We start from the raw sequence: 288,358 nt of genomic DNA on the forward strand, positions 1-288,358 counted from the left end.
ACCCTAGACTGGAGGAACAACACAGTGGCTGGATATAGTACAACCTCCCTTACCCATCAACAGAAAGCAACCCAGGCCTGGTGTTTCCTGAACTCCAATCTAATGGCAAACGATGGCCTAGGTAGGCTCATTCCTCCCCTGGACTGAACAGGAGTCCTGCCAACAGCACCAGGCAGACCTGGTGACAGTGGAAAGGGGAATAAGGCAAAAGTTCCTTTGACAAAATGTGGCTTTTTTTTTTTTTTTTTTCACTCCTATAAGTCAGAGACTTCTTTCCCCCCACTTAGAGGAACCAGGTGCTCTGGCCTGAGGAAGTGCCTTTCATCCCCACAGGTGGCAACAGCAGGGACCCGTGAGAACCCCAGTAGAACCTGCGAAACCAAACAGACCAAAAATAGGACAATAGAGGCTCTGAAAATGAAATTATTATTGGAACCACAGCCTGCAAGTAGAACCAGGACCTTCAGGCTAAACCTAAACAGAGTTAAACTGTCTGCTAAATAGAAGATTTAAAAGGACCAAGAATTTCCTAACATAATAGGCAAAGTGTCCAGGATAAAAAATAGAAATAGCCCATCATACTAAGAGCCAGGAAAATTACAACTTCAATGAGAAAAATCAATTAAATTACCCTAACAGTGAGATAAATAAGATGTTGAAATTATCTGACATGAATTTAGAACAACTATCATAAAAAAATAAGGATCCCTGGTGGCTCAGTGGAGCCTTGGTGGCGCAGCGATTAAGAGCACAGCTGCTAACTAAAAGATTGGCAGTTTGAATCCACCAGACGCTCTGTTAGAGAAAGATGTGGCAGTCTGCTTCTGTAAAGATTACATCCTTGGAAACCCAATGGGGCAGTTCTATTCTGTCCTATGGGGTCACAATAGGGTCACTATAGGATTGCTATGAGTTGGAATTGACTTGACGGCAAGGGGTTTGGCATCATAAAAGTGCTTCAACAAGCAATTACAAATTATATTGAAATTAATTAAAATATAGGAAAGCTCAGCAAAGAAATAGAAGTTAAAAAATAAATAAATTACAGCACTAAAAAATTTAAACAACAAAAAAACCCCAAATCCATTGCTGTCTAGCGGCTTCCGACTAATAGAAAAAAAAAAAAAAACCCAAAATACAACATTCACTGGAGGGGTTCAATGGCAGAGTGGAGGTGACAGAGGATAGGAGCAGTAAACTAAGGACAGATTCACCCAATCTGAACAACAGAGAAAAATAGACTGAAGAAAATGACCTTTCTTTGACCATCGAGAACGGCCTCTGTTTTACTGTCGTTGTTAGGTGCCATGACGTCAGTTCCAACTCATAGTGACCCTATAGGACAGAGTAGAACTGTCCCACAGATTTCCAAGGAGCAGCTGGTGGATTCGAGCTGCCGACCTTTTGGTTAGCAGCCTTAGCTCCTAACCACTGCGTACCAGGGCTCCTCTCTTTTACTATGCACTGCATTATTTGTCTTTCTGATTTATTAGTCTGCACCCCCATCCTCCACAGAGGTTGGGTGGATTTTGTCCCCTCTCTTTGCCCTAGTTCCAGTATCACAGGGATCTAAATGTAAGTCCCAAAGTTCTCCAAAGGACCCTGGGACAATAACCAAAAAACTTCAGAACCTGCTTTGAGCTTCAAGTTGAATATATTAATAATCTCTGCTCATCCGTCCATCCTTCCCTTCCCATCTATCGGATATTTTGTATAACTCCTCATATAGGAAACTTGAGCTGCCTTAACAGGACTCATAACCAGTCTGCTGGCTGGAATCTGTTTACGCCAATTCTTAAAGCTCCAGAAGAAGTTAGCTGTGTAAGTTTGAGAAGTAAAATTTTAAATATAAATATATAACCCTTTAGTAAAATAATAAGGTTCCTGGGTGGTGCAAATAGTTTGCAACCAGCTACTAACCTAAAGGTGGCAGTTCGAACCCACCCCAGCAGCACCACAGAAGAAATGCCTGGCAATCTGCTTCCATAAAGATTATAGCCAAGAAAACCCTATGGGGTAGTTCTACTCTGTAACAACACATGGGATCATAATGAGTAGGAACCGCACCGACAGCAACAAGTTTGGTTTTGTTTTATTAAAATAATAACGTAAATTATTACTTAGCTATTCATTATACAAAGCTAAAAATATACAAAAGTAACATAAAAGGTGCAAGTCATAATCCATCCAGAGTAAAACTTAACTTTTATTCAATGACTCCTTAAATAAATTTTTATTTTCTTTGTCACCCTTAAGAAAAATAGAAGTCTACCACTTCTGGTATTTTAGGCCTGTTCATAATTTTATTTGCTGCTTCAATTTGTACGTTCTACTTTGGGAACGGTTTCGACATCTAAAGCTGTACTTTAGTTGGTTCAGCTGCTTTGTAGCTTTAGGCTTTCAGAGCTTGGACAAGAAGTCTGTTGTAACTAATTAAAAAAAAAAAAAAAGCTCTGGCTAATTACTTGCATATTCTAATTGCCCTAGCTATCTATGCCTGTATCCACCATAATCTCTGGGACCGAAATTCTTGGCACTTCTCTCATTTGTCAGATTTGGCTTTCCTCTGTTCTGAAGCTTGGCTGCCAAAGCCTCTACATCCTCTTTCTCTTCAGACCAAGAGAATAACGGAGGAAAACACGGACTTTAACACCCAATGTGATTCCTGCCACTTCCTTCCCTCTTTCTCTCAAATTCACGATAAGTTCATTACAACTACCCACCAATAAAATAAAATAAAATCAGCAAGAGCTTGTAGTGTTCCAGGCATTAAAAAAAAAAAAAAAAAATTGCCATTGAGTTGATTCCAACTTACAGTGACCATACAAGACAGAGTAGAACTTCCCCATAGGGTTTCCAAGGAGTGGCTGGTGAATTCAACTGCCAATCTTTTGATTAGCAGCCAAGCTCTTAACCACTCCACCACCAGGGCTCCATTGGTCCATTAAGAGATGGGAATTAGCAGCAACCACACTTAAGCATCTCCCCGGCTGTCTTTCTTCTCATCTGATCCTGTGGACTCTGTATTCATAATATGTTGCACATTATTTTTCCTGACCTTAAATCCTAGCTTAAGGACCTACTTTCTGCGTGTCTGCAAGCAAACTATTAACTTCCCCTCCCAAGTCTCAGTTCCCATTTATAAAATGAGAATTATTAAATGTACCTACATCCTGATTCTGTGGTAAGAATCATCTATGTAATACAGTCCCTGGAATACAGCAAAAAGGGTTGAATGTTGTTACTCTTCTTGTTTCCGCTTTCAAAGATGTTGTTCCTATAACTTTTCTCTACTAAATTATAAATTCTGTGAGAACAGGCCAGGTTTATTCATCTCTGTATACCATTGTAGGCAGTTTTACCTAGCGCTGAATAACCCTGTTTCACTGCTGCTATTGCTGCCACTATCACCGCCATTGGTGTAGGGTCTGTCTGACAGTCCTCCAGCCAGGACTGTCCACTATAGAGTCTACAAAAAAATCATTCACAAAGCCCTCTGACTTGGGGAAATCCTATATACTTGCTTTATTATGATGCTACCAAGTGTGACAGGAGCAGCAGAAATGTCCCTGGTTCTGTTTTTCTCAAAATCCCAGTTACAAGAGCTACCCAATTAAAAGGTGATTAGAATCGGGGCCTGGGCATCTGCATTTCTAACAGCCACTATGTGACTTCTTGAACCATGTATTGAATAATCGAAATTAGATGAGTTAAAATAATTAACTCCTATTAACTATGATGATTCTACATGATTTGTTGAATTTCTTTAAGCAAGGTGAACTTTCAAGCAAGGTGAAGCTGTCAGGGAACCTGTTACGGCATAATTTTATTTCTTTTCCTGGTTATTATCATTAGGAGAGAGGGCATAGACGTAAGGCAGTAGTCAGAGATACATGCTTCTCCCACATTTATTCTACCAAGCCCACCACCCTGTCCTAGAGTCGACTGAATTTTATTTATGTCTCCAATTTGTGGAAATGTGTATATATATATATATGTGTATTTTTTCCCCCAAGCATGTCCCAATACATATGTACTAATACTCATACCCAATTTAAAATTGTCTTCTAGAAACATGATTGAAGGCTCGTTGTCTCTGTTACCACTATCCGAGCTTTGTAAGTTAAAAAAAAAAAGGAGTGATTCCAGGTAAGTGGGTCATCCCAAGGTCTAGACTCGGTGAGAAGTATTAGGAAGCATGATTGCAGCTGTTGCTCTAAGCCCTAATTTTCAATCTAGCTTTTTTTTTTTTTTTTAAATCTCCATCTGTCTGGCTTCTTTCTGTATATCATAACTGGTTCAGAAATGGGAAAAGGAAGAGTATTATTTAATGCCTCAAAAAGAATCATTAGAAACTAGTGGTAAGCCCAAGGCATAGTACCAGAAGAAAATTGATGTAGAATAAGAAAGTAAATGGAAAAGAGATTGAAACAAGGAAAGCAAAATAAAGAGAAAAGAAGGATGTATTTTTAAAACAACTACAAGTGATAAAAATGACACTAAGTTATTTTTGGTGCCATTCCTGTCAGGCTATTGAGAAAGGCACTGAGGAGATACTAAAGTCTATAATGTAGAGCTCTTTTCTCTGCATTACATTGCCTTTATTTTCATGTCCTCAGGGATGTGTTTTCTTCCCAATGTTGATGCATGGCGATATGTGCCTGGAGTATTGCGAGCCCAGGAAGCTTACTGGAGCTTTTGTATCCAGAGTTTTTATTAAGGTTTCATTACACAGGCATACTTAACTGAATCACTGCCTACCTGGTTGAACCCAACCTTCAGCCTTCCTCCACTTCCATGAGGTCAGGCTGATATCACATGACCAAAAGCCACAACCACTTAATGATATGTTTAGTCTTTCTGGTGTAGCCAGTTCCCATCCTGAGTCATCTCACTAGCTTAAACTATCTAAGGGCCCACCAAGAGTCAGCTCCTTAGCATAAACAATCAGGTGTGGTTTAAGTGGCCCACCGTGCATAACAAAAACATTCCAATCATTCTGAAAATTGCAAGGGTTTATCGGTTACCTCCCAGGATCGAGGGACAAAGGATAGCCAAATTTGTTATTACATACTGCCCTAACCATGTAAATAAATAATTTCTTTTGTAAGGATCAGCAGAAAGCTGGTTCCTATGAGGGAGAGATTAAAGATGTCCCAAATGTCCAGCTTTTCCAAACTGCTGTACCACTCCACCATCTCTAACACCAACTACCCCCTCTCCCTTCAGTACTCTCCCTCCCATCTTTGGACTCCCTAACTCACTCACAAAATTCATGAACCATATAAAGGAAATGGCTCACTTGGCAGTGGAGGCTAGCAAGCCCCAAATCCATGGGTCAAGTGTAGTCTTCTCCTGACTCACTTGGCTGCGGGGACTGACGAACCAAACCAGCAGTTCAGACCAGGGGCTGCTGGCTCACAAGGCTGCGGAAGCTGGCAAATCAGGTCAGATGATAGTCAGCCGGCCCGTGGGGCTGTAGAGGCCAGTGAATCCCAGAATCAGCAGGTCAGACAGCAGGACTCTGGCTCAAGTCTCAAGAACCAGAAGTCAACAGATCATAAAATGGATGCGGGATCCAGATGCAGAGAGAATCATACACACGTGTCATACATGCATACACACACGTACCTCAGATGCAGGCCATACTCCAGGGACGGGTATAACTTCAGTTAGGGTGGGACTTGAGTCATGCCCTCCTGCAAGGCTGCAACTCAAGACACACCCTACATTAATCCTGTCTCATCAATATGTAGAGTTCAAGAGCCACAACGCATAAAATGGAGGGCAAACATACAATGTTGGCAATCATGGCCCAGCCAAATTGACATATAGTCCCAACCATCATAGGTTTGATATACCTAATTTGCATAGTCCCACTCAATCATTGTGTGTGAGTCACAAAGACCATGGCTAGAAAGGCCATATTAAGTAATTCATTACACTGCATCTTGTAAAACACTCTTTTTCTAAAAGTCAGTGGAGGCACCTTCATACTTATCACCACCCACAACACTGAGAAAAGTTTCTATAGTTTAAAACAAAAAGATTTTGTAAAAAATTATTATTTGAGATATTTTGTCCAATATGTTGTGTTCCTAACGAAGCTAAAAACAGATGGCTCCAGGCCATCCTCTTTCAGATTAGACAATGATCATGCAACAGAACCTTGAACTATATTGCTTAAGTACCTCTTATAACTTATATTTAGAGGAAATTCTGAGTAACATTATTGAAAGGAAAACTGTAGAAAGATAGAAGTTCCTGAATTTATTTTTATTTGTGTTTTATTCTTTAACCCTTTCATTCAGTAGCCAGTGAGTCAGCTCTAATTCCAGGTAAAGAAGACAGGGCATGATTTGAACATTAGCAAAGTATTCTCTGTCTATGTACTCCCTGTCCCCCAAAAGTGACACAGAACAAATCCTCTCTTTTGCCTACCCTGGAAATTCTTTCCCATGAGTCCTGGTTAAAAAACAATGACAGGAAAAATTGTCTGAGAGGCCACATAAAAGATGCTGTTTTTAGGTGCTGTCTTAGTTATCTAGTGTTTGTATTACAGAAATACCGCAAGTGGACCAAGCAGAAATTTATTCTCTCACAATTTAGGAGGCTGGAAGCCCAAATTTAGGGTGCCAGCTCCAGGGGAAGGTGTTCTCTCTGTAGGCTCTTGGGGATGGTTCTTGTCATCAATCTTCCCTTGAGTCTAGGAGTTTCTCAGCACAGGGACCCTGGGTCCAAAGGACATGCTCCACTCCCTGCTTTTCTTTCTTGGTGGTAGGAGGTCCCTCTGCTCACTTCTCTCTTTTTAATGCTTGTAAAATAAAAGGTGATACAGGCAACACTGCAGAGAAACTCCCCGTACTCCGAATCAGGGCTTTGTTTTGAGTAAGAGTGTTGCATCCCACCCTAATCCTCTTTAACATAATCTAATCTCACCTCATTAACCACAGGCTGAGATTAGTATTTACAACACATAGGACAATTACATAAGATCACAAAATAGAGAGCAATGACACAATACTGAGAATCATGGAGTACCCCAGTTGACATATTTTTGGGGGACACAATTCAATCCGTGACAGGTGCCATTGAGTAAGTTCTGACTCATATCGACACTATGTACTACGGAACGATACACCGCTCAGTCCCACCCCATCCTCAAGATTGTTGCTATGCTTGAGCTCATCATTGTAGCCACTGTGCCAGTCCATCTCATTAAGGGTCTTCTTCTCTTTCAGTGACCCTCCATTTTACTGAGCATGATGTCCTTCTCCAGGGACTAGTCCCTCCTGATAACATGTACAAAGAAAGTGAGACGAAGTCTCATTATTCTCACTTCTAAGGAGCATTATGGCTGTACTTCTTCCAGGACAAATTTGTTCATTTTTCTGGCAATTAATGGCATATTCAATATTCTTTGCCAACACCATAGCTCAAAGGCACCAATTCTTCTTCAGCCTTCGTTATTCATTCTCTAGCTTTCCCATACATACAAGGCGATTGAAGTTGTCAAGGATTTCATTTTACTTGGATCCACAATCATTGCCCATGGAAGCAGCAGTCAGGACATCAAAAGACATATTGCATTGGGCAAATCTGCTGCAAAAGACCTCTTTAAAGTGTTAAAAAGCAAAAATGTCTCTGTGAGGACTAAGGTGAGCCTGACCCAAGCCATGGTGTTTTCAATTGCCTCATACGCATGAGAAGGCTGGAGAATGAATAACGAAGGCCAAAGAAGAATTGATGCCTTTGAGTTACGGTGTTGGCAAAGAATATTGAATATACCATGAACTGCCAGAAAAATGAACAAATTTGTCCTGGAAGAAGTACAGCCATAATGCTCCTTAGAAGTGAGAATGGTGAGACGTCGTCTCACTTTCTTTGTACGTGTTATCAGGAGGGACCAGTCCCTGGAGAAGTACATCATGCTTGGTAAAGTGGAGGGTCAATGAAAGAGAGGAAGACCCTTAATGAGATGGGTTGACACAGTGGCTACAAGGATGAGTTGAAGGATAACAAAAATCATGAGAATGGCGCAGGACCAGGCAGTTTTTTGTTCTGTTGTACATAGGGTTGCTGTAAATCAGAACTGACTGGAGGGCACTTAACAACAACAAGCATATGTGTATATCAAGTGCTTGAAATGTGACTAGTCCAACTAAGGAATTGATTTTATTTTTATTTAATTTTAATAAATTTAACTTTAAATAGCTGTCTTAGTCATCTAGTGCTGCTATAACAGAAATACCACGTGTGGATGGCTTTAACAAAGAGATGTTTATTCTCTCACAGTTCGGTAGTCTAGAAGTCTAAATTCAGGGTGCCGGCTACAGGCGAAGGCTCTCTCTGACAGCTCTGGAGGAAGGTCCTTGTCATCAGTCTTCCCTTGGTCTGGGAGCATCTCAGAGCAGGAACCTCAGGTCCAAAGGACTCACTGTGCTCCCAGCACTGATTTCTCGGTGCTATGCAGTCCCCATGTCTCTCTGCCCACTTCTCTCTTTTATAACCCAAAACAGATTGGCTTAAGACAGTATCTAATCTTGTAGACCTCATCAATAAAACTGGCACTAGTTCATCTTATTACATCATAGTGATAGGATTTACAACACATAAGGAAATCACATCAGAAGATAAAATGGTAGACAATCATACAAGGGAATCATGACCTCGCCAAGTTGACAGATATTTTGGGAGGAACACGATTCACTCTGTGACAATAGCCAGATGTAGGTAATGGTGGAAGTACTAGACAGTGCAGCTCTAACAGATTTGTAAAACACATCACAGTAATTTTCCGCCCAACAGTGAAACCCATTACATAATGTGTCAGCTCCAAATTTTTTCAGAAATTACCCTTTTGTGGCCCTTTCCCTCCTCTAGTCCAGGCTGTTTGACCTGTTCATTGCTGCCAGCCTCACCTTGGTTCTTACCCTCTCCCTGCAATTAATCCAGGGCTTCATTTTGCTGCTTCCCATGTTGGGCCTCTAGTTTCCTGCATCCTATGACTTCATCTTTCATGGATTACTCCCTCATTTTGAAGAACCATTTCTCCCAGTTGCATCTCAAAAAGTTGCTCATGAATAATATTTTTTGCGTCCCTGCATGTCTGAAAATGCCTCTTTCTGTGATGGTTTGGCCATCTACTTTTCACAATGCTGATGGCTCCATGTCCTGACTATTTCTGGAATTTTTCAGGGTGACTTTGCTCACCCCTTGTAAGTATTCCCCTTTGCAAGCATCATGTATCAACTTCCTCCAGTCAACGCACCAGATACCATTCCCTTGTCCCTCACGCACTCCCATTCTCTATCTTTTCTTTGCTGTTGCTTCTTTTTGGTCTCTCTCTCTAATTTTTTTTTGTAGGCTCATAATTTTTATCCCTTGAGGTTACAATTTTTATCCAGCTTTTAGAGAGAGCAAAAACAATCAAGTGTTCAGTCTGTCTTTAAAGTTATAAAATATTTTCAGGTTTTCTATGTGTATCTAAAATATAATATTACATAATTATATTTTATATAATATGTTGTTATTGGCTGCCCTGGAGTTGACCCATGACTCGTGGTGGCCCCATGAGTTACTAAGTAGAATTACTCCATATGGCTGTCTTTGCTGTCATCTTTACGGAAGTAGATCACCAAGGCCTTTTCTTCTGCAAAGCTGCTGAATGGGTTTGAATCACCAACCTTTCGGTTAGCAGCCTGTTGCAAGCCACTTGCACCACCCAGGCGCCTACTTAATATTTACTAAAAGCTTACAATGTACTAGGCACTCTGTCAGGTGCTTTACAAGTATTTCCTCATTTAATCATTGCCAAAATCCAATTATTTCTATTTTTATTAGTGAACCATGTTTTGAAAAGTTCACATTGCTGGTAAGTAGAGGAGCTAAGATTCAAATCTATGTATGTATAACTAAGGCCGTGCTGTGAACCATTATGCAACTCATAGAGAAAAAAAAAAATTGATAAAACCTAAGTTCATATTGCAGTAAGAGATGTTTTTAAATTTATTTCTAAGGCCGCTTAGCAGAGGAGAGCATGCTAATTTGTTGAGTTTAAATTGACCATGAAGCCTGGGGTTCACTTAGCATTAATTACAGAGACTTTCCTTGACTTGTGAGGATTTGAGATCCGGCATTTCACATTTATAGCACTCAAAAACTTTTTTTTTTTTTTTTTAGTATATTTTACTCGTGTTATCTATAGCACTTAGAGCAGTCCAGGAGACACAAATGAACTGATACCAGGTGGCCTACTTCTTGTGCTCCACATGAATCTACCCCTGGCTCCCAGTTCTATCCTAGCCCTGCCTGCTCTGCCTCGCCAAGCCCCACAGTCCTCCCCTACCCCCAAGGCAGACACATAATACACATACGCCCCTGACCTATCAGTTATCCCAGCCCCACTCTGAGAATTCTTAGCCAACGACTGCAGAGTACTGATGATAGTAGATGAGGGAGAGCATGGCCCTGAAAGGAAGTGAGCCCAGGAGGGAGAGAGGAAGGCAATATCAGATAAGAGAAAATGTTTTGTGACTATAAAACAGTATGATGGGTTTCATAAGGGTGGAAAGGCGTCTCTGAAGGCTATTCCCAGAGAGAAGTGTCAAAGATGCCCTAAGCACAAATGATAAAATAGATTTATTAAGAAATAGCATGCCAGTGTTCATTGCAGCACTATTGACAATTGCCAAAATGTGGAAACAACTAAGATGTCCATCCACAGACGAATGGATAAACAGAATGTGGTATACCCATACAATCAACTATTACTCAGTCATAAAGAGAAACGAAGTCCTGATACATGATACAACGTGAATAAGCCTCTAAAACATAATTGGGGTGAAACAAGTCAGTCACAAAAGGACAAATGTTGTATGACCCCATTTATATGAAACAGGCAAATACATGGAGATCAAAATTTATTAGTGGTTACCAGGGATTGCCGGGAGAAAAGGGGAGGCATTGCTTAGGGGGCACAGAGTTTCTTAATGGTGGTAGAATAATTTGGAAAAAGATAGTGGTGGTAGTTGCACAACATGATGAATGTAATCAATGTCACTGAATCGTACTGGTAAAATTCATTGAATTAGCAAATGTTTTGTGATATATATTTTTATTGCAATAAAAATGTTAAGAATTCGACCACATTCACTTTGATGTACAAATGCAAGTATGTTTGTGAAAAAAGCAATCTCACCTTATGCTAGCATATTATATTAAACTTCAAAATCTTTAAAATGTTTGGTAAAAGGAACACTAGCATAGGGCTGACTGCAACCAACAGTAAGGTAATGTGAAGCACTTGTGTTTAATTTTTGGATTCAGGATCTGTCTGATTACTGTGTGCATTGTGTTTGCTTACCATTAAAGTAAAAACATCAACCAACTTCTATTGTCTACTATATGCCAAGCATCTGCCCATTTTATACTTGTAAAAACTGAGTTTCCAAGAGGTCCAATGATTTACTCAAGATCACCCAACTCATTAAACAGCCAAGCCAAGACTTAAACCTAGGTCTTCTGCATCCATAATCAGGAATCTTTATACTATATCCTATAGTCTTTCAAAATCTTTAAGGCTTTTTGACAAAATGATGCAATAACGTGGTGAAGAGCCAACAAATCTAATTCAGTGCAAGTAAGGACTGGGTTGCCATGAGTCGGAACTAACTCAATGGCACCTGACAACAACAACAATGCACTGTATGACAAGTCCAAGTCAAAGTACAAAAAGAAAAACGAATTTGTTATGCTGCTGAGATGACAACATGAGAAATTTGAGAAACTTGCTGTGCTCAACACTCAATACTTGTCAAATATTGAGATACCACATACTTGATTTCTAATCCTATGTTTAGCTTGGGGATGTTGTTGTTATTAGGTGCTCTCATTTCTAACTCATAGTGACCCTATGTACAGCAAAATGAAACACTGCCCAGTCCTGTGCCATCCTCACAATTGTTGTTATGCTTGAGCCCATTGTTGCAGCCACTGTGTCAATCCATCCTGTAGAGGGTCTTCCACTATTTTCCTGACCCTCAAATTTACCAAGTATGGTGTCCTTCTCTAGGGACTGGCCCCTCCTGATAACATGTCCAAAGTATGTGGCACAAAGTCTCACATCACTTCTAAGGAACATCCTGGCTGTACTTCTTCTAAGACAGATTTGTTTGTTCTTCTGGCAGTCCATGGTATACTCAAAATTCTTCCCCAACACCATGATTCATATTCATCAACTCTTCTTCAGCCTTCCTTACTCATTGTCAAGTTTTCACATGCATATGAGGCCACTGAGAATACCATGGCTTGGGTCAGGCATGCCTTAGTCCTCCAGATGACATCTTAGTTTTTTAACACTTTAAAGAGGTCTTTTGCAGCAGATTTGCCTGACGGAATGAGTTGTTTGATTTATTGATTGCTGCTTCCATGGGCGTTGATTGTGGATCCAAGTAAAATGAAATCCTTGAAAACTTCAGAATTTTCTCAGTTTATCATCATCTTGCTTATTGATCCAGTTGTGAGGATTTTTGTTTTTTTATGTTGAGGTGTAACCCACACGGAAGGCTGTGGTCTTTGATCTTCATCAGTAAATGCTTCAAGTCCTCTTCACTTTCAGCAAGCAAAGGTGTATCATTTGCATGTCACAGGCTGCTAATCAGTCTTTTTCCAATCCTGATTCCACCTTCATCTTCATATAGTCTGGCTTCTAGGATTATGTACTCAGCATACAGACTGAATAAATATGGTGAAAGGATATAACCCTGACACAGGCTTTTCCTGATTTTAAACCATACGTTATCCCCTCGTCCTGTTCAAATGACTGCCTTTTGGTCTATGTACAGGTTCCACATGAGCACAATTACGTATTCTGGAATTTCGATTCTTCACAATGTTATTCATAATTTGTTACAGTCCAAATAGTTGAATGCTTTTGCATAGTCAATAAAACAAAGGTAAACATCTTTCTGGTATTCTCTGCTTTCAGCCAAGATCCGTTTGACATCAGCAGTGATACTCCTCTTTCTATGTCGTCTTCTGAATTCAAATTGAATTTCTGGCAGTTCCACGTCTATATACTGCTGCAACTGCTTTTGAATTATATTCAGTGAAATTTTACTTGCACGTGATATCAATGATATTGTTCAAGAACTTCGGCATTCTGTTGGATCACTTTTCTTTGGAATGGGCACCATTATGGATCTCTTTCAGTCAGTTGGCCAGGTAGCTGTCTTCCAAATTTCTTGGCATACAGGAGTGAACACTACCAGCGTTGAATCTGTTTGTTGAAATATCTCAATTGGTATTCCATCAATTCCTGGAGCCTTGTTTTTCACCAATGTCTTCATTACAGTTGGGACTTCTTCCTTCAATACCATTAGTTCTTGATCATATGCTGCTTCCTGAAATGGTTGACGTTGACCCATTCTTTTTATTACAATGACTCTGTATTCCTTCCATCTTCTTTTGATACTTACTGCATTGTTCAATTTTGGGCCCATGGGATCCTTCACTACTGCATCTCGAGGCTTGAATTTTTTCTTTAGTTCCTCCAGCTTGAGAAATTCCAAATGTGTTCTTCCCTTTTAGCTTTCTACCTCCAGGTCTTTGCACATTTTATTATAATACATTACTTTGTCTTCTCGAGCTGCCCTTTGAAATCTTCTGTCTAGCTCTTTTACTTACTTTATCATCATGGGGAAATTTATATCAAAATGAAACAGAGCCTTTGGGTAGATTATCAGAATAATCGTTAGAGTAGTATGTAGTGTTTAGCAAACATACTAAAAACTCCCAGATCAAAGGGGATAACTTTCATAGGCTGTGGTGTCACAGCTTTAAGGAGAGTTCTGAATATCTTTTCATGGCTCTTGCTCTCCCCAAATCATCCTATCCCTAGTTTCCGCAGCAACTGTAGAACTCAAACAGAGAGGCCAGGGAGGCCAAGCCATTCATAAACACATTTACATTTCTCTCTCATTTTTTAAAATTTTTATTGTGCTTCAGGTGAAAGTTTACAGCTCAAGTTAGTTTCTCATACAAAAATGTATACACATATTGTTATGTGACCCTAGTTGATATCCCTATAATGTGACAGCACACTCCCGCTTTTTACCCCAGATTTCCCATGTCCATTCAACCAGCTCCTATCCTTTCCTACCTTCACATCTCACCTCCAGACAGGAGCTGCCCGTTTAGACTGGTATATGTACTTGAACTAAGAAGCACACTCTTCATGAGTTTTATTTTATGTTTAGAGTCCAATCTAATCTTGGTCTGAAGAGTTGGCTTCCAGAATGGTTTTAGTTCTGGGTTAACAGACAGTCCAGGGGCATGTCATTTGGGGTTCCTCTAGTCTCAGTCTAACCATTAAGTCTAGGTCTTTTCTTTTTTTTTTTTTTTTACATGAATTTGAGTTCTGCACCACACATTTCTCCTGCTCCGTCAGGGATTCTTTGTTGTGTTCCCTGCCAGGGCGGACATTGGTGGTAGCCAGGCACCATCTAGTTATTCAGGTCTCAGGCTGATGGTGTCTCTGGTTTATGTGGCCCTTTTTGTCTCTTGGGCTAACATTTTTCTTGTGTCTGAGGTTTTCTTCATTCTCCTTTGCTCCAGGTGGGTTGGGACCAATTGATGCATCTTAAATGGCTGCTCACTAGCTTTTAAGACCCTAGATGCTACTCACCAAAGTGGCATGCAGAACATTTTCTTAATAAGCTTTGTTACGCCAGTTGACCCAAATGTCTCCCAAAACCATGGTCCTCAGACTCCCGCACCTGCCACTCTGTCCCTTGAAGTGTTTGGTTGTGTTCAGGAAATTTCTTAGCTTTCGGTTTAGTCCAGTTGTGCTTACTTCCCCTATATTGTGTGTTGTCCTTCCCTTCACCTAAAATAATTCTTGTTTACTATGTGAATTCCTCTCTCCCTCCCTCCTCACCCTCATAACCATCAAAGAATGTTTTCTTCTGTGTTTAAACCATTTCTTGAGTTCTTATGATAGTGGTCTCATACAATATTTGTCCTTTTACAGCTGACTAATTTCACTCAGAAGAATGCCTTCCATATTCATCCTTGTCGTGAGACGTTTCTTGGATTTATCATTGTTCTTTATCATTGTGTACCATTCTGTCATGTGAATATACCGTAATTTGTTTATCCATTCATCCTTTAATGGCCATCTAGGTTGTTTCCACATTTTTGCTATTGTAAAGAGTGGTTCAAGGAACATGGGTGTACATGTATCTATTTGTGTAATGGCTCTTATTTCTCTAAGATATATTCCAAGGAGTGGGATTACTGGATCATATGGCAGTTCTATTTCTAGCTTTTTAAGGAAGCAGCAACTCGATTTCCAAAGTGATTGTACCATTTTACATTCCCACCAACAATGTATAAGTGTTCCTTTCTCTCCACAATCTCTTCAACATTTATTATTTTGTGTTTTTTGGGTTAATGCTAGCCTTGTTGGGGTGAGATGGTATCACATTGTAGTTTTGATTTGCATTTCTCTAATGCCTAATGATCATGAGCATTTCCTCATGTATCTGTTAGCTACCTGTATGTCTTCTTTGGTGAAATGTCTGTTCATATCCTTTGCCCATTTTTTAACTAGGTTATTTGTCTTTTTGTTGTTGAGGTTTTGCAGTATCTTGTAGACTTTAGAGATTATACCCTGATTGGATATGTTGAAGCCAAATTTTTTTTTCCCAATCTGTAGGTTGTCTTTTTACTCTTTTGGTGAAGTCTTTTGATGAGCATAAGTGTTAGATTTTTAGGAGCTCCCAGTTATCTAGTTTCTCTTCTGGTGTTTGTGCATTGTTAGTTATGGTTTGTATTCTGTTTATGGTATGTATTAGGGCTCCTAGTATTGTCCCCACTTTTTTCTTCCATGATATTTATCATTTCAGATTTTATATTTAGGCCTTTGATCCATTTTAAGTTAGTTTTTGTACACTGTGTGAGGTATGGGTCTTGTTTCATTGTTTGCATGTAGATACTCAGCTATGCCAGCACATATTTGTTAAAAAGACTGTCTTTTCCCCATTTAACAGACTTTGGACCTTTGTCAAATATCAGCTGCTCATAGGTGGATGAACTTATGTCTGGATTCTCAATTCTGTTCCATTGGTCTATGTATCTGTTGTACCAATACCAGGCTGTATTGACTACTGTGGCAGTACAATAGCTTCTAAAATCAGGTAGTGTGAGGCCTCCCACTTTATTCTTCTTCTTCAATAATCCTTTACTTATCTGGGCCTCTTCCCTTTCTATATGAAGTTGGTGATTTGTTTCTCCATCTCATTAATTTGTTGGAATTTGGCTTGGGATTGCCTTGTATCTGTAGATCACTTTGGGTGGAATTGACATTTTCACAATGTTGAGTCTTCCTATCTGTGAGCAAGGTATGTTTTTCCACTTATGTAGGTCTCTTTTGATTTCTTGCAGTAGTGTCTTGTATTTTTCTTTGTATAGCTCTTTTGTGGCTCTGGTTAGATTTATTCCTAAATATTTTATCTTCTTGGGGGCTATTGTAAATGGTATTGATTTGGTGATTTCTTCTTTGATGTTCTCTTTGTTGGTGTAGAGGAATCCAACTGATTTTTGTACGTTTATCTTGTATCCTGATACTTTGCTGCAATCTATTAATTCCAGTAGTTTTCTTGAGGATTCTTTAGGTTTTCTGTGTATAAGATCATACCATCTGCAAATAGAGATACTTTTACTTCTTCCTTACCAGTTTGGATGCCCTTATTTTTTTTCTCTTACCTTATTGCACTGGCTAGGACCTCCAGCACAATGTTGAATAAGAGTGGTAATAACGAGCATCCTTGTCTGGTTCCTGTTCTCAAGTAAAATGCTTTCAGACTCTCTCCATTTAGGATAATGTTGGCTATTGGCTTTGTATAAATGCCCTTTATTATGTTGAGGAATTTCCTTTCTATTCCTATTTCGCTGAGAGTTTTCATCATGAATGGGCATTGGACTTTGTCAAATGCCTTTTCTGCATCAGTTGATAAGATCATGTGGTTCTTGTCTTTTGTTTTATTTGGATGAATTACACTGATTGTTTTTCTAATGTTGAGAAGATCATGTGATTCTTTTATTAATGTGGTGGATTACGTTGATTGATTTTGTAATGTTGAACCATCCTTGCATACCTGGTATGAATCCCACTTGGTCATGGTAAGTTATTTTTTTGATACGTTTTTGAATTCTATTGGCTAGAATTTTGTTGAGGATTTTTGCGTCTGTGTACATGAGAGATATTGGTCTGTAATTTTCTTTTTTTGTGGTGAGTTTACCTGATTTTGGTATCAGGGTTATGCTGACTTCATAGAAAGAGTTCAGGAATATTCTATCCTTTTTTATGTTTTGAAATACCCTTAGTAGTAGTGGTGTTAACTCTTCTCTGAAAGTTTGGTAGAATTCTCCAGTGAAGCCGTCAGGGCCAGGGCTTCTTTTTGTTGGAATTTAAAAAAATTTTTTAGTTGTACTTTAGATGAAGGTTTACAGAACAAATTAGTTTCTCATTAAATAGTTAGTACACATATTGTTTTACGACATTGGTTAACAACCCCACTACATGTCAACATTCTCCCTTCTTGACCTTGGGCTCCCTATTATCAGCTTTCCTGTTCTCTCCTGCCTTCTAGTCTTTGCACCTGGGCTGATGTGGCCATTTAGTCTAGTTTTGTTTTATGGGCCTGTCTAATCTTTGGCTGAAGGGTGAACCTCAGGAGTGACCTCATTACTGAGCTAAAAGGGTGTCCGGGGCCATACTCTCAGGGTTTCTCCAGTCTCTGACAGGCCAGTAAGCCTGACCTTTTTTTGGAGATAGAATTTTGTTCTACATTTTCTCCAACTCTGTGTGGGACCTTTTATTGTGATCCTTGTAAGAGCAGGTAGTGGTGGTAGCCAGGCATTATCTAGCTATACTGGGCCCAGTCTGGTGAAGTCCATGGTAGAAGTGGTCCATTAGTCCTTTGGACTAATCTTTTCTTGTATCTTTTGTTCTCTTCATTATTCCCTGCTCCTGAAGGGGTGAGACCATTGCAGTATCTTAGATGACTGCTCACAGGCTTTTAAGACCTCAGACGCTACTCACCAAAGTAGAATGTAGAGCATTTTCTTTATAAACTATGTTATGCCAATTGAGCTAGATGTTCCCTGAGATCATGGTCCCCACAGCCCTCAGCCAAGCAATTTGCTTCTTCAGGGAGTTTGGATGCATCTATGGAACTTCCATGACTTTGCCCTGTGCAAGTTGTGCTGCCTTCCCCAATATTGTGTACATCTTACCCTTCACCAAAGTTACCACTTATCTATAGTTTATTTAGTGTTTTTCCGTCCCCACCCCTCCCCTGCTTTGAAATCATCAAAGATAGTTTCTTTTTGTGTGTAAACCTTTTTATGAATTTTTCCGGTAGTGGTCTTGTACAATATTTGTCCTTTCGTGACTGACTTATTTCACTCAGCATAATGCCTTCCAGATTCATCCATGTTATAAAATGCTTCACAGATTCATCATTGTTCTTTATTGTTGTGTAGTACTCCCTATCAGGTAGTTCTAGTGCCTTTTCTTCTACTGAAAAGTTATCTGGTGTTTTATTTTGGGTGCCTACTAGAACCATCCTGTCCTTTTAAAAAAAAATGTTTTGATATTGCCTGCTGTCTTCAGGACATTCCGTAGTTATTTTCTTCATTTATTGATTGTAGATTTGTTTGTTTCATCCTACTTTTTTGTTTTATTTGGTTATGTCTGAGCAGGCGGACTGTGCATTCTTTGTTATTTGATCGTCTGCAGGAATGATACTTTTTACCTCCTTGTCCAATGGGCAGGGCCAGTAGCTCAGCCATGTTGCAGGAGGGCAGGTCTAGGCGAAGGTGAGGGGCTGGGATGGGTTGTTTGTGGCATGTACTAGGGCTGACAGGGCAGGCTGGGAATCAGTGCACGGCAGGTTCCAGTAGGCCATGCCTGTACCGCTCAGGAGTGTAATGCTCAGCGCACAGTGCAGGTACCCAGGAAGTGGGGGGAGGTTGTGTTGTGTAGACCTAAGACAGGTATGAGAAAGAAGAGAGGAGAGAGAAACAGGAGCCAAAAACAAACAAAAAAGTGTGCTAAGGGAACTTGTGGTTGGAGTCAAGAGATGAGAAACTGAAAAATGGAGAAAAACAAATAGAAAAAAATTAGAAAAAGAAAAGCAAAGCCTCTAGCAATCCTGCTGCTGTGGCTGCAAAGACTGGGGAAGTGGCTCCCAACTGCACAGTACAGCCTGGCTAGAATGGGCTCCCAAGCCGTGAAAAGAAAAAGAAAACAAACAAACAAAACAAAAAGGAAATGCCCCCTGGGATTTCACAGGCACAGCTCCATAGACTGGGGAAGTGGCTCCCAAGCCAGGTAGTACAGCCTGGCTAAAAGGGGCTCCCAAGCTCAGAAATGAAAAAGAAAGCAAACAAAGGAACAAAACAAAACAAAAGAAAGAAAGGTCCTGTGCATTCCACCAATGTGGCGGTGCAGTCCAGGGAAGCAGTTCCCTAGCTGAGTAGTGCTTCACAGCCTTTTAAAAAGAAGCAAAGCTGGCACATGGAGCCATGTGTTCAAGAGAAAGGAGGGGAATGTGGCAAAAGGCAGGGAGGAAATCTAAAGAAGCTGAAAAAGCAATATCAGCAACAAACAAATGGCACTTATAGAGCCAGCCAATGTGGGCGGGGAAAATCCAAGTGGAACTACCCTACTTTTCCCAGCCATCCGAGCAACCTCAGCTAGTTAGGAAGCTGCAGAGGCTGAGCAGGGGGGAGGCGGGAAAGCATATATATCTGGTTTTCAGGTGCTCTGTCTCCTGCTGGGAGCTCTGTGAAGCTGCTTTCCTGTACTCTCTGTGTGCCAGTCTCTGACAGGCATTCAAGATGGTGAATTCATGTTGCGTTAGCTGGTAGGGGAGATCTGCACATCTCTCTCATTTCACTCCGTTCTCCCTCGTTTTTTTATTCCATTCGGTGCTTTGTTGACTCCTTCATCTCTTCATTTGACGCTTATGGCTCCAGGATTGATTTTTGTCTCTGTTTTACTTAGTTTTTTTGGGTCTTTGCTGTCAAGGAACAGTGCGTAGTATTCCATTGTGTGAATATACCATAATTTATTTATCCATTCATCCGTTGATGGGCATCTTGGTTGCTTCCATTTTTTTGCTATTGTGAACAATGCTGTAATGAATGTCGGTGTGCATATATCTGTTTGTGTAAAGGCTCTTATTTCTCTAGGATATGTTCCAAGGAGTGGGATTGCTGGATCACATGGTAGTTCTATTTCTAGCTTTTTAAGGAAGCCCCAGATCGATTTCCAAAGTGGTTGTACCATTTTACATTCCCACCAGCAGTGTAGAAGTGTCCCAGTCTCTCCACAACCTCTCCAACATTTATTATTTTGTGTTTTTTGGCCTAATCCCAGCCTCGTTGGAGTGAAATGGAATCTTGTTATAATTTTGATTTGCATTTCTCTAATGGCTAACGATCGTGAGCATTTCCTCATGAGTCTGTTAGCTACCTGAATGACTTCTTTAGTGAAGTGCCTGTTCGTATCCTTTGCCCATTTTTCAATTGGGTTATTTGTCTTTTTGTTGTTGAGTTTTTGCAGTATCATGTAGATTTTAGAGGTCAGGCACTGTTCGGAAATGTCATAGCTAAAAACTTTTTCCCAGTCTTTCGGTAATCTTTTTACTCTTTTGGCAAAGTCTTTGGATGAGCATAGATGTTTGATTTTTAGGAGCTCCACTTATTTGGCTCCTCTTCTGGTGTTTGTGCACTTAGTAATGCTTTGTACACCATTTATGCCATGTATTAGGGCTCCTAGTGTTTGTCCCTACTTTTTCTTCCATGATCTTTACAGTTATAGATTTTATATTTAGGTCTTTGATCCATTTTGAGTTTGTTTTTGTGCATGGTGTGAGGTATGGGTCTTGTTTCATTTTCTTGCATGTGGATATCCAGTTATTTGGCTGTCAGTTTTTTTTTCTTTCAAGGCTTTTTATATGTCATCCACTGCCTTCTTGCCTGTATGGTTTCTGCCTTAGTCTTATTGACTCTCCTTTGTAGATAACTTTTTGTTTATCCCTAGTGCCTCTAAAATTCTTTCTTTATCTTTGGCAAGTTTTGTTATAATATGTCTCGGTGTCTTTCTTTTGTGATCTACCTGTGTGTTGTTCGATGAGCTTCTTGGATAGATATCTTGTTGTCTTTCATGGTATCAGGGAAGTTTTCTGACAACAAATCTTCAAAAATTCTCTTGGTATTTTCTGTTATTTCCCCCTGTTCTGGTACTCCAATCACACATAGATTATTCCTCTTGATAGAGTCTCACATAATTCTTAGAGTTTCTTAATTTTTTTAATTCTTTTATCTGATTTTTCCTCATACGAATTGGTGTCAAGTGCTTTATCTTCAATCTCACTAATTCTGACCTCCATTGCCTGAATTCTGCTCCTATGGCTTTCTATTGAGTTGTCTAATTCTGAAATTTTACTGTTAACCTTTTGAATTTGTTAGCTGTCTCCCTACGAATTCTTGCATCCTGTTAAAATTGTCATTATGCTCTTGTATAACCATCTAAAGTTCCTCTGTTGGTTTGTCTGTGTGTTCTTTGGCTTGGTCTGAGTTTTGCCTGATCTCCATCCTGATCTCTTAAGGAGCTCTGTATATCAGTCTTTTGAATTCTAGCTCTGGGAATTCTGATGCCTTCTGTTCCTCCAGGAGGTTTCTTTGTTCTTTGTTTTGGTTGCTTGCTGAAGCCATCATAGTCTGCCTGTTTATGTGATTTGATATTGACTGTTGTCTCTGAGTCATCAATAAATTATTATATTTATTTATTTTATGTTTGCTTACCGTGTCCTAGTGTCTTGTTTTGTTTTGATATGCTCAAACTGACTGGTCATGTGAACTGCTTTGATTATTCGTGTCTTTGAACCTCTCATGTCCTGTCACCAGGCGGTTAGAGCTGTTACTAGGTATGTGAACCTAAGAGTCTATTTGCTTTTCTTGTGTGGATTCAGCTCAGATGTCCGGGTTGTCAGTCACCGAATGTGTGGTGCAGGCTCTCACCTACCACCCTAGATGGGCAGAGCTACGTAGGGGTGATTGGAGTAGGCACAGATATCTGACTGCAGTAGGGGGTTATGTGTTGAGCAAGGTAGAGGGGTGACAGTGCCCCTGAGTGACTGGGTGAAAGGCGTGTCCCTGGTCCCCAGAACACACAGGTGGGTGGGTTTTGCTGTTGGACTTTGGGAACCCAATGCTACTGGCTGTAAGTACTCGGAGGCACCACTTTTCTTGGACCCCTGTTACAGTTGGCTAGGTGGCATGGATGGAGCCACCAGTCCTCAGGCCCCTGATGTGGGTAGGTAAGGACTCTGCTTAAGGGGCAGAGTGGTGCAAAATGTCTGAAAACTTCCACTACCCCTTAGCTGTTGCTGTTGAAAATAGACTTGAGGTATATACCCTGTTGTACTGTGCTAATGAGGGCCTATGCTGTTGAAATGGGCCCACGCAAGTCTAGGCAGGGGTGAAAGGCATTCAAAGCTCGTGGATCCCTTATACCTGTGCCCAGGCAAAGGGACTGTGCCTGCCCTGGGTTCCCAGTTTAGGGGAGCTGGCAGAATATTTTTTCCTGTTTGTTAATTTGTTCCCTCTCCAAAGCTGGGAGAATGGCTCAGGATATGCTATGGTTCCTACTTCCTACCCTGAAGCCTGACTGGGGACTGGAGCAGAGCGGGGATGGGGCAGGTAAATGGGAGATAGATGCTTCCTTGAAGGGGGGAGTGTTTGTTTGTTTGATCCTGCATGGTTGTTAGTCGCTTTCACTTAACTTACACAGGTTCCACATAGCTTCTCCCTGGTTCCACAGCCTTGAGCAAACTCTCCTCCACTCATTTTCTCCTGGTTTGGAAAACACGCCCCAAGAACTACTGCTTGCCTCAGCCTGCACGCACAAGCCTATCCATCCTGTATGGTGCAGGCCAGGTCACGTCTGGCAAATCCTCACTGCTTCTGAACTGTCTCTCTCTCCCCCTGCTGCTCAGCCCAGCTCCTCAACTTTGTTTTTGATATTCGGGGCTCCTGGATTGTCATATATAATCAGTTCACTTGTTTTTTTCAGGTCTTTGTTTTAAGACAGACCGCAGGAAGTGTCTGACTACTCCAACATCTTGGCCCCGCCTCCTACTTTAAATATTTCTATTGCATTATTCTTTATGGCAGCAGAATGTTTGATTGTATCAATATGCCATAATGTAATCGTTTCCCATTTCCCTATTGTATATCAATGATTGATGTTGGGATAAAATGTTTTTAGAGGATAGTAGAAATGGGAATAAGGACAGTTTCAACAAGAAAGACAGCCATGAAAGCACAAATTTAAAATAAATCATTAAAAATTAAAAAGGAAAAATTCTGTTAGAATGATTTAATTGTGAAGTTGAATGAAAAAGTTGAATAACCAGAGTGAAATTTTTTTTTTAACTGCAAAATTCTATCCATATATAAAGATATTTTAATTTCAAGCAAAGTTGAGATAAAAACAATCTGGGGATTTAAGTTGTTGTTGTTAGGTGCTGTCAAGTCAGTTCCGACTCATAGTGACCCTGTGCACTACAGAACGAAACACTGCCCGGCCCTGAGCCATCCTTAAAATCCTTGTTATGCTTGAGCTCATTGTTGCAGCCACTGTGTCAATCCACCTCGTTGAGGGTCTTCCTCTTTTCCACTGACCCTGTACTCTGCCAAGCATGATGTCCTTCTCCAGAGACTGATCCCTCCTGACAACATGTCCAAAGTATGTAAGATGCAGTCTTGCCATCCTTGTATCTAAAGAGCATCCTGGTTGTACTTCTTCCAAGATAGATTTGTTCGTTCCTTTGGCAGACCATGGTATATTCAATAATCTTCACCAACACCACAAATCAAAGGTGTCAATGCTTCTTCAGTCTTCCTTATTTATTGTCCAGCTTTCACGTGCATATGATGCAACTGAAAATACCATGGCTTGAGTCAGGCACCTTAGTCTTCAAGGTGACATCTTTGCTCTTCAACACTTTAAAGAGGTCCTTTGCAGCAGATTTGCCCAATGCAATGTGTCTTTTGATTTCTCGACTGCTGCTTCCATGGCTGTTGATTGTGGATCCAAGTAAAATGAAATCCTCGACAACTTCAGTCTTTTCTCCATTTATCATGATGTTGCTCACTGGTCCAGTTGTGAGGATTTTTGTTTTCTTTATGTTGAGGTGCAATACATACTGAAGGCTATGGTCTTTGATCTTCATTAGTAAGTGCTTCAAGTCCTCTTCACTTTCAGCAAGCAAGGTTGTGTCATTGCATAACGCAGGTTATTAATGAGTCTTCTTCCAATCCTGATGCCCCATTCTTCTTCATACAGTCCAGCTTCTGGTGTTATTTGCTCAGCATACAGATTGACTAGGTATGGTGAAAGAATACAACCCTGACGCACACCTTTCCTGACTTTAAACCAATCAGTATTCCCTTGTTCCGTCCAAGCAACTGCTTCTTGATCTATGTAAAGGTTCCTCATGAGCACAATTAAGTGTTCTGGAATTCCCATTCTTTGCAATGTTATCCATAATTTATTATTATCCACTCAGTTGAATGTCTTTGCATAGTCAATAAAACACAGGTAAACATCCTTCTGATATTCTCTGCTTTCAGCGAGGATCCATCTAACATTAGCAATGATATCCCTGGTTCCATGTCCTCTTCTGAAACCGGCCTGAATTTCTGGCAGTTCCCTGTCGATATACTGCTGCAGCCATTTTTGAATGATCTTCAGCAAAATTTTGCTTGTGTGTGATATTAATATTGTTCTATAATTTCCACATTCGGTTAGATCACCTTCCTTGGGAACAGGCATAAATATGGATCTCTTCCAGTCGGTTGGCCAGGAAGCTGTCTTTCATATTTCTTGGCATAGACGAGTGAGCACCTCCAGCGCTGTGTCTGTTTGTTGAAACATCTCAATTTATATTCCATCAATACCTGGAGCCTTGTTTTTCGCCAATGTCTTCAGAGCAGCTTGGACTTCTCCCTTCAGCACCATTGATTCCTGATCATATGCCACCCCTTGAAATGGTTGAATATCGACTAATTCTTTTTGGTATAACAACTCTGTATTTCTTCCATCTTTTTTGATGCTTCCTGCGTCGTTTAATATTTTCCCCATGGAATCCTTCACTATTGCAACTCGAGGCTTGAATGTTTTCTTCAGTTCTTGCAGCTTGAGAAACACCGAGCGTGTTCTTCCCTTTTGGTTTTCCATCTCCAGATCTTTGCACATGTCATTATAATACTTTACTTTGTCTTCTCGAGAGGCCCTTTGAAATCTTCTGTTCACTTCTTTTACTTCCTCAATTCTTCCTTTTGCTTTAGCTGCTTGACGCTCCAGAGCAAATTTCAGAGTCTCCTCTGACATTCATCTTGGTCTTTTCTTTCTTTTCAATGACCTCTTACTTTCTTCATGGATGATGTCCTTGATGTCATTCCACAACTCGTCTGGTCTTCGGTCGCTAGTGTTCAATGCTTCAAATCTATTCTTCAGATGGTCTCTAAATTCAGGTGGGCTATACTCAAGATCATATTTTGGGTCTCGTGGCCTTGCTCTGATTTTCTTCAGTTTCAACTTGAACTTGCATATGAGCAATTGATGGTCTGTTCCACGGTCGGCCCCTGGCCTTGTTCTGACTGATGATATTGAGCTTTTCCATCGTCTCTTTCCACAGATGTAGTCAATTTGATTTCTATGTGTTCCATCTGGCAAGGTCCATGTATATAGTCGCCGTTTATGTTAGTGAAAGAAGGTATTTGCAATGATGAAGTCGTTGGTCTTGCAAAATTCTATCATTCAATCTCTAGCATTGTTTCTATCACCAAGGTCATATTTTCCAAATACTGATCCTTCTTCTTTGTTTCCAACTTTGACATTCCAATGACCAGTAATTATCAATGCATCTTGATTGCATGTTCGATCAATTTCAGACTGCAGCAGCTGATAAAAATCTTCTATTTCTTCATCTTTGGCCCTAGTGGTTGGTGTGTAAATTTGAATAATAGTCGTATTACCTGGTCTACCTTGTAGACGTATGGATATTATCCAATCACTGACAGCGTTATACTTCAGGATAGATCTTGAAATGTTCTTTTTGACGATGAATGCAACACCATTCCTCTTCAAGTTGTCATTCCCAGCACAGTAGACTATATGATTGTCTGATTCAAAATGGCCAATACCAGTCCATTTCAGCTCACTAATACTCACGTCTGTCGGTTTGTGGTACTGTGGGGGCCTGCGTGTTGCTGTGATGCTGGAAGCTATGCCACTGGTATTCAGATACCAGCAGGGTCACCCATGCAGGACAGATTTAACCTGAGCTTCCAGGCTAAGACAGACTAGGAAGAAGGACCCGGCAGTCTAATTCTGAAAAAGCATTAGCCAGTGAAAACCTTATGAATAGTAGCGGAACATTGTCTGATATAGTGCTGGAAGATGAGGCCCCCATGTTGGAAGGCACTCAAAAGATGACTGGGGAAGAGCTGCCTCCTCAAAGTAGAGTCGACCTTAATGAAGTGGGTGGAGCAAAGCTTTCGGGACCTTTGTTTGCTGATGTAGTGCAACTCAAAATGAGAAGAAACAGCTGCAAACATTCATTAATAATCGGAACCTGGGGATTTAAAAATCTATAAAATGAAGTATAAATTCTCACATGCATGAATAAAATATGGTTGTTGCGATGTACCCTTACACTTGAGTTCAGAATCTCAAACAAAAATCAAATATGTTGGACTGAAGAGGGGTTGTAGCTCAGAGAAAGAATTCTAAATTGAGGGTCAGCCAATCCTAATTTAAATACTAGTTCTCAGTCAGCTCACTCATGTTGGCAGTATTCTTATCTATGAAAATCCTTTTTTGGCTCAATAGCATGGCGAATTACAGGAAAGCAACACAAATGTTCATTTATTCAATCTATTTTATGTCTATTTGTCATGTACCTACTATGTGTCAGGCACTGTTTTGGGTGTTGGGGATATAATAATGAATAAAAGCAAGAAGAAACACCTGTCTTCATGGGAATAAATTATTAATGGCATTGTAGCATATGAAATGACACTCCTGATTCACAATAAGTAAGTCTTCTTAAATTAGTTTTTCAGAAGTGGGAATAGATTTCCTATTAATCTGGACTCTTACTGTTTTCAGTAAGTCCTTAAGAAATCGCAGGGCAGGAACAGAGCTGTGTTGTGGCCCTGGAATTCCAGCCTGTGTCTATGGCCACACTGACAAAATACTCAAACCCTGTGGTCTCCAAATAGGAATGTAGAACATTTTCTTTATGAACTGCTTTATGCCAATGGATCTAGATGTCCCCCGAGACTATGGTCCCAGCCCTCAGCCCCAGCAACTTTGTCCCTCAAGGCATTTGGATGTGTCTAGGAAGCTTCTATGACTTTGCGTTGATCAAATTGTGCTGACTTTCCCTGTACTGTGTGTTGTGTTTCCCTTCACCAAAGTTAACACTTGTCTACTACTTACTGATTTTCCCTCGTCACCCCTTCTCTTCCTCATAATCATCAAAGATTTTTTTTTTCCTGTGTGTAAACTTTTTCTCAGGTTTTTATATTGTTCTCATACAGTATTTGTCCTTTTGTGATTGACTTATTTCACTTAGCACAATGCGCTCCAGATTTACCCGTTGTGAGATGTTTCATGGATTCATCATTGTTCTTTACTGTTGTATAGTATTCCATTGCGTTTACGTACCATAATTTATCTGTTCATCTGTTGATGGGCACTTAGAGAGGGAGGGACAGAAAGAGAGATTTATCTCAAGGAAATGGCTCATGTGCTTGTAGAGGCTGGCAAGTCCCCAGTCTGAAGTCTGTGGGTCCAGCATCAGGCTGGGGGCTTCTTCTGATTCATGTAGCTGCAGGGGCTGATGAACCCAGAACTGGGGGTAAGATGGCAGGTCACTGGCTCAAGTCCCCAGAACCAGAGGTCAGATGATAACAAGACAGATGCAGGATCCCAGGTGAGCAAAAGTCAGCAAGCTTTGCCAGAATGTCCATATATATTGGATGAGGGCTACACCCCTGAGGAAACGCCCCTTACAACGGACTGGCTGATCACATTTAATCACATCATGTGAGTGATTACATTATATTACAAAATGGAGGATAACTACATAACTGCCAAACCACTGAGAATCATGGCCCAGCCAAGTTGACATACAAGCTTAACCATCATACCACATTTGCTTCATCCATCTTTTATTTTATAAACTGATTTTTCAAAATATGGAATGAGTTTTAAGTGTCTTCCCTAGAAGAAGCATTAAGTTTGTCATACTTTCTTGTTTGCCTTTATTAAAATTTTAAAATAAGTGTGTGTTCACATGGTTCCGGAGTCCCTGGGTGGTGCAAGTGGTTAAACACCTGGCTACTAACTGAAAGGCTGGCAGTTCAAATCCACTCAGAGGTGCCCAGGAAGAAAGGCTTGACAACTTGCTTCTGAAAGATCACAGCCATTGAAAACCCTATGAAGGGCAGTTCTACTCTGAAACATGGGGTCATCATGAGTCGGAATTTAGTAGACAGTAATTTTTGTTTGTCTCCACATGGTTCAAAAATCAAAACTATATAAAAAAACATACAAAAGGAAGTCTTGCTTCTACTTCTATTCCCATCCACACTGATATCCGTATCTGTTCTCAGTAGGCAGCCACTTACGATAATTTCTTGCATATCCTTCCAGTGTTTCTATATGCAAATACAAGCAAATATAAATATATATTCTTATTATCCCCTCCCTTTCTCATATAAAAGGTTGTATAAGCAGTGTCTGGCATCTAGCTTCTTGTACTGAACAATGTATTATGGAGCTCTTTTCTTATAAATAAAGATTTTAATCATTAATTTATCATTATTTAGCCTCAAGTTGATGGGATACTGGGGTTATTTCTATTCTTTTTCTATTATAAAAATGTTGAATCCATGTACATACATAATTTTCTAAGTGCAAAGTTGTATCTGTAGCATTTTTTCCCAGAGAAGAGATTGCTAGGTCATAGGGTACATTTATAACTTTGACAGATTTCAACAAACTGCCCTCTTTAAAAGTTGTGCCCATTTGCATTCCCACCAGCAATGTATGAAAGTGGCTGCTTCCCCACAACATCACTAATAGAGTATATTATCAAAAACAAAATAAACGAGAGTATTTTTGCCAAGTTGATTTTTTTACGAATGTTAAACTTCTTGCTCATTTTTCATTTTCCTTTTCAACACATGAGGGGGAGCTTAATAGATACCTTAAATTTGGGTGTCAGTGCTTGCTTTATAATTTTTAAAATAGGATAAATTATATTCGTGATTCAGATACAGCAGTCTAAAACAAGCTTTTGTGACTGAAGTTATTTCTTTTACTGTAACGTTAAAAACCTACGTAGATATAGTCAAGTTCTCTGCAGAAAGATATTCATTGTTCAGTGTAGTAGTAAAACCACCCAGTTCTAACAATGAGACTATTCTACTTAGATTCTTAAACTCTATTAAAAAAAATTTTTTTATAGCAGAATAAATATGTAAAGCCTAGTTTCTCAATATTGTTAACATTCAATACTTGTAATTCATAAGTAAAATGACCTGATGTTTGGATTTGCTTTTATACACTCCAGTCATTAAAAAAAAGAGGAAAAAAAAATTACCATCTAGTCGATTTCGACTCATGGTGGCTCCGTGTGTCACAGAGTAGAACTGTTCCATAAGGTTTTCTTGGCTGTATTCTTAAAAAAAGCAGATGGCCAAATCTTTCTTCCAGGGAACCACCAACCTTTAGGTTACCAGCAAATTACAATCCTCTTACTCCATCCAAAGACTCAACATTGTCTGATATTTACTCCCTGTGAAAACAGGCTTATTCTTAAAATCTTCAATGTCTACAACAGTGTCCAGCACAAAGTAGGTGTTACAGAAAAGTCATTTTTTAATGACTGCATGAGTATGCACACAGATTCACCACAGGCCCGGGTAGAAAGGTTAGTTTTTAGAAAGACTTTTCCAAGGGCCATACATAAAAGATAAATTCATTTGCCTTTAACTTTGTTTTGTGTCTTTTCAACCCCTTTAATCATGCTAAAATATTCCTTAGCAAGTGTTTGGTCCATCAGAGTTCATCATCTCCCCTTCTTGGTACCCGATGTGAAATAATACATTAAGTATTATAATGTCCTATTTTTCATTTCTGTGGCAGCAGCACAATGCCATGATTACAGTTAGTTCAAAATAAAAAAGGATGACAACCTCCTGTTTGGGGTAACAACTTTGGGTTATGTTTTAATTTTTATATTGTTTACAATAATCTCAGGTCTCTAAAGAGATATTACATAAATATCCACCAGACCTAAAGTTATACCTAAAGTCTTATAAATTATACCTAAAACAGTGTAGTTATTAAAATACACGCACACACACATACAAAACCAAAGCAAAGTGCATTCTACAAGTGCAACCACTCATAAATAAAAATTACTCTAATGCTCTTAAGTCAAAGCATATCAGATTTCAGATGGTGATATATAATTAATTGATGTTTTTCATTTCTAGTAATCAATGTATGCATGCTTTTCCACTAAATTATATTTGGAATCATAATCCAAAGTATGTAGCATAATAATGAATCAATTGCAATTGATTAATACAATGATTTTAACTAAGAATTGTATCTAAAAAAAACCCTGTACTACTCAGTAATATTAGAAATACCTTACCTATTTGCCAATGAAAAGGCATCTTTAAAGTACAGTAAGTCACATTCTACACAGGCTCAATGAAAAAAGTTGGGTAATCTAGGGAATATGTCCAAAGTAGCCAGTTTGGAAAATTCCTAGGGTGATCACAATGGGATCTGCTTCTTTTCAGTTTGTCTGCATTTATCATACCCCCTAACCAGAAGTAAGGAGCCCTGGTGGAGCACTAACTGAAAGGTTGGTGGTTCCAACCACCAGAAGAAAGATGTGGCAGTCTTGCTTCCGTAAAGATTGCAGTCCTGGAAATCCTAATGGGGCAGTTCTACTCAGTCGCTATGAGTTGGAATTGACTAGATGGTAACACGTTGGTTTCTTTGGTTTGGCCAGAGGTACTTTTTCTATACCCTGGTGACAGATGAATTGGTTTCCTAATCCTAATCCAGATTGAAAGGGGAAACATGGTCGCCATTACACAGCAATGGTGTCAAGATTGGGCATAGAAAGGTCTTCCAGCTATTTCAAAGCTTTCCACTTTTGTTTTTACACTCTATGTATTTTAAAATATAATTCTCATTTCCAACACAGTTTCTGGCTTGCTGAAAATAATCCCTTAGTTCCACACAATAGTGTATCAGACCACAAGGTTATATTCAATTTTTGTGGCTGGTCACAAACAATGGTTGATCAAGACTTTGGTTCTGAGAGCATAAAAAGAAACAAGGTGACAAGAAAGAAACAAACAAGCCATAAAAATAACAGGGAGAAAATATACCAAAATACCATTGTTAGGTATATACCTATTACAGTATTTTTGGCGACAGTTCTTCTTATACTTTGTGTGACAATTGGTAAGTCTGTATTCAATCTGAGATTGAGTATTTTGTTTAATATTATGCATCATATAGCTGATATTAGATTTACCAAACTACTACGCTGTCTATGATGCTCTCAGGATTCAAAGACACATTACTAATTGTTACTACGAATTGCCTAGTGGGGGGAATTATCTCCTAGCACATCTACAGCGTTTGTGGCGAAGAAAAAGAAGACCTAGGCTGCGGATATAATTCGGGAATTTCTTAGTTTCACTCCGACAAAGTGTCAGTTTGGGGAGCGAGGAGCATCATCCCTCCTCCCTCCCGGCGCGCCCCAGGGACCCCGGGCTGAGTCTCCTCGGGGCTGGGCGCCGCGCAGCCGCCTCACGGGGACGCGCCTTCGGGCGGGGTTAAGGAGGTGGTGCGCGTCTCCGAGAACCCGTGCGCCCGCGGGGAAAACTCTGCCGCGGCCGTGTGCGCGCGCCTGCCCGGCCCAAAAATGAATGAAAAGTTCCATCTCTGGCGCTCGGCGTAGAGAGCCAATGGCGCGGCCGGGAGCGGCGGCCGGCAGGTGTGCGCGTGCCACCGCTTGACGCAGCGCTCCAGCCGAACTGCCTGGTGCAGTCGCCTCCCCCCTCCCCCCGCCCGGCCTCCTCCTCCCTGCGTCCCGCCACCCTCCGGGCTGCGGCGGCGGAGCGGCGGCGACAGCAGATTCCGCGTCCGGCAGCGGAGCGCCGCCCTCGCTCCTCGGCCTGTCCGCGCCGCGCCCCCCTCACGGGCTCACAGTGTGTTGACCCTCCCGGCCCCGTCGCGCGCGTTCCGGGTCCCCCACCGCCGCGCTCCCTCAGGAAGTGACAAGATTCCAGGCCCCTTCCTCCGCCCTGTCCTCTCGGACTGAACAGCACACTTGTACTCACATCCTTACCCCCGCTCACACCCACCCAAGCTAGCGACGCGACCATGAGGCCCCGGAGGTAAGCAGCTCGTTCCCGCGGCCGTGCGAGTGCAGCCGGGTGTGCGCGCGGGTGCGGATGCCGCTCGCGGCCCCGGGTCTGGCACGTGAGCAACGTCGAGGGGAGCTCGGTGCTCAGGAACAGGAAGAAAAGAGGCGCGAGCGCCAGAGAAGGGAATGATGGGGCAAGGTGGGGAAGTGACAGGTCTTCTCGCAGGAAGAAGTTGCCTTTCGGGATCCAGAGAGCTGCGTCCTTCCTTCACCGGCCCTGATTTATTGCCCCGGTGTTGCCACTAAGATGCAGGCGGTCGATGTACTTCCGGGTTCACACCTTTCTCTCACCGCTCCGCGCCGTTGGGGTTGGCTCTAAGCGCGAACGCTCAGTCACGGCGCCGTCGCCGGCGGCTACCGGAGCCGACTTGGAGCGGGAGGGCAGGGAGAGGCGGTGGAGCGGACGGCGAAGTGGTGCGGCTTGGACTGGGGCCTCCGCGTGGGGCCGCGGAGCCGGTGCAGGCTCCTCGGGCACGTGGGGCCTAGCCGCCAGGGGGCGCCCGCACCTGACCATCGCGCTCTGCGAATCGAGCTGCTTTGTACCCGGCAGGCGTCGGGGATACTTTTTTTGCCTCGGTATCAGTGATTTAAATTCATGAATTAAAATTAAGGATTTGAGGGAAACGGAGAAAAACACGCTTGGATTTTAGATTGCGTTTGACAAGGAAAAACCAAAGAAGAAATGATACGTTTGCAGGAGCGTTAGCTGACTACTGACTGGAACATCGGATGCGGGTGCTTGACGAGGATTTGTACTCCAAAAACTTTTTTTTTTTTTAATTGAACGTTGGTAAATATTGAGTGTTTTCGAGTAACCTCTTACAGTATGTATTTAGTGTTCTCATTGCGGAAATTCCTTAAATGTAAGTAATAGTAAGTCCGCCATTTTGAATTGTTTCATGTAACACAGAATGAAATCTTAGGTTCCTGTGTTTCCTTGAGTTCCCTTCAGTTCTTTCTGTGGGTTTGTTTTCGTCCATGGGTTTTACGGTTACCAGGCTTTATTACTGCTCATAGACCTAGGTTCTCCAGTGAGGAATTTTACATCTACAATTGTTAATGCAAGGGAAAAATAAATTTTGCTAGTGTTTTGTTGTATTTTTTATTTTTCGATCACAAATATTGTGGAAATTAAAATTATATATAACAAGTAGTATTAGAATTCTAATTGATTTAAAATTAAAAATAATTACAACATTGCTGGAAAAAAGTATGAGTGATTTTTACTCTGATCAAGAAAATGTTACATGCTTTTTTTCTGGAGAGTATAACTAGATGATAATGCAAAAACAATGCTTTTTTTTAAAGCATCTGTTAGTACACGCAAATTTTTAAGTCCAATAAGTTATAAATAACCACAATTTAATTTTATAAAACCCTTGAAGCAAAGTTGGGTTATTGGTAATGTATGCTAATTTGTGTGATTTCAAAAAATATAAATTTGATTGTTATGAATTTTACCCCATTTTTTTTGTGCTGTGGATTTATACCAAGTTGATAGATGAGTCAGACTATAACAGGAGAACATGTAATAATCTGTACTCCATTTAGATTAATAATTAGACCCTTTTCCATTTTGTGGGCAATTCTTGCCTCCCAAATTGTTTATCTGTGTATGTATGAGATACAGCAATCCAGAGTGCCTAAATTTCCCAGAGAGCTTGAGGAATTAAACTGACTTAAGGCCTCTTTTTGATATTTAGAAAGGAGGGGACTGTAAGTGAGTAAAATGCCTTATTGGACTTTTCTATTTGGTATTTTACATATACAGGATTACCTAATTATTGCTTCAAAATAAAATGTTGTAAAAACTTAAGGAACAGAATCAATTTGTAACGCATATTGGTTGTTGGAGCTGTTTATAGGTGCTTCTCAATTAATAGACCTCAAACCAAATGATTCAGTGATTATATTCTCATTAATCCTTGTCAAATTTTTGAGTGTCTTGAGTGTTCTGTGCCAAACTTATTTCAGAAACAAAAGTTTGTTGTGAAATTAAACAGGATTTAAATAAAAAACCTACTGGATCATGGCAGAAAATATGGTTAACTGCTTTGTAAATGAAGCAGATTAAATTTTAAAATGGTAGTGCTCAAAGTTAATCATCAGAATGACCGATTTTAAAGTGTGTTGCATATGTAAGTTCCATAAAAACACCAGAATTTTAGTAAATATCGTGGATTTTTAAGGGGTTTTGTTTTTGCTTTTTCTGTTTGCTCTCAAGAAAGAGAAGATTAAACAGATATTACCTGTCTGACAGTTGGATAATGCTTGGTATCTGATCATATAACTTCTTTTGGTGTTTGTAACAAAATGCTATCCTAATTTACAGGCCACGATTAAGGGGGAAAAAAAGTTAAATAGAACATATATGCATGGAAGTCTTCAGTTATAGGACTAATGTCTGTTTAAAATAATTGAAGTGTTGTTCACAGCTGTCAAATTGGGGACTTTATAAGCAAGCTCAGGGCAGAAACAGATCTATAAACATTTCCCTTAATTCATAGTGGGGTGGATTAAAAAAAAAGTAAGAATTCAGCATGAATCAATGTAGAAGTAATGACGCTTGATTATGGAATGAGCGTTTCAAATTTTTGATCAGCTAAAGGATTTTCTTGTTTTATAAATTTTAGTAGAATTTAATTTTTCTTTTAAAATTTTATAGTACATAAATGCTCAGAGTTTTTGTTTAAATGCTTTAGAACCTGTGTCTGATTTTCTTACAAAGTACTGTTTTTGATAAACCACAAGGTAAAAAATTTCTAGCTTGCCAAGCAAAACAATGAAAATTATTTACATTAAAATACTTTAAACTGATTTATACTGAATATATATAGGAAAATATGAAATACAGAATCATGTCGATTTTAAGAAACTTCCCCACTACGTTCATGTCTAATAGTATTGTGTTGGATTTCTCTGACACAATGACGGTCTATGAAGTCGCTGACCATAGTGCTGAATTAAGACAGCCATGTTGGGCACTGCTAAATCTGACTGAAATCGTACACAGAAATTGTGTAGGAGTTCAACTAGTATCATGACTGTAGAAAATATATATCCATACACACATACATATATACACACATACGTACATGTGTGTATATACATATACACACATTATATGTACATTTTAATTTTAAATTAAAGAAAAAAAAAACTTTTTACCCAGCTTAATTGGAATCACCCAGAAATTGTGATATGGAAATTTTATCCCATGAAGTATATTTATTTACTGTATAGCTTTGATTTTTAATAATATTAGTAAAATCAATGAGATCAGTGCTGGAGATTTTCTCTGTCTTTGAAAGCTGTCACTTGCAGATGAACAGAGATTTTAAAACCAATTTAAGCAACTAATGGGTTCACGCAAAACCTGTACAATTTTTTTAGTTAAAGACATCTGTGAGGTTGAGTGTGAACTTGATATTTACAGCTTTTGATTGAGGTTCATATTTTGGAACTATGAAAACCAACATCAAAATACGCAGTTATCAAAATTAATCAAATCATTCGTGAGATAAATTCCACTTAGAAGCAATAATATAAGCAATTTTCTAAATAAGGAGAAGATTCTGGGAAATTTTCTATTGTTTGAAGCAGGCCAAACACAAGGCTTTCACTGCTTAAAATATTGTTGCATTCTACATTGTGTGTACTGAACATTGATGTGAAACCATTGTAGATATTACCTGAAAAGGAATGTTGTAATACGTTTAGCATTTCACAAAAAGTACTATTTTAAGCACAGAACTTTGACATTATTTTCCTAAAAATAGAAAGGGTTGATATGTAGGATCATCAAATTAAGGGTCAAAGGTGACAAACCAGGACAAAGGGCATGCAGCTCATTTTCAAGCAATCAGTTTCTAGTTTTTTCACGGGTGAACAAAAGCTTAATTATATAGAAAAAGGACTTAGTGTTTAATGACCAGTTCTAATGGTGGAAAAACACGCTCTAAATTTTCTAGAGAATATATGATATTTTCAAATCAGTGTTTCTTTTACAGACCTATTTGGGAATGCAAGGGCTGAAATGCTGCTTTTTATGTTTTTTCAAATAATTCCTTTATGTAAAATTGTTCAGATTCTAAAAAAACATTTCAAATAAAATATTCTATACTGTATAGATTAAAAATAGATTTTGTTTTTTATAAGTTTAAAATTTTAGAATAAGCTCTGTAAATGATATTTTATCTTTTTGCCTTTGTCTCTTGGTATAATCTCATCTGTTAGTTAAAACTATTATGTAATATTACATTTATTGTACTAATAGGTCATTGTCAGTGATGTAAAATGAGCAACCTCTAAGACATCCTTTTTATCTTTATTACATTAAAATGTTCATTGAAAAAATTCTATTGCATTAAAAGTTCTCATTTAGTTGTACCTCTCTTGTAATATTATAGATTTTTAACCATTAACATTGTTGTGTATTAAAAACTTAAAATGTATGTCAAATAAAATTATTTTGTTAACATCGTAACTCAATGGAAGTGTTCAGTTTTACTTCAAAACACTTTTGTATACCATATCAAGAAGCTACTTTAAAATTTTTATTATGAAGTTATTGGCATTCAAAATATATATCGTTAGCTTTCTTAAGAGAGGAATTTTGCCACTGTTTTGACTTCTTTCTTAATCTAAAACTACAATAGCTTTATTTTATTTTCCTTTTATTCATTGTGACCTGAGGAATGAATCAGCTATGAGATTTATTATACAAAACTGTTGTTTCATATGGTGGAAAATACAAACCATTTGCATTAGCAAGACTGACTTGTTGTGGCTCAACTGTGTTACAACATTCACATTTAAGTTAAAGAATTACATTTATCAATGAACATTTATGTTACAGCCAATGCCATTAAACTCTCTTGAGAATATGCCAGTTGACTTAAATTATTTTTCACAGAAGCTTTTTATTTTCTGGTTTAAATTATTTTCCACTCTAGTATTTAAAGAGAATGATAGAGTTGCCCATATCTTATGTGATACCGGTGAAATTTCAATTTGTGAAATGGCTGGGAAAGTTAAATTCATTTCTGTGATTCAGCAGTGGTATAACTCTTACCCTGTAATTTACAGTTAGATGTTTCACATAATGTGTTATAAGTTAAACCATATACTTCAAAACTATAAAAAATAATGCAACTTTGAAATGTTTTTTCCTAAAGTAATGCTAATTTTTCCATTCTCTCAAAAGAATAATTTTCAAAGTATATCTCAAATGTGAATTTTCTTGTTTTAAAACTCCAATTTCCTAAGATTTTTAACTATATAAAGTCACATGTAAATATTTTTCTTACTTTAATCTATAATAGATCATTTTCTTTAAATTTTCTGTACCTAAGCATGATTGAGTATAGCTCAACAGCAGTTCTAGTTATATCTAAAATTATAGTAGTATATTCAGTTAAATTACAAAATAACTCATCTTGATTTTGCTTACTGAGCATTTCAATTTAGTCTATTGACTAATTTGCAAAAAACAATCCCAGTAAACGGTTTTAATACATATTAAACTTTCCTTTGAGGACATTTGTAAGAAAACCTTTTCATAATGCACACACGTTCACGTCAATACTGAACTTTTATTTAACAGGTGTATATGTTAAATCCTAAGTTATGGTAAATGTAAATAATCCTGACCTTAGGTTTTACTCTGGTGTTTGTGTAGCATATTTCCTGTATGATTTTAAGTAAAGTCATCAAAAAAACTTTTTTCCCCTTCTGAGAAAAATCAGATTGTTACGTATCTTGCTTTCTAAAGAATGTATTTAGCTCAGTAATAATTGTGAAATACTGTAAATAGATATAATTTTGGTATAAACCGTGTAGAAAGAATATTTTCTTTAGTACACTATAATGTACTTTACACTTACATTGTTTTAGAAAATACTGTTAATAAATAAAAAATCGGTAATCTTAATTTTAGAAATGTTGAAAAATTATAGCAATGAGAATAAGTAAAGGACTTTTTATTGTGAATAGCATTCTTCAGCTAAATCATATTTTGCTAACTTAAAGTAACCTTTGTATTTTGTTAGTATTAGGAATAAAATACAACATGATGTAAACTGAATTGAAATAAAGTTCTGAGTAATGTGTAGCAGTAATTTATAATTTTAAAAGTTTATTTCACAATTCTCTGGAATGGCAGTTTGGCGATTTTTGAATGAATTATTTACACACATGTTTTATATTTCCAATTGTTAAACGATTGTCACATTTTTTGAAAAGATATTAAAAAAATTATGCATGTCCATTTATTTCATAAAATTGTCCTGGATATAGTCAACCCAAGTTCAGAAATTCATTAAGTCATTGATTCATTAAAAAAATGTTTATTAAACACTAAATATCAAGATTACACAGATGAGCTAAATATACACAATCCCTACTACCATAGAGCATAGAGTCAAATTGGGAGAGAGACCATCTTCATGTGCTATTACAATACTAATGAATGGCAGAGGCATTTACCTAACGTGGAGCAGTGAGAGAGATCTAAGTGGAAATCTAAATGATGAGCAGAGGTTATTCTCGTGAAGTATATTCCATATGTCACATTATTTTTAAGTAGATTTTTGTTTTCTAATAAAAGTTCAAAGTGTTAAATAAAAACATTGTGAATAAGATGCAAATAGCTATTTTTGGAGTATTCATACATTCAAAAATTATTTTAATTCCTTATTATGTTGGGGCCCTGGTGGTGCAGTGGTTAAGCATTTGTTTGCTAACCGAAAGGTCAGTAGTTCAAATCCACCAACCGCTCCTTGGAAACCCTATGGGGCAGTTCTACTCTGCCCTATAGGGGAGCTATGAGTTGGAATAGACTCCACGGCACTGGGGTTTTATTTAATCATTTACAAAAAGAGTGGCCTATAGTAACAATATATACATTTAGAATTAGCCTTTACGTGACATTTACCTATCTCATTCCTAGACACAGTAGATGAGTAAATACTGGGCGAATGGATTGTAATATCCATATTTAAACTTAATTCCATTTTATTTACCAAATCTTTTGAGAATTTTTAAACAGTTAACATTAGTGAAATATGTTAATTAATGTCTCTGAAATACTTTCTTCCTTTGAAAGGGACATTAACCATTAACACAAAAACATGTAAGTGGGTAGTGAAAAATCTGAATATTTATGTCATTTAAATTAACTGCATTCTTAAAGTGAAAACTATTCAGCTAGCTTTCTGATGCTATTTGATTTTGATAATTTTCATCTCAGCTATTTAATTTTTTTTAAGTAAACTCCCATGTTTACTCATCTTTAAAATATATTGGTTTGAATTTTCTGTAAATATAAAAAGGGATGAGAGGATTAAGCACTGGCTGTGGGCTATTAGGATAAAAAAAAGGGAATGATAAATTAAGGTTTTGCTGAAATATTTTTATATAGTGTATTTAAATACACTCCCACATAAAACAATTGTGCAAAATAAAACTTGGTACAGGTACAATGTAAAGAAAAGTGCTAGTTCGACAATTTTTAATAATGAATTTCTTTAAAGTTAGGGCCCGTTGTTTTCTTCTATCTTTTGGTTATAAGCATAGAGGATAACTGAGAAATTTAATGTACAGAGAGGTTCACGTGCCTTTTGTTCACATCCTTCCTCCATTCTTTTCAAATATTACTCAGTGGGATTGTCATCCTTTGTAAGAAGAATCTTGGGTCAACATTCAGTAGAGCTCTGCAGTTGGAAAAGCCTCCATTTCCTTTTGAGAAGAAAATTAGATTGCAACTTTCATAACTTAACACAAAATGGTTTATTTTTCATGAGTTGATACAGTAGATAAAATAGTGTGTATAAGTTAGTTACGGGAAGAAAGACAACCTGGGTGGTAGCAGGTGAGTTGACGCGAGTTCAAACCAAACCCTTTTCCAAACCTTAATAATTCTGGCCTGAGCATGAAAATGATAATTCAGTGGCCATCAGGAGTTTCCCTTCAGTTGCTATACTTCATTAATGGGTGACCTATTTATTGCACGTGTACTGTGTTGTGATATCTGCCGGTGCGTGTATTAGAAACATCAGTACTATTCATTTCAAAATGAGAGCTGGTTTTGCTTTTTAAAATCTGGGTTAATTCATATAAGATACCTTTGATTAAATATTCTTAATGATTAAATTATTATCATTAAAGTAATTTCTTCTCAAAAATATTTGTAACTGAGAGATCCGTTATCAGTGACATAGTATCAATTATATTCTCATGATTTATATTCTAAAATATATCTGAAGAGAATAGTCAAATAAGTTCATCAAGAAACACAATATTGTTGCTATGTGGTAGATTAATAGTAATTATTTAATTGCAATGTTCATGAAATGGGGATCTTTTGACTACACCGAAATGGTCCTGTTTAAATGTTTTTTAAACTAGTGTCTTTAATAGGAATAAAACGCAAGTTTATGCCAATTGATTATCTGATTTTGGTTTTGATAAGCTAGGTGAGTCTTAAACTGTTTAAAAAAAAAGTTTACAGGTCACTTCACAGAGTCAAAACCTAGGTATTTTATTGCTTTGTAATGAGCCATTAAGCTGGAGAAGAGGTAATTAAATAAGCAATTAATGTAGTACTGACTTGAGCTCTCTGATTTTAGGTTACTCAGATGATGATGAGGTCATTCAACAAGGTTTCATCAGCCCCAGGTTAGTCTTTTCTTTCTTTCTTTTTTTTAATATTATACTTAACTAATGTTTAAAAAGACCACTAGAGCATATGTGAACATTTGACAGCCCTCAGAAATTCTCTGCCATGACTTTCTACTTTGGCAAGATGGGTACTTCGGGTCACTCTGTGTAAAACTAGTATCTCCACCAGAATTCCATGGTTGAAATCTTCTAATTAACTCCTTTTTTCCCCTTGAGTTTAGCAGTACTGGATTTTGTGATTCCGTTTTCTGTAACTCAGGCAAGATAGAAAGTGGAAATTTAAATGCTTATGCACATGAATGAAAAGAATTTGTGGCCTGTTCATTTTTGTAACTCCCTTAGCAAAATAGGCACTCACAAATATCTGTTTACTTAAATGAAAGGTAGAGACTGGGTGCTGTTTTCAAATAATTTACCATAACACAAATAGCACGATGTAGTATATTAGACATTTTCCTATAAATTCAGAAATTTCCGTAATCCAGGGAAGTTGTATTTATTTTGCTCTTCGTGGACATGCGTCAAAATTTGCTCCTTATTATCATGCTGCAAAAATGTGTAATTTGGACTTTTTAACATTTTAAACTGACTTCTGAAATAAAAATATTTTCTTATATTACTGAAATTAACTTAAAACTTATAAAACTAATTTTTCAATAACAATTTTACTTGATAATAATATATTACTATGACTTTTACCCTGGTGAATTTAGTATCTTGGCTCTGCTCTTGACCAGTAGTAATTTGAAAACACACAAGAGCTGCAATTAGGCAGAAATTTATAAGCATTAATAAACAGATAAAAGTAAAGTGATGTTATTCTATTATTAGGTTTGTGAAATTAAAATTGTGGGTAGCAAGAGGAAAGTAGTGTGGATCATAAAGTTTAATTAGGAAACCACTGATAACTATGGTTAAAAACAATGGGTATTGCCATTTGACAAACACTTTCTAGAGAAAATCCTTTGACATGAAGATGATGCTATGAGTATGATGAAAAAGACTTTGAAAAGTGGCTTCAATATTTTAATCTACCAACTGGTTTCCCCTTGTTATTGACTGTGATTTCTTCTCTGGGGACAGCCCAGAAACCTTTATCTTTTCTGTTGGGAAATGATGTTAACACCAATGTGTTAAGTGACTGCAATAAAGTTTCATGTCTGTGTTTCCCTGTAATGATGAAGGGGGGGAGGGGAGGGAGAAGGTACTACTTTGACCAAGAGAAGGGTTATTTCTAGAGATTACAGTAGTACATTTGCAGCCTGCCTTTTAAGCTGAAAGACTTTGAACATCAATTGGTCCAATTTCCTCATTTTGCAGATGAGGAAACTGAGGACCAGAAAAGTTTAGTGATTATCCCAAGGCCACAAGGTTAGTACCTGGGACCAGCACTTTAGCCTCCAGTTTCTAGCTGGATGGTTTTTCTCAACACATCACTTTCCACAAAGGCATCTTTAAAGCCTGAGTGTTTCTTCTCTATTGCCTCATCTTTTACTGTCCTACTGTTCTTTTTCCTTTTCATTTCTGATATACCTGCACTTTGCCTTCAAAAATAAAACCGCAAAATATAAATACTAAAAAACTACCTGGAAGACAGTGCACTCTCTTATTTCAGTTGATTATTTCTTTGAATGAGATTGTTTTAAAAAAGAAATTTTCATTCATTGCTTTGGGGGAGGGGGAACGATTTGTATATTTACATTATTTAGTGTCTTTTCTACAGACTCGTAATATTTACTACAAAAATATCTTTAAATCATGAAACTTGAGTATTTTCACATAGTTCAAGTAGTATTACAGGTGAAAAATACTGACTTCCATTTTTTAAACAAAACATGAAGTTCCCTTTTGTGCTCTTCTGGGCAAAATAATGTAATTCTTATTACTAAATTTTTTTCATTGTCTTACAGCTCTAATTAAAATCATTTTTAAAACGTATTTGTTGGGCACAGCTAGAAAACATTTGGGAGGAGTAATCATAAAATTTTAGTTTTCCTTTTCGTTGGAGAAGAAGTATGTTCATAGAAGAGGATATTTTGCTATCGTAGTATTTTTTTAAATTCCTTTATACCAAATGGTGGTCTTAAAATAATGCCTGTTTTCTGAATTAATTTTGTTGCTCTATGTACTCTGCTGAAACATAACTGACCAAAAAAGCAAACATTTGCAAATGATTGTTTTTAGAAATATAAAGCCAATTTGTCCTGAAAACTTTAAACAAAATATGCTAATTGATTTTTTGTTTCCATAAACTTACCTACTTATACCTGGGAAAATATGTTAAGACATTTAAGGAAAATCTTTTAGAGAGTTTTACAGATGTGTAAAAATTCTCGAATTGGAACGATTGTGTTAAATCAGAGTATTTTGCCTCCAGACAAGACAAGTGAGTGAGATGAGAACGGAATTTTGCTTTTCAGAAACAAAACACCCCCGTATTCTGAAGTGCCTGTACTGTAGACCAACGCACCCAGTCGGAAACTCCTATCACTTGACTCCATATTGTAAGAATTTCAAGAAAGTTATTTGCCAAGTTGTTGACTGAAGCGCAGCGGGAGGAATCGGGGACAGTTTGCCCGACGTGCGGGTCGGCGGTTTTTAGGCGGGAAAAGATCACTCTAAGGCCAGAGAGCGGGTTCCTGAAAATTGCCCGCGGTCGCCCCCCGACCCCCTTCCGCCGGCGGCCTTTCCTGATCCTCCCCTGATCGTTCAGAGGCGCTCAGTGATGTGTTCTTGACTTCCCGAAAGGACGGCGCTTAGGATCCCTTTGAAGACAGCCCCATTTTAGGCTTGGGCTTGGGGGGAGGGTCATTTTCTTGGGTTCCCGATTCCACTCCCCTTGACTTCACTAACACAGATAAAGGCATTAAGTTGTAAGTGATATATGTCTGGAAATGCAGTAAAAATAGTAGATTGTGCCAAGTGTTTTTTTGCCATAGTGGTGGGGGCAAGGATTTCTTTGGTGTTCTTGGGGACAAGATGACGAATGTAAAAGCCCCTTGATTAGTGAGAAATCACCAGCCTTCGGTGGAACGGTTCGACTTACAGAGAGGAGGTGGTGATGTGATGAATAAAGAGAAAGGTAACCTAGAAGAGAAAGGAGAGAGGAAGTTTCTGGGGAAGGAGGTTGGAGGAAAGGGCAGCTGTGCTGGCCCGGGGGTCTCAGCGACCCTGGGGCTCGCTGACGTGAAGGTACGGGGCTGCAAAGGCAGCGCGGTTGGCTGCAGACCCCGGCCTTATTTGCGGGGAGGAGAGGACGGGTGGAGTCGCTGGCCGCAGTGCCACAGCCCCTCCTCCTAGTTTTAAGAAGAACCGAAGCATTGTTTCTGTTTTAATAGAAGTCACTCAGTGCTCATAGCTGAAAACAACCACGGTGGGCCCTGGCATCTCTTTCGGCTCCTTGGATTGTATTGTTGGAACAAAAAACGGTTGAGAAAATATGTACTTTGTTTTTTAAGTGGAGAAACCTAAGATTGTGATAACCAACGGGCATTTGATAGGTTATCTCCTTGATCCCCCCCCGCCCCCCCGGTGCGCTGACGATTCTTTGTAGCTACTTCAACTCATTTTAAAGACATTTTGAAAGAACTATGATAAATCAAGCTACTAAAACAGTTGGCTCTCACAGGTATAAAACATGCGTTTTGAGTCAAACGCAGGTTCTTTCTGGTACTAAAACCAAGTAGGAAATGAGAAAAAAATTGAAACCAGAAGACTTCAGGAAGGTGACAAATTGGAAAGCATTCTAGGAGAGTCGTAGGGCTATTTTATGTGAAAGAAGCCCCCTATGAGCTTTAAGAGATTATGGTCAGTTTATAAAAGGACCTTAGGCTCAAAAGACTCGGGGGTGGGGGTGGGGTGGAAAAGACGAATCTAAGTGCCCATATTCCAGAACTGCTGAGTTGATATTTTCTGTCTCCACCTCTCTCCCTTCTTTTTTACTTCCTTCCCTTCTTCCTTTCCCTACTTCCACTTTTCCTCTGGGCTTTCTTCCCTCCCCCAAGATATATGATTGCATTTGCCTTAAATTCTTTGTGAATGAATTTTAGAAGATTTCTCAGAGTTCCCAGTTGGAAAAAGCCTTCTGCACAACTTGAAAGGCTGATGTCCCTCTCAGGAAATGAATGAGTCGATAACCTCTGACTTCAGTGACCAGTCCAGTGAACCCTACCTTAATTCCACTAATACTGGAGGCTTCCAGTCAGGCAAGACTGTGAATCCCATAACTATACCATTCAATGTGGTTCGATTATGATATTTCACATGTTTTATCTATTGATATATGTAAATTTCATCAAATTTAACAATAAGCAAGGATTCAGAATCCGCCCATATGTTTGTGATTTTTATAATGATTAAACTCTTTTCTAATAAAAAACGTATAGATAAAATATTGTTTACTCTAAGTGTATGTCAGTAACAAAACTAACCCAATATTGGCTTGTGAATTTTATGATAATTACTTTTACATAAATAAAAGCCCTTCACCTTTATTTAGAAGAATTTTTCAGATTATTTTCTTTGATATCAAATGTTGATTTTTAAAAGTAATTTATTCTTTCATGTAAAATATAAAAAACTACATGACTTATTTTATGTTAGTTTTTCTGTTTTATATTCTATGAAATGTTTTACCTGCAATGCTGTTATTAAACTTACTTCATTATAGGTCAATGTAATCAGTTGATTTCTACTTTTACAAAAGTAATTTTTCAGATGTCTGAAGCTTTTGTTACTAGCAAAATCGTTTGGGTCTTTGCACTTTTCCTTTCCTCCTCACAAGCTAGCACTTCGTTATTCCCTCCAAAATAAATAAAACGAGACAGCTTGGCCCCCTTTCCTGAAAAACAACAAAAGAAATAAACAGATGGAAAATCTTCCCAAATTGATCAGCCTGATTGACGCCTTTCCTCACCAACAGCTGAAAATAACTTCTATTTTTATAAATACCCATTTATCTAAAATCTCAACCAATTAGTATAAATTTATATCTAGCTGTTTAATATGGGGAGGGGGTGTAGTGTAATGAGGTATATAGTATGTGAGTTTTTTCAAAAGCTCGCAGATTTAGAATTCCTACATTTTAGTTGGTGTGAAACTGTGTTAAAGTTAAGAGTGTGGACGTGTTTAGAGACCGGGTGGGGGAGATTGCGGGTACGGTGGGGGAGGGTCAACTCCGTAGCTTTGCCGAAGGGAAGTGGTATCTGTAGTTTCTCTGTAAACTGCTTGTTTAAGAAAATGGGGGTGGGGTGGGGGAAGAATGGTAGTGAGTTTTAATATTTCAAAACGGGTAATATTTTATATTTTAAAGGAAATGTGGAAATAAAGCATTTCTCATTACTATACTGTTCATTGTAGTATTCGATGAGGGCGGTAATATTGGCATCAGCATCTAATAATCAACAATCATTAAACAACGACCAATTTAAAAGGTAAAGGGTAAGCATTTTGCAGCTGGGGGCGGGCCGCGCTAGGGATGGTGGAAGCCTAATCCGTTATTAAATTTTCGTTTATTCGACTCTTAAAGCCGCTGATACTGGACCTTTGAAATGGCAGGGCCCAGTCAATATGTTATGAATTTACCTTTTTCTCCCACTTACCCTCTTTCTTCATCTCTCCCACCCCTAGCTCGCGCCTGCTTTTTCTCCACCATCTCTTTCTCTAGCTCTCAACAGCCGCCTCTCCTGGCGGCTCCTCTTCACCTCCCCTGCCTGGCGCTCCCCTCCCCCTCCCTGTCCTACGTTGTCTTGCTCTTGGGGAACAATCGCCACTGATTGAGGTTCACTCTATGTTAGCTGGAAAACTGGGCTGTTATTTAGGAAGTCATTAATCACATCTCCTCCCCCGGAAAGAGATGGCGGAGAAACCTGTGAAGTACAATTCCTCACCAACCCCCTCCAAAATGTTCCGAAATGATAAACACAATTTGACTACATGAAGGTGATAGCGATTTTCCAGTAAGATTTTATTTTGAATTTGAAAAATTTCAGGGCACAGTCTGGGCATTGTGTGCCTTTGCCTTTTTGTAGGTGTATGCTAATCATTATCTAAAGTTTCATGGGGATGCAATTAGGTTTAATTAAATCTTTTGTAAATTACATATTTTCCTCTCAGAATTGAATTAAATATGAAATTAGCGTCCCAAGCAGGTTTACTGCCAGTGTGCAGCTGAATTCTTCGGGGAAAAAAACCACGTAACATCGGTTGCTTTATTTAAACGACTTTTTTCTTAAGTGAGATTACTTAGACAGGCTTGTGTATAAGGCACGCGCGTGCACATGTATGACTGCCGTTTTCTAAACCGACGATTCACAAGAACCCTCCATTGTGTTTAAGTAGAAGCACGAAATCAGCATTCTGATTTATCGTAAAGAAGCGTCCCAAATTGTCTTTAGATAACATGTTTGAGTTTTTCTTGTTCATTCATAAATTATTTTGATGTCAGCATAGATGAAATGGCGATTGGTTATCTCTTCCTCTTGCCAGCCCCTTAAGGATCCGAGGTGAAATTAGTAGCAAGAAAGCATGTAATTGACAAAGTCACGTGTGCTCAGGGGGCCAGAAACTGAAGGAGAGAGAAGAGAAAAAAATCAAAAGAGGGAAAGCGCATAAGACCATGCGAGCTAAATTTGTGATCGCACAAAATCAAGATGTTAGATTGATGCAGAAGATCACTCGGTTCCAAAGGGAAAGTTTTCATCTCACGAGTTTGGAGCAGAGGGCCGGCGGGGCAACATGGCCGAAGGTTAATTTTCTTTTCTATTGTTTTACTCAGATTTTCTCTCTTCCTTTTTCCCCCTCCCCCTCTCTTCCCCTTCTTTACCCGTTCCCCCCTTTCCCTTTTACCCCAATACTGGGCATTACCCCCACCCCCCATCGCGCAACGGGGCTTTCTGCAAACCTATTGTTATAGATCTCCAAAAATGTTTTGTACCGCCCACAGTGATTCACAACTTGAAAAGCTTTCAGGGGGCTATTGTTTGAATTGTTTGAGTGTGATTAAGCGCAGTTTCAGTTAGTGAGCCAAGAAAACTTTTATACACCTGCCCCCTCCCCCACTCCACCCTAACTTTAATTGAAAGTTATTGGGGGGAGGGGAAAGCACATTGGCAGTAACCCCGGATTCGCTGCTGCAGCGTGTGCATTGACTAGGAGTTGTAACCATCTTTACGATTTCTCTTTCCTCCTCGTGCCCGCCGGAGAGAATAGTTTCGCTGCGAATTTCTCTTTGTAAATGGGATCAGTGTTAAATCAGCAATATGCAAGTAAAGTATCGCATGCTGTACTGTAATATGTGGCTGGAAATGGAGTTAAATGAAAAAGTACATGTATGTACAGAAACGTGGACGTTGATGTGATCGGTAGAACAGTTTGGCACCCCCATCCCCTGCTTGCTTATTTTTAAGCATTAAAAAAATATTTTTTCCTGGGGAGGAAAATAATCAAGTCATTTAGTAACGGTTTTTTTCCTATTCTGCCTCCCCCGAAGCAATTTTTTTTTTTTCTCTTCCAATGAACAAAGTACAGGAATACAGCTGGACTGACTTTTTTTTTGTCCTGTTCTGTCTCAGGCGGGGCAAGCAAAGGTGGAGGAGAAGAGCCCGGGAAGCTGCCGGAGCAGGCAGAGGAGGAATCCCAGGTTTTGCACGGAACTGGCCACTGTAAGTGGTTCAATGTGCGAATGGGATTTGGTTTTATCTCCATGATAAACCGAGAGGGAAGCCCCTTGGATATTCCAGTCGATGTATTTGTACACCAAGTAAGCTAAACGTTTTTTCCTTTTCACCTTTTTCCTTGTGAAGTCGTTGATCAGTATGTCAGTGTATGTACAATATGCCTTTAGGTACATTGAAAGGCACAATCTTTCTTAAAATCACGAGTTATTCCAGTTTTTAGGGGTCGTATGGGCTCCTTCCTAGGTAATCTTTTCCTAAATAGAAAATGAAATCTTTGAAATTTCACTCCTTGGATGCTGACCGACTTACTAGCATGTTCCCCTCTTCGTTCGGCAACGAAATTGTGGTAGTGTAGCTTCCGGTGTTATCGGTTACAATATACTTTGTCGCCTATACCTACTGAACGAATGAAGAAACAATGATCATTTTAAGGTTAAAACAATAAAACAGTTTGCTGTTATTAAGAAAGGTATACTTCCTCTGATGTAGTGTTTGATACCACCGGTCAGAGTAACTCCCTCTTCTCTTTCATCCCTGCCTGCGCTGTAGACATTTGTAGATCCAAATCAAAATAATTTGATTTCACAGTAAAATAAAGTAGATAACTGTTGGCGTAGTATGGTATTGAAAAAACGTGGGAGAGGATGCTTGGTAATCAAATATTTTAGAAATGTGCTTCCTGTAGGTCATAAATCCGAGGGTACTGTCTCTTTAAGAGACTCAACTTAAAAAAAAAAAAAAAAAAACATGTGGCCAGAGGCGGCTCTAGTTTGTGTGTTTAAAATGTTCCAGTCTGCTACTTGGGGTAAATTTCCGCCGTTGCTTATATCGTGTTGTAGTTTTTAAAGATTTTTAAATACCAAACAGAATGCCATTGTTTCCCGTTTTCAAAATTTTACTCCGGAGAAAAGAAATTAAAGCCCCTTCCTTATTCACTCAATTACATAATCTCTTTATAGTAAAAAGATATTTAGAGTTTGCAAGCTTGATTGTTGGATCAAAAGTAGTTAAAGAGATATAAATTCCCCGTAATGAATTCATAGATAGGAAAAAGACTGTTTAGAATTAAAGAGGTTTATTTCGTCCTGACATCTTAAGTTAAAAAGAATTGAATGAGTGGCTGTTAATGTACAGGTTGACTGATACAGATACATGACGGAAATGCCTGGTATATTTGCATTAAAATTATATAGTTTGTTTGATACTGTGTTGCATATTCCTGGCTATACTTACCGTTTCCCCCCAAGGAATATCATCCTTAAATTAAGTATATAAACAATAGAAACATATGAAACCATTCTGTTTTGATCTGTTGTTCTGTGGTGCTTAGTAGCTTCCTGACCTTGCTGTGTGGTGTCTGTTTTCCTTTGCTAAAGGCCTGGCCATCATTATTGGCTGTTTACTTGTGGAAAGATCAGCTTAATCTGTGAATTGAAACAGGGTTTAAATACATAAATAGAAGTCCACATACAGGCTACTGGATTTTGTGCCTCCTACTTTATATTGCAAAATGAAGCCACATTTTCTGCTTTTTCCTCCGAAGATTGAATGACTGAAATCATTGACAAATCCATTTTCTCTCAGGCTCTTGCTTCCCCTCTTTGAACCTTCTTTAGGTTGTTAAATTGTACTTTACGATCTCATAAATTTGTTTTATAGATGAGTGAAAAGAAAGAAATAGTCCTCTCTTCTTTGTCTGATCACACCTTGGTATAATTTGGTTTTCAGTGTTTACCTTTTAAAATATTTAAATATTAAACATTTTATTTTTGATAGAATATATTTAGAACCATGAGCCATCCAAATTTAAGCTGTTTAATGGTTATATGTTGATAAACATGCTACATGTATCAAATTAAAAAATATAATATTGCTGGAAAAATATTTTCTTTGATAGATAGCTAACAGTTCCTGGGGTATCCAAATTGATTTTTAGTATTAGACTTGTTTTAATCTTCTGTTGCACATCATGTATTTCCTAAAAGGACAGTACTGAAATGATGTATTTGATAACAATTCTTTTAAAATATATATATTTATGTTCTTCGGGAGAATGTTAGATACATTCTTAAGGAGAATAGTGTAAACGGCCAATAAAATTAAGTGTTAGCCTTTTTTGGCATGTAAAAAACCAGGGTTGTGGTAATCTTTAAATTTAGAAAATGACATTTTAGAGAATTTTTTTTGATGATTACAGCATTTGCTTTTTGAAATATGTCTTGGTGTATTTCTAGGTAAAACTTTCTTAGGTATTAGTTGCTTTATTCTTTCACTTCTTGACTTTGATTCCTACTTGAATAATTTTGTATCTTATATTTGAATTTATATAAATTTCGTATAAACCACATGAAGACAGTAGGAATTCTAACCAAGCCACTACACATACCAATTAGATGGTCATAAATGATGTGTACAGATAGCATGTGAGCATCACTTATAGATTCATGTTAGAATTCAGAACCATTTCATAAAAATTTAAAAAATTATTTTAGCTGTTATTTTTTACTGTATGAGTATTTTTGAAAGCATAACCAGGGTTTATATATAGTTATGTTTGATTTTTTTTCATCCATTATGTATATATACTATTGTGTTATGAAAGAATGTACATTGTGAGATAATATAGAATGTTAAATGTTTAACTGTACCAGTATCTACCAAAACTTTTAAGTATAGTATTATGTGTTCAGAAGTTTTTATATATTGGATTTTTTTAAGTATCAGAAACACATGTCTAATATATTTGGGGAAATAAAAAAAATGGTATTAGTTTCTTTAAAATCGTATTAAAAAATTCATGCAATGACACCCTGGATTTTTTTTTTGTCTTATTTTTAAATGTGACTGTAAAGAATGCACATCAAAAATACTCCAGTTGCTATGAAATGAAGAGGATATTTATGTGTTTTTAAAAATAGAGCTATACATTTATAGTTACATAAAATTTGTTTACAATAAAACAGCAAAGCTTTTTCTTTGTTTCTATGATGTCACAAATTCCACAAAAAAAACACATGCCTAGGCACTGTACTTTTCAGTGAGATTTTAGTGTCTGAGGATAATGTGTGACCATTCATGGTTTAAAATAACTCTCTTGATTTGACTTTCTAATGTAAACTTGTAAATTAAGTGATCATATTTTTATGGATTGGTGATATGACCAATTGACATGTTTATAGTGAAACACTGATCTTGTCTTCAATAATGAATATTTTATTTTAAATAAGACTATAAATATCATATTTGTGAATTTTGTGACACCTCACTGTTTTGACATATACCTTAAAATATTTAACAGAAATTTAAAAATTATAATGATGACTTAGTTTTTAAGTAGGATAAGCTTTTTGGAATTTCTAAAGGATCCAAAGCAAACCAGAGATTTGTTTCTCAATTGAAGTAAGGACATCACACTTATAGGTACATGTAACCAACCTGAAGAAGTCATGTAACTTTTTGGAACTTTTTGAAATATTATATGCTCTCAATAAACAAAAAAACCAAGACTGTTGCTGTCCAGTTGATTCCAACCTACAGCAACCCTATAGGACAGAGTAGAACTGCCCATAGGGTTTCCAAAGAGCAGCTGGTGGATTCAAACTGTCAACCTTTTGGTTAGCAGCCATAGCTCTTAATCATTGTGCCCTCAGGGCTCCAGATAGGACTTAAACATTTGATGATACTATGAGTCGGAATCAACTCGACGGCGGTGGGTTTGGTTTTGGTTTTTTGGTTTTTTAGGAGTGTCTCAATGAGTTGGAATCGACTTCCATAGCAACAGGTTTGTTTTTTTCTTTTTTTTTTGGTTTTAGAGGTGTTGCATGGAATGACATACTAGATTTAGTTTGGAGAAAGGCAGTGTTACCCAATAACTACCTCTTGATGTTTGTTATCATGTAAGTTTTTCATTATTTAGATTTTGATATTTACTTCCAAAGTTGTTATTTCTCCTGATCAGATAAAATGGTCATTTGGCTTTATTTTATTTAGGGGAAGAATAAATCCACTCTTTCTATTGCCCTCTCCTCAGTCCATTTGTACAATAATTATTCTCAACATGTTGGGTTTATACATGCTTGGAATTCTTTGCTATCAAATATGATACAAAAAAATTTTAACATGAGTGTATTTCCTTTATTTCACAGTTTATAGAAGTCTATTTTTTCCAGAGGGGAGGATTAATATCAAAATGACTACGGTTTAGCTACAGTTACTCAGCAGGCTCAAATATTTATTAATAATTTGGTTTTGAGATCTTTTTATGTATTGGAATTTTCTTCTTAGCCTCTATTTTTGTATTGATGTTTACGGATAATACAAATTTCCATATTACAGATATTTTGCGTGTTTTATGTTGCCATTATTGCTTTGCTTAGAAAACATCTCACGGAATAGTAGAAACAAGAAATAAGAATAATGTATTATAACCCACTCACCCACTGTCATCGAATTGATTCCTACTCACAGCAAGCATGAAGGACAGAGTAGAACTGCCCCAAAGAGTTTGCAAGGCTGTAAAGCTTCACTGAAGCAATCTGCTACATCTTTCTCCCACGTAGTGGCTGGTGGGTTCAAACCATTGACCTTTGGTTCAGCAGCCCAGTGCTGTAACCGCTGTGCCAGAATTATACCTGAGATCATTTGAAGGGATTATTATCAGCAGTATGGGATATGAGAAGCATTTGGAGATGACTAATGTTTCAATCTCTGAAAACTTTAATTATATAGACATTTTAATGAATTGATGTAGCACAGGAATCATGCCTCAATGTTTTTAGTGTTAAGTAACTGGACAATTTATGAAAACAGGTTCACTCTAATGTGTTCATGTATTTAATGGCTTTTCATAGTATTTCATCATCACTTTACTATCTATGTCCACTTTTGTCATATAGTTTGGCATGAAAACATTTTCAGTATTTTTTCACATTCAGAATAAATGTAATTAGGCTTTGGGGCAATTTAAAGTATCAAGTTCAAAACTTATTTGGCCTTAGAAGTGGAAATCTTGGAAATGTTAAAATGTGATCATATAATGGGTACATTTTGTTTGTAAAGTGAGTTATATGTTTTAATAATTTGAAAACATTTCCTGAGCTGCCATATTTTCAAGATGATTTGCCTAGTTGACCAATTCTGAAGAAGCCAAAACTAAATGCTTTAAAGCTGTTTGATCATAACATCACATCCATAGCCATTTAAATAAAAATTTTCTAAGGGTTTAATTCTAGCCCTAAAGATATTAGATACTCCTTCTGATTTTCAAATGATGGTGTGTTTTCCAAACTCTTCTTCGTGTACTTCACTTCTAAAAAGTTCTTATTGTCATCCAGGAAACCTGTAGTGGTTAAGTGCTACTGCTGCTAACCAAGAGGTCGGCAGTTCAAATCCACCAGGTGCTTCTTGGAAACTCTGTGGGGCTCTTCTACTCTGTTCTCTAGGGTCGCTATGAGTCAGAATCAACTGGACGGCAGTCGAGGAAACCCTGGTGGCGTAATGGTTAAGTGTTACAGCTTTTAACCAAAAGGGCAGCAGTTGGAATCCACCAGGCACTCCTTGGGAACTGTATGGGGCAGTTCTACCGTGTCCTATAGGGTTGCTATGAGTTGTTCAATTTTTGGTATTGTCGTTCAATTTAACTTGAAATGTGCATTAGGTACGTACTTAAGACATAGTCTTTCCTCCCTATCTTATGATATGTTATTGATATGTTTTAAAGATTATTGTTGGAATTCTTTTAAATATTTTTTCTTAGCATTTTTAATTATTTTTTTCATAATAAATGGAGGCAATAAATCAAAGAACTGTTTTTTAAATAAACCTTAAAGATGTGGCAAACTACTTATAAGTAGTAAGCTTAACATCGTTAACTTAACTTTTAACTCATCCCAGAGTTCTTGTGTTTTGTAAGATTCACCAGAGTTGGTTAAAAACTTCTTTTGATACCTGGACTCAATATTGTAGATTAAGAATTGAGTCCTTCGTTGTAAATTTTGTTGGTTTGTGTAGCAATGAGCCCCAAAGTTAACTTGAATTTAGGTTAATTCTTCCTGTTCAGAATTTATATACATGTTTGCAAATGATTTTATATTTACTAAGCAGTTCTTTTAGTGTTGCGGTTAGCCAAAAATTTCATAGTTAAAAATATGGAGTACTGTGTTTGTAAAATGAAGATTTTTTTTACAATTAAGTTTTAAAGACAAATACTTATGTTTTTGACCAGTTAAGCTGGAAATTTTTTTACTTTAAATGTCATATTCTATAGGCTTAATTTGTGCCAAATATAAAAAAATAAAAGTTATTTTATTACTAGCAATTGTTTATACCTTGAGATTTTTCTTCCTGAATTTTAAGTACAGAAAGTTCAGCTTGTTTTAGGTATGGTATTGAATATACATAGTTCATAAGAGACTTAAATTATTTCTATTTATTTAAAGTAATGTGATTATAACATCTTCTAATATCAGAAACGTTGATACTAATACGTTCAGGAAAGTACATTGCAGGTCAGTGAGGTACATTTAGAAATAATCTTTTAATGAGTATTCCATCAAATAAGTAAAAAGTGTTTTGTTGCGTTTTCATACGTCATGATTCATCTTACCTTTTATTTAACAACAAATTACAAGATAGTCTAATAATTGCTTTTTTCCCAAATATCTAAATAATTGACAACAATTTGAAAATGCCTTGTAAAATAGGATTTATGGATACTTGGTAGCCTTGATGTTATATTTCCTTCTATGATCAGCTGTAAACTGGAGTAATAATACCTATCGTTTTAGGTTGTTGTGAAGAGGAGAGGTAACATTATATCAACTTCCTAGCAAGTGTGTGTTGAATAAATAAATGAAAATATAAACTGCTCTTTGTCACCAAAAACAAGAACAACAACAAAACGAAAAAAACATGGTTAATTTATCTTCAGTGAAATTCCCACAGTGGAAAATTAAATTGGTATCTCTTTTATGTGCTTTCTCTAAAATTGAAAAAAAAAAAAAAGAATTTGTATGATATTAGTAGATTAATTTTCCATTACAGTGAACCTCAAGACTTCTTGGTATAGAATATTGTTTAAAATATCAGACTATAGAATGAGGCTTGGAAATAATTTTGTTATACAGATATTTTTGTTTTTATAGTTTGTCGTACCATGAGATTTGACCTGTGTATTCAGCTTGAACAGTCTTCAGCATAAGCTAGAGGAAAAATATTGTTTTAAATAGATCTGCCATAATAACTTAATACATATTGTTATATTGTATTAATAGTTATTTAATCACTTCAGGATAGTATAATGTGGTGTAGACTGATCAGACAGACCTGTATTCAAATCCCAGTTTATTATATGTCTGTGGGGGAAGTAAGTTACTTTGTCAGTGTCTCAGGGTCTTATAATGGGGGACAAAACTAGTACCCATCTTGTATAGGATTATTCTGAGGATCAAATGTTACTACACATGTAATGCATTAATACAGAGCTTGGAAGATAGTAAAGACTGAAGAAATGTTTGTTGTTCATAGTTACATAGGAGAGGTAGCGTGGTATGTTGAGGGAAAAAAACATTGAAAATAACAGACGGTTTGGGTTTAGCTCTGCCACTTCAGTGAGTTACAGATTTTTGGCAAGCCACTTCCTAGAAGCTTCAGTGTTCTCATGTGTAAAATGTGGTCAATAATATCTTTCCTCCCTGTTTTAGAGGGTTATTGTAAGGGTTAGTTGAGGTAACATACATGAAAATAATTGAAAAACTGTTAACAGTCTCAGGTTATTTTTAATCTTTATTTCAGGCATTGTATTTTTATTAATACTTTCACCATGTAAATGGTTGTAAGAATTTAAAAAAGATTTTTAGCTGATGTCATTTATTTTTTGCCTTGTCAGCTTTATTGAGATATAAGTTACATACAATAAAATTTACATGTATATAGTTGGATGAGTTTTGGCAAATTGTGTAAACACCACCACAATCATGATATAGAATATTTTCATCACTCCCAAAAGTTCCCTCATGTATCCATTTGTAGTCAGCCCCTCTCCCGACTCCCACCTTGAAGAGAAGAGACTCAGTTGTCATGTTTGGTTATTGGTGTGTCATTATAACTGGTTAACTCCTCCTGTTCCTTTAACTTGATTTCGTTAGACATAGGCTACAATTCATTATCCTTTATCAAATATGGTCCATGTTTATTTTCATGGTTTTTCTTAGTTTTTCTCCCTTGAGTTATTTATGCCTAGTCTGGAAATAACCTCTACACCTATAGGTTCTGTTTGTGAAAGAGATTAATTAGTATGCATTTTCCTAACCTTCGGTCTTAACTTCGTTCATCCGTATACAACTATTTTATACAATATAAATTTTTTTTTTTTAAAGAGCATAATTAGGACTTACTGATATTTGTGTTTTTTTTGCCCGAAATTTATTAAGTTTCTGTTTCAACTAGGTTTTGTACAATTCTTAGAAGTATAAATCAACAAGATGGGATTATTGTTATGGAAAAGTATTAACTTTTAAGAAAATGGTTACTTTAGAAAAATTTGTGATTCAATAATTTATTCAACTGATTTTTATTGATCATGTACTAAGTGTAAAGCATTGCTGGATGGTAGATTTAAGGACTCATTTCTCCAGCTTGCTGTATTTTTTGTCTGTTTTCTTTCTTTTAACAAACTTCTTAATTAAATTTTTTTCCAGTTAGTTCTCATTCTTTTCATACAAAGTATAAAAGGAAAGGATCATTTTCCTATGTACTATTCACTTTCATACAAAGTCTAACTTGAACTGCCGACCATCTACCAATTTAATTTAGGGATAACTAAACTTAAAAAAAAGTTTTAAAATTATGAGTTAAATATAATGATTTCCCAATAGTCTTGAAATATATAATTTTCAGATTTCATAAGAAGCTACCTTCGCCAAGACTTAGAATCATTTTATTTTATTGTGTTATTAATAATATACTTAATTTTCAAAACACTAAGTGTATTTCTTTTGTTAATCTTAAAGTTGGCCTTTATTTTAAAACCTTGTGCATTTAATTTGCTAACCACTCGAAGATTTCTGTTCAGTTTTATTGTGTTATATGATATAAAGACTCAATATAAATTTCGAATTAGTTTTATTTTGGCCAGGATTTGTTTATGACCCTTTCTTTTCTTAAGCTTCGTAAGCAATTTCTGGGCCATTACTGATAGTGGATAGAATGTTTCCAGATTCTATAATGCCTAAATTCTTTTGTCTTAACATTTTTTTAATTCAAATGGATTATCTTTATTCTTAGCTAGATATATAACAAAAGTCTTAAGACAAAAAGAGTGTATCTATCACTTTAAAGTGTTTAATATACCATTGATAGATTGGAAAGTTTGGAATGAATTATATCAGCTTTTTTTCCCCAAGGTATGGTTTTAATAATACATGATTTTGCCTATAATATGGAAACACTAGTGCTTGAAAACTAATTCTACTTTTTAGCAACTTTAAATAGAATAAATGATACTAAGAGATACCTACGCAACACAGTTCAGTGTAAGCCATACATTTAAAGAGACAAGAAATGAATCTTTTTCAGTTGTAACAAGGAAAAAAATTCTTGTTAGAGTTGGTTAAACTGTGAGTCAGGAATTTAATCATAGAATCGGCTTCATGTTTTTAGCCCTCTAATGAAAATTTTTAGTTGAATACTAAATCAAGGGGCAGCTAGATTTGCATGTTTGCCCCTTTCACTGTTTCCTCCCCCAAGCCATTGAAGAATTTTGAATGGTGAGGAATTTGCGCCCTTTGGCTCAGGTTGCAGACCCACTTGATCAAGCCAGAGAAGCCAGGGTCAGAGCTATTCATCGCTTATCTTTTCCTTGGGCCACTTGTAAATCCTGCTTTCTGCTTTGTAAAAATTCTCTTTTTACTAGACTTATAATAAAGCCTGAGTATAAGGCTTTAATGGGTGTATTAATTGATGTTTGATTGTGACTCCACATGGGCTAATTTCATTATCTTTAGAATTTTTTCACTGCATTTCAGCTTACTTGCTGTATATAGTTTTATTTAAGTACATATTATTTCTTACAGTCTTTAAACTATCTTGTTGGTAAGCAAAGTGTGGTGTTCTATATCAGGCTGAGATTTTTTTTTACACCTTTTAAATGCAGTGATCAGTTTTAAAGTAAATTGAATTAGTTAATTTGAATCAGATCTATAAAAGCCCAGAAGTATTTTATTTTGATGTGTTTAATTTCCCGCCTTCATGCTGACACTTAAAACTTGACTGAATCAGTAATAGCACAAGTTTATGAGCTGTACCAATAATGGTGTAAAGGCTTTAAATTGGGACCCAGGTTTAAACAAACACAAAACACTTTGTTCTTATCTCAGCATCCTTTAAAAGTATACAGCTCTGGTTCAGGACCTCAGGACCACCCATCACCCTGGACATTGGATACTCGTATTTATTCAAGAGGCTTGTGAAGTATCTCAGTGCTGGTGGGGGATGGTGTGTGTATCTATCTATGGGATCACAGTTAGGTGATTTTGCCTCAACAAAAGCAGCAGCATTGTTTATAAACTGAATAATGTCCCTACAGAATTTTCTAGTTGTCAAACCAAACTTACATTAAATGCTTGTTATTTTGTGTAAGTCCTGGTTGCATTTTTCACATTTTTGATGCTTTCAGAAGGTCAAAGTGGGCCTCAGTTAAGATTAACCTCAATCCATTACAGCTTTTTGGCTTGCAGGCCCTTACCCATTGGCCTTGGATAGCTAATACCAAGCTTTTGTTTCTTCCTGTAGAAAGAAAAGGAAAGAAAACTGTTCTTTCTCTTTCATTGCTCAAATCATGTGACTTCCCTTTTAGTTAGCCACAGATAGGGTTGAAGCGAATCTCAGAATGATATCAAAGTTTTACACTTATATCAAATATTTGTTGAAATATGCATCTTTACATAATACATATGTTTTATGTGTTAAAGTATTTGTTTTGAACAACTATACCTTATTTTACATTTATGCTACTATCTTTTTAGGAAGCCAAAAAAAGTATATTATTAGGTAGATTTTAAATATAAACAGTACTAATCTTTTTATTTACATCAGTGGTAGTTTCTTAGTGTACTTATTTTCTCTACCATTTATAGCATCCTTTGAGGTTTTTGAACTGTAGCTAATTTCTCAGAACTCAGTGGGGGGGATGTAGTTAGGAATACCTTTTAGCAAGGGAAAATTGCCGGTAGAAGAAAAAAATGTGTTATGGAAACTCATAAGAAGGAATTAATTGGATATGTTTCTGACTTCTCTTCTACCTCCCATTAATAAGCACAGTGTAGCTACCTGTTTGGGAGAAAAGCCCATCACTCTCACAATATTTTTATCAATGGAACAAATGTTTCATTATACAGTTAGATAACATGAGGATAAATGTTGGATATTTAGTTCTAATGTGGTGAATTAATAATAATGTTATAATTTACTACAAACCATTAAATATTTTATTCTTTGCAGTTATTTTTAACTTGCTCTTAAATTAGTTTTCAAACATTGAACTTTTATTTTAGTAAACAGTATGGCTACTCCCAATTAATGAAATACTTGAAACAATGGTAGTTTCAGAAGAAGTATACTCTTTCTCATTGATTTTTAAAACGTAATATTTGTTGGCATATGATATCTCCCTGCAGATGAGTACTTTTAAGAGTCTTCTAATAAGAATACTGTCTTAAAATTTAGTATTTTTATTTAAAGTATTTTATGTATTTCAGCAAGATGCTTCGTTACGTTTTATGTAAAATAACATTGTTCAATACGTTTTCATAGTCTTGCAGATCTTACAGAATAGTGATATTTGATTCTATGATTTTGCTATCAATCCAAGATAACCTGGTTAACTAACTAGGTTTGTAAATACCTTTTGGTCCTTTTTTAGGAAGCGTATGAGAGAAATAGAATTATCGTTTAATTTTTAGTAATATGTTAAATTATAAGTTTTCTTATATTTAAGAGTTAAAAAAAGATTTATGGAGATATGTAGAATGGCTACATTAAGATTCTGTGAATAATAGTGGGTTATCAGCTTATCAACTGTTCAGGTGTTCAAAAACGAGGATCTGATGTGAAGTCTGTAATTAACATACTGGTCTTTGCTTTCATTGGCATCAAATTTTATACTAAGTGATTTATTTGGTGCATCCTTTACAATTGGAGGTTTCAGCTTTGTTTAGTTAATTAATTAAATTTTATTGATATTTTCATTAATGTTTAAATTGTCACTGAAATTTTACTTTTGAAAAAGGTTTAGGGTACTAAACCTTGTAAATCTGTGATCCCCCTTCACTTACATTTGGCTAGCAAGGTATTCATAAACACCAACAACCTATTACTAAGAATTTGAACTCTAGTACTGACATTTATTGTTGAAACAATCCATTTGGTATTCTAATGTCACTGTGAGTTTGAAAATAAAAAGATTAACAAAAGCCTACTAGAAAATATTGCTATTTGAGTTTTTTGTATGTGTGTGTACCGTGTACTTTTTTTTTTTAACTTAACAAAATTTAATATTAAACAATGAAAATGTGTTTTCTCTTTATAGTTGTGTGGAGAAAAGTAGTTTTTAAAATGAATTTGTTTGGCTTAAAATGTCTTATTATTTAGTTAAGAGTATGAAGGCTCATCTAAGGAATAACACCATTTAGGGTATTGTAATATAAGGAGGGAGCCTGCTGGCACAGTAGTTAAAAGCGCTCAGTGGTTCAAACCCACCACCTGCTTATGGGGGAGGGGAAAGATGTGGTAGTTGGCTTCCATAAAGATTCTGAAACAAAACCAAACCCACTGTCGTTAATTCTGACTCACGGTGATCCTATAAGACAGAGTAGAACTGCACCATAGCGTTTCCAATTCTGAAAATCTTTACCAAAGTGGAGTGCCTCGTCTTTCTCCTGCAGAGCGGCTGGTGGGTTCTAATGCTGACCTTTTAGTTAGCAGCTGAGTACTTTAACCACTGCAGCACCAAGGCTCTTTCCATAAAGACTGCAGCCATAGAAACCCTAAGGGGCAGTTCCGCTTTGCCCTTATAAGATCTCTGTGAATCAGAATGAACTCCGTGGCAATGGGTTTGGTGGGGTTTTTTGTAAATATAAGGTTCATGGATAATTTGGGTGCTGGATCTTTTTTTTTTTTTTTTTTCCTCCTAAATTAAACTTTATAACAAACGGGAAAGAATTTTTCGAATGGTTGAAATATATGAAAGACTGTCTTAGTTGCTGTCATGGGTTGAATTGTGTCCCCCCAAAATATCTGTCAACTTGGCTAGGTCATGATTCCCTTGTATGATTGTCTCATTGTCTACCATTTTATCTTCTGATGTGATTTCTCCATGTGTTGTAAATCCCATCACTATGATACAATAAGACGGATTAATGGCAGTTATATTGATGAGGACTACAAGATTAAGTAGTGTCTTAAGCCAGTCTCCTTTGTGATATAAAAGAAGCGAGCAGAGAGACATGGGGACCTCATACCAGTGGGAGCAGAGAGCGTCGTTTGGACCTGAGGTTCCTGCACTGAGATGCTCCCAGACCAAGGGAAGACTGATAAGAAGGACCTCCTCCAGAGCCTATAGAGAGAGAAAGCCTTCCCCTGGAGCCTATGCCCTGAATTCAGATTTCTATCCTACTGGACTGTAAGAGAATAAACCCTTTGTTAAAGCCATCCACTCATGGTATTTCTGTTACAGCAGCACTAGATGACTTAAGGAAGTTATCTACTGCTGCTATAACAGAAGTACCACAAGTAGATATGGCTTTAACAAACAGAGAATTATTTTCTCACAGTTTAGGAGGCCAGAAGTCCAATTTCGGAGTGCCGGCTCTAGGGGAAGGCTTTCTCCCTCTACAGGCTCTGTAGGAAGGTCCTTGTCTCTTCAGCTTCTGCTTCTTGGTTCCTTGGAGATCTCCATGTGTCTTGGCATCTGTCTCACCCCATCTCTCCTGCGTGCTTCTTCAATCTCTTTCATATCTCAAAAGAAATTGACTCAAAATACACCTTACTCTAGTCCTGCCTCATTAATAAAATAAACACAATCCATTCCCACAGGCGTAGAGGTTAGGATTTAGAACACATATTTTGGGGGGACATAATTCAATCAATAATAAGGACCAAGTGAATGTGCACATTTGTTACAGTTTCACCTTTAATTTAGGGTTGGGTATTTATTTTTTAAAGATATATATGTATATATATAGTATTTTAGAAGATGGTTTATAGAACAAACTAGTTTCTCATTAAACAGTACACGTATTGTTTTATTACGTTGGTTAACCACCCCATGACATGTCAGTACTCTCCTTTCTTGACCTTGGGCTCCCTATTACCAGCTTTTCTGTCCCCTCCTGCCTTCTAGTCCTTGGCTCTGGGCTGCTGTGCCCCTTTAGTTTTATGACCCTGTCTAATCTTTGACTGAAGGATGAACCTCGGGAGTGACTTCATTACTGAGCTCAAAAGGTATCTGGCAGTCATACTCTTGGGGTTTCTCCAGTCTCTGTAAGGCCAGTAAGTCTGCTCTGTTTTTTGTAAGTTAGAATTTTGTTCTCCGTTTTTCTCCAGTTCTGTCTAGGCCCCTCTACTGGGATCCCTGTCAAAGCAGTCAGTGGTGGCAGCCGGGCACCATCTAGTTGTACTGTACTCAGTCTGGTGGAGGCCATGGTAGATATGGTCAGTTAGTCGTTTGGACTAATCCTTCCCTCGTGTCTTTAGTTTTCTTCATTGTCTTGCTCCCAAAGGGCTAGGACCAGTGGAGTATCTTAGATGTTCCTTCACAGGCTTTTAAGACCCCAGACACTACTCACCAATGTAGAACATTTTCTTTATAAACTGTGTTATACCAATTGAGTTAGATGTCCCCGAGACCATGGTCCCCACAGTCCTCAGCCCAGCAATTCGGTGCCTCAGGAATGGATGTTGGACTTTGTCAAATGCCCTTTTGGTATCAATTGAGATGATCATATAATTCTTTCCTTTCCTTTTATTTACATGGTGTATTACATTGATTGTTTCTCTAATGTTGAACCATCCTTGCATACTTGGTATGAATTCTACTTATTATTTCTTTTGGTATGATGCTGAATTCTGTTGGCTAGGATTTTGTTGAGAATTTTTGTATCTATATTCATGAGAGATATTGGTGTGGAATTTTCTTTTTCTGTGGTGTCTTTGCCTGGTCTTGGTATCAGGGTTATGCTGGCTTCTTAGAATTCTGAAACGTCACTTCCTTTTCAATGATCTGAAATAGTTTGAAAAGTACTGGCATAAGCTCTTCTCTGAAAGTTTGGTTGTCTTCTCCAGTGAAGCCATCTAGGCCAGGGCTTTTTTTTTTTTTTTTTAATTTTTATTGTGCTTTAAGTGCAAGCTTACAAATGACGTCATTCTCTCATACAAAAATTTATATACACCTTGCTATGCACTCCTAGTTGCTCTCCCCCTAATAAGACAGCACACTCCCTCCCTCCACTCTATTTTCGTGTCCATTTGGCCCGCTTCTGACCCCCTCTGCCCTCTCATCTTCCCTCCAGACAGAAACTGTCCGCATAGCCTCATATGTCTACTTGATTCAAGAAGCTCACTCTTCACCAGTATCATTTTCTATCCCACTGTGCAGTCCAATCCCTGCCTGAAGAGTTGGCTTTGGGAATGGTTCCTGTCTTGGGCTAACAGAAGGTCTGGAGACCATGACCTCCGGGGTCATTCTAGTCTCAAACCATTAAGTCTGATCTTTTTACGAGAATTCGAGGTCTGCATCCCACTGCTCTCCTGCTCCCTCAGGGGTTCTCTGTTGTGTTCCCTGTCAGGGCAGTCATCAGTTGTAGCTGGGCACCATCTAGTTCTTCTGGTCTCAGGCTGATGGAGTCTCTGGTTTATGCAGCCCTTTCTGTATTTTGTGTCTTTGGTGTTCTTCATTTTCCTTTCCTCCAGGTGAGTTGACACCAGCTGATGCATCTTAGATGGCCCCCTGCTAGTGTTTAAGACCCCAGATGCAACTCTCCAAAGTTGAATGCAGAATGTTTTCTTAATAGATTTTATTAGGGCTTTTTTTTGTTGCTGAAAGTTTTTTTTATTACCTTTTAATTTTTTCTCTCGTTACGGGTCTCTTCAGATTTTCAACATCATTTTGTGTTAGCTTAGGGTAGGTAGTGTGTTTCTAGAAAATTGTCCATTCTAGATTTTCAAGTTTGTTGGAGTGTGGTTTTTCATAATACTGTGTTATGATCCTTTTTATTTCAGTTGGTTCTGTTCTAATGTCCCCCATTTCATTTCTTATTTGGATTATGTGTGTGTCATCTCCTGTTTTTCTTTTGTCAGTTTGGTCAGTGGTTTGTCGAGCTTGTTGATCCTTTCAAAGAGCCAGCTTTTGGTTTTGTCGATTCTACTTTTCTGTTCCCTATTTCATTTATTTCTGCTCTGATCTTTATTGTTTCCTTTCTTTTAGCGGCCGTGGGCTTTCTTTTTTTGCTGTTTTGTTTCTACTGGCTCAAGTTGTGTAGGTAATGTTTTGATTTTGTCCCTTTTTGTTTTTTGATGTGTGCATCTATTGCTGTAAGTTGACCTCTAAGGACTGCCTTTGCTGAGGTTTTGGTATGAGGGGTTTTCATTCTCATTCGATACTAGGAATTTTGTTTTATTCCATCTCTGATTTTGCCTATTACCCAGTGGTTTTTAAGGAGGGTGTTATTCAGTTCCCATGTAATTAATTTTTTTTTCCTTGCTCTTTCTGTTGTTAATTTCTACCTTGATGGCATTATGGTCAGAGAAGATACTTTGTATTATCTCAATGTTTTGGATTTTGTTGAAGATTGCTCTGTGGCTTAAGATGTGGTCTATTTTGGAGAATGTTTCCTGTGTGTTGGAAAAGAATGTGTACTTTGTAGCTGTGAGGTGGAATGTTCTATATATGTCTGTGAGGTCAAGTTGGCTGACTGTACCCTTTAGCTCTTATGTGTCTTTGTTTCTTTCTAGATGTTCTGTCCGTTACTGAGAGTAGTGTGTTGAAGTCATCTACTATTATTCTGGAATTGTCAATTTCCCTTTTCGGTGCTGTTAGAGTTTGTTTTATGTATTTTGGAGCCCTGTCCTAGGGCGCATAGATGTTTATTATGGTTATGTCTTCATGATGGATTGTCCCTTTAATCATTATATAGTGCCCTTCTAGACTTTTACGGTGGATTTTGTTTTAAAGTTTGTTTTATCTGAGATTAATATTAACACGCCTGCTCTTTTTGGGTAGCTGTTTTCTTGATATATTTTTTCCATTTTTGATTTTTAATAAGTTTAAGTTTTTGTTTCTAAAGTGTGTCTTTTGTAGACAGCATGTTGATGGGTCCTGTTTTTTAAATCCATTCTGTCACTCTCTGTCTCACTATGGGTGCGTTTAGGCCATTTACATTCAGTGTAATTATTCATAGGTGTGAGTTTATTGCTGTCATTTTGTAGTGCTTCTTCTTTGTGTGTGATGCTCACATTTTCTTTGTTCCTCTAACTCTCCTGTGCTGAGTTCCTTTTGTTTGTGGATTTCTTTTGTTTTTGTTGATTTTGTTTTTGAGACCTTATGTTTTTCTTTTTTATTTTCATGAGTAAGTTTGTTAACTTTCTCTGTCATTACCTTGAATTTTACCCCTATGTTCCTAGGTTTGAACCAGTCTTTTTTTTACTTGGTATCGCCTTGCCTTCCTCTCCACTCGAAAGTTCTATACCTACATCATGTCTTCCCTCTTCTATTGTTCTGATGTTGTTGTCATTTACAGTTTAACGTCTCTGGTTTTAATTCTTTTGGTTTTGGATAGTCCTTGAGAGTTCATTTTCTAGGTTGGTATCTGGCTGGTACAATTTTGCATCCTAGATTCAGGTTGTGTAATGATGTTGTTTGTTCTTAGACTGATAGACTCTCTTTAATAATTTTTGTAAATTTGGCTTGATTTTTACATATTCCCTTAATTTCTGCTTATCTGGAAATAATTTCACCACTGTATTTGCATGAGAGTTTTGCAGCATATATTATTCTTGTTTGGCAATTTTTTTTTTCATTCAAGATTTTATATTTGTCATCCCATTGCCTTCCTGCCTTCATGGTTTCTACTGAATAATCAGAGCCTAGTCTCAGTGTTTTTCTTCTGTATGCTACTTTTGATTTTTCTTGAGCTGCTCTCAGGAGTCTTTCTTTTTCTTTGGTTTTAGCCAGTGTGATTATGATATGCCTTGGTGATTTTCTTTTGGGATCTGTCCTGTATGGAGTTCGTTGAGCTTCTTGGATGGTCAACTTTTGATCTCTCGTGATATTAGGGAAGTTTTCTGTTAGCAATTCTTCGATGATCTACTCTGTGTTTTCCGTTTTCTCCCCCTGTTCTGGAACTCTGATCACTGGCACATTTTTGCTTTTGATTGTATCCCACATAATTCTCAGGGCTTCTTCATTTTTCTTCTTTACTTTTTTTCTGATTTTTCTTCAAAGAGAGTTGTATCCAAGTGTTTGTCTTCAATTTCGCCGATCCTGTCTTCCATCATTTCATACCTGCTCTTCAGCCCTTTTATGAAACTGTCCACTTCTGAAATCTTGTTGTTTATCTTTTGGATTTTTAGTTGTTGTTGTTTTTTTAACTATTTCTAGTTGTCAATTTATTTTGTCATTTTGTTCCTGTTTTATTTTCCTTTTTTTTTGGTCTGTATTTTCCATGAATTTGTCTATTTTTCCCTCATTTTTGTCTGCTTTTAGCTCCAACTTTTGGATAGCTCTGAATATTAGAGGTTTGAATTCTGTATCAGGTAGTTCTAGTGCCTTTTCTTCTACTGGAAAGTCATCTGGTGTTTTATTTTGGATGCCTACTTGAACCAATGACTTCTTCATTTCAGATACCTTCTTTCATCAATATAAACAGCAACTATAAACATGGACCTCACTAGATGGAACCCACAGTAATCAAATTGACTACATCTGTGGAAAGAGATGATGGAAAAGCTCAATATCATCAGTTAGAACAACGCCAGGGGCCGACTGTGGAACAGACCATCAATTGCTCATATGCAAGTTTAAGCTGAAACTGAAGAAAATCAGAGCAAGTCCGCGAGAGCCAAACTATAACCTTGAGTACATCCCACCTGAATTTAGAGACCATCTCAAGAATAGATTTGATGCGTTGAACAGTAGTGACTGAAGACCAGACGAGTTGTGGAATAACATCAAGGATATCATACATGAAAAAACCAAGAGGTCATTGAAAAGACAGGAAAGAAAGAAAACACCAAAGTGGATGTCAGAGCAAATGTTGAGCAGCTAAAGCAAAAGGAAGAAATGATGAAGTAATAGAACTGAACAGAAGATTTCAAAGGGCAGCTTGAGAAAACAAAGTAAAGTACTATAATGACATGTGCAAAGAGCTGGATATAGAAAACCAAAGGGGAAGACATGCTCGGTGTTTCTCAAGGTGAAAGAACTGAGGAAAAAATTCAAGCCTCGAGGTGCGATAGTGAAGGATTCTATGGGGGAAAATATTAAACAACACAGGAAGCATTAAAAGAAGATGCTTATACCAAAAAGAATCAGTCAGTGTTCAGCCATTTCAGGAGGTAGCTTATGATCAGGAACTGATGGTACTGAAGGAAGAAGTCCAGGCTGCACTAAAGGCAATGGGAAAAAACAAGGCTCCAGGAATTGATGGAATATCAATTGAGATGTTTCAACAAACAGATGCAGCGCTGGAGGTGCTCACTCGTCTATGCCAAGAAATATGAAAGACAGCTTCCTGGCCAGCTGACTGGAAGAGATCCATATTTATGCCTATTCCCAAGAAAGGTGATCCAGCCGAGTGTGGAAATTATAGAACAATATCATTAATATCACACGCAAGCAAAATTTTACTGAAGATTATTAAAAAATGGCTGCAACAGTATATCGACAGGAAACTGCCAGTAATTCAGGCTGATTTCAGAAGAGGACGTGGAACCAGGGATATCATTGCTGATGTCAGATGGATCCTGGCTGAAAGCAGAGAATACCAGAAGGATGTTTACCTGTGTTTTATTGACTATGCAAAGGCATTTGACTGTGTGGATCATAACAAATTATTGATAACATTGTGAAGAATGGGAATTCCAGAACACTTAACTGTGCTCATGAGGAACTTTTACATAGATCAAGAGGCAGTTGTTCAGACTGAACAAGGGGATACTTGAGTGGTTTAAATTCAGGAAAGGTGTGTGTCAGGATTGTATCCTTTCGCCATACCTATTCAATCTGTATGTGCTGAGTAAATAATCTGAGAAGTTGGACTATATGAACAAGAGTAGGGCATCAGGATTGGAGGAAGACATTAATAATCTGCGTTATGCAGATGACACAACCTTGATTGCTGGAAGTGAAGAGGACTTGAGGGACTTACTAATGAAGATCAGAGACCACAGCCTTCAGTATGGATTGCACCTCAACATAAATCCTCACAACTGTAGCAGTAAGCAATATCATGATAAACGGAGAAAAGATTGACGTCAAGAATTTCATTTTACTTGGATCCACAATCAACAGCCATGGAAGCAGCAGTCAAGAAATCAAAAGACTCATTGCATTGGGAAAATCTGCTGCAAAGGACTTCTTTAAAGTGTTGAAAAGCAAAGACGTCACCTTGAAGACTAAGGTGCGCCTGACCCAAGCCATGGTATTTTCAGTCGCATCATATGCATGTGACAGCTGGACAATGAATAAGGAAGACTGAAGAAGAATTGACAGCTTTGAATTGTGGTGTTGGCGAAGAATATTGAATATACCATGGACTGCCAAAAGAACGAATATATCTGTCTCGAAAGAAGTACATCCAGACTGCTTCTTAGAAGCAAGGATGGCTAGACTGCGGCTTACATACTTTGGACATGTTTTCAGAAAGGATCAGTCCCTGGAGAAGGACATCACTGTTGGCATAGTACATGGTCAGTGGAAAAAAGGAAGATCCTCCGCGAGGTGGAGTGACTCAGTGGCTGCAGCAGTGAGCTCAAGCCTAACAATGATTTTAAGGATGGTGCAGGACTGGGCAGTATTTCATTCTGTTGTGCATAGGGTCGCTATGAATCGGAACTGACTCATTGGCACCTAACAACAACAACAACTGGAACCATCCTGTACTGTGTTTTTATATGTTTTGATATTGTCTGCTGTCTTCAGGACATTCAGTAGTTATTTTTTTCATTTATTGATGGTAGGTTTGTTTCTTCCTGCGTTTTTATTTGATGATGTGTGAGCATGTGGGCTGTGCATTCTTCGTTGTTTGTTTGTCTGTGGGCATGATACTTTTCACCTCCTTGTCCAATGGTTAGGTCCAGTGGCTCAGCTATACTGCAGCAGGACAGTTTCAGCTGAAGGGGAGGGGCCGGGATGGGTTTTGTGGCACATTCTAGGGCCGATAGGGTGGGCCAGGAATCAGTGCAGGGCAGGTCCCGGTAGGCTGTGCCTGTGCTGCTTGGGGGGTGTGGCGTTGAGCACAAGAGCAGGTAGGCAGGAAGGAGGCTGGAGGTTGTGATGTGTGAAGCTAAGATGGGTATGGGCGAGAGGAGAGAGGGAAATGAGAAACAGGAGCCAAAAAACAAATAAAAAAGTGCTAGGGGAGCTTGCCATTGGAGTGGAGAGGTGAGAAACTGAAAAATAGCGGGGAAAAGGAAAAGAAAAAAATTATAAAAATTGGAAGAAAACAATAAGAAAAGCCCTCAGGGATCCCACTGGTGTGGCTGCGAAGTCCATCGAAGGGGATCCCTGGCTAGAAAGAGTAGAGTTGTCACACAGTACCAGGCACTGAGGAGAGAGGAGAAGAAGGTAAGTATAGATAGTTGAGAAACTGAGAAATGAAGAAAGACAAAAAGGAAAAAGAAATGCCCCTGGGGGATCTCACTGGTGCGGCTGTGCTGACTGGGGAAGCGACTCCCAACCCGTGCAGTATAGCTGAGCTAGACGGGGCTCTCAAGTCTTGAAAGGAAAAAAGAGAACAAAGAAACAAAACAATAACAACAACAACAAAATATCCCCAGGGATCCCACCATCTTGGCGGTGCAGGCCGGGGAAGCAGTTCCCCAGTCAAGCGGTGCTTAACAGCCTTTCAAGAAGAAACAACGATGGTAAGGGAGCCAGGTGTTCGAGAGAAGGGAGGGCAAGGTGGCTTTTGAGGCATGGAAGAAACCAAAAGAAGCGGAGAAAAGCAGTAGCAGCAACAAACTAATGCACTCAGGGAGCAGGTCAGTGTGGGTGGGGCATACCCAAGCAGCACGTGCCAAAGCCGGTGCTTCCTGGTGAGGCAACTGTAACTGGTTGTAGGCAGAGCAGCGGGCAAGAAAGGTGAGTGATGGGAAAATGTACATTGGTGGTTACTGGGTGTTGTGTCTCCTCCTGGGAGCTCCGTGAAGCTGCTTTCCCCATCTCCCTTTTGGCCATTCTCTGATACGGGGTGCAAATCCAGGTGGTGTGGCATGAACCCTGCACTTCACAGCGTGCCTAGAGACCGAAGCCAGCTATGAAGCGGGGATGTTGAGGGAGGAGAAGGATAGGGGATGGGAAAGAGCATATTGCTGGTTGCGAGGTGTTCCGTCTCCTGGGAGCTCCGTAAAGCTGTTTTCCTGTACTCCCTGTCCGCCAATCTCTGACAGGAGTCCAAGATGGCGCATCCGTTCTATGTTAGCTGATACGGAGTCCAAGATGGCGCATCCATTGTATGTTAGCTGATACGGGACCGCTGCACGTATCTCTCTTCACTCTGTTATCTGTTGTTTTTTTATTCCATTTGGTGCTTGGCTGAATTCTTTATCATTTGATGTTCCAGGATTGACATTCGTCTTTGCTTTACTTGGTTTTTCTGGTCTTTGCTGGGGAGGGACGGCGTGGCGCTTGTATTTTTGCACCATGTTGCTTTTCACCAACCTAAAGATATTCTGATATGAAAGTATCATAAGCGATTTTTAAAAAATTGTCCTATTTATTATTTGCTGACCACTTTCCATCTTCTCTGCTTTTGCTTTTAAAAAGTATGTGGTTACTATTAAACCATTAATAGCCCTCAAAATAATCCAAAATTTCCTATGGAAATTAGTGTTCTGCATATATTCAGTTACCCAAGTTTACAAAATCTTAACAATGTTTTTGAAATCTCGTAAGCCATTGAATAATGGTTTCAAAGTGGGATTTTAATAGAATACAATTCATTATTTTGATTCATATTTTTAAATTTTCAGCTGTAAATTGAAAAAAGGAATTATTAATGCATTATGCTGCCCCGAGGTTATTCCCATTACAATTAGAGCTGCCACCAGTAATTATTACTTTTTTTTTTTTTTTTAACCACTTGGGCCCTTCCTAAGTAGTCTCTTCAGTTTCCCTCTCTTCTTTTTTTCCCTTCCCCCACCCCCTATCGGGAAGGAAGCTGGAGGCCTTAGCTCAAGACATACCAGGCAAAAGAAACCACTCAGCAGAAAGTGCCTTTCTTTAACAGAAATAAGAGTCATCTCTTGTAGCATAGTTAGTTGAGAAGAGGTTAAGCACAAATAATAGAGTTTTAGTCTTTATTCTAAATAAATTTAGAATTTGTTTTTGATGCAACTAGGTAATGTTGCCATTATGAAAAGAGAAGTGTACTTTGTCTGCTTAGACAATCAGCAGAGTCAAAGCTAGTCCTTTAACCAACTTTCTTTCTGCTTTGGTTAAATCTTTAATACCTTTTCTAAAGGCCAGTGATTTTCCTAACATTGCAAAAGAGAGTGAGTTTCTGAACAAAAGCATGGAATTGTTAGGTAATTAAACATTTATACATAATAATTGATATTTACTATATTTGCCTAAATTTCTAGAGAAACTAGATATGAAATATGTTAGCCCACATGTATCGTTTGTCATGTAAAGATAATCTTTGTGTCTAGCATATTTTTGCCTAGAAAAGGCTTTAGAAATCATAAGCTGATGAATAAATTTGATCTAGAAAAGATTTTTTTTTGGAACCCTGGTGACATAGTGGTTAAGAGCTCAGCCACTAACCAAAATGTTGGCAGTTCAAATCCACCACCCACTCTGTGGAATCCCTGTGGGGCAGTTCTATGAGTCAGAAACGACTCTACGGCACCTAACAACAACAACAAGAGAAATTTTTTATTGTTTACTGTCTTAGAGAAACAGTGATGAAATATAGATTCAGTGGAGTAAACACTATAAACTATAGTGTAAGATTGCTGAAGGGCCCAAGTTTCTTTCATTGTGCTATAAGTATTTTTGCTAGAGTTTCTTCATCTTAAATGGCAATCCTTTTATATTCCACATGCATTTAGTTAAATCTCTTAAAATATTCATTGACCCTAGTTTGAAAACTAAGCTATGAGATTTTGGAATTTCACAATTAGTTTAAACAGAATTTTAGAATTCATAATTCAAACCTCAAATATAATAAAAAGGAATAACGTAATATTTATGTTATAGAATTAACCAAAGGTATATTGAACTTTTAAAATACTATTTGTTTAAAGGGCAAATACAATATAGTTGCCACGGAGTGGATTCTGACTCACTGCGACCCTGTGGGACAGAGTAGAACTGCCCGCATAGGGTTTCCAAGGCTGTAATCTTTTCAGAAAAGAGGCCTGGTGACACAGTGGTTAAAGTGCTCAGCTGCTAAATATTTACAGCCTTGGAAACCCTGTGAGGCAGTTCTGCTTTGTCCTATAGGGTCACTATGAGTCAAATTCAACTTGACAGCATTGGGATTTTAATCTTTATGGGCGCAGATTGCCACATCTTTCTTCCACAGAGCAGCTGGTGGGTTCCAACTGCCAACTTTCTAGTTATCAGCCAAGTACTTAACCACTGCACCACCAGAGCTAAGTATATTTAAAGAAAAATTGTAAGTGTATAAGCAATCTTTAGTTAGAATAATGTGAAAAATACAGTTAGAGTATTATCATCTATTGCTCCAAAACCCTCCCCTGATTAGCAAACATTTAGCTGCTTGCTAACACTGAGTTTCCACTACCACCTATCCCAGGGGAGAGATTCCAGTTTGCCACCATTTGATCCTACCTCCTGGTATGTGTAACTCCCTCTACCAAGCCACTGGTATACATTCCCTCTGTCAGGTCTTCTTTTGTGCCAACACAAGAGAATCCTTAAGCTACAGGCAGTCGGTATTGTAGTAATAATGATTATAATCATAATAATATAGTATCATGTATGTTTTATAGTGTTTGCATGTGCCAGGTACCTTGCTAAGCAGTTTACACCCATTGAATTTTCACAACTCTGAAATATAGTTACTATTGTTTTCCTGTTTGACAGATGAAGAAAATGATTTTAGAATGGGTAATCGCCTAATTTCGTGTAGTCCATTCAGCAATATGTCTTCAGAGTAGTGCTCTCTGTAAATCTCTGGGCTCTAGCCACAGTTTGCTGTTTTAATTCCGTATTAATATGCTTACCTTTGCTAAGTGCTGGAGATTCAATTGTGAGTAAAAAGCAGAGAAGGATTCTGACCTCATGGAGTTTAAAGAACTGTAGTTGGGACCCAAACCAAAACCCACTGCCATCGAGTCGGTTCCGACTCATAGCGAGACCATAGGGTTTCCAAGGCTGTAAATCTCTACGGAAGTAGACTGCCACATCTTTCTCTCACGGAGCTGGTGGTGGTTTCCAACTACCGACCTTTTAGTTAGCAGTCAATCACTGTGAGCGTTGCACCACCAGAGATCTTGTAGGGTAGGCAGACCATCAAATAATCACACAAATGAAAGTAAAATTACAGCTGCTATGAGTGCTATGAAGAAAAGGTATGTAGTACTCTACCAGTGAGAGACCCTGACTTGGTCTTGGGGCAAGGAAGGCTTCTTCTGGGCAGTATATTTGTGATGAGGGATGAAGAATGAGTAAGCAGAGAACAAGGAAAAGAGCATTCCAGTAGAGTTAAGGGTGTATGCAGAGACTGTGACTGGAGGAAAATGGAGCTCTGTTGAGCATAAGGGAGCCCTTGTGGCACAGTGGTTAAGAGCTCTGCTGCTAACCAAAAGGTCGGCAGTTCAAATCCACCATTGTGTTTGGTTTTTTGATTTATTGAGCATAGGTGTTACAGAGTATTAAGATGACGTAGATCAGCAATAAACAGCCTCTGTCTTCAAGAAGTGTGTGTGTATGTGTCCATTGATTTCCGGAGTGATGAGTGCTAGGATAAGAGCATTAATGTAAGAAGTGTACCCATGCTTTTGTTTTCAGGTCAGGCTTTATATAGGACAAGACCATTTGAGATGGGCCTTGGAAGTACCTAGAATTTTGCCAGGTGGAGAGGGCATTCCATATTATAAATGTGCAAGGACACGGGGAGGTGAAAGATCCTCTTGGAAAGACCAGTGAGTGGCTAGGGGACAGGGTGCTTGATGGGTGGTGGGAGCAGGGGAAAGGGGTGGTGGAGGAGTGGTGGAATATGAAACTCAAGTCAAAGCTGGGGTCAGCTTGTGAAGGGGCAAGTTTATCCTTGATTCTCACCTTGAACATTGCTATTTGTAAATTTCTTTACTCTTCTAAAAGCTTCATTAGCTGTTTCTTTTCTGAATTTAGACTTCTTAGCCGGATATCTAAACTCTTCATGATCTGTTTGACTCTACATTTCTAATCCTTTCTCTTATACTTCCTGCTAAAATTGTTTACTTTGCCAAGTGGGCCCTGCCATTTTGTAAACATACCCTACACTTCTCTTTGCACAGAACTGTGTCTTTTCCCCCAAATTCCTTCCTACGTTCACTTTTGGAAATCATTGACACTCATCAAATCCCAGTCCCAAAGGCAGGACCTTCTTTCCTGAGAGCTTTACTCATCATTCTAGCTAGAATTGCTTACTTCCTGCTTGAACTCCAAAACTGGTCACTTGTCATAGCCTGTCTTCTGTTATATATAGTTTTCTTGTTTCTACTACTAAATTGTAAGCTTTAGGGGTAGAAATTGTTTTACCGAATTTTATATTCCCTGCGGTACATAGGTGTATGCTTTTCATATAATTCCTACTCAAAAATTTTTATTGAACAATGTAAAAAAGTGTAATACATTATGAACTTTTTTTCCCATTACTCCATTGTATAAAAAGGCATGAATTATATAGGCAACTGGCTGGATTCATATTGTTCAAGAGAACGTATACAACCTTTTCTTGTTTAAGAAAACCTAGTATTTAACTTATGTTGAGTTCCCTTCTAGTATCTCTCTTAAATAAACCCTGCATTTGGGGGCCCAGAGCTCTTCTGGGCTTCTGCCCTCCCCCCATTTTTTTAAAGTAGAAAGATGGTGGCTTCTGTGCTGTATTTATTACCACTGCTAAGTCTAAAGCATCTGTAGTTTATTAGAGGGAAAGGGCCTAGTTGTCTAATTTTCTTTTTAAGCTCAAAGAACATTGAAACATTAATAAATGTTTTTAAGTGGCAATATCCTCTGGGAGGTGATATGTAAACACTGGAGACTTTGGAGTGAGAGAGACCTGGGTTTGAATCCTGGCTCCAGTGCTTACTGGCTGCTTGAATTTTGTCAAGTTACTTCATTCACCTCACTCCACCAGGGTTTCCTGATTCCTTACCTCAGATTTCCTATCTGTTGAAGTCAGGTAACAATACTAATTTTATAGGGTTCTGAGGATAGGAGCCCTGGCGATGCAGTGGTTAAGAGCTTGGCTACTAACCAAAAGGTTAGCAGTTCAAATCCAGCAGCCTCTCCTTGGAAACCCTAAGGGTCAGTTCTCTGTCCTATAGGTTCGCTATGAGTCGGAATCAACTCACCGGCAGTGGGTTTTGTTTTTTGTGTGTGTGAGGATTAGAGTTAATGGTTATAATTCTCATGCCCAGTGCCTGATAGAGGAATAGAGTGAGTATACTGACTGTCCTCTTCTGTTCTTTCTTAAATTGTTAAAAAGTGTAGGTATGCTACAATTGATATAATGCAGAGATATGATATAAGGGATGACATAGCCAAGACTTAGTCTTTCTCCAACCAACCACATAAGGTGAAACAACGGAGAAAAATGTAGAAATACGCATCATAGTGAATAACAAAAATTAAGAAAGTAATGAATGCAAGCCTGTTGCACAAGTATAAGATGGGGCTAGTATGTCTTAACATCTGCTTGTGTGAAAAAGATCTAAGGTTTTTATAGTAGACACTGTTGTTTGCATACTCAGCATCCATTTCGTCCTTTTTTCCTACTAGAACCCTCATTATTTTGTTCATGTATTTACCTCTGTCTTTTGCCACTTGACTAGATGAGGGGTAGCTCCTTGTCATGGATTGAATTATGTCCCCCCAAAAATGTGTGTATCAGTTTGGTTGGGCCATGATTTCCAGTATTGTGTGATTTTCCTATATATTATAAATCCTGCCTCTGTAATGTTAAGGAGGGAGAATGGGCGGCAGTTGGGTTAGTGAAACCAAAAAAACCAGACCCAGTGCCGTCGAGTGGATTCCGACTCATAGCGACCCTATAGGACAGAGTAGAACTGCCCCATAGAGTTTCCAAGGAGTATCTGGTGGATTCGAACTGCTGACCTGTTGGTTAGCAGCCGTAGCACTTAACCACTACGCCACCAGGGTTCCCTGTGTTAGTGAGGCAGGACTCAATCTACAATATAGGATTGTGTCTTGAGGCAATTTCTTGAGATATAAAAGAAAGAAGCAAGCAGAGAGGCAGGGGGACATTGTACCACCAAGAAAGAAGCACTGGGAGCAGAGAAGCTCCTAATCCAGGGAAAGATTGACCCTAAAGACCTTCCTTCAGAGCTGACAGAGGGAGAAAGCCTTTCCCTGGAGCTCACACCCTGAATTTGGACTTTTAGCATACTTTACTGTGAGAAAATAAGCTTCTCTTTGTTAAAGCCATCCACTTGTGGTATTTCTGTTACAGCAGCACTAGATGACTATGACATTTCTTATAAGTCTAAGCACATGTTTTTCTCTTGGCAACTGTTCTAAGTCCAGGAGCTGAAATGAGACTTAAATGGCTTATTTAGATTGCAGGGAACAATTATTTCCATTTCTACTATTAACAGAATCACTATTGTTCTTTTTTATAATATTATTTTTGGTAACAATATACACAGTCAAACATGCATCCATTGACAGTTTCTCCATGAACAGTTTGATGACACTGACTACATACTTCACATTGTGTCACCATTCTTACTGTCTCTATCCGTATTTTTTCATCAACATTAATTTACACTCTCTGCCCCTTAAAGCTCGTATCTGTGTTTTAGATTGTTAGTTTAAACTCATATACATAATTCTTTATAAAAGCACACTGCTCAAGGCAAACATTTTTATTAATTGGGCTTATCTGTTGTTTAATTTAACCATCACTTCATGGGATAGTTTTGGTTCGAGGTTTAAAGATTATTTTTGAGCTTTGAATTTGGGTGTTCTCCCAGTCTCAGTGGATCCAGTAAGTCTGGTTTCCATATAAATTTGAAGTTCTGTTCCATAATTTTACTCCTTTTGATCAGGATTTATCTGTTGGGTCCTTGATCAAAATGCTCAATAATGGTAGCCAGGCACCATCCATTTCTTCTCATCTCATGATAATGGAGGTATTATATTATAAAAAAATTAAACCTGCAGCCCATTTCCTTCTCTAATTCGTGGTTCTCCCAGAGTCATTTGTTTTACTTTTGTGATTCTTACCTTTACTCTGCCTTTATTCTACTTATTTGGGTGGAACTTCTGCCAGTAACAATTCCTTTTATGTGTGTTGCTGTTGTTAGGTACTGTTGAGTTGGTTCTGACTCATTGCAACCTTATATACAACAGAACCAGGCACTGCCCTGTGCTGCACCATCCTCACAGGCATTGCTATGTTTGAGCCCATTGTTGCAGCCACTGTGTCAGCCCATCTTGCTGAGGGTCTTCCTTTTTTCTGCTGACCCTCTACTTTACGATGTCTTTTCTGCTGACCCTCTACAGGCATGATGTCTTTCTCCAGGGACTGGTCCCTCCTGGTAACATATTCAAAGTAAGTGAGATGAAGTCTTGCCATCCTCGCTTTTAAGGAACATTCTGGCCGTACTTCTTCCAATACAAATTTATTTGTTCTTCTGGCAGCCCATATTCTGATTCTCAGTTTGGAGGACATGCTTTTCACACTTCCTCATCGTAGCTTTTTCACTTGGATATGAAAATTTCATGACTCTTTTATCTCCCATATCTGATCAATAATTAAGTACTGTATTATTATTTTTTATTTTTAAATGCCATACAACTTCTATCATCTATACTTGCGGTCTTCCTAATGATCAGAGTCATATTTGACTGCTTTTAGGGTCTATTTCTAGAAGAAATAGGAGGGACCTGAAAATGAGGCAAATTAGATGAAGAAAACATTAGATTTAAAGGTTGGCACATGAGCTGATTTGATGTCAGGGCTGTCCAGTGGTGAGCTCCTCCAAGTGCAGCACTTCCCAGAGGGAATCTATGGCAGATAATCTCCATCAAGACTTAGCTCTATCAGTTTATTCAACAAATAATTCTCAAACACCTAATATATGAGATATAGCAACGAGCAAAGCAGAATGAATGAAAATACTTCCTTCACGTCCCACCTCCCACTCCCCACCTCTTCTGTGCCTTCTATCTCCACTCTAAAAAATAGGAACATAGACCAACAAATCTTTAAAACAAAATACAGCATCTTTAATTTCTAATTCTCATTAATATTTCAACTCTGGAAATCAGTCTCAGGAGAACTGGAATATGAGGAGCCTAAGAAAGGAAGTCCTAGTGGACTTTTTTATTTTTTTTAAGAAAGGAAGTACTGTATTTTGGGGGAGAGGGAAGAAAATAAAAATAGTATATATGAGAAGGTGATTCTGACTATAAGTATGAATTCTAGAATATTCTAAAAATTGTTCTTTAAGGTACATATAGTAGTGTTTTTAGTAAGAGAAGTGGTAGAGATGTTGGTGATTTTAGAACAGAATTTATCAACTTTGGCAGTTGATGCTTTGGGCCAGATAATTCTTTGTTGGGTGCGGCTGTACCATGCTTTGTAGAATATTTAGCAACATTCCTGACCTCTACCCACTTGATGGCAGTATTACTCATTCCCAATTGCGACAAGCAGAAATGTCTTCAGACATTACAAAATGTCCCTTGAATGGCAAAATTGCCTCTAATTGAGAACCACTGATTTGGTGACTTTTAAAAATGCTTTATAATTAATATCTATAATCTTTTCTTTAGACACAAATATAGTCTAGTGTGTTTTTAGAGGGACTGAACATTTGGGATAAGAAATTACCAGTGAGTTATTGAAGATTTTAGCAACAATAAGACTGAATGCTAAATATGAAACATTTTAACATTTTTAATTTAAAAAGTTTGGATGAATCTGTATATGTAACCAAGGCATATTAAGTACCTTGTCAGTGTCGTTAGCGGTTGAGAGAAGATGAGTTTTTGTTATTCTTTTGAGAAGGGAACATGTTTTATGTGGCCATACAGCAAGGAGGAAAAGCACCCTGGGCAGGGAACATGATGCAGATTTTAAGAGGTGGAAACAGTCCTGTGAGCTAAAGTTTTGTATGACACGGGGAGTTCCCAGGAGTCCTACTAACTGTATCTTCCGTAATTTGTTTCAGAGATGCACAATTGAGTGTATTCCTTTTTATGCCCAGAAAATTATACGCTGATCTAAATTTAAGTGGCAAATAAAAGTACTTCAGGTTTTATATTATGGAAATTAAAAACCTGTGTTAAAGGAACAGTTTTCATTCAGTTTGAAAGGGAACAGTCTCAATACCTTCTTCAGATGTTCCTTTTTCTACAGTGATTGATTGATTAGCTGTTCATTCACATATTTATCAGTTGCTGCCCAGTATCTTCTTCATATGCTGAGACGCCCCATCTGTACACAAATTGGAACCTTTTCATATCATGTTCACCTAAATTGTCGCATCCTACTCATTATCTCAACACAGCCACTAGGAACAGCTTATTCCTAATCTACTCTTATTTTTTCCTGCCATATATTAAAATGTATGCCCATTTGAATTATGGCGTTGGTGAGGAATATTGAATATACCATGGACTGCCAAAAGAACGAACAAACCTGTCTTGTAAGAAGTGCGGCTAGAATGCTCCTTAGAGGCATGGATGGCCAGACCGCGTCTTACATACTTTGGACACGTTGTCAGGAGGGATCAGTCCCTGGAGAAGGACATCATGCTTGGCAGAGTATAGGGTCAGCGGAAAAGAGGAAGACCCTCAACAAGGTGGATTGACACAGTGGCTGCAACAATGAGCTCAAGCATAACAACGACTGTAAGCATGGCTCAGGACCGGGCAGTGTTTCGTTCTGTTGTGCATAGGGTTGCTGTGAGTCGGAACCGACTCGACGGCAGCTAACAACAACAACAATATGCCTATTGCTACCATGTATGTTTTCTCTCTTGTCTGCTCTTGCTTGGCCCATTCTTAAGATAATGCTAAGCGGAATTGAGATTGGACAAACCAGTAGGTCCTGGAACATCTTATTTTAGCTAGCAGAAATAAGACATCGCAAAGGATGGAGGACATAGCCTTCCATATTATAAATTGACCTTAGCATTTCTTTCCTTTCTGCTATTATTTCTCATCTTGTCTAAAATACTGCTGTTTTAAATTTTTTCTTCTCGTTTTTGCTTCTCTTGCCACTTCTTTGTTGATTTTTTTTTTCCTCTTTCTCAACTCCCACCCTCACTCCCCCTTCCTGGTGTAAAGAGCTTCTGTAGGAAATTGATAATCGGTGTCTTTCTGCTTCAAAGTCTTTAACACATGGAGCTGGCTGCTAAGAGAAATTGACCAGGTTCCTGTGATCCTTGTCAGTTTCTCTAATCAATTTTTCTTTACTAGAGAAGCTGCTCTTAACAAAAGAAAACTAGCTTGAAATTTCAGTCATTTGCCCGTTGCTGCTTAGCTTGTATTTACTCTTCTGTTCCTGCCACTTTACTCTTTTCTTATAAACTGTTAACTCTTGGCTCTCAGTTACTTCATTTGTACTAGGTAGTGGAGAGCTAATTTCATGTAGTTTATATGACCTGAACGAGCCCAACTAATTTCTAATACTTGCATAATTGAATTTATAAAGCTGTTTGTCATTCAAAAGACAATGACTCCAAATCAAAATTGGTGCAATTTCTTTCCTAACTCTTGTTGCCTTTCTAACAAAAAACAAAGCAACTCCACAATGCTTAGAAGGGAATCATACTGTCATAGAAACAAATGCAAAGAGACCAGGAACAACCAGGGAGAGTTACTTATTCGTTTATAAGGATGTTTCTTTAAACATGTCCAGTATTGTTATACTTAGATATATTTTAGTTAAAAATTTGTCTTTAGGTCATAGACAAGTTTGAGCATCCAAGCTAGCCGAAAAATAAGGCTCTAAGATCTGCTGAGTATCTTTATACAATGGCCGGAATGTATTTCGAATATCCTCTAGGCATTACATAAAGGTGTTTGCACATAGTTAGACATAGACATAGACAGGATTATCATAGGAAGATGGAATTAATTTGGATGGCTCTAAGTTCAGTAATGAGATTGAGTGATGGCTAATGCAGCATCTCCCAAAGCATGTTTTGTAAACAAATAGTTCTATGGTAAATGTTCTCTGAAAGAACAAAAAAGAGGTCCTTTTTCAATAGGTTTAGGAAATTCTTGGTGATACAAAACTCAACCATTTCTTCATTTAATGCATGATTTCTCAACACCCTTGTACTATACTGTCAGTCTCCCAGAAGAGAGTATGTTGTTGTTGTTAGGTGCTGTTGAGGCAGTTACGATTCTTAGCGACCCTGTTTACAACAAAACAAAGCACTACCTGGTCCTGAGCCATCCTCATAATCATTGCTATTTTTGAGCCCATTGTGGCCACTGTGCCAGTCTGTCTCATTGAAGGTCTTCCTCTTTTTGGCTGACACTCTACCAAGCATGATGTCCTTTTTCAGGGAATAGTCCCTCCTGATAACGTCTAAAGCACATGAGATGAAGTCTCGCTGTTCTCACTTCTAAGGAGCATTCTGGCTGTACTTCTTCCAAGACAGATTTGTTCGTTCTTCTGGCAGTCCGTGGTATATTCAATATTCTTCACCAACAACACAGTTCAAAAGTGTCAGTTCTTCTTAGGTCTTCCTTATTCATTGTCCATTGATTTTTGATTTCTGTGAAGATTAGATCTGAGGAAACCCTATGGGGGCAGATCTACTATGAGTCAGATTTGACTTAAAAATACAAAACAACAAGAATTTGCTTGAAGTCAGGCAGCCACCCCAGTTACTTAACAGGACAATCAATATCAGGTTTACTCTCATGGCAAATGTACTATAGCAGTGATTCTCAAAAAAAATTTTTTTTTTTTTAAATTTTGGATCTGTTGCAGACCAAATGCTTTTGTATAGTACAATAAACTGGATTATTTGAAAAATAATACAAAAAACTGATAATTCAATAAAAGCCCATTTAAAAACTATTAGATTCAACAGGTATCTTAGGCTGGGTTCTCTAAAGAAATAAAATCAGTGAAGCCTGTATACATAGAGAGAGAGGGAAAGGGAGGGAGAGAGAGAGAGACTGAGACTGAGATTTATCTCAAGGAAATGGCTCACCCAGTTGTAGAGGCTGGCATGTCCCAAGTTTGTGGGTCAGCTATCAGCTGGAGGCTTCACCTTGACTCATGTAGCTGCAAAGGCTGCCAAACCCAAGATCAGCAGGTCAGATGGCAGGCTTCTGGCTCAAGGCTGCAGAGGCCCACAAATGCCAAGATCAGCAGGCAGTACAGCAGGATGCTGGCTCAAGTTCTAAGAGTTGGAGGTCAAATGATGATGAACCAGATGCAGGATCCAGAGTGAGCAAAAGCCAGAGAGCTTTGCCAGAAAGCCCATGTATATATTGGATGCAGGCCACACCCCTGAGGAAATTCCCCTTACAACTGATTGGCTGATCACATCAGATCACATCATGGAGGTGATTATATTATGTCAGAAAATGGAGGATAGCTATATCATTGCATAACTGTCAAATTACATCATTATATAACTGCCAAACTACGCCATTAAATAATTGTCAAGCCCTAAGAAACATGGGCCAGCCAAGTTGACACACAACCTTAACCATCACAGCAGGCATAAAAGTTTTAAATACTTATTCTCAGTTTTTGTACTGATGTTGTTATGGTTCAGTAAAGAAATGTTTACTGACCAACACCAATTCAGACCACACTAGTACTGTCCTACCGTATCATCACTTCTAGCCCCCTCCCAACTTGCAAATGTCCTACCACTTGCAACTGCCTAGAATTCTCCTTACAGAGGACTAAGGTTTTCATTCTACAGGTGGAGAAAAATGATTTAAAAATATAATTGTCTTCTCTGTATCAGTGATTACAGTTTTGGTAATTTGTGGGCCAGTAAAGATTTAAAAAATTTTTTTCAAGGGATCTGGTAAATGTTTAATTATTGGATTTCCAAAGAAAAATGTATCTGTCTCTGTGTATCTATGTGTATTATCAGTTATACTGACATAAAGAACATAGCACATAATTTACAAATAATACTAAATATCCAAACTCTTTGTTGTAAATTCCACATAACCAATTGATTCTCACACGAGTCTGAACTCTTGTATCTCTAGCCAAAATATGATTGCAATTGATGAATGAGTAGTTCTTGCACGAATGTTAAATGATATTTTTTTGCTGATGAGTAAGGTGGAAGTGAAACAACAAAAACAGACATATATGTTAGAGCTTTATTAGCTTGAGTATCTTGTAAACGACTACTTTGCTTAATTGGATATTAATTTTTGAATACTGGAAAAATATTTCCTCAACTTTTGTGCCATTTACAATGTAACTGCTTTTTATGCGAGAAAGTTGTGCCACCTTTCTCGTTACCCTTTTCCAAATTATTTAACCACCATTAAAATAAACTCACTACCCCTAAGCATCACATCTGACCTTTTGAGTTGCTGTTATCAATTTGACCATGTATAGGTAATCCTTTAAAAGAGCACAATATAATTGTAAGTTTTTTATCGTTTAATATTTAATGTTGTGTTTGGCAGCTAGCTTATGGAATTCCTAAAAATTTAACAAATCAGTACATATCCAGTATTAGCACACTGCTGCATTGCTGTTTTGTTAATAAAAAAACAAGAAAACCCATTGCCATCAAGTTGATTCTGACTCGTAGTGAACCCACAGGGCAGAGTAAAACTGCATCATAGGGTTTCCAGGGAGTGCCTGGTGGATTTGAACTGCTGACATTTTGGTTAGCAGCCAAGCTCTTAACCACAGTACCACCAGGGCTCTGTTTTTGCTAATATAAGAACATTAAAAACAAGCTATACTTGTAATTCCTGTTGTTTCATGAGAGGGATATCATCTCTAAATAATGGTGAACTTCTAAGGAACGTTTCCAAACATTAAAAATTATTTTTATTTTTTACGCTTCTATGGAGTGGCAAAAACTTCATCTGAGTTTCTATATAGCTGTGTAGGAACCAGCCACTGTCCTGGGTAGAATAATAGCATTCAAATGGAAGCAATTTACATTTAAGTGTAGTTGGTCAATAAGTACCAATGGTTGCCCAGATACGATGCTGTTCTGATCTGATAGAGATAGTAAGTTATTATTAGCCTCGAGAACTTCATAATCGAAACGCGTGGGGACAGGGCACTAATAGAGAAGACAGAATATAGAAAACAAACCCCAAAGACTTAAAATTTTATGTAATATTTTTTTAGACCTTCCACATGGCATATCTTACATATCTGTGTTAGAGATATTTTTACCCTGGGATTATTATTTTTGAGCTGTATGATTGTCTCTAACACTACTTCCTGCAGTTTATGAGGTATACTGTTCTTTTTTAAATACTTATCTTCTTCCCTCCTGCTTTTCCTTCCTCCCACTTCAGTACTGAATTAGTTTTCTATTACCACAAACTTAGTGGCTTAAAACAACAACCATTTATTAGCACACAGCCCTGTAGGTCAGAAGCCCAGCACAGTGTGGCTGGGGTCTTTACTCAGGCTATATCATAAGATTGTAATCAAAGCCTCAGTCAGTTGTGTTCTCATCTCTAGCTCAGGGTTCTTTTCTAAACTCTTTCCTATTGTTAATAGAAATCAGTTCCCTGCACTTACAGGACAAGGTCTTCTTTTTCTTGCTTCAGTCAGGGGCCACTCCCAGGTCCTGGACTCATGGCCCCTTCCATCTTCAAGCCAGCAAAGAGAATCCTTCTCATGCTTCAGATCTCTCTGACTTTCCCTTCTACTACCAGCTAAAGAAAAACTTTCTGTTTTTAAGGGCCCATGTGGGTTTGGGTGGTTAGGTTACGCCTACCCGATAATCTCCTTTTTTATTAACTCAAAGTCAACTGATTAGTAACTTTAATTACATCTTCAAGTCTTTTTTCACCAAGTCAGGTAACGTAATCAGGAGAGTGGTATCCCATCATATTCACAAGGGAGGGAAGTTGACAGGGGTGAGAGGGTCATTGAGGATCACCTTAGGAATTCTGTCTACCGCAAATAGCAAATATATCTTATCTCATTTAAATATGTTAAAGCTTCCTGGGTGGTTCCAACTAACATGCTAGGCTGCTAACCAAAATGTTGGTAGTTGGAGTCTACCCAGAGGCACCTCAGAAGAAAGGCCTGGTGATCTTCTGAAAAAAAAAAAAAAATCAGCCATTGAAAACCCTGTTGTGAAGCACAGTTTTACTCTGACACACTCGGGGTCACCACAAGTCAGAATAGACTCATTAGCTTAATATGTTAAAACTTTTAATAAAGTGAAAAAACCTTAAAAATTCAGTAGCTGTTTCATTCCAAATAGAAATGAGTTTCTACTGTATATGAAAACTTATTCTCTTAAATTAGCAATTTAAAATAATTGAGTTAAATATTAATAGTTGTTATTGTGTTTAGTTGTTGAATAAAACAATAAAATAATGAAGTCAAGAGAATATTGTATTACATTCTTAAATGTAACTAGTAATTTACTTAAAATGTATTAATTAAAGAGACAACTTATGTTGGATTTTATCAAAATGTTGGTTCAGAGAATGAGTTCAGAGTTACATAAACATTATCTAAACATTAAGTACCTAATATGAATGTATTAATGTAGAGACTTGCACATAATGTCTGTTTAATGCATAAATTAAAATGTATTTAAAGAATTATATAAATACGTACGAAATTAGCCAGGACAGACAGCTCAACTAATAAGCTTAGTCAAAAAGAAGATGTTTCACCAAAGAAGAGGGAAAAGGTTGAAGTACATAGTAAATAAAAATTATTATTTATTGAAAAACTTGGTCTTTATGGAAATAATTAAGCAAAGGATTATGACAAAATGTATTGCGTTCTTAATAATGTAAAGACTGGCATGTACAAAAATAAGAGTATGGTTGAATTATGATATGCTCATACAATGGAAAAATTTAGAACCATTCATTCATCTAATATTTATTAAACACTATCTGCCAAAGTATAAATAAAATAATAATAATACAAATAATAAAGTATTATTTAAATAATATTATTTTATTTATTTTTATTAATTATTAATTTTATTATTTAAATAATAAAATATTTAATAATAATACAAATAATAAAAGAATAAATACAATAATCTAGTCATCAAAAATATTTTTGAAGAATACTTAATGACTTGGAAAATGTTCTGTTATATAGTGTTAAGTGGTATAAAGCTAAATTTATTCATATGATACTAGTTCTGACACTGATATGCCTAGAAAAAATGAAAAGTGCATTTTTAAAAAGATTTTTTTTGTGAAAATATTCACAACAAAACATACACCTATTAAACAGTTTTTGCATGCAGTTTATCGACAGTGGTTGCATACTTCACATTGTGTTACCGTTCTCATTGTCTCTGTCCCTGTTTCACCACCATTAACTTATATTCTCTGCCTCTTAAAGTTCTCATCTGTACTTTAGAGTTACTCTTGTCATTTCAGTCTCCTATAGGTAACTCTTCAATAGGGCTTAATGCTCAAAGCAGACAGTCTTTATTTATTGAACTAAATTGTCATTTAGTTTGAAGATGACTTCATGGGATAGTTTCATTCAGTTCAAGGTTGAAAAGTTGTTTTCAGATAATAGATTTGCTCCCTCCAATCTCAATGTGTCCAATAAGTCTGATTTCCAATAAGAATTTGAAGTACCATTTTACGGTTTTCCTCCTTTTGATCAAGATTCATCCATTGGGCCTCTGATCAAAATTAACTTGAGAGCAACGCGTTTGGTTTTTGGTATTCTTTATTTGAGTCTTTTGGCAGCTGTATCTTCAGCAAATATCTTCTCTTAATCTGTTGGCTTGCCTTTTTTTACTTCCTGAATGATATTTTCTGATGAAAAGGATTTTAAAATTTTGATAAAGTCTAATTTGTCATATTTTTCTTTTATAGTTGGTGTTTTTGTGTTCTGTTAAAACACCTTTTTCTCTTCCAAGTTTTTAAAGATATTCTATATGTTTTTCCAAAATTTTTATAGGTTTAGCTTTACATTTATGTTTAAGAACCATCTCAAGTTAATTTTTACATAGTGAGTCAGGTAGATGTCAAGATTCATTTTGTTTTTCATGATAGACATCCAGTTGATCCAGCCCTCTTTACTAAAAAGATCATCCTTTTCCCCACTGAATTACTGCAGAACCTTTTTCATAAATCAGATGACCGTCTCAGTGTGAATCTCCTAATTGATTGGCCTATTGGTCTATCCTTGCACCAGCATTACACTCTTGATTAGTGTAACTTTATAGTGATATGGTATTCGGTAGTTTAAGTTTTCCAACTTTGTTCTTCTTCAGTATTTCCTCGCTATTTTAGGTCTTTTGCATTTCTTTATGAATTACAGAATCAGCTTGTCAATTTCCACACAAAAACGTCTGTGGGGGTTTTGATTGAGATTGTTTTGAATCTATGGATCAATTTGGGGGGAGAATTGACTTCTTAAACAGTATTGAGTTGTCCAATCCATGAACATTTCTATTGCTCCGTTTCTTTAGAGCTTCATTAATTTCTCTCAGGGATGTTTTTTGTTTCCAGCACAGAGGTTTGACAAATCTTTTATTAGGTGTATTCTTTTTTTTTTTTAATTTTTATTAAGCTTCAAGTGAACATTTACCATTCCAATCAGTCTGTCACATGTAGGTTTACATACATCTTACTCCCTTCTCCCACTTGCTCTCCCCCTATTGAGTCAGCCCTTACAGTCTCTCGTTTCGTGCCAATTTTACCATCTTCCCTCCCTCTCTATCTTCCCATCCCCCCTCCAGTCAAGAGTTGCCAACACACTCTCCCGTGTCCACCTGATTTAATTAGCTCACTCTTCATCAGTATCTCTCTCCCCGCCACTGACCAGTCCTTTTCATGCCTGATGATTTGTCTTCGGGGATGGTTCCTGTCCTGTGCCATCAGAAGTTTTGGGGAGCATTGTCTCTGGGATTCCTCTAGTCGCAATCATACCATTAGGTGTGGTCTTTCAATGAGAATTTGGGGTCTGTATCCCATTGGTCTCCTGCTCCCTCAGGAGTTGTCTGTTGTGTTCCCTGACAGGGCAGACATCGATTGTGGCCGGGCACCAACTAGTTCTTCTGGTCTCAGGATAATGTAGGTCTCTGGTTCAAGTGGCCCTTTCTGTCTCTTGGGTTCTTAGTTGTCGTGTGACCTTGGTGTTCCTCCTTTGCCTTTGTTCCCGGTGGGTTGAGACCAATTAATGTATTTTAGATGGCCGCTTGTTGGCATTTAGGACCCCAGGTGCCACAATTCAAAGTGGGATGCAGAGTGTTTTCATAATAGAATTGTTTTGCCCATTGACTTAGAAGTCCCCTCAAACCAAGTTCCCCAGACCCCAGCCCCTGCTTCGCTGACCTTTGAAGCTTTCATTTTATCTCAGAAACCTCTTTACTTTTAATCCAGTCCAATTAGGCTGACCTTCCTGGTGTATTCTTAGGTATTTGAATTTTTTGATGCTCTTGTTAAATAGTATTTTAACATTTCATTTTCTACTTATTTGTTACTATTTACATAAAAACAATTTCTCAGTATTGTTATTGCATCTTGCAACATTACTAAATTCACTTACTGATTTTAATAGTTTGTAGTCTTAAAATGTTCTATGTGAAGGGGCCTTGGTGGTGCAGTGGTTAAGGACTGAGCTGCTTACTGAAAGGTTAGCAGTTCAAACCCACCAGCTGCTCCTTGGGAGAAAGATATGGCAGTTTGCTCCCATAAAGATGTATGCCATCATCTCATCTTCAAATAATAACAGTTCTTTTTCTTTTTTTTCCCATCTCTATACTCGTTTATTTATTTATTTATTTTCATTCACTAGGATATTGACTAAGAGTGGTGATTGTGGACATCTTTGTCTTGTTGCCAACTCAGGTGTTAAATATTTAATATTTCACCATTAAGCATGATGTTAGTTAGAGGTTTTTTTGTAAAACTATCAACTCTTTATTCATAGTTTGCTGAATATATATGGATGACTGCTAGATTTCTGGTTGGGTATAAAGTAGATGTGAGAGACAAGGATGAGGAGCAGATGCTGGCAGCAAGATAATGACTTGTTTCAGAGATCTGAGTATGAGGACCCTGTGACCATACAGTTGTATATATGCATGTGGGTCTTAGAAGGGAAGTGTTGGTCATAGTTAGAGATTTGGGAGTCATCAGATTTATTTGGTCATCGTGGTCGTGAAAGTGAGGTAGATGTCATCACAAAAACAGAAAATGTAGAATGTGAAGAAAAGGATCCAGGAACAGAACTTTGGAAAGTAACAGAAATAAGAGGAATCAATGAGATAGCTTTGGCGTTCTTTGTAGTGATTTAAAGGTATAAATGTTTGGATCCACAAGGAACCTGTCTTTTTTTAATGGAAATAGGGAGTGAATATGTATTATTACTGCTTGTAATGAAAAAACATTTACTTAGTAACATAAGTAAATGCATGAAGTGCAAAATTAACTGTAAAAGCATAGGCTGAAACAAAAACAGCTTGGGCTTAGATAATAAAGATTTCTTAGAGAATGTATGTTTTGAATATGATTAAAATAAAAAATTATATACATATACATATATACACATTTTTATGCCTCCAGGAACACACCTGAGTCTAATAAAATGGGTTTATTAACTTGGGACACCGCACATCATGAGAACCTTTAGGCATCTCAGCAAGAGGGTATTAGAAAGGACTTATGGGATTTGGTTTTATGTTAGGTGATTTTGAACAAAGGTCAAGGAAGCAGGGGTTCGTTCTGAAATGGATGCAGGCAGAAAACGGTTAATTCTATGACTGGGTATCTTAATAATTCTTATCTAAAAGGCAGGAGGAATATAGTGAGGCTAAAACCAGAATTGGTAAAGAAGCAGCAGTAACTCATATAAGCCAGGTAAGGAGGGTGTTTGATCATTTTTATGGTTTGGATGGTTTAGATAATGTTCTTGTTTTCTTCTCTTTCAGGTAAGGTCACAGAATGGCCTTGTCTGATGTTGGTATTCTCTGAAATTTTTTAGGCTCAACAGGAGAGCACCCTGGCCAGCTGTGAGTGCCAGGTTAGCTCCCAGCTGTCAGGGGTGCTTGTGTCTTTCTCAGTATAATTAGTGACAAGGGAAAAGAAGAATTTAGCAGTGGCTTGGTGGCAGAGACAAATGTTGGGTATAGTTAGGAATTGCTCTAGTAAGTCTGTAGTGGCATATAATAAGGTCAGTAATTGAGAGGCACTGGTCAGGGTGGGAAGGTGGAAGAATGAGGAGAGACCAGTTTATAAATGGTTTTAACTGATAAATTTTGAATATAAATCAGGTAGATGAACCAGGTTATGATATGATGAAATGAGTTTTTAAATTTTTAAATGTCCAAAAATAATTTTAAAGAATATTTTAACTTGTCTATTTTTTTTTTATAATCCTACTTAAAATCTCTTTTTATTTTAAAATATTTTCCTATATACATTTTTGTGTGGCTGTTATTATAAGGTTGCTACGGCTGCTAACCAAAGGGTCGGCAGTTCAAGTCCGCCAGGCGCTCCTTGGAAACTCTATGGGGCAGTTCTACTCTGTCCTATAGGGGCACTATGAGTCAGAATCAACTCTACAGCACTGGGTTTTTTTTTTTTTTTTTTTTTGGTTTTATGAGTCGGAATAGACTTGACAGCAACAGGTTTGGGTTTTTTTTCTTTTTTTCTTTTTTAATTATAATTTTATATTCTAATTTAAATTAAAAAAATTTTTAACTTAACATGTGATCATTACTCTTTATTTTGTTTTTTCCATTTTTGAGGAAGACTATCCTGATAGTTGTATGTGATACTGTCTTCTTCCTTAGAAAGGGGAAGATGGTAAAAACAGTAATATAAAGGAAATGGCTAACACTTGGAAGGAAAAATTAACAGGCCTCGATTAGTGATAAGGTAGAGTAAAAGGAAAAGAAGAATAAAAAATTCTGAACCCTTCACAGTGACACGTAATTTCTCAGTTGGATGTGTAACATACACTAAGACTATTTCTACAAGAGATAAAGAGCCTGAAAGCGGCAATATAGAACTGATTGCTAGAATAGTATAGTGTTTTTAGGTTGGAAGGTTTAACATTTTGTGGTGATGGTAGATAATAATGATGAGCGTAGAATTTGCTAATGGTAAATTCATACTCATACTGATACCAGAATTTATAATCTGTACATGGCAGGTATTATAGCCCATAAAAAATAGCCTGAGAGCATTAGTGAATGCAGACACTTCCTGGTTTATATGCCTAGAATCCCCATTAGTGTTTGTGGTACTCATCGGAAGGAACGCTAGCCTTTCATCTTTAATTTATTCCCTTGTGTCTTTTTAATGAGGTTGTCTTCTTTTAGATGCCTTTGAAAAAATCTGTCTTATTTACACACAGTAGTAAACTGAGGAGAGAAAGGTTCTGCTGTTGGAGAAACGTGATTGTTGAAAGATTCTTTCAAGCCTCTTTAAACTGTAAAATTTAAGTATTTTTGTCATTTATCTAATTTATTTTAATCTTATATAGGGTAGCTTTAGATAGAATATGTAATACAGGTGAAATCATACTATAAGAGAATATTAACGTAAACATGCTTAACCCATGGCCTACATTTTAAAGAAAAGTTTCCATGTCATAAAACCCCACAAAGGGAAAAAAAAACAAACTAGAAAGGATTGTTCATTGCCATAGAATTTAACCCATCTTATAAGTGAAGTCCTGAAACTACATTTCATTCATAAAACATAAAGTTCAACTAAAAGAGGGTTGTAAAATTCAGTAACATTTTATTAAGATTTTTCAATTTTCACAGAGAACAGTGAACATACCCCAAAATTACTAAGGATAATTTACTTTATCTAATTTTATTCCTAGTTTAATAATTTAATTCATTGTCTAAATGTAGATAATAATAATCAAATTTTTATTTTCTATTTTAAAATTTGTTGACCTTCACTGTTTATATTTAACTGCTTTTTTCTTTCCAAAATTGCCTACTCTGCCCTGTTGCAGCTGCATGTATAAAAAAATAATTTCTACTTGTCTGTTCATTTCCTGTTAGAATCCAATAACATAATCAGTCACTGATGTAGATGCTGAAAGTCAATTTTATATGTAGATGACTTCTTATTTATAAAAGTGATCATGGCTGCTTGAGGAGTGAAATATTTTATTCCAAATATATTTGAATTTCATATAGGACAGTTTACATATACATTGGAGTCTTATACATTTAAGTAAAGTGACTGAATCATAAATATACATGTACCTGGAATATAAAGTAAACCAGATAATTTTGGATGTCATACATGACCACAGATGTTGTCGTATTGACTATATTTTCATTATTAATTAGGCTTACTTTGTATAAACTTTGTTAGGGATTCAAAGGCAAATTTCAAAGTAAGAGAATTCTTTACAATGCATAGACAAAGGGTTAGTATCCTTACAGTGGAAAGAACTCTTTCAAATTAGTAGGAAAAAAACAAACGTCTATGTAGTAAAATGGGCAAAGGACATAGAAATTCACAAAAGAATAATAATAAAAATTAAATAAATGTAAGTTTAAAATAATGTATGAACGTTTGGCAAAGTTGTTATTATTTTAATGATAACACTTGATGTTAGTGAGGTTGCAGTAAAATGGACAGCCTCATATACCTGTGGCAGCAGTATATAATACAAGTTTCTAGAATATAATTTGGAAACCCTGGTGGCGTGGTGGTTAACGGCTACGGCTGCTCACCAAAGGGCAGCAGTTCGAATCCACCAGGTGCTCCTTGGAAACTCTGTGGGGCAGTTCTACTCTGTCCAATAGGGTTGCGATGAGTCGGAATCAACTCAGTGGCAATGGGTAGAATATAATTTGATATTATGTTTCAAAAATCTGCAAATAAGGATGAATTTTTTATTATAGCACTTCAGAATGACAAATAATGGAAAATAACTCAATATTCATCATTAGGTGATTAGTTAAATTATAAGCATCCATGTAATAGAATACTTTGTAGCCAGTTAAAAAAAAAGTTTCAGCACTTAGATTATTAAACTGTATTCAGAAGTGTCCTTGATTTCCTTGGCATTACTTCTAGAACCACTAGCAGAGGGCGAGGGCAAACTTCAACCAGAGCTGCTTTTATTTTATATTATTATTATTTTTTAATACAGTAGTTTCAGATAAGAAATGGAAATGTTGCATTGATTAAGGGTAATGGTTGCTTGGCCAATTGGTGTAATTGTCACTAAGTCGTACACTTGTAAAAAAGTTGGCAAGTGTGTGATATATATTTTTATAAAAACAAAAACGAGAGTAGCTGCTGAGGCTGCTGATGAACAACCAAATACCTCATGGAATTTGATTTCTTGGGTTGAGGTTTAGGGTTATGGTTTCATGGAACATCCCAGTTAACTGGCCTCATAACGTTTTTTGTGCTTCTGTTCCGCCTCATATCTTCATTGTATAGTGCCTGGGGCCTTAAAAGCTTACAAGAGACCATCCAGGATACAACAATTGGCCTCTGTTCGTGTGGAGCAACGGAGGAAGAAGAGTCAGGAATAGGAGGAGGATGTGGAATGTGTGTCTAATTGCCGCCATGAACAGCAGCCGCCTTTGCCAGGAGGGCGGAAGAATTGGATGGTGCCTGGCTAGTATTGCAGAATGTTTTAATCAAAGATTCTACAGAGAAATCCGGGTCAAAGGGGGAAAATGCAGAACAGAATTTTGAATTTTTATGGACTCCGGACTTTCTGGAGCCACAGAGGGTAGAAGAATCCCTGAAACTATTGCCCTGAGATAATCTTTAAACCTTAAAGCAAAAATATCCCCTGAATTCTTCTAACCAAACAATAGTTTAGCTTAACAAGTAAAGACTGTCTGAGGATGGTGTTTTTTTTAATGAACTGTCTATATAGGATCAAATTGACAACAGCAACTAAAAAGAGCAGATAACAAGCTTAGAGGGTGGTGAGTTTATGTTAACGGGGAGGAACAATTCAAGAAAGGAGGGTGAGAATGGTTGCACACCTTGAAAAATGTCATCAGCATCGCTGAATTGTACATGTAGAAATTGTTGAATTGGTATGTGTTTTGCTGTGTATATTTTCGATAACAATTAAAAAACAGAAAATGTAATAATGAGATAAACAGAACAATTAAACCTAATTTTAATGATTTGAAAAAAAAAAAAAAAGTTTGCCTGGAAAAAGAGGAACAAAGGGTATTTGGTTGCCGGAACAGAGGGTATTTGGTTGCCGAAACAAAGTGTTTAAGCCATGGCCTTAGAATATTCAATGCAATGGAAAGATACTCATATTGCCTTGCTGAATAAAAAAGTGAAGTATAAAACACATAGTAGGAGCCCAGTTTTTAGAAGTTGTATCTCCATATGCCTGCCTATGCAAATGAAAAAAAAATGGAAATCTATATGAAAAAAAAAAAAAAAGGTAGCAGTAGTATCCTGAGCCTGGGTGGCACAGTGGTTAAGTTTGGCTGCTAACCAAAAGGTCAGCAGTTTGAATCTACTGTCTGCTCCTTGGAAGCCCTATAGGGCAGTTCTGCTCTGTCCTATAGGATCGCTATGAGTTGGAATTGACTCGATGGCAATGGGTTTGGTTTTTTTTTAACAGTTGTATAAAATAGAGAGATATTATTTGTGATGAGGGAAAAAAAAATAGCAGTTACTTATAAATACTTAAAATTTTAGCAAATTTACGTGCAGTTTACACTGGTATGGGTTAGAATGAGTTTTATGCCTAATAGGGTAACTCTTCAAGAGACCTGTATATAATAAAGAGCTATGTTATAACTGAGTTTCTGTTGGACTAGTATTTCTAAATTTGATAGGTAAGATTGTTTAAGTTTATAGAGTAAGAAAAGAGAATAAGCTGAACTTGGATTAAAAATATTTTAATCTTTTAAAAAATACTTAAAATTATTGTATATCTTAAGCCTAAAATGTAGAAAATACCTTCTTACTAATGGAACCTAGAATAATAATGGCTAAGTATTGTGTTTTCAAGGGAGCCCTAGTGGTGCAGTGGTTAAGCACTTGGCTGCTAACTGAAAGGTCAGCAGTTTGAATCCACCAGCTGCTCCAAGGGAGAAAGATGTGGCAGTTTGCTTCTGTAAAAATTTACAGCCTTGGAAACCCTATGGGGCAGTTTTACTCTGTCCTATAAGGTCGCTATGGATCAGAATTGATTTGATGGCAATGTGTATGGGTATAGCATTTATAACATGCCAGGCACTATTCTAAACTATTGACATATATTAACTCCTCTAACCCTGACAACAGACCTGCGAATTAGGTATTATGATGATGATGAGGCACAGAGAGTGTAAGTAAAATTACCAAGAGCTCTACCCCCATCTTCAAAGCAATAAGGTCATGCTGCTGATAAATCACCTCTCAGTTTTAAGAGTTCCATCTCCTTGAACTCCATACTACTAATTCCCTTAGATTTCAGAAATAGTTTACACATGGTGGACATGAAAACATATGCATGTTAACAAGTGCCTACATGTTTTATGTATTGTTTGTGATTTTAGTTTTTTAACCTCATGCTGTTAGAAACTTCTGACTTTCTACTGCTGTTGCCTCGCTCATTATCACCATCGTATGCAGACACCAGATACTAAGTTGATCAGATACCCACTTCTATTAAAACGTTTTGGAAGCCTGTCTGTGGTATCCCTGACCCTGACTTGCTATGCAAGTGGAGCAGCACATTCAAATCGATAAGTACAGCGTTTATTTATACAGAACACATATAAAGCATTTGCCCTTGGAACACATACAAATCATGGTTCTTTATACTTGATGATGGCAGTTCCCTTGGTATTATTTCCTAGTCTAGACTTCCCACTTTCAGAAAGCGTCATTTTTGGCTTATTTATGGTAGTAGCTGTGTTGGAACAAACCTGTTTTGTCTGTGACCCTGTGGACGTCCACAGAGCAAGATAAGAAAGCTGAGAGAGGTCAGAGTGCATTTAGAGACTGGTGATCCTTATGTATATGCTTTTCTTTTTTCCAACAGAAGGGAGTAGTCAGTGCATTTCCAAAATACTGCTTGGGTTTGATGAGTGTCAGAAAAAAATTATCAAGATGCTAAGGGAAAAGGGACATGTGCAAGATAAAGGAAGAATTATTAACAAGCACTATGAAGTGTGCTGAACAAATGGATAAAGAAGATGGAAAAAATAAGTATAGGAGAAGTGCGCTAATGAAAATGTCATAGAAATGAAAACAGTGTTTCTGAATACTGAAAGATGATGAGTTAATTAAGGAAGATACTATGATATGCCTATGAACAAAATGAGTCCTACAAATTTTTCTTGATATGAAAAAAAAAAAATCCATATCCCTAGTTGTAAGCTAACTTTTTAGGTAAGTATTTAAATATTAGAGCAAGGAGGTGGAAGAAAGTATATACAGAACAATCATTAATTAATGAAGCCCTTGTTTAAAATTGCATCTCCCCCCACCCCCTGGCTGATTATTTGAAGCAATTTGTAGTAATGTAAAAACCCTAATGTGGCATAGCTGGAACACTGCCTTACATGTATCTAGTGTCATACAAGAGCAAATTCTAGCAGAGTTGGGGAACTTGCCTGGAGAGAGCCCCTGGGGCTTTATGACCCTTTTGCGATCATTGGAGCAGGTTGAGCACTTGAGATCCTCTGATTTTTTTTTTTAAAGGGAGAGAGGGTTTTTACATTCTTCACCCAACCCTGCACCAGCCACAAAGGTTTTTCTCCTATGTATATAACATCCTGATCTCTGATACATATATTGGAAGATGAAGCTGGTCAAGTGGTGACGCAGCTAATAAAAGCATTTCAAAATAATATAGTCTTTACCTGTATTAATTCCCTTAAATTAATAGAACGAAGACTATAGAGATAGAATCTATTTTCAAACCTGTTTTACAAAATACCTCTCAGATCTTTATGATATAACTCTAGGACTGTGTTGACCAAGATACTAGCCACTTGTTGCTATTTAAATTTAGATTAATAAACTAAAATAATAAACTAAAAATTCAACTCCTTAGTTGCACTAGTAATATTTTAAGTGCTCAGTAGCCGTATGTGGCTAGTGGATACCATACTGAACTGTCATTGCATAAAATTTTATTGGTCAGCACTGCTCTAGAGGATATATTCTTAGAGGAGATCATCAAGGTTGCCTTATCCATGGCATTAGAAGTGTAAGTTTATTGAAGAGAAGCCATTGTGTTTTTCCAAATTGGGCACAAATATTTTTCTTATAACTTTGACAGTATATGTGAGTATACTGTCAGTAGATTTGCGAGTTAACAAACTTTATTGTTTTTGAGGACAGTTTCAGTCAAATTACTTGGTAATATAGGTGTTATGGATTGAATTGCGTCCCCCTAAATTACGTGTTGTAAATCCTAACCCCTATACATGTGGATTAACTGGTGTCCCGTGTTGGCGTATGGATATTATCCTATCACTGACAGTGTTGTACTTCAGGATAGGTCTTGAAATATTCTTTTTGATGATGAATGCAACACTATTCCTCTTCAATTTGTCATTCCTGGTATAGTAGACCATATGATTGTCTGATTCAGAATGGCCCATACCAGTCCATTTCAGCTCACTAGTGCCTAGGACAGAGCCCTGATGGTACAGTGGTTAAGAGCTCAGCTGCCAATCAAAAGGTGGGCAGTATGAATCCACGACTCACTCCTTGGAAACCCTGTGGGGCAGTTCTACTCTGTGCTATAAGGTTGCTATGAGTCAGAATCTGCTCAGTGGCAACAGGTTTTTTTTTTTGTTTGTTTAATACTGAGCATATAGATCTTTGTGTGTTCCATTTCATTTTTGACAACTTCCAGTTTTCCTAGATTCATATGTCATGCACCCTGTGTTCCAATTATTAACAGATGCTTGGCAGCTGTTTCTTCTCATTTTGAGTCATGTCATATCACCAGATGAAGGTCCTGAGCTCTTGACTTCATCCACATCACTAAGGTCAACTACTTTGAAGAGGCAGCTCTTGCCCCATTCTTTTGAATGTCTTCCAATCTGAGGGGCTTATCTTCCAGCACTATATCAGACCCATTAATAGGATTATTATTCAAATTTATGCACCAACCACTAAGGCCAAAGATGAAGAAATTGAAGATTTTTACCAACTTTTGCAGTCTTAAATTGATCAAACATGCAGTCAAGACGCATTGATAAATATTGGCAATTAGAATACGGAAGTTGGAAACAAAGAAGACGATTGGTAGTTGGAATATGACCATGGTGATTGAAAAGAGGCTGGAGATCGAATGATGGAGTTTTGCAAAACCAACGACTTCTTCATTGCAAATACCCTTTTTTCAACAACACAAACACTGACTGTACACGTGGACCTCACCAGATGGAATACACAGGAATCAAATCTACTTTATCTGTGGAAAGAGACGATGGAAAAGCTCAGTATCATCAGAACAAGGCCAGCGGCCAACTATGGAACAGACCATCAGTTGCTCAAATGCAAGTTCAAGTTGAAGTTGAAGAAAATGAGAACAAGTCCACGAGAGCCAACGTACAACCTTGAGTATATCCTGCCTGAATTTAGAGACCATCTCAAGAATAGATTTGACACATTGAACACTAGTGACTGAAGTTCAGAGGAGTTGTGGAATGACATCAAGGACATCATACGTGAAGAAAGAGGTCATTAAAAAGACAGGGAAGAAACAAAAGACCAAAGTGGATGTCAGAAGACACTCTGAAAGTTGATCTTGAACGCAAAGTAGCTAAAATGAAAGGAAAAAATGATGAGGTAAAAGAACTGAACAAAAGATTTCAAAGGGTGGCTCAAGAAGACAAAGAAAAGTATTATAGTGACATGTGCAAAGAGCTGAAGATAGAAAACCAAAAGGGAAGGACACACGTGGCATTTCTCAAGCTCGAGTTTTAATATTGAAGGATTCTACAGGAAAAATATTAAATGATGCAGGAAGCATCAAAAGAAGATGGAAGGAATACACAGAGTCACTGTACCAAAAAGAATTGGTCAATGTTCACCCATTTCAGGAGGTAGGATATGATCAAGAACTGATGGTACTAAAGGAAAAAGTCCAAGCTGCACTGAAGGCATTGGTGAAAAACAAGGCTCCAGGAACTGATGGAACGGCAATACAGATGTTTCAACAAATGGATGCAGGATTGGAGGTGATCACTTGCTATGCCAAAAAATTTGAAAGACAGTTACCTGGCTGACTGACTGAAAGAGATCAATATTTGTAACTGTTTCAAAAAAGGTAATCCAACCAAATATGGAAGTTTTCAAACAATATCATTAATATCACATGCAAGTAAAATTTTGTTGAAGATCATTCAAAAGCGGTTGCAGCAGTACATCGACAGGGAACTGCCAGAAATTGAATTCAGATTCAGAAGAGGACACGGAACAATGGATAGCATTGCTCATATCAGATGGATCATGTCTGAAAGCAGAAAATACCAGGAAGATGTTTACCTGTGTTTTATTGACATTTTGACACAGGCATTTGACTGTGTGGATTATAACAAATTATGGATAACATTGTGAAGAATGGGAATTCCAGAACCTGTACATAGATCAAGAGGCAGTCATTTGAACACCACAAGGGGATACTGCATGGGTTGTAGTCAAGAAAGGTGTGCATCAGGGTTGTATCCTTTCACTGTACTTATTCAATCTGTATGCAGATAATCCCAGAAGCTGGGCTATGCGACATCAGGACTAGAGGAAGACTCATTAACAACCTGCATTATGCAGATGACACAACCTTGCTTGCTGAAAGTGAAGAGGACTTGAAGCAGTTATTGATGAAGATGGACTACAGCCTTCAGTATGGATTATACCTCAACATAAAGAAAACAAAAATCCTCACAACTGGACTAAAATAAGCAACATCATGATAAATGGAGAAAAGATTGAAGTTGTCAAGGATTTCATTTTAACTGGATCCACAATCAATGCCATGGAAACAGCAGTCAAGAAATCAAACACATTGCTTTGGGCAAATCTGCTGCAAAAGGCCTCTTTAAAGTTTTAAAAAGCAAAAATGTCACTTTAAGGACTAAGGTGTATCTGACTAAGCCATGGTGTTTTCAGTTGCCTCATACACTTGGAAAAGCTGGACAGTGTATAAGGAAGATGGAAGAATTGATAACCTTTGTGTTATGGTGTTGGCAAAGAATATAGAATATACCATGGACTGCCAAAAGAATAAACAAATCTGTCTTCGAAGAGGTATTACCAGTATGCTCCTTAGAAGCAAGGATGGACAGACCTTGTCTCACAGACTTTGGACATGTTATTAGGAGGGACTGTTATTAGGAGGGATGAGTCCCTGGATAAGGACATCATGCATGGTAAAGTAGGAAGACCCTCAACGAGATGGATTGACACAGTGGCTGCAACGGTGGGCTTGAGCATAACAGGGATTGTAAGGATGGTGCAGGATCGGGCAGTGTTTCATTCTGTTGTACATAGGGTCACTATAAGTTGAAACTAACTAGAGCACCTAATAACAGCAACAAGTAAAAGAAGTATGTGGGGGAAAAAAAGTGAAAAAGCAAAGATGTCATCTTGAAGACTAAGGTGTGACAACTGGACAATGAATAAGGAAGACCAAAGAAGAATTGATACCTTTGAATTATGGTGCTGGAGAATATGCCATGGATTGCCAGAGGAGCCAACAAATCTGTCTTGGAAGAAGTACAGCCAAATACTTTGGACATATTTCCAGGAGGGACCAGTCCCTGGAGAAGGACGTCATGCTTGATAAAGTAAAGCATCAGCGAAGGAGAGGAAGGCCCTCAATGAGAGAGATTGACACAGTGAGTGCAACAATAGGCTCGAGCTTATCAACGATCATGAGGATGGCGCAGGACCCAGCAGTGTTTGGTTTTATTTTACATAGGATCACTGTGAGTTGGAACCAGCTTGATGGCACCTAACAACAAAAACATACTTGTGGAGATCCCTTGTGGTGCAGTGTTTAAGAGCTTGTCTGCTAACCAAAACGTCAGCAGTTTGAATCTGACAGCCGTTCCTTGGAAACCCTATGGGACAGTTCTACTCTGTCCTATAAGGTTGCTATGAGTTGGAATCAACTTGTTGGCAATGGGTTTTTGGGGGTAGGACATGTTACTTAACCTGTTTGTGCCTCTGTTTCTTCACCTGGAAAATAGAGATTCCAGTTCATACCGCAAAAGGATATTGTGAGAACTTAATGAGTTAATGTGTAAGATGCTTAGTATAGTTTTTGGCATAGTAAGCGCTTTATGTGTTTGCTATTAGCAGTAGGGTAAATTATGAGTTAGTTAAGTTTCAGACATACTGAATGAGAGTCATGTGGGGTGTTGTATGTGGAGATATGTGGTAATCAGTTAGATACCTGAGGCTGTTGCTCACTAGAGAAGTCTGGGCTGAAGATACTATAATGGGAGTTACTATGTAAATAGTAATTCAAACTAGAGGGATATAGAGAATATCTCAGGAAAAGTGGATATAGTGAGAAGACTAAGATGGAACACTAGGGAATAACAATAACTTAAAACTCAAGGAATAAAAGCTTGTGGGTGTATCTGAGGGGGAGTGGCCAGAGGGATAAGGAAGAGCAGTGAGGGGTTGGTTAATAATGTCAAATGCTGTAAAGCGGACAAGTATGAAAACTGGAGTCCACTGGATTAGCATCAAAGAGGTCGCAGGAAGACATTAGTGAGAGAGTTCAGTAGAGAGTTTCAGATAGAGGTCACTTACGAAGGACTGAGGAATAAATAAATGAGGAGGGAATGGAGACAGTAAGTTTAGATTTCTGTCTGTCTCCTTTTTGTTTTTTAAATTGAATTTTACCAATGTAACACATAGATAGTTAAAATCAAATAGTTCTACATGACTTAGAAGGGAAAAAGGAAAAGCTATACTATGTCCCCTTCCTCCTCACCCATGTCACTTCCTTTTTACACAGCAGCCCAATTAAAGTTGTTAAGCTGTTTTTTTCTGGTATATACCTCCATGTTTTATATTGGCTATTTCTTTTTTCCTTCCAGGTAGTATCTGTTGACCTTCCTACTGCAGAAGATAAGGATTTAGTTCTTTTGTACAATTCCTTTGCCAACTAAAAAAAAAAGAAATTAGTACATTTGTGGTTAAATAAAATTTAATATTTAAATTTAGTATTTGCTATTTACTTTATTGTAGCTACATAAATGTTGACAACAGAATCCCAGTGTGTTGTGATTGCTTTTCATTTTTTTTTTAAATAGCTGAGTTAGTAATTGCTTTTTTCTTTTACTTTTTTAATGTATATATCATTAATATGTCACTAGAACTCCATCAGAACTGGACATCTACTCCCAGTAGCTTCAAACATATGAAATGATCTGTGAGTTTAATTTTTTTATTTTTCTTGGAGCATCCTTCCTAGCGTTTACCATACTCTTGCTCTAATCTAAACTTGTTCTGAACAGGCCGGCTGGATTGCTGTTACTACTAGTGTTTACTTTTCATCTTAGGAATTTCCTTTGCTTCTTTACTATTTCTAGATCTCATGTGTTCATCTTTCTTGGTTTGTTGCAATGTTTTGATGGAACACATCCTTAAGCTACTTTCTAAGAAAGAGTACTAAGAAGGTAAAATTTTCCATATCCCATGTGTTTGATAGTTTGGCTTGGTATGGCATTCATATGGAAATACTTTTATCTCAGAATTTTGAAAGTAGTTTTCTCTTGTCTTCTAACATCCATTGTTGAGAAGTTAAGATACCATTCTGATTCCTATTCCTTTTATTTTTTTCTCTCTAGAAGTTTTTAGGTTTTGTTTCTTTTTGGGGGGTTGCTCTGTATGGAGTTTCACAGTGATATGCAGGCTTAAAAATTTTTTTTTTTTTTTAATGTGTTGATCCTTTTCATGTAGAAACTCGTGTTCTTCTATTATTGGAACTATTCTCAGTAAAGTCCTCTCCTCCCTTCTTAGTTCTCTCTTTCTGGGACTCCAGGTGGAGGCTGTATTTTTTCATCTTTTCTCTCATTGTCTTTCCTTCCTTCTCTTTCTCCCTTCCTTTTTCTGTCACTGTGCTTTTTTTTTGGAGTGTTTCATCAACTTTACTTTCTGACACTTCTAATGATTTTTTTATTTCTCTAACCATATATTCAATTTCCAAGAGGTCTTTCATGTTTTCAAGGGGATCCTGACTTGTTTCTTGGATGCAGTAATATTAATTGCATTTAAGTTTCTTCTTCCTACATTGTCTTTGTTTCCCCTAGGCTCTTTCTTTCTGTTTGCATGTTTTGTCTCCTTTATCTCATCGAATACTTTCCACAAGTGTCTGGTGGTTCTTGGCTATCTTTTTAAGAATGGTGTATAAGAAAGCTAATTCAAAGCTATGTTTTGGGGGGTAGGGCTTACCTGAGTAGTGGGCTGAATGGGCAGTGACCTAGCCATTTTGTTGTATAACTGCCAAATGTTAGCAGCTCCAGATATTTTGAGGTTTCCGCCAAATGTTAGCGGCTCCAGATATTTTGAGGTTTAGTTTTCTCTGGAACTTTTATCTCTAGCCTAAGACAATGAGTGTAACTCACAATGTTCTGGTGGCAGAAGAGGGGAAGAGATGCTGGGGAAGTGGGAATGAACAAGGAGATCCTCATTGTTCTTTACGTTTTTATTACTTGGTCTCCCCAACCATCAATGAACCTGATATTTCTGAGACCAGAGCCTCTCTGGCTCAACCTTGCCAAAGATTAAACCTCTAATTTTTTGTTCTGGTGGGAGATGAGTGTATTAGTTTTCTACTGCTGCTCTGACAAACCAAAAAAAAAAACAAACCCACTGCCATCGAGTCGATTCCGACTCATGGCGACCCTATGGGACAGAGTAGAACTGCCCAATAGAGTTTCCAAGGAGTGCCTGGCAGATTCAAACTGCTGACCCCTTGGTTAGCAGCCGTAGCACTTAACCACTATGCCACCAATGTTTCCCTGCTATAACAAGTTACCAAATTAGGTTACCAAAATTTATTTATTTTACAGACTGGAAGTCGAAGTACAAAATGGGTCTCACTGTACTAAAATTAAGGTGTCAGCAGGGCTACATTCCTTAGGGGAGAATCTGTTTCTTCCTCTGTCCAGCTTCTAGAGGCCACCCTCATTCCTTGCTCATGGTCCTCCATCTTCAAAGCAAGCTGGCTTGATCAAGTTCTCACATCACCATCTATCTGTTTCCCTCCTCTCCCCTTATCCCCTCCACCTTCCTCCTCTCTTTCTTTTTTAAGGACCTTTGTGAATACATTGGGCCCACCTGAATAATCCAGGACAATCTCCCTACTTTAAGGTCAGCTGATTAACCTTAATTCTATGTGCAACCTTAATTTCCATTTACCATGTATCCTAATATATACACAGGTCCTGGGGATGAGAATGTGGATATCTTTGCGGGACCATTATTCTGCCTACCACAGTGGGATAACATGGAAGAAGGGAGCTGGGGATCTAACTGTTTTTTTTGAAGATCATCAGAAATTCCCAGAACTTCCTGGGGTGTGGATTGGCTTGCATTGTGCCAGGACTTCCTTAATTCCTGTTATGGATTGAATTGTGTCCCCCCAAAATGTATGTCAACTTGGCTAGGACATGATTGCTGGTATTGTGTGATTGTCCCTGGTTTTGTGCTCTGATGTGATTTTCCTTTGTGTTGTAAATCTTACCTCTATGATGTTAATGAGGCAGGATTAGAGGCAGTTATGTTAATGAGTCCAGACTGAATTTACAGGATTTGGTTGTATTTTAAGTCAATCTTTTGAGATATAGAAGAGAGAAGGGAGCAGAGAGACTTGGGCACCTCGTATCACCAAGAAACAAGAGCCAGGAGAATAGCGTCTCTTTTGGACCCAGGGTCCCTGCACTGAGAAGCTCCTATACCAGGGAAAGATTGATGGCAAGGACCTTCCCCCAGAGCCGACAGAGATAAAGCCTTCCCTGGGAGCTGGCACCCTGAATTTGAACTTCTAGCCTCCTAGATTGTGAGAGAATAAATTTCTCTTTGTTAATCCCATCGACTAGTGGTTATTTCTGTTACAGCACTACTAGATTACTAAGACAATTCCCAAGCCCGACATGTAACTTTCAGGTTTTTATGGTCTACTAGTCAATTGCCTTTTGCCTACCTTCTTTTCAGCTGACAAAATTTTGTTGATGTATCTATTCTCTTATTGACTTCCCCATTTTTCCTCATCCTTGTGGGTTTACACATTTAAGAAAATACTTTATTGTCATTTTAATGGAGTTTTGAGAGAGGAAATTAAATGCTTGTTCAATGCATTGTGTTTATCTGGAAGTCTAGATTATTCTTTTAAGAGACTTGACAGTGAAGTGGAGTGAAAAATAGGAGGGGACATAAGGTTAAAGAAAATTTTTATTTTAAGATAGGAAAGCCTTAAGCATGGTTATAGATAAGAGAAAAGAGACAACATTAAGGGTAAGGTTGAGGATGGAGGAGATCCTTGAAGAGAAGCAGAGGCAGAGGGATGAGCCTCAGAAGGAAGCAGGACACTACTTCTATTAATGTAAGAGTAAAAGAGGGACAGATAAATGCAGATACAAAGCTATTGGAAGGTGGTGAATGTGGGATATTGAAGAAATTTTTGCCTAGTCATCTTTCTTTTCTGTGTGACTTAGGAGGCAAGGTCACTTGTATTTGCAGATAGTGAGAGAGGAAGGAGTTAAGGCCGCAGTAGAGGGAAGGAAGTGAATGTGACAACTTTGAATAGTTTTCATGTGGCTTGAGAAACAAAAATGATTGCTAAATAGTTATATGTAGAAGGATTGTTAAACAGTATTGAAAGCCATGTGAGGTAGACATAATAAAATAATGACTTGGTATTGATACCGACCTACATGGTTGTGTAGTGAAGTATAGGACAGTGGTTTGATTTAGGATTGAATTTTTTTTTTTTATAAGATGGAAGTGGAAGGGCAGGGATCAAGGAACCCAAAATACTAGAAAATTTTTTTTTTTAAATATAGACTCTGGCAGAGAAGAAAAGATAGTGAAGATAGAAAGATGTGCAAAGCGTAGGAGGAGTCAAGAAAACTGACAGTCTTAAGGTTAATGAAAAAGTGCGATGGGAAAAAGAATATAACTGAAAGAATAAATGTAAAATTTTGGTCATTGAGTAGGATGATCTAATGTGATAATGTTTGTTAAGTGCATTGGAAAATTAGAATATTGGCGGGTTAGATATTTATTGCTGTGTAATAAAGTACCCCAAAATTTAGCAGCCTAAAACAACAAAGATTTATTATCTCACATTTTCTGTGGGTTAGAAACCTGGGTGTAGCTTTGCTGGATGCCTGTAAATCAGGGTCTCTCACAGTCTGCAGTCAGGTATTGGTAGGTGCTGAAGTCATTATCAAAGCACAGCTGGGGGAGGATCTGCTTCCACGTTCACCAGTATGGCTATTGGCAGGCCTCAGGCCCTTACTAGCTCTTGGCTAGAGATACCAATCAGTTCCTCACCACATCAGGGCCTCGCAGTAGGACAGCTTGCAGTATAGCATCTGGCATCCCTTAGAACAAGCAAGGGAGAGAATGAAAGCAGATGAGACAGAGTACCCAAGACAAAAGCCATGGTCTTTTTGTAACCTAATCTTTGAAGTGCTGTATTATATTCATTGGAGCAAGTCATTAGGTTCAGCCCATACTAAGGGTGAAAAATTGCATGAATATGAGAAGTAGGGGATCACTGGGGACCATCTCAGAGGCTGCCTACCAAAAATGGCGTTTACATTTCAGAAATGGTGATGTCAGGATCCAGTCTTGCCATGAATGTGGTTGACCAGAAAGAATGATGTTAAAAAGCAGTGGAGTTGTTGGATACATTTACATTTAGACATTGTAGAAATCTAGAATGACAGGATTTAAGGTAAGGAAGATAATATGTGCCAGGTAGCAAAATCTCTGAAGTCAACACTTGTAGTTAAAAATGATGGATTAATTACAAAGGTTGATTATCCCAAGATTTCAATAAAAGAACAGTAAAGAAATACAACAAGGAAAGCTGCACAGGTATGTGGCAACTAGAAAAGAAAGTTTTTAACAGATTTCTGAATGATAGGAAGTAGGCAGATGAGTGGTAACTGATAAAGTGCAAAGGAAGTTTCTAGCCGAAGAGGGCATTACAGATAAGATAAGGGGTGAATTGCCTGCAGAACTCTAGAAAGTCTTGGAATTCAGGCACTCCAGGTATAACAGAATCAGGCGTCAGGTGCATGACTGAAAAGAAGGAGGTCCATTGAAAATTATACTCTAGCTTCCCTTGCCTGCTGCCTTAGTCATCTAGTGCTGCTGTAACAAAAATAGCACAAGTGCATGGCTTTAACAAAGAGAAATTTATTCTCTCACAGTCCAGGAGTCGCAAGTCCAAATTTAGGGTGCCAGCTCCAGAAGGCTTTCTTTCTCTGTCGGCTCTGGGGGAAGGTCCTTGTCATCAGTCTTCCCCAACCGAGCAGCTTCTCTGAGCAGGGATCTCAGATTCTACTGGTTCTTGTTTCTTGGTGGTATGAGGTCCCCATGTCTCTCTGCTTGCTTCTCTCTTTTATATCTCAAGCCCAGCCCAGACGGCAGAGACATAAAAGACACAACCTAATCGTGTAGATTGAGTCCAGCCTCATTAACATAACTGCCTCTAATACTGCCTCAAAAACATGGAGGTAGGATTTACAATACATAGGAAAAATCACGTCAGATGACAAGATGATGGACAATCACACAATACTGGGAATCATGTCTTGCCAAGTTGACACATATTTTAGGGAGACACAGTTCAGTCGATGATACCTTGCATGTAAGATGTCAGCATCCAGATATCTGTCCTTATGTAGGAGATTAGAAATTTCTCCTCTGCAGAAACCGAGTGGCTCTGGAGAAAAGGCCTAAATATATAGGCAATTTCGGGTCTCCACTGAAACTGCCTGTTTCCTAAAGATGTGCTTACCTAGTCTCGACAGCACTGGGTATCTTAAATTCTAATGGGCAAGTAAATAGCACGATATTTAGGGAAAGTTTCTAACATGAGAGAGACCAACTTGAAGAATTCTAAAATGTGGAGAAAACAGACAATGCCCAGAAGAGTCTTAAAATCGAAACCTATTTAGTGTTCTCTGAGAAATAGGAAAATATATTTGATTCTTTAAAAAAATGCCAGGATGCTATGAAATAATGACAATGATCTGAGACTAGAAGAGAACACATGTAATTTAATGCATTGTTACTAAAATGTAATAGCTCTATGAAAATGTTATTTTAAAAAAAGGGAAATCTACCAGAAAGTAGAAAATATGAGAGGGTGAAAATAAGAGGGAAATGTAAAAGGATACTAGATAAGGTCGATCTCGGAGGTGTGGTTTATAGCTAATAATAGCTCCACAAGAGAAAACAGAAATGAAGAATTGTCAAGCAAGTAATATATTAATATTTCCAATACTTAAAGAAGTTGAAAGGGTGCACAGTGAATGAAAAAGATATACACCAAATACATATCATTGTGAAATTTCTGGGTTCCCGAGAGGGCTAAAATTGCCATATAAAAAGGAACAAGGAATCAAAATAGTGTTCAGCTTTTCAGTAGTAACCCTGGGCGTAGCAGATGATGGGTCACTGCTTGAGTGATTTCTGGGTTATGAAGGAAAATAAAATTGTGTGTAGTTTTCAGACCAATCAAATGTAAGGGTAGAATAAAGACATTATTAGGCATGCAAATGATACAGAAAGTTTATCTTTCATACATTCCATTTAAGGATGTGCTCCAGTGAAAGAGAAACATAGGATCTGGGAAGCAGTTTATTCAGTGAGAACAGTGGTGAATAGAAGTCCCTGGATAATAATTGTCGAAGAGACGCAGGGAGGAACCAGTCTAGATTGGAGCATGACATGGAGGTGTCTTGGGAGGGAGTTTCTCCAGGAAAGGAGACACAAGATAGTACAGAATTTCTCAACCTTGGCACTAGTAACGTTCTGAGCTGGATGATTCTTATGGAAGGCTTTCCTGTGCATTGTACTATAACTCTTCTTAGAAAATGTGCTAAAAAGGAGAGTGGGATCTCTCCATTAATTGTTCTCTTTAGCATCATAATGGTCCCATATGTTAATCTCTAAATTCTGTTGTTAGTTGAGGTCATGGGACCTTATCTAAAACAGAAACAAAATGTTGCCCAATCCTGTGCCATTTTCATGATTGCTTTTATGCTTGAGTCCGTTGTTTCAAATCCAGGCATCAGCCCAACAACCAAGAGTGTAGAGTTTGAAAATAATTCTGCAGATTCACTCTAAAGTTCTTATATTCATTTATTCTCCATTTCATTTTTATTCCTACTCATTCAATCCCATTCATCTTCTATCTTCTACCCACTTTCTCCCTCTCTCCAATTACACAAGTAATATAAAACAGAAGAGTATAAGTCGCTAGAGTAATTGTCTCAGGTTTGTTTTATGTAAAGTCCAATGTAGTGCCATGTACATACAAGTCTTACTAAATGCGTTCTAAAGATGATAATAACTCCTTCAATATCAGTTTATTGCTTTTCTTTCTAAAAAAAAAATTAAAATTTATGCATACCAAGATATCTCTCACCCACAAAGTATCCCTGTGCCAAAGAGGCATTTTCCCTAAATATTGGAAACATTCAGAAAAGTTGAATTTGTAACAGTGAACACCATATACCCACCATCTGTATTAACATTTTACTGTACTTGCTTTTTCATATAACTCTGAGTCTATTATCCATCTATTGATCCATCAATCTATTTTATCTTTTCGATGCATTTCAGAAGAAGTCGAAGATATCAATACACTTACCCCCCCCGCCCCCCGCAAACACTTCAGCATACATGTCATTAACTAGAGTTCAGTATTTCTTTTGAGGTAGATTTGATGTACAAGGAAATGCACAAATTGTAAGTGAACCATTCAATAACTTTGACAAATATCTACCCTTTTGCAACCTGAACCTCTTTCGAGGCGTAGAATACTGTCGGCACCCCAGAAAGACCACTCATGGCCCTTCTTAGGTAGTCCACACATTCACCCACCTAGAGGCAATTACTGTTCCAAGTTTTTCCTTCCATAGGTTAGTTTTGCCTGTTGCAGACTTTGTAATAAGTGGAATCACACAGTCTGTACTCTTGTATATAAAGCTTCTTCCACTCTGTATTATTGAGGGACAGTTCTCCATAGGTCTCACCTTGCTGCATGTCTTGTAAGGGAGGCACTGGCTGCCCTTTGTTCTGAACTATCTTATCAAGATGTTTTTATAGCAAACAGCCTTGGAGGATAGAGGTAATGTTTTCTTCCGGAGTAAAGGGCAGGCACACTTACTGCCCATTATAAAAAATTAAGATTTCCCTAAGGTAAGTGTTCTCCTGTAGTGCAGTTCAGTGGATGTATGGGCTTTATCTGATCTTCATATCAACCTGTGGGAATTGGCACTTGGAGAACCAGCACAAAATTGCTGATACTCTGGTTACTGCTATTGCTCTGAATAATAAACTGTCCTTCATCTCTGACAGAGTAGCCTTGGGTCTTATACCAGCATCTGTGAGACTGTCATAGTCTAATTTGTTAGGTTTTAATTGAGGTAAAATCAAAGACTCTTCACAGTTCTTAACAACTGTTTTTATGTGTGTATCAGCAACTCATTCCTTTTTATTGTTGGATAGTACTCCACTGTTATGTACATAGCACAATTTATTTATTGGTTCTCTTATTGATGGATAGTAACGTTGTTTCCTATTTTTGGCTATTATGTATAAACGTGCTATAAATATTTTCATGCAAGTCTTTGGGTGGAAAAGTATCGGGTAAATACTTAGGAATGGAATTTCTAGGTCATAGGGTAGGTATATAATTAATTCTCTAAGAAATTGCCAGAACTTTTCCCAGGGTGGTTCTACCGTTTCATACTACCACCAACAATGCGTAAGAGTTCTGGTTGCTCTACTTTCTCACCAACCTTTAAATCATTCTAGTAGGTGTATGGAGCACTGGTGGCGCAGTGGTTAAGCGTTCGGCTGCTAACCAAAAGGTCAGCAGTTCAAATCCACCAGCCGCACCTTGGAAACTCGACGGGGCAGTTCTACTCTGTCCAAAAGGTCGCTATGAGTCAAAATTGACTCGAGGGCAATGGGTTTAGGGTTTTTTGGCTTTTAGCAGGTGTATATCTCATTGTGGTTTTAATTTGCATTTGGCCGATTACTAATGATGTTGAGCACTTTTTCATGTGCTTATTTGCCATTCATATAACTTCTTTTCTTGGACATATCAAAGCTTTTATCCATTAAAAAAAAAAAAAAAAGCTGCGTTTTGTAGGCCCCAGGGAAAAAATGAATGTACGTAACTGCAAGCAAAATAGTTTTAAGAGTGTTTTTGTTCCTAAAGATTATCTAAAAACTCATTAATTAGTGTCTAACCCAAACTTGTTGCCGTCAAATTGATTCCAACTTACACCTACCCTATAGACAGAGTAGAACTGTCCCATATGGTTTCCAAGGCTGTAATCTTTATGGAAGCAGACCTTAACATCTTTCTCCCACGGAGAGGAGAGGCTGGTGGCTTTAAACTGCCGCCATTTCGGTTAGCAGCTCAGTGGTTAACCCCTGCACTGCCAGGGTTCCTCTACAGAGTATTTGGATGGTACATATAGTTAAACTCTGATTAAGTAGCATTTTTTAGGTGGTACGCTATATGAGTTGGAATCCACTCAACAACAACGTGTTTCCACCCAAACCAAACCCACTGCCGTTGAGTGGGTTCCGACCCATAGCGACCCTATAGGACAGAGTAGAACTGTCCCATAGAGTTCCAAGGAGCACCTGGTGGATTCGAACTGCCGACTTTTTGGTTAGCAGCTGTAGCACTTAACTACACCATCAGGGTTTCCGCAGTGTGTTTAGGTGGTACAACTGTTTAATCACTCAGGTGCTAACTGGAAGGTTGGAGGTTTGAGTCCACCCAGAGATGCCTTGGGAGAAAAGCTTAGTTAGTGGTCTACTTTGGAAAAATCGGCCGTTGAAAACCCTGTGAAACACAGTTGTACTCTGACACACATGAGGCCACCATGAGTTGGAATCAGCTCAATGGCAACTTTGGTTTTTATAGTTCATATGACTAAGTATAGGAAACCCTGGTGATATAGTGGTTAAGTGCTACGGCTGCTAACCAAGAGGTCGGCAGTTCAAATCTCCAGGCGCTCCTTGGAAACTCTACGGGGCAGTTCTGCTCTGTCCTATAGGGTCGCTATGAGTCGGAATCGACTCCACAGCAGTGGGCTTTTATTTATGACTAAGTGTATTGTGATGACAGTGCTGGGGGAGGGTAGTGCTGGGATGGAAGCACAAGGAACAAGGCTGGTCTCACAAGCGACAGATGAAGTCTTTGGAAGACAAACTGCTCCTCTGCTTTGATGGGTGGCAGTGGATCTATAACCGCAGAAAACCTGATAGGAAGGACTCTTTTAGGGGGTTGACCGCTATGAGTCAGAATCGACTCGACGGTTAGTGGGTTTGGTTTTGGTTTGACCTGAACTTATCATTATCAGTAAATACAAGTTAATATAGGAATGATGTAGCAGGAAAATGGATGTTCTCAACATTATAAGACAAACTGAGGAATTTCCAGAGTTTCTGTCTGACAAGGAGATGTAAAACAGGGAAAGGATAGATAAATTAAATGTGATTTTTAATGAACACTTTCTTCAGTGTAATTTCCTCTCTCTTCTAAAACTCCCCTCCCACAGAAATTGGCACCTTATTTAAAAAATCTGTCATAGCTTTGATTTTTTTGTCACAGGTGACTCTAGAGCAGGAGTTAGAAAACTGGTCAAATCAGGTCTACTCCTTCCCCCTCCTTCTTAATTTTTATTCTTTTTATTTTGAAATAGACTCACCAGAAATTCCAAAAAAATATGCAGAAAGCTCCTGTGCACTGTAAAATGTCTCACGGGGGCCCTGGCCCAGTTCTTGGAAGAGAATGATTAGCATGCTCTTTCAGCCACAACCTGTGAGTTGTCATGCATTCTGATCCTCATTAAGCAGGAAGCAGCTTTTGATAATGGTTTTAGATGCTTTATAGATTTTCAGTTATTATTTTCTGTTTCATCTTATTTCAAGTTTCATAGGTCTTAGTTTTCAAAGAATTTGTCCATTTAATCTAAGCTGTCAATTTTATTGGCAGTAACTTACTCATAATATTGCCTTATTGTCCTTCTAATGTCTGTGAGATTGGTTGTGATAGACCCTCCTTGATTTTTGACTTTGGTAATTTGTGTTCTCTTTTTTTTTTTCTTGTCAGTTTGCCTGGATGTTTGTCAATTTTGTTGAGACCACCAACTTTTGGCTTTTTAATTTTTTTTTTTCTAGTTGATTTATTATGCTCTTATCCTTATTTGCCTGGTTGTTCTTTTCCTAGCTTCTGGAAAAAAAAAAAAAAAAAGACGTCATTGATTTGAGATCACTCTTCTAATATAAGCATTTAAATCTGCAAATTTTTCTCTAAGGATGGCTTTACCTGCATCCCACAAATTTTAATGTCACATTTTTCATTATCATTCAGTTCAAAATTCTTTTTTGATTTTCCTTGTAATTTCTTCTTTGATCCATCAGGTTAATTAGAAGTGCATTGTTGAATTACAAGTATTTGTGATTACTTCTCTTTTTATTTATTACTGATTGTTATTTTAATTCTGTTTTTGCGAGAGAACATACAATGTAAGATGTTCTGAAATAAATTGAGACAGTTTTTAATGGCCCAGCTTATGGTCTGTTTTGGTGAATGTACCATGTGGAATTATAAAGAATTATATTTTACAGTTGTTGGGTATAGTTTTTTTTTTTAATAAATGCCAACAGGGTAAACTGATAAGTTTTTTAAGATCTTCTATGTTGGGTTTGGTTTTTTTGGTTTATGTCCCTAATGGTTTGTTTTGTTTTGTTTTGTTTTTTAAGCTGTTATAATTTGCTGAGAGTAGGGTATTAAAAAATTTCCAACTATAGTCAAGCACAGCATAATGCCCGTTCAGGCAAAGTATGACTGCATATATGTCTGTGGTCCCATAAAGTTTATTTTTTTAAAGGAAAGCAGCTCTCCTTTTGTTTATTATTTCCCCATAATGGTTTTAAAGACCCCAAACCCCTAGAGTGAACAAGCAGCGGAGCTCCAGGGTGTATCCCAATCACCCCAGCATCTCGTCCTCCTTCCCCTCCTCCTGGCTTTATTGAACCACTCAGCAGCTGTGCAGCCATTCACTCCCAGCGCAGGGTAGCGCCTGCTGCAATTTCTCTGCTCCTGCCGTGGGGCCCAGGGCTTGGCGTGCTTGCCGGCTCCCGGCACCCGCACACCTGCTCCTTGTCTCATCCCCCCGCCCCCCGCCATCTCTCTGCACCCCCCTTTGCGCCTCTTGCCCTGCGTCCCAATGTGCACAAAGTCCTGTTCTGGTTGCTGGCACAGCCCCCGCCCAGCCCGCAGCCGCACACCCGGCAGGGCCAGCCTCTTGTATCTAGTTTTCCAGGTTTCAGGCTTTGTCCCGTGTGCAGGCAGCAGTTGAGCTGTCAGTCCCAGGCTCCTCTGGGCGCCAGAACAGCGGCCGGGGCTGGGCAAGTAACCCTGGCACTGCCTATATATAATGGTGTTCCCACAACGTCCAAATTGCATACTGTCTTATTTCACAGAACGTATAGTGGATGTTAAGCAACACATGATTGTATTCCTGGTTTGACTGGGTTTTGTCTCTTTAATCCTATAAATTCATGCACTATCAGTCTCAAAGCTATTATTAGGCATATATACATTTATGGTTGTTAAGTCTTAGTGAGTTTTTCAAAAAAATTCATTATGAAATGCCATTTTTAAAATTGTGCTTTAGGTGAAAGTTTGCAGAGCAAATTAGTTTCTCATTCAAGATTTTATACACAAATTACTCCCTTTCCACCCTGGGTTCTCTGTATCCTTCATCCTGTTTTCCTGCCTTCTAGACTTTGTTTTTAGGCAGGTGTTGCCCATTTGGTCTCCTATACTTGATTGATTTAAGAAGAAGGTTCCTCACATGTGTTATTTGTTTTATAGGCTTGTCTAATCTTTGACTGAAAGGTGGACTTCGAAAATGGCTTCAGTTCTGAGTTAGCCGGGTGTCCTGGGACCATAGTCTTGGAGGTTACTCCAGTCTCTATCAGACCAGTAAGTCTGGTCTTCTTTGTGAATTTGAATTTTGTACTACATTTTTCTCTTGCTCTGTCCAGGACTGTCTATTGTGATCCTTGTCAGAGCAGTCAGTGGTGGTAGCTGGGCACCATGTAGTTCTTCTGGGCTCAGGCTGGTAAAGGCTGTGGTTCATGTGGTCCATTAGTCCTTTGGACTAATACTTTCCTTGTGTCTTTGGTTTTCTTCATTCTTTTTTGCTCTGAACATGATGGAGCCAATAGATGTATTTTAGATGGCTGCTTGCAAGATTTTAAGACCCTAGACGCTACTCACCAAAGCAGGATAAGAACATTTTTTTTATGAACTGTGTTGTGCTGGTTGACCTAGATGTTCCCTGAGACCATGGTCCCCAATCCTCAGCCCAGTGATTCGGTCCCCCAAGGTATTTGGATGTGTCTAGGAAGCTTCTATGACTGTGTCCCCACTGTGCTCCATTATGAATGTATATGCAGTAGAAATATGTATGTAAAAATATGCATAGCCTATCCTATTTATGTATGTGGATATACTCCTATATGTCCTCCTTCCCCTATTTAGCATACGTATCTATCTGTGTATCTGATTGTACATTATTATTTGTTTTTACTGTTGTTGTAGGGTTGTATATGCTATAGGATTTACAGTGGTTGCCCCTTTTTTTTTCCCCTTTGTTTTCCTCTAAATGTCTTCCTTTGCCTTGGTCAAGTTGTGCCAACTTCCTCTGTATTATGTATTGTCTTTCCCTTCCCCAGAGTTAACACTTATCTACTATCTAGAAATATCTTTTATTTCTAGAAATAGTCTTTGTGTTAAAGTCCGCTTTTACTGATACTAACTTAGCCATAGCTTTCTTATGCTTACTATTTCATGGTGTATCTTTTTCTGTCCCTTCGTTTTCAATCTTTCTGTGTTTTTATACTGAAAGTGGCTCTCTTGTATACAGCCTATAGTCCGTCAGGTCTTGTGTTTTTTATCCATTCGATCACTGCCTTTTAGTTGGAGAATTGAGTCCATTTAATGTAATTATTTATATGGTTAGATTTAGATATAACATTTTGCCTTTTTTCTGTTTATCCCTTCTGTTTTTGGGGGGAGGGTGTGGTACCTCGTTCCCTCAACTTCTGCCTTCTTTGTGTTGATATGATGTTTTTAAAAACCCATTTTAATTTATACACTGGCTTTTTAATCTCTTTGCATTCTTCTTAGTGGTTGCTCTAGGACATGCATCCTTAAAGGGACTATCACACCAAGGGAGTGAAAATTGGAGGCTATCTAGGAGGCTGAAACATCCTAGATACTATAATAGTTTGTGTTCCTCCGAAGGGCTATGGTAAATAAACAAATATACAGTGCGGCTGTGATATTAAAATTTTATGGTGGGGCATTAGGACAAAGGGCTCCTTATGGGGGGATATAATGAAAAACATATTGAGAAATACTGCTGTACGGATTACAATATATATCCTTAAAATTTTTAGTGTACGTAGACTTCATATTAAAACACTTCTTGTAAAATCAGATATATTTTCCACAAGTAAGATGTACTTAAATTATAAAATTTTGTTTTTCAGTTTGAAGAAACATGAGTATCACAGAAGCTTAGGCTTGATAGGGATTTTAAAACTTTCTTTGTTTAGCTGTCAATTAAATACTTCTTATTTGCAAAAAGAGGCAGGAAAGTATTTCTACCGTTAAAGTATCACATTCTTACAATCCAGTGTATTAGCTAGGAAGTTTTATGGAGGAAAAAAAAGTAAAACAAGAAAATGAAGAAGTAAAAGGTAAGCATGGGTTGAGAGTGCAGGCCTACATGAGGCCTACAGCATCAAGGTTCTAAACGTTAATGTTGTGATTACCATGTCAAGGGACCATTGAAGGAAGGGCTTTTGGTGCCAAAGACTGACCTTTGAGTCCTGGCTCTGCCACTAATCAGACAAGCTGTTGAGTCTCTTGATTTCCTCATATGTAAAAGGGAGAAAATCATAGCTACTTTTTTCTCTTTCCCTCTTACTTTCTCTTGTTTTCTACCATGCTGATTCTCCACCTCTGCTCCGAATATAAACTGAGCACCTGCTATGTTTCAGGCATGGTCACAGGCATGGGGATCTAAGAATTAAAAGTTAGGATATTTGCCTTCAAGAAGTTTATATTCTCATAAGAAAACAAGGACGTTACAAGGCAGGATGGTAAATGTTAATGGTGATATATGCCATGTATAATTGGAACACTGGAAAAGGAGTACCTGTATTTTCCTGAGAATGTCATTAAAAGCTTTGAAGAGGAGGTAATGGTTAAACTGAAATCCAGTGATATACAGGATTTTGCCAACTGGCGGTGAGGAGTAGGGTAGGTTGGATCAAATAAAATAACAGGTGAAAGCTTTCAGCACAGTGCCTGTTGCTGAATAGGTTCTCAGTACACTTGTTTTCTCCCACTGTTTCTGTGGGAGCTGACACCTGTGTCAGCAGGTGTGGGAGCAGGGTGAATACTTACAACAATAGCATAGATGATTTGAGTTACTAGTCAGTGTGCTAAGCACTGTTCTAGGCAGTTTACATTTATTATTTGGAAACTAACAATAACTGTAGTACATATTATTATCCCTGGAAGATATTATCCCCAGTTCATAGATAAGGAAACAGTTTTTGTTGCTGTTTGTTTTTTATCATGTTTGTGTTTACACAGCTTGAGCTTCTGTAGAGTAGGGTCAGGATTTAAACCCAAGATTCAAATCTGTTTGTAATCCTGAATGCTTTCCATTGTGCCATTTAACATGCCGTTCCAGTAGTGTTGTCAGTTGGAGTGTGTCCTTCCCAGTTTCTGAAGTACAGGCTGGATGGAGGGACTCACCTAAGGCTTCCTTTAATATTCAAGACAAATAGGAAAATCTCTTTATTTTGGATCCCATTCATGTGGAATTTAATATTTTGACAGGGGCTAGGCTGGATCTTACCTATTTTTAGATAAAAATCTCAGTAAACATTGATTTTTCCAGGGCTACTATAAATTTTTTAAGCTTCTGTTTTCTTAAGGGATTTGAGATAAGTAAGAACTAAAATCATGCTTCCTTCCAGTAGATCGAAGAGATTTCTAGTAGATGGAAATATTAAGAATGTGTGAAGGAAATTTCAGCGTTGACTAAGAATTTGTTACTCATTCATTTCCATGTTTACCCACATAAAGTGAAGTTGTAGAATTTTTAAAAATCTAGTAACAAAGTATAGAGAGATCGTTTTATAACTGAAAAGGAGGGAGACCCCCAAATGGTAAGCAACTTATCAAAGATTATACAACACATAAATGGTAGAGCCAAGGCTAGAACCCAGATCTCCTGACAATTAATCCAGTAATCTTTCTCTTTTGTTTCTTTTGGGTACTTCAGAGTTATTTACTAGAGGACATTGGTTTGTACTGCAGAATCATGTTGTCCTTAAGAGTCCTAGCCATTTGTCCTATCTCTACCACTGCATGTTTTTCAATTAATGAATTGCTATTCTCTAATTTTTCATAGATACCTTAGGAAAAAAACAATCTTTGTCTCATAAAAATATTTAAAATCAACAGGTATGTTTGAATTTTCATTAGTTTTTTAAGCCTCTCAGCCTACTGGTATTATCTGTTATTCCAGAAATCTGCTTTTTTCTCACAACCAATCTGTATTACCTAGCTCTATTCAACTTAAATTCTTCTACAGCTTATTTTGTAATTGCCTTCTTATAGACAGCCTAAGCAATGAGAGAATCACTGCAATTTCTTATTATGATAGTTAACCAGTATAGTTATATAGCCAGTATTGTTACATATAACCAGTGAAAACCTATGAATACCAGCAGAACATTGTCTGATGTAGTGCCAGATGAGCCCCTCAGATTGGAAGGCATTCAAAAAACATGACTGGGGAAGAGCTGCCCCCTCTAAGTAGAATCAACCTTCATGACGTGGATGGAGTCAAGCTTTCGGGATCTTCATTTGCTGATGCAGCATGACTCAAAATAAGAAGAAACAGCTGTAAACATCCATTAATAATCGAAACAAGGAATGTACAAAGTATGAATCTAGGAAAATTGGAAGTTGTCAAACATAAGTGGAACACTCGAATGTCGTTATCCTGGGCATTAGTGAGCTGAAATGGATCGTATTGGCTGTTTTTAATAGTCCATTTTGAATTGTATGATCTACTAAGCTGAATACAAGAAATTGAAAAGGAATGGCATCACATTCCGTATCAAAAAGAACATTTCAAGATCTATTCTGAAGTACAGTGCTGTCAGTGTTAGGACAATACCCATATGCCTACAAGGAAGACTGGTTAATACAACTATTATTCAAATTTATGCACCAACTGCTAATGTCAAAGATGAAAAAATTGAAGATTTTTATGAACTTCTGCAGTGTGAAATTTACAACGCGCAATCCAGATGCATTGATAATTGTTGGTAATTGGAATGCGAAAGTTGGAAACAAAGAAGTATCGGTAGTTGGAAAATATGGCTTTGGTGATAGAAATGACACGGGAGATTGATTGCATGAGAGAAATTTGCAAGACCAATGACCTATTCATTGGAAGTAACCTTTTTTCAGCAACATAAACATCGACTGTGCACATGGGCCTTGTCAGATGGAATACATGGGAATCACATCAACTACATATGTGGAAGAAGATGATGGAGAAGTTCATTTTCATCAGTCAGAACAAGGCTAGGGGCCGACTGCAGAAAAGACCATCAGTTGCTCAAATGCAAGTTCAAGTTGAAGCTGAAGAAGACTAAAACATGTCCATGAGAGTCAAAGTACAACCACCTGAACCTAAAGACCATCTCAGGAATAGATTCAGTGCATTGAACATTAATGACCAAAGACCAAATGAGTGGTGGGATGACATCAAGGATTTCATACATAAAAAAAGCAAAAGGTCATTAAAAGACAGGGAAGAAAAGACCAAAATCGATGTCAAAACAGACTCTGAAACTTGCTCTTCAATATAGAGCAGCTAAAGTGAATGGACTGGGCAGTGTTTTGTTCTGTTGTACATAGGGTTGCTGTGAGTCGAAACCAACTCGACGGCACTTAACAACAGCACAATAACAAAGTGGAAGAAATAATGAAGTAGAAGAGCCAAATAATTTCCAGGGGCAGCTTGAGAAGACAGAGTAAAGTATTATAACGAAATGTGCAAAGACCTAGAGATAGGAAACCAAAAGGGAAGGACACGCTAGGCATTTCTCAAGCTGAAAGAACTGAAGAAAAAACTCAAGCCTCAAGTTGCAATATTGAGGGATTCTGCACAGAAAAAATTGAACAACACAGGAAGCATCAAAAGAAGATGGAAGGAATACACAGATTTACTGTACCAAAAGAACTGGTCAGTGTTCAACCATTTCAGGAGGTAGCATGTGATCAAGAACCAGTGGTACTGAAAGAAGAAGTCCAAGCTGCGCTGACGGCATTGGCAAAAACCAAGGCTCCAGGAATTGATGGAATACCAGTTAAAATGTTCTTACAAACAGATGCAACGCTGGAAGTGCTCACTCCTCTAAGCCAAGAAATTTAGAAGACAGCTACCTGGCCACCTGACTGAAAGAGATCCATAATTGTGCCCATTCCAAAGAAAGGTGATACAACAGAATGCAGAAATTTTCGAACAATATCATTAATATTACACACAAGTAAAATTTTTGCTGAACATAATTAAAAAATGGTTTCAGCAGTCCGTCAGCAGGGAGCTGCCAGAAATTCAAGACAGACTTAGAAGAGGACATGGAATGAGGAATATCATTGCTGATGTCAGGTGGATCTTGGCTGAAAGCAGAGAATACAGAAAGATGTTTACCTGTATTTTATTGGCTATGCAAAGGCATTCGATTATGTGGACCTTAACAAATTATGGATAACATTGTGAAGAATGGAAATTCCATTAACACTGAATAGTGTGCATGTGGAACCTATACGTAGACCAAGAGGCAATCATTTGAATAGAACACGGGGATATTGAGGGGTATAAAATTAGGAAAGGTATGTATCAGGATTGTGTCCTTTCACCATACTTATTTAATCTGTATGCCGAGCAAATAATCGGAGAAGCTGAACTATATGAAGAAGAATACAGCATCAGGATTGGAGGAAAACGCGTTAACAGCCTATGATATATAGATGATACAGCCTTGCTTGCTGAAAGTGAAGAGGACTTGAAGTACTTATTGATGAAGATCAAAGACCATGGCCTTCAGAATGGATTACACCTCAACATAAAGAAAATAAAAAATCCTCACAACTGTACCAATAAGCAACATCATGATAAACAGAGAAGAGATTGGATTTATCAAGGATTTCATTTTACTTGGATCCACGATCAGCACTTATGGAAGCAGCAGTCAAGAAATCAAATGATATATTGCATTGGGCAAATCTACTGCAAAAGGCCTCTTTAAAGATGTCACTTTGAGAACTAAGTTGCACCTGACCCAAGCCAAGTTATTTTGAATCACCTCATTTACATGTGAAAGCTGGATGAATAAGGAAGACAGAGGAAGAATTAATGCCTTTGAATTATGGTATTGGTTCAGAATAGTCAATATTCCATGGACTACCAGAGAACGAACATGTCTGTCTTGGAAGAAGTACAACCAGAGTACTCCTTGGAAGTGAGGATGGTGAGACTTCATCTCATGTACTTTGTACATATTATCAGTAGGCACCAGTCCCTGGAGAAGAACATCATGCTTGGTAAAGTAGAGGGTCAATGAAAAAGAGGAAGTCCCTCAAAGAGATGAACTGACACAATGGCTGTAACAGTGGGCTAAGTACATCAAGGATTCTGAGGATGAAGCAGGGTTGGGCAGTGGTTCACTCTACTGTACATAAGTTGTAACTGACTGGACAGCAGCTAACAAGAACAACAATAGTTAGAGAAAATCAGCTTTCAAGATATTAATTGACTTGTTCACAGAGTAAAGAAAGCGAAAACGTTATCTTTTAGAGCTGTTTTCTTCCATTTACTGTGTTAGTTGATCCATTACGTCATGAAGCACTTAAAGCAGTCTTGAAAAGAGTTGTGTGTTACTGTTACATCACTGTCCATTTTAACAATATATTTTTTACATGGGACAAATAATTTAAAGCAGGTAATATATCTGATTTCTAAAATGTTTCCAAACCACTCCTGACTTTCTAAGAGTATAACACTTAAAAAATTTTTTTGTATGTGTGTTTTCAGTGAAGGTTTACAGAGCAGTTTAAGTTCCCATTCAAAAATTCCTACAAGAGTTGTTCAGTAACATTGGGTACATTCTTCACAAAGCATGAACATTCTCATTTCCATTCCGGTTGTTCTGTTCCCATTAATCTAGTATCCCTGCCTTCTTACATTTTCATCTTTATTAAAGTAATTGTTGAACATTTGGTCTGATATAAAACCAAACCCATTGCCGTTGAGTCCATTCTGATTCATAGGGACCCTATGGGACAGCGTAGAACTGTCCCATAGGATTTCCAAGGAGCAGCTGGTGAATTCAAGCTGCCAACCTTGTGGTTAGCAGTGGAGCTCTTAACCACTGTGCCACCAGGGCTAATGTAGGTGATTTTTTAAAGAAGCACACTAGTTGTGGATGATACTCATTTTTTTTTTTTTTTTAATAAAACTTACCTTTTAACAGGTATCCCTAGGACATTTTTTATGTCTCCAGATTTCAAAGATACTGCCAAATAAATTATATATTTAAAAAAATACAGATTTGATCTTGCTACTTCTAAAAGAAAAAAAAAAAATTGTAGTTCTCTGTATTAGGTCGTATAAAATGCTTAGGGCTGCCGTAAAAATTTTCCATTATCTGGCCCTAACTTGGGCTTTTCAGCCTCATTTTTGGTTACCCCTTTTATAAATAATACATTTAAACTAAGCCACGCTACTTGCCACTACTAGATATGTAGTAACTATCCTGCTTTACAGGTACATTGGTTAAACCATTGGCTCAGTTTGTATCACTCTCTTCAACTTTCGTTAAAATCTCAGTCTTTCTTCATGCTGTCAGAAATGTACCTCAAGTGTAAAAACTTCTATAATCCCTCCACTTAGTAGAGACCCCACCTTGGTATTCCCTTTAGTGCTAGTAAATTTTTTTTGTATTACTCATTTAATAATTTTTCTTTCACCATTTTTTATTTTGTCTCCCTGGAACTCCACTTATTTGGATATTTTTCCTTCCATGTTCATTTTCTATATTTCTTATATTTTTTCCTTTTTTTTTTTTTAATTTTGTCTGTTTACTCTATCCTGACAGATTTTCTGACCTGTTACTTCCAACCCACTGAATCTCAGCAATCGTTTTTAATTTCCTAAAAGTACTTTTTGTTCTTGTTTTATTGATATTATATTGTCTTGAATCTCTCTGAAGATACTAATTAGACAGTGCATAAAATTTCTTTTGTTCCCTCATTTATCTTGGCCTTTCTTAATTATGCTGCATATTTTGTAATTCTTGGTTGACCTTTCAGATTTATGAATGGGATGTAACAATGAAGAGTAGGAATGATTTAAGGTTGAGTAGGCAGGGAGCCAGCTTTTACACCGATGGCCTTCTAATTGTCAGAATGAATAGGGTCTTCTGCTCAGGATCCAATGTTTTACCAATTGCCCAGATATTTCCTTCAGTCTCTTTGGAGAATGGCCTCACATTTTTTGCCTTAGGGTAATGTTTGTTTGTTTCCACGTGTATAGATAAGAGTAGCAACCCTGGTGGCGCAGCAGTTAAGATCTTGGCTGCTAACCAAAAGGTCAGTAGTTTGAAACTACCGTCTGCTCCTTGGAAAACCTATGGGACAATTCTGCCCTGTCCTGTAGGGTCCCTATGAGTTGGAATTGACTCTATGACAACAGGTTTTCAGATAGGAGTAGGGGTGGGACAGTGGAGGAACATCTAGTCCATATACAAACCTTCCATTAATCTCCCTGAGTTCAAGCCCACTGCTGACTCTGGTCCTTCATTGTATGTGTTATGTCTGATAGGTCATGTTGGTTCCTACCTCTGCTGCAGCCCCTTCTGTGAGTGTCTAGTATATGGCTCCTTCCACTTAATGTGAGTGTCTAGTATATGGCTCCTTCCACTTAGTTAGTCAGCACTCTTCCTAACCTCCAGAAATTTGTTGAATTCTGTTGTCTGTTAATGGTACCTTTCATTCCCTTCCTTATTATGGATTTATTTCTTTTTATTGTTTTATTTATCATTTTGATGGCTTTTAAGGAATAACATGAGGCACATGTCTGTTTAGCCTGCCATCATGAACTGGAAGCCAGCTTATGCTTCCTAGAGAACAAAGTATACTCCTATTTCTAAGGAGAATTTGATCTATGACTGTAGACTTCAGTGCCTTCTCAATCTAGTTGAGGAGAAGAAGCGTGTGCAAAGAGAGATAAGTAATCCCATCAGTAGCAAAAGCCGTGGATAGAAATACTTGACAAAGTATAGGTATTTGGACTGCTCTCACTTGACCCCATATTCCTCTACATTTGAAAGTCATTTCAAAGGATTGGGAGGAGAAAAGCGTATGTAAGTATTTTTACAATTCTGAACCAAACCTGTGCCACATGATTTAAAAAAATTGGAATAAAGGGAAGCATGAGAAAAGGGAACTTTATTGGAAGAAGACTAATGCAAATCAGAGGTGTCAGTGGAGCTAACATAATATGTGCACATTCAGAATTGGCCTGTTCTGTGGTAAGGGCATGATATCTTAGTAGGCATGTCAACAACTTATAAATTCCACTTCTTGATTTGTTTGGCCATTGTTTTCCTCATTTATTCATTCAGCAATTGTGACTTTTCTCTAGAGAGAATAAACCTCTGTGTTGTTCACACAGGAGGCCCAGATGAAAATCTCAAACACCAAATGACTTGCCTTATACAGGTTTTATGGATAAATTAAAACAAAAATCCTATGTTCTCGGTTCAGATAGGCAGAACATCTTAGATTGTGAAGCATATCAATGGGAAATGATGTTTCTTCAGGAATATGGGTAGAAGAAGGAAAATCAAGAAAAACAGATCCATATTTAACTTTGGAATGGAGTCAGATAATGTTATTAGCATGAACCATTATAATACTCTCAGTATTTTATTCCAAATGTGCCGTATGCAGTCCCTCCTTGACACTAAAAATGAGAAAATTTATTTAACGTAGTAGAAACAGGAGCCAGAAGCTTTCGCTTTGCATGAACAGTTCACTGAACCGTTTAGAGTTGAGCCTGTCTTTTTCTCAAATAGTCATTGGACTAAATAAGCTTTAAGGATCTTTCTGATGCTAAATCTATAATTTAAAAAAAATATTTATTGAGTGATAACTATATATGCAAGGCGATGGCAATGGGTTATGGGTTATGTTAGGAACTTCAGAAGATACTAAGAAGTATACATTACAATCCCTGGCCTTCAAAAGGCAAATCCAAGAGAGCAAATAAGGCATAAAGCATACACAAATATCTGCATTACACAGCAGTGTACTATAAAAACTATATCGAAGAATTCGTTAAGTAGAAGAGGAAAGAATTTCCAACTTGGGGCAATTTAGGATGATTGTATACAAGCATCATTTGAACTGTGCCTTGAAGCTTGAGTAAGATTTTGATAGACAGCTCTGACTAGTAGAATGCATACAGAGTACAGAGATAAGAAAACATGAAGTGTGATCAAGGAAGTACAAGAAAGCCAGTTTTACGAATAGAGGGTTTGTGTTTTAGAATAATAGGAAAGGAAGTCGAAATTGTAAAGAGAGGTAAGATTATGAAGGTTCTTACCTAATACCGAAGAGAGGTGTTGTGGACTTTTGAGACTGGAGAGTAACAGGCTAAGATTTGTTCAGAGAGGATATGCAGGTGTGGGGGATGCTGTGTGAAGTAGAGAAGAGACTAGATGCTGGAATATTAATGAAGAAACCATTTGCAGTTAATCCAGCAGGAGATAATAAGGACCAGAAGTAAGGGCAGTGACAATCCAGTAAAATGGATAGGGCAGATGAAAGAGAGATTATGAAGTAATAATGCACAAGATTCAGTAAATGGCTTGGTTAGATCTAAGGACTGGAGTTGGTGTGACTGAAAAAATGGAGGCACTTTTAATAAAAATTGGCAAGTTGTTGGAGAAGTTGATTTTTGAGGACAAATGCAATGAGCTAATTACCTGCCTTTAAATAAATCTTTATCGCTTATATTGCAGCTATTTCGGTGTAATGGCAAAGATAGAATATTCTTCACGAACTCATCTTTTTCTTGCCAAGCCATTGTTGTTTCTTATGCTCACTATTATATTTTTGTAAAGTATTGTCATTAATAATCTAAATTGCCTATTATTTACTAATTTGGGAAGGGGGCAATATATGGATAAAATTTTATGAAGTATTCTATCAGAATATCATGAAGAATAGCCAGAACTTATTGGTCTATAAGTGCCAGAATTTTATTTAAGATTTCAAAAAGCAATTTTCTTACAAATGATACCTTTAAAAAAATCATGATAATGGAAAATGTAATCACGTTGGCAGAAGCACACCTGTACAATAGGAACCATGAGGAGATAAGTAGTGACAGGATTTTTATTGTGGAAACAAAACATACTTTAGTTAAAACTGCTGCCCTTTTTTCTAATTATTTCAGTAGTTGACCTGTATTCCACTTCACTGGAATTTAAAAGAGAAATAATCTGTATGTTTCAGAAAGGAAGCGAAAGGAAAAGAACTATTTATAATTAGTGGGGAGAAAGCTTAGGAGATAGAAGAGAGGAGAAAAATGAGAAGATGCTTTAGAAATGTTAAAATAGCTTTAAAAATAATTTGTTATTTTAAAGGGTGTAGGCAGTTGTTTGTTTTCCCTACATTGCATCAAACAGCAGAAAATGTATTTCTAAATTGGAAAAGGATTTTCCAATGTCAGGATGACCTGCAGTAGAAAAATGATGTCATGTGTCATCTTACTTGCTGGTTTCACAAGGAATGCCTCCTTTTGTGTTGAGTTTTGAAGTGTTGTTTTGATTTGGTCCATGTAATTCTTTTGTTATATGTAATCACTTAGCTACCTTTAGACTCACAGACTTGGGACAAAGAAGATTTCCTGGTCCAGTATTTTCCCAGGTATATCAGTCATCTGCACTTAAAAAGAAGGGGACTCTGGGATCAATTCGGTCAGGAAATTACAGGGTTAAGCACAGTTAAACAAGATTTCTTTCCCTATGTTTTTTTTGGCAGTCAGGGGAGGGGACTGTGTAGGGCATCTCAGAGACTTTAATGTGCTAATAATAAACATTACAACTCGTCTGAAGAGACACAGCATACAATAGTTAACTTATTGGACCACAAAACCCTTTTTTCATGGAGCCTCTTTTGGAACCACTGTTTCTTAGAACACATGTTGGGAAACTCAAATCCCTTGAATTCATAAACAAACAGAAAAGAGATTAAATAGGCCGTTCAAAATTACTTTTACTTGAAGAATGGAACTCCCAAAGTCTTCCACCATATTGAGTGTTTCTTTCCTTTTGCACCCAAATTTAGAAGTTTTGAAAAACTACATAATATTCCAAATTAATTCTATAAGATATATGCAGGGCAGTTTGCGGATGTAATCAAAATTAAAGATTTAATTATTTTTAGTGTACTTTGCATCGGCACATTGACTTTGATTAAAAGCGTAGAATTGAAAGAACCAATTAACATTTGAAACCAAGGTTACAAATTTGGAATAAGAAAAAATTTTCCACCGAAAATCAACTAGTATCTTTCAAATTATAAAAATCTACTCCTTTTCCAATTATAAAAAGCTCAACCTGCAGTAACTTTCTGTGTACACCAGAAAGTTTCCCCACTTTCCCAGGAAGCATTTGGACTATTTACGGTTTTATTTCTGTTGTTCCAGACCCCATCTCTATATAAATAAGCATGTATCTTTTAAAAACATTTTTACATAGATGGCATCATGGTAGGCATATTCTTTAGCCTTATTTTTTTTTTTTAACTCAATAGTGTTACGTTTATTTTCCCAAATCAATACAAGAAGATCTAAAAAAAGTCTTTTATTAAGGGCTCAATAATGTTACATTATATGGCTCTACTATAATTTATTTAATCAGTTGCACGTTGATGGACATTAGGGTAGTTGTAATTTTTTTTTTTTTTACTAGATGGTGCTGCAGTGAATTTTGATATAGGTCTTTCTTTGAACCTTTGTGTTAGTATGTCTGTTGGAGAGATTTTAAGTGGAATTGCTGGGTCAAAGAATATGCAGATTTAAATTGTAAGTATTGCAAAATTTTCTTAAAAAATAGTACTAGTTTATCCTCCCATTGTCAGCATTGCAAGAGGGGACTTTAAAATGATATAAGTTTCATGGAACTTTTTGAAAAATACTTTATACTTACGTAATTAATAACAAAGAGTATCTTGCTGTGCTAATCTTAAAATTATAGAAATAATTTATAAAGCAATGGTAATCATGATCTCTCTTCCTCCTTTCCCCGCCCTTTTTAAAAATCCCTTTACAGAGCAAATTGTTCATGGAAGGATTTAGAAGCCTGAAAGAAGGAGAACCAGTGGAATTCACATTTAAAAAATCTTCCAAAGGCCTTGAATCAATACGGGTAACAGGACCTGGTGGGAGCCCTTGTTTAGGAAGCGAAAGAAGACCAAAAGGGAAGACACTACAAAAAAGAAAACCAAAGGGAGATAGGTAACCATTTTACTTTGTTAATTTATGAGTTTGTTGTATTTGGGAAGGATTTCCGAAAGTTTATTTTTATTACTTTGTTGGACTTTATATAGACTAGCCAAAATTAGTTAATTAAATGGTATGCCACCGGCATGTAGTTGAGTAAAAATATATCAGGAATATAGTCTGGCCTCAGTTTGAACTGAGCCTACTAAACTGAACATTCACCACTGAGTACTGATGTGCCCTGGTCACTGTCCACACCAGGCTGTTCTCAGGCCACAATGAGGAGTTGAAGAAGCTACCAACAGACAGAAGTGCCCCTCTGTCCATACAAAAATTGCCAACACCCCACTCATTTTTTCAAGTGAAAGTATACTTACTGTTTTGTCTGCTTTTAAAGGATAATTCATTGTGTAGGAAATTAAAACAATATAAGAAATTAGGAAGCATGGGGGAAAAAAAATTCACTTGAATTCCTAACTAGTGGTAGGAATATATGTATGCTCTTTTAAAACTTTTTTTTTTCCCCCTCCACTTACCATGGAGTATTTTCATGTTGATTGTTAGCACCTGCACACATTCCCACTGTATGAGTGTACCAAAATGTAATTTAAATGATGCTGTGTCAATGATATTTAGGTTGTTTCCATTAGGAATCCCTGTAAGTGCTACACTTCTAACCAAAAGGGTGGCAGTTCAAACCCACCCAGAGGTGCCTCAGAAGACAGGTTTGGCAATTGCCTTCAAAGGGTCACAGCTGATGGCAACTAACAACAGCAAGCTGTTTCCAATATTTTGAATGTATCACCACCACCGCAGTGGAATCCTTATATATACATTTTTGAAAAGCTGCCTGATTACATCCTTAGGTTAAATACTTAATAGTGAAAATTTTTAATAACAAAATATACACTTTAAAAATTTTAATAACTATTGGCAGACTGCTCTTCAGAAGTGATTAGAGCCAGTATACGTCCCTTCCAAAAATGAGAATGCTCATGGAATGGTGTCATCATTTTAGTCTTTTCCAATTACATAGGTTTAGAGAGGTATATCATTGTTTTTGTTTGCATTCTTTGACCACTAATGAAGTTGAATGTATTTTTTATATGTTAATTTTCATTTCAATGGTTTCTTCTATGAATTACGTTTCCTGTCATTTGCCCCAATTTTTTTTTTTATTGAGGTGTTCACTTTTTATTATTGATTTGTAGATTTTCTGTGTATATTTAAGATGTTAACCTTTTATCTCAAATGGGTAGGAAATACTTTCAGCTGTGAAATGTATTTTAGCTTTAATTGTAGTGGTTTTTTTAAATATACTACTGAACATTTGAATTTTTACGTAGACAAGCCTGTGACTCGGTCTTTAACACTATCTGACTTTCATTGCTATCTGGCCTTCCATACAATAAAGTTAAAAATATATCCATCTATATTGAATTATATCATTCTTATGACTTTTTTACATTTAACGATGTCTTCTCTTTATAACATAATATTGCCTAGGCCACGTTTTCTCACTGCTTTGAAAGCAGTGTTAGTTTATTTTTCATCCTCATTTTTAAGAGCTTGTTTAGTACTAAAGAAAGCTCATGAAACTGTGTGAAAGTTTTAATGAAGCTCTTAAGTGTTATAGTGGTTTTCTTCTCTCAGAGAAAGAAAAAATACATAATATAAGTAAAGCAAAGTAAACTAAAAATAACCAAATCCTTTATTTTTCCACTCCTTTTAGACAAACTCTTTAACAATATAGTTCTAACATTTTTTACATGTGTACTGGGTTGGAATCACTGATGGAGGGAGAGTAGTTGAGGACAAGAGTAGTGAAGTAAGATAGCGGGACATTCTACCATGGAGGCCCTGGTCAGCCATTGTAAGGACTTTAACTTTTATTCTGGGGAAAATGAGAAGTAATTGGAAGATCTTAAGTTGAAAAGTAGCATGATGTGATTTACCTTCTAAAAATATTATCCTGGCAGCTGTGGTGAGAGCACAATGTGGAGGCACAAGGTTGGAAACTGAGAGACCACAAAGGAGGCATTTGCAATTAATGAAGGAAAGAGATGGTGGTGATTCAGAGTGGGGTGTTAGCAGTGGAAGTGGTGAGCAATGATCCTGATAGGGTTTGCAGGTAGAGATGAATCAGATGTAGGTTGTGAGAGAAAAAGAGAAAGAAGTCCAGGATGGCTCCATGTTTTATATGGGTAGAGCAACTGGAAAGAGAGAGGGGCCATTTATTGAGATAGGGGAAGACTGTAGAACACAAGAATCACAACTATGGCTTTGGATATATTTAGTTGGAAATACAAATAGACATCCAAGTGGAGATATAAATTAGGTGGATAGATGCATGAGTATGGAGTTCTTGGGCTGAGGATATAAACTTGGCACTATTCAGCAAAAAGATGATATTTATTAGCCTTAAGACAGAATGAACTCACCATTAGAATGAGTGAATACACATAGGAAAGGGAAGAGGACTGAGGACCGAGACTTGGGGTATTCCAACATTTAGGGAGGAATCAAGAAGAATAGGAGGAACAGCAAACAATACTAAGTAAGAAGGAGGAAAATCAGACAGTCAAGACAGTAGTTTATCTCAGAAGCCAAGGAAAGAAAGTATTTCAAGAGGGAGAGCATATCAGGTGTGTTAAATGGTACTGATGGTAAATAATCAACTGAGATGAACACCAAGACATGACTGTTCAGCAACACAGGAGTCTTCGGTGAAGTTGACAAGAACAGTTTCAGTGGACTGGTGGGGGTGAAAGCATAAGTAGATTGTGTTCAACAGAGAATGAGAGAGATGAAGTGGAGACAGCAAGTATAGACAATTTTTTGAGTTTTTCTGTAAATGGAAGCAGAAACACAAATTAGTAGCTGCCTTAGGCTGAGTTCTCTAAAGAAGCAAAACCAGTGAAGCATATATATAAATATATAGAGAGAGATTTATCTCAAGGAAATGGCTCATGTGGCTGTAGAGGTTGGCAAATCCAAAATCCGTGGGTCAGGTGTCAGGAGGCTTCTCCTGATCTCTATGGTTGCAGAGGCCGATTAGCCCAAGATCAGCAGGTCCTGCTGGCTCACAGGACTGCAGAAGCCAACAAATCCCAGAATCAACAGATCGGACAACAGGCTTCTAGCTCGAGTCCCAAGAACCTGTGGTCAGATGATGATGACCCAGATTCAGGATCCAGAGCGAGTACACAGGCTTTTTGAGAATGTCCATATGTATTGGATGCAGGCCACACCCCCAAGGTAACTCCCCTTACAACTGATTGGCTGATCACATCATGGAGGATGATTACATCAGATCACAAGATGGAAATGACCACATCATTACATAACTGCCAGCCCCTGAGAATCATGGCCTAGCCAAGTTGACACACAACCTTATCCATCGCAGTAGCCAAGAGGGAGAAATTGTAGCATGTTAGTGTGCTCATGGGAATGGTCCAGTATAAAAGGAAAAACTGAAGATGCAGGAGAGAGGAGGACAATTGCTGGAATGTTTTCCTTGAGTGGGTGGGAGCATTGGAATTTAAAGCGCAAGTGGAAGAGCTGGCCATAGGAGCACAGATGGTTCATTCTTCAAAACTAGAGGTGAAGCACAGCATATGGGTACAACAGATATGGGTAGGCAGGTAGGTAGATAGAAGGTAAGATTTCTCGTTTTATACTGTTTTCTTAATGAAATTTGAATCAAGGTCATTGTATTAGTTTCCTGGGGCTGCTGTAACAACTTACCATAAACTGAGTTCCTTAAAACAACAGAAATGTATTCTCTCACAGTTTGGGAGGATAGAAGGCTGAATTTAGAGTGTCATGTTCTCTCTGAAGGCTCTAAGGGAAGACCTTTCCTTGTCCCTTCCTTCTTTTGGTAGCCCCAGGTCTCCTTGGCAGGATTTTTCGATTATTCCAATTTGTCTACATCTTTACATCATAATCTTCCCTCTATGTCTGTGTTTCTGTGTCTCTTCTCTTCTTATGAGGGCACAGTTATATTGGATTCAGGTCCACCCTATTCCAGTATGACCTCATGTTAACTAATTACATCTGCAAAAACCCTGTTTTCAAATGAGATCGCTTTCACAGGTACTGGGGGTTAGGTCTTCAACATATTTTTTGGGAGGACACAGTTCAACCCATAACAGTCATCAACTGAAAGTGATGGTAGAAAAGTTTTAGAAATTTAAAAAGAAAGGAGAAGATTTTATATAAGAAAATAGAAGAGTGACTGCATTGTTGAAAAGAGGTGGTATACTGGGCTATACTAAAGACCCTTTTAAGGTTAGTGGGCTTGAATTTAAAGCAAAGTCAGTCAGTATGATTGTGTTTTGTTTTGTTTTCTCCAGCCGTTGTTGACTTCATGGCTGCAGCTGTGAAATAAGCAGAAACGTGAGTTTAACTAGAGTTGAGATTTTCCTTGTTGAGAATGACAAAGGCAGAGAAGCAAAGGCACCGAAGATGTATGCAAGGGAATGATTGCAATGGTGGATCATAGAACATAAACAGGGGAAGAAGTGAAGATAATTGAAAAGGTAGTAGTCTCATGGGCTGTAGGTTCTACGGGGTCAAATAATTGTTGTAATTGGGGTAGTAAAAGGAATGAACTGGCAAAACAGAAGGTGGCAGTGGAAGGAGGGTGAATACGTGCTCCAACTGCATAGTTTATTGAGTGTTTTATTGTGACTAAGGCTTTGGCATATTTGGTATCTAATGATTTCCAACTTTCTATTAAGTTCAGAATGCTGGTGATTTTTGTCCCTGGGCTTAGAATTTTCAGTTTTCCATGTGTCATTTGTTTTTTTAAAAAATGGTTGAGTCAAATGGCAATAAAATATTCAAATAAGCATAGAGACTCCTATATAGAACTGAAACAATGAGAAAAAAAAGATGCCACAGTGTGGTAGCAAGAAATGGGTCTTTGTCAGCTGATGGCTGGAACAGTTACCGTGGCAATGATTTACTCCTTAAATATTTAAAAGACTTCAAAGATCTTTGATAACTTTCTTGATCTTTTCCATGGTTATTAATGACTTAGGTTTTTTCTGCTTCTTAAGACACATTTAGTACTGAGAATAAAATTGTGCTTTGATCCAGGTTTTCATATTTATTAGCATAATTATTAATCACGAAAATCTTATGAGATATTCTGGATTCTCTAGTTATTTCCCAGTGCCTGTTTTTCTACATTTTTCCTTGATTTTGTTGTGTTTCAAAGAGTCATCTCCTGCACTGATTTCTGTTATACTGTATTTTTCCTAATACTTTCTGTGATTATTCTTATTATTTCCTTCCTTGGATTACGAAAATTTCATAGTACCTAAAAGTAGAAAAATGGCATGGTGAATATCCATATACCCACCTCATATATTTCAATAATTATAACCATTTTTGCAGAATCATTTAAAAGTATACTACAGATGCCATAGCATTTTACCCCTTATCACGGCTATTCAAATAAGCAGTACTTCTCTAATAGCATCTAATACCCAGTCCATATTAAAATCTCCAGTTGTCCAAAGCTTACATTTGTGGCTATTTTTTTTTCAAACCAAAACCCACTTAAGGAGCATGCCTTTCAAGTTAGCTGTTTTGTCTCTTAAGTCTCTTGTAATCTAGAATAGCCACACACACACAAACACCCTTTTATGAAAGAATTCCATGACACTAACTTGTTGAGGAGACCAGGCCAGTTGTCTTATAGAGGGTACCATGATCTGGATTTATTTTGTTGTCTTAAACTTGTTTTTCTAACTCCTATATTGGCTATAAATTGGAAGTGCTATGCCAAAAATAGTTAACTTGAATCTAACAAAATCCTTTTGATCTAACTTCCACATACCAGGATAAATCAAGATCATGTTAGAGTTTGTCTAATAGTTTCTTCTGATTAAAGAGATTATTTATCTGGCAAGACTATCACGGAAGTGATGCTGTGTTCTTCTCATTGTATCCTATCAGAAAAAAAAAAAAACCAAACCCATTGCCGTCGAGTAGATTCCGACTCATAGCGACCCTATAGGACAGAGTAGAACTGCCCCATAGAGTTTCCAAGGAGCGCCTGGCGGATTTGAACTGCCAGCCTCTTGGTTAGCAGCCGTGGCACTTAACCACTATGCCACCGGGGTTTCCTATCAGGTGACTTATAATTTTGATTTTTCTCATTACTGATGATGTTCTCTTTGACCACTTGATCAAGGTGGTGTCTTTCAGGTCCCTCCACTTTTAAAGTTACTGTTTTTCTTTTTGAAATTAGTAAATATTTTATGATGTGATACTTAGAGACTATGTAAACATTCTGTTCAGCATCAGACTTTAGATTATTTATTTTCAGGCAGCATAAACCACAGGTTCCTGTTTTTTTTTTTTTTAATGAGTTATAATCTGTAACCATCTTTATGTATTTTAATTCATCAAAGTTGTTGTTTGTATCTATAGCTCATTCCTTTTTATTTCAGAGTAGTATTCTACTATATGGATATAACACTCTCCATTCATCTGTTGAAGGGCACTTCAGTTGTTTCCATTTGGCTGTTATGAATATTTATTTTAATGCCCCAGATTTGACCAGTAGGAGCCCCTTCACGCTGGTTTCTGTATCCTTTTGACAAGTCCCCATTACTCTTTAATTACTTCCTTACTGGTATAAAATACTTTCCTGCTCATGTTATGTTCTAGAAAATGTTTAAAATAATGATATTCAATAATTGATTTGGGTTGTTAAAGTAATAGAAAGCTAGAATCTCAGTTAGCTTTAGTATATTTGTGTATATTTTGGAGCTTTTTTTTTTAAAATTATATAGTAAAATTGACTCATTTTTTGGTGTTCAATTCTTTGAATTTTAACGTATATAGGTTTATATAATCACCAGTATAATCAGATACAGAACAGTCTATCACTTCAAAAAATCCCCCCCAAAATGTGTGCCTTCTTGACTAGGCCATGATTCCCAGTATTACGTGGTTGTCCTCCCTTTTGTAATCTGATGTATTTATCCTGTATGTTGTAAATGCCCTACGATGTTAATGAGGCAGGATTAGAGGCAGTTATGTTAATGAGGCAGAACTCAATCTATACGATTAGGTTGTATCTTGTGTCAGTTTCTTTTGAGATATAAAAAGAGAAGCGAGCAGAGAAGAGAGGGACCCCAAACAGCAGGAAAGCAGAACTGGGAGTGGAGCGAGTCCTTTGGACCTGGGGTCCCAGAGCTGACAGAGAAAGCCTTCCCCTGGAGTTCGCACCCTGAATTCAGACTTCTAGCCTCCTAAAATGTGAGGGAATAAATTTCTGTTTGTTAAAGTCACCCACTTGTGGTATTTCTGTTGTAGCAGCACTAGATAACTAAGACACTATTCTTTATGTCACTTGTTCCCCCATCTCTAACATCTAACAACCTCTGACCTGTTTTATCTTTTTGTGAATGTCATATAAATGTAATCATACAGTGCAGAACCTTTTGTAAAGACAGTTTTTCACTCAACGTAATGCCTTTGAGGTTCATCCAAGTTGGGTGTATCAAGAGTTCATTCCTTTTTATTGCTGAATAGTATTTCCTTGTATGAATGTAATACTGTTTATTGATTCATTTGTTGAAGGACATTTGGTTTTTTACAGTTGTTGACTGCTATACACATTCATGTACAGGTTTTTGTATGAATATAAGGTTTCATTTGTCTAGGCAGATACCTAGGAATGAGATTGCTGGTAATATGCTTATAGATTAATGTTTAACTTTGTAAGAAACTGCCAGATCATTTTCCGGAGTGATTGTACTATTTTGCACTTCTATCAGCAATATGTTAGCATTCCAGCTAGTCTTCATCTTTGCCAGCATTTAGTATTATCAGTATTTTTTATTTTACCCAATAGTTGTATGGTGGCATCTCATTGTGGTTTTCAATTTCCATTCCCTGATGGCTAGTTATGTTGAGTGTCTTTTTATATGTCTTTGTGTCATCTTTATATCCTCTTTGGTGAATTGTCTGTTCATGTCTTTTGCACATATTTTCTGGGTTGTTTTCTTATTGTTGAACTTTGAGAGTTCTTTATATATATTGTGGATACAAGTCCTTTGTTAGATATATGATTTGCACATATTTTCTCCCAGCCTGTGGCTTATCTTTTCAATCTCTGAAATGCTTCTCACAGGGCAAAAGTTGTTACAAAGATAAATTATCGATCTTTTCTTTTAATGATTGCATATTTGATGTCATGTTTAAGAATTCTTTGCCTAACCCCAGGTCACAAAGATTTTCTCCTAAAGGTTTTATAGTTTTATGTATTACATTTAAATCTATGACCTGTTTTGAATTAGTTTTCATAAGGTATGAACTTTAGGTCAAGATTTATTGTTTGCCTATTGTTCAAATACCATTTTATAGAAAGACTATCCCTTCTCTTGAAATGTTTTTAGATTACACATTTTAATCTAGTTCCTGTCATTTCAGGATAAAAAAAATAAAAGCCTTGAAGTTTTTGTCACATGGAATTAATATGTTTAATAAATCCAAAATTTGGTTTCATCATTCAAGGGAACTTGTTTGTTAAATTCTAATATGTATAAGTAAAGTAGAACCATATTTTGTGGAAAGCTATGGCTTTGTGACAAGAAATACAAAATAATTTTAAAGATTCTGCCTCAATTTTGAGTAAACTAATTACAAAAATAAATGGAATTTTTTTTTCAATCTTTCTTAAAATTCTGCTGAGCCTAGTGTCCTGTTACTCAATAGCAATAAATGTTGTGCTGTTTTATTTTAAATCTTACACACTTGAAACATTTTCTTAAAATACAAATGAAGTAATTTCAGGCTTATTTTTATTGTTTACTTTTTCTTGTATTTTTTCCAAAAGTAAAGAGATTTTAATGGCTTTATAGAACTTACTTTATAATAAAATGAAGATGAAAGAATCTTTACGTTTCTTCTCAAAGAGTAGCCCTTCCTTGGCACCTTTTTATTCTCTAGAAATAACACAATTTACTATGTGGAAAAATAAGTAACCACTAACATAGAATGAAAATTGTGGGGGAAGGTATTAGAACAATTGTTTTGTCACTTGATTTTTAGTATTTATATGAAATAATCATGTGAGCCTATAATATAGAATCAGATATTTTCTGTAATAAATTTTTAGCTTATATTAACAAATAGATTAGTAAAAATGCATTTGGGTTGAAACAACTTGCCTTGAAATCTTTATATGTAGGTTAAGTGATGTTAGCCCTTAGTAATTAATGAATAAAAATGTGTAATGTGTTTAAACATTTCAAATGCATAATTGCATGATAAATGTATTGGTACATACGTATAGCTTTTTTTTTTATTGTTTAGGGTTTCTCTTTTTACCTCCTTTTTTATTCTTCTTCTTCTTTTTTTTTTTTTTTTGAATAGTGACTGTCTTCTTTGTTCCCTTTAAACTTCCACATCTTGTGACCTAACTACCCACTCCAAGGAGTGCTGTTCGTAATAATGCAAGTTCTCTTTCAGTAGTGTTGACTTGAGGTTTTTAAAAACTTAGAAAATAATACGAGCATTCTACTGTTATCATCCCATTTTATGCAATAATTAGTTTTCATTAGTGCATAGTAAGCTTTTTTATTTTCTATGTAAGTTGAAGTAGTAATATATTTTGTCTAGAAGAAAAGGCTAAGATGTTATTACTGACTTAAAAATTACTATGAAATTGAACATTCGTTGTCTAGTATTAAAATGACACGTTAGACTATTTTTAGCATTTATGATCAAAAAGACCAAAAATTATATGATACCTACTTTATTCTTGTCTCAGAAGTACTAACTAGCCCCTTTTTTTTTAATGAAAGTGACGGTAGTGATAATTAAGTTATTTTTACAGGGCCATGATCTTGTAGTTTCAAGTTCTTTAAATTTGCAAGAAAGTTTTGGAAGCTGTGTTTTTTTTTTAATCTAATGAGGCTTTCCCCATTTAAAAGCTGTATATTATTATTTATTTATTAAAATGAAAAGTATTTATTTATTGCCCTTATTTACCTTTAGAGTGAGCTCTAAACTAATAGTAACCCCACCCTATCCCCAGCTTCCTTTACAACAGTATAATCTCCTACTCATATCTCAGTGATACAGTTTCAAGTTCTACTTGGTAGTTAGGAAATAGAGTGCTATATTTTTGAGGTTTCCATAGCATTCCTGAAAATAATAAACCTATACTTAGCTTTATGTTGCCCATTCATTGAGAAACATCTGTTTTACCTTAAAAGTTCTTTGAATGATTTTTAATGGTTATTATATTCCAGAATCTGCTCCCAAAAGAAAAATGAAAACACGCTTTAGATGCTAGAAATGTTTGAAAAATGTAAATCGACAAATTCCAATAAATAACTGTTTCACCCTGATACTTGTGTGATTAGATTTAGGAATTTGCTGTTTAGTAAGTTCCTTTTGTGGGAGCGAAATCTTTCAGGCATGAATTGATAGTCCAGATCCTTTGAGGTCTGTCTATTCTGACCTATGGCCCCTATTCTTCCAAGGTCAACATCTGAGGGCAGGAGATTAAGGCAGTTTAAAGACCGGAATGGTAAATGGAATAGAAAAATTAGCCAGCACATCTTGGATGCAAAACATCAAAGTCATCAAATAGTTTGCTTATTTTAAACCTGGCTTAGGGGTGTAGCAAGCTAATTTTACTATGTTTGTTGAACTCAAAATTTTAATAACCATAATTCGCTTCAAGATACTATTTGTATAATAATCATTCTAACTGTATAATATAAATTAAGTTCCTAAACCTTAAGCTCAAAATACCAGGAAATGGCAAAAATAGTTTGTCACACAGGATCAATACATTCTAGTTTTATGTCCTGTTTAGATACTTAATTTAAATTTAAATTGGGGATTTACCTCAGCTTTTATTATGGAATATTTTAATTTATCAACAATGTTGAATAGACTATATATACTATATTGTCTGATTATTTGACGCTATTAGGATTTAGTTGTAGTTACTTACTACTGATATTTAAGAAAAATCTATTATAAAAAGGCGGACGCTGTAAAAAGAAGTTAAATTGACTAGGCAGAAACAGCTTATCCTTTCTTCTCCTTTGCCTTTCTGAGACCTTGCTTTTTAGATATTACCTCTTTACCTGCTAAAAAAACTTTGCTTGTGCCTTTTAATTGTATACTGTTCATTGTAATCCCAAAATATAGAGCAGTAGATATTCATTCGTAGTTTCTGTCAACCCTTTATTTTTCATTTGTTTGTATCCTGGACAGCTGTGAATTTGCATCTCCTGCTTCCTACTAATGACTGGCCAGGGCTAGAGTTGAATAACTGAGCTGTTACATCCAAGTTTTCATTCATCCGTGTAGTGACAAGAAATTAGTAGAACCAGTAGAATACCCAAATCTCCTTAATTCTTCTTCATTTCTTATTCTACCCCAAATTTTTCTTATTATAGACGTAATTTTAGGGTGGGTTTCCAAGGTCTTTTTTCTTGTGATTATTTGGCCAGAGATCTCTTAATGAGGCAATTATAGTTGTTTCCTTCATTCACATTATCTTAGCAGATGCTCTCCCTGCTGTGACCTCTGTTCCTACCAGGCAGACAATGTGCCATTCTCATCACCCTCTGCAAGCCATTGTGTGGGGCTGAGTTTCATTTGGCGCTGCATAGGTCTCCCAAGATGCCTGATGGGAATGGTCAGAAGCCAAGTGGCAAATAATCACAGTTCCAGGTTAATCTTATGATTTCTGTTTTATTCTAAGCATAATAAAGTTAAAAAAAAAAAAAAAAAAAACCTACAGAAGAAAAAAAAGTTGTAGAAGCAAGTATACTAATATTTCAAGTAGAAAACTTCTTCCATCGCATTGTGGCCTTGATAAAAATAAGATAAAATATCATATGGTTTTAGTACAAGGGTATTGTGACAATTGAATAATATATCAAAACATTGAAATCCTTTGAAAAAAGGAAATTATTTTAGCCTTCAGTATTATGTATGTTTTTTAATGAACATAGGATATTGTTCTGAGTGTCACTTTTTACTTTTAAATTCTCATCTTTTTTTTCCACTGACTGTGATGTCCATTTTGTTTCTGTGTGAACAAAATAAGGGCCGACCAAGATGGAGAAAAATCAAAAGAAAATTTTCCTATTTACGTTACTGAATCCTGCCACTCAAATACTAGTCCTATGCCCCAAGCCCATCTAACAGTCCAGGGGAATTCCAAAGTTGTTAGCTGACTCTAGCTAGCTTTTCTTTATTCTTCATTAACAGGGATATCTGAGTCAAATTTTATTCCACTGAATTTGAAGAGCCTGTGCAGAGCCCTTCTAATTTATACTGGAATTTCAATTTTTTGAAAATTGGTTTAAAATCAACAGATTAAGACTGTAACTTGCACTATTTTTTATATAATAAAAGATTTTTTTTTTTTTTGGCTGATTAAAAGGATTAGCTTATACTTCATTAAAACCTACTTGTACGTATTAGTAAGAAGCAGTAATTAAGTAAAGCAGGTTCCAGTTTTGTAAACTTAGACTTATAATCAATAAGAGTTTCCATATGAAGGAATATTTCTTTTTACTAAATGCATTTTCACATAGTGAAAGACAATTTTTAAAGTGTTGGTCCTTTGTATATAAGCAGAGCAAATATTAAATTTTAAAATGTTTTGGAAGAAAAAAATGGCCTTGTGATCATATCTTCTTAAAAGGAAATCTAGGACAAATCAAGCAAGAATGTAAGAATTTTGGTTTCTAAAATGCTTTAATGCCATACAGGTACCTGTCGTGTGATTGTTGTAAAATATGGGTTAATCAGGAGCAAAATCAAGCATTTCCTTTCCTTTCGGGAGATGAAGTTATTTGTTGGATGCTAATTAAAAAAAAAAAAAAAAATTTTTTTTTTTAAGTGGCTATAGAAAATGTCCAAATGCCTAAAATTTCTAGAAATATTTTTAAGAATGTACTTGTGCCCTTATACGAGAGCTAAAAAAATTATCTATACTTTTTTTTAATTTTTATAAAAATGAGGTCATAATGGATGTACCATTTGTGACCAGCTTCACCCCTTTTTCACAGTTAGGGACCTGAGTATGATTTTTTTAATAATTTTCAAAAACCTAATTTTTCTTACACTAAGAACAACTTAATCTCGTAGATAGCCCCATTAATTGGGAAAAGTAGAGTATCACCATATTTAGAGAAGCCCAATTGCTGTGTGCTAACGGCTCTTTGGAGCCCTGGTAGCACTCTGGTTAAAAGCTCGGCTGCTAACTAAAAGGTCAGCAGTTTGAATCCAACAGCTGCTCTTTGGAAGCTCTTTGATGCAGTTCTACTCTGTCCTGTAGGGTTGCTATGAGTTGGGATCAACTCCACGGCAACAGGCTTGTTTGTTTGTTTTTTTTTAAGGGCTCTTCGTACCTAACCAGCCTCCTTACTAGGCATTCTGCACTATCACAAATAAATGTTACTGTGGATAGCAATGCCGAGCCATTGTGTGGGACTGATGTTAACCTACTGTGCCTACTTTGGAAACCCTGGTGGCGTAGTGGTTAAGAGTTCAGCTGCTAACCAAAAGCTTGGCAGTTTGAATCCTCCAGGCACTCCTGGGAAACCCTAAGGGGCAGTTCTACTCTGTCCTATAGGGTCACTGTTAGTCGGAACTAACTTCATGGCGGTGGGGTTTATGGGTGCCTAGTTTTTCTACTTGGCTAACTCCAGATTCTGTACTCGCATTTCAGTATTAGCTTTTAGTCTCCTCAGTTTTAGTGGCTCATTTAGAGTCCCCTCTTGTGTTTATTAGTATTGTACTGGAGGTACTACCAATGCAATAAGAGGAGAAAAGAAAACAAAAGAGCCAAGGATTCAAGAAGGAGAAACCAAATGCTTTGATTTTTCACAGGCAGTATGATTTTATATCCATGGCTATCTACAGATAAATTATTAGAATGACTAGAATAAATAAAAGAATTCAGCAAGATAGCTGATTATAATCTCAACACACAGGAATTGAACTAACAATAGTTGAATTTCAGAAATGTATAGAGTATCCTATATCCCAGGAATTAATAATTGTTGTTGTGTTCTGTTGAGTTGATTTCTACTCATAACGACCCTATAGGACAGAGTAGAACTGCTCCATAGGGCTTCCTAGGGTGTATTCTTTACAGGGGTGGATTGCCAGGTCTTTTCTCCCATGTTGATGCTGATGGGTGCAAACCACCTACCTTAACCATTGTGCTACCAGGGCTCCTAACTAACAATCAGAAACTGTAATTTCAAAAAAGTGTTCCTTTTACAATTGAAACAAAAACTATAATATACTTTTATCTAAGAATAAATCTAACAAAACTATTAAAAACTTTTTTAGAGAAAATGATGAATTTATATTGTGATATAAAGGCAGACCTAAGTAAGTGGAAAAGGGTATTTTAGTAATGAATAGTGAGACTCAGAGTTTTAAAGAAGGTAATCATCCATAAATGAGTATATAAATGCAGTGTGGTTTCATTCAAAATTCTAATAAAGTTGATCCTAAAATAGATTTTGAAGTTCATACCTGTTGCTGTCAAGTTGACTTCTGACTCATAGCAACCCTATAGGACAGAGTAGAACTGCCTTATGGGATTTCGAAGGAAAGGCTGGTGGATTTGAACTGCCGACCTTTTGGTTAGCAGCCAAACTCTTAACCACTGTGCCACCAGAGCTCCTTGAAGTTCATAGGATCAATAATACCAGAACAATTTTTATATAAGAAAACCAAAATGTAGGGTTTCTTTAAACCAGATATCAATATTTATTATAAAGCTATGTAAGTATGTGTAATTAGGTGAGGTGTTGGTACCATTAAAGATAAATAAACCATTGAAATAAAGGGGAAATTTTATGTATATATATTCTTGTTGTTAGGTGCCATCAAGTCAATTTCGGCTCACAGTGATCTGATCTGACAGAGAACTGCCCCTAGGGTTTTTTCTAGGCTGTAATCTTTACAGGAGAAGATGGCCAGGCCTTTCTCCTGCAGAGCCACTGAGTGGGTTTGAACTGCCAACTTTTCGGTTAGCAGCCAAGCACTTAACCTCTACACCACCCAAAAAAGACCCGCTGCCATCAAATCAATACCAACTTATAGCGACCCTATAGGACAGGGTAGAACTGCCCATTAGAGTTTCCGAGGAGTACCTGATGGATTCAAACTGCTGGCCTTTTGGTTAGGAGCCATAGTACTTAAGTACTGAGGATCATGGCCCAGGCAAATTGGCACATAACTTTAATCATCCCAGCCAGCATTACTCTCATCTTGGCATTTGTTACTGCCAGACATATGTCATTAATGTACAAAATAGTCGGATACTAGATTTTTTACTGTTGTCATAAATGCGAAATGTCAGATAATGAGACAGTTGGTAAGGAGTAGGTGTATTCTAATCTATTTCATTTAAAAAAATGTTGGTCATAACTCACCAAATTAATTTCGCAAGCTACTAGTGCTGCAGCAGTATGTCGACAGGGAACTGCCAGAAATTCAGGCCAGTTTCAGAAGAGGACGTGGAACCAGGGATATCATTGCTGATGTCAGATGGTTCCTGGCTGAAAGCAGAGAATACCAGAAGGATGTTTACCTGTGTCTTATTGGCTATGCAAAGGCATTCGACTGTGTGGATCATAACAAACTATGGATAACACTGCGAAGAATGGGAATTCCAGAACACTTAATTGTGCTCATGGGGAACCTTTACATAGATCAAGGGGCAGTTGTTTGGACAGAACAAGGGGATACTGATTGGTTTAAAGTCAGGAAATGTGTGCGTCAGGATTGTATCCTTTCACCATACCTATTTAATCTGTATGCTGAACAAATAATACGAGAATCTGGACTATATGAAGAAGAACGGGGCATCAGGATTGGAGGAAGACTCATTAACAACCTGTGTTATGCAGATGACACAATCTTGCTTGCTGAAAGTGAAGAGGACTTGAAGCACTTACTAATGAAGATCAAAGACCACAGCCCTCAGTATGGATTACACCTCAACATAAAGAAAACAAAAATCGTCACAACTGGACCAATGAGCAACATCATGATAAACGGAGAAAAGATTGAAGTTGTCAAGGATTTTGTTTTACTTGGCTCCACAATCAACAGCCATGGAAGCAGCAGTCAAGAAATCAAAAGACGCATTGCATTGGGTGAATTTGCTGCAAAGGACCTCTTCAAAGTGTTGAGGAGCAAAGATGTCACCCTGAAGACTAAGGTCCACCTGACCCAAGCCATGGTATTTTCAGTCACATCATATGCATGTGAAAGCTGGACAATGAATAAGGAAGACCAAAAAAGAGTTGATGCCTTTGAATTGTGGTACTGGCGAAGAATATTGAATATACCATGGACCGCCAAAAGAACGAACAAATCTGTCTTGGAAGAAGTGCAGCCAGAATGCTCCTTAGAAGCAAGGATGGTGAGAGTGCATCTTACATACTTTGGACATGTTATCAGGAGGGATTAGTCCCTGGAGAAGGACATCATGCTTGGCAGAGTACAGGGTCAGCAAAAAAGAGAAAGACCCTCAACGAGGTGGATTGACACAGTAGCTGCAACAATAAGCTCAAACGTATCAATGATTGTAAGAATGGCTCAGGACTGGGCAGTGTTTCATTCTGTTGTGCATAGGGTAGCTATGAGTCGAAACCGACTCAACGGCACCTAACAACAACAACTAGTGGGTTCCAAACCACAGTCTGAAAAACAGTGCCCTGAGAAATACTCAGAATTGAACCAAGGAATATGAAGAATTTGCATTCTACCAGGCATTGTCAAATTGTTCTCAAAACACTTAGTATTACCAGACTTTGAATTTTAATTCAATGGGAGTGAAATGATCTTATTTAAATTAGTAATGTCAAGTATCTTTTGTTTACTGAATGTTTCTTTTCCTCTTTTTGATTTTTTTTTTTTGGCTTCTTGTCTTTTTCTTCTTGATTTGTAGCTCTTTATATACTTTGGATACTAATACTTTATCAACCACATGCATTGCAAAAACCTTTTCCCAGTGTGTATCTTATTTCCTAATGTTGTCTATATCATGGGTGCTAGACAGTATTGAAGCCCTGGTGGCACAGTGGTTAAGAGCTATGGCTGCTAAAAGATATGCAGGACCTAAGTGAAGAAATCCCCACATGTCTGTTAGTTTGCCATAGTTTGGGGGCTTGTGTGTTGCTGTGATGCTGGAAGCTATGCCACTGCTATTCAAATACCAGCAGGGTCATCCATGGCATATAGGTTTCAACTGAGCTTCCAGACTAAGACAGAGAAGGACCTGGCGGTCTGCTTCTGAGAATTATTAGCTAGTGAAAACCTTTTGAATAGCAGTAGAACATTGTCTGATATAGTACCAGAAGATGAGCCCCTCAGGTTGGAAGGCACTCAAAATAAAACTGCAGCACTGCCTCCTGAAAGTGGAGCCGACCTTAATGACGTGGGTGAAGTCAAGCTTTCGGGACCTTCATTTGCTGATGTGGCACTACTCAAAATAAGAAGAAACAGTTCAACATCCATTAATAATTGGAACCTGGAATGTGTGAAGTCTGAATCTAGGAAAATGGAAAATCGTCAGAAATGAAATCGAACGCATAAAGATTGATATCCTAGGCATTAGTGAGCTGAAATGAACCGGTATTGATCATTTGGATTGCACAACCATATGGTCTACTATGCCAGAAATGAAGGAATGGCATTGCATTCATCATCAAAAAAAAAAACATTTTAAGATCTATCCTGAAGCACAGTGCTGTCAGTAGTAGGATAATATCCATATGCCTGGAAGGAAGACCAGTTAACACAGCTATTATTTGAATTTATGCACCAACCATTAAGGCCAAAGATGAAGAAACTGAAAATTTTTACCAACTTTCACAGGGTGAAATTGATCAAACATGCAGTTAGGATGCACTGATAATTACTGGTGATTGGAATGCAAAAGTTGGAAACAAGAAGGATCGGTAGTTGGAAAATATGTCCTTGATGATAGAACTGATGCCAGAGATTTTATGATAGGATTTTGCAAGACCAGTGACTTCTTCATTGCAAATACCTTTTTTCACGAACAATAACAGCAGCTATACACATGGACCTCGCCAGATGGAATACACAGGAATCAAATCGACTACATCTGTGGAAAGAGATGATGGAAAAGTTCAATATCATCAGTCAGAACAAGGCCAGGGGCAGACTGCAAATCAGACCATCAATTACTCATATGCAAGTTCAAGTTGAAACTGAAGAAAATTAGAGCAAGTCCACAAAAACCAAAGTATGACCATGAGTATATCCCACCTTAATTTCAAGACCATCTCAAGAACAGATTTGACTCATTGAACAGTAATGACCAAACAGCAGACAAATTGTGGAATGACATCAAGGACATCATACATGAAGAAAGCAAGAGGTCATTAAAAAGACAGGCGAGAAAGAAAAGACCTAAATGGATGTCAGAAGAGACTCTGAAACTTGCTCTGGAATGTCCAGTAGCCAAAGCAAAAGGGAAAAATGGTGGCGTAAAAGAGCTGAACAGAAGATTTCAAAGGACGGGTTGAAAAGACAAAGTAAAGTATTATGATGACATATGCAAAGACCTGGAGATAGAAAACCAAAGGGAGGAACATGCTTGGCATTTCTCAAGCTGAAAGAGCTGAAAAAATTTAAGCCTCGAGTTGCAATAGTGAAGGATTTTATGGGGAAGATATTAAAGGACACAGGAAGCATTAAAAGAAGATGGAAGGAATACACAGAGTCACTATACCAAAAAGAATTGGCTGACTTTCAGCCATTTTAGGAGGTAACCTATGATCAGGAACTGATGGTACTGAAGGAAGAAGTCCAAGCTGCACTAAAGGCATTTGTAAAAAACAAGGCTCTGGAAATTGACAGAATACCAATTGAGATGTTTCAACAAACAAATGCACCATTGAAAGTGCTTACTCACCTATGCCAAGAAATTTGGAAGACAGCTACCCAGCAAACCGACTGGAAGAGGTCCGTATTTTTGCTTATTCCCAAGAAAAGTGATACAACCGAATGGGGATATTATTGAAAAATATCATTAATATCACATGGGAGCAAAATTTTGCTGAAGATCATTCAAAAGCGGCTGCAGCAGTATATGGACAGGGAATTGCCAGAAGTTCAAGGCAGATTTAGAAGAGGACATAGAACCAGGGATATCATGGCTGATGTCAGATAGATCCTGGCTGAGAGCAGAGAATACCAGAAAGATGTTTCCCTGTGTTTTATTGACTATGCTAAGGCATTCAGTTGTGTGGATCATAACAAATTATGGATAATGTCGCGGAGAACAGGAATTCTGGAACACTTAATTGTGCTTGTGAGGCACCTGAACATGGATCAAGAGGCAGTCATTCAAACAGAACAAGGGCATACTGCATGGTTTAAAGTCAGGAAAGGTGTGCATCAGGGTTGTATCCTTTCACCATACCTATTCAATCTGCATGCTGAGCAGATAATCCGAGGAGCTGGACTGTATGAAGAAGAACAGGGCGTCAGGATTGGAGGAAGGTTCATTAACAACTTGTGTTATGCAGGTGATACAACCTTGCTTTCTGAAAGTGAAGAGGACTTAAAGCACTTACTGGTGAAGATCAGACCACAGCCTTCAGTATGGATTAAACCTCAACATTAAACAAAAATTCTTGGTACTGAACCAATAAGCAACATCATGATAAAAGGAGAAAAGGTTGAGTTTGTCAAGGATTTCATTTTGCTTGCATCCACAAACAACACCCATGGAAGCAGCATTCAGGAAATCAAAAGATGCATTGCACTGAGCAAATCTGCTTCAAGGGATCTCTTTGAAGTGTTAAAAAGCAAAGATGTCACCTTGAGGACTAAGGTGCACCTGACCCAGGCCATGGTGATTTCAGTGGTCTCTTATGCATGTGAAAGCTGGACAGCAAATAAGGAGGACTGAAGAATTGACGCCTTTGAATTGTGGTGTTGGCGAAGAATATTGAATATACCATGGACTGCCAAAAGAGAGAACAAATCTGTCTTGGAAGAAATACAACCAGAATGCTCATTGGAAGCAAGGATGGCGAGGTGTTTCTCACATACTTTGGACGTGTTGTTAGGAGGAGGGATCAGTCCCTGGAGAAGGACATCGTGCTTGGTAAAGTAGAGGGTCAGCGAAAAAGGGGAAGACCCTCAATGAGATGGATTGACACAGTGGCTGGAACAGTGGGCTTAAGCATAGCAAAATTGTGAGGATGGTGGGCAGGCCTGGGCAGTGTTTCGTTCTGTTGTTCATAGGGTCGCTATGAGTCGGAACCAATTTGACGGCACCCACCTGGTGGCATAGTGGTTAAATGCAACGGCAGCTAACCAAAAGGTTGGCACTTTGAATCTGCCAGGCACTCCTTGGAAACTCTAAGGGGAAGTTCTACCCTGTCCTATAGGGTAGCTGTGAGTCGGAATCGACTCGACGGCAGTGGGTTTTGGTTTTGGTAAGAAGTGAAGAAAACTAAAACTATGCAGAATTAACATTAAAGACAATTTGACTAAATCAAAGAACGTGTATAAACTCTTTTATGTTGTATCTATGTGTGTGTATACTATTGAAAAGAGGATTTCTTTTATTTTTCGTAACTTTTTTTGTAAATAAGATTGATTTTGTGTAATAATTTTGTAACCACCCACCTTACTAATTTTTTTATTGCTTTTTCTTTTTTCAATGCATTCATGGTTTTTCAGGTATGAAATCTTTTCATCTACAAATAGTAATTTTGACTCCTCTGTGATAATTTTTGGCATATCCAAGCCAAAAAATTTTTGGCTTTTTTTAATTTTGTTTCTGTGTAGAAAGTTCTTGCCCTTCCAGTGATCAGATAAATATTGATCTTCTGATTTCTCTTTGTTAACTCTTAAATCCATTCAAAATTTAATTTTTCCTTTATATAAGATAAGCTCTATTCTAAATTTCTCCCTTCTCAGCATCTCTTGTTGAACTTTTTCTGTTGATTTGTGAAGTTTCTTTTGTTATTTAATAATATTACTCTTGATATGTATGTTTCAGGGCTCTTTATTTTTGCATTTGTTGTCCTGCCTTTTCTTTTTAATTTATGAATTTTTATAATATTTTCTATTACCACGAAAATTTCTCTTCATTACTGCTGTAGAATACTTTCGTAGCAATTCCCATTTATTCCTTTAGATAATTTTTAAGTTCCTCTAGAAGGATAAATGAAGTCTGTTGAATCTTATTGATATTCTGATAGAAATTAAAATTATTCTATTCACCAAGTTCCTGTGGAATCCCAGTTTTGTAGTTGGTAAATCTGAGGTACAGTGCACTAAGTAGAAATTTTAATTTCCATAATGATGCCATAAATCTTACTATAGCTGATAAACTATTACTTCATGTAGTTTGATTTAAATTTTTTTTTTTTTACATGCTGTATGGATTCAATTAATGTAGTAGCTTTGACCTTGGGCAGTTAACTTTCCTAGGGCCTCAGATTCCTCACCTATAAATTCTTTCATTCATTCCACGAGTTTTTATTTTCTGCCTACTATGTGCCAGGCAGAGTTCTAGGCACTGAGCACATAGCAGAGAATGGGATATATAATAGTCTTGCCATCATGAAGCAAATGTTTTAGAGTGTGAGGCAGATAAGAAAAAACAGATATGTAAATAAATTTATAATATGTTGGTTAATGGTAACTACTGTAAAGAAAAATTTAGCAGGGTGAGGAGACAGTAACAGTGGGACTGTTTTAGATCAGTGGTTAGCTAATGCCCCAGGTGACATCTGAGTAAAGACCTGAATGAAGTGAGGGAACAATCTTTGTAAAGATCTGGGGGAAGTGATTTCTAGGCAAATGGAAAAACTTACGCAATGACACTGAGGCAGCAGCTATCATGTTGGAGGGACCACAAGCCTACCAGTGTGGCTAAAGTGACTGATGGGAGAGATCCAAGATTGGGGTGAGAGATTGGTAGAGGCCAGATTATATAGGGCCACGTAGGCCATGGTTGTTTACGAAGCTAGATTTTATTCTTGGTGAGATGCGTGGCTACTGGAGGATTTTGAGAGAGTGACATGATCTATTTTTTGTTTTGCAAAGATCACTCTGGTGGCTATGTAGAAAATAGACTATGTTGAGGCAAGACTAAAAGCAGGGAGACCAGTGTGGAGGCTGTTAGAATGCAGGTCTGTGAGAGATGATGGTGACTTGGACCAGGGACATGATTGGGACATGGTAAGAAGCTGTCAGATTCTGGACATGTCTTGAATGAACCAACAAGAATAGCTAATAGACTGAATGTAGAGTGTGAGGAAAATAGGAATTAGAATGATTCCTAATTTCTGGAATGAGCAGTTGAGTGAAGGATGGTGCCATTTACTGAGGTAAGGATAAGGGGCAAGCAGGGTTGGGGGCTTGGGAATCAAGAATGCTGTTTTGGACATGTTAAGTTTGAGCTGCATGAAAAACGGAGGTGTCAAACAGGCATTTGAGTGATTCTTTCTGAAGTTGGGGATAGAGGTAGGGGCTGGAGATATAAATTTGGGAACCCTCCAAAAAAAAATTTTTTTTTTCTCAGTGTACTGACGTTATTTAAGCCATGGGGATGGGTAAGAGCACTTTGAGAAGAGGGTCAAGGACTGAGAAAAATATAGAATTTGGAAATAGAAGGTGTAGCTGAGGAGGAGGAAGTAGACAGGAGGAAATCAAGCAGAGTGGTGGTTCCTCACAAGCCAGGTGAAGAAATGTTTCAAAGAGAAAAGTGTTTAACTGTGTCCCCTTTGCTGCTGAGAAGGTGAGTAGGATAAGCAGCCATTGGATTTGGCAAAATGGGGGTCACTGGTAACTTTAACAGAGGCCGTTTCTGTTGTACAAATGGGTCGTATTAGATGATAACTTCCTTATCTAGGATGAAAAATCACTCTGATATTCATTTTTATGTACATTGCTATGTAGTCTTTTTGTTCTTAGTTTGAGGGAAAAGGAGAGATTGAAAATCAAAACATTATCACTTGAGTATCATTTAAAAGACTAAAGCTTACTGGGTTATTTGATTTTTCAAGATTTTCCCTATCCCTCAGATATTTGGTGTTAATATTCAAATTTTTTTCAAATACTATCTGTAATATACATACCACTTTCATTAAAAAACCATTTATGTGCTCAAAATAACTCTTTAAGATAACACTTTTTAATTAAAAAATGTAAGTTCATTGTACAAAATTTGAAAAGTACAGCAATACATAAAGAAAGTAAAAGTAATATGTAATAATCTTGTCCCTCTTTATGATAACTAATTTTTTTGAATATTCTCCAAGTTTTGTATGTTTTTCAGGCTTTGTTGCTTTTAATCCTTTGATTCATTTTTTATATGTTTTTCAATAAACAATATCATGACTTAATTATCAAGCTGTTTAAGAATTTAAGAATTCATCTCCCCAATAATTAAACGCTGTTCTCAGTTTCTTGCTATTATTCTGTGGTTTATTATTGTAGAGATTTTTCAATGTATATAAAATTGATTACAAATGTGTGTCTTTTTTTCATAAATGACAGCCTAGTATAACATACTATTTTACATCAAGGTTTTGTTTTGTTTTCCAGTTTGTTTTGTTTTAATGACCTTTTGTTATTGTAGAAGCAATGCATAAATATTATATAAAACTTTAAAATATGCACAAGTCAAAAGAAAAAAAGCCATGTTCTCATCAGAGTGGCAACATTAAAACATTAGTGATCTGAATCTTTTTTTTATGCGTGTGTATGTGCATGGTTATGCATGTATGTATCTACCAAAATGAGATCACAATATATAGCTGTCTTGTAACTTGTCATTATTTTAGTCAATAACCTTTCTTTCCATTTTTATACATTTTCGTCTACTGTAAAACCCATACCATATCCAAATGATCCCAGATGTCCTTTACAGCTGGTTTGCTCAAATAAGTATTCAGAAATAGTGGACTTGTCAATTTCTTGCTCCAGATCTGTATTTATGTATGTATTTGTGTATATATATGTGTGTATATATGTCTTTGGTGTTCTTCATTCTCCCTTGCTCCATGTAATTTGGGACCAACTGATGCATTTTAGATGGCCGTTTGCAAGCTTTTAAGACCCCAGATCCCACTCACCAAAGTGTGATGCTGAAGATTTTCTTAATAAATTTTGTTACACCAGTTGACCTAGAGGTCTGCTGAAACCACTGGTCCCCAGGCCCCATCCCCAGGTTCTCTGTCTCTCGAAGTGTTTGGTTGTGTTCAGAAAACTTCTTAGGTTTTGCTTTGGTCCAATTATGCTGACTTCCCCTGTATTGTGTGTTATCCTTCCCTTCACCTAAGATGATTCTTGTCTATTATCTAGTTAGTGAATCCCCTCTCCCTCCCTCCCCACCTTCATAACCATCAAAAAATGTTTTCTTCTGTGTTTAAACCTTTTCTTGAGTTCTTACAATAGTGGTCTCATACGATATTTGTCCTTTCGCAACTAATTTCACTCAGCATAATGCCCTCCAGATTCATCCATGTTGTAAGATGTTTCACAGATTCATCGTTTTTCTTTATCGCTGCATCAGTCTTTGTTTTTTAACCTCATAAATTATCATTATCATCAATCATTATTACCTATGTGCTTAACAATTGCATATTCACTTCTTTTTTCAATTTCTGACCTTTCTGGGATTAATTTCCTTTTTCTTGATACACATATTTTAGAATTTTCTATAGGAATATCTGTTTGTAGTAAACGCTATCGTTTTTTATCTGAACATGTCTTTATTTTACTCTTGTTCTTAAAAGCTAGTTTCACTGGATGTACATTTCTAGTTAACAGGTATTTTCTCTCTCTGCATCTTAAAGATATTATTACACTGAATCTTGGTTTCCATTGATGCAGTGAAGATGTCTAATTGCTGTTTGTTTGTACATGATTTGTCTTTTCTACCTGTTCATGAGATCTTCCTTTTGTCTTAGGTTTCTGCAGTTTCACAGTGTTATACATAGGTGTGGATTTCTTTTTATTTATCCTGCATGTTGTATGTCCTACTCCTTCTATCTATACGTTCATGTCTTTGTCCATTTTGGAAAATTCTCAGCCATTATCTATTTCAATGTTGCTCTCCTTCATTCTCTCTGTTCTCACATATAGACACAATATGTACATAAACACACACATGTGTATATGTGATGTATGTTGGGTATTTTCACTCTCTTTACTCTGTATTTCGTAAGCCCTCTTTTATATTTTTAATCACTTGTCTGTGCTGTGTTCTGTGTAATTTCTTCAAATTTATCTTCAAGTTTCAATTTCAACAGTTAACATCTTTTTTTATATATCTAGTAGTCTATTTAATTTGATATTTGCTAATACGCCGGTAATTTTTGCTAGTCCCTTGTTTATTCATTTTTGAGATTCTACCCTTTATTTCTTGGGAAAAAGAAAATTAGCTATTTTATATGCTCCTTCTGACAATTCCGATATGTAAAGTCCTTGGAGGTCTAAATCTGGAGTTCGTTGTCTTTGTTGACCTCACTCTTGGTGGTTTATTTCTTAGTGTTTCATGATCTTTGATTATGAGCTCATTCAGATTTTGTTGTAATCCAGATTTAAATTGAGGCAGCTTTCATTTAGAGGAAGCTGTGTTTGCTTTCCTCAGAAGCTAGGGGTTGCCACTGCCCAGACCACTGTTACTTATTTCAAGGATCCCTGTCCTGGTGTGGGAGAGAGTTCATATGCTCTAGGCCCAAGACCTACAGTCACCTATTACAGCAACATTATCAATCAGCATTTGACCTCAGGGAGCCCACCTTTCCTGTTTGCTTATTGCTTACTGCCCCTTGCTTTGGATTTGTCTATTGGGGAGATCTTGCAAGCCCAAATGTCTGTTAGAGTACCTGGTTGGCCACACTGCTGGAAGCAGAAGTTCCTAAAATTCTCTTCCACTGTTTCTGCTATGTTTTTTAAGCTATTCATTGAGTTTTCAGTTTTAATTATTTATTTATTTGATTTCTAGGAATTCTTTTTGCTTATGTTTTCAAATCTGCTTGGTGATGTCTTAGAGTCTTTTGCTTCTGACTATATTTTCAGTCCCTCATTACTTCTTTTTCAACGAGGATGGCACCATCCCATAGACGTTTTGAATTTGTGGGTGAGATTTTGGTCATCACAAAGACAGGATGGTACGTGTCCTAGGAATATCATTTAGTAGTGCTGCGTAATTTCAGTGTTTGACACAACCTCACCTCCATTATTGTTGTTGTTGTTGTTAGGTGCCATCGAGTCGTTTCCAACTCATAGCTACCCTATGCACAACAGAACGAAACACTGCCTGGTCCTGAGCCATCCTTACAATCGTTGTTATGCTGGAAGCTCATTGTTTCAGCCACTGTGTCAATCCACCTCATTGAGGGTCTTGCTCTTTTCTGCTGAACCTGTACTCTGCCAAGCATGATGTCCTTCTCCAGGGACTGATCCCTCCTGACAACATGTCCAAAGTATGTAAGACGCAGTCTTGCCATCCTTGCTTCTAAGGAGCGTTCTGGTTGTACTTCTTCTAAGACAGATTTGTTCGTTCATTCTTTTGGCAGTCCATGGTATATTCAATATTCTTCGCCAACAGCACAGTTCAAAGGCGTCAATTCTTCTTCAGTCTTCCTTATTCATTGTCCAGCTTTCACATGCATATGATGCGATTGAAAATACCATCGCTTGGCTCAGGCGCACCTTAGTCTTCAGGGTGACATCTTTGCTCTTCAACACTTTAAAGAGTTCCTTTGCAGCAGATTTACCCAGTGCAATGTGTCTTTTTGATTTCTTGCCTGCTGCTTCCATGGCTCTTGATTATGGAGCCAAGTAAAATGAGATTCTTGACAACTTCAATCATTTCTTCATTTTCATGATGTTGCTCATTGGTCCAGTTGTGAGGACTTTTGTTTTCTTTATGTTGAGGTACAATCCATACTGAAGGCTGGGGTCTTTGATCTTCATTAGTAAGTGCTTCAAGTCCTCTTCACTTTCAGCAAGGAAGGTTGTGTCATCTGCATAACACAGGTTGTTAATGAGTCTTCCTCCAATCCTGATGCCCCGTTCTTCTTCATATAGTCCAGCTTCTCGTATTATTTGTTCAGCATACAGATTAAATAGGTATGGTGAAAGAATACAACCCTGATGCACACCTTTCCTGGCTTTAAACCAATCAGTATCCCCTTGTTCTGTCCGAACAACTGCCTCTTGATCTATGTAAAGGCTCCTCATGAGCACAATTAAGTGTTCTGGAATTCCCATTCTTCGCGGTGTTTTCCATAATTCGTTATGATCCACACAGTCGAATGCCTTTGCGTAGTCAATAAAACACAGATAAACATCCTTCTCCATTATTAGTTTTAGATATTCATGCCAGCATTTCTGTCGGTGAATATCGTGTTTATAAATATCTAAGCATAGAAATTATTTTTCATATAAACAAATAATTTTTACTTTTGATCTGTTCTGCTATATACCAAATTTTCTAGGAATAAAACTGCAGTGTAAATTGAAGGAAAGTTATACTTGGTTTTGTTCTGATTTTTTCCAAGAATTGTTTACCTTTCATATAATCATGTCATTGAACATCTGTGCCACTGTGTTTGAGTTGCCAGTACAGAACGTCGATATCAACATGTTCTTTACTGACAGCTCAGAGTTTGACTTTGCAAATATGCAGCAGAGAAGATCAGAGATTCTTTTTAACTTATGCAAATTCAAATATTATCAGATTAGCATGTACACATTAATAAATTTTATATAAAAATGTTTCATATTGTTGTCATTTTACATACAGTGAAATGCACAGATCTGGATCATATAATTTGATAAGCTTTGATAAAATATACACCCTTGTAACAAATACCTCAGTCAAAATATATTTTCATCATCCCATGAAGTACCCCAATCCCCGTTCCAGCCCGTTTCCACCCTCTATATCTAACCACTGTTGATTTTTGTCCCCATGGATTAGTTATGAACTTAATATAAACAGAATCATGCCGTAGACAGTCTTTTGGGTCTAGTTTGTTTTACTCAACATAATGTTTATGAGATTGATTAATGTTGTCTATATCACTAGGTCATTTTTTTCTCTTATTGCTGTGTTGTTTTTGTGTGAATTACCACAATATATATCCGTTTTACTTTTGATAAACATTTGGGTTGTTAACAGTGTGTTGCTGTTTATTTAAAGCAACTATAAACATTCTTGTAAATGTCTTTTTGTGGAGATATTATTTTATTTCTCTTGCGTAATTACATAAAAGTGTAATTTCTGAGTAATAGAGTAGATTTCCTGACTTTATTAGAAACTGCCGATTTTCTAAACCAGCAGTGTATGTATGAAAGTTTAGGCTGTTCCACTTCCTTCCCAATATTTAATGTTTTAGTCTTTTAGATGATTTTAGCCTTTCCAATGCTTGTATAGTAATATCTCATTGTGGTTTTAATTTTCGTTCACATAGTGACAAATAAGCATCTTTTCATGTAATTTTGGGCATTTGTATTTCCTCTTTTCTGAAGTATCTGTTCACATCTTTTATCCTTTTTTTTTTTTAATAGGGTGGTCTTTTTATTACTGAGTTGTAAGAGTTCTTTGTATATTCTGAGTACAATTTCATTGTCAGTTAATATACTGAGAATATTTTCTCCAAGTCTGAGGTTTGTCTCTTTATTTTCTTACCAGCGACTTTTGATGAGCAGGAATTTTTTAATTTTAATGAAGTCTAATTTATCAATTTTTTCTTTTATGGTTGGTTCTTATTGTGTTCTCTCTAAGATATCCTTGTCTACCCAAGGCAATGAAGATATTCTCCTATGTTTTCTTTTAGAAGTACTGTAGTTTTACCTTTTGTATTTAAATCTGTGATTCATATACAGCTCATTTGTTGTGGGGTGTGAAATATAAGATTAAGGTCATATTTTTCCCCCGTAAGTTTATCTAATTGTTCCAGTGCCTTTTTGGTGAAGATTTCCCTTTTTTCATTGATTTTACTTTGGAATCTTTGTTGAAAAGCAATTGGTTGTATGAAGGTTGTGTGTTTCTGGATTCTGTTCTCTTATATTAATTTGTTTGTTCATTCTAATACCAATACCAGACTGTCCTGTTTATCATTATCTCAGTGGTTCCTAGCTGAGGGTGATTTTGCCCCACAGGAGACTTTTGGGAAAACTGTATTTTCTTTTTTCACTAGAGAAACACTTCTTTCATCGCCTTTCTACTACTTTGCTGACTGTTCCTTCTTAGATTGGTAACTGGTTCCTCCACTTGAACCTAAATAAATAGTAATATTCCTGAAAGTTATTATGAACAGAAGCAAAAAATGCTGAATTCCAAACTGTTCATCAGTCTTCAATTTTTTTTTTTTTATTTTTGCCTTTTTTAGTATAACCCACCACCCACTGCCGTCGAGTCGATTCCGATTTTTTAGTATAGTTGGAGATAATTTCCAGGATTATGCAAGAGCAAAAATATTTTAAGACACTTGAAAAATAATATCATTAGAAAGAAGCACAATAACTAAAATGGAGCCTAATGAATCCTGAGGGTGAGAGTTAGTTGTAGATTTATCTTATCTCCTGTCTAGATTCAGTGTACTTAAGGAGCAAGGATTATGTCAAAATGATTTTTGCATCTCATGCAGTTGATGGTATGGTGCATATTTACTGTAAGTTGAAGGAGAATTTTCCGAAAAAGTAAATCAGGACCATCACAGAGATAGAAAATAAACAAGCATTAGAGATTTTATTTAACTTAATTAAATGAGGGAAGAGGGCAAATGTTATAACTGGTTCAAAGGAGAATCCAAAGAAGAGACACATTTGTAGATCAGGAATATTGAAATAAATGTTCAAATGGGGGCAAAATTAGCTTCTTCCACAGTGGGGAAGGGAAGTCAATTGAGCCTCTACCTGACAAGACAGAATTTGCCTTTCTACAGACAAAGTTAACTTTGCTTTTGCTATTAATCATTGACAACTTCAAGAGTTATAAAATAGCTCCAAAAAAATTAGAATCAGATAACCTAGAGTGTTGTGCTCTAGATCTAGAAAATGCAGTTTTCCATTGAAACACAAAATTTTCCCTACACATATGTTGAATTAAACAAATTACAAAAATAAAGCATGTAAAGAGAACTCCACATTCAGTGTGATAAATAGCACTTTACCATTTGCAGCTATCACATTTTAAATGTTCATTAGTTTTCTGAAATAAATACATTTTCTGAGTAAAAAGATCAAGTATTCTCCAGACATGTTTACCTCCTACCTGCCAAGGTATTTTTCAAGACTTTTTTTGTTTTTAGAAAAACAGAAAAATTAATTCAATAGATTTGTTTCTTTTGTCCCAGAAAGAGGATGAGCAAAATTCTTCATGTAATTTTGTGCCAGTCAAATCCAGAGGATGACCAAAGGAGATGGAAACCCCATAGCTCAAGCGCTTAAGGAATTATCTCCATAACAAAGCCATTTTTGGCATGTGGGATGTGCACAAATATATTTGTTAAATTTTTAGGATCTAGCCCCATTGGTTATCATTTACTAAGAGTATTTGAACATGCGTAAACAATTCTAGCTTCATCCAGGGACTTATCTGTTCTTCTCATACTTACCTTCAGTTTTACCTTCATTGTTAGCTTGGCAGCTCTCTCTTTTTATATCAGTAGCCGTGTGTTCACAGGATCACAGCTTTTAAATGTTCAAATAGAGAGACAAGATTTCTCAGTGATCATCATGGATGGCTTAGAAGCTGGACCATCAAGCTGTAGTCACATAGAAAGCTGGATGATGTGAAGGGTGGTAGCCTCTACCAGTAAGGAGAAAAAAGGGGTAGCCATGAGGCAAAGAATACCTTACATGGCTTTACCTTAAGCTCTAATTTTAAAGCTCAGATCCTCACAGAGAGGAGATAATATCATAGTTTACAGAGGTTATCTGAGCATAGTAGCAATTTTCCTCATTCAGTTTTCACCTACCTACCTACATGGTGAACAGTTTACGAACTGATGATTCTTGGGAAAGGGCAATCTATTGTCAGACACAGGAAGACCAATTGGACTAGAGAGGAAAGTGGACAGAGGTCATTTAGTTCTCATCTGTACTTCATCATTTTCCTCAGCAGTAGCTAGTGCTGGAACGGGAGATCAAACTTATCGATCATTAGAAGGTTTTCCTTGGTGGTTTCAGCAAAATAGCTTTAACTCCTTCTGATTCCAAGTAGCTGTAGAGATAGAAGATGGTTTGGCACAATCTTTTTTTTTATTTTCATGCACAAAATTTTGTTTGCATAGGAATTAATCTTTAGGGCATACTCACACCAAGCAACATGCTCTTAGCTGATCCTGTATAAATATTTTTTATGCTACACACATAAACTTTGTCAAAATGGAAAAAAGCCGGTACTAATTCAGTGTTAATAGTAACTCAGTACTAATTCAGTAATACAGCAATAGGAGCATGTCTTAACACTATCCCCATAGAAACTCAGATACATTATTGCCTGCATCTAAGGTAACTCAGTTATGGTAACTTCTGAGCTTTGAATAACCCAGCAAATATTTACTTGGCTAAAACTATGATAGCATCTTTTAATCTAGTCCTGTTTTGCCTCCAGCTTGCAAACAACCGTTTTAAATCTGGAACTGTTATCTGACTTTCTTCTGTACAGTTCATCAGTCATGCCACTGAAATTGATTCTTGACCTCTATACCTTTTTCTCCTTTTCTTTCCTTTGAAACTTCTCATGCTGTCTCTTCCTTTTTTGGGTTTCATGGGGAGGCATATGTGAGAAATATGAGCCAGTCACTTTTTTATCTTGTAGTCCTTAAATTTTATATACCTAAGGTATTTTTGCACCTAAGGTATTTTTTATTGTAGTACTTGTATTTTTCATATATTGCTTTGATGTTTATATCCACTTCTCTAGATAGCAAAATATTACTTACCAATAATCATGGTGAAAATTTCTCTTAAATTTCTTCTTCTGGTTAGATGTTTATTAGTTAAAAAAGAAAATCAATGTACACATAGGAAAAAAGGAGGGCCTTAGAATAACTTGTGAAATACTATCCACCATAAAAATAATGCTGGTTTACAGAACCAAAGCATAAAAGAAATCATGTGATGAGCAAAAAAAAAAAAATTCTAGAAATCGACAGAAGAGCAGTAGCAGAATTGTGTTTCTCAGGCCTAGCTGATGCTTATTTAAAGCAGATGTCACACCTCTGACACTGGTGAATTTGAAACGGTCTGGAGAAAAGCGAGTAGCCCTGGAGGGTTGACATTTTCAGCAAGGCTCCTGTAATAGATAAATGGCAAACATTTTTCAGACTGCATGTTATAATCTGACCCTTCTATCTAAGCAAACACCTAGTTTTAACCATTTCAAGATAAGTTAAATATTGAATGTCTTTATTTTATACTTGATGCGGTAACCTTCTAAAAAATCTCATGCCTAGAAGTCAGTGTGACCAAACATGGTAGATAAACTGTCCTTGGTTCCAAAAAGCATGAATTAAACCCCCTGCAGTTTGAATAGTTAAAACAGTACTGCTACTACAGAGATGCATATGGCTTTTGTTGACATGGAAACCCTGGTGGTATAGTGGTTAAGAGCTACAGCTGCTAACCAAAAGGTCAGCAGCTCAAATCCGCCAGGCGCTCCTTGGAAACACTATTGGGCAGTTCTGCGCTGTCCTATAGGGTCACCATGAATCAGAATCGACTCAGTGGCAGTGTGTTTGGCTTGGGTTTTTGATTACTTTTGTGTATGTGTGATGCCCCTGACTTGGACACTCCTCTTTTATCTTGGGTCCTGCAGGCAGCACTGGCAGAGTGCCCACTGCATATGCAGTTGGGTCCTGTTTCATAACAAACTTCTTTTACTCCCAAGAAATTGAGAAGAATTACGTTGTCTGTGATTCAATACAACTTTCTCTTTGATTTTTCAACTTTTCCATTAGCCAGACAGATTCCCTGCCCACAATGTTGTTTGTCATCTAAAAGAGACATAACATTTCTATTTCAAATAAAGATTTAACTTATGCCCTAGAATTCATTATTATGTTCCTTCTCAAGTTACGATGCAAAACAGAAACCTCATCACATGAGTATTGTTAGTGGTAGTGCTACAAAATCTACTGAGTACCTGTAAGCATACATGAGTATTGTTAGTGGTAGTGCTACAAAATCTACTAAGTACCTGTAAGCATACATGATTATTGTTAGTGGTAGTGCTACAAAATCTACTGAGTACCTGTAAGCATACATGAGTATTGTTAGTGGTAGTACTACAAAATCTGCTAAGTACTTATAAGCATAATGAGCGAAATACAGAAACGTCTGCCTTATAACTATACCTGATTGAAGTCGCCTTACGTGAGAAAGGCTCCCTTTGCCCCCATGCCTCTGATGATTTCTCTCCCCTTCCCTGTCCTCTTCTAAGGCTGCCACATGATCTGTCCCTGTTTCTCTTGATAACTTACTCCACCATTCATTACTTACCCGTCCTTCTTTTTTTCCATCTTCTCTTATTGTTTTTATAAGATGATGAAAAGTTGTGGATAGAGACATTGCTGTACTTCAGCTAGTCTTCAAGATATCTTGGTACATTTTTAGCTGGTTAAAAGATAGAGCATGCCATTAAACAGAGAGAGTGTCCAAAAGCTAACAAACAATTGATAGACAACTCAAAAAGCAATCAAGAGGTGACATCAAATGAGATAAAAAATATGTAAATATATAAAACTTACTATCTGACCATCTAACTGCTCTCATACATTTTATTGAAATCTAGTAGTACAGAGTTGTGCACATAATGCCTATTCTTAGGTGCTTGTTTTTTTTTGTATTTTAATTTTATGAAAGTGATAGAATGGTTATTATAAGCAGTTGAGTCCACTAATAGGCAAGATATCTAAATAATTTCTCAACATAGAACCAGATGATAAAAGAGATTAGTATTTGTTAAGTAAAAAGTTTCTTTGAACTTAGTACAAACTCCCTATCAGTTTAGTTGGTCTGAAAATTGAGATTTGGGGGAGGACATAAAGTATTTATTTCTACTGCCAGCAGTTTTATAGTTTTGAATTTGCATTGGTTCCATGCCATAGCAGGCTGATCATTGCTTACATGACTATAGCTAGGCAATACAGAGGCTGTCCAAATAGCTACCATTTATTATGTACCAGAAAGAACTGAATGACTATTATACAGACTAGATTCTGCTCTTTACTTAATAATATGGAGAATAGTGATAGTTAATACATTTTTAGGTGAAATGTAATTTAAATATTATATTTTAATTCCAAGGCTAATAGTGTTTATAAAAAGGAGAGATATTATTATTATATTTATATCCATAAGAAAGTAATTTTCTATTTAAAAGCCAACAGAGTTTAACCATTAGGAGAAATGTTTGCAGGAGTATATCCGTATTAAACAAGCTTATATACTTTCAAACTTATTTTACATGTAGGCAACAGAAGATAGAGAGTTAAAAGAGTTATTATGGGAAATCAATAAATGTTAATTGGTAATGATGGTGAAGTTTAGGGAAAATAGCAATTGATTCAAGAGCTGTAAATCATCACCCATTTTAATGACACAGGTGCCTACACATTGAACCCATCCTTGATTGATGAGCTAAAAATTGAACAGTGGTCTCAGAACAGAGAAACTGCTCTGAGACTAAACTCAGTAAGTGTTTGCAGTATTTTTCTTCCAAAATAAGCAGGGATCAGTGATGATGGAAGGTTATGGGCTTCTCAGCTATCACAGATAGGAATTTAAGCCATTTTTAGTTCCAAGTGTGGAAATAAGATACATGCATACTTTTTTCTTCCTTTCCTTTCTTCCACCTTCCATCTTCCCTCCCCTCCCTCTTTCCCTCTCTTTCCTTGATTACAGACATGTTGAGGCATCGGTGACATGTTGAAAACAGCATTTTGGGGGCTTAATTATACTTTGAACTACATTACTTATGTTGCTATTATAGAATGTTCCCTTTCTAAACTGGGTTTGTATACAGCTGTGGCTCTCAAGTAGCTGCATACTACTGTCCCCTGGGAAACTTTTAAAAATTTCTGGTGCCTGTGGCTCCACCCTCAAAGATTCCAATTTAATTTATCTGTGATAGGATTTAGGTCTTGGTATTTTCAAAAAGCTCCAAAGTTTATTCTAGAACTGCTGATGTGACTAAAACAGTAATAAAAAAAAAATAGTGAAGTTAAATTACAGAATGTAAGTGGAAACTTTATAATTGCTCTATTGCTTTTCTAATTACCCAAAAAGTATGTAAGTAGTTGCTTGTTATTTAAAAAAGAAGCTACAAAAATTTATGGGGTAAAACTGACAGTCCCTCTTCACCTACCTACTCTATTCTCCTCCGTAAATGTAACCACTCTTAGTTTACTGTTTATCCTTCAAGTGGTTTTTCCATGAATTTAAAAGCACATACATTCACTTATAATTACTGTATTTTTACACAAATAATGCATGATTTATACCTTTTTTGCCAACCACGTAACCCCTTCGCACATTATTTTCTTATGTGTACTATATGTGTAAGCATGTTATTTACATGTGTTACTTTTGAAGTACACAGTATGTATACTGTTTGAAACATAAATTGAGTGATTATGAGTTTTTTCACTTGACAGTTTGTCTTCAAGATCATTCAGTGTCAGTACATATATGGGCTTTATTTTTCATTTCCACATATTTATAGATCAGTGGTAAAAGCATGGACTCTATTCAGGCTACGTGGGTTTGATTATAAGTATTTCTTATTATTGTTAATATTATTACTGCCATTTTGTTTTTCCAACTTTTAACCGATGGACAGTGTTTTAGTGACTATGCTGCTATATTGGTGAGTATTCCCGTAGGGCAGATTCCTGGAGTTACAGTTGCTAGGTCAGGGGTGTGTGTATTAATATTTTGAAATGCACTGTCAGACTGCTCCAACCAATGGAATCTGGTTGCAGTATTTCAAGACCTAAGTAAAACCATTCACATCACGATATAACTTCATGGGCTAACTAAAGTGTTATAGGCTTCTTTATTTTTGACTGGAATTTTATTGAGTCAGTTCGATAACACTGATGGTAGCATATATCCACCAGAAGCTCTAATTTATAGTCTTAAACATATGATGAGGAGAATAGGAAAGATTTTTATTAATACATAAATCTTGTTAGCTAAGAATTTTCAACATATAAAGTACAGGAAGGATAGAAATAAAACTTGGCCTTGGCTGTGAAAAGTTTTTAGACTAGTCCCAACCTCGCAATTTGTAGATTGATTAGCTTGAAGAGAGAAGCTGACCTCCTCCCAGCATAGTGATAGAACAGCAAGCCAAACTGCAAGAAAAAAATCTACTTCAAATATTGTGTGTGTATGTGTTTTAAATTCAGGATCCTTCAATTTTGTTAGACTTACATCTCACACATCAATATTATAGGGTATAACACGCTTTTATATAATAAAATGCAAGTGAAATTTATTGTTTTTAATTAAAATCTTCTACATAAACTTTCTGATTCTTAATTTTCTTATGTAGATATTCTAGTACATACTTCGTAGGATTTAGTGGAGGATTATATTATATAACACATTTAAAACCTTCAGCACAGTGCCTGGAACATAGTAAACTCTCAGTAAATGGAACCTATTATTTTTATTATTTCTGTTATTATAATTTAATTTATTAACAGTATCTTTAGTCTTATTATGTACAGATTATTTTATTTTTAGTATGAATTATAGTAATAAAGGAGATATTGGCTTCTGTTTCAATATTTCAAAAAATATAAATAAAAAGTTTTCTGGTGTTAAATATGTATTGGTTTTATAGGAAACCTTTAAAAAGAACATAACCACTAACCAGTATGTTTGAAAAATCAGCATTTTACCACCGTACTTAGGAAGAATATATCAAAATTAACTTTATTAAAATGTTTTACTGTATAATTGGTTTACAGTCTTTGGATATAAGAAGAATGAGAGAAACAGAGATTCACTTAGAGCGTAGTTTGCTTTGACGGAGGGTAGAAACCTTGTGAGCTTTAAAGGGTCTTAGAGCTCTGTGATCTGTCAGCATTTCTAACTTTCCTTTTGGTATCCAGGTGGAAATTTCGGTTGTTTGGAAGCTATCAGGACAAAATGGGGCTTTCTTCTGGAAAAATGCCTTCAGAATCTGTTTCTTTTACCCTCAAAAGGTACCAGTTGGACAAATTGATCCCATCAAAAGCTACTCTGGGTCCTTTCCTTTTCTCCAGCTCTCTTGGGTTCTCTGATAGCATTTCTGCCTACCCACCTCCTCACCACCACCAGATTGGGAGCCAACACTGAACTAGATAACAGTGTTCAGAGATACCAAGTTCAAAAATTTTAGTTGAAAGAAATGTCATTAGTATCATTCTGGGTTTTAGTTGGCCTGTATCTAGACTCACCCAGCAAAACTCATTACCGACGAGTTGATTCCTACTCACAGTGATCCTATAGGACAGAGTAGAACTGCCCCATAGGGTTTCCAAGGCAGTAATCTTTACAAAAGCTGATCGCCACATCTTTTTCCCATGTAACAGCAGGTAGGTTCAAACTGCCCATATTTTTGATTAGCAGCTGAGTGCTTAACCACTGCATCACCAGGGCTCCTGTGTCTAGGTTAAAAAATACTAAATAATCTCTCCGAATAGTCAGTTACCTTTCCTCTAGTTTTGTTCCTGAGATTCTTTCCAACCTATGGCTTTTTTTTTTTAGCCCCTCTGGGCTCCCATTTGGAAACCCTGGTGGCATAGTGGTTAAGAGCTACGGCTGCTAACCAAAAGGCCAGCAGTTCAAATTCACCAGGTGCTCCTTGGAAACTCAATGGGGCAGTTCTACTCTGTCCTATAGGGTCACTATGAGTCAAAAAAGACTCGATGGCAGTGGGTTGGGTTTGGTATTTGGTTGGCCTCCCATTGATCCTCTTTCTCATCCATCTTTTCCGGGGATGTTTCTGTAATCTTTTCCTACGTTCATCTCTTCTCCCTGCCCATAAGCTTGCACTTCTTTCCCACTCTGTTTTCTTCTTTCTATATTGCTTTGCTTACTGTTCTTTCAACCTGTCCTTCCTCTTGAGAAACAGATCACTGTATCCTTATACCTAATGCCTCATCAAAGTCTCAGAAATATGGATGTTTTAGTTTCTGTATAAATTCTTAGTTATACTTTCAAATACTTACAAGTACCCTCAGTTACATTGTTTTTTTCAGTTACATTTTTAGACAGGCAAATCTGGCTCTCTTATCTGTGGCAATTTCCTTATTTCCCCAATCTTCAGTCACATTTGGGATCAAGGGGGTAATCATACAATAAATTAATTCTTTCATTTGAACCCAGTGGAGTATCATTTAAAAATTAACATCTGTATTCTAATCTATTGGTCCTCATCTGAGGTCAAATTCTGACTTGGCATACCAAGGGGAACTACTTCTGGCCATTCTCTTACCTTCTGGTCAAGTTCCCTTCCCCTTTATTACCACTCAATATATGTTAAAATGTATTTGATACATAAGACCGGGTCTTAGCAGTCCAGCTTCTTTCCTTTCTGAGCTACTTTGTTGAAGGCAAATTTAATTCATTTTAAACTGGAATCTTGGGTAGAGGGAAAGTATTGTTTCCAGTGTTGCTTTTGGCTTTACCAACAGTGAATGATAGGTATGGCTGTTGGAATACTATCTATTTTAATGATTTAGTAACAGATAATTTATTACATATTAGAGTGCTTATTTCAAAAGATAATTCATGTAGCCATCAGTTCTGACTTTCAAAAATCTATAGATCACAAAACAGTATGTGTGTAAATTTTTGTGTGAGAAATTAACTTGAGCTGTAAACTTCCACATTAGCAGAATAAAAAAAAATACAGATCACAATAGACAAAATGTGGGAACAACTGAAATGTCCATCAACAAATAAATGGATAAATAAAACGTGTATCCATACAATGGAAAATTACTCAGCCATATAGAAAAACAAAGTCCCAATGAATGCCACAGTGTGGATGAACCTTGAAAACATTATGCTGAGTGAAGTAAGTCAGTCACAAAAGGATAAGTATTGTATGATCTCACTTATATGAAATAAGCAAATATATAGAAACCAAAAATTCTTAATGGTTACCAGGGGTGGGACGAAGAGGGGAAGAGGTAATTTTTGCTTAGGGGCCATTGAGTTTATTTTAATGGTGGTATTAATTTGGAAAAGACTAGGGAGAATGCTGGCTTAGCATGAAGAATGCAGTCAATGTCACTGAATTGTATATGGAGACATTGTTGAATTGGTGTATTTTGTTGTGTATATTTTCACCATAATTAAAAAATAAGAAATCTACAAAATAGTCTTTAATGGGGCATTAACACTCTCACATGTTAATAGGCCATGTGACTCCTCACTTGAAAATGGAGTTGCTATATGGCCAACATTCACTCTTCTAATTCTCTGAGAGCATTTCCTGATTTCACGGACTAAGGCTTAAATTCAGTATTAAGGCACGCTATGGATTTGTTGTTGTTGTGTGCCATCGAGACAATTGCAACACAAAACAACCATTTAGGACAGAGTAGAGCTGCCCCATAGGATTTCTTAAGCCATAATTTTTACAGGAGCAAATTGACAGATCTTTCCTCCCATGGAGCATCTGGTGGGTTTGAACTGCCAACCTTTCCATTAGCTGCCAAGTACTTAACCATTGCACTACCAGGACTCCTTATTATAGGTTTAGGCCTAAAAAAGGTGATACGATATTTAAAATAATCATGATATTTAAATTACTGGGCCCTCGGCCAAAGAAAATCATTGTTAGCTGCTAAATCAGGCAATATTTTAAGAACTTTCTCTTCCTTCTACATTCCCATTAAATTACCAAGTAGTTTTCTGAAATAGTTTAGGTGACAGCTGCTTTTAAAAGCAATCTATTTACATTTAGACAACTACTTCATTTTATATCTGTTAATAGGGAAGGTAATAAGGTGATATCAGATGAGTACTGTCCGTACCTTTACAAGTTTAGGGTCACAGATTAGGCCATGACAGAAAACAGAGTCTGAGTTGGGACCTACCCAAGTCAGTTTGTTTGGAAAATGGTCCATGACTAAAAATAATTTTGGTCATTTTATCACTATTTTCTTTTATTCAGGTTTCATTATTTAGTGTTTTCTTGCTTAAAATCAAATGGGCATTTCCTTATTATTAAGATTTATAAACTCTTTCAACGCTGTCTTAGTCATCTAGTGTTGCTATAACAGAAATACCGTAAGTGGATGTCTTTAACAAAGAGAAGCGTATTCTCTCACAGTTCAGTAGGCTAGAAGTTTGAATTCAGGGTGCCAGTTCCAAAGGATGGTTTTCTCTCTCTGTCAGCTCTGGAGGGGGAGGTCCTTGTGATGCATCAGTCTTCCCTTGGTCTGGGAGCATCTCAGTGCAGGAACCTCAGGCCCAAAGGACATGCTCTGCTCCTGGCACTGCTTTCTTGGTGGTGTAAGGTCCCCATGTCTCTCTGCTCAGTTCTCTCTTTTATGTCTCAAGAGAGATTGGCAGAAGACCTCATCAGTATAACTACCACTAATCCATCTTACTATATCGTAATGATAGGATTTACAACACATAGGGAAATCACATCAGAAGATAAAATGGTAGACAATCATACAAGGGAAATCAGGAGCTAGCTAAGCTGACAGATATTTTGGGGGGACGCAGTTCAATCCATGACAAATACCTAATCTCACATTGAACAAGCATCATTTTTTAATAATTATAAACCTAAAAATACATATTTATATACATGTTAAATATATAATATGTATTACCATTTGAAGGTGAAAATGTTTTCACAGCTTTAAAGCAAATTAATTTTTTAAAGCAAATTAATTTTTACAAGCACTGGCTGTAAACAGTGGGCGTAACTGGGTGTTTCCTGCTGAAATCAGCCTTGCGCCTTACCTCATCTTCCCTAATCTTACACCTTCTGTGTCCTCTTTGGCAATAAATAACCAAAGTGCGGGGCAGCCTTTCTCGTCTTCTTTTCGTATACCTTGGATTACTGGCCATATAATGTTACAGATCAGCATATTTTCCTTCTTTGTGAAAGAATTTGAGTCTTAATCATTATCACTACTATCATTGGAAAATGTAATTATTCAGTGGTTTGGGTCAAAAAATAAGAATTTTTTGGAGGGTCATAGAAAATCTAAAGTCTGATTTCTGAATCAGAGTTTTCATTTTTGAATGGAATCCTAGAAAGCTGGATAGGTTTTGAACATTGACTTACTAACTAATGTAAATGGGCCTGATTTTTTAAAAACTCAGATAATTACATATTTCACAATGTAATTAAATAGTTGTAAAGGCCTAAAAGGTACGTTTTTATTTATTTGGGCATTGAAGTGTTTCTAGTCTATCTGTTAGCATTCTCCTTTCATTTAAAATTTCAAACTCATTTTGATAGCTAGCCCTTTAAAGTTTTTTGATTGTTATTTATATTCTATCTTAAAAAGCCTCTTCAGTAAGAAGCTATACTTGTAGAAATGTGCCAGCTTTTTAGAATTAAAATATTTTATGAAGAACTTGATAATGTTTTAAGATTGAACTGAACATTTTGATTTATTTTGCCTTTATGTTTAGTATGTGAGAAAACAGCCCTTGTGCCATTGGTCCAGTATTTTGTAAAATAGTTTACATGGATAATTTACCTTTTAATGTTGGCTGTGGGAAGACATAACAAAGTGTGGTTATAGTTTTCTTTGTATTGTAGAGCTGTGTCTTTAAATTTCTTAAACATAGCTATACATGGGCACACGTGCCATTTTATGCATACATCATAATGTAAAATTTACCCTCACTGATAAAAGCAAACTGGCTGGGAGAAGTGTGACTCTTGAACAAAGGGGGCTAGTACCATGTACAGCTTGTATGGAGTGTGTGGTGTGGTAGCATTTGTGAGCTGAAAGGTGGTTGAACATTTCCATTTTGGTGTCAATCCCTGGGGGAGGAAAAGCATTTCATAATGGGATGTGATCTGCACTCTTAGTAGAGTGATTGACATTGAATGATTAAATAGAAGAGAATAAATACCACTCCTCCTCTTTTAAGGCCAAGCATATATATACTGAATGAAAATCTTTTCAGTGTGGAAGGCAGTCTTGCCTAATGATAGCACACATCTGAAGAGCTAGAGGGATGAATTAACTATGCAGTTCAAAATTCAAGGAAACCAAAATTATGTAGTGCCCTTAAAAATAACTTTTATAATCCAAACATCATGGTAAATGCAGATCCAGAGTATGATCAAAGAGTCCCTTTATGAGAGTGGAATTCCGACATCAGGTCCTTGGTCACTCAGTGGGCAAAATGGTCTCCTGAATTGGATACCACAGTGACTGATGAAATTGATGTGTCTGCGAGAGAGCCTGCTCTATTACTGAAGCCTTCAACCTGTGTTCTCTCTCTCTTTGAAAATGAGTGGATGTTATCCTCAAGGAAGTGAATTTAATTTAAAAGAAGATATTTTATAGATGGGTAAATTTAAGAATTCACTTGTCCATTATAGAAGGGAACTATGTGGGAGGACAGCATTATTGTAAGTAATGTGGTTATATTTTTCAAAGTTGCCGTTTTTGAGACTGTTTTCTTGGCGACCTGAAATTCAAGCCTCGGTTAGTAATTCTTATTGTTCTTGAATTTTGAATGCAAAGCATGGCAGAAACAACATTGAATCTGCATCATAGTATTTCGTTAATTTGTTATATTGAGGTACGTAATTGTACAATAAATAATTTAACCAGAATATGTGATTTCTTGGTGTTTCCCCTTAATTTTTGAAAGTAGGATGCAGTATTTCCAGAGATAACTGCTTGCTAATCATTGCAAAGAATAAAAGCCTAACTTATTAATCCATGGTGACATAGTGGTTAAGTGCTATGGCTGCTAACCAAGACGCCGGCAACTCAAATCCGCCAGGCACTCCTTGGAAACTTTATGGGGCACTTTTACTCTGTCCTATAGGGTCGCTATTCAACAGTGGTGGGTTTGGACTTTATTAATCCATTTTTCTAAAATCTGGTGAATAATTATTGGTACCTGGAGAATCAGGCAGTAGTTACACTAGTTTTGCCAATTGAAAAAGAAAAATCACCATCTGTAATTTATCCCAGAAGATAAAAATGTGCAGCTACTGAATAACTTACATATACTCCTTCCTAGTTTAGTCACAGTTTAGTATTTTGTAAGGTAGTTATTCTCTCACACACAAATATAATCAGTTATAATTATTGTTGTCATTAAAGTCCTAAGTTTCAGTTATCACATATTTTACCTCATTTTTAAAACATTGTGACCTATTGTTATTTGTGCTACATAATGAGCATGGAGTTATCATGTATTTGGAAAATACATTTGCAATAGAAGCTCTTCCAGCGTTTCACTTGGAGACAAGTTAATAAGCAAATTCTATACCCAACAAGTAGATTAAAAACCTATGTGAAGTTTAAATTTTTCTTATTTTCTTCCTTTTATGATTTTTTTTAATATAACTTTTTTTTTTTAAGGAAAAGTCTGGTTGAAATTAATATATCTCCCAAATAATTTCTTTGTTCAGCTTTTAGAAACTAACCTGAATTTTCAAACATGAACATCTATTAGAAAGCCATGCCCCATGCACATTCAAATATGAATTAAGAATGGGCAATGTTTATTTCAATTTAGACGAATTTACCCTAGAGGAAAAATAATATGCTTTCAGAAAGAGAAAAAAGTACATTTTGTTCTTCACTAAATTTGCATCAACTTTCTTAATCTGATCTAAAGTGGAAGCTTTCTTTTGTAGCAGTGTTCTGATTCAGCCACTTACTGTATTGCTCTAGAATTACTTGGTAATTTGCCAAATAGCATTCACCATAGACATCTGACTTTCCTGTGTATCGGATTTCACTGCACCGCTTAGCATTTGTACAAAGGAAAAAAAAAATTCTTCCAGTTCAGGTGGTTTCTGCAATCAAAATAATCAACATTAATTTTAAACTCATAAAAAGTTAATCTGGTCTATAATTTTCCCAGTTGCTGAATGAATTGCTATTATGTATCATGTCAACAGCTGTATTTTTAAATAGCCTTCTTTGCTTTAGGTGGTTGTCTTTTGTTGACTGTTGGCTGCCCTCTGGTGGGCTGAACTGTCCTTTTACAGTAACTTCATAGTCCTTCAAACCTAAGGGCTGCTTTTATATGGAAGTGATAAAATAGCCTTTCATGTTTCAGTGCTCTTGTTTTTCATTGGCTCTTGTGTCTCATATAACTAGTTTTATAATTTTGACCCATTTCGATGATGATGATCTTTAAAGCAGGTGGTATATATTATAAATATACTTACTAAGTATAAGCTTATTTATGTACACATTCAGAAGGCACATTAAAAATAAAGCTGGTCTCACTGACAGTTACGTATTTTGGTATATTTCTCAATTGTAACGTGTATTTTATGGTAAAGGCCGCATACATCTTAGATGTTTTTATTATTCTTGTTTGCAGATGCTACAACTGTGGTGGCCTTGATCATCATGCTAAGGAATGTAGCCTACCTCCTCAGCCAAAGAAGTGCCATTACTGTCAGAGCATCACGCACATGGTGGCAAACTGCCCACATAAAACTGTTGCACAGCCGCCCGCCGGTTCTCAGGGAAGACAGGAAGCAGAATCACAGCCATGCACTTCGACTCTCCCTAGAGAGGTGGGAGGAGGGCACAGCTGCACATCACCACCATTTCCTCAGGAGGCCAGGTCAGAGGTCTCAGAGCGGTCGGGCAGGTCACCTCCAGAAGCTTCCTCCACGAAGTCATCTGCCACGCCAGAGGAACAAAGCAAAAAGGGGCCTTCAGTTCAAAAAAGGAAAAAGACTTAACACTTCTTAATGTATCATTTTCTTTACCCAGTTGGGAAGTCTACCTCATGCAAGTACAGGGGAACAGTATTTCACGTATAGCATCTGACCTGGAATTTTAACTACTGTTGAGGAACTGTGAATTTTTTTAAACAGACAAATCACTCTAAGCAAATTACCTTTGAGCAGGGTGTTGTGTTTTATGTTATTCAGAAAATGAGATACTGTGTATATCTATATGCTTATGTATGAGAGGGAGAGAGCCTGAGTCTGTGTGTGTATATCTGAGGATTTTATATATAGGAATATAGACATATATATAAAGAGGGTTTGTCTTTATATATGTGTGTATATAGATGTGAGCACACACCCTCCCTCACATAATTGGGAATCGCCAAGAATTGATAACCCATGTAAAGCATTCAAGATGGTTTTGAAAATATCCCCTGGAGTTTTTCTTGAAATACCACTTCTTTTATATGACGTAACAATAAAAACATGACTGTTACCTTTTATGTGAACCAAAGGATACTTCAGATCTCAGAGCTGCCAATCATATGGTACTAAAGGTTTTTAAGACGTCCAGTTCTCCCAAGTTTGGGATTGCCTTTTTTTTTTTTATAGCTATAGAGTGGCTTTTTTTTTTTTCTTTTCTGTTTGAAGGCAGTACCTTAATTCCATATGCCTCTGACTGCCATAGCTTTATTGCTTCTGGAACACATAACTCCAGAAAAGACAATGAATGTGTGATTTCTGTGCCGATATCTCAATGTTTTAAATTAATGTTTTGATTTTAAATTAGATGCCTATTAAGAGAATGAAGGGGAGGGTATGTATCAATGTAGTGACTGGATTGTTTTAAGTGGTATTTTGATACCAGCTAATTACATGTTGTAAAGTTTTTAAGGGATGGTGGCAACAGCAGCTTCCCTTGACGAAGTCAATCATTCTATCCAATACAGTGCAGGGGACCCTCCTTGTTTACTACTGAAGACATTGGAGGAAAGCCCCAGTCGTTTGGTGTATATTTTTGGTGGCTGTTATTATTCCGCCTGGAGAGTTATCTAACTTGTTTCTAAAACAAAAACAGCACAGAAATGAATAAAATAATGGGGTTGAGAATAAGAATTAAGTGGATGCTCATAATTGCCCAATATGTATGACCTGTGAATGATATTAAAAGGTGCAGTGTTGGGTGGCAGACAACTGGAGTGATGAAGCCTGGGGCAGAGGTACCAGTATCTTTTGCTCCAGAGAGCTAGAAGTATTTTATGGAATAAAACTGATCCTCTAGAAATTAACCTTCATTACTTCTGCCAAAGTAATCTGTATGGTGGATTCAGGATGAACGTTCAGTGCTGGGGGTGGGTAATCTTCTCAGGTCAGTCCCCAGTTATATTAATGAACTGACTAGGGACCAGTCACAGTTTTGGTCCCTTTAGTTTCAGGAAGGAAATATAATTGATTTTGGTGTCGTTCTAGATGTTGTAAGTAAGTTTCTGAAATATCGCCAAGAAGGTACCAGTTAATTACAATGCTTAACATTGGCAATAAATGTAGTTTTGTATGAGCCTGTTGGTGTAAGCTCAGATAATCAAAAAAGGAAAATGGCATGACTCAAATGAGACATATTCTGCTAAACAGTTTCTGCTCCCTTTCCCTTTGTCCTACCATGGGAGACTTATATAGTTGCTGCTGCTCCTGCAAGCCACCCAAAGGAGAAAATGCCTCAGGCTGGGCCACCAATCCATTACAACTCAGCTTGAATCTACAACAGTGTTTGTGAGAATCTCCATGGTATATACTGAAATATCAACATGCTGTAATGCAAAGCTTAACTTTGACGATATTGAATGTGACATAGCTATAGAGAAGTACTTCCTTGCCTTATGTGAGGATCCCAAGCTTATTTAAATTATGTAGACAAATCAAAGTGGCATTGCTTAATTTTGAGCAGGTATAATAAGCAGGTTAACAGTAAAATGCAAAACAATAAGTCACTTTGAAAATCCGAACCAAAGTTTCTTGACCTTAGAGAAATAGGAAATTATGGACTTGAGAATTGGATATTCCCTGTTTACATATAAAGAGTTCAGAGCTGAAATCACTGTAAAACAAACACTTGAGAACTGTGGACCTTATGGGTGCAATTGGAAATCATTTTAAGCATCTTACCAGACTACTACTAAGAGCACATACCAAGCCTATGTTATGGTTAAAAGTTAGGGTTTATTTTTTATATAAAAATATTGTCACTATTACATAACATACTCAGGACAAAGAACTTTGCTCAGGGAACATACCATATAATATTGTTGTTGTTGTTTCTTTACAGAATAGTCTACAGTCCTGCTTACTCAAAACCAACCAAATAAACTTAGACCTTTATGTAAGTATTATGTACTGATATTAGTAACTACCTCTGAGTTTTGATAGATCAAATTTCTGAATATCAGGTATCTGTTCTCCTATTTTTATTTCATGTAAAAAGAACTTTAAAGCAGAATTCCTGAACTCCTTGCGTATGTGAAAATCACTGACGTGAGCACAGTGTTCATTTACATGGGCGAGATCTTCTGTTTACAGCAAAAGGCTACCTCATAGTTGATGCATAGCACACCTTTATGCTGCTCCAGCCTTACAGGTGGCTGACAGTTCTCTGGTACAGAACCTTTTTATCTGTAATATGGATAGCAATTCACAGCTGCATATATCTGACACTTGTGAATAATGAAGCATCTCATTTTAGCTAGTAAAGTCTGTAAGCATTTCTTTAAAATTATCATGTACTTAGTTTAAAGAATTATGGGCACTCTTCAACTTAAGCAAAACAGAACACAGAAGTAATCTTGGAAATAGCTGCTTTGCCCAGAAGTGGAAGGCAGGAGTAGATAGCAGTAGGAGGGATTGGTGTATGAGTGTATTCATGCTGGCTAAACAGTATAAAAGATGCCAACATCCTTTGTTGAACAACTTGTCTGCTGTCCTGAAGCCAAGCAGGTCGCAGCATTATAGACCTAGGCATGTAACTAACTAGCACGGATTTGCCAAGGAGTGGAAATGCAATGCCATTCCTAGCTAGCAGGGGTTACTAATGGGTCGGGCAGCAGATCTCTGAATAGGTTGTCCCTTGACCTCACCCCCATACCAAATGGAATACTTTGGTTGGTTGACATCTCCACACAAATGTAATTCCGAAGAAAGATACACTACCAGTCTCTTAGCCTTGTGAGCTATTCGTTTGCTACATGGCAGATTATGGTGGAAACATTTTTATGCTTGCATTTCTAGTCTTTACTGGAAGATTTTGGGTGTATTTTTAAAATTGAAAGATTTAGAAAAGATTTTTACTTGCTTATAACTTAAGTTTAGCGTGCAATGTAGGGAAAAAGATCAAGAAACATGTTGTTAGCATCAGTCCACCTCCAGATATAGGGTGTTTTTATTGCCAATATTTTTTGTCATCTTCTGGCTGTTTTATTTTGCACCAGTGTGGCCACAAGTTACTGCTAGTTGTATTTAGTTTGTGCATAGAAACTCATAAGTGTTCAAAGACTTTGTAACATTCACTGTAAGATGGATTATACAGGACATGGGAAATCTCATTAAGTCTTAAAGTTAATTTAAATTAATTTATCTGTTTTCTTTAAGAAATGTTTATCATAAAATATATATGTGTATTTCCCCTTTGGTTATAAAATTTGGGAAAAGTGTGTACAAGTGCAGCTGCCCTGACTTTAATTTCCTAGATGTCTTAATGAGATTTATTTGTTTTAGAGAAGAACAGCTTGTTGAAAGCATCACATTCTTACATAAGCATCAACAGTTTCTAAGATGTGGTGGTTGTGTGATCTGTGTCATAGTTGTTAAATTGTAGTGAAAGGTTGACCTGTGATTTATTTTGGAAATTTGTGTTTGGAATGAAGATGCAAAGTTGTGGTAAAATACTGTACTGTGAGAAAGTATTATGATATTTAATACATCTGTGGCTTAACACTCGTCAGAGTTACCAGCTTGAAAATGATCATCGTTGACTACCTCTGGAATTACATCTGTCAGCCCCTGACACCTACCACCAAGCTGGCTTTAATTCATGTGTGTTGTTTTTTGGTATTAGTAACTCCAACCATACTAGAGACCAAAGTGAACACTGATTGCTATATGTCTTTACTATGGTGTTTTATCTAGTATTTTTTATTATCCTGTGTAGTGTTTAGATTACCTCATTGTCCATTTTGACTCATGTTGTTTACAAGTGAAAATTAACAAAGCAGAACACTTGAATTGTATGTTTTTAAAGGACACAAAAGGAGATGTTTGAAACGACATTTTGCTCGTGTACAGTCGTTGTGATGGACTAAAACACTGTTTGCCTTTCTGCAGACCATGGATTTTATATTCTCATTTCATGCCTAATGTCTTATTTTGTTGATTATGGATATTTTTGAGGCTTTGAAAAAATTACTTGATTAAAAATAAAACATATAACATTGTCATTTATGGTGGGTTTTGGAAATTTTTCATGACTTATGTGATTGCCAAATTAAATGAATGGATAAAAACTTATTTAGGTAGTATTTACACCAATCTGAGCATGAATGAAATGGTTTTAACATATCCCTCAGATAGTGGTGATTATAAATATGGAAGTCATCTAGGAAAGTACAGGTAGTGAGTAAATTCAGTCTGACTAAATGAAGCAAGGAAGTATGGTCCTGTCATCATTAGGAATTGTCTGACATTTGGCAGAGATTGTGCAAGCTTATGAATCAAGATACATACTTTATGTGGTCAGGAAAAGTGATTTGAAAAAAAGTTTTCAAACTTTTCTAGATAAACCATTTTAGAATTTTCCTAACAGTTTTAAACTTTCAAAAGAACAATCAAGGCCAGGATAAACCAATACCAAATATCTAAAATGTAAAAATGGATTTATCAAACTACTTATGCAGTATTGATGTACTATCGTGTACTGTTGACGTTTATCAAAACAATTTGATAAAACTGTTGAGTTCTGTAAACTGGCCAAAATCCCACAATTAAACTCGTCCACATTCATAGCAAGAAGACTGTATACCTGGATGATTCACTTTTCTTAGGATGTTAAAGCCTCTGTCATGAGAAGGTGATTATATAAACATTTCTACCATGTTTATTTTTACCGATAGTTATTTTAAAGAGTAGCTTTTTGGCATAAAAGTAGCATTGTAATTTTCTGTAGAGAATATGGAAAACCTTAAAAAATTTGAAATAATACAAGATCACATTTCCTCAAAATAAACATTAACATTTTTTATTAATTTCCTTCTAGTCTTTTTTTTTTTTAATAACTATCTGTGTACATATAAAAGTGATTTTTATAATAAAATTATGTTACAGTATAGTTTGAAGCTTTACACTTTTTTCTTAACATTTAATGTTTTATAATATCAATACAAATCATTCAGAAGCATCATTTTTGATAAATACACTTGTGATGTGAGGAATCGAGACTCAGCTTGAGCATGAAGGATGGGCCTGATGTGGATGGATGAAGGAAGGAATCCTAGGCAGAAGAAATGGCATAAACAAAAGATCGGAGTCAAGAATACTCACTGTATGTTCCTGCAATCAGTAAGGAGACAGATTTGGTTGGGCAAAATATTTTAAAAAATCCAACTGGATGTATCAGAGGGCAGCCATTGTGGACCAGAACTTGGGGTAGAAACCTTGAAGGAAAAAATGCACAAAACGGACACTACGTTTACCAGCTTTTCTCCTCAGGGCACTTCCCAAACAAAAGGTGACAGTCTTACTGAACTGAGGAAACAGAAAGGGGCACCAGAGCAACAGAAAATTAAAAGGAAAATCCTGAGAGGAGGGCTCACATAGAATGGAGCCACAAGATCTTCATACTGATTCTTTTCAAGTCTTTGGCTGAATCTTAAAATTCAGCAGAAACAGTAGCTGGGAGCAGGACCAGAACTAGGGTAAGGCAAGGGGAGGGAACTAAGATGAAACAAATAAGGCACCCAGGGCCCAAAATTTAAAGAAAAGCTTACTTTCAGGGCGATGCCCTGGCCCTGGCTGGGAGGCAACGGGGCCTTAACAGATTTCAGCAGCCATCTAGTGCTGGGAAGATGGAGACTGAATTTCAAGTCTTAAGAAATTTAGAGGGGTCTTGGTAAACACTCTAGCCTTTTTATTTAAAGCCCAGAAAGGCTATACCTAGTAATAAGTGTGAATCACTAGTTGTAAGGGCCATACACTAAGAAAAAGGGCAAAAGCGATACAGACCAGCTCTAACAAAGCCAAAAATTAATCTTGATGGGATCGGGGTGACCAGCTGGTACACCACCTGCCTGCCTATGAAAAGAACTTAACCCACTTTGAAGAAGATAATATTATCCAGAGACTCTACAATTTTTTGTCTGCAACATCTGGCATCCAATCATAATTATGAAGCATGCTAATAAACACAACTAATTCACTGGAAATAAAAACAACAGACAATACACAGGTGATTCAGCTATTGTAATTATTAGACAAGGAATTTGAAAATAACTATGTTATATAAAATGACAGGTTTCAGTGGTGCTTCCAGACTAGGACAGACTAGGAGGAAGGACCTCGCGATATATTTGTTAATTTACCAGTGAAAACCTTATTAATAGCAGTAAAACTTTGATATAGTGCCAGAAGATGAGTGAGTCCCTCAGGTTGGGAGACTGTCAAAATACAACCAGGAAAGAGCTGCCTTTTCTAAGAGTTGACCCTAATGATGTGGATGGAGTAAAGGTTTAGGACCTTCATTTGCTGATGTGGCACAACTCAAAATGAGAAAAAATAGCAAACATCCATTAATAATAAGAATGTGGAATGTACAAAGTGTATGAATCAAGGAAAATTGAAAGCTGTCAAAAAATGAAATGGAACATTTGAAGATCAATATCCTAGATATAGTGAGCTGAAATGGAATGGTATTGGCCATTTTGAATGAGACAATCATATGGTCTACTATGTCAGGAATGACAATTGAAGAGGAATGGCATCACATTCATCATCAGAAAGTACATTTCAAGATCTACCCGGAAGTACAATGCTGTCAGTGATAGGATAATATCAATATGCCTACAAGAAAGAGTAGTTAATAAGATTATTATTCACATTTACACACCAACCACTAATGGCAAAGATGAGGAAATTGAGTATGTTTACCAACTTTGGCAGTCTGAAATTAATCAAAGATGCAATCAATATGCATTGGTAAGATTTGTGAGCAGCTATCTAATATACTCCACTGGTCCCACCCCGTCTGGAGAAAGGAAGAACGAAGAAAACCACAGACCCAAGGGAAAAATTAATCCAAAGGACTGGTGGACCACAACTACTACAGCCTCCACCAGACTGAGTCCAGCACAAATAGACAGTGCCAGGCTACCACCACCAACTGCTCTGAAAGGTATCACAATGGAGGGTCCCAGACAGAGCTGGAGAAAAATGTAAAACAAAATTCTAACCCACAAAAAAAGACCAGACTTACTGGACTGGCAGAGATGGGAGAAACCCTGAGAGTATGGCCTCTGGACAAACTTTAACTCAGTCCTGAGATTCACCCTTCAGCCAAAGATCAGGCAGGCCGATTAAGCAATAATACAAGTAGCTCAACCATGTATACAAGACTAAATGGGCATACCAGCCCAAGGGCAAAGACGAGAAGGTGGGAGGGGACAGAAAAGTTGGACAGATGAATGGAAATGGGGAACCCAAGGTCAAAAAGGGGAGAGTGTTGACACAGCACATCAAGAGGTTGGCAACCAATGTCACAAAACAATGTGTATATGAATTGTTCAGTGAGAAACTAATTTGATCTGTAAATCTTCATCTAAAGCATAATTTTTAAAAAAAAGATGCATTGATAATTACTGGTGATTGGAATGCAAAAGTTGGAAACAGAGGGAGGATCGATAATTGGAAAATATGGCCTTGGTGATAGAAAAAATTCAGGAGATTGACAGAATTTTGCATGACCAACAACTTATTCATTGAAAATACCTTTTTCCAACAGCATAAATGGTGACTATACACATGGACTTCACTGGAGGGCATACACAGGAATCAAGGTGACTACGTCTGTGGAAAGACGATGAAGAAGCTCAGTATCATCAGTCAGAACAAGGCCAGGGACCAACTGAAGAACAGACCATCAATTTCTCATATGCTAAGTTTTAGTCCAAGTTGAAGCTGAAGAAAATGAAAACAAGTCCACAAGAGCCAAATTATGAATTTCAGTATATCCCACCTGAATTTAGAGACCATCTCAAGAGTAGATTTGACGCACTGAACACAAATGACCAAAGACAAGATGAGTTGTGGAATGACATCAAGGACAACATACACAAAGCAAGAGGTCTTTAAAAAGACAGAAGAGAAAGACCACAGTGGATGTCATAAGAGACTCTGAAACTTGCAGCAGCACATCTATAGGGAACTGCCAGAAATTTAAGCCTGATTCAGAAAAGGATGTAAAACAAGGGATATCATTGCTGATTTCAGATGGATCTCATCTGAAAACAGAATACCAGAAGATGTCTTAGTCATCTAGTGCTGATATAACAGAAATACCACAAATGAATGGCTTTAACAAAGAAATTTATTCCCCCACTGCCTGGTAGGCTACACGTCCAAATTCAGGGTGTCAGCTCCAGGGGAAGGCTTTCTGTCTTTGTTGCCTCTGGAGGAAGGTCCTCGTCATCAGTCTTCCCTTGGTCTGGGAGCATCTCAGAACAGGAACCTCAGGTTCAAAGGACTCTCTCTGCTCCCAGCGTGTCTTCTCAGTGGTATGAGGTCTCCATGTCTCTCTGCTCGCTTCTCTCTTTTAAATCCCAAAAGAGATTGGCTTAAGACACTAACTAATCTTGTAGGCCTCATCAATATAACTGCCACTAATCCATCTTACTACATCACAGTGATAGGATTTACAACACATAGGGGAATCACACCAGAAGATAAAATGGTAGACAGTCATACAATCATGCAAGGGACTCATGACCTAGCCATATTGACAGATATTTTGGGGGGACACAATTCAATCCATGACAGATGTTTACCTATGTTTTATTGCTATGCAAAGGCATTTGATTGTGTGGATCATAACAAACTATGGATAACATTGTGAAGAATGGAAATTTCAGAACACTTAAATGTGCTCATGTGAACCTGTACATAGACCAAGAAGCAGTTGTTTGAAAAGAATAACGGGATACTGCATGGTTTAAAATCAGGAAAGGAGTGGGTCAGGGTTCTATCTTTTCATCATACTTATTTAATCTGCATGCTCAGCAAATAATCTGAAAAGCTGGGCTATATGAAGAAGAATGGGGCATCAGGATTGGAGGAAGACTCCATTAACAACCTGCAATATGCAGACGACACAACCTTGCTTGCTGAAAGTGAAAAGGACTTGAGGCATTTACCGATGAAGATCAAAGACCACAGCTTTCAGTGTGGATTACATCTTAAAGACAACACAAATCCTCTCAAATGGACCAATAAGCAATGTCATGATAAACAGAGAAAATATTGAAGTTGTTAAGGGATTCATTTTACTTGGATCCACAATCAATGCCCATGGGAGCAGCAGTCAAGAAATCAAATGACCTATTGCATTGGACAAATCTGCTGGAAAGACCTGTTTGAAGTGGTAAAAAGCAAAAATGTCACCATGAGGACTAAGGTGGGCCTGACCCAAGCCATGATATTTTCAATCACCTCATATGCATACGAAAGCTGGACAATGAATAAAGAAGACTGAAGAAGAGTTTGAATTATGGTGTTGGCAAAGAATAATGAATATACCATGAACTGCCAGAAGAACGAGAAAATCTGTCTTGCCAGAAGTACAGCCAGAATGCTCCTTAGAAGTGAGAATGGTGAGACTTCATCTCACTTATTTTGGACATTTTATCAGAAGGGACTGGTCCCTGGAGAAGGACATCATGCTTGGTAGAGTGTCAGTGAAAAACAGGAAGATCCTCAATGAGATAGATTGACACAGTGGCTGCAACAATGGGCTCAACCATAACAATGATTGTGAGGATGGTGCAGAACCGGGGAGTGTTTCATTCTGTTGTATATAGGCTTGCTACGAGTTGAAACTGACTCAACAGCACCTAACAACAACAGCGTGGTAAATAAATAGAGAAGAAGATATTTAAGTTCTATAGAAATTCTAGAACCAAAAATTGCAATGACTGAAAATAAGGAATTCAGTAGATAGGTTTAATAGCAAGTTAGAAGGAACAGAAAATTAGTAAAGCAGAAGACAGAAAAGTAGAAGAATCCAGATTGACAGACTGAAAATGATTAATGGAGCAATTTTGGTGAAACCTGATTATGGAAGATTAAAAACAAGAAAACAATGACACAGGCTAGACTACGTCTTTGAAATGTCTGGAAATGATAAATGCAGTGCCGAAAATAAAAACGGGAAGCATCAAAAAAAGAATAAGGAACCATGACGGTGCAGTAGTTAAGTACTCAGCTGCTAACTGTAAGGTCGGGTTTGGAACCCACCAGCAGCTCTGTGGGAGAAAGGCCTGGCAATTTCCTCCTGTAAAGATTTCTGCCTAGGAAGCCCTATGGGATAGTTCTACTCTGTCCTATAGGGTTGGTATGAGTCAGAATTGACTTGAAGGCACAACATAACACAAAAGAATTTTTCCACAGTGAAAAAAACTTTTTTGTTCATTGTTGTCTTTTATTTCATAATGGGAAACAGACATAAAATAGAAGAAACAAAGAATGTAGAAAAGCCTTAAGTATTAACAAAGTTATTATAAAATTGCTTCCTTAACAAAGTTGTTACAAAGTTATTACAGTCTTGCTTCCTAGCTTTCTTGCTAAGATTATAGCTAGAAGCCCTGTTGAGCCTCTGTTTTTATTCCTGAAAGTGGGTATGTTTCTGAAAACCTCACTGTGGGTTTGAAACCCAAGTCAGTCCGACAAAATGGACAGATAAGATTGATCCCAATGCCAGGGAGAAGCAACACTTTGTTTCCATCCCTCTATAGTGTCTTCTCAAGACTTTGTCCTTACTCAGTTCTTTTGTTGTGTTGTTAGGTGCCATCGAGTTTGTTCCGCCTCTGAGCAACCCTATGCACAACAAAACGAAACACTGCCCAGCCCTGTGCCATTTCCACAATTATTGCTATGCTTAAGTCCATTGTTGCAGCCACTCTGTCAATCCATCTCATTGAGGGTCTTTCTCTTTTTCACTGACCCTCTGCTTTGCCAAGCATGATGTCCTTCTCCAGGGACTGATTGCTCCTGACAACATGTCCAAAGTATGTGAGAAACATCTCGCCACCCTTGCTTCCAAGGAACATTCTTGTTATACTTCCTCCAAGGCAGATTTGTTCGTTCTTTTGGCAGTCCATGGTATATTCAATATTCTTCCCCAACACCACAATTCAAAGGCATTGATTCTTCTTCAGTCTTCCTTATTCATTGTCCAGCTTTCGCATGGATATGAGGAAACTGAAAACACCATGGCTTGGGTCAGGTGCACCTTAGTCCTCAAAATGACATCTTTGCTTTTCAACACTTTAAAGAGATCCTGTGCAGCTGATTTGCCCAATGAAATGTGTCTTTTGATTTCTTGAATACTGCTTCCATAGGCATTGATTGTGGATCCAAGTAAAATGAAATTCTTGACAACCTCAATCTTTTCTCTGTTTATCATGATGTTGCTTATTGGTTATCTTATTGGTCCAGTTGTGAGCGTTTTTGTTTTCCTTATGTTGAGGTGTAATCCATGCTGAAGGCTGTGGGCTTTGATCTTGATCAGTAAGTGCTTCAAATCCTCTTCATCATCAGAAAGGAAGGTTGTGCCATCTGCGTAATGCAGGTTGTTAAGGACTCTTCCTCCAATCCCGATGCCCTGTTCTTCTTCATATTGCTTCTCAGATTATTTGCTCAGCATACAGATTGAATAGGTATGGTGAAAGGATACAACCCTGATGCACACCTTTCCTGACTTTAAATCATGCAGTATCCCCTTTTTCTTTTCAAACAACTGCCTCTTGATCTATGTACAGTTTCCTCATGAGCACAACTAAGTGTTCTGGAATTCCCATTCTTCACAATGTTATCCATAATTTGTTATGATCCACACAGTCAAACGCCTTAGTATAGTCAATAAAACACAGGGAAACATCTTTCCGGTATTCTCTGCTTTCAGCCAGGATCCATCTGACATCAGCGATGATATCCCTGGTTCCATGTCCTCTTCTAAATCTGCCTTGAACTTTTGGCAGTTCCCTGTCCATATTCTGCTACAGCTGCTTTTGAATGATCTTCAGCAAAAATTTGCTTGCATGGGATATTAATGATATTATTCGATAATTTCTGCATTTGGTTGCATACCTTTCTTGAGAATAGGCATAAATATGGATCTCTTCCAGTCAGTTGGCCAGGTAGCTGTCTTCCAGATTTCTTGGCATAGGTGAGTGAGCACTTCCAGCATTGCATCCATTTGTTGAAACATCTCAATTGGTATTCCTTCAATTCCCGAAGCCTTGTTTTTGGCCAATGCCTTCAGTGCAGCTTGGACTTCTTCCTTCAGTATCATCGGTTCCTGATCATATGTTCCCTCCTGAAATGGTTGAATGTCAACCAATTCTTGTTGATATAGTGACTCTGTGTATTACTTCCATCTTCTTTTGATGCTTCCTGCATTTTTAGTATCTTCCCCATAGAATCCTTCAGTAGGCTTGAATTTTTTCTTTAGTTCTTTCAGCTTGAGAAATGCTGAGCATATTCTTCCCTTTTGGTTTTCTATCTTCAGCTCTTTGCACATGTCTTCATAATACTTTACTTTGTCTTCTCAAGCCACCCTTTGAAATCTTCTGTTCAGCTCTTTTACTTCATCATTTTTTTCTTTTGCTTTAGTTACTTGACATTCCAGAGCAAGTTTCAGAGTCTCTTCTGACATCCGGTTAGGTCTTTCCTTTTTCTCTCCTATCTTTTTAATGACCTCTTGCTTTCTTCACATATGATGTCCTTGATGTCATTGCACAACTCATCTGGTCTTTGGTCATTAATGTTTAAATTAATGTCAAATCTATTCTTGAGATGGTCTCTAAATTCAAGTGGGATATACTCAAGATTGTACTTTGGCATTCATGGACTTCTTCTAATTTCTTCAGTTTCAGCTTGAACTTGCATATGAGTAATTGATGGTCTGGTCTGCGGTCAGCCCTGGCCTTGTTCTGACTGTTTTCGTCGTCTCTTTCCAGAGATGTAGATGATTTGATTCCTCCCATCTGGTGAGGTTCATGTACATAGTCACTGCTTATGTTGTTGAAAAAAGGTATTTGCAATAAAGAAGTTGTTGGTCTTCCAAAATTCAATCATGTGATCTCTGGCATCGTTTCTATCACCAAGGCCATATTTTCCAACTACTGATCCTTCTTCTTGGTTTCCAACTTTTGCATTCCAATCACCAGTAATTATCAGTGTATCCTGATTGCATGTTTGATCAATTTCAGACTGCAGAAGTTGGTAACAATCGTCAGTTTCTTCATCTTTGGCCTTAGTGGTTGGTGCTTAAATTTGAATAATAGTCCTATTAACTGGCCTTCCTTGTAGGCATATGGCTATTATCCTATCACTACCAGCGTTGTACTTCAGGATAGATGTTGAAATGGTCTTTTTGATGAGGAATGCAATGTCATTCCTTTTCAAGTTGTCATTCCCAACATAGTAGACCATATAATTGCCTGATTCAAGATGACCAATACCAGTCCATTTCAGCTCACTAATGCCTAGGATATCGCTGTTTTCAGCAATCCATTTCATTTTCGATGATTTCCAATTTTACTAGATTCATACTTCGTACATTCCATGTTCTGATTATTAATGGATGTTTGCAGCTGTGTCTTCTCATTTTGAGTTGTGCCACATCAGCAAATGAAGGTCCGAAAAGCTTGACTTCCTCCACATTATTAAGGTTGACTCTACTTTGAGGAGGCAGCTCTTCCGCAGTTATATTTTGAGTGCCTTCCAGCCTGAGGGGCTCATCTTCTGGCACTGTATCAGACAATGCTCCACTGATATTTGTAAGATTTTCACTGGCTAAGTCTTTTCAGAAGTAGACTGCTGGGTCCTTCTTCCTAGTCTGTCTTAGTCTGGAAGCTCAGCTGAAACCTGTCCACCATGGGTGACCCTGCTGGTATTTTAATACCAGTGGCATAGCTTCCATCATCACAGCAACACATAAGCCCCCACAGTTTGACAAACTGACAGATGGGTGGGGGACTCAATCCTTTAGGGAACATGTTTGAAGACAGAGTGGAAAAAGAGACTAAAGATGTTGGAAGAGGGGCTAAGTATGGAACCCATTTCTTGAAAGAACACAGAAGAAGGGGGCTTCTCACCACTTCTGGTATCTCCCTAAACCTAAAATAGTGGCCTTTTGTGGGGGATATAAGGGAACTCTCAGAGAGTTTGGATCCATGGATCCAAACTTAGAATCCATGGATACGGATTCTAAGAAGGAAGTGACTAATTCTGGTGATTTAATGGAACTTCTAGAGTCCCTAGACAGCCATCGGAAAGCTGAGGCTCTGCGTGATGTGAATGCTTATAGATGTTTAAAAAATATACAACCATAAGATAATGCTGTTGCTCCCCCCATGTCGATTTAGAGAATCATAGTTTTTCACGTTCATCCTCTTCAGGGAGTTTCACTGTTGAGAAGTAGGAAGTTGTAGTTTTTAAATGAAAGATCCGATTCCTAGGCTTTTCTTGTCTGTACACAGCACTGCGTTTGCACTACCTGCTCCTGGTTGTGCCTCCAGGATAAGCTTTTTCTGTAAGACTTTATGTGAGCTTTTGCTTCCAAGACAAAAAAAAAAAAAAATTGTGTATGTGACAATCCATCATTTTGTGACAGATTGTGCCCTTGTTCTCTTGAAATTGAAAATTCTCTCAAAAGCTCTTTCTGTAGTGGTTTTCTTGTTTGCTTTGCTTTCTAGAAACAACTGAAATTTAGAAGAAAAAAAAATTTGCTGTTAGTCAAATGTCATTTCCATCATCCTCAATTTAGAAATCAGTATATGTTACTATTCCTACTCTTCTCTCCCTCCCTCTCTCTCTCTCACACACACGCATAAACACACAAGGATGTGTGGTTTTGGATACCCTAGAAAATTGTAACTATTTCTGAGGCTGTTTCTTAGCACAATATTTCCACTTTAAAAGTCTCTTGTTTTTAGGACAAATGTATACTTTGTTTTGAAAATTAGTAAAAAATTTTCAAAAATGTGAGCTATTTTCTGATGGTCAATCTCTATTTAATTTCTGAGTTACTGAGCAGCAATAGCTATCTACCTGCTCTGATGTTGCTCTGACTCATGGTGACCCCATGTGCTCTGGTCCATAAAAAATTCTTTAATGTACCAACTCCAACCTTAGTGTTTTTGCTTACATCCCGAATTATATGATTCGTTCTGCTCTTTTGTCAAGAGAAGCAAAGAGGCTAGACTCACACCTAATTATCATAGAAGGGGCAGCGCTACAATGTCATAGGACAAGGAAAGACAGTTTAGAATTTAAGCATCAAACCATATTTACATTTGCCCTGGCTCAAATAGACATATAATTGATACTTGGTCTTTTCTTATTGCTTTTCCACATTTTCCTCTAGAAGTGTGGCGTGTCTCTCATTGCTGGCTTGTGAGATATTTCAAGTTTCACTTACCATTTCCTTTCATTTAGATTATCATGTTACAGTTTCAGGCCTTTATAGTTATTTCCACATTGACTTTTCAAATTTTCCGATTTCTTCATGAAATTAACTCTGTACAAATAATTTTCATCGACAACTCCAGGTATTATTTTAGCTAGTTTATGTTAAACTTGCTTTTGTCACTTACCCAAAGCAATTCATTTAAAAAAGTAATAAATCTAATTTTGATCATAATAAGTTTTCTTATTGTAGAAAATCTGGAAATGCCGAAGAAGGGCTGAAATGTAAGAAGCTGTTGTCGAACCATTCTGGAGGTAGCCCCCATCCTCCCTGTACTTCCTTAGGTGGAGCTTTTGTTTGTTAATATTGTACATTAATGGGAAAACATCAGATTCCCAGGGAAAATTCAGCATAGAACAAAATGGTTGGAAGTGACCCTGGAATGTCATCTGGTCCACCTTTCTGTCTTCATCGAGGATCACACTCGACCATCCTTAATGGTTATTTCCAAAATCTGCTGGAGAAAATTCAACGCATTCTTTTAGAACCTCATCACAATGTCTAAATATTCCAACACAATTTCCAATCTCGCCCTAAAACAAGATGAAACAAATAAGCAATAAAATCCTGTGGGCTGAAGTCAGATTATTAGTGAGACCACATTTGGAAATACAACATTGACAACATACAGTGTTCCTTTTTTAATTAAAACTTATTTCTTAGTGGAATGCTGCTTCAACTAAAATTTCCTTTAGGGTTTATGTCAAAGGCGGCTTAAATAACATAACAAAATCTTAATAGCATGTCCTGATGTAGACCATTTTATAATGGGTATTTGGGAGTGTAAAAATTCCTTACGGTTAAGGTGAGAGTCTGACTTTTAAGAAATTGTAGAACTAGTTTAGTTAATTCTGTAATTTAAGATTGAGATACATTTCAGAAGCTGCCTGATACCACTAGAGGGCAGTCCACACTGAAATAAATATTTTCCGTTGCTTCGTAGCTACCGTTTGATTCTCTGAATATTTCATATGATTGATAAACACGTAGGAAAATTTCAGATGAAAATATGTATAGCTATAATTGATGGCTTTATGGGCTCTCTGCTCCAATGCGGAGTTAGGCAGAAGACAGAGGCCATCAACGTGTTTTGCGCAGTGCCGAGGATTAATTTACAGTGCTAGAACAAAGTACGTGAATATTTCTAGGTCTTCTTGTGACGAGAAACTTCAACGTTATAAATATCCATATTGCATTAAATACTCATATTGCATTACCAGTAATTGTTGTCATTGAGTCAGTTCCAACTCATGGCGAACCCATGTATGCCTGAATAGAACTGTGCTCCATAGTGTTTTCAATGGCTGATTTTTCAAAAGCTTGTCTTCTCAAGTGCCTCTGGGTGGACTCAAACTGCAGCCAAGAGCATTGACAGTTTGCATTACCCAGGACTCCATATTGCATTGTTGCTGTTAGTTGCTATCCAGTGGATTTCAGCCCATGGTGACCCCATGTGTGCAGAGTAGAACTGCTCCATAGGGTTTCCAGCCTTGGAACAGCCTTTCAGAACAGATTGCCAGGCCTGTTTTCCGTGGCACCTCTACATGTGTTTGAGCTGCCAACCTTACGGCTCGTAGCTGAGCACTTAACCATTCGCACCACCCAGGGACTCCTCCATATTGAATTACTTCCCTATCAGTTCCTCATACACCTTTCAATCAATAAGAAATACAAGATTTCTAAGATTTGATGACTTAAAACTTTTGATGTTGTTCTCATTTAGACATCATAATAGGTCTGTTTATGTTCCCATTATCTCTCTGCAAACTATATTTTCTTAAAATGCTCAAGCTATCGTGCCCAGGTTTTCCAGGTTTTAGATTTAAATGTCTGCACCTAGAAGCAAATGTGATACAGGTTCCAAAAGAATTTCCAGGTACAATTTAGTGAAGAGAGATTTCTTTCACTTTAGGCAGGCATTTATGTGTCAATAATAACTTTCATTTTTATAATGGTTAATTGTTTATATGGTGCTTTGAAATTTAGTTCTCACAAAACCCTTCTAAGGTAAAGAGGCCAAGTATTATTATTCCTATCTTACAAAGGAATATACAATTGGGCTCAGGGAGGTATATAAACTGCTCAGGTCACATAACCGTTCTCTTCTGCCAGACACCAGAACTAGGCAGTAAGCTTCGTTCTGACCCAGTTACTTAGGAAGCAACAGGGAACTAACGAAAATGGCTAAGGGAGTAGAAAAGATCAAAATCACACATCAGTGAGACTGCCTACATTTGCTTTGGTCTGAATATTTCCATCTATGCCACCCTGTTTCCGAAATTCACCCAGATGCTCCTCCTTTTCCTTTACAGTTGCTATAGCAAGAAGGCCGTGAAAGCATTAGCCTGTAAAATCTGGACTTGCCAAATTTTAATCACCTGGGTTGCTTGTACAACCTAAGATCCCTGAACCTTACCCCAGACCAGAGCTTCTCAAAATTTACTACCCATTCAAGTCACCTGGGGGGCTTTCAAGACTCCCGACGTCCTGCCTCAACTCAGCTCAATTACTTCAGAGTCTCTGGGGTGATTCCAGTGTACCGGCAGGGTTAGGAATCACTATTCCAGGTGTATTGTGTCCGTATCTATGAGGGTGAGTCCCGAGACAGAAATGTTTATAAAAACTTTGGAACCTACTGACCTAAATGCAAAAATGCAAGTTCCTTTTGGTAGAAAGACACTGGGTGGCTTAATAGAACAAGACTTGGCCCCTAGTCTTAGCTCTGCCTATAACCTGGATATCAATTCAACTCTCCCAGCCATAGTCTCCTCATCTGCTCAGTGCAGGAGTTAGGCTAGGAAGGGTATCTCAAAGTATGGAGCCCTTTATGGTGGCATCGGCACCGCCCGGGAACTTGTTAGAAATTCTCAGGCCTTGCATCAGACCTCCAAATCAAAACTCTAGGAGTGGGGCCCAGCAAGCTGAGTTTAAGAAGTCTCCAGGTGATTCTGATGCACGCTCAAGTTTGAAAACCACTAGACTAACTGAAGTTTACTTATTTTTTCTCCTCTGAAACTCTACAATTCTGGGCCCCCCCAGCAGAAAACCTCAGCAAACAAACCATTTCAAAAGGGCTAGAGGGGGTTTTTAAGCAAGCTGATAGATTTGAGGAGAACTTTTGAGAAACGTTTCATTGAATGTTTGGGGATGAAAGGGTCTAATACAGTTCTGACTATCAGTGAGGATAATATGTGACTTCAAACTGACGCAGCATTTGTGAAGGACAAGACAAGGATGTGACTGCCTCTAGGAAACACCATATCAGCCCTTAGAGAGCATGCACCCTTGGAATCACGGAAGCTGGAAGAGCTCTATCCTGGTCTAACCTCCTCACGTTCAGGATGAAGAAACTGAGGCCCGCACAAGTGATGTGACTTGTCCAATGTTCAGCATTGATTTGTTGTCAAACAGTATCAGGAAGACAAGTCTCCTGAGAGTTCTGAAGAACATCTAACTCTCCCACACTTTCTGGGGGCTAGACGAACTTCTCTCCATCTTTTTTTTTTAAGTTAATTTTTATTGTGCTTTAGGGTCAGCAGTTTGAATCCGCCAGGCACTCCTTGGAAACTCTATGGGGCAGTTCTACCCTGTTCTATAGGGTCGCTATGAGTAGGAATCGACTCAACAGCACTGGGTTTGTTTTTTTTATACACTCCTAATTGCTCTCCCTCCAATGAGACAGCACAGTTCTTCTCTCCACTCTCTCTCCTCGTGTCCATTAGGGTAGATTCTGGCCCCCTCTTCCCTCTTATCCCCCCTCCAGACAGAAGAGGCCAACATAGTCTCATGTGTCCACTTGATCCAAGAAGCTTGTTCTTCACCAGTATCATTTTCCATCCCCTAATCCAGTCCAATCCCTGTCTGAAGAGTTAGCTTTGGGAATGCTTCCTGTCTCAGGCTAACAGAAGGTCTGGGGACCATGGCCTCTGGGGTCCCTCCAGTCCCAGCCTGACCATTAAGTCTGGTCTTTTTATGAGAATTTGGGGTCTGCATTCCAGTGTTCTCCTGCTCCCTCAGGGTTTCTCTGTTGAGTTCCCTGTCAGGGCAGTCATCGGCTGTGGCCAGGCACCATCTAGTTCTTCTGGTCTCAGGCTGATGTAGTCTCTGGTTTATGTGGTCCTTTCTGTCTCTTAGGCTCATAATTACCCTGTCTTTGGTGTTCTTCATTCTTCCTTGCTTCAGGTGGGTTGAGACCAATTGCTTGCTAGCGTTTAAGACCCCAGTCCATCCTTCTTATTGTCAAAACATACCCATTGTATGTCCCATGCATACCTATCTGGCCTGCACGCATCTTATGAGCAGTCATCATCACAAGGAGGTAATTAAGGAAGTTTCTTCAAAATGTTAGGTGTTGGCCACAGGTCAATTAACATGTTCTTTCCTCTCTTCACTTCATGTAGATCATTACCCTTGCGCCACTGTTTTCCACCAACTGGTGACCTCAGAGAGGTACCTACAGCTTCTTTTCCCCACAGAGTCTTTCTAGAGCCGTTTGTCTGAGCCACGATTGGCTCTCTCTGTCCCATAGACCCACCTTCCAGCCAACCACATCCAGAAAGACTCTAGCCTATGAGCTCTTTGGCCATTTCCTCCATAAGCACAAGGGTTCTTGATAGCACTTTCCTGCCCTGTCAGTCCCTCAGGTCCTAGAGGAAACTGGCCCTTTGCGAGGACTTTGGCTGCTAAGATTCCAGAGCCTTATAGATATGATCTGGCAGCTAAAGAAAGGGAATGGGGATGAGCACTAACATCTACTGAGTGCGAACTACATGTTGCGAAAGGTTCTGGTGTGCACGAGAGGACACAGAGGCTCTGAGACATTTAACAACTTGCCTAAATCACATGGTCAGAGCTGCTCTTCAGAATCACATCTGTCTGACCTCAAAGCCATGTCCAAGGCAGAAGAAGTCTGCCTCCTTCTTTAGGTCTGTACTTTAGAATTGCTTTGTTCTAAGTTGGAGGTTGAGGTAAACAGCACAGATAAGAAATCTGTTCGTGGCAAAATGTAACTGAAACCATTTGCTGTCAAGTTGATTCTGACTCATGGTGACGGGGTCTATCTATAGAAAATAGTGCCTATGGCAATTAGTTTTAAATTGCTGAATGATTTCACACAGCTGGGTGGAAACTGTGATGGCCAATAGAAACTGCTCATTAGTGCCTCTTCTCAAGTAGTGCCAGGGCACCGTGCCCTACCTGCCATACTTTAGTTACACCTCTGCATGGTGACCCCATGTGTGTGAAAGTAGAATTGAGCTCCACAGGGTTTTCTTGGGCTTATAGAAGCAAATTGTCAGGCTTTCTTCTGAGGTACCTCTGGGTGGGTTTGAACCTCCAACCTTTCTGTTAGTTGCTGAGCACTTAACCATTTGTGCCACACAAGGACCTAAGATGTAATTAACCCAGAACCCAGTGCCGTCGAGTCAATTCCAACTCATAGCAACCCTATAGGGCAGAGTAGAACTGCCCCATAGAGTTTCCAAGGAGCGCCTGGCAGATTCGAACTGCTGACCCTTTGGTTGGCAGCCGTAGCACTTAACCACTACGCCACCAGGGTTTCCATAAGATGTAATTAGGAGCTCACATTTTCAGACAAACTGATAGATAATTTTTAAAGATCATTATCAGGTTTCAATTTTTTCTTTTTTTCTAAGAAAACATCTAGACATAAATAAATGTATAAAAATACAAAGTATGTATTTTTCTATTTCAGCATGGAAACTCCTTGGAAACCTAAGGGAAGAAAATGAGATCAAGATTTGTGCTGGTAGCTGCAGGTTTACCACCTAAAAGGATTTGCAAGAAGAACAGAAGAGTGAGCAGACATTATAGGCTGAGAGATCTGAGTTGGAATCCTGGCTGTTTCACTAGCTGGTTTTTTCTTGGCAAAAATCAATCTATTTGAGGCTCACTTTTTTCATCTGTAAAGCGATGATCATAACAGCTGCCTTGCAGGATTGTTGTGAAAATATTAAATTGTGTATTTTAAATGTATGTAAGGGTCTCTTGTAAATAGTACATATAATAGTGACTATTACTTTATCATGTTACATTGTAATTATTCTTATTAGCAAAACATAGTACTAATAAAGAGAAGAGTTAAAAGAGATCAGATGAGAGCAATGAAAGTAATGAGAAGCACATTTTGAAAAAAAATTAGTTAGGTTCCTGTTATGGATTAAATTGTGTCCCCCCAAAAATGTGTGTCAACTTGGCTAGACCATGATTCCCAGTATTGTGTGGTTGTCCTCCATTTTGTGATCTAATGTGATTATCCTCTGTACTGCAAATCGTAACCTCTATAATGTCAACGGCAGTCCTGGTGGCACAGTGGTTAAGAGTTTGGCTGCTCACCAAGAGGTCAGCAGTTCAAATCCACCAGCCAAGCCTTGGAAACCCCATGGGGCAGTTCTGCTCTGACCTGTAGGGTCGCTATGAGTTGGAGTCAACTCAATGGCAACTTTTTTTTTTTTTTTAATGATGTTAATGCGGCAGGATTAGAGGATTAGAGCTATGTTAATAACCCAGTCTATAGGACTAGGTTGTATCTTGAGTCAATCTCTTTTGATAATACAAAAGAAAGAATGGATCAGAGAAGAGCAGGACCTCATACCACCAAAGGAATGCGTCCTTTGGACCTTGGGTCCCTGAGCTGTGAAGCTCCTATCACAGGGGCAGATTGATGACAAGGACCTTCTCCAGAGCCAACAGAGAGAGAAAGCCTTCCCCTGGAGCTGGCGCCCTGAATTTAGACTTCTAGCCTACTAGACCGTGAGAGAATAAACTTATGTTTGTTGACGCCATCCACTTATGGTATTTCTGTTATAGCAGCACTAGATAACTAAGACAGTCCCCCAGATAGCAGGAGCTATTTTAACAGAAATGAATTCAGAGCAGATGGATATACTCTATTTCTGTTTTCTGTACAGTGAAGCTGGCCTGGTAGAAAGTTGGGCCTGAGGTCCACAGGTCGCATGTCTGAGCTTCCTTCTGGCCTTCAGCTATGCCTTTCTGTTTTTCTTCCCCCCATTCACTTGCATCAGCCGTCTGCTCTGCTGTGGTACTGCCATATGTGGCATCCCTGGCATAATTGCGTGTAACCACCAACAGGCATGAGCAATTCTGTAAATTCTCACCATTTACAGATAAATACAAAGAATTAAATGACTGTAACATTTTCTCCTTAAGGCTTTCTTCTTTCTATAAGAGCTGCTTCATAGTTGTGGGGCATCTGTTTATTGAGGTGTGGGATGGTTTAGCTTAGTTCAGCCCACATTTGGCTCTGTTGGCTTATCATTCAAGGAGTCACAGTGTAAAATCCCAAGTCCCAGCACCTCATCCTCCAGGGAGCAGGACTTGGGAGCTGGCCAGAGATGTGAAGTACTGCAGCTGAATAGGTGGCTGAGGCAAGAAAACAGGGAGAAAAACAGAGAGGCACAGCTGAAAGCTGGAAAGAGGTGAAATTCTCTCAAGACAGGATGAAGAATGAGGCTGGGAGAACTTGAAAGTCAAGTTAGACATATTTGCCCCTGGGCGGGGGGGAAGTCATCAAATTGACTCTGACTCCTAGTGACCCCATGGGTGTCAGAGTAGAACTGTGTTCCATATGGTTTTCAATGGCTGATTTTTCAGAAGTAGATCACCATTTCTTCTGAGGTGCCCCTGAGTGGACTCAAACCTCCGTCATCTCCATTAGCAGCCAAGTGTGTTAACCATTTTCACCATCCAGGGACTCCATTTGCCCCTAGTAAGGTAATATTAATGTTGTTATTCTCCAACTCATGGTGACACCATGTGTTACAGAGTAGAATTGTTCCATAGGGTTTCATGGCTGTAATCTTTATGGAAACAGATCACCAGGCCTTTCTTCCATGAAGCCTCTAGGTGGGTTCAAACTTCCATTCTCTCTGGTACCAGCCAATCAAAAACCTCTCGTGCCACCCAGGCTCCTTATTAATGTAGTTTAAACAACTGGGATCTAGTGGTATAGCAACCAAGAGGAAGATGGTATAGAGGAAGCTGGCCCAAGAGTGGAATGAGAACAAAGCCAAAGAGTAGAATAAGAACATGGTTGGACATAAATAGATTTTTCACCATTGTAACTGAATTCCCTGTGTGGTACTAACGGTTAAGTGCTTGGTTGGTAGTTTGAACCCACCCACAGGCATCTTGAAAGACATGCCTGGTGATCTACTTCTGAGAAGTCATAGCCTTGAAAGCCCTATGGAGCAGTTGTACTTTGCACACATGGGGTCGTCACGAGTCAGAGTTGACTAGATGGCGACTAACAACAACAGCAAGGTGGAACTGTGGAAAGCACCCAGACCAAGGAGGTGTTGAGGTCCTGGTTACATCATTTGCCAGTAATACGACCTTGGCCCAGTCACTTACCCTCTCTGCAATTCTGTTTTCTCCCATCTAATACCAGGATGGACACCAGTGCCTGTCTTGCTGCCTTCACAGTCACGGTACTGTTGAGTGTTCGAAAGTTGAGCGTTTATGTAAAAGAGCTTTGTCAAATTTAACAATGATCTAGTATAGTATGTAACCAGTCACAATGCAGGTATAAAATGTGGCAGCAGAGGGCAGGGAGTGGGGGAAAAGATGACTCCACAGAGTGTGACATTTCAACTGGAGGTGTAGGAGTTTACATGGAGGCACAGCTGGAAGAGGTAGCTCAGGCATTTCAGACTAAGGTGGGCTAGTGTATGATGAATTCAAGAACGGCCAACAGTCTCCACTGAGGCTGAGGTACAGGGGGAGGAGTGCCTGGACATAGGAAGGGCCTTGGTGGGCATGCTAAGAATGTGGGCTTTTCTCTGCAGGTACGGAGGGACCATCAGAAGGCTTTCATCTGTTTTCAATTTTTCAAATTACTGTCATAGTAGTTTGGAAAGGGCATGGCTAGAGGTAGAGAAAAAAGTTGGGACTCTATTGCAGGAACCAGGGAAGAGCTGCAGAGGCCAACAGAAGCAGAAGCCCTCCTGGGAGACCTCAGTGGGCAGAGTGGGTAGGAAGGGAGCAGAGGGAGGGACTAGCAAGTGAGTAGTGGAGGGCAACAGAGGTGACAGACAGGTGGTGTTGGGATTCTGGGGAGAGCCACTTGGCGGGTGGTGTCCTAAATCACTTTGTAAGTATTTGGGTTGAACCCTATGAAATTGTTGATATTTGGACTAAGTTGACCTTCAAAATGGCAAATTCTTGTCCTTCAAACTAATAAAAACATTTTATAAAGATGAAAGGTAGCAGTTCTCAAATGTTTTGGTGTCAGGGCTCCTGTACACTCTTCAAAATTATCAGGAACCCAAAGAGCTTTCGTTTATGTGGATTATACTATCTAAATTTACTGTATTAGAAACTTAAATGAAAACTGATACATTAAAAATATTATTTCACTTAATAATAATAAACACATTGCATGTTAAAATAAATAGCATTTTTCTTGAAGAATATTTTCCAAAACTAAAAAAATAAAATAGTAAAAAGAGTGGCATTGTCTTATACACTTTTGCAAATCTTTTTAAAGCCTGGCTTAATAGAACACAGATGGATTCTCTAATTGGCTTCTTAGTCTGTTGCGATATATTGTTTTGCTTGAATGTATGAAGAAAATCTGGCCTCGCACAGGTATGTAGTTGAAAAAGGAAGGACTATTTTAACAGCTTTTAGAGATAGGCACTGGGTTTGGGTTTAGAGAAAATTTTGACTATTCTTCATAGGACACCGAAACTCAACAAGTGATAGTTTGTTAATGGTCAATTGCAATATGGAATCTGAAACCATATCGATGACCTTTTCGAGCTCTGTTACATTGGCCTACAGAATGTTTAGTTCTGTTATACGTAATATCATCATGAGCTGGAGCCAATTCTATGGCAACCAGCGACAACCTTGCACTTGGAATGGATCTTACACTCATACATGATTCTGCCACTTCATGCATTTGTCATTTAGAAAATACTGGCTCACTGGGTTATGCAGATCTTCTAAATGTTGACACATTTCAAAATAAAAAAGAGCAAGAGGTTGCATGCATTAATTGTTTTTTTAAAAAAAAATCACCTTCTCAGAAAAATCTTTATGTATTGGGAAACCGCCAAGCTCATAATGGCAGGTGCAAGTTTTCCAAAATTCTAATTTTTGCATGAAAGCTCAAATTTTATCATTGGCAACAAATATTGTCAGTTTTCTTCCATGAAATGACAGGCATACTTAAAAAAAAAAAAAAGTCTGCCAAACATTTAAGTCCAAAACCCCACAATTTGTCTGTCATTGTTACAAGTAAAAACTACGTTTGAGTTCAAAAATTACAGTTTGGTACAAGGAGCCCTGTGGTATAGTAGTTAAGCACCCGGGTGCTAACTGAAACGTTGGCAGTTCAAACCCACCCAATGGCTCTGCTGGAGAAAGACCTGGTGATCTGCTCCTATAAAGATTATAACCTAGAAAACCTATGGGACAATTGTACTCTGTCATGTGGGGTCATTAGGAGTTGAAATTGATGGCACCTAACAATGACGCGGTTTGGTGCACCCTCTTGCTTTGTGCTGAGGTGACAAGTTTTACCAGTGATTGCTTTTGCACATCAGAGCAAATGTCAACACAGTGAGAAGGCAGATAAGTCCTCAGTATTATGATGAAAATAGTTTTGACCTCAAAGACCTTTGAAAGGGTCTCAGGCACTCTAGGGGTCTGCAGACCACCCTTGAGAACCACTGTTTTGCTGATGCTTCTCCCACTTTTTTATTTGGCATAGCTTGATTCATGTTTGGAAAGTAAATTTAATCACACAGGCACTATTCCAAGTATGTGCTTTGCTTATGCGGAACAAAAGCTTTTCAAGTGCCTTTACCCTTGGACCAGCAATCTCACTTCCGGCATTTATCTTTAAAAACTAAACAGAGATAGCACCAAAGACTTACGCTGAATTTAAAATCTTCACTTCAGCATTATTTGTAATACTGAAAAACTGGAAACCACTTAAATTATCAACAATAGGGGACTGGATACTGTAAATGCTTCCATACAGCGGAATAAACTGTGCAGTCATTAAACAAAAGGTCTCAAAAAAGCAGGTAGTGCATTGAAATACCAGTGACTTATAGAGTGAAAAAAGCAGGCTACCAAACCAAACGAACCTCATTTTTATAAAGGGAAGGATAGCCAACTAAATAAAATAGTATTTATCTTCGGATGGTGGATTTTTTATTATTTTTAATTCATTTTCCCAGGTGTTAGACAATGGAATACCTATCTACCTACTTACCTAACTACTCCCCTACCTACCTACTCCCCCTGCCCCCCCCACAATAAATATTATTTAACAGAAGGTTAAAAGAGGTCGTAAGTTGAGTGGTGTAAAGTTTTCTTCAAGCATGGTTTTCCCCAGCTTGAAGAAAATTTAACTTGTTGGGATTCTGCTAGCAGCTTCCATTTGCAAACTGGTCTTAGACCCCACCTACCCGTGGCTTCTACCCTCCCCACTGGTCAGAGTGGCCCCAGGCTGAGTGGGGTGGAAGGAACTTGCCTGAAAAGGCTACTAGTTCTCCAGGAAAGAGAAGAGAGTTTGATGACAAACCCCCATCTGTACCAGCAGCCCTTGAGCCCACCCACAGTCCCTCCCAGGTGGGAGCAGTCCTCCCACTGCCAGGAGCAGGTAAATGCCTCCCTCTGGTCCCCCGCTCCCCATCGCATTCATATGAACCTCACACTATGGATTTTCCTTTCTCTGGACCTTTGGAAACGGAGTTATAGCAAATCAAGCAGAGGAATGAAATAAAAAATAAGCCCATTTTCTAAATAAGAAATTTATTTGACCAAGTGACAATATATGAAGATAGTTTAAACTATAAGGCTCTATTTGGACAAAAGTTATCTTTATTATAAAGTAAACGTTGTCAATGTAAACGTCGCCTAAAATCAGAAAGAATGAGGTTCTATAATGTGTCTATATAAAGCACTCAAAATCTTCACGTACTTTAAAACTAGGTTGTAACTGTACCAGAAAAATCTGTAAATAGTAGTTAAAAGCAGGTTTCTGAAATTTATGACACCTTATACACGAGGCCTTTGGGGGTGCTGTGACAATCAAGACATGGCTACTATCAGTGAGAAAAAGTATCACCCCATGATGAGCAGAACCTGAGTAGAGTACCCACATCTGAACCCCGAGTTCCCTACACAGCATCCTAGCATTCCAAATCCTCAGGAATTTGAATTGAGTACGTGGCAATTTCTAATCACTCTAAAAAAGTTGGGGATAATTAGAAAAAGTTGGAAATACAGGGCTGGGAAGAGGGAAGGAAGGGGAAACTGAGGCAGGGCAGAGTCAGAGGTTTCTGCAGAGCAGCTTTAGGAATGACCAAGGAAACAGAGAAAAAACTGGTAGAATTTTAGAGCCACACTCTGGGGTCTGCAAGGAGTAGGGCACTGAGCCCTGTAAGGAGGGACTGACCTGCATGCAGGCCCAAGTGCTTGGCCGCTACAAAATACCATGAAATCTTCAACGGAGGGTGAAGTCCCTACCTGGCTGTACTGGGGACAGGGTGACATGTCTAAGATACACCAGCTTTTCCTACAGGTTTTTCCAGCATTCAAGTAAGTGACTCTGTTCAGGGGGCCATGATGGGGTGTGGGAGACAGGCATTGACAGCTGAGTCATAAGATCAAAAAGGCTTCAGACATGTAGAAGGAGAACCAGACACAAAGAGAGGCATCTCATAGTGCACACACTGCTGACAGCAAAGCACAAAGGTGTCCAATGATCAATGTAAGGCATAGGGAGAAATGAAAAGATTCTAGAAAGCAAAGGGTGGTAAATGCAAAACAATTGTATAGCACCCTTTATTACGAATTTAAGATACATAGTGTTGAGGATCTATGCAGTATGCTATTATTTTAGTTTAACTGCAAATACTGGTGAGTGCTTTCAAACTATTATAAGTGACAAACATGTTCCATTAAAAATATTCCACCCTGGATTCCCACAATTTGACTTGATGTAGTAGGTTTGAGTTACAAAAGAAATATTTTTGCAGACAATTTTCTGAACCTTGATTACCCAGCTAAGTGGACACCAAAAAACATAGGAAAAGTCTTACTCAGGATAAACATGTTTTTTTTTTTTAACCTATATGTTTATGTGTTACACAAAGATGTACTTGTTCATCTGTATGAATGAATTTTAAGTCATCCATAGGAGACCTGACACTTAAAACTTTCTTCTGTTTCCTTATCTCCTCTTTTGCTATCAAGCCTACGTGGGAGGGCTATTCAAAGGCTTGAAGCTCCTTTTCTCACTGTCTCCCTTAGAGGTGTGTGTGCGTTTAAAAATAGTTTCATGTTTCCCATTCAGGCAAAGTGGTTCTTTTGAGACTCTTTTTTTTTTTTTTTTTAATCTTGAGATTTCAATCTTCATTGATCCACACACACACACACACACACAATTTTAAAAACAGGGAATGATTTTACATCCCTTAATTTTAGCATAAGATGGGTTTGTTCCCAGCACTACAGAAAATAACACCCCCCCCCCACCCCAAACATGTCCAGGTTGGTCATTATGGAAGAGCCTCTCTGCTGTCAGGGGTTAACAAAGTGAAAGGAGCCTGAAGATGTGACAGGGCAAGAGAACTCCAAGGTTCTGTGGATCCACGGAACATTAAAAAACGTGGCCTCAGCAGAATCTACAGTTACTGTCTTCTTAGGGAAGGATGTAATACCTAATTACCCTACAGCGTGATTTGGTGAACTAGCTTTATGCATCTGCAAACTAAATGAGCGACGTGTTCTTACTCCAGTTGTGAAGGGAAAACAGCATTCACACGGCTACATTATAGTTACACACGTGCACTCGGGAACAGAAAGAGATAGCTCAACCTATTATATCTTAATCTCAGAAACAAGGCCAAGTCATTCACCTTTGCTTCACTTCCTCAAAACAAATTCCTAACTTAGCAAACTCAAGAGACTACTATAGCAGTAATGCAAAACCAGCCTTTTCACTGTGCTATTAAATAAGCCGCATTTGAAATAGATGTCCGGAACTAGGTTCCCAATTCTGTGTCAATTATCTCAGTGAGTGGCCTAGCATGAAAATTTAACTCAATTACCGAACTAACTGGCTCAGGAAGAGTGGATTTAGGAAAATGGGGTGACTCTGTATTAGCTTAGTTCTATACCTTCTCTAACATAAATCATCTCTTGGCAAGAGATGTTTCCTTTGGCTCAGGTCATCTGAAAAAAATTTCCTTTAGAACTTTTCTCAGCTACTTAATATAACAGGGGATCAACTCAAAGTTGCTTCTAATGGATGAAACAAGATAAACGTGAATGGGGCATGACGTGGCATATCCAAACAATGGGCTTCATTCAACTGAGTGACCAGGCCACTCTATCTAGCCAGGTGTCATAGTCACACCAACCAGCCGCAGGGATGGTTTGAGCAAAACCATGCTCAGCTCCTCACAGCTGAATACCACTGTCTTGTCTTCTACACCGTGATTCTGGTAAGAAGTGAGATCTGGAATCAAGCCTGTCATGGGAAGATTGAGGCTGGGTCCTGTGGCATGCCCTCTGTGCATGGTCTGCTCCCCACAGCCATGCTCACATTCAGAGCCGTGGCACTCGGAATCTGGCACATATTTTAAAGAGACATCTATGCTTCTGAAGGCACAAACTAAAACCCCAGAATACAAGCCAAAGAATGAAGCTCATCTTTCAGTCACCTCATCCTTGTGACACCTTGCTCAGCCACTTGTCTCTCCAGTCCTCTCTACCTCAGGTTTTACCTTTTTTTCTTTTTTTTTTTTTTTACCAGTGTGTGGGGGACAAGATGGCTCAAAATCACAGGTAAGTTGAATTTAGCTGAAGATTGACACCAAGCTCAGAACTGCTTCCATTTGTTATCTTTCCAGCTTCAGGTTTCAGACCAGTTTACAAATGGAATAATATAAGGGTAACGTGAGTAAAGTCCGATGAGTTTTGTTCATTATCGAGCTATCTACAGAATGCTCACATGAGTAAAGTGATCTAGCAGAATAATGCGTTCGGCCTGGGAGAAAAATAACCACCAGGCAAACCGCTTCTTTCTCTAAACTTCCTCATCAAAAAAATCAGCTGAAGAAAGCCTGAGATTCCCGGCTTTTCAATGTTACCTCAACCTCAATTTCAAATTTACATTGCTTGGTAAACCTATCAAATGGACAGCTTTCACCCTGGCAGTGAACAAATGGTGAAGAAAAAGAACCACAACTTGGAAAAATAAGTGAAAGGCATGTACCTTGAGAGCACTAAGATTTTTTACGTTAAAATGGTAATATAACTAGAAAATACTGTGAAAATATATATCTCAAAGTAAAACTAGGTTTAGTCAGAAAGCTCAGTAAAACCATTACTTAAAAAGCTGACCAATAAAAAGGACAGGCAAAATAACCTTCTCATCTTTGACCTTCCCACTCTCCTGCCCTCAGACTCTACCAGTCTGGATGTACTAAAGCAGAAAAATCTAAAAGCCATGAAAAAAGTGCTGGTATTTTCCAGGATCTCTTCAAGACAATTTCCATCTTGGTAACGTGAATCCTCTCTCTAATCAAGGCCATCGGTGGACTTTGAATGTGTTTGGAGACGGCGGTTCAAAGACCTCGTCGTCATCTTCCACCCCTTCTTCTATCGGTTTCATCTTGGCAGAGGCTCGCTGGTGTGGGGATGACACATCTGTCAAGGGTCACAAAAAGGAAAACCACTTAATGTGCAGCCTGCACTGACACTGGTGTGATCGGTCTCTTAGCAACTCCAACTGGGAAAGAAAATTTTATGGAAATCTGTAACTGGTATCAGGAATGCAGTTTCCCTAAACATTACATTTTCAATCCAGCATTTCGATAAAACCACAAAGTTGAGAAGTGATTCCCGGCCGTGAAAGAAGTGGAGCTGATTCCACTGCATCGGCTTGGATGATATGAGCGTCTCAAACATACCAAGCTCCCAGCGGGTTGCCCTAAAACCTATTCGGGACTCAGGATGGATGTTCCTACATGAATATCATACCTGGTGACTAGGGTCCCATGTTGAACCTCAAAGCTGATTTACTCCAAATTTTCCTAAAGAATAATTCTATACTAAAACCTTGAAAACTAACACGGTCTACCACCACCTAAAAGAACGTTCCTTGTCACCATGGGCCAGGGACTGATTACCCAATAAGCAAGATACAGAGGCTTACTTGTGGTTACTTACTAATCTGTAATGCACAGTTTCAAAGATGTGGTGAAATCCATGTGAAACCGTGTGCTACAGATTTGCGAGTAAACACAATTAAGCCCTTGCGTACCTTGCTTACTGGTTAACCTGACACTGTTACTGCACAGATGCTGGAGGAGGAGAGAGAGTCCAGATCTTCTGGAGGGAAGAACCAGGTGGGGGAAATAGATCCCCTGTGCGGGAGGGGAGAGGGCATCCCCAAAGCCTATTAGGATGCCAGTTAATCCAAGGAACCAAGAAATGATCCAGTCAGTCATCCATTCACTCATGTACTCACCAAACACTTACTGAACATCTATCACATAGGCATTACTCCAAGTATGTGCTTTGCTAATGTGGACAAAATCTTTTAAGGGACATTGTGCTTGATGTAGGAGAGCACATTGTCTAAAACTAAGAGTAGAAGTTATTATAACTAGGTGCATAGACTTCTCAGGGGCCTGATGAGCAGCTCCCATGACAGCTCATGGATGTCAGCTGCTGAGAACAATAACTCCCCTCCATATGCACATGCACTGCCAGGACCCATTTTATCAGTGTCTCCATCGGTCCACCCACACCTGTGCCGTACTCCTGTTGCCCAACAGCAGAGCAGGGCGGTGTTGAGTCAGTCAGGATAGGTGTCAGGTGGATGATGGAAGGACAATGGGTGAAACCCAGCTCTTCAATTGTTTGCTACATAGCAAAGGAGAGTAAGGGGATCCTATTAACACAAGAAGCAGATGGGCTATAGGTGACCACGAAAATCTGTCACCATCAGCTGTCAATCGCTGGCAAGAGTCGGGAGCAGACAGTTGGACTGGCCAGCACTCAGAGGACGTGGTGGTCAGCAGGGAGGGGCAGGAGCCATCAAGAGGCCACACAGCTTCTCCTGGGGAGGAAACAGTGGTGAGGACAGGTTACCCTGCACGCAGCCATGAATTCCAATATGGCACAAGGGGAGGCTGCATGCACAATGGTCTGATGTTTCCTGAGGCTTATTTCCAAGGTTCAAATTCCTGCCCTGCTTGTTCCTAACTCTGTGTTCTTCACTCAATTTCTAAACCTCTCTAGGCCTCAGTTTCCATATTTCTGTTGTTGCTTGTTGTCATTGAGTCAGCTGCAACTCATGGAGACACATATAGAACAGAATGAAATGTTGCCTAGTTCTGTGCCATCTTCATGATCATTGATATGTCTGAGTCCACTGTTGCAGCTATCGTGTAAATCCATCTCAGTGAGGGTTTCCCTCATTTTCGCTGACCCTGTACCAACCATGATATCCTTTTCTTGTGACTGGTCTTTCCTGACAACATGTTCAAAGCAAGCAAGCTGAAGTCTCACCATCCTCATTTCTAAGGAGCATTCTGGTTGTATCCATACCTCTAGAAAGGGGATAGTCAGAAGAACTGCCTCATAAGCTCTTGAGAGGATTAAACACAATAATGCATGTATGTGCTTGCCAGGGTGCCAGGCATACAGTAAGATTCACTAACCAACCCAAACCAAACCCGCTGCCATCGAGTGGATTCCAAATCATAGTGAACCCACAGGACATAGCAGAACTGCCCCATAGGGTTTCCAAGGAGCAGCTGGTGGATTCAAACTGCAGACCTTTTTGTTAGCAGCCAAGCTCTTAATCATTACGCCATCAGGATTCCAAGCATCGCTAAATGTTGTTTATTATTAACTGCACATCTAGGGAAATGCCACTACCAACAGCTACACCTTCCAATATAAAAAGATCATAATTATGCAGGGCAGGACTCTGGTACAGTTAATATGTGTTTGTTGTATACACACAGAAACTGTCCACTTACAAACATTTACAGTCCATTAAGATACGGAGTTTCTTGAAAGATAACTATTGACATAAAGTGGAGAAAATAAATATTAAATGGTCCAAGAACACAATTCTCTCACAGAACACAGCATGGTAGAATCTCTCAGGCAAGTTCTTTTTAGCCTTTTCTATACAGGTAAAGTCAAACATTCCACACACAACCACTAATTTGCATGGCTACGCAAATGGCAATTAGTACCAAAATCGATGGCACTGGGTTTTTTTTTGTGTGTGACCTTGGGAAAGTTACTTCACCTCTCTGTGCCTCAGTTTCCTCATCTATAAAATGGGAACAATAACAACAGATATCTCATGCAGTTGTTAGGAAGATTAAATGACTTAACATTTGTAAAGTTCTTAGATCAGTGCTTCACACGTAATGTTTATGAATATTTGTAAGTAAATATAATTAATATGGCCTAAATAATGAAAAAACTTGCTAAAATTTATCATCACCCATACCAAACCAAAAACCAAACCCGATGCCGATCCCAACTCAGAGCAACCCTACAGGACAGAGTAGAACTGCCCCATAGGGTTTCCAAGGAGCAGCTGGTAGATTTGAACTACTGACTTTTGGTTAGCAGCCAAGCTCTTAATCACGTGACCAGGGCTCCATAAGAATGGCCAATAAAGAAAAAGGAACTTAGGCTTGAATAGTGGTCTGTGTTTCTCAGTCTAAACTGTACTGAATGTGGCAAACTTGTTTCTTTTGTTTTTTACAGCATTATCTATGGCTTCCATCATAATATTTCTAGCCTCAGTTATGAGCCTCATAAAATATTAACTTAGGCTGAGTATTTGCAATCAGATAAAACCCTTAGTACAAGATGGCATGTCTAAGAGCATTAAACCCAATTAATAATACATAGCATTTAGACATAATTATATTGTATCCATAACAGAACTTGTCCAGTTTGTTTTGACTGGGGGAGTGGGACTAATTCATCCCTAGTTTTCAAGCCTGTCTACCAAAACAGTGATGGCATTCTACAGTATCCTGAGGCTGGTACCTGTATTGCAGCTAAAATGTTACTTGACCCTGTCAACCACTTCACCTACTGTTGCATTTCTTACTGAGAGAAAATGAAGGGAGGATCCAATACAGCTGAAAATGGTCAAGTGAAAATATCTCAAGAACTTACAGTTTCACTGTGAAAGGATTTATTTTATTCTCACTATATTGGCCTTGGGCTCAAGCATAACAACGATTTTGAGGATGCCACAGGACAGGCAGTGTTACGTTCTGTTGTGCATAGCGCTACTATGAGTCAGAACCGACTACGCAGCACCTAACAACAACATATTGGCTTGGGCAAAGGAAGAGCTGTGGTACTATATAACATTAAAAAGGATAAGGCAGAGTCATCCACAGTTCTTGGGCTGTCACCCAGGGGTTCCCAAGTCAGGCCTCCTTCTTCCTTATAGCTCAAGCTCCGGCAAACTGAGTGCTCCCCAAATCCAACTCATCTGTTTCCTCTTTACCATTTGCTTCTCTTTCCACCTGGAATGGTCCATCCATTCCCATCCCTTACCACCAAGTTTCTATCCATTCCTCAAGATGGAATTCAAACACCATCTCCTTCATCACAGCCTTCCCTAATTCCCTCTGTTGGGAGATTTAATTCCTCCCATTTAACAATTACAGCCCTTACACATTCTGTATTACAGGTTGTCACAAGTACTTGCATCTCTCTATCATTGGAAAACATGCATTTTGAGGGCTATAACCACAACCTCTTTACTCCTGCAGCCTCTCAGAAGTGACCCAGTCTGGCCCTTGATAATCACCTGGTACATGGGTATGGTAGGCTGAACCCCAAAAGATATCTGGGTGCTAACCCCTAGAACTTGTGAATATTACTGCACATGGCCCACCCACTGCCGTCAAGTAGATTCCAACCCATAGCGACACTATAGGACAGAGTAGAACTGCCCCACAGAGTTTCCAAGGAGCACCTGGCAGATTCAAACTGCTGACCTCTTGGTTAGCAGCCGTAGCACTTAACCACTACACCAACTGTACATGGCCAAAAAAAAAAGTCTTCGCAGGTGTAATTAAGTTAAGGATCTTGAGATGGGGAAATTATCCTGGATTATTCATGTGGGTCCTAAATGAAGACACATATATCCTTATAAGAGGGAGGCAAAAGAAGATTAGATGACACACAGAGGTGATATGAAGACAGAACAGAGCAGAGAGAGATTTGAAGATGCTGGCCTTGAAAATTACACTGATGTGGCCGTAAGCCACAGAATGCCGGCACCCACCAGAAGCTGGGAGAGGTAAGGAATGGAATGCAGCCCTGCCAATACCTTGATTTTGGCCAGTGACGCTTAGTTTGTACCTTTAGCCACCAGAACAGTGAGAGAATAAATTTATGTTGTTTCAACATTTCATAACATGGAGGAACCTGGAAGGCATTATGCTGAGCGAAATTAGTCAGAGGCAAAAGGACAAATATTGTATAACACCACTATTATAAGATCTTGGGAAATAGTATAAACTGAGAAGAACACATACTTTTGCGGTTACGAGGAGGGGAGGGAGGGAGGGTGGGAGAGGGTTTTTTACTGATTGATTAGTAGCTAAGAACTACTTTAGGTGAAGGGAAGGACAATACTCAATACATGGAAGGTCAGCTCAACTGGACTGGACCAAAGGCAAAGAAGTTTCCGGGATAAACTGAATGCTTCATAGGTCAGTGGAGCAATGGCGGGGGTTTGGGGACCATGGTTTAAGGGGACTTGTAAGTCAATTGGCAAAATAATTCTATTATGAAAACATTCTGCATCTCACTTTGAAATGTGGCGTCTGGGGTCTTAAATGCTAACAAGCGGCCATCTAAGATGCGTCAATTGGTCTCAACCCACCTGGAGTAAAGGAGAATGAAGAACACCAAGGTCACACGATAACTAAGAGCCCAAGAGACAGAAAGGGCCACATGAACCAGAGACCTACATCATCCTGAGACCAGAAGAACTAGTTGGTGCCCGGCCACAATCGATGACTGCCCTGACAGGGAGCACAATAGAGAACCCCTGAGGGAGCAGAAGATCAGTGGGATGCAGACCCCAAATTCTCACAAAAAGACCATACTTAATGGTCTGACTGAGACTAGAGGAATCCCGGCGGTCATGGTCCCCAAACCTTCTGTTGGCACAGGACAGGAACCATTCTCGAAGACAACTCATCAGACATGAAAGGGACTGGACAGTGGGAAGGAGAGAGATGCTGATGAAGAGTGAGCTAATTATATCAGGTGGACACTTGAGACTGTGTTGGCATCTCCTGTCTGGAGTGGGGATGGGAGGATAGAGAGAGTTGGAAGCTGGCAAAATTGTCACGAAAGGAGAGACTGAAGGGCTGCCTCATTAGGGGGAGAGCAAGTGGGAGTACGGAGTAAAGTGTATATAAACTTATATGTGACAGTCTGACTTGATTTGTAAACGTTCACTTGAAGCTCAATAAAAGTTAATAAAAAAAATTGTAAAAAAAAAAAAAATTATGTTGTTTCAAACCACCAGGCTTGTGGTAATTTGTAATAGTTGCCACAGGAAACCAATACAATGGGTGATTAAAAAAAAAAAAAAGATCCCTCATCCAAAGCTCCACACAAGACCTTCAGAAAGACAATTCTGAGGATGTGGGGAAAACACATAGTCATCACATTTTAATCTCTTGATGTGTTAACCCCCATTCCTACCAGTGGGGCACCAGCATTCCTCGGGTGGAGGCAGCTCCCGGGTTACAGTAAAGCCTTGCTATGAAAGGGGACTGTCATCACTGTGTGCTGTATCATTTCCCCTGAAGGAAATCACTTTCTTCTAATTGACTGATGTGACACTGCTTGTAGCATGGGCATGAGTACTGTCCTCCCAGGTAAACATCAATGCAGTTTAATGTACCATCACCTGCCACAAAGCTTCCATCAAATCAGCAAAAAAGATCACCAGGTGATTACCAGGTGCCAGACACGGGGTTAAATGTCCGGGATGTAAAAATGAATCAGACAGAGCCCCTGACTCTAATTTATTTTATTTCCTCAGGAACTCAAAACACTTTTTGGACCAATGCATCCTCATTACATCCATACTACTATTTCTCTTTTATACTCAGAAGCCAAAGCAAAGACAACCCGTGAAAGAAAGGGGGCTGGCTACATGGATGAACTCATTTCTCACTGGGAGGGAGTACTGAGGCAGAAACATATTCTAGGGGAATAAACCAGGTGGCCCTAACAGCCTGGCAAGAATTCATTTTTCTGTTAATGTTCTTTTCACGCAGAGAACACTTGATTCACTTACATTGCAGACTCTGTGACTAAGCTAGAGTCTGCAAGTCCCCAGGTCCCAGTCCCCACATGACATTGCCTCCATTCTTATCATAAGAAATTCCTCTTTGTCCACCACCCAGGCGACCCAGCAGACAGCAGGAAAATGGCCCTGCCGCGTAACTGCTAGAAGGTATCAACTGCCAGGTGGCTGCCTGACCTTCAATAGGCATCAGTCACTGGAAATGCCCACTCTTGGCACCAGGAGCCTGGGCATCAAGTACCATCGAGGGCCTAGTATGACGTTTACAGCCACAAAAACCACCTTGCCCTCTCTAGGAATGTGTGACTGTCAAGGCCCAGAGAAGGGCAGGCATTGAGGAGCAAGGAGCTCACTGCCACCTCAACATGGTGCTCTCTGACCCCATAAGGAGACCTACTGGCTCAATGAAGATTTAGAGTACATCACTATAAAATTCCTTCTTTGTCCACTAATAAATCCAAAAGCAATCTGGAGTGTGAACAAAAAAAAAATGGGCTATTATACTTCAAGGGGACTCTCTTGCATTTCACATGCTGAACATTAATAAATGTTTGTACCAGTTTGCCTGGTTTTTCATTAATTTTATACACTGATGCATCATCAGAAATTTACCCAGAAGGCCCAACCACCTTACCCAGAGATGTGAGAGCCCAGGGAAGGGAGAGAGCAAGAATTAGTGCTTATCTTTTGCTAAGTGCTTTTTGTCCTTCAAGGATGCTACTAGGAGGTTCATGACTTCTGTATAATGCATTATTTTTCATTTATTCTAAACTCCAAAGGGGGAAATAATTCCTTATACATAAATTTTCCAGAGAACTGATTCTAATCCTTCCTCTGTTAAAACTACTTTTACAGCTGGGGGACAGAAGTGGTTAACTACATTCTTAGGTATTTATTATGACCAAAAAGAGATAAGTATTATTATTTTTTGCTGTAAGCTATGATCACCTTCCAAGTTTCTGGGCTCTGGCTACCAAAGTTTATTATAAAAGTATGCAAAATAAATAATATCAGACTGAACTTCAATCCAGACTTATTACCTGTGAAATTGTTATACAGTTATGTCAAGCATTACTATTGCTTGCATGATGTTTCATGACATTATATCAAGTGGCAAAAATAATATTCTGCCACAGAGTTTAGACATCCCTTCCACAGATGCCAATATACCCAGAGGGAACAGCCAGCAGAGCAAAATTTTGCTCTGAGCGACACACTGCTTTCATGGTATGTTCAGGTGAAAAAGATAATTGTAGAATCAGGTAGCAGTCCCGAGGGTTAAGAAAGAAAACTTCAAACTTAAAACCTCATACCCTGAGCAAATGGATAAGTAAAGACTAAGACTTAGCAACAAGAGCCTCCAACCATATAGTGGTACCTACACTCGTGCCAGATCCTGGGGGTTACAGCACTGTGGGTGCCCACAAGGGGGTTTGGGTCTGGACAGCAGGGTCTCTCCTCAGCAGACCTGTTCATAAACAGCCAGTGCTCGGCAGGTCGAACCCGTGAGGTGCTCCTTGGAAACTCTATGGGGCATCTCTACTCTGTCCTAGATGGTCAGTATGAGTCGGAATCGACTCAACGGCACTGGGTTTGGTTTTGGTTTTTTGTTTGCTGGGGCCTAGCTGAGGATGGGGGCTTGCTATTCAGGCCCCCTGCATGCCCAGGCTGCCCTACAGGCCCTTTTCTGTCTTCCTAGTCCCGAGTTACAGAACCATCGAGTAACAAAACAGTTTTTAACTCATGGAGACCGGATATATGTCAGAGTAGAGCTGTGCTCTGTAGGGTTTTTAATAGCTAATGTTTGGGAAGTAGGTAGTCAGGTCTTCCAAAGTGCCTTTGGGTGGACTCAAGTCTCTAACCTTTTGGTTAGCAGCCAAGTGCATTAACTGTTTGTACACCCAGAGAGTCCACAAGACTGGATTAGGGAGATCTTATGTGACAATCAGTCAAAATTCTGGTGTTCAGAGTAGGAAGAAATCGGGTAAGAAAAATTTTGTTTGTCAGAATCCTGTCCTAATAAAACTTATTTCTGTTTTGCTGTGCTTCTAATTACATTAGGGCCTAAAGGGCTCTCTGAGCAAATAAAAGTAAACAGACATATTTGTTGTTCTTATATCCAGAGTTAAGGTCATGCCTGTTCCAGAGAACTATAGAGCTAGCTGAAGTCTGACCTTCAAATAAGTAGAGTATTATGATATAAAAAGACTTTTAAAGTGTTAAAAAGAAAAATGTCGTTTTGAGGACTAAGGTGTGCCTGACCCAAGCTGTGGTATTTTTAATCACCTCATGTGCATGTGAAAGCTGGCCAGTGAATAAAGAAGACCGAAGAAGATCTGATGCCTTTGAATTATGGTGCTGGTGAAGAATATTGAATATACCAGAGAAAAAGACAAACCTGTCTTAGAAAAAGCACAGCTGGAATGCTCCTAAGAAGCAAGGATAGTGAAACTTTATCTCACATACTTTGGACATGTTATCAGGAGAGACCAGACCCTGAAGAGAGACATCATGCTTGGTAAAGCGGTGGGTCAGCAAAAAAAAGGAAGACCCTCAACGAGATGGACTGACACAGTGGCTGCAACAATGGGCTCAAGCACAGCAAGGATTGTGACGATGGCACAGGACCAGCCGGTGTTTCGTTCAGGCAGTTTGTACACAGGGTCGCTGTGAGTCAGAACCAGCTTGACGGCACCCAGCAACACAACAACATGAAGTAAAGTTTGTCAAGTGGCTTTTTTCTCTGCCTGAGAAACACACTTTTTAAAAAGGAGCAATACTTTTGTAAACTACCCAACATAATCTTATGAGATAATATTTTTTTTCTCTTTCCCCTGTTAACGTTTCCTTCCTTCCTTTCAAAGTGTTATTATTTTTATTATGTTTAACCATCTGGCCAACTGCTTTAGTGAGTAATTAAAAACCTTACGGGGTTTAGAATTTTAATTAGATTATACATTTTTTGATGAACGGGGATGGGGAAGGATTTAATGGCTTCATTGCTAGGAAGGATTACGATTTCTTTTCCTGCCTTTGCCTATTTATATCATAAGATTTTTGTTTTTTAATTGAAGAAACTGAATTTGAAGTGAAGTGTTTTGAACAACAATGCTGAAGGGTGGCTACAGTCTTTATACCTAATTTTTTCTTAGATGGACTCAGCACCAGGACCAAGGAACTCAAGCAAAGAAGCATACAAGCTAGAGCAAACAGGAAGGTGGGGAAGGCCAGAGGCTTCCATGAGAAGGCTTTCACTGGTCCAAGGGGTCATTCCCAGATCAATTGCTGACACTCAGATAGGTGGTCAGGGCTCTGAGCTGCACAGTATCAGGTATGGGTGGCTAAGGAGCAGCCAAAGCTTTGCAGCCCCTTCCTGCCTACAAAGAGGAAGCTGCAGGGTCGTGGAGACAGTGGATAAACCAAGAGAACAGTGAAGGTAAGTTCCAGAATGACGCTGTACAACAGGGCTTGAGAACACTAATCCAGAATAAGGTAGGAGGATGAGAGGCTTGTGAGGAAGGTCTCTGAGAAAAAAGAGACACAAAATTGATGGACTAAGAGAACAGGGATATCAAGAGAGAAAATGCAACAATATGGGAAAAGAAAAGCAACTCAAAACTCCCACAAAACCAAAAAGTAGTACAAAAAATGCATGGTTCAAATATGAAACGGCCACTATGAAATCTGAAGAGGAAACGAAGTGAAATGGATTCCACATAAAACACAGAATGCATTAAGAGGCTAGAAGAGACCGGAGACATGGTGAGTAAGATGTTTCTTGTCCCCAAAAGCAAGGGAATAAAAAAATTACAGGGAAAAAAAGGCAGTCAAAGTATAAAGTAAAAGTGTGGCATGATTTTTGCGTTGTTAAGTAAGGAGAATGCATTTGAACTTGCTATTAGGAATAGTCTCCTTAACATTGGATCCAAAAAGACAGAAATGTAGTCATAGTCCACTATTTGGTTCTGCATAAAGTATAATAATGCAAGTATTATTTACCTGTTTTAAATTTTGAGAAACAACCCTTAGGCCAAGCAAAGAAGACCTAAATGTGGTTTATGAAAGAGAATTGCATATGTTATCGACCTTGATTGTTTAAAAAGAAGAGTCCCACAACAGGCTGAAGATGGAAAAGGAGAAAAAGAAGAAAGGGTAGGGATGCCAATGTCCCTACCTTAAAAACAGCACATAGAAAAAAAAGAAGAGAAATGAAGGCTTAAGTGTATTATTTAATGTTACAAGGGTAAAGCAATAAAATAATAAAACCTAGTGATCTCACCATATTGAACAGAAAGGGGAAGAGAAGTTAGAAGTAAGCTAAATTAGGTTAGTAGATAATGATTAAGTAGATAAATCAATAAAGAACAGCACTGTCACAAGAGTGATTGCTCCTACGGAGCAAGACTAAAATTAGTTTGGAGGGGGTCAGTTCTGTTCATTTTAAGCTATTTTCACTATTTGATATCTAGGTGTGTACGTTAACTTGATAATTAAAAAAATTTTTGATTAAAAATGTACAAAATCCCTTTCCTGTCATTACAGATGAGAAAACTTTCAGTAACTTCCCCCAGGTCACAAAGGTAGTGAGCTGTGGACAACGAGGCTGTGTGACGTCAGAGGACATATAGTGGGCTGGTGAGGGCTGAGGCTCTGCAGTCAGACAGCAATGCTCCTACTGGCTGTGACCTATGACTAAGGACACAGAGGAGAGAAATGTCAGCCTCCTCAACTCTAAAAGGGGAAAATGCAGCACCTATCTCATAGGGAAGGAGCCCTGCTAGTGCAAATGATTAAGCGTTCAGCAGCTAGCCAAAAGGTTGGCTAGCAAAACCCACTCAGCTAGTCCATGGAAGAAAAGAGCTGACAATCTGTCCTGGTAGAAATTACAGCCTAGGAAACCCTATAGGGCAGTTCTGCTGTCACATACGGTCACTATGGGTCGAAAAAGATCTGGTGGTGCCTAACAGCAACGATCTCATAGGGTGGTTGTGAGGATTAAATGAGAACACATAACGTGGTCAGGACGTGTCAGCTGCTACAGCAGCGACTGAATACCCCCCGAACAAGTTTCACACTGACGTGAATCATTTTAAGGTAAAAAGCAAAGCAAGAATTTCTAACAAATTCAACACGTTTTTGCGTCTGGGCTACCAAGTGACCTTAAGTAGGTTAGTTAACCTCCTAAGCTGTACTTTACTCATCTATAAAATGGTGGTATTGTTTTCCTCTAACCATCTCAGTGGGTCTGAGAGCTGTTCATGTGTGCTCTCCCGCCACTTACTGCCTGGCCACAGCTCCTTCCTCTCCGTACAATTCATGTAAAGTTTGTTTTAAGTCTACCATCCTTCACAGGCAGAATGAAATTCAAACTGAGCTGAATAGATTATTCTTGAAACTAAGAATGCTGTATTAGCTTTTGTATCTTTCCAGGTAAATAAATACGTAAGAGACCTGAAAGAAACTCATTATGTCAGATACGCTGCTAGTCCTTGCTGACAAGAATACTAACCAGATGCAAGCCAACTTGTCCTAAAGCATATTTGTGCAACTAGGTCATGTGAAATCAGTAGATTGTCCAGACCAGTATCTGACATTAATAACAAAAAGTGTTTAAAAACAAGACTTCTTTTCTAACGAATCTCTCTCTAAACATTTTATAGGATTCCAAAAGATATTATTTATAATTTCTGAAAAAATATATGGTCTATGCTAACAAAATCTTTAAAACATGAGTTCCAACAAACTGTATTGCCTATATTGCCTCAAGATTTAAAAAATACCCAAACCATACTTAACCCCAATTAACTAAAATAAAGTCATACAACTTCCAAGGAAACATAACAGGCCCTCTTGTTGCTATGGCAATGCCTGTGCTCTGCACTGCTTGTCAGTGATGGAACTGCCAGGCACAATCAAATTAATCTCTCTCCCTCTCTGTGCTCTTATACATTATGTGGTGGGAGCTAACCCTCTAAAGATGACAAGATGACAATGGAATGACAAGGTGCTCTGCTCACACTTTGGTCCAGCAGCAGAGAGAAGCTTATACACATGTGACAGCATCAAATCCTTCTCCCATTTGTCCCTTCCTCTTCTCCTATCTCATAGTCACACATCTGAACACGAAGCCCAGGTAAATGAAGCAACAGGAAAGTGAAAAGAGTTAAACTGGGTTATGAGCTATTAAGAGCCCTAGTGGCACAGTGGTTAAGAGCTCGGCTGCTAACCAAAAGGTCGGCAGTTTGAATCCATCAGTCACTCCTTGGAAATCCTTTGGGGCAGTTCCACTCTGTCCCATAGGGTTGCTATAAGTTGGATCGACTTGATGGCAATGGGTTTTTTCGTTTTGTTTTATGAGCTACTAAATAAACATATAGGAGCCATTTTTTCCTCAGGCTGTTTCATTACTTTCCTTAAACGACAATGTAAAGTGGGATGCAGGGTATGTGTGCTAACAGAGATCTTGCTCAGGATGTGGCATCATGTGACACGTGCAAAAATAGAGCACAACATAAGAAACGGGAGCAGCAGCAATTTCGCTGAAAGGGTTCATTCAAAGTTTCTCTTCACCTTTTCCTGAACTTCATTTCTGCTTAATTGAGCTTCCTTTGCTGCGTAATGTTATGAAGTGTTTTTGTGCCATTATATCCCCTACTGTTTGAGACCTTTAAAGGGTAATGCCTTCGCTGGAACCTACGCAAGCCTCTAGATTTAACTACCAGTAGACGGGAAATACAAGACACACGTTAATCAATACTATGGGGGTGCACTCAGCAAAATTCCAGAATGTAGGACAATTCTACAACCTCACTACTCAGAGTGGAGCTCACTGACCAGCCATACCAGCATCACCTGGGCACTTGTTGTTAGGTGTTGTCAAGTCAGCTTGCTAGACAGGTGGAATCTCAGGCCCCACCCAGGCCTGCTGAATCTAATTTTTACTTTAATAAGATAACCAAGTGACTTATTTAAAAAAAAAAAAAAACATTGCCGTCGAGTTGATTCCGAGTCATAGTGACCCTCTTGGACAGAGTAGAACTGCCCCAAGGAGTGGCTGGTAGATTCAAACTGTCAACCTTTTGGTTAGCAGCTGAGCTCTTAACCATGGTGCCACCAGGGCTCTAGATGATTCATATGTAAGTACATTTACTAATCACAGTTTGATAGGATAAATACCCCATTTTTTAAAACAAACAAAAAAATGCGAAAACACAGACAGACGGAGACAAAGGGGAGCCTACAGACTGACAGACTTCAGTTATCAATCACATGCAATGTGTAGATGCTGTTTGAATCCTGATTCAAACAATCTTACCAATAAATAATTGTGAGAAATACTTATATATGCATTTTAATGTTTAAGTCTACTGGTACATTCAGGTTAATGAATAGATGGAATCATGTAAAAATAGCTTCATTAGGAAAATGTATAAATTTAATTTTCATAGAGTAGAGCTGCTTGTAATTTTAAGTACATGCTAGGCAAAGTGAAAGCAAATGGACTTTGGAGAATAACACTGGATAATTTCACATGTTCCTATATAGAACCCAAGCACAAGGAATAAGGCAAGCTTTTTTTTTTTTTCATTTACATGAATTACTTTAACCAATCTATGAAAACCTATTTGCAACACTGCTTGGTCATAATGAAGGAATCAGGGGATCGCAGGTTTCTCCAAGGAAATAGGCTGAAGTTGAACAAAATGCATTTGGGCCAGTCACTGAGTGTAAGTGGACTCATCTGCAAAGGGATGAATAACAGCTGCTGTGCCTACCTTTCAGGATCGTTGGGTTCAAATGCAGGAATGCATGTGAACGTGACTCATGCATTACAAAGCACTAGTCAAATGCTGGAGCCCTGGTGGTGCAGTGGTTAAGAGCTACCTGGCTGCTATCCAAAAGGTCGACAGCTTGAATCCACCACCAGCTGCTCCTTGGAAACCCTATGGGGCGGTTCTACTCTGTCCTGCAGGGTCGCTCGCTATGAGTCAGAATCGACTTGATGGCAATGGCTTTTTTTTTTTTTTAACGAATCGTTTGGTTATCTTATTAAAGTAAAAATTGGTTAAACCAAACCCATTGCCGTCGAGTCGATTCCGTCTTATAGCGACCCTGCAGGTCAGAGTAAAACTGCCCCATAGGGTTTCCAAGGAGCGCCTGGTGGATTCGAACTGCTGACCTTTTTGTTTGGGAGCCATAGCCCTTAACCACAACGCCACCAGGGTTTCCTTTTTGGTTTAGTCAAATGGTATTTGCATTTTTTTCTTTTCTGTTTAAACCACAGAGCCAATATGGCTAAAACGCATAAGCTTTGGAATCAGACAGGATACCTAGGTTTGTATGCCAGCACTACTCCCCATGGAACTGGAACCACAATCATTATGTAGTCTCGATGTTCTCATCTGTAAAATGGAAACAATATCCACTGGAGTGGGCTGTGTTGTTGCTTCCCCTTCCTGTGGCAGCCACTGCAGGAGGACTAACAGATTCGCCTTGCTGACGTCAGGCCTGGACCAGGAAAAGGGAATGGAAGTGACATGTGCCACTTCTCAGTGGAAGCTTTAAGAGCCATCGTGTGATTCTGCCACTGCTGTCTTCTTTCTGCTAGGAGAATGGCAATGACCCAGACAGCAGCTGCTGGAGAAAAAAAAAAAAAAAAAACCCCACTGCCGTCGAGTCGATTCCGACACACAGAGGACACAGTAAAGAGCAGTGCCTGACCCGCAGGAGAGAGAGAAAAAAGCCTCTCTTATGCAGTACAGTTGCTGACGAGTTGAGGTCAACTCATAGCAAACCCATGTATGCCAGAGCAGAATTGGGCTCTGTAGGGTTTTCGGTGGCTTATTTTTTTTGAAAGTAAATCACCAGGCCTTTCTTCCAAGGCACCTTTTGATTAGCAGCCAAGCATTATAACATTTGCACCACCTAAGGATTCCCTCTTTGCTATAACCTCTGAGATTTGGGGAACTGTTAACACTGCGTTATTTAGCAAAAGCTGCCTAATACAACTCTCCATTCAGGATAATAGTGAAGGTTAAATGAGATGAGGTATAGAGTGCTTAAAAAATAACAGATATTATTGCCAATAAATGTTTGTTCCCTTCTCCCTGCTAGCATTAATGATGCTGATATTTTTGCTGGGAGCAGCTGCCCACCACTGCCCTTATCTGCACATCAGAGTCCTGAATAACCAAGAGCTTACGTCATTTGTTTTAGGGACCTAACATTTACTGAGACCTACCACATGTTCAAAATGCAGTAAATTTTCTTATTTTAACCTAACAGCTCTGAGGGACTGGTTTTATATTCTTTGTCTTCCAAGGAAAAAATTTATAATATGGGGAAGTTTATGGCATTTTGATGGGTCTGGAAATAGAAAAACAAAAACAGCGTTTGGTAGTTCTGAGCTAAAACCTAAGAGAGACAAGAACTAATCAGTTTTTAATAAATTATATGTAAAGGTGAATTAAATAATTCATAGTTATTATTAGTGCTGTAGTCAGGTACTAACACCTTTCATTTAACTGCAGGAGTGGGGCCAAGACATTAAGAATGAGGACTGGTCAAAGCAGGCATGAATGTGGATTTGCTGTGTGATTCACACACACACACACACACACACACACACACATACACACACAAAAACCCAGTGCCGTCGAGTCGATTCCGACTCATAGCGACCCTATAGGACAGATTAGAACTGTCCCATAGAGTTTCCAAGGAGCGCCTGGCAGATTCGAACTGCCAACCCTTTGGTTAGCAGCCGTAGCACTTAAGCTATACATAGCTATACGTATTTGCATTAATATGTAAGACTTTCCATAAGAAGCCTGAGACTAAAAAATTAAATAAACAAGCAGGTTGAACATATTTTAGGTAGAGCAAAGAACAACTAGACAAGAGCAACAAGCTTCTTTACAAACACTGAAGTTTCAATTATCCACATGGGCAATGGCCGTTTGGACTCCACTCAAGATTGACCAGAAGGAAAGGGAAGGGAAAAGATCAGGAGTTGATGCTAGAACCAGCAGGCCTATGCTAGGACAAGATTCAAAAGGCCATGTGACTTAATCCAAGTCACGCAATTAACACCTACTAGAGGCAAGATCTGAACCAGGTCTGCATGGACAACGTGTGTGATCAATCACTGAACACCCTGAAATGCATGCTTCTAGAGGAAAAGTACAATACGGATGTTACGTTATCTTGAAAATAGGTTTCAATTCTATTTCAGTAACAGGTTCCCTAGGCAAATGTTGTGTTTGCTTTTCTAAAATGTTATTTTACCCTCAAAAGATATAAATTCAATAAGATACTACAGAAAAACAAAACTGATTTTTAGAAAATGAAAGGTCATTCATGCAGTGTTTGTTATTGGTGTTTCCTAAGCTAGACAGTAGAACTACAGAAAAATAAGAACTATAAAAATAAGCTAATCATTCTACAGAAAAAAAAAAAAAATCACATGAAGCATTTAACCACAATTCCCTTTCTGCCAACCTTACTTAGTATAGTAACTACTATACATGGAATTGGAGCCCAGGCGGTGCAATGGTTAAGAGTTTGGCTGCTAACCAAAAGGCTGGCAGTGTGTATTCATTCACCAGCTACTCCTTGGAAACCCTATGGGGCAGCTGGAATTGACTCAATGGCAACAAGTGTTTTTTTTTTTTTTTTTTTTTTGGTTATACATGGAATTAAGATGTGTAAAGTAGAAGGTCAATGAAAAAGAGGAAGACCCTCAACAAGATACATTGACACAGTGGCTGTAACACTGAGCTCAAACACAGCAATGATCATAAGGATGGTGCAGGACCAGGCAACATTTTGTTATGTTATACGTTAAGGTCGCTATGAGTCTGAACCAACTCGACGGCACCTAACAACAACAATTGGTCCATTTTTAAAAGCTTATTTACTGCCAATTTGTTTCAAAGAGGCAGATGATGTATTTGATATGCTAGTAAATTACAGAATTTGGTCAACCTTGGTCAACACCTTCAAAAATTTATCCCGGAATAAGACAGAACCATTTCCAATTTCTCATTTGTGCTGTTCCTCAGACCCCCCCTTTAGATCTGCAATGCATTTCCATGCCTAGGCTTCTCTTTGGAAGGTTACCCCAATAACGAGGCCTTGTAAATTCCAGTGTCTCCTCATCATGCATTCCAGGAAAATTCTGAATCCAATTTACCCACAGCTTTCAAAAGTTACAAGATCAGCAACATAACCATTTAGGATTGTTGAACGTGTTTATGTATTTTTTTTTAAAGTTACTGTAGTTTAAAATACAATTGGAAATATGAACAACTCTTAGTACAAGCAGTGGAAGAACTTATCTGCCTTTTTGTTATTTCCCATGAATTTGTTTAAAGTTCTTATAGCATCGTTCTCAGAATAATTCTTAAAACAATTTTAGCACTGTTCTTAAAATAACTTAGTTTCTCTCATTTTACTTAGCAATCTTCAATGTCTGTGTTGTTAGTGTTACTTAAAATGTTTTAAAACAATCTGAGCTACAGAAGAGTTTTCCTTGGAAGACTTGCGTCTTGGTGGGAATGGTTTCCATCATCTTCAGTCATATTCCATTTCCAAAGCATCTTGGTGCTCACACTCTTGGACAATCATTCAGTAGTAAAGCACTCATCAGCTGCTTCCCTATCATATTTAACACATTACTTGCTGGGTCTATGTTTTCACTCTAACAGAAATCATGAAACCAACTAAGTCAACTATCTGCCATACCATCTGGGCTCTTTTACACTATTCCAGTGAACCAGTATTTAAGTAAAGCATATGCAAAATAAGTGAACAATTTATAGAAAAAAGAGATATTTTATAGAAATAAAAGTCCCGGAGTAGGATTTTAGCTGATGTACAATATGAAAAAAAAAATCTAGACAAAATTTACCTTTAGACTGCCAAATAGTTACTTGCAAAGTTATTTTTCTGATCAAAGTTTTGATCTGTCTATTGCCAATGACATCCATCAGACCCCTGGAGCAAGCATTATCAATTTTGGGGTAACTTACGAAGAGAGGAGATACTGGAGGTCCCCCGGAGAAACTGGTGTAATCCATCATCACTGTCACTGGAACTGGCTATACTGTTCCTCATTTCCAGCATGGAGATCTGTGTGCAAAGGCTGAGCTTATGATCCAGCTTATTGACTTTCTATGAAGCAAATTTTTAAGATGTCTCAGTTTTGTGGCACATAAATCATATACTAAGTAGCATTTACTTTTCCTTCAAATAAGGTAGCACATATAAAAGATTACGAGGTACACAGTAAGTGTTCAATAAATATCGGCTATTTTTTTTATTACATTAACTATATTATGGAAAATCAATATTAATTTATATTAAATTAATAAAAATTATAGCTTATTTATTATTCTGAAAAATAATAAGCACCAACTTAATTTGAGAAAAACCTAGACAAGATGACTTTAAGAGCTCACACATCCATTCTCATTGTTCCTGGAGATCCTTAATAAGCAAATGGTACTTATCACAGCAACAATGTTTTGCAACTTCCCTTTTGTAATTGTTTCAATTTCTTTCTAAGCAAATGTGGAGAAACTAAAATCAAATTGCAAAATTTCGAAGATCTATACACCTCTAAAATCTCTAGCTGAAGAGTTGCAGGCTTCCACCCCACACCTCTGCAGTCACCTATGGGCTTGCTGGCAGGGGCTTGGTCCGTGTAAGACCAGAAGGCAGCAGGGTGAAAATGTCAGCTTCCCGCTCATTGGAGTTGGTCAGAGTTTCCTGTCTGTGATCTCCACGCTGCCCTGCCCTCCCTGACCAACTCCATCCCCACCTCCTCCCACTCACTAACCATTTCATTAGATTGCTTAACAGATTCTTGGTGAAGAGGACAGCACATCCTACCACAGATGGAGGCCCTGACATTTACAGACTCCTTTGGTTTTTTTGGTTTTACTAAGTAATTGCAAATGTAATAATTACAAAATATTTCCTTACTCTCCAGAAATGATTCCCTGAAGGATTTCTAAATTACAAGAACCCCCCCAATGCACTTACAACATGACTAATTGGTGAAAATTTGGGAAAATATGTATTACATAAATCAAGGCATACCTCACCATACATATATATTTAACAAAGTAAACAAAGTCAGAAAAACACTTACTTTATCATTTAATGTAGGATCATTCAGTGAGTACAGCTTGTTTGTAATGTCTTTTCCTATAATATATCTAAATATTTCATACAGGAAAGGTTCTGATTCTAGAAAGTAAGTTAACCTTTCCCTGGACCAGCATAAAAATTTGCAGTTATCGTCTGCAATAATGGTGACCTGCCAAAGAAACAAACATGCAAAGAAAAAAGTACGTCATTTATATGAATTATGACTATAGTAATTTGGGGGAAGAGAAGAGTAGAAAAATGTAGTGGATATTATCATGGCAATGATTTGTCAAATTAATGAAATTAAAATTAGGTCCAAGATACATAAGCTTCTACAACTATGTATATAATTATGTTTAAAAACAAGAAATCTACAGACTAAATAAAACCCAGTTCTCAGAGTTCTGCTGTCTCATTCTGTGAGGTCTTGTAATGGAAGAACAACTACAGTGGGAATACTGCTGCTGTATAGTGTGTGAACACCACTGTATGGTATGCTAGGCTGACAGTCCAGCTGGAGGTATCATTTATGGCTAAATATTTCCTTATACCTGATGATTACAATAGAAGTTTATGAATACAGCTTCAAGTAAACAAATTGAGGTAAGATTCCTGAGGTAAGTTGTAGATGAAAGACCTTCCGCCTAGCTGACTCTGCAAACACACACTACCCCAGGTTGCTGTCGTGCTGATTCTGACTCATGGAGACCCCGTGTGTGTCAGAGTAGAACTGTGCTCCATCGGGTTTTCGATGGCTGATTTTTCAGAACAGATTGCCAGGCCTTTCTTCCAAAGCACTCTGGGTAAGCTCGAGTCTCCAACCTTTTGGTTAGCAGCCAAGTGCATTAACCATTTACGCCACCCAGGGACTCCATGAAGCACTAAATTTCATTCATTCTTAAAATATACGCTATTATATAAAGCGTTAAAAAACAAAGATGTCATCTTGAAGACTAAGGTGTGCCTGACCCAAGCCATGGTATATCTCAATTGCCTCCTATGCATGCGAGAGCTGGACAATGAATAAGGAAGACCAAAGAAGAATTGCTGCCTTTGAACCGTGGTGATGGTGAGGAATACTGAATATACCATGGAATGCCAAAAAGAATGAAAACTCTGTCTTGGAAGAAGTACAGGCAGAATGCTCCTCTGAAGCAACGATGGCAAGACCACGTCTCACACACTTTGAACATGCTGTCAGGAGGGATCAGTCCCTGGAGAAGGACATCATGCTTGGTTAAGTAGAGGGTCAGCGAAGAAGAGGAAGACCCTCAACAAGATGGACCGACACAGCGACTGCAACAATGGGCTCAAGCGTAACAACAATTGTGAGATGGCGCAGGACCGGGCAATGTTTCCTTCTGTTGTATGTAGGGTTGCTATGAGTTGGAGCTGACTCGATGGCACCTAACAACGACTTTAGGCCAGACGCTGTTCAAGGCACTAAGGCTACAGTGGTGAACAAGAAAGACAAAGTTCATGTCCCAAGAAACTTACATTCTAGCAGATGAAGCTGATGATAGAAGAAGAAATATGACCATGTTGGGTGGCGGTAAGTGTACTGAAAAATACAGAACAGGGGAAAGAGGTAGAGAATGACTAGGGGGTGACGGTCAGACATAATGCTACTCACTTTATATATGTATTACACTTTTAAACACTGAAGGTATTTTTATATCTATTATACAAGTAGATCCTCCAAACTGCCTTGAAGATAAACCAAAAAAACCTGTTGGCATCAAGTCGATTCCAACTCATAGCGACTCTATAGGACAGAGTAGAATTGCCCCACAGGGTTTCCAAGGTGTGACTGGTGGATTCAAACTGCTGACCTTTTAGTTAGTAGCCTGAGCTCTTAACCACTGTGCCACCAGGGCCCGTGACTTGGAGATCAGACAGGTATTATTCTTCCTCATTTTTTAGGTGGCAAATAAGAGGCACCAAAAATACTTACACACAAACACATGTTAATTAGTGGAGGAGTGAGCACTTCTGACTTCCATCCCAAAAATATTTTTCTACCAGGCCAAACCCTACACAAGATGTCCAATACTCATCAAGGTGATCATATAAAAAATATTTTGGTCAAGTGACCACAAGGGTGGCTGCACAGTCCATTGAGAGCCCCTAAACAGAGAACCTCTGAACACAATGTCATGAAGCTTACATTCTAGTGGAGGAAGCTGATAATAAACAAAGAAATATGACAAAAATTAGAAAGATTTACAGAGAGACAAGTATAAGGTCAAGCCAGCCTTGAGAAATTCCCAGAAATAGTAGAAAACAGGGAAGTAATCTCAAGGCAACTGAATACTATTCTATAGGACTAATCACAGAAAGGTGAATACTGGGCCCTCCTGGTGGTCCAGTCATGTGCCCAAGCGCTGAAGAGGGTGTTGGGGGTTAAGAGACTCAAGGTCTCTTAGTTTTGCAAAGATGTTACCTATGACTTTGGAAAGTATAATTCATGTACAGTGGGGCACAGAGTTTAAAAAGGAGTTGGAAACCATCTAGGAGAAAAAAGAAATTGCACTTGGGTGATATATAAGGCCTTTAACTTATCTTCAGCCATTTTAGTTACCTCAAGTTTCTATTGAGGTAATAATACTTTTAATATGATACTATAATTTCCTTAGCAATTCCATTTTTCATTGGTGGTTGAAAAATACTTTAAACCTGTTTAAATTACTATTAAATGTAATGGTAATAAGCTATACCTACAGTACATATAAATAGTTTTCAGGTCCAGAGAGCAGGCATTTAGTTGGAAGCTGGTAGTTAGCCTGTTGACTGAGATCATTCTATTTGATGACTAAGACTTCATTTTTGCCAAATAGTTTTGTTTAATGATCTTCTGTCAAACAGTGATGTAAAATATTTTTAATGAGGAATTTTTACAAAGTAATACAGGAATATTTAAAGCTTGGGTAAACTAAATTTGCTTCTTAAGCTATTAGGCTACCTCAGCAGTGCCATGTTTGGGTTCTTACGAAGAGCTTTACTAATGAAATAAAAGCAAATACGACAATGGAAAACACAAAAGGATTTCTTTCATGTAAAGCGTTAGACTATAAGTTTGTAACAGGGTTCGCCATGATTGTCTCCAGGCACTGGATCAGTCAGTCCCTCACCTTAGATTCCAAACCAATTCTACACCCCACATAATGGGAAGACAGAGGCTCCATTACCTAAGAACAAGAGTGCCTGAGGGAACTGCTGAATGTGCTAGAATCAGAAATGGCCGCCTGACAATATGACTGGATGACTATCCACAATGGAAAATTTATTTTTTTTTATGCATTGTACAACATTTCACACACCAGGAACATGATAATGACCTAGAAGTGATCTAGTCAACTAATACTTATCGAGTTCCCATACGCACTAAGATATATCAGAGTCAAAACTGGCAGATCAAATCGCTTCATAGCTTAATCAAAACGTTTACTTAATAATACTAAGCTAATGTTTTATTTAAATACAGTTAAAATTTAGCGCCCATTTTTTTTTTTTCACAAGAGCTTGGATATATCCCTCCATAACATTCCTCTTTCCCTTAACGCAGTAAAGCCTTGATTTTCAGGCTTCACAGCACAAGACACACTATTGACTATGGGAAGGCAACAGTGGGAGGTAAAGAACAAAAGAAAAAAATATAAGTAGTGGAACAACTGAAATGTAAATATGAAACAACTGCACAAAGAAGAAGAAATCAAACACAAAACAATATTTCTACCTTTTATAGTAATGATATTTACGATTCTATCAATAGTTATACGTAGCCACTTTGGTTTGTAAGCACCAAAAGGACTTGTAGACACTTAAGGGAGAATGAACTGTAAGTTCAGAATCCTTTTCCTCAGCTGTTTTTCTCTATGTCTGTTATCACTATAATTACTAAACATTTACCTGAACCACAATCACCATGTAATCTCAAGGGACGGTCACTGAGCTGGATTGCCTTTTCTTTTCCCTTTATCACCCTACTGGATAATTCATTAGCATCCCTACCAAAGAATGAAGATACAGACAAACATTCAAATGAAGCAGCTCCTTGTCAAAACATGTGTAAACTGTTCACAGAGAAAAATGAGATTAGTAGGTAGAAAGCACGTGGGTAGAGAAGTCTGACCACTGAGGACTTCAGGTAACCCCTCCTGGAGCCACAGGTAATATTAAGAAGTCGGTCCTGGGAGCACATGACATTTTTCATTTGGGAACTTGCTTCAGTAAGAGGCAATATACTCCTACACAGATGTGCAACTGCTATTTTCGCTCTCGAGTATTTGCCAACAGGAACATTTTGTAAATGATCTAAACACAATCTCTCCCCAGGGCTTACTCTGATGGAGTTTGCTCCAAGTATACAGGATGCAAATTCAACATCACTAGGGTAGTTTTTACCAACCAGGAAATGCCACCTCAGGCTTTATCCAGAGAAAAGCGGACCGGTTTCTGAGAAGGGTGAATAAACGTCCATCGCCCAGCTATGCTACCTCAATTTTGCTCATGTTTTTGGAATCTTTGCAGCAATTATCAGGAATCCTTCTTCATGACCAAATCTCAATCCCCAGTACCAAAGAAAAAATAACTGTTGTTAGTGACAGGAATTCCTTTTCTTGTTAATATAACAGTGAAAATATAATATTAAGTCCAGTGGAAAATATAGTAGTACATGTTAGTATCCCTGATCCCTCAGGAACCACTTGGTTCAGGAAACAAAGGAGGCTTAGTTCCTACCTCCACCCTGAATCTCAATCTCCTCAGGATTATGAGACTTGAGGTATTATATAAAATCACCTGCAACTATACACAAGGAAAACGGACACAACAGATAAATGTTGGACTTGGGGAAAAGAAATTGTGGGGAGGTCAGAGGAAAGATAGTGAGAGAAAAGTAGCGGCTCTGCACTGGTTTGTAGACGGCAGTGACTAAAAATACAATAAGAACATAAATCTCAGTGCACAGTTGACCCTCACAATACGCAAGGTGAGAGTGTAAATCAGAGGAGAGAGAAGCCAGGACATAGCATCAGCTTTCTGCTTCTGTATCGTGAGCCCAGTCAGCTTGGGGACAGCGCTGTGGCAGTCAGTGCATATCTACAGGACGTAACCTTAACAAGCAGTGCAGCTACTCGGACATTAGTCAGGCAGGGCAGAAGCGGGGCAGGGCTGAAACTATTGTAAATGAAGTAAACTAAACTGTATTTCTGTCAATTTTCCCCTTTATCTCCACCTCTGTGGCATCCCAAAATGGCTCTAAAATAAGATTTTGCTAATAAGAAATACTGACATTTTCCTCTCTCCCGTGGTAATATTCCCCTTCATTCCATCTCTTAACTAGATTTTCTCTCTTGCTTATAAGCAACCCTGTTCTCAGGATATTTCCTTAAGGAAACTCTCATCCATTTTCTTGGCTAATTTCCCATCAAGAACAAAGTGAGTAAAATAGGAGGGCTGAGCACTTACAGAAAGAATTGGAACAAAGCGCCATGTAATGGGGCAATTTTATCTTAAGAGACATAAAGAATATGCTGAGTAGTCCACATTCAAACTCCATTCTTTGCCCCTAAGCATATTTATTAAATACAAAAAAAGTAAAGGGATTAGCTTTTTTATAAAGTTTTCTAGGGCAAAGCCAGTTTTCTGGCTTTCTCCAATAAGAGTATTCAATGTAAATGAACACTAATTACCTACAACTGACATTTTCATTTTTTCTCATCAGAAGAGGATTGGATTTTTTTATGGGAAATTTAGAAAAATTCAAATAAGCAAAAAAGGAAGAAATTAAAAAGCAATCAAACTCACAACCCAGAAATAATAGTGTTAATACTATGGCCAAATTAGAATATATCTTTCTAAGCCTTTTTTATGCATATATATACACTATTTTGTTTAAGTTTCTTAAAAAATGGAATCATGTAATATACACTATTTAGTAAGTTCTTTTTTAAATAAATCATGGCCATTTTTAATTAATATTCTTTGGGTTTTGAACAAGACATGAATTCATTTAAATCTTAAATACCATACCAAAACATACCTGGAATTTTTCACCTTTGTGCATCTGGGTTGATCTAAATTCAGGAGAATCTATAAAGGCACAGGGGTAAATGTTATGCAGAAAATGTCCTCGATAGGAGACCTTCATTCTGGTAACAGAAATGAATGTTAATAATAAACACAAAATATTTCACAAATAACATGATGATCCTGAAAATCATCTGTCTTATTGGTTTATATTTCATATTGAAGTTTTAAAGACTCCAAAGACGGCTGACATAATCAAAAGCACTTCGTAAAGCAAAAATAATGTAAAAAAGGAACATAAAAGACAGCATCCAGTGTTGAACAAAACATGTGGCTTCCTACCAACTGGTCTGACCCAATGGTTATCATCTCTATGATAGCTGGAGTGACACTATGACTTATTATTCAAACTAGGATACTTCTGAGAGGGAAAGCAGTGGTATAAATAATTATACCAGAACCATAGATACACACTGGGATTCTCCCTAGAAAACTGATATTCCTACCAAAAAGAAAAAAAAAACCTCTGAAATGTTCAGAAGTTTCTTGAATTTTAATATCAACTTTAAGTCTGACTCATTAACTTCAAAAAGAAAAGGTTAAAAAAAGTTAAAATTTCACAATTGAGAATCCTGACGTCAACAAGATTCACAGCAGCAAACTCTAACGTGTTGCTCTAGAGCACAGCTCCAAAGTGTAGTTGTAAAATAAAATTTCACCAACAACAAACCGTGTCCACCTCCTCCATTAGTTGGCAATATTCCCACCCCCCATTCATCGCTACCCAGAGGCCATGATGAGATTAAAGGCAAACTGGGAATTTCAATTTTCACAGAGCACTTACTTTCCTTTCAGAAGGACACTCAGGCGGTCATCAACAGAGGTTTTGTCCTCTACAGCGTAGGTCTGACCCTTTTTCAAGGTTTGGATCATGCAAAACTGTCCAGTTAATCTTCTGAACAAATCTGGAGACACACGGAGTGGTTCAAACAATCGCCTGTAGATGCCACTGAGTTCCTTTTCAATCTTTACCTGAAACACAGCAATGAGGAGATGCTGTGCTAACACTGACGTCTGTAGTCTCAACGTGGTTTTGAGGATAAACCAATCTTTGATGCATACCAGCACCCTTCTGTATTAGGTCCACTGAGTCTTACACAGAGAGAAAGTGGTGATATAAATTTCTACTCTAGATTCTAGAAGGGCTTTTTTGCAGTTAATCTGAATTTAAGAGCACACGGGGACGATGTACACTGTTGATCACACTTCTTCCTGTGGGCTGTAAAGCAACTGCTGAGGTTTTGAATGTTGCCAGGACATTCACCCTCCCAATCTTCGCACCTTCTACAACCAGCACAAAACCTTTTCATGTTTAAAATACTTTTATATCACTAGAAGAAAAAAATTACACTTTTAAATATTACAGCAAGATGATAGACATAAAATAGCCATCAATGTAGAAACAAATTTGTGAAAATAGTATGTACACTAAGCATTTTATCTCCATGTAATTATTATTTAATACACCAATAGAGGAAAACAAACATTCACACCTGCCACCATTGCTTCTCATTTATTTATTCTCAAGCAAAGACAAGGGAAAAAGAAAGATGTAAATGGCTTTCAGTAGAGCAGTTTCATCCTAAACCTAAATGAACTCTGTAGATTGGAGAATCTGCTGGTAAAATAAGGCTGGCTACTGGAGGAAGTGAAAAGTAGAACTGCTTAATCACCTCGGTGGTCAGATTCTCCAAGGCCCAGGTCAGGTCACGTCACGTCCCCTTGTTGGGCCCATCTTAGTCTCTGGAAGCCACACTAATTGTTAAGGATGGAAAAGTGTACAGGACTGTGAATGAACTCTGGGGGCCAGATCTAAGGGTCATCTGTCCCAGTGAAATCTACAGCAGGTGACAAGAGCTGTTCAGACGTTGCTCCGGCATTTGCAATGCTCTTACTTGTCCTGCTGTCCCATTTTAATGAAGAGCTAGTGTTTACATTTTTCAAAAAAAGTAGGTTTATAGTCCGAGAAGAAATAAAAGCACAGATACTAAGTAATTTACCTGCTTGGTGCTACCATCACACCAGCAACTTCTAAACCTTATGTTCTGGGGTTTCAGCAAGTTCTGATACTCAGGGACTGTAATCGTCATCATTACGATCATCTATCTACCCACTCCAGAGCTCCAGTAATGAGCTTGTAAAATAATTTACTCACACATGTGGCCCACTTCTAGCATGCACGCTAGCCAGTGTGGCACAGTAATGAGCACATGAACTGAAGAATCTATAGACTCATATTCATAACCTGTTCGTCTTGCAAATATCAGCTCAAGTTTCAATTCTTTCATGAAGCCTTTTTTATTCTTTTCCTCTTTGAAAGCACCCACTCATCAAATGCTTTTTTCTTCTCCTCTTCAAAAGCATCCACTCACCCATGCTTTTTTTAAGCCCCTATTTTTTTTTTTTTTTTTTTACTATGTGCCAGTTACAGTTGACAGGAAGAGGAATACAACACTAGGAGTTGTAGATTATATTATTTTCCCCAATTATTTGCTGCCCCAATCCCCTGTGAGAGGACTGTACATCCTCTCACTGCCCCTCCCCATTTTCAGGTGTAGCCATGCCAGTTCCTGTAGTGGACTGAATAACCAAACCCACTGCTGCTGAGTCGATTCCAACTCATAGCGACCCCAGTTTCCATGGCTATAAATCTCCATGGAACCAAACTGCCACATCTTTCTCCTGCAGAGCCACTGGTGGTTTTGAACCACCGACCTTTCGGTTAGCAATCAACTGCTTTAACTACTACGCCACCAGGGCTCCTTAAGTGGATAGAAAAATGTCCTACAAAAGGATGTGTCCAAGTCCTAATCCTCAGTACTGGTGTCCTTATAAGGGAAGGACAGGGAGATGGGAGACACAGAGAAACATACGGGAAAGTCCTCTGAGGGGAGGCACAGATTGCAGTTACGCTGCCATAAGCCAAGGAGCACCCAGAACCACCAGAAGCTGGAACAGGCAAGGAAGGTTCTCCCTTACAGCCTTCAGAGGGGGGGCGGCCCAGTTTTAACACCTTGACTTTGGACTTCCGGTTCCAAAACTGTGAGAGAATAAATCTCTGTTGTTTTAAGCCACCAAGTTTGTGGTCATTTGTTAATGGCAGCCCTCGGAAACTAATGCAACTCGCTTTGGCCAATGAAATGTGAGCAGAAGGGATACATGCCACTTTTCAGGAGAATTGTAAGAGACACTGGGTGTTTCTCTTTTGTTCTCTTGTACTTTTCTCTCTGCCATGAGGATGCAAGTCCAAACAGAACCTGCTATCCAGCATAGGCCCTAAAATGAAGAAGACACATGGAACAGAATCACAGCTGACATACAGCTGCCAGAGTTGACATGTAAGGTGAGAAAAAACTGTTGCTGTTCTGAGTCACTAAGATTTTTTAGCTTGTTTATTACACAGCGTAAGCCAGAGAAAACTGACTAGTACAGTAAGCAAAACAGACATGGTGTTTGAGGAGGTTACAGTCTGGTGGAATGCCTACTACACATATCATCTATATCATGAAATGTTGTAACTTTCTGTGAAGTGTCTTGCTTCATATAGTTTTCTGCTACATGCAGGCCTGGTCTTGAATACAAGATTAGGGCAAGCGTTGTATCTTTACTGAATGTTTGTGCTTAGGACAGTCAATAAACATGTATGGGGTGATTCCTAGGTGCCCTGCTATTTTCTTACTCTATATCTTTTTTTTTCTTTGTATCATCAAAGAAACATAGCAAAATAAATTAGAGTTGAAAAGAACAAGCCAAATACTGGTATTTTGGTAACAATCCACCAAAAATGATGATTTCCTTTAAGAAGATTTTGGGCATAAGAAAAAAGTATATAGTCATTACATTAAAAAAATAGCATGAATTATTTTCAAGTCATTAGTATGCTTATGGAAGTTGCCTATTAGTAATTGATTTTATTCTAGGCAAAAATATCTCCAAGTGACCTTTAAATATCAGTACCTGTTGCCGTTGAGTCGATTCCGACTCCTAGTGCCCCTATAAGACAGAGTAGAAGTGCCCATAAGATTTCCAAGGAGTGGTAGATTTGAACTGCCAACCTTTTGGTTAGCAGCCAAATTCTTAACCACTGTACCACCAGGGCTCCAAATATCAATAGATGAAGAAATAATCACATTATATGACTGAGAAGGGAAGATATTGTTTGTGTTCTCTCATGTCTATGTTGCTCTAATGATCAAAAAATTTCACAAACATAGAACAATTTTCATGAAATTCAAATGTTGCCCTTTATATATACCTGAATGTCTTCATGTATATAAAAACACAAAGTCTAATATGCAGAGAAAAGATCTTAAAGGGGCTAAAGATGTCAAGTGTTCATTTTCAAGTTTGAACGATGTACTTTCACATGATTTTTAGCTTTAAAATCACTATCTTATTAATTAATTTTCAGTAATTACCGGTCTTTTCTTGTACAAAAGATATGAAAGATGCAAAATGTTGACACCCAAGAACACAGAGCTCCAGATCACTACATCCAAGGCACATCGGTAGAGCGTGGCCCAGACGATATAAAGGGTACATCCTGTTCAACAACAAAGTTCACATGTTAGTTGTCTGGAATACAGCATCAGCATGTAGCTGAATAAATGTGTTCTGTAAATAAAACAAATCAAACACATTTTTTAAATACTTAAGCATTATGAAAACCAAATATGACACTAAGCTCCTTTTTGGGTTTTATCTGATTATAAAAGAAACACATGCTTTGTTGGAGAAAACGTGTAAGGCATGGAAAATGTTTCTAACCAGGGGGAGAAGATCCATAATTCTACTGCATAAAGACAACGACCACTGCCATTTAGTACTCGCATAGAGTCTTTATGCATTTTTACCTGGTAGCAAACCTATTTTTACCTCGTGGCAAACCTATTGCATATACAATTTTAAAATCTACTTTACTTACTGCATTGGTTGCTCCATTTCATTAAAACTCTTTGTAAACATGGTTCTTAATGACTGCAACTGATTAAAATTTATTTAACCCTCCTCCTAGTGCTGGGCAGATAAGATTTCTGGGGTATAATTTCTCAAAATGTAAGTAACAATAACATCTTTGTATATAAAAATTTATCTGTATTTCTGATTGCTTACTCAGAATGGGTTCCCTGAAATCAAGGTGAATAAACTTTACAGTTTTCGATGATACCAAAGAATTGTTTGCAGTCCTACTTATAGGGAATGCAAGCATCAAGTTGTCAACAAAATAAAATTTGAAAACTCTCATTTGATAGTAAGAAGTTGTGTATTTTGTGTTTCCATGATTCCTGGTGAAGATGAATATTTTACAAAAATGTTTTAGCCACAAGAATTTTTCACTTCATGATTATCCATTTATCTATGGAATCATTTTGCTTTTTCTTACTGATTCTCTTACTTTAGACAAAATATCTCAAGTTTCTTTTGATCAAGTTTATGGTGGGACAGTTAATTTGTATTTTTCATTTAAAATATAACTGTCAATACGATACAAATATATCAATGACACACACATACACATAAAAGCTAATTACCTAGTTAAATGATGAACAGTTACTCTTTTGTAATTTTTTATTTTATCAGAATGATTTGGGGTATCTGAATTATAGCCCAAAATGTAAAAATTGAAATGTTCTTTAAATGATACTTCACAGCAAACATTTAAGAAAGTTTAAATGTTATTGCTTAAAAGAGACAGGGTAATATAATTTAAGGACTAATTGGGCAGCTGGTAGACGTAAAGTATAGTTCTAGTTCTGTCATTTTTCATCATCTTAACTTGACTAGGCCTTAGTTGCCCCATTTGTAGAATGGACTAGATGATCTCCTTGGCTCATTCAATCTCCAAAATCCTGTTTTAAAATGCTTAATTTGATTTTGCATTTAATACAGTGTTTTGTTTTTTCATTCGATACCCTGCTCCTCCTGCTGCAATCTCTACCTTACAGAGGTAACAGAGTTATACCCAGTTGTCCAAGTTGGAATCCTCAGTCAGCATTAGCTCCTATACCCCAAGACCACACAGCCTGTCAGCCTTTGATATCTATATTCAAAGCCTGAACAACTCTCAAATCCATCTCTCATTCCCTCACTATAAAAGTTCTCTACCTTTTCTTCTTTGGCTTGGACAATTTCTTTACTAGTTGCTCTGCCTCTAACCTCACATCCCAGCCACTGTGGATCCCAACTCCCCAACCCCGCCCTTCTCCAAACTCTCAACACTGCAGCCAGTTAGTTATCTGCCTAGCATATTAATCATGTCGTTTCTTTCCTTAAAACCTAGGAGGAAAAATCTACATTCCTTAGCATGCCACAGAAGTCTCACAAGCTGCCTTCTACCTTTCAGCCTCCTCTTCCACTACTTCTTCCTACTTCTCTTACATTTTAAGCATAATGAGCCACTCTTCATTTCTCCTAATATGTTAAATTTTCCTTCTCCTCTGTGCCCTGTGCCTGGAATGCTACACACACTCACATTTCGAAAAATTCCACTCATCTTCAAAAAGCCAGCCCCAATGTCCTCTCCTCAGTGGGACCCTGTTCCACCTTCTGACTGAATCTCTCACCTTCTCCATTTCCCCCGGCCCTGGGTGTACACCTGCATCGCAGCATCTGACAATTCATAGTGATTGCCCATCTGCTTCTTCACGGCCCCCATAAGGTGCCTTTCTCAAGGACCGATACCACCTTCTTCAATCTTTGTCTAACACACCACAGGTGCTCAAAAATGCATCTGAGTAAATGGATAATCAGGGAAATAATCACACAGTAAGTAATCTGCCAAGAACACTGGCTAAAATAATAGATCCAATCATTTTTAATAGGGTTAAAAACCAAAACCAAACCCACTGCCATCCAGTTGATTCCAACTCATAGGGACCCTACAGGACAGCATAGAACTACCCCATAGGGTTTCCAAGGAGTGGCTGGCAGATTCAAACCACTGAACTTTTAGTTAACAGCCAACTCTTAACCACTGCACCACAAGGGCTCTTTAATAAGGTTACTGGGACCAAAAAAAAAAAAAAAGTTTGACTTGAGCTATTGTGTCCAGGTAATAGTATTTGTTCCCAATTTTGCTTTACTGGCCACAGAAAGTCAATGCCTTCTCAAATAATAATAAAGACTATTTGTTGTGTTTTTGTTAGGTGCCATGGATTTGGTTCTGACTCATAGTGACACTGTACAACAGAACGAAAACACTGCCTGGTCCGGCACCATCTCTGACTCTACCAAGCATGATGTTCTGCTCCAGCACTAACCCCTTCTGATAGCATGTCCAGAGGAAGTGAGACGAAGTCTCACCATTCTTGCTTCTAAGGAACATTCTGGCTGTACTTCTTCTAAGACAAGTTTGTTCATTCTTCTGGCAGTCCACAGTGCATTCAATATTCTTTGCCAACACCATAATTCAAAGCTATCAATTCTTCTTCGGTCTTCTGTATTCATTTTATGGTTTTCACATGCATATGAGGTGACTGAAAATATCATGGCTTGGGTTAGGTCTACCCTAGTCCTCACAGTGATTTCTATCCTTTTTAATACTTTACAGAGGTCTCTTGCAGCAGATTTGCCCAATGCAATACGTTGTTTGATTGTTGACTGCTGCTACCATGGGTGCTGAATGCGGATCTAAGCAAAACAAAATCTGTGACAACTTCAATATTTTCTCTGTTTATCACAATGTTGCTTAATGGTCCAGTTGTGAGAATTTTTGTTTCCTTTATATTGAGGTATAATCCACACTGAAGGCTGTGGTTTTTGATCTTCATCAGTAAGTGTTTCAAGTCCTCTTCACTTTCAGCAAGTAAGGCTACATCATCTGTATAACATGGGCTGTTAATGAGTCTTCCTCCAATCCTGATGCTGTATTCTTCATGTAGCTCAGTTTCTCAGATTATTTGCTCAGCATACAGATTGAAAAAGTATGGTGAAAGGATACAACCCTGACACACATTCTTCCTGATTTTAAACCATGCAGTATCCCCTTGTTCTGTTCGAACAATTGCCTCTTGGCCTGTGTACAGGTTCCTCACGAGAACAATTAAGGTTCTGGAATTCCCATTCTTCCCAACGTTATCCATAATTCGTTATGATCCACACAGTTGAATGCCTTTGCATAGTCAATAAAACACAGGTAAACATATTTCTGGTATTCTCTGCCTTCAGCCAAAATTCATCTGCTATCAACAATCATATCCCCCATCCCATGTCCTTTTCTGAATTCAGCTTGAATTTTTGGCAGTTTCCAGTCGAAGTACAACTACAACGATTTTTGAGTTATCTTTAGCAAAATTTTACTAGCATGTGATATTAATGATATTGTTAGAAAACTTCCATATTCTGTTGAATCACCTTTTTTGGAATGGGCACAAATATAGATCTTTTTCAGTCAGTTGGCCAGGTGGCTGTCTTCCAAATTTCTTGGCATAGAAGAGCGCTTCCACTGTGGCATCCATTTCTTGAAACATTTCAATTGGTATTCCATCAATTTCTGAAGCCTTGTTTTTTGCCAATGCCTTCAGTGCAGCTTGGACTTCTTCCTTCAATACCATTGGTTCTTGATCATATGCTACCTCCTGAAATGACTGAATGTCAACCAATCCTTTTTGGTACAGTGAGTTTTGTGTATTCCTTTCATCTTCTTTTGATGCTTCAGGCATCCTTCTATATTTTGCCCCTAGAATCCTTCAATATCGCAACTCAAGGCTTGAATTTTTTCCTCAGCGCTTTCAGCTTGAGAAATGCTGAGTGTTTTCTTCCCTTTTGGTTTTCTAACTCCAGGTCTTTGTACATTGCATTATAATACTTCACTTTGTCTTTTCCAACTGCTCTTTGAAATCTGTTCAGCTCTTTTACTTCACCATTTCTTCCATTTGCTTTAGCTACTCTACATTCAAAAGCAAGTTTTGGATTCTTTCCTGACATCCTTTTTGGTTTTTTCTTTCTTTCCTGTCATTTTAATCAACTTTTGCTCTTTCTTTATGTCTGATGTCCTTGAATCATCCTGCAACCTGTCTGGTCTTGGGTCATTAGTGTTCAATGCATCAAATTTATCCTTAGCTGGTCTCTAAATTTAGGTGGCATATACTCAAGGTTGTACTTTGGATCTTGTGGACTTGTTTTAATTTTCTTCAGCTTCAACTTGAACTTGCATATGAGCAATTGATGGTCTGTTCCACAGTTGGCCCCAGGCCTTTTTTTGACTGATGATATTGAGCTTTTCCATCATCTCTTTCCACAGGTATAGTTGGTTTGATTCCTGTGTATTCCATCTGGTGAGGTCCACGTGTACAGTCACCATTTATGTTGTTGAAAAAAGGTATTTGCAATGAAGAAGTTGTTGGTCTTGCAAGATTACATCATTCAATCTCCAGCATTGTTTCTATCACCAAGGCCATGTTTTCCAAATACAGAACCACCTTCTTTGTTTCCAATTTTCGAATTCCAATTACCAGTAATTATCAGTGCATCTTGATTGCATGTTTGATCAATTTCAGACTATACAATTTGGTAAAAATCTTCAGTTTTTTCACCTTTGACATCAGTGGTTGGTGCGTAAATTTGAGTAACAGTCATATTCACTGGTCTTCCTTGTGGGTGTATGGATATTATCCTATTACTGACAGTGTTGTGCTTCAGGATAGATCTTGAAATGTTCTTTTTGACGATAAATATAATGCCAGTCCTCTTCAATTTGTTATTCCCTGCATAGGAAATCATATGACTGCCCAATTCAAAACAGGTAATACCAGTTCATTTCAGCTCATTAATGCCTGGGATATCAATCTTTATGTGTTCCATTTCAGTTCTGACAACTTCCAATTTTCCTAGATTCATACTTTGTACATTCCACATTCGGATTATTAATGGATGTTTGCAGCTGTTTTTGCCCATTTTGAGTTGTGCCGCATCAGCAAACGAAGGTCCTATAAGCTTTACTCCACCCACATCATTAAGGTCAACTCTACTTTGAGGAGGCAGCTCTTCCCCAGTTGTATTTTCAGTATCTTCCAACCGGAGGGTTCATCTTCTGGCACTATATCAGACAATGTTATGCTACTATTCATAAGGTTTTCGCTGGCCAATTTTTTTAATTTAGATCAGCAGGTCCTTCTTCCTAGTTTGTCTTATTCTGGAGGCTCTGCTGAAACCTGTCCACCATAGGTGACCCTGCTGGTGTTTGAAATACCTGTGGCATGGCTTCCAGCATCGCAGCAACACACAAGCCACCATAATGCAACAAACTGACAGACAAGTGGTGCAAAGACTATACAGTACTTAGTAAGTGCCAGGCACTATTCAAAGTAATATATATGTATGTCTATATACGTGTATATATATGATTTGAACTTATGTATCACACACACATGCATACATACACACACACACACTCATTTAATCCTCACTGCAACCCTAGAAGGTAGTGTAATTTTTATTCTTATTATTTAACACGTGAAATCTGAGACGTAAAAAGGTTAAATCATTTGCCCAAGTTACACAGTTAGCAAGCAGAGGAACCAGGATTCAGATCACACAATCTTGCTCAAAAGTCATATTACAAGTGAACAGATTTTTCTGATATTTGGAAAATCTAAACAAAAGATGAAAAGATACTTTTATTCTAAGTAAGGGAGGGAGATATATAGGTATGTGGAGGCCTACACTCTAAATTACTTGATACACTGCTAATTAGATCATGAAGACGTATGCCTCTGCATGTTATCAACCTGACAAAGAATACTCTGAAGCCCTGAATTTGAAGCCCATTAGATGCCAGTTATAAACAAGTTCTGAAAATCTGAGATAGGTAACTTACCTAGAGCTAACATCCCTCTAAGAAGTATCATATGGAGGTGAAGACTGGTTGGAATAATCAGCCCAATTGCAAAACAAATATTTGCTACATGGAAAACTAGATGATGTATCTCTCTCCAGTTTTGACAAGTGGTTTCATTGGAAGGTACAGGTATGATACTTTGTAACTCAGGTGTAAAACTTATTGCAGTTGATTCTGCCAATGGGCTGGATTCAGTAAAATTCATCTTGAAAACTCCTGTAAAAATGAATAAACAAAAGAACAATTATATAAATGGCAGCCATACCAGAAAAGGGACAGGAGCTGGTTGAGTGAACACAGGAAATTCAGCATGAAGAGGAGGAGTATGCTGTCATATTAGACAGAGCAACTAGGGTCACATAACAATGTGTGTATAAATTTTTGTACAAGAAACTAACTTGAGCTGTGAACTTTCACTTAAAGCACAATTAAAAAATATTAATAAGGCAGCCATGCCTTATCACCCTCAGAGGTATTACACCAAAATTATTTCTGTGAGCTACTGTTGGTAAACAGAGTCCTCCGATGTTTATGGATTAGACAGAAAACAAAAAAAAAAATTTTTTTTTTCTGACCAGGGTTCAAATCCCAGCTCTATCGTATAGTAAATGTATCCATTTCCTTATTTGGAAAATGACGATAGTAACACCTCATTTGTCTCATGATAAAAATAAGATGAAATATATAAAATAGTTAGCATAGTATATAACTATTCTCTGATATATACATAATACCATTCTCCGATATACAATAAACACATTCTCTGATATGCATATAAAATATACGTGTTGTTGTCAGGTGCCACCGAATCAGTTCCTGCCTGGTCCTGTGCCATCCTCACAATTGCCTCTATGTTTGAGTCCATTGTTGCAGCCACTGTGTCGATCCATCTCGTTGAGGATCTTCCTCTTTTTCACTGACCCTCTACTTTACCAAGCATGGTGGCCTCCATCAGGGACTGGTTCCTCCTGATAACATGTCCAAAGAACGTGAAACGAAGTCTTGCCATCCTCGCTTCTAAGGGGCATTCTGGCTGTACTTCTTCCAAGACAGAGTTGCTCGTTCTTCTTGCAGTCCATGGTATATTCAAAATTCTTCACCAACACTACAATTCAAAGGCGTCAATTCTTCTTCAGTCTTCCTTATTCACTGTTCAGCTTTAACATATATATGAGATGATTGAAAATACCATGGTTTGGGTTAGGTGCACCTTAGTTCTCAAGGTGACATCTTTGCTTTTTAACCCTTTAATATAAATATATATACCTTCTATAAATAAATAAATAAATATGTATATATGTCTGTGTGTTAGAGTTAAAGAGAGAAGAATGAGGAAATTAACTAGTCCAAAAGACAATTATCAATGCTCATAAACATCAGCAATTACAAAGTTATTTAGTATAGTCTTTGTCTTAGTCATCTAGTGCTGCTATAACAGAAATGCCACAAGCGGATGGCTTTAACAAAGAGAAATTTATTTCTCACAGTCTAGTAGGCTGTAAGTCCAAATTCAAGGCGTCAGCTCCAGGGGAAGGCTTTCTCTCCCTGTTGGCTCTGTAGGAAGGCCCTTGTCATCAATTTTCTCTCAGACTAGCAGCTTCTCTGCCCAGGAACCTCAGGTCCAAAGGACGTGCTCTGCTCCTGGCATTGCTTTTTTGGTGGTATGCAGTTCCCCTGTCTCTCTGCTCAGTTTTCTCTTTTATATCTCAAGAGAGATTGACCCAAGACACAATCCAATCTTGTAGATTGAGCCTTGCCTCATTAACATAACTGCCACCTATCCTGCCTCATTAACATCAGAGAGGTAGGATTTACAACACATAGGAAAATTACATCAGATGACAAAATGGTGGATAATCACACAATACTGGGAATCATGGCCTAGCCAAATTGAAACACATATTTTTGGGGGACACAATTCAATCCATGACAGTCTTCCATCATATTCCCAATGGTGACACTGATTCAAATATAGGAATAATAAGTAGACAATCTGATTTTTTGAATACTTTTAAAAATGTTAAAACTCTCATATTTACTATTTGAAAACCGAAAAAATCCACTGCCATCGAGTCGATTCTGACTCATAACGACCCTATAGGACAGATTAGAGCTGCCCCACAGAGTTTCGAAGGAGCCCCTGGTGGATTTGAACTGCCAACCTTTTGGTTAGCAGCCATAGCTCTTAACCACTATGCCACCAGGGTTTCCTACTATTTGAAAGCTTAGGCTATTTGGAAGGTTCTATTTTGATACTACGGTTAAATTGCTAAATCATATATATACATAGCACACACTCACATGCACAGAATACATAATCATAGGCATTACTATAATCATTTATATATACACGAAAAAAAACAGAAATTTTAAGCCTTCTTTTATTGTCCAATTTAAATCTCTACTTTCATTCCCATAATAATTCTAGTTGTACTATTTCACAAATTAAAAAGTAGTTTACTTGTATGTAGGAGAGTTCATGAATATACGTCCAACTATTTACTTCAGTATTAAAATCAGTGACAAATACATTTAAAAGGATTTGTGTGTGCTTACATAAAACTTAACTGAAAATAGCATCATTTCCTGACTATATGCCCTATCCTCTGTCTCTGGCCCTTCAGAAAATTCCTTCTGTCGTTGTTGTTGCTGCTTCAGTCGCCGTCGAGTCCCACGGGTGACTCCACGTGTGCAGAGGAGAACTGGCCCATGCGACAACCTTTCAGAAGCAGGTCACCAGGCCTGTCTTCTGAGGAGCCTCTAGGTGGGTTAGAACCATCAACCTTTCAGCTAGTAGTCGAGCGCTTAACAGTCTGCACCACTCAGAGATCCCTCCTTCTATCATTAATTATACAGATTTGCTCCTTGACGAAACCTATGTAGATTGACAGGATGTGTGAATTATTCTGTTTCAAAAAATGAATTCCAAGTAGGGTCCCAAGATACCTTTAAAATGCAAATAAGGTTACACAACTAACCTTACTTTTGTATTTATTATTTAGAGCCAGTTGCTGCAGAGTCAGCTCTGACTCATGGTGACCCCATGTGTGCCGGAGTAGAACTGTTCTCCACAGTTTTCAATGGCTGGTTTTTTGGGAAGTAGATTGCCAGGCCCTTCTTCTGAGGTGCCTCTGCATGGACTACATTCTCCAAACTTTTGGTTTGCAGCTGAGTGCTTTGTTTGCACCACAAGAAGACCTAGTCATTGCTCACAACACTCTAAAGTAAAGGTCTTAGATGGTAGACTAACTGATACAGGTCAGGCATTTTGAAAGGACGGACAAACATGAAAGAATTTCACCTCTCTTAAAATGATAAAAATACATATAAATTTACAAACTGTGAATGAAACGATCAAGTAAATTAAAGATTTCTTTACATGATTCTGAAGTGGCTCTAAGTATAATAGCAACTGTGGACTTAGATAACTGATTTGAGTCGAAAAGGAAAGAAATCATAAAACTTCAGCTATGTTAAAAATGCCTGAATCAATAAAAATATAACCCTACTGGGATGGGGATGTAATCATTTTAATGACTCTAAACACCAACCCAGTGCCGTCGAGTTGACGACTCCATTTATACTAAATTTGTTTTTAACAGCTAAGTCAGAATTAGTCTCAGAATTCCTGCAGGATGGAGATGACATCAAATGTCTTCTATCATTCACATCGTGGTTAAGCACTTGGCTGCTAATGGAAAGGTCGGTGGTTTGAACTCACTAGCCACTCCGTGGGGGGAAAAGACCTGGCAATCTGCTCCCATAAAGATTACTGCCTAGGAAACTCTACGGGGCAGTTCTATTCTGTCTTACAGGGTCACCATGGGTCAGAATCGATTGCACAGCACACAGCAACAATCACTCATAAACTAACATCAACTACCCTAACTTTACATAATAAAATTAACAATAACAATCACTTCTACAGAACTTGGGAATGTGCTTTCACTTCCATTATCCTATTTGTTTCTCTAACTATCCTACGTCTCCTAAGAGGCAGGGACAATGTTTTATAATCCAGTGAAGGAATATAAAACAAGTATTATCTCCATGTTATACAGATACGTAAGGATCAAAGAAGTTAAATACTTTCCCACATCTTTAGAATCCAAATCCTATGTTTTGTAAATAGGCTTCTCTTTCTAGTTAATCAGAAGCAGTTAGCTACCTTAAAATTTAAGGTATTATACATCATTTTTACAACTTATATAACAAAAGCTTGGCTATTTTGGATAAATTAGCCACACTGCATAACTGCAGTGCTAACTATTAAACAGAGGTCCCACTGTGTGCCAGAGCCCTCTGTAGAGAATCCCACCAAGGCAGACTTGGAAGCCACACCAAAAGGACACAAACATGACAGATGTGTTTAGAATACTTTTCAGTCTCCCCAAACCTCAGGATTAAAGACTAGAGGGTATCCAGCTTTGCTGAGGTTGAGAGGCTCAGGTTCTTCACCACCAGCCACCAGGGGAGCCAAGTAAGCTAGAGGAAGTCACTTCCGCTTCTTAGGCCTGTTTTTATCTTGGAATACTGGAGGCTGGACTAGCCGTTGAAATCCCTTCCAGTTTTAAGAGCCTATGACTCTTTTTATGACTCTAATACACTTACACCTGTATTGCCAATTAATCCACTGTAGCTTAATTTTAGGCTCCTAAAAGTTCTTAAAGTGGCACAGAAAGTACCAAATTCCGCCCAAGAAAAATTATAGAGAAACTAGGATCTACTGACCGTAGTGATACGAATTTTAAAACAGTGGGACCATTCTAAAATGTATTCTAAGATGAATCACACTTTATTAAATATACATGTAATAACTCTCAACTGTGAAATGCCAGTTGCCTCTTGTCAGTAAGTATTGGTTGGATCTTACAGGTTTCAGGTTACTTCAGTCACTATAATGGACTGGAGTGGCTTACACTAAACTGTCTTTACCGTGAAAATGGTTCAAGGAGGAAGCTTAGACTGATAAATTGGTAAACTTTCAGATTAATTTGGACTAAATCAAGAGAAATTATCTTTCCCCCATTAGTTTAAAGAGTTTAACTCTTTAAATTACCTGTTCTGTAAGTACAGTTTAGTCTATTGGTTTTCAGAAAGGGTTTGCACTTATTAAACCTTCAGCAAACTACAAAAATGAAAAAGAGACAACAATGAGCAAAAGCCATGCTAGTAGGTTTACTCAATTCATTCTGTAATTCTAACTAAATCTCCGCTCATCTTCGGAATGGGAAACGGCATTACGTTGCTAAGAGGCTTTAAACACTTGTTCATGTGTCAAAGCAGGCAGTTTCTGGGGCTAGTCTGGCCAACGATCCGTTTCCCAGAGCCTCGGAAACAAGAACGCGGGTGAGTGGTGAGGACCACGGGTCCCCAGCCATCTCCGCTCCCCAGCACTGCTCACCTGGCCCCTTATAGGAGGGTCAGTGTCTACTGTTTTCCGTGACCAGGCGCTCTCGGGCCGTGGGGACTGGTGAGTGACGCTGGGCGGCAGGTCCTGCCAGGCGCCGCGCTCCACCGCGCCCTCCCGGCGGGGGGTCCCGGCAGGCGACAGCCGTGCGCTCCGAGGCGCACAGTCTCCGCGCAGAATCCCGCGGTCGCACGCGGGGCGAGAAGGAGCGTGGTGGGCTCGAGGGCCGGGAGCCCGGGAACCCAGCACAGAGAGCAGAAAGAAGGGGCGCTCATAAAGGGGCGTGCACCCGACTAAGCGCAGGAGCGAGTACCTGATGGGGCCCGAGCTCCCGGGGTCGCTGGCGCTGCCAGACCCGAGTTGCGGCAGCTGACCCCTGAGGGTCTGTGGCCGCGGCGCACAGACCCGGGGGAAGGGAGGCCTCCAAGGGCAGCCAGCACTGCAAGGGCGCGACCAGCGAGGAGGAGCAGAGGACGACGCGGCGCAGAGCACAGGCAGCCGCCGCCGAGCCAGCAAAGTTGCTCCCAGCGGCGCTGGGCTCCAACTTTCGCTTCCCGATTTAGCCGGGAAGCGCGAGCTACAAATAGCCTGGCGGGCGGGGGGAGCGGGCCGCAGCTGCGCCTCCTGTTCCTTACCTTGCTTTCCCCCGGCACCGGCCCTGAGCCGCGCGGGCCAAAGTTTGTGGCGGCAGCGACGGGGCCGGGAAGGCACGGACCCGGCGGTTCGACGTGCGCCCGAGCGCGCGAGCCTTGACCAGTCTGCAGATCCTAAGGCTCTTCGGCCGGGGCTGGGTCCCGACGCCCGCAGCGGCTTTGACTAAAATAGGCATCGCGGCCGCGGCGGCAGGAGGTGGCGGCCCGGGCTGGGGCCGCACCGCGCACGCGCCCGCCGCCCAGGCGCCCCCCGGCGGGCGGGACGCAGGCACCGCCGCGGTGCGGAACCCCGGGCCTGGCCTCGGACTCTCCCTCTCGTTCCTCCAACTCCGAGGCCGGGCTGCATAAACGAGTGCTCAGTATGAAACACCGATTATTTCTTTTCCTCTTTACTTTTTGATTCTGCTCTTTTGGGCGGGGGAGCGGAGGCGGGGTGTTGAGGGGGGGCAGCAGCATCGTGGGACCTGCGGCGTTGGCCGCCCTTTCTGGACAAGTGGGGTCCCTGCAAGGAGAGAAATCAGGATAGGAAATGAGAGCCGCAATCTTCATCTCCCCTCAAAGTCGAGCGGCCCATCTCCTAACTCCTTCCTGGGACACTCACCAGCGTCTCGGCAGAAGCGGGGAATGGCCCGGGGAGCGCGCGGCTCCGCGTCTGAGGCTGGCGCCGGAGGCTGGACGTTTCGTCCACACAGCGTGCAAGACACCGCCCTCGGGGGCTCAGCGAGTGACAGGAGCCAGCAGCCCTGCTGTTGCCATTGCTGCTGAGCACACCGTGTGAGTGGGACTTTGACAGATGCCACTATTGTTTTCAAAGACGCTATTTATCTGCAATGTGCATTCCCATGGCAGTGCCCCTCCATTGTAGACGAAGCTCCATCCGAATTTATCACGTGAATTTTGGTACATTTGGGCCCTGAATTGGAAAATAAGATATGCAAGTATGCTTCAATCAATCTTTACTGCTTATAGAGGACTAACATTTTGGGTAAGAAATGCGAGGAAAATGAATGAAGAGTTGGCATTTTGGAGGGTTGGGGACAAAAGAGAAAAGTTACACAGGTATCCACAGTCTTCCCCAGAAGTGTCCCATTGTGGGATAGGATTTGTATAGATTAGAATATGAGGTCGTTCTTGCGTGCAAACATGATCTAAATATAAAAAAAGAGCACCAACAAGTGTGTAAAGGTGCATGGTGAAGTGAGTACTTAGAAGCACACACTTGTGGTGTTGGAGAACGTAGGCTGTGGTTCCAGAGGAACTGAGTTTAATCCTGCCTCTGTTACTTACCAGCTAGCCATATGACCTTGGAGAAGTTACTTAGCCTTTCTGTGCCTCAGTTTCCTGTTATATAAACAGGAGGTGATGAGGATAATAATAATTGCACCTACTTCACAGGATTGTTTTGAGAATTAAATGATTTAATATATATAAAGGATTTAGGATGGCGTTTGGTACATAATAAGCTACATATATACATATACTTTGAAGGCTCCTCCTATGACATGTCTGAAATTTGCTGTAACTGTACACGTTTGGGGCAGTGGGAGTGGGTTTATACACGTTTGGGAGCCTGGTGGTGCAGTGGTGAAGTTTTTGACTGTTAACCAGAAGGTTGGCAATTTGAATCCAGCCTTGGAAACTCTATGGGACAGTTCTACTCTGCACTATAGGATTGCTGTGAGTGAGAATTGACTTGACCACAGTGGGCTTGGTTTTTTGGTTTTTTTTTTTGGTTATACAAGTTTGAGGAGCCCTGGTAGCCACCGGTTAGTGCTCCCACTGCACAGGAGCAGAATGTGACTGTCTGCTTCTGTAAAGATTTATAACCTTGGAAACCCTATGAGACAGTTCTACTTTGTCGTATAGGGGCGCTATGAGTCAGAATCGACTCGAGGGCAATGGGTTCCTATACAAAATTAGTTTTCAGTGCTGCTGCTTCAGAGTCTGTTCCTTTCTAGGTGCTCTTTGGGCCATTTTGTTAGCTACCACTAGCTACATATTAAGGTGTGGACACAGTAATAGATATATACTAAGGTTTCATTATACGGATAATCATTGCAGGGTTACTTATGATAGTGACACTGGAAATAGTCCAAATTCCAATAGTAGGGGATTACGTAAATTAAGGTATTGAAATAATCTTGTTCTAAGAAACTTTTAAAAAAATTATAGAAAGATAATTATAGACATAATACTATAATATAATTATGTCTGCTAATCATATAGAGCAGGGGTTGACAAACTGTAACCCACAGGCCTAGCTCATTGCCTGTCTTTGTACAACCTGTGAGCTAAAAATGATTTTTACATTTTTTAATGGTTGAAAAAATCAAAAGAAGAACAATATTTCATGACATGTGAATATTACATGAAATTCAACTTTCAGTGTTCATAAATAAAGGTTTGTGTTTGGCACAGTGGTTAAGTGCTTGGCTGCTAGCCAAAAGGTCAGTGGTTCGAACCCATCTGCTGCTCTTTGGGAGAAAGATATGGCAGTCTGCTTCTGTAAAGATTCTGTACAGCCTTGGAAGCCATGCTTTGGGCAGTTCTACTCTGTCCTACAGAGTTGTTATGAAATGGAATTGCCTTAATGGCAGGGGGTTTGGTTTTTTGGGTATATGGCTCATTTAATGCTGCAAAGGCAGAGTTGAATAGTTGCAACAGAAACTGTATGGCTCACAAAGTCTGAAATATTTACTGTGTGGACCTTTATACAAAAAGCTTGCTGACTCCCTGATGTTGAGTGTGCTTTGTGCCAGGCACTGTTATGAGTGTTTTAGATATATTGAGCCTTTTAGTCCTTGCAGCTGACCCTATGAAGCCATGAGTACTATTATGATCCCCATTTTATAGATGGGGAACCTGAAATACAGGGAGGTTGAGTGATCTGCTCAGGGTCACACGGCTAGTGAGAATGTGTACCCAGGCAGTCTGGTTCCAGAGCCTGCACTCTTATTTCACTAGCTGAACAGCTTTTCCCACCTTTTACTCCTAGCTATGCCATCTCCCATGGAAAGATATTTAATGGAGAAAGGCAAGTTACAAAACGGTGTGTAGAACATCACATATTATCCACGAGGATAAACACTAAAATGTGTATTTCATCACCTCAGAGTGGTAAAGTTCTAAATTATTTTTTTCATTTCTTCCTTCCTTCTTCTCCTTTTCTTCTTTTCCTCCTCTTCTTCCTCTCTCTCCCTTCCTCATCTCCTCACCCTTCTTAATTTTCTACAATGATTATATGTTACTTTTATAATTAAAAAAAAAAAAGATTTATTGAGAAAGTAGAGCCCAGGTTATAGCTTTTATAGGTTGGAAGGCCAAGCTCCAAAGTTAGGGTTATGGAGTCATCTATTATAGGACACATTCACTCCTTATCTATAAGGGTAGAATGCCTGTAAGGTGTTTAGATCATATACAGGCTGCATTGTTGTTGTTGCTGTTAGGTGCCTTGGAGTCAATTCTGACTCATAGCGACCACACGTACGACTGAACAAAAAACTGCCTGGTCCTGTGTCATCCTCACAATCGTTGTCATGCTTGAATCCATTGTTGCAACCACTGTGTCAGTCCATCTTGTTGAGAGTCTTCCTCGTTTTCACTGACCCTCTACTTTACCAAGCATGATGTCCCTCTCCAGGGACTAATCCCTTCTGATAACATATTCCAAAATATGTGAGATGCAGCCTTGCCCTCTTTGCTTCTAAGGAGCATTCTGGTTGTACTCCTTCCAAGACAGATTTGTTCTTTCTTTTGACAGTCCATGGTATATTCAATATTCTTTGCCAACACCACAACTCAAAGATGTCAGTTCTTCATTGGTCTTCCCTGTTCATCCTCCAGCTTTTGCATGCACATGAGGCAGTTGAAAACACTGTGACTTGGGTCAGACACAGGTGTCTTCAAGGTGACATTTTTGCTTTTCAGTACTTCAGAGAAGTCCTTTGCAGCCGATTTGCCCCAATGCGGTACGTCATTTCATTTCTTGATTGCTGCTTCCATGGGTGTTGATTGTGGATTCAAATAAAATGAAATCTTTGACAACTTCAGTCTTTTCTCCATTTATCATGACGTTGCTTATTGGTGAGGATTTTTGTTTTCTTTATATTCAGCTGTAATCCATACAGTAAGTGCTTCAGTTCCATTTCACTTTCAGTAAGCGAGGTTGTGTCATCTGCATAATGCAGGTTGTTAATTAGTCTTTCTCCAATCCTATGCCCCGTTCTTCATATAGTCCAGCTTCTTGAATTATTTGCTCAGCATATAGATTGAATAGGTATGGTGAAAGGATACAACTCTGACACACACCTTTCCTGACTTTAAACCATGTGGTATCCCCTTGTTCTGTTAGAACAAGTGCCTCTTGTTCTATGTACAGGTTCTTCATGAGCACAACAAAGGCTCCTGGAATTCCCATTCTTTGCAATGTTATTCGTAATTTGTTATGATCCACACAGTCCAATGTCTTTGCATGGTCAATCAAACACAGGTAGACATCTTTCTGGTATTCTCTGCTTTCAGCCAGGATCCATCTGACATCAGCAATGATATTCCTGGTTCCACGTCCTCTTCTGAACCCGGCTTGAATTTCTGGCAATTCCCTGTTTATATATTGCTGCAACTGTTTTTGAATGATCTTCAGCAAAATTATACTTGCGTGTGATATTAATGATATTGTTTGGTAATTTCCACATTAGATTGAATCACCTGTCTTGGGCATAGGCATAAATACTGATCTCTTCCAGTCAGTTGGCCAGGTATCTGTCTTCCAAATTTCTTGACATAGATGATTGAGTACCTCTAGCACTGTATCTGTTTGTTGAAACCTCTTAACAGGCATTTCATCAGTTCCCGAGGCCTTATTTTTCATCAGTGCCTTCAGTACAGCTTGGACTTCTTCCTTCAGTACCATCGGTTCTTGATTATATGCTACCTCCTGAAAGGGATGAACGTTGACCAGTTCTTTTTGGCGTAGTATCTCTGTATTTTCCTTCTGTCTTCTTTTCATGCTCATGCATCTGTCTGTTGTACTATGGGGCTTGCGTGTTGCTCTGATGCTGGTAGATATGCCACCGGTATTCAAATACCAGTAGGGTCACTCATGGTGGACAGGTTTTAGCTGAGCTTACATACTAAGACAGACTAGGAAGAAGGACCCTGGAGGTCTACTTCTGAAAAGAATTAGCTAGTGAAAACCTTATTTAGCCAGCAAAACATTGCCTTATATAATGCTGGAAGATGAGCCCTTCAGGTTGGAAGGCACTCAAAAAATAACTAGGGAAGAGCTGCCTCCTCAGAGTAGAGTTGACCTTAATGACGTGAATGGAGTCAAGCTTTCAGGACCTTTATTGGCTGATATGGCACAACTGAATACGACAAGAAACAGCTGCAAACATCCATTAATAATAGGAGCGTGGAATGTATGAAATATGAATCTAGGAAAATTGGAAATTGTCAAAAATGAAATGGAAGTCATAAACATCTATATCCTAGGCATTAGTGAGCTAAAATGGACTGGTATTGGCCATTTTCAATTGGACAATCATATGGTCTACTGTGCAGGGAATGACGGAGAGGAATGGCATTGCATTCATCATCACAGGTTACATACTTTAATGAAAAGAAGACTGGATTAGATATAATAAGACTGGAGTTCTAGCCTTTGATAGATACATTTTTCTTTCAGTCTGTGTCCTGCAGAAAGAGAAAGTCCAACTAAATGGCTTAATTCCCTCACTGTATCCTGTCTATGAAGAAAAAGCATAATTTATAATAACTATATACTGTACTGTATTGGAAACCCTGGTGGCGTAGTGGTTAAGTGCTGCGGTTACTAACCAAAGGGTCAGCAGTTCAAATCCACCAGGCGCTCCTTGGAAACTCTATGGGGCAGTTCTACTCTGTCCTATAGGGTCGCTATGAGTCGGAATCGACTCAACAGCACTGGGTTTTTTTGGGTTTATATACTGTATTTAATTTTTCTTATTACACATATGGGAATACTAACTATCAAATTCAAAACAAGAATTCTACACGCAAAAACTTGGGTTTGGGAATACCCTGGGTGACCTTCTTTCCACCTACTGGACATAGAAAGGTTAGATTGAAAGATTCCAGGAACTATTTGAGAACTAATGTGAAGCAAGGAAATGACTTGCACAAAAGTGCAGAATGAAAAGTATAAACCAAACCAGAAACCCCTTGCCATTCAGTTGATTCTGACTTGTAGAGACCCTACAGGACAGAGTAAACTTAAAAAACAAAATATAGGGAAGCCTGTCTCTTCTGCAAAAACTCTGCTAGTATTGTTTAGATTGACAGAAACAGTGATTTCTACCTTTATTTCCCTGTGGGCATCCTAATCTGTTTCACCAGTTGGACAAAACCTTGGTGAGACTTCAAAGTTCAGATAGAATATATTTTGTGAAAATTAAACAAGACCTGAGGTAGTCACTGGTTCTAAAAGTATATAACATTAAGTAGTGTAGTGTGTTGAATGTCAAACATACTAAAATTAAAAAAAAGTGACACAGTGTTAAGAATTATGAAGACATTTACATTTAATGTTGTTATGTGCTATTGAGTTGGTGCAGACTCATAGCGACCCTCTGTACAATGGAACGAAACACTGCCCTGTCCTGCACCATTCTCATAATTGTTATTATGCTTGAGCTCATTGTTGGAGCCACTGTGTCAGTCCATCTCATTGAGGGTATCATGGATTGAATTATGTCCTCCCCCCAAAATGTGTCCATCAACTTGGTTAGGCCATGATTCCCAGTATTGAGTGGTTGTCCTCCATTTTGTGACTGTAATTTTATGTTAAGAGGATTAGGGTGGGATTGTAACACCACCCTTACTCAGGTCACCTCCCTGATCCAAGGTAAAGGGAGTTTACCTGGGATGTGGCCTGCACCACCTTTTATCTCTCAAGAGATGAAAGAGAAGCAAGCAGAGAGTTGGGGACCTCATACCACCAAGAAAGCAGTGCCTGGAGCAGAGTGCATCCTTTGGACCCAGATCCCTGCACCTGAGAAGCTACTTAACTAGGGGAAGATTGATGACAAGGAATGTACCTCCAGAATCGACAGAGAGAGAAAGCTGACCCCTGAAGCTGACACCCTGAATTTGGACTTTAACCTACTAGACTGTGAGACAATAAATTTCTCTTTGTTAAAGCCATCCGCTTGTGGTATTCCTGTTACAGCAGTGCTAGATGACTAAGGCAAAGGGTCTTCATCTTTTTCGCTGACCCTCTACTTTAGCAAGCATGATGTTCTTCAGGGACTGGTTTCTCCTGATAACGTGTCCAAAGAATGTGAGACGAAGTCTTTCCATCTTTGCTTCTAAGGAACATTCTGGCTATAATTCTTCCAAGACAGATTTGTTTGTTCTTTTGGTAGTCCATAGTGTATTCAATATTCTTTGCCAACACCAAAACTCAAATGCCTCAATTCTTCTTCGGCCTTCCTTATTCAAAGTGTACTGCAAAAGACAAATAACCCTATTAAAAAATGGGCAAAAGATATGAATAGACACTTCACTAAAGAAGACATTCAGGTAGCTAACAGATATATGAGGAAATGTTCACAATCATTAGCCATTAGAGAAATGCAGATCAAAACTACAATGAGATTTAATCTCACTCCAGCAAGGCTGGCATTAATCCAAAAAACACAAAATAATAAATGTTGGAGAGGCTGTGGAGAGATTGGAACACTTATACACTGCTGGTGGGAATGTTAAATGGTACAACTACTTTGGAAATCGATTTGGCGCTTCCTTAAAAAGCTAGAAATAGAACTACCATACGATCCAGCAATCCCACTCCTTGGAATATATCCTAGAGAAATAAGAGCCTTTACATGAACAGATATATGCACACCCATGTTTATTGCAGCAAAAAGATGGAAGCAACCAAGGTGCCCATCAACAGATGAATGGATAAATAAATTATGGTATATTCACACAATGGAATACTACGCTTCGATAAAGAATGGTGGGGAATCTGTGAAACATTTCATAACATGGAGGAACCTGGAAGGCATTATGCTGAGTGAGATTAGTTAGTTGCAAAAGGACAAATATTGTATAAGACCACTATTATAAGAACTTGAGAAATAGTTTAAACTGAGAAGAAAACATTCTTTTGTGGTTATGAGAGGAGAGAGGGTGGGGGGGTGGGAGGGGGTATTCACTAATTAGTTGGTAGATAACAGCTACTTTAGGTGAAGGGAAAGACAGCACACAATACAGGGGAGGTCAGCACAACTGACTAAACCAAAAGCAAAGAAGTTTCCTGAATAAACTGAATGGTTTGAAGGCCAGTGTAGCAGGGGCAGGGGTCTGGGGACCATGATTTCAGGGGACATCTAAGTCAATTGGCATAATAAAATCTATTAAGAAAACATTCTGCATCCCACTTTGAAGAGTGGTGTCTGGGGTCTTAAACGCTAGCAAGCAGCCATCTAAGATGCATCAATTGGTCTCAACTCACCTGGATCAAAGGAGAATGAAGAACACCAAGGACACAAGGTAATTACGAGCCCAAGAGACAGAAAGGACCATATGAACCAGCAACTACATCATCCTGAGACCAGAAGAACTAGATGTTGCCCGGCTACAACCAATGACTGCCCTGACAGGGAACACAACAGAGAACCCCTGAGGGAGCAGGAGAACAGTGGGATGCAGACCCCAAATTTTCATAAAAAGACCAGACTTAATGGTCCGACTGAGACTGGAAGGACCCCAATGGTCACGGCCTCCAGACCTTCTGTTGGCCCAGGACAGGTACCATTCCTGAAGCCAACTCTTCAGATATGGATTGGACTGGACAATGGGTTGGAGAGGGATGCTGGTGAGGAGTGAGCTTCTTGGATCAGGTGGACACTTGAGACTATGTTGGCATCTCCTGCCTGGAGGGGAGATGAGAGGGTAGAGAGGGTTAGAAGCTGGCAAAATGGACGCATAAAGAGAGAGTGGAGGGAGAGAGTGGGCTGTCTCATTAGGGGGAGAGTAATTGGGAGTATGTAGCAAGGTGTATATAAGTTTTTGTGTGAGAGACTGACTTGATTTGTAAAATTTCACTTAAAGCACAATAAAAATTACCTTAAAAAAAAGTGTACTGCATTTGCATGCATATGAAGTGATTGAAAATACAATCGCTTGGGTCAGGTACACCTTAGTCCTTAAAGTGACATCTTTGCTTTTTAACACCTTAAAGAGGTCTGTTGCAGCAGATTTGCCCAATGCAATACGTCCTTTGATTTCTTGACTGCTGCTTCCATGTAATTGTGAAATCCTTGACAACCTCAGTATTTTCTCCATTTATTATGATGTCACTTATTGGTTCAGTTGTGAAGATTTTTGTTTCCTTTATGTTGAGGTGTAATCCATATTGAATGCTGTGGTCTTTGATCTTCATCAGTAAGTGCTTCAGGTCCTCTTTGCTTTCGGCAAGCAACGTTGTGTCATCTGCATAATGCAGGATGTTAATAAGTCTTCCTCTACTCCTGATGCCCTGTTGTTCTTCACATAGTCTAGCTTCTCAGATTATTTGCTTGGCATACAGATTGAATAAATGTAGTGAAAGAATTCAACCCTGATGCATACCTTTCCTGACTTTAAACCACACAGTATCCGCTTGTTTTGTTCGAGTGACTGCCTCTTGGTCTATGTACAGATTCTTCATGAGCACAATTAAGTATTCTGGAATTCTCATTCTTCACAATGTTATCCATAATTCTTTATGATCCACACAGTTGAATGCCTTTTCATAGTCAGTAAAACACAGGTGAACATTTTTCTGGTATTCTCTGCTTTCGGCCAGAATCCATCTGACATAAAAAGCAGTAATATCCCCCATTTCATGTCCTCTTCTGAATTTGGCTTGAATTCCTGGCAGTTCCCTATCTATGTACTGCTGCAACTGCTTTTGAATGATCTTCAGCAGAATTCTTCTTGCATGTGATGTTAACGATATTGTTCAACAATTTCTGCATTCTGTTGGATCACCTTTCTTTTGAATGGGTACAAATATGGTTCTCTTCTAATTGGTTGGCCAGGTAGCTGTCTTCCAAATTTCTTAGCGTAGATGAGTGAGCACCTCCAGCACTGCATCCATTTGTTGAAACATCTCAATTGGTATTTCATCAATTGCTGAAGCCTTGTTTTTCGTCAATGTCTGCAGTGCAGCTTGTACTTCTTCCTTCAGTACCATTGGTTCTTGATCATATACTACCTCCTGAAACAGTTGAACGTCGAGCAATTCTTTTTGGTACAGTGACTCAGTGTATTCCTTTGATCTTCTTTTGATGCTTCCTGTGTTGTTCAGTATTTTGACCATAGAATCCTTCAGAATTGCAACTTGAGGCTTGAATTTTCAATTCTTTCAGCTTGAGAAGTGCCAAGTGTGTTCTTCCCTTTTGGTTTTCTAAATCCAGGCCTTTGCAACATTTTATTTTAATGCTTTACTTTGTCTTCTCCAGCCACCCTTTGAAATCTTCGGTTTAGCTCTTTTACTTCATCGTTTCTTCCTTTCACTTTAGCTACTTTACATTAAGACCAAGTTTCAGAGTCCCTTCTGACATCCATTTTTGTCTTTTCTTTCTTTCCTGTCTTTTTAATTACCTCCAGCTTTCTTCATGTATGATGTCCTTGATGTCAGTCCACAACTCACCTAGTCTTTGGTCATTAGTGTCTAATGCATCAAATCTATTTTTGAGATGGTCTCCAAATTCAGGTAGGGCATACTCAAGTTCATACATTGGCTCTCGTGAACTTGTTCTAATTTTCTTCAGTTTCAGCTTGAAATTGTATATGAGTAATTGATGGTCTGATCTGAAGTCAGCCACTGATCTTGTTCTGACTGATGATATTGAGCTTTTCCATTGTCTCTTTCCACATGTGTAGTGTATTTGATTTCTGTGTATTCCATCCAGTGAGGTCCATGTGTATAGTCTCCATTTATGTTGGTGAAAAAAGGTATTTGCAATGAAGTTGTTGGTCTTGCAAAATTTTGTCATGTGGTCTCTGGCATCTTTTCTATCACCAAGGCCATATTTTCCAACTACAGCTCCTTTTTTCCCAACTTTTGCATTCCAATCATCAGCAATTATTAATGCAACTTGATTTCAGGCTGCAGAAGTTGGTAAAAGTCTTCAATTTCTTCATCTTTGGCCTTAGTGTGTGGTTTATAAATTTGAATAATAGCTGTATTAACTGGTCTTCTTTGTAGGCATGTGTATTTTAGCCTATCACTGACAGCACCGTACTTCGGGATAGATCTTGAAATGTTCTTTTTGACAATGAATGTGATGCCATTCCTGTCCAAGTTGTCATTCCCAGCATAGTAGACCATATTATTGTCCAATTCAAAATGGCCTATACCAGTCCATTTCAGCTGTCTAATGCCTAGGATATTGATATTTATGTGTTCCATTTCATTTTTGATGATTTCCAATTTTCCTAGATTCGTACTTCATACATTGCATGTTCCTATTATTAATGGATGCTTGCAGCTGTTTTTTCTCATTTTGAGTCATGTCACATCAGCAAATGAAGGTCCTTGAAATTTGACTCCATCCATGTCATTAAGGTTGACTCTACTCTGAGGAGGCAGCTCTTCTCAGTCAAATTTTGAGTGCTTTCCAACCTGAGGAGGGGCTCATCTTCCAGCACTATATCAGACAATGTCCCACTACTAATCATAAGGTTTTCAGTGGCTGATTCTTTTCAAACGTAGACCGCCAGCTCCTTCTTCCTAATCTATCTTAGTCTGGAAGCTCAGACGAAACCTGTCCACCATAGGTGACCCTGCCGGTATTTGAATATCAGTAGCATGGCTTCCAGCATCACAGCAACACTCAATCCCCCACAGTACCACAAACTAACAGACACATGGGGGTTGCATTTAATAAGCTGAGTGAATTCAAATAATCCAGTGAACATTTTTGACCCTCAGTTTCCTTGTCTATAAAATTGGGAAAACAATGCTTAGTTGACAGGATTGTATTGACTTTTAGAGACTACAATTTAAAAATGCCTGTGCCCAGCTCTTGGTAGCTGTAATTGTATATCCCTTATATCCCTCTTAGAGTACTCTGCAAGTGATACACATCTAATAAAAGTTATTTGAATCTCAATTTGTTTAATTGAAATGAATTTCAATCACAAAAATTCCTTAGTCAGAGGAAATAGTTGAAGTACCCTAAAATCACATGAGATAGCTAAGATGTTCCGTTTTCTATGTTTTTGCCTGTTTTAAGTAAACAGTATATAGCATACATAATACTGATGTTTTGAACAAAACTGGCTTGTAGATTATAAGACTTTGGTGCATACTAAAATTTCTAGTAGTTTGGGGTTACCCTGGAGTAGCCAGAGTTGAGACATTGGCTTCAAAAGCAAACTCATGAAATATGCAACAGCATAGATTCTAGAAACTGGGCAGTTGCCAGAGCTAAGTTGCTGTAATTCATCATCTTGGGGTTGGCAGAAATGTGCATATGGTGATTATAATGTCAAAAACTGGAAGCTTGCTATTACCTCTGGCTATTCTTTCTTACATAGCTTTCTTTCTAGAACAGAAGAGTTGCTTTTGTGAAGCAAAGGCCACAGATTAAGCATTTAGTAGGATTTCCTAATCCTTTAAGAAATTATTTCAAAGAGAAGGAATTTATTATAAGTAGCAAGCCCTGGTGCGCAGTGGTTAAGCGCTTGGCTGCTAACCGAAAGGAAAAGGTTAGCGATTTGATCCCACCAGCCACTCCTCAGGAAAAAGATGTGGCAAACTTCTGTTAAGATTACAGCCTTGGAAACCTTAGGGGGCAGTTCTGCTCTGTCCTGTATGGTTGCTATGAGTTAGAATTGACTCAATGGCAATGAAGTTTTTTTTTTTTAGGTTTAACCAATGTCTTCATCATCTAGTGCTGCTATAACAGAAACACCACAAATGGATGGCTTTAACAAAGAGAAATTTATTCTCTCACAGTCTAGTAGGCTAGAAGTCCAAATTCAGGTTGTCATCTCCAGGGGAAGGCTTTTTCTCTGTCAGCTCTGGAGGAATGTCCTTGTCATCAATCTTCCCCTGGAGTAGAAGCTTCTCATCTCAGGGACCCCAGGTCCAAAGGATATGCTATGCTCGCAGTGCTTCTTTCTTGATTGTATGAGGTTCCCATGTCTCTTTGTTCACTTCTCTCTTTTATATCTCGAAAGAGATTGGCTCAAGCCACAATCCAATATTGTAGATTGAGTCCTGCCACATTAACATAAATTCCACTAATCCCATCTCATCAACATCATAGAGGTAGAATTTGCAACACATAAGAAAATCACATCAGATGACAAAATGGTGGACAATCACACAATACTGGGAATCATGGCCTATCCAAATTGATAAACATATTTTGGGGGGACACAGTCCAAGCCATAACAGCCAGGCGTAAAAGAATCATGTTTTTTTAGAAAAAGGTAAGTGTGAAAAGAGAAACAGAGGAGTGACTCTGAATTCATGCTCAATTTCCAAAGAAGCCTCAACACCAGGGCAGCCATGTTGGATCCTTAAAACAAAACTGGGTCGGGGGGCCCATGAGAGAGAACCTCAGAAGGACAGGCTCAAAGATTCAGTACCAACCAGAGTGACAACCTCTCTTACCTCTTGTTCTTTCCTTTCTGGGAATTGCTAGGAATTCACAGACCCCTGAAGCCCATCTAAAAATCTCAAGTTGAGCACCTGTAACAGAAATGAAATGTGGCAACCATTTAGCCCCTGAGGATGGTACTTTAAAGATACTTTTTTTTTTAGTGTGTAAGCAACTTACTTATCAGAGGTATTTTATTGCCGAGAAAGGAAAAGCTGTTAATGGTAGAAAAATTTGGTTCACAAATAACTTTTTGGCTATTCCTAATCACATGTAATTTATGATATAGATAAGATTTTGATTGAAAGTGAATCCATGGAATGACTTTTAATCTATACCTGGTGAAAGCAGGGCTTTCAATCAGAATTTCTATTCTGCAATATCACTCATCCTATTATGTAATTAATCTTCCAAAAGGGCTAGTTTTGGAGGTAAATGCGATGTCTGATAATAGCCAGCCAAGTAATTGATGGAGGGGGAGAAACAAAATCCTAAAGCAACATATTATAAAGGTGGAATAATAAAATAAAACTGGGAATAATGAGGCTACCATCCCACATTAATTGATGTGCAAAAGCACTCAGATTTCCCCAGAGAAAAGAATGATTCCAGTGAAAATTTTTTTTATTATTACCACTACATAAATTGTTGTAATAAATTCATGAAAATAAGACACCTCTCTAGTTTAATGCATATATATAAAACCTAATAAAATATTTATGAGCCATATACCAGCACTATTTTCATTTGGCATAAAAATGGTGAACAAAATTAAACGTTCCTTTAGTCCAAGATGAAACATATTTGGTACAATTTAAAACAACTGAAAACGATTACAGTATTTTGGAAACTATAGAGACACCACACACTTTCATAGAAGAAAAAAGGTTGTGCTTTCAAAAGATACCTGTTTTAGAGTCATTAAGGCTCTTTTTCGAGTATGGGGAGACTAGAAACACTTTGGGTAGAGCATTTTCTGATAGACAAAGATTTTGGTTTACCTGCCATCTGCCGAACTATTCTTATGCAGCTCTGCCTCTGTATGACAACTTAGGGATTTCTTAATATTTTTCACATCAGCCACACCACTGTAAGCTATGTGAAGAGAAGTGTAATGAATATATTATAAGCTTATAAAGTGGCATCTAAAAGCGATAACACATTGCAACATGAGTCAGGAAATCTTGCAGATGTTTTGAAGATTTCTTCTGATTTTATTTCATGAATAAATAAAACTTCTAACACCTAGAAAACTGATGTTGAATGGGAAAAATCTAGTAGGAAATATTACTGTAAATAACCATTCTAAGATGCCATATGATGAAATCCTTAAAAATGCCTTTGCATTCAGCACTTAAAATTCTGATGACTTGACATGGTGGCTTGGGATTTCCACTTGTTTTAAAGTGCTGTTATGGATATTCGATTCTCCAGGGTAGTTTGCCTTTATCTCTGTTATGGCCCTTATCACTTACTTTGTTGTTGTTGTTAGTTGAGAGCCAGTCCTAACTCATCAGGATCCATGTGTGCAGAGTGGAACTGCACCATAGCTGACCTTTTGGAAGCAGAGGACCAGACCTGTCTTCTGAAGCACCTCTGCGTGGGTTCAAACCACCAACCCTTCAGCTAGTAGTTCAGTGCTTAATCATTTGTGCCACCCAGGGACTCCTTATCCCTTGCTACCTTGTATGTATTTATGGATAAGTGTTATTTCTCTTTCTAGGCTGTAAACTTCTGGAGGGTAGGAAGTGTGCCTGATTTATCTCTCATACCTCGATGGTATCTCACTCAGTGGTTTGCATATATCTGGAGCTTATTAAATATTAGTTGATTGTATAATTTAACACATTTGCTTTCAAGTATTACTCTCCAGTAGAATAAATAATAATCAATTAAAATGTTTTATAACTTAAATTATATACAACTTAAATTGTTATGAATGAGGAAAGATAACAAAAAATATATATACTAACATGTTAATAGAAATTGGATTAGCTTAGGAATAAATCTAACCAGGGACATAAAAGACCTATACAAAGAAAGCTACAAAACATTACTGCAAGAAACCAAACGAGACCTACATAAATGGAAAAACATACCATGCTTATGGATAGATAGACTCAGCATTGTGAAAATGTCAGCCCAGGTAAGTAAAGCACTATTGAAGAAAATAAGTAGGAAGACTTGCACTACCTGACCTCAGAGCCTACTATACAGTTATGGTAGTCAAAACAGCCTGGTACTGGTACAATGACAAACACATTGACCAATGGTACAGAATTGAGAACCCAGGTGTAAATTCATCCACCTATGGTCATGTAATTTTCGATAAAGACCCAAAGTCCATTTAATGAGGAAAAGACTGTCTTTTTAACAAATGGTGCAGACAAAACTGGATGTCCGTTTGTGAAAGAATGAAATAGGACCCATACCTCACACCATACACAAAAACTAATTTGACACGGATGAAAGACCTAAATATAAAACCAAAAACTATAAAGATCATGGAAGAAAAAGGATCAATTCTAGAGGCCCTAATACATGGCATAAAGAGCATACAAACCATAACTAACAATACTAACAATACACAAATACCAGAAGATAAGCTAGATAACGTGGGATTTTCTAAAAATTAAATGCTTATGTTCATCAAAAGACTTCACCAAAAAGAGTAAAAAGAAAAGCTACAGACTGGGAAAAAATTTTTGGCTATGGCAAATCTGACAAAGGTCTAATTTCTGAAATCTATAGTAAAATCCAACACCTCTACAACAAATTGACAAATAATCCAATTAAAAAATTGTCAAAGGATATGAACAGACACTTCACCAAAGAAGACATTCAGACAGTTAACAGACACATAAGAAAATGCTTGAGATCTCAAGGCATTAGAGAAATGCTGATCAAAACTACAGTGAGATACCACCTCACCCCGACATTACTGGCACAAATAAACAGAAAATAACAAATGTTGGAGAGGCTACGGGGAGAATCGAACTCTTATGCACTGCTGATGGGAATGCAAAATGGTACAACCATTTTGGAAAATGATATAGTGCTTCCTTAAAAAGCTAGAAATAGAAATACCATATGACCCAGCAATTCCACTGCTAGGAGTATATCCTAGAGAAATAAGAGCTGTCACACAAATAGACATATGCACACCCATATTCACTGCAGCATTATTCACAATAGCAAAAAGATGGAAACAAGTGCTCATCAATAGATGAATGGATAAACAAACTAGGATGCATACACACAATGGAATAATATGAGACAATAAAGAACAATGATGAATCTGCAAAACATCTCACAACGTGGATGAATCTGGAGGGCATTATGCTGAGTGAAATAAGTCAATCACAAGAGCACAAATACTGTATGAAAAGGAACACAATCTTTGATGCTTACTATAGCGTTGCTATTTATAGGGTTGCTATGAATTGGAATCGACTCCACGGCAACAGGTGTTTTGTTTTTGTTTTTTTTTGGAGAGGGGTTAGGGAAGAGAGGGTAGGGAGGGAAAAACACTAACTAGACAATAGAATTGGTCACCATTCAACATTTCAAGATGTAGCATATGATGAGGAACCAAAGGTACTGAAGGAAGAAGTCCAAGCTGCACTGAAGGCATTGGTAAAAATCAGGGCCCCAGGAATTGACAGAATACCAATTGAGATGTTTCAACAGGGCTTCAGGAATTGACAGAATACCAATTGAGATGTTTCAACAAACGGATGCAGTGCTGGAAGTATTAACACGTTTATGCCAAGAAATTTGGAAGGCAGCTAGCTGGCCAACCGACTAAAAGAGATCTATATGCCTATTCCCAATGCAGAAATTATTGAACAATATCATTAATATCACATGCAAGCAAAATTTTGCTGAAGATCATTCAAAAGTGGCTGTAGCAGTATATCGACAGGGAACTGCCAGAAATTCAGGCTAGATTCAGAAGAAGACGTGGATCCAGGGAAATGATTGCTGATATCAGATGAATTTTGGCTGAAAGCAGAGAATACCAGGAAGATGTTTACCTGTGTTTTATTGACTATGCAAAGGCATTTGACTGTGTGGATCAGAACAGATCATGGATAACATTCTGAAGAATGGGAATTCCGGAACACTTAATTGCACTCATGAAGAATCTGTACATAGATCAAGAGGCAGTCATTCGAACAGAACAAGGGGATACTACGTGGTTTAAAGTCAGGAAAGATGTGCATCAGGGTTGTATCTTTTTGCCATACCTATTCAATCTGTATGCTGAACAGATAATCTGAGAGGCTGGAGTGTATGAAGAAGAACAGGGCATCAGGATTGGTGGAAGACTCACTAACAGCCTGCATTATGCAGATGACACAACCTTGCTTGCTGAAAGTGAAGAGGACTTGAAGCACTTACTGATGAAGACCACACAGCCTTCAGTGTGGATTACACCTCAATATAAAGAAAACAAAAATCCTCACAACTGAACCAATAAACAATATCATGATAAATGGAGAAAAGATTGAAGTTGTCAAGGATTTCATGTTACTTGGATTCACAATCAACAACTATGGAAACAGCAGTCAAGAAATCAAGAGATGCATTGAGTTGGGCAAATCTGCTGCGAAAGACCTCTTTAAAGTGTTGAAAAGCAAAGATGTCACCTTGAAGACTAAGGTGCACCTGACCCAAGCCATGGTATTTTCAATTGCATCTTATGCATGCGAAAGCTGGACAATGAATAAAGAAGACCGAAGAAGAACTGAAGCCTTTGGATTGTGGTGTTGGCAAAGAATATTAAATATACCATGGACTTCCAAAAGAACGAACAAATGTGTCTTGGAGGAAGTACAGCCAGAATGCTCCTTAGAAGCAAGGATGGCGAGACTGCATCTTACATACTTTGGACGTGTTATCAGGAGGGATCAGTTCCTGGAGAAAGACATCATGCTTGGTAAAGTAGAGGGTCAGTGAAAAAGAGGAAGACCCTCAACGAGATGAACTGACACAGTGGCTGCAACAATGGACTTATGATCATAACAACAATTGTGAGCATAATGAAGAACCGGGCAGTGTTTCGTTCTGCAGTACATAGGGTTGCTATAAGTCGGAACTGACTTAACAACACCTAACAACAACAGACAGTAGATAACTCTGGCGAAGGGTCAGACGGTACACAATGCTACGGAAGTCACCACAGCTTGGCTAAGGTAAGGTCATGGAAGCTTCGTAGACACATCCAAACTCCCTAAGGAAGTGAATTACTGGTTGATGGCTGGAGACCATGGTCTTGGGGAACATCTAGCTCAACAGGCATAACATAGTTTATATAGAAAATGCTCTACATCCTACTTTGGTGAGTAGCGTCTGGGGTCTTAAAAGCTTGTGAGCAGCCATCTAAGATAATCTCCTGGTCCCATCCCATCTGGAGCAAGGGAGAATGAAGAAAACCAAAGACACTAGGGAAAGATTAGCCCAAAGGACTAATATACCACAACTACCACATCCTCCACCATACTGAGTCCAGCACAACTAGATGGTGCCTGGCTACCACCACTGAACGCTCTGACAGGGATTACAGTAAAGGGTCCCAGACAGAGCTGGAGAAAAATGTAGAACAAAATTCTAACTCACAAAAAAAGACTATACTTAGAGGTCTGACAGTGTCATGGGCTGAATTATATTACCCCCAAAATGTGCGTACTAATTGGAATTTTGGATTTAACTTGGTTAGGCCATGATTCCCAGTATTCTGTGATTCCATTTTGTGATTGTAATTTTATGTTAAAGAGGATTAGGGTGGGATTGTAACACCCTTACCAGGTCAAATCCCTGATCCAATATAAAATGAGTGTCCCTGGGGTATGGCCTGCACCACCTTTTATCTCTCAAGAGATAAAAAGAAAGGGAAGCAAGCAGAGAGTTAGGGACCTCATACCACCAAGAAGGCAGTGCCAACACCAGAGCGCATCCTTTGGACCTAAGATTCCTGCGCTGAGGTGCTCCCAGACCAAAGAAAGACTGATTCATCACAAGGACCTTCCTCCAGAGCTGACAGAGACAGAAAGCCTTTCCTGGAGCCAGCGTCCCGAATTCGGACTTCTAACGTACTGGACTGTGAGAGAATAAACTTCTCTTTGTTAAAGCCAACCACTTGTAGTATTTCTATTATACCAGCACTAGATGACTAACACAGAGACTGGAGAAGCTCCTGGAATGTGGCCCCTGGACACCCTTATAGCTCAGTAATGAAATCACTCCTGAGGTTTACCTTTCAGCCAAAGATTAGACAGGCCCATAAAACAAAAAGAGACTAAATGGGCACACCAGCTCAGGGGCAAGGACTAGAAGACAGGACGAGACAGGAAAACTGGTAATGGGGAACTCAAGGTTGAGAAGGAGAGAGTGTTGACATGTTGTGACATCGTGAACTAATGTTACAAAACAATATGTGTATTAATTGTTTAATGAGAAACTAATTTGCTCTGTAAGCCTTTGTCTAAAATACAATTTAAAAAATCTTAAAAAAAAATTGGGTTAGGATAGAGGGATAGTCTTTTTTTATTTAAATATATATATATATAATGGTCATATTATTTTTCTAATAGAATAAATAAGTAACAACAAAGTGTCACTTAGTAGTCTACCAAGTTAGATTATTTTATTAGAATTATGGTGACCTTCTCCCTAGCGCATCTGTCAGTTTGTCGTACTGTGGGGGCTTGTGTGATGCTGGAAGCTATGACGTCAGTATTCAAATACCAGTAGGGTCACCCCATGGCAGACAGGTTTCAACTGAATTTCCAGACTAAGATAGACTACTTGGAAGAAGGACCTGGTGGTCTACTTCTGAAAAGAATTAGCCAAAATGAGAAGAAACAGCTGCAAACATACATTAATGATCGGAACCGAGAATGTATGAATTATGAATCTGGAAAAATTGGAAATAGTAAAAAATGGAATGGAACGCATAAAGATTGATATCCTAGGCATTAGTGTGCTGAAATGGACTGATATTGGTCATTTTGAATTGGACAATCACATCAGGAATGACACCTTAAAGAGGAATGGCATTGCATTCATCATCAAAAAAGATTTCAAGATACATCCTGAAGTACGATGCTGTCAGTAATAGGATAATATCCTATCCTACAAGGAAGACCAGTTAATATGACTATTATTCAAATTTACACACCAACCACTAAAGCCAAAGATGAAGAAATTGAAGATTTTTACCAACTTCTGCAGTCTGAAATTGATGGAACATGCAATCAGTATGCACTGATAACTACTGGTGATTCAAATGCAAAAGCTGGAAACAAAGAAGAATTGGTAGTTGGAAAATATGGCCTTGGTGATAGAAACGATGCCAGAGATCGCATGATAGAATTTTGCAAGACCAACAACTTCTTCATTGCAAATACCTTTTTTCACCAACATAAATGGAGATTATACCCGTGGACCTCACTGGGTGGAATACTCAGGAATCAAATCGACTACACCTGTGGAAAGAGACGACGGAAAAGCTCAATATCATCAGTCAGAACAAGGCCAGGGGCCGACTTTGGATCAGACCGTCAGGTTACTCATATGCAGGTTCAAGGTGAAGCTGAAGAGAATTAGAACAAGTCCACGAGAGCCAATGTTTGGCCTTGAGTACACCTTACCTGAATTTGGAGACCATCTCAAAAATAGATTTGATGCATTGAACATGAACGACCGAAGACCAGGTGAGTTGTGGACTGATATCAAGGACATCATACATGAAGAAAGCAAAAGGTCATTAAAAAGACAGGAGAGAAAGAATAGACCTAAATAGATGTCAGAAGAGACTCTGAGACTTGCTTTTGAACATCGAGTAGCTAAAGCAAAAAGAAAAAATGATGAAGTAAAGGAGCTGAACAGAAGATTTCAAAGGGAGGCTCAAAAAGACAATGTAAAATATTATGATGGCACATGCTAAGAGCTGAAAATAGAGCTGCTCATGAGGAACCTGTACCTGGATCAAGAGGCAGTCGTTCAAACAGAACAAGGGAATACTATACTGCGTAGTTTAAAGTCAGGAAAGCTATGCATCAGGGTTGTATCTTTCCCCATACTTATTCAATCTGTGTGTTGAGCAAATAATCTGAGAAGCTGAACTACATGAAGAAGAATAGGGCATCAGGATTGGAGGAAGACTCGTAACAGCCTGCGTTATGCTGATGATACAACATTCTTGCTGAAAGTGAAGAGGACTTGAAGCACTTACTGATGAGGATCAAAAGCCATGGCTTTCATCATGGATTACTTCTCAGCATAAAAAAACAAAAATCCTCACAACTGGACGAATAAGCAACATCATGATAAAAGGAGAAAAGATTAAAGTTGTCAAGAATTTTGTTCTACTTGTTTCCACAATCAACACCCATAGAAGCAGCAGTCGAGAAATCAATAGACACATTGCATTGGGCAAATTGGGTGCGCAAGATCTCTTTAAAGTGTTAAAAAGCAAAGATGTCACCTTGAGGACTAAGGTGTTCCTGACCTGAGCCATGGTGTTTACAGTTGCCTCATATGCCTGAGAAAGCTGGACAATGAATAAGGAAGACCAAAGAAGAATTGATGCCTTTGAATTGTGCTGTTGGTGAAGAATATTGAATATACCATGGGCTGCCAAAAGAACAAAAAAATCTGTCTTGTAAAAAGTAAAACTAGAATGCTCCTTGCAAGCAAAGATGGTGATACTGCATCTTACATACTTTGGACATGTTGTCAGGAAGGATCAGTCCCTGGAGAAGGACGTCATGCTTGGTAAAGTAGAGGGTGAACAAAAAAGAGGAAGACCTTCAACAAGATGGACTGACACAGTGGCTGCAACAGTGAACTCATTATAGAACAATTGTGAGGATGGATGGCACCGGACCAGGCAGTGTTTCATTCTGTTGTGCATAGGGTCACTATAAGCTGGAACCAACTTGACAGCACCTAACAACAACAACAACAACAACAACAACATAATAGTGACACCCCAATAATCCCTGCTTTCACTCCCACCTACCACCACTACTCTCACCCATCTGGTTAATGATGGAACAGGAACAAGTTGGAAAAGCTAGATTTGGAGGAAGTGGGAAGAGATGATGGAGCAGGCAGGAGATTTAACCCTGAGATTCATTCCTGATTCATACATTGGCTCACACAGAAACAGAATGGTCTGATGGGTGGAAAATGCCAGGGTAAGGATGTAGTTGGGGGGAAGAATACAGAGACCTCGACACCAGAAGCAAAAGCAAGACCAACCACACTCTAGGGGCCATCAGTCCAGAAAGCCCAGACACCAGTGGATGGATGACCTGATGGATACAACAAGGCCAAGACATCTCTGGTGCGATGCCAGGAGGCCATGTAAACTTGCCTCTGCAACCCCCTGGAGCAAGGAAAGAAACACTGAACAACCAAGGGAATCCATTTACAATGACTGTATAAAATGGGAAGAAACTATTTTTAAGTGGCAGGTTCAAGTTATTTTCCGCCATCACTGGGAAAGGGACGTGAAAGCAATAGGAGATCAGTGACAGGTTAAAAGTGTGATGTTGTGCATGTCTGATCAACACCTCCTCAATTTGTAACTGCTGCACATTGAATTTAATGTGCACTTGCTAGGTACCAGGCACTAGATCAGGGGTGAATTTTGCACAGAAAGTATAATTATACATGCTGGTGGACTCAAACATACCAATTATGAAGATGGTACAGGACCAGGCAACATTTCGTTCTGTCATACATAAGGCTGCCGTGAGTCAAAGCCGACTTGAGGACAACTAATGACAACAGCAACAATGGAGACTGGCTTTATGTATGGTCAGGGATGTTCCCTGAACATGTTTGAGAAAAATTAAATACAAACACCAGACATACTATTTATCATTTAAAATGGAATTATTTATAACTAACACAATAATTCATTACTTATTTCCAATGCAAAGAGTCTTCAAGCGAAATCAACTTGCAGATTTTTGACTCAATGAATCATCTTGGCACTGAAAACTAATAACTTTGCATTCTAAGTGCTGTGCAAACTCACTTCAATGTCAGCAAAAACTGTGTTTTTGAAAAACATTTAAACAAACGGTTCTGCAGCATGCAGGAAAAAATGAGTCATTACAGGTATTACATTTTATTTCATGATAGAATGGCTGATGGCATTGCATGCTACTTGGGAGGGGGGATTCAGTGTTAAAATTCAAGAAAGGATGCAATTCCTTTCCTTCTACTCAACAAATATTTACTAAACGGCCACCATAAGCCAGGCACTGTTCTAAACGTGAACAAGATACAGTCCGATGGGGGAGTTTAAAAAGAGAATTTCTTTCTTTAAAAAAATAGATACTGTGCCTGTGCATTGGCTAAACTTTTATCTCGGAGAGATTGATTTGTATCCCACAGTAATACTCTGATCTTCAGAAACCTACTTACAGTACACCAGAAATGTCTTACATGTCTTAGAGCCCTTACCAGCTACCGTTTGAAAAAGCATCATTTCACAGTTTCACTATACATCAAGTTTTATCCCATCTGTGTGAGAGAGAGAGATTGAAAAAGGAGAAAGAGCACTATAAGGGGCACTGAATTAATTCTCCTGCAATATAAGAAGGCTTCTTGGTAAAATTCCTAGAGAGATCTCAAATGAGCCATGGAAATACCTGAAATGAAACTGCACAGATCAAAAATTAAAAGAAGTCAGTTAAGCTGCATCAGAGAAGGTTGGCCGTGCTCTTATTATATACACCTATAGTGATTTTAATAGAGTTACATTTAATCACATGTTTTCCTTGTAAACTGCTTTCGGTTCTAGCTAGTTTCTGATGAATCCGAAGAAGAAAGATGTATGTTTGAATAATGTTCCTCATGCTATCGCTGACAAATCTTAGCAAATGTGTAACTAGCATTTTGGCTTTGAATTTTCCTTCAGTTCAGACTAGGGACGTTTTGTTGTCAGTTTCCAGAGAGTGAATTCTGAATCATGGCGACCCCTTATGTTACAGGCTAGAGCTGCTCCACAGGGTTTTCTTGGCTGTAATCTTAACGGAAGCAGATTGCCAGGACTTTTCTTCTGCAGTACCACTGGTTGGGTTTGAGCCACCAATCTTTATGTTAGCAATTTAGCACAAATAGTTTGTGCCATCTAAGGGCTTGGGAACATTTTAGTACTCTTAAGGTCACTTTAGGAACACTGTAGAAGGTTGGTGCGGTGTAACAAAAGCATGGGCATAGATTTGGAAGAACTGGGTTTGAGTGTCACCATTTACTAGCTGTGATTCAACCTCTAATTTGTCTAGAAAATGGGCTTCTTCCAGAAAACAAGCAAATGAAATCATATGTAGGGACATACTTTGTAAACTATTAAGCATTAAATAAATGTAAGACATTATTTTAAAATTATAATTTGGGAGATAACTTTACATTTAATAAGAGTCAATCTCTCAAGTTTGATGACTCCATCTGGTGTTACAACAAGTGGTGCTACACTTCTACTATAAAATTATGGAAAAACAAATATTTTGAAATCCTAGAAATAAAATAAAATTACATTTATTAAGATCACTAAAGCTTGAACTGGAGTAAAGAGGAAAATTATAGCTGAAGACACCAATTACCAGCACATAAGGGGGAAGAGAGTTTTAAAGTTCACTGTCAATCTTTAATAGCTAGCAAGCTTTAAAAGTAGTCAAATTCAGCGTAATAATAAAACTTCAAATTATGTTCAAACCATGTGGATACATGCACAATTCAGTGCTAAAATGCTGCTAATACTCATATTGAGATGACTAAGAGCTAATACAACAAATATTCACATATTTTTATTGCAGTAAGATACTTGATCTTGAAATAACTCACATATCTATCAAGTTGGAAACGACCAAAATGGATATCAGAAGAGACTCTGAAACTTACTCTTGAACATCGAGTAGCTAAAGCAAAAGGAAGAAATGATGAAGTAAATGAACTGAACAGAAGATTTCAACAGGTGCCCCAAGAAGACAAAGTATTATAATGACATGTGCAAAGAGCTGGAGTTAGAAAACCAAAAGGGAAGAACATGCTCGCCATTTCTCGAGCTGGAAGAACTGAAGAAAAAATTCAAGCTTCAAGTTGCAATAGAGAAGGATTCTGTGGGGAAAATATTAAACGACTCAGGAAGCAAAAGAAGATGGAAGGAATATGCAGGCTCATTATACAAAAAGAATTAGTCAATGTTCAACCATTTCAAGAGATAGCATATGATCAGGAACCGACGGTACTGACGGAAGAAGTCCAAGCCGCACTTAAGGCATTAATGAAAAACAAGGCTCCGGGAATTGACAGAATGTCAATTGAGATGTTTTGGTTGCAGTGCTGGAAGTGCTCACTCATCCCTGCCAAGAAATTTGGAAGACAGCTACCTGGTCAACTGACAGGAAGAGATCCATATTTATGCCCATTGCAAAGAAATGTGATCCAGCCAAATGCAGAAATTATTGAACAATATCGTTAATACCACACACAAGTAAAATTTTGCTGAAGATCATTCAGAAGTAGCAGTAACAGTATATCCACAAGGAACTGCCAGAAATTCAGGTCGGTTTCAGAAGGGGACATGGAACCAGGGATATCATTGCTGATGTCAGAAGGATCCTTGCTGAAAGCAGAGAATACCAGAAAGATATTTACCTGTGTTGTTTTTTTTTTTGACTATGCAGAGGTATTTGACTGTGTGGATCGTAACAAATTATGGATAACATTTGAAGAATGGGAATTCCAGAACACATAATTGTGCTCGTAAGGAACCTGTACAAAGATAAAGAGGCAGTTGTTAGAACAGAATGAAGGGATACTGCGTAGTTTAAAGTCAGGAAAGCTGTGCATCAGGGTTGTATCCTTTCACTATACCTGTTCAATCTGTATGCTGAGCAAATAATCTGAGAAGCTGGACTATATGAAGAAGAACGGGGCATTAGGATTGGAGGAAGACTCATTAACAATCTGCGTTATGCAGATGACACAACCTTGCTTGCTGAAAGTAAAGAGGACTTGAAGCACTTACTGATGAAGATGAAAGACCACAGCCTTCAGTATAGATTACACCTGAAAGCAAAAATCCTCACAACTGGACCAATAAGCAATATCATGATAAATGGAGAAAAGATTGAAGTTGTCAAGGATTTCATTTACTTGGATCCACAGTCAACACCCATGGAAGCAGCAGTCAAGAAATTAAGAGTCACATTGCGTTGGGCAAATCTGCTGCGAAAGACCTCTTTAAAGTGTTGAAAAGCAAAGCTATCACCTTGAAGACTAAGGTGCACCTGACCCAAGCCATGGTATTTTCAATCGCATCTTATGCATGCGAAAGCTGGGCAATGAATAAGGAAGACCTAAGAAGAACTGAAGCCTTTGGATTGTGGTGTTGGCAAAGAATATTGAATATACCATGAACTGCCAGAAGAAAGAACAAATCTTTCTTGGAAGAAGTACAACCAGACTGCTCCTTAGAAGCAAGGGTAGTGAGATTATGTCGTATGTATTTTGGACATGTGATCAGAAGGGTTCAGTCCTTGGAGAAGGACATCATGCTTGGTAAAGTAGAGGGTCAGCGAAAAAGAGAAAGACCCTCAGTGAGATGGATTGACACAGTGGCTGCAACAATGTGCTCAAGCATAACAAAGATTGTGAGGATGGCACAGGACTGGGCAGTGTTTCGTTCTGTAATACAGAGGGTTGCTGTGAGTCGGAACTGACTCTACAGCACCTAACAACAACTATCAAATTGACTATAATAGGCCCATGTGATACTGATATTTACTTGTACTTTTTATTGTTATTTAGTAGATAAATTTTAGTAGAATGAAATAAAATAATGAGATGAATTGAGTCAATTTTTCTAATATGCATAAAACTGCCTTTTACTAAAAAAAGGTATTATTTTTAGAACATCATTTTTAAAGGTTGATTTCTTCTTTAACAATGTGCAGTGCAGTGGAACATGGAACCGAATAGGAAGTGCATCCTGTGTCACATAGTTACTTATGCCCTTTGTCAAACCAGGTGTTTCATGTATATAGTGTTTGTTGTATTATCATATTGCTGTTAGAATAATACGGCCTCTTTTTCTATGGCCCTTGGCAGCTCAGTCAGGGGATTTCACTTTGTAACTGTTCTGTCAAACCAATTTCTCCTTCTGGTTCGGTGCAGCATAGCAATATGCCATCGGAGCTTATCCAGATGAGTAGAGAGCAAATGAATTTCCACTGCTCTTTTGAAGAGGAGAGAAAATTCTTCAACCTATAAATGCTCAGAAAGCATCATACTATGCTTTAAAAAACAAAAAACCAAACCCAGTGCCATCGAGTCAATTCTGACTCATAGCGACCCTATAGGACAGAGTAGAACTGCCTCATAGGGTTTCCAAGGAGCACCTGGCGGATTTGAACTGCCGACCCTTTGGTTAGCAGCTGTAGTACTTAACCACTACACCACCAGGGTTTCCACATTCTGTGCTTTACAGCAGATTAATCATGGGATTGTGAGTTCCCCGAAATGAGGTGAGGAGACAGTGGTAGTTCAGCGGTAGGATTCTTGCCTTTAGTATGGGAGACCTGGGTTCAATTCTTGGCCAGTGCACTTCATGTGCAGCCACCACCCCTCCATCAGGAAAGGATTATGTCACGCTGAACAGGTTTCAGTGGAAGCTTCTAGACTAAGATGACTTCTTGATCTACTTCTGAAAAATCAGCCAATGAAAAACCTATAGATTGCAATAGTCTGATCGCATTCCCAACTAATCATGGAGATGGCATAGGACCAGGCAGCATTTTGTTCGGCTGTGCATGGGGTCGAAGTGAAACCCTCCCCAACCCCCAAGGCAGGAATAGCCCTCAGGAAGTCTCTAAAATACCTGAAGTCTTGCCATCCTTGCTTCTAAGGAGCTTTCTGACTATACTTCTTCCGTGATAGATTTGTTCACTCTTTTGGCAGTCCACGGTATATTCAATATTCTCTGTCAACACCGTAATTCAAAGGCGTCAATTCTTCTTGAAACATCTGAATTAGTATTCTGTGAATTCCTGGAGCCTTGTTTTTTGACAATGCCTTCAGTGCAGCCTTGGACCTCTTCCTTCAGTACCATCAGCTCTGGATCATATGCTGCCTCCTGAAATGGTTGAACATTGACCAGTTCTTTTTGGTACAGTGACTCTGTGTTCCTTCCATCTGCTTTCGATGCTTCCTGTGTCCTTTAATATTTTCCCTGTAGAATCTTCAATATTGCAACTTGAAGCTTCAATTTTTCTTCAGTTCTTTCAGCTTGAGAAATGCTGAGCATGTTCTTCCCTTTTGGTTTTCTATCTCCAGGTCTTGGCACATGTCATTATAATACTTTACTTTGTCTTCTCATGCCGCCCATTGAAATCTTCTATTCAGCTCATTTACTTCATCATTTCTTCCTTTCACTTTAGCTACTCGACGTTCAAGAGCAAGTCTCCGAGTCTTTTTTGACGTTTATTTTGGTCTTTTCTTTCCTTCCTGTCTTTTTAATGACCTCTTGCTTTCTTCATGTATGATGTCCTTGATGTCACTGCACAGCTCACCTGGTCTTCGGTCATTTGTGTTCAATGCATCAAATCTGTTCTTGAGATGGTCTCCAAATTAAGGTGGGATGTACTCAAGGTCACACTTTCACTCTCATGGACTTGATATAATTTTCTTCAGCTTCACCTTGCACTTGCATATGAGCAATTGATAGTCTGTTTCACAATCAGCCCCTAGCCTTGTTCTGGCTGATGATATTGAGGTTTTCCATCATCTCTTTCCACAGATGGAGTCAAGAATTCTATCCAGCGAGGCCCATGTGTATAGTGGCTGTTTATGTTGTTGAAAAAAGGTATTTGCAATGAAGAAATGATTGATCTTGCAAAATTCTATAATGCAGTATCCAGGGTCATTTCTGTCACCAAGGCCATGTTTTCCAACTACCAATCCTTTTTTTCCAACTTTCACATTCCAATCACTAGTAATTATCAATGCATCTCAATTGCATGTTTCATCAATTTCAGACTGCAGGAGTTGGTAAAAATCTTCAATTTCTTCATCTTTGGCCTTAGTAGTTGGTGTATGAATTTGAATAACAGTCGTGTTAACTTGTCTTCCTTGTAGGTATGTGAATATTGTCCTGTCACTGTCAGTATTGTACTTCAGGATAAATCTTGAAATGTTCTTTTTTTTTAATTTTTATTGTGCTTTCAGTGAAAGCTTACAAATCAAGTCAGTCTCTCATACGAAAATTTTTATACACCTTGCTTCCTGTGTATAAAAATTGCTCTCCCCCTAATGAGATAGCACACTCTTTCCCTCCACTCTCTATTTTCGGGTCCGTTCAGCCAGCTTCTGACCCCCTCTGCCCTCTCATCCCCCCTCCAGACAGAAGCTGCCCACCATAGTCTCATGAGTCTACTTGATCCAAGGAGCAAACACCTCACCAGTATCATTTTCTATCCCATGGCCCAGTCTAATCCCTGTCTGAAGAGTTGGCTTTGGGAATGGTTCCTGTCTTGGGCTAACAGAAGGTCTGGGGGCCATGACTTCCAGGGTCCTTCTTGTCTCAGTCAGACCATTAAGTCTGGTCTTTTTATGAGAATTTGGGGTCTGCGTCCCACTGCTCTCCTGCTCCCTCAGGGGTTCTCTGTTGTGTTCCCTGTCAGGGCAGTGATCAGTTGTAGCCAGGCATCATCTAGCTCTTTCGGTCTCAGGCTGATGTAGTCTCTGGTTTGTGTGGCCCTTTCTGTCTCTCGGGCCCATAATTACCTTGTGTCTTTGGTGTTCTTCATTCTCCTTTGCCCTAGGTGGGTTGGAACCAATTGATGCATCTTAGATGGCCGCTTGCTAGCGTTTAAGACTCCAGATGCCGAAATGTTCTTTTTGATGAGGTGAATGCAATGTCATGCTCCTTCAATTTGTCATTCCTAGCATAGTAGACCGTATGACTGTCTGATTCAAATGGCCAATACCAGGCCATTTCAGCTCACTAATGCCTAGGATATTGATTTATGCATTCCATTTCATTTTTGATGACTTCTAATTTTCCTAGATTCATTTTTTTTTTCATCCTTTGTACATTCCACATTCCTTTTATTAATGGATGTTTGCAGCTGTATTTTTCTCATTTTGAGTCGTGCCACATCAGCAAATGAAAGTCCGGAAAGCTTGACTCCATGCATGTTGTTAAGGACCACCCTACTTTGAGAAGGCAGCTCTTCCGTAGTTGTATTTTGAGTGCCTGCCAACCTGAGGGGCTCATCTTCTGGCACTATATCAGACAATGCTTTGCTGCTGTTCATAAGGTTTTCACTGGCTGATTTTTTTAAGAAGTATGCTGCCAGGTCCTTCTTTCTAGTCTGTCTTAGTCTGGAAGCTTTGCTGAAACATATTCACCAAGGGTGACCCTGCTGATATTTGAAATACCGGTGGCAAAGCTTGTAGTATCACAGCAACATGCAAGCCATCACAGTACAATAAATTGACAGACACATTTGCAAATTTTGTAGCTGGTCCTGCTCTTGACCTATGTCTCAAAAAATGAGCTCAGGGCTCCTGGGTAGCACCTATTTATTTATGCCCATACAGATCTTATGTAGAAAGCCCTAAAGCATTTTTAACACAAGAAAACAATCTCACAGCACTCTTTATAATGATAACAGGACCAAAGAAATGTAGGGCTGGAAACAATTGGCAGAGACTAAATAAGCCCAATTTTTAAGAGAAATTAAATTTTAAATGCACCATGGCAGTGCACTTCAGGGGTACTTTTCCAGGATATTCAGACCAATCAGACAGTGTAAATCATAGAGATCATGGTAGGGTATTTTATTTTATTGAAGTGGGAGAACCTGAGCACAAACCATGGTGTTAGATAATAGCAAATCTGTTAATACCAAGGGATGGTGCCAGCCTTACCCAAAGTGTGAAGATGGTGAGGCTTCACAACATCCCTTTACCTCCTCTTTCAGAATCCATTTATCCTATTTTATGTGTACCCTTTTTTCCCTTGTCCTAAAAATAGATTTCTGGAAAACTTGTGTATAAATTTTTCTCGTTTCCTCCTTTCATATGATTTAAGCCAAAAATCCACATCCCAATTCTGCATGGCTTTGTTCTCAGTCCACTTTCACAGTTGGAAAGTTACCTGATAATTAATCTCTGTTAAATATATATTTTTTTAAATTATTAGTTGGTACAAACTTAGGTGTGACTTCTACCAGGAATGCTCTGCATTTTAATACTTTTTACCGTGAGATCTTAAAGACTCAAGCAAAGTAATTTCTCATTGTGAAGTCCACTGACAAGCTAGTGGGTGCTTCCCAAAACCCTCCGATTGCACAAGGCAGATAGCTGCTATTGTGTCTACTTGTAAGAGCTGCCTGTGACAGTTACCTGTGGCCAGGAGATAGAATGAACTACCCTGACTAGACTATTCTGCTAGCTCATGCTAAACCTGAATAGAAGTTCAGTAGCTCACTCAAACCAAGGATTCAGACCTTGTCGCATTCTCCCACTTGATGGTAGATGCTAACGTAGAAAAAGTACTGTACTTTACGTAACCCCAATAATTCTTTTCTCATACTCCTTGATCATCTTGCTTCCTAGGTCACTGAGAAAATAGAAGTAATCATGAGAGAACTTTCACAAGCTCCCACCACTACATCTCCCACTTACCAGCAACTGCATCCCCATATACCCACTCCTCATCTTACTAAGGAAACCCTGGTGGTATAGGGGTTAAGTGCTGTGGCTGCTAATCAAAAGTCGACAGTTCAAATCTACCAGGCGCTCCTTGGAAACTCTGGGGCAATTCTACTCTGTCCTATAGGGTCGCTATGAGTCAGAATCGACTTGACAGTTTGGTTTTTTTTTTTTTTCTTTCAAATGATAAATTGTTCCTGCTTCTATTTAAGGCCATTGGATCCCATCATCACTCCACCACCTGCTCATGGCCATCACTCTGTCAGCACAGAAACATACCACTATTTCTCCTATCTTAAAATAACAACAATAACTTCTCTCTTGACCTCAATTCCCTCTTAGGCTATTGTCGATTTCCTTTTCCTTTCACATCAAAAACTCCTTGAAAAAGTTAACAATACTCGCTGTTCCAACTTTTTGCTTCCCATTTCTCTTCAACCCACTTCAATCAGGTTTTTGTCCCCAACCACTCCACCAAAACTGTTCTGCTCATGTTCACCAATGACCTCCATGTTGCTCAATCCAGTGGTTTGTTCTCAGTCTCACCCTTTTTGACCTCTCGGCCACATTTGCAGTTAATTTCTCCCTTCACCTTCAAATACTTTCTTCACTTGGCTGCCAGGACACTACACTGTCCTGATTTTCCTCCTGCCTCACTGGCTGCTCGTTCTTGTCTCCTTTGATGAGTCTTTCCCTTCTCCTTGTCCTCTTAACAATAGAGTGATGCCCCAAAGAAAGGTCCTTGGACCATTTTTCTTCTGTATTTACGCTCACTGCCTTTGCATCTCATCTAGTCCCGTGGCTTCAGATACCATCTATGTGTTGTTGTTGTTAGGTGTTGTAGAGTTGGTTCTGACTCATAGCGACGCTATGCACAACAGAACTAACCACTGCCCGGTCCTGCACCATCCTTACAATCCTTGTTATGCTTGAGCTCATTGTTGCAGCCACTGTGTCAATCCACCTCGTTGAGGGTCTTCCTCTTTTCCGATGACCCTGTATTCTGCCAAGCATGATGTCCTTCTCCAGGAACTCATCCCTCCTGACAACATGTCCACAGTATGTAAGACGCAGTCTCGCCATCCTTGCCTCTAAGGAGCATTCTGGTTGTACTTCTTCCAAGACAGATTTGTTCATTCTTTTGGCAGTCCATGGTATATTCAATATTCTTCACCAACAGCACAATTTAAAGGGTTCAACTCTTCTTCAGTCTTCCTTATTCATTGTCCAGCTTTCACATGCATATGATGTGATTGAAAACACCATGGCTTGGGTCAGGTGCACCTTAGTCTTCAGGGTGATATCTTTGCTCTTCAACACTTTGAAGAGGTCCTTTGCAGCAGATATGCCCAATGCAATGCATCTTTTGATTTCTTGACTGCTGCTTCCATGGCTGTTGATTGTGGAGCCAAGTAAAATGAAATCCTTGACAACTTCAATCTTTTCTCCGTTTTTCATGATATTGCTCATTGGTCCAGTTGTGACGATTTTTGTTTTCTTTATGTTGAGGTGTAATCCATAGTGAAGGCTGTGATCTTTGATCTTCATTAGTAAGTGCTTCAAGTTCTCTTCACTTTCAGCAAGCAAGGTTGTGTCATCTGCATAAGGCAGGTTGTTAATGAGTCTTCCTCCAATCCTGATGCCCCATTCTTCTTCATATAGTCCAGCTTCTCGTATTATTTGCTCAGCATACAGATTAAATAGGTATGGTGAAAGAATACAACCCTGACGCATACCTTTCCTGACTTTAAACCAATCAGTATCCCCTTGTTCTGTCTGAACAACTGCCTCTTGATCTATGTAAAGGTCCCTCATGAGCACAATTAAGTGTTCTGGAATTCCCATTCTTCGCAGTGTTATCCATAGTTTGTTATGATCCACACAGTCAAATGCCTTTGCAGAGAATACCAGAAGGATGTTTACCTGTGTTTTACTGACTATGCAAATGCATTCGATCTATGTGGTAAATACTCCCAAATCTGTATCTTTAGCCCAAACCTTTCTCTTAAAGTCCAGACTCATATATTCAACTGACTACTCTACTTCAATGTCTAACAGGCATCTCATACTTAACCCTGATCTTTCCTTCCGAATCCACCCATTCTATGCATGCTACCAGAGTGATCCTGTTAAAACGTCAGGTAGATCACATCACCCTTCTGCTTAAAGTTCCCTCGGTGACTCCTGGGCACTCTCAAAATAAAAGTCAAAGTCATAACCATGACTTTCAAGGCCTCAGCCAATCTGCCCACAGTTACCCCTCTGATTTTCTCTCTCTGGTGCTCATCTTGCTCCAGCCATGCTGGCTCCTTCAACAGGCCTGTCATGCTCATGTCTAAAGGCCCTCCTTGACCACCCTATTAAAACTGCAATGCCCCTTCGTATTTACCTCCCTTCATTTATCTTTTTCCATGACACCATCTTTTCTAACTGTAGATTTTATTGATTTCTTTTATTGTCTGGATCCTTCATCTCCACCCCACCCCCAGAAGTTCTACCTGGTTTGTTACTTAATATATCTGCAGTACCCAGGTTAGCACCCGGAACCTTAGTAGGTGGTCAGTAAACAGTGGTTAAATGTACGGTATGTGTTTCTACCAAAGTACATGTCCTGCCCACAATCTCCAGAAAACCAGTTTTCCAAAGATAGGAGGCATATCTGTGACTGAGGACCTGTCTTTCTTACGTTCTTCTTCACAAAGCTGAAGACACTCTGCTGTGTTTGTGTGGTAGACTCATGATGAGTCCCTCACTAGCCAGTCAAACCACTGTCTTTTGCCCTTTTAGCTGAACATGTGCAGCTGAAATGCTGCGCAATATTTTTATTGTTTGTTCATGGTTTTTTTTTTTTTTTTTTTTAAAGTGCTTGGCTAGTAACCAAAAGGTTGGCAATTGGAATCCACCAAGAAGTACCTTGGAAGAAGACCTGGTAATCTACTTCCAAAACATCACCAAACCAAAAACCAAACCCATTGCTGATCCCAACTCATAGAGACCTACAGGACAGAGTAGAACTGCCCCATAAGAACGGCTGGTGGATTCGAACTGCCAGCCTTTTGGTTAGCAACAAAATGCCTAACCACTGTGCCACAGCCACTGACAACCCTATGGCGTTCAGTGCTACTTGGGAACACATAGGCTTTCCAGTGAGTTGGAATCAACTTGATGGCAACTGATTTTGTTTTGTTTTATTCTTTTCACTCAGTAATTATTATGCAGCTTTGTTTTCTATGAAATGCTTCTTTTCAAATATGTCGTAAAGATTAAGCTGATGATTTTTTTTGTAGCAATAAAATAGTCTTCAGGATTGGCATAGCATCATCTCTGGAATTTATTCTGTCTTTCAGTGGTGGTAGCTAATTTCACACAAAGAAAATAATTGCTCCCCACCGCAACAACATACTGGTTTGATCAGAGGTCATAGCAAAAAGTGAATTCTGGAAAGGTCATTGTGGAGGGTAGCAACCCTCTCTCATGCCGTGAGCACTTGCTGTCTGCTTCTTGAGGAACAATGCCTAACTCAACAGCACAAGACAATAGATTTGAATAAATCTGACAAAGTACTTGAGCATACAAAATTTCATTCTCCTAGATCTAATGCAGAAAAGGGCAAACTGCCCATAATTATTCATCCTCCCCTATCCCCAGTTAAAACAATGAGAAGCACAAGAAATTTTTGTAAAATTTATTCACAGTGCAGAAGTTGAGATGAATAAAACAGCTGACAATGGCATCTTGCCTCTGAGTTTGATTTATAAAAATATTAGTGAGCTCAATTTTCTATGTTTTGCTGTTTCATTTGGGGAATGATAACGAGAGTCTCTTTTATAATTACAAAACTTCAGGCTTCGATGTCATTTATCACAATGTAGTCTGGAATTCCTAAAATGTTCTGTCAGGGGTGATCTGGGTATTTCTGGGCTTGACATTTGATAGAAGTTGGGTAACCGAATATCACAGTGATATCTTTTTCCTATATATACCCTGTCATTCAAGGCATAGAGTTTATCAGCAATGTCACTGCCAATTAAAACTGAAAACAGGCGAGAAATGTAACGATGCTGAGCAAAGAGCAAATATAATTTCTTTCTCCTCCAAGACACATATCGGCAATCTGTTTCTGCTGTTAGGGTTACCTAAAAAATATAAAACCACATATAAACAAAGATTAGAAAGCGAGGAAAATTCTGCTTTTTTTTTTTTTTTTTTTGCTTAAAATTTTAAATGAATCTTACTTGCTCCCCCCTTCCCACCCTGCACCTTAGGTTAAAAAACCCACTGACCCACAATATTTTGTAAAGATATAAAAGGAAATTATAAAATTTATTAGCAGATATACATTTTATAACATGATTAATCACAATGTTGTCCCTATCTCCAATTTTTCTATTCTCTTAAGGTTGGGTATATGATATGAATGTTATTCAAGTGAGAAAACCAAAAAACCAAACCCATTGCCACTGAGCTGATTCCAACTCATAGTGACCCTATAAGGGAAAAGTAGTACTGCCCCCCAGAGTTTCCAAGGAGCGGCTGGTGGATTTGAGCTGCTGACCTTTTGGTTAGCAGCTGAGCTCTTAACCCCTGCGCCACCAGGGTTCCATTTAAGTGAGAGCTACTTGATATTAAAAAAATAAAGTAAAATTGGCTAATGTTAGAGAAGTATTTCCAGGTCAGTCCTGGAGACTACACATTTAACCCTAACCCAGTTTCTGTAGTACAAAGTAGTATTTATATAGCTAATTTGTATATATATTTGTATACACACATGTCATATATATTAATAGGATAAGAATACACTAATCAATGGAACCTACTGAAATAATTATCTTTCAAAACTACCATATATGGCTGCACCGTAGTGAGAGTAGGTTTAACATTTCATTGCTAGAAAACAACTGAAATCCATCAGCGTTTAAAATTATAAAAATCACCGATTTTGCAAAAGTGCAAATGTTTTGTTCTAGGTGTATTTCTAAACTGTTACATTGGCATTTTTTTTTTTACCTTACAGTCAACTCTCGATTGTATTTTAATTCTCAAATATGCAGTTATACAAAAGTGATCTCAAGAATATTTCTCATGGCCTTCTTCCTGTCATCTATAATACTGTTCTTCCCCTCATTGCTGGACCAATAAGGTGACATTAATCGACAGGAGTCAAACAGAGCTGGGAAGTCAAGCTGCAAAGTGCATTCCAAAATTAAATATAAATTACATTTTGTTTGTGAACAACTGCTGTTTATCTGTTTGGAAGAGGGAGACTCAACTGGGTCCAGCTATTCCTTACCTGAAAAATGCCTTCCTCCGTGGGTCTCAGTGAATCCCACTCAGGAGAATCCAGGAACTGAAAGGGGAAAATGTAATGCAGAAATTCACCGTCAACTGTCACTCTGATCCTAGCAAAACACAAAGAACATCATTTATTAGGGAAGGAGAAAGACAGTACATAATTTGGGCGGGGGTTGGTATTTCAGATCTCTGATGACCTTTTTGCCTTTTAGATTTTTTTTCCTGTGTTTTAGATTTTTGAAGGGGAAAAAACTTAAATTCATATATTACAACAAATGACATAACATCCTCTAAGATTCATGTACCAGTGTTCCTCAACAAGATTCTGGAAGTATTGAGTGAAATTCATCAGAAAATTCATCAAACTGTACATTTATGATATCTGCATACACACACACACACACACATATGTATATATTATACTGCAATAGAAAGTTTCAAAGCACTTTATTGGACTGTAAATTAAGTAGAACATTTAAGAACATAAAGGACTTCCACTATAAATACCTCTGTAAGTGAAATATCTAATGTTTAGTTTTAGGCACAAGAAATCACATTATCTTTTCCTCCCCCAAAATTTGTTTTCAAAGTTCAAGTTTTTATATGCATTTTTTAAGTACCCCCCCACTTGTAGCAATACACAAATACTAGAATATACTGAAAAAAAAAAAAGATAGAACTTTAATTTTCTTTATTAAAAGAATGCCCTTTCAAACATGCCAACTTAAGTAGTCTGTTAATTCAAGCTGGCACCACAGTCTTCTTAACTTCCAGTTATTAGTCTGGAAATAAATAGCGTCTCCAGATAGTAAACAAATTCATACTTTAATTTTAAGACCCACATCATTTGATTTCTAAGAAGAAATAGGTTCTAGATTATTTCCTACTTTAAGTAAACAAACCGTG

At 38.3% G+C, this 288,358-nt stretch overlaps 3 protein-coding genes across 4 annotated transcripts in view; 1 reads left to right on the forward strand and 2 right to left on the reverse strand.

The window, feature by feature from the left end:
• Nucleotides 1–41,257: 41,257 nt before the first annotated feature.
• Nucleotides 41,258–175,460, forward strand: LIN28B (lin-28 homolog B). 2 transcript variants are annotated; one of them, XM_064289269.1, is made up of 4 exons: nucleotides 41,258–41,291; nucleotides 48,866–49,053; nucleotides 130,308–130,492; nucleotides 175,091–175,460. In XM_064289269.1, exons 1-4 carry the CDS (start codon nucleotides 41,258–41,260, stop codon nucleotides 175,458–175,460), a joined length of 777 nt encoding a protein of 258 aa, XP_064145339.1. The 2 variants fall into 2 exon arrangements, with proteins under 2 accessions (XP_064145339.1, XP_003404368.1); XM_003404320.3 differs by lacking the exon at nucleotides 41,258–41,291 and adding an exon at nucleotides 48,529–48,559.
• Nucleotides 175,461–204,786: 29,326 nt separating this feature from the next.
• On the reverse strand, nucleotides 204,787–243,942 carry BVES (blood vessel epicardial substance). The gene is made up of 7 exons (XM_023543276.2): nucleotides 243,690–243,942; nucleotides 237,292–237,416; nucleotides 233,658–233,845; nucleotides 232,827–232,935; nucleotides 226,785–226,952; nucleotides 225,661–225,802; nucleotides 204,787–206,943 (listed from the first exon to the last, which is right to left on the reverse strand). Exons 1-7 carry the CDS (start codon nucleotides 243,913–243,915, stop codon nucleotides 206,819–206,821), a joined length of 1,083 nt encoding a protein of 360 aa, XP_023399044.1. The 5' UTR covers nucleotides 243,916–243,942; the 3' UTR covers nucleotides 204,787–206,818.
• A 42,072-nt stretch (nucleotides 243,943–286,014) lies between these two features.
• Nucleotides 286,015–288,358, reverse strand: part of POPDC3 (popeye domain containing 3) — a 2,991-nt gene continuing 647 nt past the window's right edge. Inside the window, exons 2-3 of the mRNA XM_003404319.4 lie at nucleotides 287,451–287,559; nucleotides 286,015–286,296 (exon numbers count right to left, since the gene is read on the reverse strand). Coding sequence (XP_003404367.1) covers nucleotides 286,015–286,296; nucleotides 287,451–287,559 — 391 coding nt within the window. The remainder of the gene's footprint in view (nucleotides 286,297–287,450; nucleotides 287,560–288,358) is intronic.

This window comes from Loxodonta africana, chromosome 1 (genome assembly GCF_030014295.1).
Source record: "Loxodonta africana isolate mLoxAfr1 chromosome 1, mLoxAfr1.hap2, whole genome shotgun sequence".
Lineage (NCBI taxonomy): Eukaryota > Metazoa > Chordata > Mammalia > Proboscidea > Elephantidae > Loxodonta > Loxodonta africana.

Coding starts and splice junctions, on each gene's coding strand:
- LIN28B (XM_064289269.1), top strand. CDS start 41,258: ATGAGGTCATTCAACAAGGTTTCATCAGCCCCAG. Junction 41,292..48,865: donor CAAGGTTTCATCAGCCCCAG/GTTAGTCTTTTC, acceptor GTTCTGTCTCAG/GCGGGGCAAGCAAAGGTGGA. Junction 49,054..130,307: donor TCGATGTATTTGTACACCAA/GTAAGCTAAACG, acceptor ATCCCTTTACAG/AGCAAATTGTTCATGGAAGG.
- BVES (XM_023543276.2), bottom strand. CDS start 243,915: ATGAATTTTACTGAATCCAGCCCATTGGCAGAATCAACTGCAATAAGT. Junction 233,846..237,291: donor TTTTGTACAAGAAAAGACCG/GTAATTACTGAA, acceptor GCTGTGTTTCAG/GTAAAGATTGAAAAGGAACT. Junction 232,936..233,657: donor AGTGTCCTTCTGAAAGGAAA/GTAAGTGCTCTG, acceptor TTCTGTTACCAG/AATGAAGGTCTCCTATCGAG.